The 284832-nt window shown below is 40.9% G+C and overlaps 14 protein-coding genes, 3 long non-coding RNA genes and 3 other non-coding genes across 44 annotated transcripts in view; 6 read left to right on the top strand and 14 right to left on the bottom strand.

The window, feature by feature from the left end:
* Window positions 1-21719, top strand: part of col9a3 (collagen, type IX, alpha 3) — a 28015-nt gene extending 6296 nt beyond the window's left edge. The window contains exons 1-32 of one of the 3 annotated variants that reach the window (XM_085147306.1): window positions 3300-6412; window positions 7205-7273; window positions 8496-8531; window positions 9084-9155; window positions 9291-9344; window positions 12082-12117; window positions 12533-12556; window positions 12745-12798; window positions 13566-13619; window positions 13813-13854; window positions 13959-14015; window positions 14514-14567; window positions 14695-14748; window positions 14880-14933; window positions 15019-15072; window positions 15203-15256; window positions 15336-15389; window positions 15474-15527; window positions 15622-15675; window positions 15778-15822; window positions 15912-15965; window positions 16080-16133; window positions 16869-16922; window positions 17005-17076; window positions 17617-17652; window positions 17847-17891; window positions 18381-18413; window positions 19027-19173; window positions 19280-19334; window positions 19492-19674; window positions 20295-20372; window positions 20548-21719. In XM_085147306.1, the coding sequence (XP_085003432.1) occupies window positions 6347-6412; window positions 7205-7273; window positions 8496-8531; window positions 9084-9155; window positions 9291-9344; window positions 12082-12117; window positions 12533-12556; window positions 12745-12798; window positions 13566-13619; window positions 13813-13854; window positions 13959-14015; window positions 14514-14567; window positions 14695-14748; window positions 14880-14933; window positions 15019-15072; window positions 15203-15256; window positions 15336-15389; window positions 15474-15527; window positions 15622-15675; window positions 15778-15822; window positions 15912-15965; window positions 16080-16133; window positions 16869-16922; window positions 17005-17076; window positions 17617-17652; window positions 17847-17891; window positions 18381-18413; window positions 19027-19173; window positions 19280-19334; window positions 19492-19674; window positions 20295-20372; window positions 20548-20732 (2037 nt within the window). In that variant the 5' untranslated portion in view covers window positions 3300-6346 and the 3' untranslated portion in view covers window positions 20733-21719. Of the gene's footprint in view, window positions 2759-3299; window positions 6413-7204; window positions 7274-8495; window positions 8532-9083; window positions 9156-9290; window positions 9345-12081; window positions 12118-12532; window positions 12557-12744; window positions 12799-13565; window positions 13620-13812; window positions 13855-13958; window positions 14016-14513; window positions 14568-14694; window positions 14749-14879; window positions 14934-15018; window positions 15073-15202; window positions 15257-15335; window positions 15390-15473; window positions 15528-15621; window positions 15676-15777; window positions 15823-15911; window positions 15966-16079; window positions 16134-16868; window positions 16923-17004; window positions 17077-17616; window positions 17653-17846; window positions 17892-18380; window positions 18414-19026; window positions 19174-19279; window positions 19335-19491; window positions 19675-20294; window positions 20373-20547 lie in introns of those variants that run through there. The other 2 variants (XM_085147309.1, XM_085147307.1) reach the window with 2 other exon arrangements.
* Window positions 21528-26286, bottom strand: LOC146494511 (uncharacterized). 4 transcript variants are annotated; one of them, XM_085147316.1, is made up of 8 exons: window positions 25435-25709; window positions 25010-25109; window positions 24525-24910; window positions 24273-24429; window positions 24105-24171; window positions 23834-23990; window positions 22795-22936; window positions 21528-22384 (listed from the first exon to the last, which is right to left on the bottom strand). In XM_085147316.1, exons 2-8 carry the CDS (start codon window positions 25088-25090, stop codon window positions 22262-22264), a joined length of 1113 nt encoding a protein of 370 aa, XP_085003442.1. In that variant the 5' UTR covers window positions 25091-25109; window positions 25435-25709; the 3' UTR covers window positions 21528-22261. The 4 variants fall into 4 exon arrangements, with proteins under 4 accessions (XP_085003442.1, XP_085003443.1, XP_085003441.1 ...); XM_085147317.1 differs by lacking the exon at window positions 25435-25709 and adding an exon at window positions 26116-26286 and having other exon boundaries at window positions 24525-25096; XM_085147315.1 differs by having other exon boundaries at window positions 23834-23988; window positions 24118-24171; window positions 24525-25109; window positions 25435-25707.
* A 33-nt stretch (window positions 26287-26319) lies between these two features.
* Window positions 26320-57736, bottom strand: LOC146494510 (uncharacterized). Of its 8 annotated transcripts, none has more exons than XM_085147291.1 (17): window positions 56892-57736; window positions 54222-54306; window positions 52813-53968; window positions 52465-52696; window positions 52004-52300; window positions 51679-51853; window positions 36730-37264; window positions 36209-36368; window positions 36005-36121; window positions 35762-35866; window positions 35448-35604; window positions 34722-35337; window positions 34463-34616; window positions 34264-34353; window positions 33964-34159; window positions 29795-33814; window positions 26320-29731 (listed from the first exon to the last, which is right to left on the bottom strand). In XM_085147291.1, exons 1-17 carry the CDS (start codon window positions 56994-56996, stop codon window positions 27759-27761), a joined length of 10173 nt encoding a protein of 3390 aa, XP_085003417.1. In that variant the 5' UTR covers window positions 56997-57736; the 3' UTR covers window positions 26320-27758. The 8 variants fall into 8 exon arrangements, with proteins under 8 accessions (XP_085003417.1, XP_085003419.1, XP_085003418.1 ...); XM_085147293.1 differs by adding an exon at window positions 54057-54138 and having other exon boundaries at window positions 26320-33814; window positions 57399-57736; XM_085147292.1 differs by adding an exon at window positions 54057-54138 and having other exon boundaries at window positions 26320-33814; window positions 57602-57736.
* Window positions 57737-61166: 3430 nt separating this feature from the next.
* Window positions 61167-77389, bottom strand: LOC146494509 (MYND-type zinc finger-containing chromatin reader ZMYND8-like). 7 transcript variants are annotated; one of them, XM_085144883.1, is made up of 22 exons: window positions 77334-77389; window positions 76959-77175; window positions 76629-76864; window positions 71693-71763; window positions 70938-71101; window positions 68809-69030; window positions 68386-68499; window positions 68166-68258; window positions 67928-68015; window positions 67794-67849; window positions 67619-67696; window positions 67372-67487; window positions 66758-67233; window positions 66493-66621; window positions 66226-66375; window positions 65391-65903; window positions 64054-64482; window positions 63782-63927; window positions 63589-63669; window positions 63430-63508; window positions 63050-63289; window positions 61167-62388 (listed from the first exon to the last, which is right to left on the bottom strand). In XM_085144883.1, exons 3-22 carry the CDS (start codon window positions 76640-76642, stop codon window positions 62213-62215), a joined length of 3435 nt encoding a protein of 1144 aa, XP_085001009.1. In that variant the 5' UTR covers window positions 76643-76864; window positions 76959-77175; window positions 77334-77389; the 3' UTR covers window positions 61167-62212. The 7 variants fall into 7 exon arrangements, with proteins under 7 accessions (XP_085001009.1, XP_085001008.1, XP_085001010.1 ...); XM_085144882.1 differs by having other exon boundaries at window positions 76963-77175; XM_085144884.1 differs by having other exon boundaries at window positions 66493-66606; window positions 76963-77175.
* Window positions 77390-77999: 610 nt separating this feature from the next.
* trnak-cuu (transfer RNA lysine (anticodon CUU)) lies at window positions 78000-78072 on the bottom strand. The gene has a single exon. It is a non-coding gene; the product is annotated as a tRNA-Lys (tRNA).
* A 1816-nt stretch (window positions 78073-79888) lies between these two features.
* Window positions 79889-90189, top strand: LOC146494507 (translocating chain-associated membrane protein 1-like 1). Its single transcript, XM_085144890.1, has 11 exons — window positions 79889-80318; window positions 81106-81166; window positions 82330-82448; window positions 83201-83317; window positions 83402-83460; window positions 84546-84630; window positions 85136-85206; window positions 85777-85881; window positions 85967-86110; window positions 86197-86357; window positions 86473-90189. The coding sequence occupies exons 1-11, from the start codon at window positions 80199-80201 to the stop codon at window positions 86544-86546; spliced, it is 1116 nt and encodes a 371-aa protein (XP_085001016.1). The 5' UTR covers window positions 79889-80198; the 3' UTR covers window positions 86547-90189.
* A 45397-nt stretch (window positions 90190-135586) lies between these two features.
* On the bottom strand, window positions 135587-154601 carry LOC146494506 (uncharacterized). The gene is made up of 2 exons (XR_014871410.1): window positions 154481-154601; window positions 135587-150382 (listed from the first exon to the last, which is right to left on the bottom strand). It is a non-coding gene; the product is annotated as an uncharacterized LOC146494506 (long non-coding RNA).
* On the top strand, window positions 142239-169807 carry LOC146494505 (nuclear receptor coactivator 3-like). Its single transcript, XM_085144881.1, has 22 exons — window positions 142239-142325; window positions 151636-151743; window positions 152571-152731; window positions 154596-154696; window positions 154794-154968; window positions 157400-157582; window positions 158138-158224; window positions 158371-158511; window positions 158812-158959; window positions 159286-159773; window positions 159866-160986; window positions 161109-161241; window positions 162356-162511; window positions 162740-162973; window positions 163295-163400; window positions 163500-163671; window positions 163976-164302; window positions 164698-164796; window positions 165401-165653; window positions 165805-165982; window positions 166103-166295; window positions 167037-169807. The coding sequence occupies exons 2-22, from the start codon at window positions 151655-151657 to the stop codon at window positions 167046-167048; spliced, it is 4557 nt and encodes a 1518-aa protein (XP_085001007.1). The 5' UTR covers window positions 142239-142325; window positions 151636-151654; the 3' UTR covers window positions 167049-169807.
* Window positions 169808-170728: 921 nt separating this feature from the next.
* Window positions 170729-193561, top strand: rbm38 (RNA binding motif protein 38). Its single transcript, XM_085144893.1, has 4 exons — window positions 170729-172065; window positions 173502-173625; window positions 176858-176912; window positions 192045-193561. Exons 1-4 carry the CDS (start codon window positions 171844-171846, stop codon window positions 192394-192396), a joined length of 753 nt encoding a protein of 250 aa, XP_085001019.1. The 5' UTR covers window positions 170729-171843; the 3' UTR covers window positions 192397-193561.
* Window positions 193562-194981: 1420 nt separating this feature from the next.
* Window positions 194982-197831, bottom strand: mipb (major intrinsic protein of lens fiber b). Its single transcript, XM_085144892.1, has 4 exons — window positions 197026-197831; window positions 196666-196830; window positions 196496-196576; window positions 194982-196395 (listed from the first exon to the last, which is right to left on the bottom strand). Exons 1-4 carry the CDS (start codon window positions 197383-197385, stop codon window positions 196210-196212), a joined length of 792 nt encoding a protein of 263 aa, XP_085001018.1. The 5' UTR covers window positions 197386-197831; the 3' UTR covers window positions 194982-196209.
* A 231-nt stretch (window positions 197832-198062) lies between these two features.
* LOC146494502 (aquaporin AQPAe.a) lies at window positions 198063-206294 on the bottom strand. Its single transcript, XM_085144891.1, has 6 exons — window positions 205465-206294; window positions 204873-205064; window positions 204166-204327; window positions 203897-204061; window positions 203513-203593; window positions 198063-202505 (listed from the first exon to the last, which is right to left on the bottom strand). Exons 1-6 carry the CDS (start codon window positions 205477-205479, stop codon window positions 202290-202292), a joined length of 831 nt encoding a protein of 276 aa, XP_085001017.1. The 5' UTR covers window positions 205480-206294; the 3' UTR covers window positions 198063-202289.
* A 3804-nt stretch (window positions 206295-210098) lies between these two features.
* On the bottom strand, window positions 210099-226856 carry baz2a (bromodomain adjacent to zinc finger domain, 2A). 6 transcript variants are annotated; one of them, XM_085146410.1, is made up of 30 exons: window positions 226666-226856; window positions 225286-225409; window positions 223182-224084; window positions 220448-222553; window positions 220010-220285; window positions 219593-219922; window positions 219453-219513; window positions 218950-219058; window positions 218698-218799; window positions 218346-218568; window positions 218186-218247; window positions 218021-218086; window positions 217516-217908; window positions 217156-217410; window positions 216850-217064; window positions 216685-216759; window positions 216423-216597; window positions 216280-216342; window positions 216050-216194; window positions 215324-215958; window positions 214897-215239; window positions 214564-214719; window positions 214320-214480; window positions 213912-213977; window positions 213525-213808; window positions 213285-213420; window positions 213004-213150; window positions 212662-212891; window positions 212396-212539; window positions 210099-212130 (listed from the first exon to the last, which is right to left on the bottom strand). In XM_085146410.1, the coding sequence occupies exons 2-30, from the start codon at window positions 225407-225409 to the stop codon at window positions 211971-211973; spliced, it is 8145 nt and encodes a 2714-aa protein (XP_085002536.1). In that variant the 5' UTR covers window positions 226666-226856; the 3' UTR covers window positions 210099-211970. The 6 variants fall into 6 exon arrangements, with proteins under 6 accessions (XP_085002536.1, XP_085002541.1, XP_085002539.1 ...); XM_085146415.1 differs by having other exon boundaries at window positions 226774-226840; XM_085146413.1 differs by lacking the exon at window positions 226666-226856 and adding an exon at window positions 226322-226656.
* A 5217-nt stretch (window positions 226857-232073) lies between these two features.
* On the bottom strand, window positions 232074-236869 carry LOC146494500 (prostaglandin E synthase 3-like). The gene is made up of 8 exons (XM_085146008.1): window positions 236713-236869; window positions 235458-235571; window positions 235287-235356; window positions 235081-235179; window positions 234901-234990; window positions 232803-232859; window positions 232642-232669; window positions 232074-232544 (listed from the first exon to the last, which is right to left on the bottom strand). Coding segments are annotated over exons 1-8 (480 nt in total). The 5' UTR covers window positions 236715-236869; the 3' UTR covers window positions 232074-232524.
* An 81-nt stretch (window positions 236870-236950) lies between these two features.
* LOC146494499 (uncharacterized) lies at window positions 236951-240297 on the top strand. Its single transcript, XR_014871548.1, has 2 exons — window positions 236951-237046; window positions 238187-240297. It is a non-coding gene; the product is annotated as an uncharacterized LOC146494499 (long non-coding RNA).
* Window positions 240298-240421: 124 nt separating this feature from the next.
* naca (nascent polypeptide associated complex subunit alpha) lies at window positions 240422-249091 on the bottom strand. Of its 2 annotated transcripts, none has more exons than XM_085146004.1 (9): window positions 248964-249091; window positions 248364-248438; window positions 242347-244401; window positions 241768-241853; window positions 241483-241560; window positions 241250-241396; window positions 240949-241077; window positions 240743-240865; window positions 240422-240545 (listed from the first exon to the last, which is right to left on the bottom strand). In XM_085146004.1, the coding sequence occupies exons 2-9, from the start codon at window positions 248431-248433 to the stop codon at window positions 240531-240533; spliced, it is 2703 nt and encodes a 900-aa protein (XP_085002130.1). In that variant the 5' UTR covers window positions 248434-248438; window positions 248964-249091; the 3' UTR covers window positions 240422-240530. The 2 variants fall into 2 exon arrangements, with proteins under 2 accessions (XP_085002130.1, XP_085002131.1); XM_085146005.1 differs by having other exon boundaries at window positions 248896-249000.
* On the bottom strand, window positions 240616-240690 carry LOC146494498 (small nucleolar RNA SNORD59). Its single transcript, XR_014871746.1, has one exon. It is a non-coding gene; the product is annotated as a small nucleolar RNA SNORD59 (small nucleolar RNA).
* Window positions 241640-241713, bottom strand: LOC146494497 (small nucleolar RNA SNORD59). Its single transcript, XR_014871745.1, has one exon. It is a non-coding gene; the product is annotated as a small nucleolar RNA SNORD59 (small nucleolar RNA).
* Window positions 249092-250441: 1350 nt separating the features above from the next.
* On the bottom strand, window positions 250442-258909 carry prim1 (DNA primase subunit 1). Its single transcript, XM_085146006.1, has 13 exons — window positions 258634-258909; window positions 257253-257410; window positions 257064-257170; window positions 256905-256978; window positions 256673-256809; window positions 253640-253698; window positions 253214-253323; window positions 253004-253095; window positions 252787-252919; window positions 252141-252210; window positions 251934-252046; window positions 250826-250924; window positions 250442-250731 (listed from the first exon to the last, which is right to left on the bottom strand). Exons 1-13 carry the CDS (start codon window positions 258740-258742, stop codon window positions 250712-250714), a joined length of 1281 nt encoding a protein of 426 aa, XP_085002132.1. The 5' UTR covers window positions 258743-258909; the 3' UTR covers window positions 250442-250711.
* Window positions 254096-256664, bottom strand: LOC146494495 (uncharacterized). The gene is made up of 2 exons (XR_014871547.1): window positions 254919-256664; window positions 254096-254885 (listed from the first exon to the last, which is right to left on the bottom strand). It is a non-coding gene; the product is annotated as an uncharacterized LOC146494495 (long non-coding RNA).
* A 7138-nt stretch (window positions 258910-266047) lies between the features above and the next one.
* LOC146494493 (rho-related GTP-binding protein Rho6-like) lies at window positions 266048-275881 on the top strand. Its single transcript, XM_085146523.1, has 5 exons — window positions 266048-266325; window positions 266761-266848; window positions 273206-273315; window positions 273409-273543; window positions 273671-275881. Exons 1-5 carry the CDS (start codon window positions 266206-266208, stop codon window positions 273914-273916), a joined length of 699 nt encoding a protein of 232 aa, XP_085002649.1. The 5' UTR covers window positions 266048-266205; the 3' UTR covers window positions 273917-275881.
* Window positions 275882-284832: the final 8951 nt, after the last annotated feature.

Genomic DNA, 284832 nt, shown 5'->3' with positions numbered 1-284832 from the left:
AGGAAAAAGCTGTTCCTAGTAAAGCCACTGGTCAAACGAGCCCGTCAGTGCAAACTCCTCATAAGACTTCAAAACACTCGCCCTCTCTGTCTTCAGAAAGGGAGGAAAAAATCCCTAGGACTGATTTTAATCAAGTGCCACATAAAAAAGAAGCAGACGAAATGTTGCAGGACACTATGTCTGCAACAACCGGGGCACTGATGAAAACCGACAACGGTGTGGATGAACAGACAAATGGGAAGGAACCCGAGGATATTGACATGGAATCGAACCCCACGAGCTCAGACCAGAATGTGGGGAACTCATTAATGAACTGATGGACAAAGTTCATATTAAATTAAATGGAAAAAATGTAATATAGGGACAAAGTATGGCTTAAAATCTTTCTAGGCCTTATTTCTACTATATTTAATGTTAAGATGTTAACTTTGAAGGACTATACAGCTATCAGCCATAACATTAAAACCACTTTGAGGTTGAAGTAAATAGCACTGATCTTACAGTTTCTGCGGCGAAACATTACGTCCTGGCTTTTATATATTTTGACACATATCACCTACCTAAACATTGTTATAGAACACGTACATGCCTAGTTGATGTACTTCCTCACCCAGCAGGATACGTGACCCAACATACCACAAAAACTGCTCAGGAAAAATGAAAAATCACCCATAGTGTTGACCCAATCAACACCAATGTCCCCAGAACCCAATCCAACATGCCAGACGGAGCCCAGACCATGAAGGACCCAACTCTCAATGATCAGGACCCAAACATCTTTATGTCAGACACCACCAGACTGTGTCCATGCCTTGGATGAGGTTGGTCAGAGCTGTTTGGTGGAATGAGGAGGACCTGCACAGTGTTATGTAGTTAGTTGTAATGTTGTGGCTGATGGGTATATGAATTGATTAATTTGTTAAATGTGGGACCGGATTCGACTCTTATTTCTACATGGCCATCAGACAATATTAAAGGATAAACACGCCGTATTGTATATTTTTGACTTTTAAACCAATCCCAAAAAAAGGACCAAAGCGTCACCAAAGTGTGTGATTAGTTACGCCTCAGTCACACAGGCCTAGAGACCGATTGGCAACTGCCTGGCAACCAGTGGTTTCTATAGGAAAATTAGTATTGCTTGACCAGTTGCAAGCAGTTGCTGTGAAATTGTTCATGAAAAGCCCACTTTCGTGAACAAGGGGGACCTAGAGACCCCCTCTGGTAACCAATGGTCACCAAAGGGTAAATTTGCAACAAGTTGATGAGTGGTTGCAGGAGGTTGCTTGCTGTTGCTCAGGGAAGCTGGTGGCAGAGAGATGTACAGTGCGGCACCAAAGGTTTGTGTTCGGGTGCTTTGGTCATTAGCAGGTTGCTGCAGTCGCTAGTAGTTTGCATGGATGACGCTGGCTTGCAACGCAAAATATAGAACATTCGCCTTTAAAGTAACAGTTGTGCCTTTTGATGCTCAAACCAACAAGATGCAACTTTTACTTTGATACAAACCTTCTCAGTTTCTGGTGTGCTAGCACCCAAAGCAGTCACAAGGAGTTCTTTGATGCCACCACGCTCTTTACAACCAATTTCCCACAGCAACAGTCAGCAACTGTTCACCAACCAGTCAGGTAATATATATTTTTCCCTAGAGGTCAGGCTGGTCGCCAACCGGTCTCTAGGCCTGTGTGACTGAGGTCTTAGACGCTGAGTAATTTAACCATGTCATCTGTAGCAGTGAGTTCAAAGCAAATTCCAATCTAGAGAAGATGGTAAACTTCAAAACAGGTCAGGGACCTGCTTGATTTTTTTGGGGGGGATTTTTTTTTTTTTTTTTTTAAAGGCTGAGTTTTACAGTTGAGAAGTAAGGTTCAAATAGTGGTATACTGTATGTTATGTACAGTAGCAGGAGAGTGTCTGGGGGATTGAAATTGTGGGTCACTGATGCATTTTCAGTAGTTTTAGAATGACAGTGGAGCTCTCTGGCACTTAGAGCACGAATGCAATATGCAAGTTGGATAAATCTACTGCTATTTTCGGTCTTCTGCTTTTTGTCAACAGTAAAAATATAGAATATGGCCTGTCTTATCCTTTAAAGTCGTTATGACTAAGACTGTCAGCAACAGATACTTAATAATTTTGCAGAATTCATAAAGTACTATTATTACTGAATATCAATGAAATGAAGTTTTCAGCGTTTTTAACACCTTAATACTTTGAATTTTGAACATTTTTTTGCACTGAGAAATAATTAATTTGAAGAACTTTTTTCCCTCTTTGAGGTGTGTGTGTGCGCGCGAGTGTGTGTGTGAGAGAGAGATTCTTGTGTTTCTGCTGGATCCTGCTGTTAAAATGGAATTAATACTCTGTATCATTTAAGTTATATTTCAGTAGTGTTGCACAGTCTGTATGTCTCCATGCGGATTTGGGAGGTAGACTTTTGAACAGCTGAAATCCTTGCCAAAAATGTGATAAGACTGGTTGATTGTACAATGTATAATTCTTTGTGGCAGAATTGATAAAGCTTTGGATATAATTTAAAGTCTGCTGTATGTTAATTTGAAATGGGTACAGTCTGTGAACTTACAAGCCAGGGTGATTATATCGATGCATCTTTTTATATTTGCACTTAATTTCCACTGTTATTGTTCAAGTTACTGTATTTGCGAAATGAAATGGTTATGACTTTATATATTCCTTTTTTTCCCTCCTGACTAAATACCTGGCCGTTAATGAAGCAGAATAAAGCTGTACTATTTTCTGATTATTTTTCGAAATGCATTTCTGACGTCGGAGTCCAGATTTTGTGTTAAAATTGCATTTCTTAAGAACACACCGAGATGGCAGACAGCATTTGCACCAATTCCCAAGACCCTTGCTTTTTCTGTGAAACTGTTATGTAGTCTGAAATATGAGTTGTTTTTAGTATACAAATTTGCCTGTGTGAAAAGATGTGACTCAAAGCAGTGACAAGAAGAAAAAGGATGGATATTGATGCACAACAACTTGTTCAGGACTCAGGAGCAGTGTGGAGTCGAGGGCGTAAGGGAGAGCTAGAGGTACACACTGCTGGAGTTTCAGCATTGTGTTTATGTCCAGCCTCAGTCGTTACTTAAATATACCCTTCCCCTCTTTGGAATATTAGAAGTAGCTCTAGACAGACCTCAATGCAATATTTTACATTTAAATTACACAAAACTTGCAATGTGTCACTAATTTTGTGCTTCTTTAGCTCATCCAGCTGATGGTGTCGGTCCATAATTTACAAATGGACTGATTCTTATATAGCGCTTTTCTACGCTCTCGGAGCACTCAAAGCGCTCTATACAACATGCCACATTCACCCAATCACACCCATTCTCACAAGCACTTTATCTATACTTAGTGCTATCTAAATGCATTCACACACATTCATACTCCGATGGACGCATCGGAGAGCAACTTGGGGTTAGTATCTTGCCCAAGGATACTTGACATGCAGACTGGAGGAGCCAAGGATCGAACCACCAACCTTCCGATCAGTAGGTGACCTGCTCTACCTCCTGAGCTACAGCCACAACAGTCGCTACTTCTCTTATGCTACAGGTCAGATCTTAGAGAAGGTCACACACAGTGATCACCAAACAGTTATTCAACCAAATTGTTCTCAAGGTCACATTTTATGATAACCTGTGAATTCTTGGCAGGTTGTGAGTCTGTTAGCTACTATGTCACTGATGAGATATGATGATGTGCTTTATCTGAAGTGGGGCTGAAATGCCTAATGACTTAAATGGTTAAATACCAAATATTTACTTGTTCAAGCAGCTGAATTCTGAGGATTTAATGCTCTTTTTAAACTGTTGGTCAATGATCATTTGAGTATCTTTGGGTCTTTTAACATTTACACAACCTACAGTTTAAATAGATTGTTCATTCTTATTTTTTCTGTGCATTTCCTGATATTTTATATAGCAAAATGTCCATAGCTTGCGAGAATGTAGTTTATATCCATCGAACTGTTCTCTGCTTCAACAAGTGGTTAACGTGAATAGCTCAACCATGGATGCGCTTTGTTGTGCCCATGTAAACTGTTTGTAATGGCTCAGTCACACTAGAGTAAAAATAGGACAGCGGCCTTCTTGCAAATGGTTAAACTGGTTGTCCAGTGACTTCACCGATTTTGTATTTGGCAACTGATTTCAGGTAGTTGTGACAGCCTGCTGGCTAGCTTGCCCGCTGGGAGGCAACCTTCATCCATCCATCCATTGACTCAGTTGGTTGTCAACTGGTTGTATTTGACTATACTTCTATAGAAGAGCAAGGTTGCCTAGTGCTTACATCATTTTGCCTTAAATCGCCATCCTGCAGCCACTGTGTCATTGTGAGGTTATGGCTGAACTCTGAAAGTAGCTGATGTTAGTTTCTGTGAATGTAGACCACAATATTGCCATTTCTCCAGCTCATCACAGTTAATTGCTGTATTATCACAGATAATAATACATTTTTTCGTCATTTGTCTAAAGAAAAACTCCAGGGAAGCTTTGTTAAGACAAGTAACTCAAGTTGACTTCATTCAGTTGCAGACTGATAGACTGATTCCAGCTCAGTGCCACTTTATCACCATGTTGCTGCATTGTTCATGCCATGGTTTTCCAGCTACAGTCACACTGGACAAAACAGTGGTTGGAGACCACTGCCTGACCAAAACTATTGCACCTATGTGCAATCAACTTGCAGTGTCCTGCCTCTGAAATGACCCTGATCACATGATCTCAGGGACCTGTGGAGGATGGATGGATGAATGCAAAAATACACTGGTGTTTGTCAATGCAGGGATCTAAAGCTCATAAGGAGAATCTGAATTAATAGAGGCAGTAAAAATGAATTAGCAATGATGTGACATGCGAGTACTTAAAGATTTGGTTAGAAGCCTTGCAGGGGCATTCTGAAAAACCTGCGAATGTTTTGTTCACTTCACAACCTCCAAAGAAGTTTTCTTAATTGCACAATGACTTAAAAATAAAATCCAGAGATGAAATAAAGGCAAGTAATAAAAGTAAGAGCAAACCAGAGATTAGAATGAGAACATCCAGAGGGAATGCTGAGTCAAAACTTAACCCCAAAGTTCTTAATAGAAGATTTAGCAAAAGTGGCAAGGGCATCTAGAGTTTATTACCATCAGCGCAAACGAGGATTTCTGTTTTCATTAAGATGGAGAAAATTGTTAGCCATCCAACTTTTGGTAGCACTTCATAATCATGTTAAACTATTTAGCATCATTAAGGTATTAGTAAGTATTTGTATAGCAATACTCCTCCATAGTATGCTACTTCTACATACAGATACTATTATTATTATGATGATTATGATTATTACTAGCAGTGATAGCTGTACATGGAGTAACAGATGAATAAATGTCTGCATTTATGAATAACATACTGAGCAATTCTTGGGGCTTAATAGCAATATATATAACTGTCATTTGTGATAAGAAATGTCCTTAAAATGTTTAAAATGTTCTACAGAGAGAGAAGATATAACAGAAATGTTAAAGGCCCCAAAACAAAACCATGTGGCAATTTTTGTCTGATTATTCAGACAAATATGAGAATCACTCCAAAGCAGACCCAATACACCTACCCAGTATCTCAACCTATCAACCATAGCTTGGTCACTCTCACTGGTGACACATTTCAGTGGAATAAGCTCTAAAAGCCAGACTGAAAGTTATCAAGAATCCTGCATTTGTATCAAACAGCTGTTCTCTCAGATGCTGAGGGTGAACACTCAACCAGCTGTTAACTATTCTATTCGACTCCTAAAAAGACAAGAATCTGTATGAAAACTAAACTTGAAAATAGCAACTGAAACTAAAAACTCATGGAAAACGTTTGGATACATCAGGAGAACAGCAGAGCTTTCCCCGTTTACTTCTGTATAATCAGGCTCCTTTTAACAACCAGAGGTGTCGCCCCTGCTGGCCAATGATTTTTTTTATTTCTTGTGTTTCTTCCACATACATTTCACTGTGTGAAGTTTTTTGGGGTTTTCTGGGGGGGTTAATTTCATTTTTTTGTAATACATTTTTAGCTCGGCCCACATTTTCAGAGTCCGAAATCTTGTCTCCCCCCCTGCATACTACCACCCCCCCCCCCCCCCTCCTGTCGCCTGTGTTCAGCCAGCTAGTTCAGCCCCTTCGGCTGGAGGCTCGGGTTTATCTGGAACTAAAGAGAAAGCTATTCAGGAGCTGTGCGCCGCCAGGTGAAGGAAGGCTCCGTTTTGGACGCTGGGGGGGAGCGAGTGAGGACCGAGGGCCGGGAATTTGACTTTTTCTGTATAAACTCGGGTTTGTGAGGGCGAGTGGGGAGCTATGGCGGTGCTCTCTGCGCTTTGGGTGCTTTTATTGTCCCAACTATTGATATCATCCTCAGCCCAGGTAAGAGTTACTAAGTTATTACCCTTCTTTGTCTTTGCGTGTCATTGGTGATGGTTTTTTTTTTTTTTTTACCTGCAAATCTCATGTAGTAAGCCAGTAATTGTGTGTGTCAAAAGTGTGTCTTTTGTTTTGGTGACAGTGATGATGATGATGATGATGACAGAAGTGACTCTCTTCCGGCAGGTTTCAGGCAGACATTTACACACTACCTGATAACATGATGCTTTCTGTGAATCTTTTTCCTTAGTTGTACATATATTGTAATTGATCCTGACAAATTAAAGGTGAACTAAAATGAACAGGGGTCTCTCTGGTTCTGCAGGTTTGTTGCTCTGCAGTGTAATTGTGTGCAGGTGGCTCTATCTTTTGCGCAAGTTAGTGAAGTCAGGCCGATGTTTTACTTGAACCTGTGGAATGCGCGGATTGGAGATCAGTGCGCACAATGAAACCTCTGTTCACTCCCTGACTGAGCCGAGCTTTGGAGCAAGTCTTTAGAGCAAAACTGTTGTATTGGGTGATCATAGCAGTATAGGTTTAATTGAAGAGGATTATTATAGTGTTCTTACAGCACTGATTTGAATAATGTTTTTCATCGTGATGTATATGGTTTGCCGTTACATCGTTAATATTAGTATTATTAGTATTATTTTCTATCTCTCTCCCTCTCTCTTATTCATTCTCACAGTCACTGTGTCAAAATATGCCAAACATTTCTCATCACTTTCTGTTGCCTCCAAATTTTTACTGCATTCCATCAAAAGAGGGTTGATTCTCATTAATTTCATGTTCCAGAGGCCAGGCCTCAGAGGAGCTCCTGGCCTACAAGGACCCCCAGGACCAGCAGGAAGGGATGGCACTGACGTGAGTAGACCAAGGGTGTCTGCATATAAAAACACCTCTCTGTCACTTAGACTATTAAACATGCACCGAAGTTCAAGACGATGGGAGTTAAGAGTAGATGGTAAGCACTTATATTTTTGTGGGTAATAAACCCACATTTATTTATTTATTTTAGATTTATTTTCATCTTTTCAGCAAAATTGGGAGTAAAAGTCCAGAACAAGAATACTGACAGATTCTCAGTTACCTATGGTATACTATGGTTTTCTTGTGCTTAGGTGTGGATAGGTGATATTATTTATTAGTATTATCTGAGTGACTCCTCCCACAGCCCCTCCTACAAGTATTAAATGATAATGATGGCTATTAGGTAGGCAGGCTTTAAGTTTATCTTCTGAACAGAGTTGTTCTAAATTAGAAAAACTTATTATGTTTTCTTGAAAAAAACATTTTATTTTGTCTACAGTGCTCCTTAAGATGATTACAGGACTCATACAGTGTTAAGGCCATCATAGCATGTAGTTAGACAAATCAGAGAATACAGACAATGTTTTTACATTCCCCTGATGCCTTGCCTTTAAGGTTTTTATTGCAGGTAAACATATGATATTATAGTAAAAAATAAATATAGAGTAAAACAATAAAACGAGGCTTTATTTGCACAGGGATGAAGAGGAAATTGGATTACAGGCAAGCTAAGTAAAAAGAAAAACTTTGCTAACGTTGCAGAGTACTCCCTTATCCTTTCTGATTTTTGTCAAACTAAACTAAAAAAAGAAAAACACTGAAAGCAAATGTTGTCCATGCCTGTCAGAAAACCTTTAGTTGTGACTCCAGTGAAGCTTAGGCTAACAGAGGGCCCATTCATACATTCCCCAACCCCGTGAGACCATCTGAAGTTACACCTCATACCTCCTGCCTGCACCTTTAGCACCCCTCCCCTATACAAACCAAACTGTCATGTGACCAGTCAGCATCAGGTCACTGACTGGTTTGGTAGTGTTTGCTCTTCCCCAGTCACAGCAGAAGCTAAACATTGTATAGAGTGAAGCAACCAACAGTCTCACTGCTTCAGTTACCTAAAACACTAAGTTACTGATGAGTATTAAAGAGGGGATAATGCTAGCTCTCCAATAAAACACTAAAGTTTTTGGGTCTGTGTAGCAGTGGCTTTGAAATTTGTCTCTTTCAAGATTAGCTTGAAAACAAATTTACTTATTTTTTTTTTTAATCCGATTAACAGGGTAAACCAGGACCTCCCGGTCTGCCAGGGAAACCAGTAAGTATTCCAACAATTTTAGCAAAATGCATTTTATTCAGCCACAACTATAAGCATGCACCTAACTGTAAGTGTTTTTCTTGCACCTTTGAGTTCCTCAAAATAGGTCAAATTATTGTAAAATGGTGTTAAATAGATGCAACTTGTTTAAAGACCATGATCCAGAGACAGAACTGTTTCTCCTCCACTTGAAGTAAAATGCATATCCATGAACTATGGAGCAAAGAAAGGCTGCCATTTAAATTTAAATAGTGAATATGCAACTCACTAACAATTAACTAGATGCGCAAAACAAATAAATTAAGCGTAACATTATTAGGAGTCTTTCCTACTGGTTCAAAAGTAATCAGACTACCCTGCCTTCAGTCAAAAGAAAACAGCACCTTGTGCCTTAAATAACCTGAAATCAGAAATGTGTTACTTTACAGTCTTTCTTTTAGGCTTTCCCTTTAACGTGTTTACCTTTATTTTCGTTTGATGATGATTTTGTGATACAAGAAGAAGAAATCAGTTGTTTATCTGGGATGTAAATTACTCACTCTGCTTTTGTAGGGTCCCAAAGGGAAAGCAGGAAAACCAGGGGGACCAGGACAACAAGGACTGCCGGGACTTCCAGGTGTAGATGTAAGTGTCTGATAAGCAAACACAGCCAGTCCTTAAACTAACAGGACACCAGCTCTGTTTTTATCTGTACACAAACATAGAGATGCTATAAAATGACCAGTTACTGTTTAAAACATCATTGCACTTCCTCTCCAGGGTTTGACAGGTCCCGATGGTCCTCTTGGCAGGGATGGACCCCCAGGAGAACCAGTAAGTTTTTCTCAGTTTTGTGAGCTTTCTGGGACACTGCGAATACATTTAAAGATGCACTAGCTGGGTTTAAAGACCTCCTATCTACTTCACACTGGCCTTCATAATTTAGCTGAAGTCAGCCACTTGCAAGACACATGTAGGAACATATACGTATGCATGCAAACTCTGCATGTTGATTCTGTTGCATGAAGATGTTTAAGAGGCCTAATAGGCACAAGGTCTGTGCTTTCTCTGTCGGCCTGGATTTGTCAAGCTGGCTCAGCCTCCTAGTGGGAATATTTTTAATGAGGGATCAGAATCGGATTTATTTCTACTGCTTCCATAATCCGGCTAGGAATGCACACCGTTTCCCACCAATCTGTGAAACCATGGGAGATAATGAACTCTTGATCCAATGCCGAGGGTAAACAGGTATTATCCTATCCCAAGCACAAGAGAAGACAGAATTACAGCACCTATGACATCAACTGCTGCTGCGTCTTAAAATGAAACAGGAAGGCTTTTCTTTACCATTGTGAATATATGAATATAACATATGATATGATAAAGACCGTGTGGCCACTATAAAATGGCTTCAAAGTGACCAACTAGACAGATAATGCTCTCACTCTCCAAGCCCCTTAGCAATTCCACTAATTAGCCAACTTAATGAGGAAGCTTGTGTCAACCCATGTCACTGATTACTCAGACGACTACACTGTTACTGCTGGCTCATAGTACTGAAGAGTTTGTTTGTTTGGAGTCATTTTGCCAATTGTCCTCTGAGGCACCACAAATACAGCTGGGAGGAAGTAAACAAAGGAGAACTAAAAGAAAAGAAGACGGGGCACCTCAGCAGACCACAGTTTGATCATTTAGTCCAATAACTTGAAAAATAATTATTGAAAAAGCATCTTATTACTGTGTCCTCCACAGCTAGCCTCAATCTTGGCTAGAAAACCAAACTTAGGCCCACCCAATGAGATTATCTGTTTTTATCTTTCTTTTGGTCTTTCTTTCTTTTGTTTGTTTGTTTGTTTAGTTGGGAGGGCATCATTGTATAAATATTACACATGAGTTCAAATAATATTTTATTTTTAATGTGCAATACTAAATATTTGACAATATGCCTTTGTTCCGAGACCTCCCCGTCCTCTCATGCGCGTGTGAAAAAGTGTCATAACGACACACGAGATGCTCACAAAAAAGCAGTCTTTACAGCTCAGCCCAAAAACGCCCTTTAGCTCACATATTTCACACAATTCACACGTTTTTTTGCCGACATCTTCCAGTACTGATGATGGGAGAGTCCATCTGCTAAAGTCTTCTGCAGTGCATCCCACAGATTGTCTCTGGGGTTGAGATCTGGAATCTGTGGTGGACAATCCACGAGTGAAAATGATGTCTAATGCATCGTGAACCACACTTTCACAGTTTGAGCCAGAAGAATCCTGGCATTGGCATCTTGGAACATGCCTCTGCCATCAGGGAACAAAAAATCCATTGATGGAAAAACCAGGTCCTTCCACATATTCAGGTAGTTAGCTGATCTCATTTTTTCAGGTACATAACGTTGCTCAGTGTACACCTCCAATTCAGTGCAAGATTCTCATATTTTTTCTTTGTTCATGGACATTAATTCTAAAATTTTGTCATGTGAGCACAAATTTTTGAGTGACATATTTAGATATAATAAGATAAGATAAGATAAACTTTATTAGTCCCACACGTGGGAAATTTGTTTTGTCACAGCAGGAAGTGGACAGTGCAAAAGTTATGAAGCAAAAATTAGAATACAATAAGAATAAATACAGTCCACAACTGTACAGAATAGAATAAAATAAAATACTATATACAGTAGAATAAAATAGAATAAAATATACAATAGGATAAAAATAGAATACAAATGCTGTATACAACTGAGTAAAAATACAACGATGCCAGAAAAGAGTATTACATTGCAAACAAGAAATCAAACCTTTAAAAGAGATCACAGCGATTGAATTTGAACCCAGACAATGACCTTTTTCTAAATCCAAGGTAGTAATTCTTAATACCTAACTTAAACCAAGTTGAATTTAGGCCCCTTGCATGAGCAGTGAAATGATTTGCTCCATCCCCAACCCATCCAACCTTTATTTTTCATTTATATGCCATAAATAGTAGCAGATCACAGATCTGATACAGCATGACAGCAGGTGTTTGGGTGGGCACGGGTTGCAAAGTGGCTTGCAAATGCACATAAACGGCAGACAGACCAAGACAAATTCAGCACTGCATGATATTAACCAACTGGATGCTTAAAGTGGCATTAGATGAGGTGATCTACCAGAACTGTGGGCTGGCTCTTCCTGACCTAACACTAGGCTGAAATGTATTGCCAAAACTATGGAAGCTTGCTTCGAGATAGACGTTGTACTGTTTGAAACTATTTTTTTCATTTAGAATAAGTTACTGTTCATCCTGCTGGAATAGCAGGCTTTATTAACACATAAAACACAAACTCTTGCAGACAGGCTACTTTAAAGCTAAAGTATATATATAAAAAGGAAAAAAATCTGAATTTCTGTTATGTCTATATGTGAGCATTTATTGTAGTGTCTTTACTTTACATTATAAAGTGCCTTGGGGTGAGTGTTTTTGTGAGTTGGCGCTATATAAATAAACTGAACTGAATTGAATAGAATGGGCCATAAAGGTTTCTACTAGGTGTGATTATGCCTGAGAGACTGATTGTGATTTTGTGTATCTACAGGGTGAAGCAGGTCCTCCTGGGCCACCTGGACCTCCTGTAAGTAACCCCACATGTGTAAAACCTAACAAGCCTTTATTTTCCTCTGCTCTTATAAGTAAGCACATGACTGAAGCTACTGTTACACAGAATATTTCCCCAAAATACTTTCACCCACAGTAATTATTAAACCTACAGCAGTTGCTTTTTTCCGACTTTATTTTTTCATGCTGAGAGAATACCTTTCTGTACTTGTGCTCCTGTTAAGTCAGGTTTATGATCAGCTCTTGTGTGACTCAAGCAGCAGTGTCACATTTTGTCTTAGGATTACTCAGATGTCATATACATAAGCGCACACTGGCCTCAAAGCAACAATCCATGAGAAATATTCTCATGGTGGATATTGTTTCAGTGTGTGAATCTAATCATTTCCCAGGTGTTTGTGACTTAATTTGCCTTCCTGTGTCTTCCGTAGGGCAGAGGGAGACCAGGATCTTCAGTGAGTACACAGCACTGTCTTTTTATGTTGTTCTGGGGGAGTACACCTGTGGTGTCATTTTTTTATTTATTTATTTTTGCTTATTTGCATTCTGCGATTAGATGCTCGTTATTCTTTGATGTAGTTCAGACAGTGTGCGGCATATGTACTCTGGTGGCATGCGAACACCCAGTCTCTTTTGTTTCTAGGGACTTCCCGGCACCAACGGGTTGCCAGGCGGACCCGGACCCCAGGGCCCAGTGGTGAGTGTCTCTAATTAAGATCTCCTGTCATCATTAAGGGATTTCTTCATTCAAATAAGAATGAGGTAGTCCGTTTCATTTCTGTAACTACAGAAAACTCTTATGTTCCACATTTTTAATGTGAAAAGGTAAACGCAGAAAATGTATACACGAGCCTCTGCAGCAGAAACAATAAGCTACAGTAAAGCTAACAGATCCTGTGATCTCAGCTTCAAATCAACCACGACAACATTGCCCTAAATTTCTGTATACTGTAGCAGGAGGATAAGAATAACCACTGGCCGAGAAGGACACATCATCAGTGTTTCTACTGGGTCACACTTTATTTAGGCTGAACTCAGCTCATTTGTAAAAGCTCAGTAGGTTTCCAAAGACCCCGCAGGCCTGTTAGACGTCAGTGTAATGTTCAGGCTACTCTCAGAATTACTATAGCAACGGGTCATCGGTTGTTCACTGAATAATCATAAATAGTGTTTGATAGGGGTTTTCTACAAAAAAAAGTCTAGCAAGACGTTTCCTTTTTAAAAGAAATTGTTCTGATTGCTCTAGAGGTTTCAAGTTTACTTCACTCTGTAAAGTTAAGTTTAAACAACAGTGTGAACTGAAAACAAGAAAATCACATTTTTGTTTGAGTACAGTACAAAGAAAATTCCTGACTTTAATTTAATTCCATCACAACCTTCCAACTCGGAAAATAATCACGTCTTTTATCCTGAGATGCTGAAGGTGCTTCTGCTTCCCCTGATGCTCCTCTGTGTGTTTCTCAGGGTCCTGAGGGTCTTCCAGGACTACCGGGACCTACTGGCCCAGATGGACTCCCAGTAAGTGCAGTTATCATTGTATATCTGGTGTTGGTACAGTAGCCACATTGTCATATTTTCCCAGTCACTCAGTGGATATCAGGAAAAGCACTAAAAAACAAAGAATGCAGCAAAGTTACGTTTAAAGTAATTGTCGCCGTATTTTTCACTTGTGTGTGTGTGTGTGTGTGTCATTATTCATTATATCTTTTAGGGTCTTCCCGGTACACTTCATGATCTCAATGGGGACCTTCTGGTAAGTGTTTCTTGTGAAAACGGTGTGATTGCAGAAAAATGAAGATGTGCTCTCTACATACACTGGCTGTAGAGGTCTCAGTTTTTTGTCTCTGTACTCTGCAGTGTCCTGCAATCTGCCCCCCTGGCCCGCCTGGTCCTCCGGGAATGCCGGGATTCAAGGTAAACAGAGTTTTGGGTTTTTTTGTTTTGTGTTGTTTTTTAAGCACAATGCTAGACCAAAGGTGGCAGACAGGAAAGAGTCATACTATAAAAAGCAATTTAAGTAGCACTAACAAAAGTGTTTCAGAAATGTAAGATGACGTTCTCAGAATGCATCTGCTGCTACAGCCTATATCTACTAACCTACCAACAGCAATGTAGCATGGCATTGCTCATGAAAAAAACAATGTATGGAGTTAAAATGCACAAAACTAAATGTTTGGCATTCCAATAAAATTCAATTAAAAATGAGCTGAATTGTGGGAGCATTGCTTAAATGATCCGTAGTCCATCACGACTGCACAGAGGAAGCTGTGTGGTGAAAAGAAGAAGCAGAGGTGTTATCGTCATTATCTGCATCACAGTAAACCCAAAATGTTGCTGAAATCTCCCAGTGTGTAAATATAAGCACTCGGCTCATGACGGCATTCACTTCTGTGTGTGTTTGTGTTCATTTAGGGTCACACCGGGCATAAAGGAGACAAGGGAGAATCTGGAAAAGATGGAGAGAAAGTGAGTTAGATATATGGCTTGAAGATTTTTTTCTGTTTCTGTTATTATTATTTTATATTACGGCTGAAAAGAGAATCAACATCTTTCTGTGATTTAATGTTTACATTTTGCCCTGTTTTGTCTCTAGGGTGATGCTGGACCACCGGGTCCACCAGGTCTTCCTGGCACTGTGGGTCTGCAGGTGAGATTTGCCCACATAGGTTTTGCTGATTTAATGCACTACGACAAGGATTTTCTGAAGAATTATTTGATGATAATAGATTGTTGTTGTCTTTTAAAGTGCTTTCAAAATGTTCAAATGCTGTGTTTCAGGGTCCACGTGGTCTAAGAGGTTTACAAGGCCCAATGGGACCTGTAGGCGACAGAGTAAGCAGCTTTTACCTGTTTTCACTCAGTAGACGTAGATTTGTGTCAAGGTGTTTCTTTGACCTCGTTCTCTGTTTGTCCCCAGGGCTTCCCTGGTTTCAGAGGCAAGCCTGGCATCCCTGGCATTATTGGAAAGACAGTGAGTCTCCCTATGTTTATATCACAAAAATAGAAAGAGTTTATTAGTGCTGGTTAGAAGTTCACAGCTTAAATAAATGGCAGATCCCATCAATGAATAGCTGTCTGTGTGTTTAATCTGATGTTTCCAGGGTGATGGCGGAGAAAAAGGACCACAGGGATTCAAAGGACCCAAAGGAGAAATAGTATGTAAAAAAATTTTGATCTGTGATTTGAGCGTAGACATAAGATGTAAATATCAAGTCTCAATGTGTCTTTTAACAGGGTAAAATTGGTCCCAAAGGAGCTTCTGGTGGACCAGGGCCCAAAGGAGAGCCTGTAAGTGCAAATATACAGAATTTAAGATTCTATATTTATATCACCTGTCAGAACAATGCGAGTCATATCTGATGGATTCAACAGGGTATTCCTGGCAGAGATGGCAAAGATGGAACCCAAGGGTTGGATGGTGAGAAGGTAAGATGCTTTTTTTTTTTTTTAAAAAAATCTTTTGCTTTAACTGCTTGATTAAAGAGATTTTACACCAACTATGATGTCTGTCTGCTGACAGGGCGATCCTGGACGCCACGGGGTAGTTGGAGAGAAAGGACCAAATGGCCTTCCTGTAAGTGTTATTAATAATCACCACTTTCATCACTGCCATGAGAATCACCTTCACTTTCTGTGCTTTTTTATGTACATTCGTGTAATTTTGGGGGGGTTCTAGGGTCTGCCAGGAAAGGCTGGTACAAAAGGATCTAAAGGAGAAGCTGTGAGTATCACCACAAAATATATTCTAACTTTAAAACTATGATTAGAAACATGGAGGAAAACTGTTATGTTCTCGTTCCTTTACACCAGGGTGATCCAGGAAAGCCCGGGGAGATGGGACCCTCTGGAGAGCCAGGTATTCCTGTATGTATCTGATGGTGCTTTTAGGGAGTTACAGTCTAATAAACGTGTCACTTGACCCAGCAGGTGAGCTCTCTAAACTTTTCTGACTTTGCAATTTCTTTCACTTCTCTTCAGGGTGACATTGGCATCCCAGGAGAGAGGGGGTTAGCAGGTCCAAGAGGAGTGGTGGTAAGTTAATGATCACGCTGTATATTAAGTGAAATCATGCACTACCTGTTGGTGCATTGCTGAAATTCTAGCATTGCTATTTAAAAAAAAATCAGAAAAAGCCTCAATATAAGCTCTGCCACATTATTAAAATTCCTGCTGCACATCTTTTGATTATAACCCATTTATAGAATTTAGGCTTAGGCGTTTCCAATACTTTAAAGTTTGCTTCTTTAATGACCAGTGGGCGGTTTTTAAAGCACAATGGCTGAAAAAGAAATGGGATTAACAGAGCCCAAAATAAAAGGCTAAAACGAGGAGCAGTCTACAACATGGTACTAAATTGGAATAAAATGAACCACTGGCCTTCCATGTGAATGATAATCTCCAAGAGTGCTAGGAGTATTTTTCTCTGATTCAGTGACTTACTAAGGTGGAGTTGTGGAGCGATACCTACAGGGAGAGCAGGTATTCATGAGGGAAGAATTTATAAACAGAGAGATCTTTGTTTTTCACATCAGAGCCTGCGGCAAGGAAAGAAAGATAAAACTCGCAACGGAATTAACACCCCTACTATCACACACCGCACTGCATAACAAATCCTGCCTCACATAATGACCTCCTGCATTTGTTGAGTTTCTCTTACCCGAATCAAAAGAAGGAAGCCTCATTAATTTCCAGTGCTTTTTTTTTTTTTTTTCTTTTAGTGCTTCATGTTTTCTAGAAAAATGACATGACTACGTCTCTTTCTGACAGGGAGGTATTGGACCAGTGGGCAACCCTGGGCCTCAGGGAGTGAAAGGCTTCCAGGTAGTTGCTTTAAATGATTTATCATCATCATTTTTTCTTATTACTATTTCTTAATTTAATGATTTTGTGTCATGTGCTGCAGGGAGTCAAAGGAGACTTGGGAGATCCGGGTCTTCCAGGACCAACGGGAATTCGTGGAGAATTTGGTGACAGGGTGGGTTTTTAATTATTCAGGAGAATGATGTCCCTGTAACATCTTAAAATGTCTATTTTGTCACCCCAGTAGTCCAAAATGTAAATGTGACCAGTTTACTGCTGAAGTAGAATATGAAAGCAAGAAATGTAAAGTGATGGAGTGACTTATTTGTTGCTAAAAAAAAAACCAACCCCAGTATAAAACAAACATGGACATGTGTAGGTGTGTCCCCGCGTATCTCCACACAATCACAGTGGAGACGTGTGACTGTCCAGCTGTGTTCACGTTAGGACACTGTATCCCACTGTATTACCATCCTGTCTCAGTCTTAGTGGTATAAACTCAAACTGCAGCACAGCACAGACACAAAGTGGCCTCCTGTTCAGAACATGAGGACAGAACAAAGCCAGCCTTTATACCAATCCTGCTTCCCCTCAACCAGCCCACCGTGCTTCCTTTCATCCCCCACCCCCATCCTTTTCCCAGCCAGCCGGCCTTCAATAAACATCTCTGCATGCCTCTTATTTATTCTCTCATTCTCTTTTTTCAATCCTATAGGGCCCAGTCGGGGCTTCTGGACCTAAAGGAGACACGGTAAGTCACCAACATCTCCACTGATGTCCTGTGATAGTTTTCATCCAACTTTTTGAAAAGTAAACTAAAGAAATGATTATTTTATATGTATAGTCCTGCAAATACATAGATTTTTCATAAGCTTATAAGATGAAAGACTTTCTTCAGTTATGAGTTATGTCACATGCAGTTCAGATCTCACGTTGTCATTTCAGGGTGTTGCAGGAAGTGATGGGTTACCAGGAGAGAACGGAGATCCTGTAAGTGTTTTCGTCATTGTCTGAATACTTAACACTGTGCGGTGTTTGTAACCTACAGAGCAGTTTCTGTGTTTGCAGTAGTTAGTTGTACTCTTGGTACAGAGGCTAAGGCCATTCCACCTACTCAAGTACATGCACGTGTCATTAACGCACTTCATTGTTTTGTACAAGTGTATTTGGCTCCATGGGTCTTTTCACACGAGTTTTATGGTGCTGGACAAAAAGTTTTAGGGAGGTATCTTTTAGTTTTTGCTGACAATTGATCAGAAAACACTGAAAATATGGATATTTTTACACAATTATTTAAATCTACTTATTCTGTTAGTGTATTTCTCTGTATTTTAGCATGACTTTGGGCTCTTATCTATTGTTTTTATCCCCTCTTTTTTTATTCAAAGCTGCATGAAAGATGCTGTACCAAACAATGTTTGACTGTTTGAATGCTGCATACAGTTCTGTAATTATCTAAAACAATGTCCTTATTTCCAGGGTCCCTTTGGGCCAGTTGGACAAAAAGGGCAGGTGAGCTATATTTCCTGTTACATTTTGCAATGTTTTGTGCTTTTACATCTTAGAAATCAGCTTTTTATCACCAAACTATTAACATCTATTAACACCAAACATAGATCAGATGTTGTGTGTGGGTGTAATTAGCAGCAAGTTTGTTCCAAACTCCCTCTGTTTCTGCTCCCTCACTAAACATTAAAAACTGGCACCTAGCTCTGAGTTTTTGCCTACTTGTCAGAGTCACTGCACATGATTCAGCCTCACATTCCATGTTTAATAGGATTAATTAGAGATAGGTATTTCTGCTTTAGCTTTATTGGCCTGTTTGCTGCTATGGCCACGAGGGAAAGGCGAGTAACATTAAGCTGCAGCACAATTTATGTAATTAGAGACAGCACTGATGAGCCATCCTTTCTTAGTCTCATTTACTGTTTGCTGTGCTAGTTGGAGTAATTATCAAGCAACAAGATGCCACCCTCGCATTGTTTCAACAGACCCAGTTTGCTCCTCGTTTGGTGTTTCGTCAGCGATCAAATGTTATGGATGTTTTCAGCTTCAGTTTGGAATAAATCAATTTGTTTTTGCAAACATAATGAGTTATTTAACAGATAATTGTTGTTGATTGTAGCCGGGGAAGCGAGGTGAACTGGGGCCTAAAGGCGTGACGGGTCCACAAGGAGAGGTTGGGGGAAGAGGGCTTCCAGGAAAAGAAGGCCCAATGGGCTTCCAAGGGGAACTGGGTGTGCCTGGACTTCCAGGAAAGAGAGGTGTACCTGTAAGTGTGCTGTTCTTTTTTTTTTTTTTGACTGCACAAAACTACCTGGTTAGAACATATAGATGTAAATAGTTTTATATAAACTGCCTCAAATATGGTGTTTCAGGGTAAACTGGCAAGTGAGCAACACATCAGAGAGCTATGTGGCCCAATGATTGATGGTGAGAGATCCTAATTTAATCTTCACGTGTAACTCATTCTATTGTCAAATATATATATATATTATATATATATATATATATATATATATATATATATATAATGTATTTTTTTTTTAAATGCGGGATTTTTACCTTTTGGTGCTTCTCCAACATGTAGATCAGGTTGCACAACTGGCTGCCAACCTGCGAAGACCCCTGGCACCTGGAATGGTGGGCCGCCCCGGCCCTCCAGGGCTGCCAGGAAAGCCAGGAGTTGCAGGCTCTATTGGGCATCCAGGTGCCCGAGGTCCACCAGGGTACAGAGGCCTGCCAGGAGAACTTGGAGATCCAGGTCCCAGAGGTATGAAAAATGAAACATGTCACAGGAGCACAAAAATAATTTCACTGCTGTTTAGCCTTACGGTTGCATAATCAGATGGTTAACATCAATGATGGAAGACATACTCAGATCCTTTACTCAAATAGCAATAGTACACAAGTACCAGTACACACGTTGTATTAAAAGACATATTAGCAACATAACAACTTAACTATTCAAAAATAAAAATATTAATTTTAGATGGAAAAGGCTGCTGATTACCAGCAAAAGATTGTGAGATGATTATTGGGCTAAAAAACTTTCTTGCTACCCAAATATGAATTCTGTTTTCTTACTTTTGTTTGCTTTTCTTTACTAAAATATTGGATCATCTGATCTAGCTAAGCCTTGAGCAGTTACTTCCATGAGACCATCCTGAGTTTTTGGGGTTAAGAGAGAGCCATATTTGGTGGAAAAGCTAATTAGTCATGACAAAAAGCTCACTGGGATTTTTATAAGAGGCAGCAAGACACAAAGGTTTGAATTCACTGTAAATTTTAAACCGGTATAAAAAGGAAACATGTAAACTGTACTTTAGCACCACACCTATGTAAATGGACTTTGTTTCCACCACTGATTGAAATTTTCTGCTTTCACAACAGGTGATGTTGGTGAGGCAGGTGATAAGGGATCCATTGGTAAAGCCATTGATGGGCCTCCCGGAGACCGAGGATACCAAGGTATGTGCTCTCATACGGAGAACTTCCATCTGAACCAATCATTTTCTTTTTTATACCTACATTTGAACTGCTGTTCTAAACATCCACTCATCTCAGACTTTGACTTGTCAAACAGACATAAGTGTATAAGTCTTCTGTCACTCCTGCAACTTCTAACTACAGCACATTCCCACAGGTCTTCCAGGGGTACCTGGAATTGTTAAAGATGGGCGCGATGGCTCTCCAGGAGATCCAGGTGAGCCCGGAGAGCAAGGCAGAGTAGGCAGGACTGGGCACCAAGGACCTCCTGGAATCTGTGACACATCAGCTTGTCAGGGAACATCACCTGCTGGGAAATCCTCTAACCCCAAAAACAATTAAGCATAAGGTCCTGCACCCTGACACCATCCACTCCGAGGTGAGAGTTATAAGTGAGGATAAAAGGAATGAAAGAAGAGAGTGGCCACAAAAAAAGTCCTCTTTATTTAAATACATGCATCACAAGTTGGGAAGAGTAACATCAGATGGTGTGATATTTTTGACAAAATAGAGGAACATCCAGGAAGTGACATGAACATCAGCGCAACTGAGAGACAAAAAAACAAACAACGTTATGATATGAAATGGAGAGAGGTAAGGAAAAGTGCAAGAGAACAACCGCATTGATCCAAGTGCTATCACATGACAAGACTTGACTTACAAACACCTGGAAAGTGAATGATGAGTCCTTTGTGTATAAAAACTTTGTACATGTTGCTTCAACGCCCCAAACACTTTGATTAACATCCTTTTGGAGATAACACAAAAAAAATGGCGACTGTCTCTGATGTGAATGTGCATTTATCATGGCCCATTATGTAAATCACAGATGTTACCTCAACATGGAAATAAGTGCAAGAAGCATAAAAGCCTCTTTGGAGGAGCTGTGTATGTACTGTAAAAGGAATAAAAAACAAAAATCCAGGTTCCCAGACATTGTGTAGATTAATGCAAAAAAAAAAAGGTTTGATAGTCTTTTTTTACAGCTTGTTTTCTGTTATTGTTTTTTTTTTTAATGACATGTGAATTTGATTCTTCAGACTTCAGAATCAAAAGCAAAATAAACTCATGAAGGCATAGATCACACATTGTAAAATACAGTTTAAGAATTTTAGGAATAAAGTATTTTTTTTCCAATCTGCAATGACCACATCCACTATGTACTACCGGTGCTGTAACTATTAAATATACATGACTTTAAATACTATTTATTATTTGTGGGTGACTGTTGTATGTACAGTAAGATGCTACAGCGACATGTTGTAAGAAAGAACAAATAAAGCCACTTTTCAGTAAAACATTACTCTTCTCTACATATCAAATGAACAGTCTGCTTTTCAGAATACTCTGCTGTAAACACTGAAATCAAACAAGTCCATTAACTAACTAGGAAGTAACACTTACTTTGATACCAAACTGCTTAAATATCCAAATACAGAACAGATGTTGGCAGGCACTCAGTAGAAAACATTCTGAATGAATAAAAATGAACAGAAAACAAGACATTGAAGTGCAATTTTGAATACAGGGTATAAATACTGCACATATTATCAAAATAAAATGGTTGAAGGGACGGCATCTGCCAACTAGAGCGCTGCCTGTGCTTTTCGAAGAGAAACAGCGCCATCTGTGTGTGGAAAGCCCTTCCTTTCCAAAAGGTTGATGTGTTAAACTCGGCCCTCACACTACCTGAACTAATTCTTCCACTTTCTAGATCGTTGCAGTGTGATCGAAAGGATATATTTAACCATGTCAACAATACTTCATCTTAACCCCACACCCACACCTCACTGGGCAAGCCTGAGCTACTCTGACAGTTGAATTCAATTCAGTTTAGTGGCTGACATATAGAAGAAAACAATGAGGAAAGGTTACTGTTCTGCTGCCAGGGAAATGCTGCTCAGTGTCTCATCCATCCTGTGGTGCACTGGGTCCTGACCTGAGCTGGACTTACCAAAGCGTTCTTTCACATGAGCGAAGACTTTCTGGAACTCCTGCAAACAGAAGAATTGGAGGTTGAAGTGGTTCATGACACATAGTACCAGAGATGCTTTATCTTCCTGCAAGTCTGTAGCTGTCTAGATTGCCCTTCTGGTGGCGGTAGTGCATGTTGTAAGTATGCCGTGATTTTATTTGCTGTGTTGTACATTTTTTTCAGCATAATCTAACTGCAGCAGATGATTTCTCTCAGTTAAAACAACAAAGTTTATTTGATTTTAAACTGTAAAAATGTGAAGACTTTAGTTTGAACTCTAAATCACAAAAGCCACAAAGTTTCCTTCACTAATTAGACAGGCAGCAAGGGGAAATGTAATTAACTCTTATCTTCCAGCCACAGCTATCTAGTCTCAGATAATTCAGTTAGAGGACACTTTTCATCAATCACTTTTCTACACATGCCCACCTCTTTAAAAGTGTCTCCATACGTTTTAGTAATGTATCTCAGGAAAGCTGTGGTCCACTGCAGGGTGGTGACTTTGTCCGTCTCCGAGTCACAGAACGGCACCAACGTGTTCAGTTCATCACAGCACAAACGAATCCTCTTCCTGTACGACAGCGCAGACAATGCAGATGATTTTGAGTGATGCAGTCCGGTATGCTTAATAATCAGTCATCAGTCACTAAGAATTCTTTGGTAACTCTTCAGCAGTTTCAAATCATGAACCATTTAACTTCTGAGTGTATCTGTTTTAAACTGATTTAGCATTTGCATAGGAATCAGGTTTCTTTTCAGCCCTCGGTGACACTCTTATTTTAAATCAAAATAAATCAAGTTTCCACATAAAGCAGCTAAAACTAATGATCACAACCCAAAAGATGTTCAGTTCTGATACGTTGCTGTTGCACTACTTATCCGAATATATTCAAACAAGGACTGAGTTCACTTAAATCATGCCATCTCCACACTGTGAGCGCGAGGCTCTGAGAAGAAACTATGAATGCACTTTTGGTAAATGGACTGGTTCTTATATAGCACTTTTCTACTCTACTCAAGCACTCAAAGCGCTTTATACAACATTCGCCCATTCACGCAAGCACTTTCTATTACTGAAGGATGCATAAGAAGGCAATATGGGGTTAAAAATCTTGCCCAGTGATACTTTGGCATGCAGACTGCACAAGCCATGGATTGAACCACCGACCTTCCAATTAATAGATGACCTGCTAAAACAGAGACAGACAACCACACATATTCAACTACAGCCACCGCTGACCAGTGCACCACTGTTCCACCCGAAATAGAGGACAAAATGTTTAAAATTTGTACATTGAAATAGTTTTCTTTTTGTGCCTAAATGCAACGCCTTTTAAATCTCTGACCTTGGAAGCAAGCACACCTAACACACTTTAAGCATCCCAGGATATTCCTGAAATGCAAATGTTTATCTTGTTGCACACTATGGATGCAGGGACACTTCCATGTGTAACCTTCGGCTGCTCACCTGCGCTCCCTCTCCTTACTGTTGTGTCTCTCCCGGCGCTGGCTGAGCAACATACTAGATCTAGCGATTTTCCTCCTGCTGCTCTGTGGCTCTCCGGCAGAGTCTGGGGCGGCTTTAGCAGCTTTGGGTATCACCACAGCAGGTATCACCGCATCCTCTGTGAAAAAAACCCAAGCATGTGAGACCAAGTTAGACACAGCCTTTCAGACCATAATTGTAGCCAACAACACAGTTATGGCTTATGAAGAAAGATTAGAATACTAATTATTACTTTCTACATTAACCAAGGGCTGCTCTTCTGCTGGGTGAAAATTTAAAACGCTCTTGGGGATCATAACCTGAAATTAAATCAGAAAAACCAAGGATTAAACAGTGGGCTCTGCTTTACCATTAAGATACAATAAAAGCACATTGATTTGTTTTTTCCCCCCCAGCATACCTGTCCACACGTGTTGGTGACTGGGCCATAAACACCCTCTATATATGAACTAGACACCCCAAAAGAATTTGCTCTGTCCATTTTCACCCACTTCTGCTTTGGAGGATGTGTGACTGTCTCTTGAACCTCTGCAGACTGCTGAAGTATTGTCAAAAAACTGAAACATGACATAGCGCACAAAATGAGTACATGTATGCTATACTTTAATAGAATGATAGTCACATATAGTATATACATATTACTGAAACTTACTTGCTGAGAACTGCAGACTGTATATCTTGTTGTCTCGTGGTTTCAGCACACATGGCGCTAAATCTTTTCTCTAAGCAAACTCTAGCAGCTGGTCTGGTGCGATTCTGTACGGACTTATTGTCACTGGTAAAAGGTTCAGCTGGGCTTTCTTCAGCTCTAATTCTGGCCAGCACAAAACCTGGCACCTCTCCATAAGACACTGGTGTCTTTTCTCCAGGCATTACTATACAGTGGTCTTCATTTGATGTTGATAGATCAATAGCCTGAGCGCTTCTGAAGGGAGAAATCACTGTGGACGTGGCCTGTTCTTTGACCATCACTGTAGAGAGGTGACATCTGACATCTGGAAACTCTGACTGTGCCTCCACATGGGCTTGGAGAAGATGCTGGAGGTGAGAACAGTCAACCTCTGTCATCTCCATCAGCCCAAGCTCACTGCCCAATACCTGCCCATGTTCACGGGTAAAGCATCCACCTTGACTCACAATCATTCCAGCAGAGTCACTTATCTGTTCTCTTGATGAAGGTAACACATTGATGTTTTTACAGGTTGAAGAAAAGGACATCTTTCCCTCTGGAGTGGGGCTACAGATCAGGAAAAATATTAGATATAATACAGACCAGTTCCTCTAAATACTTTGTTACTTAAAGTATTCGCTAGTTACTCTTAATGTTAGCTAAAGAAATTGTATAATTATAATTTAGGTCGTGAAGGTACGTTGTCGTGAATTTTAGCTTAGCTACAATTAGCAAAGGAGACGTTGGCATGAACTGGCCAAAATCAACAGGCTGTACCGCCATTTTAAAACTTGTAATACTATTAGAAACTCCAGGGCATTTAAAACAAACAGTCTTAAGTTATATAAATGCATAAAAAGTTGTTATTACTGAATTAATAAACTCTTTGTACCGCTTTCTGTTCGGGGATTAGCACGTATTAATGCTTGGCCTCAGGCTGTAACGACGACCGTGTTCCAGCTACCGGCGCTAACCTTCTCCCCGTCACAGATAAACCTCCGATTATCTCAGTATACAATAATTTCTTTAAGCTCGTAAGCGGAACTTTAAACACAAAAACAAGCAATTGTGGGGAAGACTGCCCCACAGTATGTAAAATATACGAGGGGTCCTAAAGAAAACCGACAGCTGTCATCATAAATTACTTATGTAAAATTAGAAAAAAAAATAAAAATTAATGATCAGTTGGGGGGGGATAGTCCTACTTTTTCACGCTTTTCTGTCATTCAGTATCTTTAGGTTGATCAAAAATAGTTAAATATGTTACATTTTTATACAAAAAACAGAATATGTAAATACATTGATTGCAGCATCGTGAAATTTCTTGGTTAGACAACTACATTTATACATACATGATAGATAGATAGATAGATAGATAGATAGATAGATAGATAGATTTTCTGTTTTGATTATTGGATTCATAAAAACTGAAAGACCTTAATTTTTTTAATTAATAAAAGCATTTGCACCCAGATATATAAAATAACTATCTAGTTTGAACCTCGTGGGGTCCAAAACAGACTATGTCTCATGTGTTAAACCTGTTGTGGTCTGGTGAACTTTCCAGATTTACCTCTTCTCCTGCTCTGAGCAACCTGGAATAGGTTTCCCCCACACAAATGACCCTACCTTCCATAAGTCGTTGAGAAAATGAATTAAATATATATTACAAAAAAAAAGAAGTTTAAGCACCACCCCTAACAGCACAACTGGCCAACATAGTACTTTTCTACATAACAAAAACTGTTCCGCAATACTCATTCACATTGCAAAAACTGTAATGACTTCCTTGTTTATTTTAAATAAAAGATTTCCAGTTGCAGTTCAAACTTTATACAGATTATCTCTTAAGACCTGAGAATTACACTACTATGGAAAACAGAGAAATTAATCCTAAGTAAAATGACAGAAAACAACAGAACAGCAGTAACAATGCTTGAGTTAAACTAGACTCCTGCTATACAAGTTTTACACATGTGGAGGGTTACAGAAAATATGTAGACCCACTTTCGCTTATTGTGATTTCCAGACTACCCAGCAAGAGGCCTCGAAAACCTAAAAACTAATTAAGTATTGCCTTAATTTGTCTGAAGTTTGAATCCATTGTGTGTGTGTGTGTGTGTGTAAATCAGCACCCACTTTACAAGACAACCAGTAACAATTAATACCTCAGAGTTATGAGTAATCTTTACAGTGATCAGAAGATCTGAAATGTTTCACCAAATAGTTTTAGCAGTTTGTATTTAAAATAATCCAGCTTTTATGTCTCAGAATAATTTATTGCCACAAAGGTAGTAAAACTGTCACTTTTCTTTGATATGAGATTTGCTTGTTAAATTAACTGGTTTCAAGCTATCAATCTAAATGTGATAAAATAAGACTTCATATAAAGTGTGTTACTTTATTGACTTCTTGCATTCTAAAAGAAATGGAACGGGTCATTTTTAACCAACAGAACTACATAAAAGAAGATGAAGGCTACCATGTTGACAGTCTGGCTATTAAAAAAAACAAACAGAAAAAAAAAAACTGTACATTTTCTGTACAAAACATTTATGACTTTGTCAATCTACAAATACAAATAAAGTTAAATTTACAACTGAAAATTATATTTAGCAGGACTTTTACTAATAATCAGAAAAACAATAACAAAAGCATCTACTTTGAAAACAGAAAAACTACAACACAATAAACTTAAATGGTAATCTCTGAGCACTTTTCTATCAAGTTACAAAGTTGGATTTTTTTGCATGGCTTTGCCTGTATGTCATATTAAAATTTAACAAGCACATGGGTAGTCACTCTCAGTGAGAAAAGAAATACATTCATTGGGCATTATGATAAGGTATCTCTGTCAAGTCTAACAATGCTAAGCAATTTTAGATGTCTGATTCTTCAGCTTTAGGTCCTTAAAGGTCTGCATGTTTTTCCCAGTGACTAATCTGGCTCACCATTGCTTTAATTTCCAACACTGATAATAGAGGTTAATTGGTTGTTGTTTTTTTAAATTCTGAAACCCATTATTATTTTTTCCCCCAAAATCGACTTTATCCTTTGTTTCTTCTTCCCTTATGATTGGACCTTCAGGTGTGCTATTTTCTTTCTTCTTTCTTACAAGCAGGTTTTACCCATTCTTTACATGTTATCAATTTACCTACATCTACTCCGCTCTGTCTGTTGGAAATGTGTTTTAGTTTCATGCCAAAATCCAAGCAATCATATTTTGGGGAAACGTATGAGACCTTCTTTTGGAGTGGGAAGTAAGGCACCTCTGTGTCTTTGGGGTCTTATGGCTTGCTGATTTTGTGGGTTTTCAAAACCAGGGAATGGTTTTCCTCCGCTATTTGGACCTGGGCCACGGGGCCTATTAAACTGTGCCAAATGTGGATCTCCAGGACGTTGGAATCTTGCAATGGGACGAGGACCTCTTCGTTCATTAATGGGTGTTTGATCTCTCTGCCTGGGATCTCTCCCCCTTATATTTGGGCCCCTACTAACATAACCTGCCCCCCTTATATCTGACACCTGCATGTCATTATTTGGATCTGACTCAGACCTAGTGTTGTCATCCCACCTACCAGGTCCATTTCTAAAATCTGAACGCTGAGGTGATGGCCCCCTGCTGTCTGTTTTATTGGGCCCCAAACTTCTCATTTTTGGACCTCTACTTTCCCTTCTGAAATCAAATCCTTGTCTAACTGGTTCAGGATTTTCAGGTTCTACATTATGCCTTTCAGATCTTAGATCACCACTATCTGAAAATCTCCCATCACACCTTGGAGCTTCAATGCTTAGATTTCTGTTTGCAGGTCCTGGGGGTCCTAGATCTCGACCTGCTGGAGGTCTTCTATCAGGGCCTTCCATCTCAAATTGCCTCCTGTTTAGACATGAATTCATCAGGCCTGGACCTCCTCTGAGAGCCCCACGCCCTTCAATGTTTGGCCCTCTCATTTTCCCCCTGACACTTGGCAGCCTCCAGTCGTTTCCCATATCTGGATGATTGTGCATATGTGATCCTGGCCCTGCTTTTCTGTCTTGTCCTCTATTGTCTAGATCTCTTTCTCCTGTAAAAAATTCCCCAGCACCCTCTCTATCAAGCTCTGTCCAATCATTTCCATGACCTCCCCTACTTGGCCCTGGGCATACCATATCTGGATTTTCTTCAACAGGCCCTGCACTTCTGCAGCCAGGAGCATTCCAGTTATGTCTACGACCCCTTACAGGTCCTTGAAATAACATACTGGGTCTATTCTGCATGGGACCTGGTCCACTACTTTCAGGGCCTCTCCATTCACTAAATAGGCCTTGATTAATATCTTCTTGGTCCTGTTCATCTTGACCCTCTTGGATAGGTCCAAATCCTCTACTAGCATATGTTTCCCAGTCATCCACTGAGCATTCTCTGTCTTGTCCTAAGAATTCTATATTGGTCCTTCTTTCATCTGACCTTTGTTCCTCTGTGTCTGGCCCTCTCCTCTCAGGAGCAGAACCCCAGAAACCGGGCCCTGGTCTTCTAATGTTTTTCCTCATAGGCCTTCGACCTCTAAAGCTCTGGCCCAATCTATCAGGTTCTGGGGCATGGTAATCTGGGTTTTCTTGAATAGGTTCACATGCTACCCAGTCATCCCTTCCCCCATGTCTTGGATCTTCAGTATTTGAACTTTCATGTTTGTAGCCTGGAACTCTGAAATCAGGGCCATCTGATTTTCTCCAACCTGGTCTTGAGCCCTCCATATCTGGATATCTTTTTTCACTGTAGTCTGGACCTATTAGAGTTATTCTGTCAGGCCCAGGATCCACACCAGAACCTGGCCTTTCCACCCGCTGTGCACCAAATTCTGGACCCCTCCTATGAGGCCCTGGAATCTCCATATTTTGATACCCAACTTCTTTTCCACGACCCCTGAAATGTGGTCCACCTCGTCCTCTGTTGTGAGGCCCTAGATCTCCCACACCTGGACCAATTCTTTCAGGCCCAGCAACACCAATATGTGAACCTCTCCTGTCAGGACCCTGTCCACTTGTGTTTATTTCTCCAGGTCCTCTCCTTTCAGGTTCTTGGCTATGCATAGGAAAATGTGGTATTTCATGTATTGGCCCACTAAAATCTGGACCTTGTGAAACTCTGCCAGGCCCCATAGCAAGACCTCTACAATCAGACCCTAGCCTGCTGATATCAGGACCTCCAGGTCCTCTTCTCTCGGGCCCAGAACCTTCTATAGGTCCTGGTCCCCTGAACCCAGGACCTCCAGGTCGTCTATTCTCATGTCCAGGACCTTCGATAGACATACTTTCCCTCTCATGCCCTGATACTTTAAATTCTGGACACCCAGGCCCTCTCCTATTAGTCCCAGGATCCTCCATGGAATTTCTCCTTTCAATTCCTGGACCTCTACTATCGGACCCTGGACCAGCCATATCCAGACCCAACCTTTCACCCCAGGTTCCCCTGAAATCTGAACCACCAGGAACCCTGATGTCATGTACTTTTTGCTCCATATGTGGACCTTTTTTCTCAGGTCCTAATCCTCTAAAATGTGGACCCACAGGACCTCTTCTGTCAGGTCCAGCAACCTCCATGGCTACACTTCTTCTTTTAGGTTCTGGTCCCACAAAATCTGAAGCCCCTGGTATTCCTAAGTCAGGTCCTTGATTGTCTATAATGGGGTCTATCCTTTCAAGTCCTCCTTCCATGAGGTGTGAGTCCTCTGGTCCTCCACTATTAAGCTTTGGATACTGCATGTTTGGACCTCTCATTTCAGCCCCTGGTTGTCCGAATTCTGGGCCTCCACTCCCTCCTGTGTATGGTCCCTGGCTTTCCACGTTTGAACCTCTTCTATCAGACAAATGGACACTCCATTCATCTTGTACCAATGGCGCTTCCCTGACTGAATCTGACCCTCTCCAATGATCTCTTATGTCTGATCCTGGGCCATTCCAATCTGGAGCACTTATATGTTTATTTTGATTCCCCTGATCCCTTAGTCCTTGACCTCTCCAATCTGAATTCAACATGTTTGAATTAACTGCATCTGCATGACTGCCACCAAGCTTGCCAAAATCTGCATTTGTGCCATGTGGCTGAAGAGTACTTTTACGGGGGCACCTTTCTTCAAAAGCCATATTGCCATCATGTCTTGACTGCCTAGGAGGTCTTCCTAAGCCCATAAACAATGGACTTGACTCCCTCATCCCACTACTTACATCAGATCTAAAAATCTGACCTTCATCTTTATCTTTTTGTCCTCTACCACCTCCACTACTATCTGGAGCCATAGCTTCTACCTGTGGACCCCCAAATGACTGCCTTGTTTCCATTTTTTTCACATCTTTGCTGATATCTGTGTTTTCTGGCTCTGATCTATGTTCATTTGTCTTTGGACACTGTAAACCTTCCTGCACACAACTAACATTTTGGTTTCTCTCATTAACTTCAAACAGCCCCTTCATATCTGTATTTAGATGATACACAGCTGATAAAGAATCCCTTGGACCTGTACCAACATTACCAGGTGCAGATCTGTCAGACAAAGGGCCCTTCATGATGTTAACTTGTATTTTGCGCTGGAGGCTTGTCTCCCCCATATACAAATTTGTAACAGTAGGTACAATATTTTGTCTAACATCAGGACTTGGGCATTTTATTTCTGGATTTACACCAGAAATAAAAGGCACACCAGCATTATTACTATCTTGTGCTTCACTTCTCATTTCTGAATCTCTCAAGGCTGGCCATGAACCAGTTATTACAGTATTTTGATGTTGAATACCTTGTTCTCTCATTCCTAAAATTGTACTTGGATTTGAATATCCTCCCTCTTGACCCTTTGTTTCTGAATGCTTGAAGCAAGGATTGTCTGCTAGTGTCTCATTATGTGTCTCTGTCAGACCTTGTCCCTTGGCACCAAAAGCTTTCAGATTCAATGCTCTAAAATCCATGCTTTTAATATTTGAGATCACATCTCCAACAGACACAATTGCTTGACCACAAATTGGCAAACAATTATTTTCAAAGACTCTAACATCTTCCCTTGAATCGCTGACTTCATCCGTTTTAACAGAGTCATTCTTTTCTATGCTGCTAAGTTTCACAAACTGTGGTTCTGGATCTGGGCTTTGGGGAGAATCTCGAATAGGTGGATCAATTTCTCTAAGAGGAATTGTACTGTCAAGTTTGCTGTGAAACAAATTGTCCTGTTTATAGAGTTTATTTTGCTGTGTCATATCATGGTCACTCAGTGAAATCTTTTGAAGCTCCTGAAATTTTGGTGGTTCGGAAATCTCAAGCTTCACATTACATAGAGGTTCGTGTGAGTGTTTTTCAGAGATCTCAACATGATTACACTCTGATTTTTGTCCATCTGGATCACTTTTGATTGTAACATGTGATATGTTACTCTCTTCAAATTGTCCAGCAGAGTCTAGAGAACTGCATGGAACACTTGCATGTTTTGATTTCTCAGGGACCTGAGGCAAGGGTCCTCTGTTCAGTTTTGGTGAAACTGACACAGATTCTGTTTTTGTAGAAGAAGATGGGGATCTTCTACGCCCAAGAGAATGCCGGCGTGTGGTATGATCTTTGCGATGGCGTCCCTGCCGTTCAGATGGATCTCTAACTCTGTGTCTTGACCTGTCTCTTTCACTCTTTCTGTGTCTATCCTTTTCTCTGTGTCTTCGGGACCGGGAACGAGAACGATGCTGTGACTGTCTTGAAGGACTTCTGTAGCGGTCCCTTTCCCGATGACTCCGCTTTTTTGGTGATGACCTTCGTTTTCTACTGTGGTATGAATTTGGAGACATACCCTTGTGAGAGCCACCATACCTTGCTCTAGACAGAGAGTCTATAGTTGTTACAGTTCCCCCCTTAAAAACATCATCTTGAATTTCATTGAAAAGTGATTCATCCTCAGGATCATAAGCTACATCAGAATCTTCAATCTCTCCAGCAGATGAATATTTGTCAGATTCCACACCTTTCTGTGTTTCATCTTGCTTTGCAACACCATCTGTATCATTTCCTAAATTTTTGACAGGTGTTGCGTCTTCTACTTTCACAGCTTGTGAATCCAAATTTGAATTGTCCACAGTCTCTGTAAGGGGGGTAGCCTTGTCTGTTGTTTTTGAAGATTTTGACTCTGTTTTTATAATACCTTTCTGCAGAGGTTGGTTAAGCGGCAAAGATTTTTGTGGGGGAGACATAAGTGAATCCGAAACAGAAAAGTGAGCCATGAACATTCCCACAGCCTCTCTCTGCTGACGTAGTGCTTCCTCCTGCTCTTTTAACTGCCGTTTTTGCTCTTCAATTTGTTTATTGAGTTCCTCAAGCATCCTCTGTTGTTCACTTAGTGTTGCAGCTGAGACAACCACTGTGCCTGTAGGGAGGTGTGGCATGACTGCAACTGCAGCAGAAGTTTGTGCTGGGGAAGAAGTGGAAACCGTCGCTGGGCATGATGGAGAATCAAATGTTTGAGTTGTAACAGGGGGCTTTGCTACAGGAGTATTACTTTGAATATCTTCAAAGATAGTGTCGTCCTCTGGATCATAGGCCACATCATCTTCCACAAAGCTTGATAATGCTGGGGCATCAGCTTTAATTTTTTCTGTGGTCTGTGGAGCAACGGTTGCATATCCCATTGCTGGATCATATTCTTCCTCTGGGTCATATGGTCGGTCAAAGTCATTTTCATCTTCAATCTCCTTGGCTTTGGTTTTGTGTCCATACTGTTGGACAATTGGATCCACCACTGATCCAGAAAGCACTGGGTTCTTCTTAGCAGTTACTGTTGTTTTTGTAGAACGTCCATCAGAGACAGTGGAGTCAGCCTGATTACCACGAAACAAGGTACTCAAGATTGTCTGTAGTGGTGTCTTATCACTGGATGCAGTAATGGGATTTTTATCAGAGCTGCTGTTAAAGGTGGACTGTGTTGCAGCAATAGTGGCTGAGGTAGAAACAGAAGGGGCCGCTTTAACGGAAGTTAATAGAGATGGTATGGTGACTGAGCCAGAGGAGGAAGAGTCTGTTGGTGACCCAGGGCATGATGGTGAACCAGGAGGGGTGGTACTAGCAGGAGTCTCTGGATCATAGGGTTGGAATATCTCCAATTTGTCAGAACCGTAAAGGACTGGTGGTTTTGGGATCCACATAGGGTCCTTGGACATATGAACTTTGGGTCTTTTGTCTTCCATTTCCTGTGGCAAACTTCCTGGACGTTTGACCTTCTGGACGATTGCTAGACCAAGAAGAAGATTGGGCCGGTTTCTTTCAAGTCCTGGAAAAAAATTAGATAACACATTAGAAAACACACTAAGGCTAACAACTCTCTGGTATGGTTTTGGTATGAACCCTCACATATTCAAACATATAAAACAGAAAAATGTCAATTATTTATGAATAGGCAGCAGTCAAAGCATTTCACACCTGGTCCTTCAAGAGGTTCTAGCATAGATGGGATTGGTTCCTTTGCACTGAGTGGGACAAGGTATACATCTTTGATGGAACGGCTGCTATTGGCGACCACACCAAAACGACCTCTGCTGCTGAAATAGGAAAAAAGGGAGACATAGGCGACCTCCTCTTCCTCTGTTGCAGGGTGAAACCGGATCACACATAACTCCTAACAAATACAAAGCAAACAAAAGTGCATGTAAAATACTGATGTAGCCTCAACATTATTATATGTGGTAAGATGCAAAAAGAAATACAGCATATTCTGCTTGCCTTTGTAACTGAGGTCTTTAGTTTTGCAACGTAGTCCCACACTGTTTGAGGCATGATTCGTCCTCCAATTTGTATAGTGTCAGGTAGATCCTATACAAACCACAATAATAAATGCTTTTTATATCTCCACCCAGTGACAATTATAAATCCTTTTGATATAGCCAGTAAAAAATGTAATTAATAACATGCATTACAATACCGCTTTAAGATTTTCAGCAGATCCTGACACCAGATATCCCTTGGTGACAAACTTGGCTACAGTGAGCATGTTTAGAAAACCCTTCCACAGTATTTCCTGCTTTGCCAGGAACTGAGATGTCTCACCATCAGCTGGAGATTCAGAGATCACGGTTCTGAAACAGAAACCACAACAATCATATGTAAACAATGTCCAGCTTCTGACAAATTTAAAACAAAAAACAATAAGCAAAAAAACATTGGCTTGGAGTTCTTTATACCTCGAGCGTGGGCCATAAAGTCTGGGATCAGCAGTAGAAGATGGCTTCATTAAGATGGATTTAGGTACTGTTTTGGTTGGTGGTAGTGATGATGCTACGTTCGATGCAATGTTTTCTTTAACAAGAGCATAAGGAGCAGCCCGTTTATGAGTTGTGTTACTGGGACCAAAGGTGCTACTAGACGAAGCTGAGAACCTGTTTGCAGTGCGGGGATCACGACGCTGTGTAATGGTTACTGTGGAAACAGGTGGAACCAAAACTGGTATATATGGTCTTTTTGGTGCAGTAGCTTTAGAGGTATCTGGAGTTGGGGATGCAGGGGACTCTATGGTAGGAGAAGCAGGAGATTCTAAAGTGGGGGAGGCTGGAGAATCCATTATAGGAGAAGCAGGTGATTCCACTATAGTCAGTGCAGCAGAATCAATATTGAAATGGGATGAAGGGTCCAATAGGTTGGATGCTGGAGAATCCATGTCAGGAGAGTCAGGTGGTGCCAGAAGTGGGGAGTCATCCCCTGCAGACTTTCTCCAAGAGAAAGGTTCGTGCTTATCTCTGGATACAGATAGCTTGGATTTTTTCTTTGCAGGTTCCTCCTCGTCCATAGGTTGCATTTGGCCTTTAGGAAGGAACGACAAACTACTTTTGAAAATCTGAATTCAACAGCTAATCAGCAGATAATGATGTCTAGTAGTTTTTACATTTATTCTCATCGTTTTTGAAATTTACCTGTGCATATCTTGCATTTTAGGTCAAATAGATGAGTTTTGTGCTCTGATGTTGTGTCTTTTAGCATGCAGGCAAGAACATCTGGCACTGCATTGGCCAGGCTTGTTTGGCTTGCCCTGGGCTTGACTGCAAGAGCAGGAAGACTTCTCTTCTGTTCCTGTAAAGCAACATATACCAACACAAGAACACAAAAAACAATTCTTAGTCGATATTGATGTAACGCGTCATGAAAAAAAAATGATGTAAAAGACACAGCATAATCACCATAAAAACTGTATATCCACCTGTTTAATTTAAATAAGATAGGTACGTACCATGCTATCAGGTTTTCTGTCAGATTTTGCAGGATTCAAACTGGGTAAATCAACCTTAACTGCTTCAGGCTTGGGCAAACTAATTTTAGCTGCTGTATCCTTAACCTAGAAAGACATAAGCAACCATTTAAGATAATCACTTATGACAAAAGCATTGGCTGATCTTTATCAGGCCTGGTATCAAGTAGAAGCATACAATACAATTTTATTTCACTGATATGGTTTATGACTAATATTATTTACCACTGTTGTTTCTTTTACACTTGGCTCAGGTGCTTTGGTAGCCTGCATATCCTTCTGGCTCATCCTAACTAGTCTGAAAGGATTGATATCGCCATGTACCACACAGTATAACAAGCCCTAGAAGACATAAAGAAGTAGATTGTCAATTTGATTTATATTTATATGTACATAAACTAAAATTGGTGTTAACAAATTTCAACATACCTTGTTTCTTGGGTCTTTTAGGTTGAACATTATAGTTCTGTACTTGTTCATGTATTTGCTGTCTGTGTTGCGAAATATGTCAAACATCTCCATCTCAATGCTTGCAACAAGCTTTGCAGCTTCGCTCTCAGACATCTCCAAATCCTCACATTCACACACCCTTAACAAATGGAAAAAGAAAAAGAGATGCTGTTTTTCAAGACTGAGAGACATTTATTTAAAAAAATTAAAGCTTAGTTTGAGAAAACTGTTAAATTGTCTAGGACACTTATTTACACTGTGTTGGTAATGCTACTTAATAACCAGTCACCTAGATGAGAATGATTCTGAATTGTGGAACGCAAATAAAACAAATGTTGGTTCCCTCAGCACAGTTCATTACTGCCTGCTCAAGTGTCATTGCCTATTATTATATGTTTTTAATAATCTCATGTTACATTTACTCCCCCAAAAAAGCAGAATATGTGCAATAAAAAAACCTAAGGCTGTGACTTTCATTTAATCAGTGATATAGTTCTCACCTTTTGAACAGGATGCTGGTGAGAGAGCGCTGGATACTCTGTCTGACCTGGTTATTGGGTTGAGAGGGCCTGGAGGAGGGTGCACTGGGTGCGGGTGGCACCGGCAGATTTCGGGTTTCATTCAAGGGTGTGGGGGCTGAAGACGGCTTCTGGCATGATGCTGAGACTAACGTGTGGCTTGATGGAGACTGAGATCCAGACTGCTTCTTTGGTATAACATATGTGGTCTTTGTTATCATAAGAGCCCCAGTCTCATGATGTCTGCGCGCTGAGGTGGTTGGGGACGATGTGGCTGGAGTCGGGCTAGATTTTTCTGGGGCGGATGTTACTAGGGGATCTGATTCTGATGACTGATGCTTTGGCAAGTCACTGTTTACAGTTTCCTTTGCTCCTTCTTCACAGTGGCTTTGTGGCTGGGCTGCTTCAGTGGTAGGTTTAGAAAGGAGACTTGCATCTAGTGAAGGGTCTTCTGGAGATTGTGCTGAAGGAGATACAGCTTCCTTCTCAGCCTCTACCTGTTCACTGTCCTTATTAGCTGTTAGAAAAAAAAAGCACAAGAGGCCATTCTGTAAATATGAAGAAATCTTTCAGAACAGTCTATCAAATAAATCTAACTGTGATAAGAACCAACATGGCACACTAGATAAACAAATAAGTGGCATCTTAAAGAAAAAAATCAAAATTTCTTACTGCAAATCCATGAATAAAAAACTGGTCTTGAACCCCATTAACTGCTCCGATACTAAACAGTAAATATAAAGATTTACAAGTTTTGTATCAGATTCAGAGTCCCATCTATAAGATTCGGATTCAAATTGCCAGATGTGTGAATAAACTTGTAGTTCATATGTTTTTTGTTTTTTTTAGATTAACCAATTCAGCCTGGTTAAACATACTCTAAATGATAACAAGGTAAAATGTTGTACTTTGGAGCTACAATGATTAATCCAAGAGCAGTTTAGGCATTTTAGATTTGCATGTACAGCTACACTTAATCTTTGCTTTTCAGCACTGCCTGGCTTTACTCTCCTCACTGTTTGCAGTGAAAATTCTTGCATTTATCTTAATTTATTTGTTGTTGTTTTTTAGTTTTGCATTAAAAAACAACAACAAACTGAGCTAAAGTTCAAACAATTCTGAATACACTGAGTTTTATGTGTTTAATTTTTGGTTGATCAAATATCAAACCTTAGTAAAATGTGTTTTTATATGCTATTGTTGGGGCAATCATCCATTTTATTTATTTATTTATTTTTTTTGTAGATGCTGAGTTCACAATAAAGCCCAGTATAGGTGGATATTTGAAATCTATTGTGGAGAAGTCTTTGTTTGCTCATTGCTCCATGAATACTTTCATTCTGGCATATAACTATATTACTCTGTCTATCCAGAGTAATGCTAGCAAGTGAACTGTATATGTGCAGTTATTGTTTTCCGGTTCCACTCACTGGAAGAAAAAGAAAAAGATCCTTTTTTGTATACATCTATATTCCATGTACGTTTTGTATGACTTCAGTACTATGTGTTTGGTAACTCTTGTACCAAAAAAAGGACAGACTTTCCAAAACCTCTGCACTCATGGGGTGTATTTGTTTTCCCCTCAAAGGCTTTTTAAAATTTATCAGCAATTATTGTTTACTGTGGAATGCTGAGGCATTAAAAAAAGTGTGTTGAATCTCATGAACACACTTCACATTTATCACTATGAATGAGAATTAACCACACAGGCATAGTTCTGTGATTCCAAACTACTGAAAAATAGACCCAATGTATCATTTATATTTAGATTACAAATTTCACATGCACACAAAATGTTTGATAAATGTGCTTTAGAGCTCTGCTATAAGGAGGAAAATCATAATCTATTGACTTCCTGTGCCTGACATAATAACACAAGTTCTTCCAAATAAAATTTCATAAAAAAAACTAACATCAGATCTTCATAAATCACACTGCCTGCTACTGTGTATTGGACTTGCTGTGTAAATAGCTGTCTGTGCATAAGACACATACAAATAGCTCTGATATATTAGTGCAGAGCCACTGGGATAATAAGCAAAAACATTACAATATAAAGCCAGTTGTATTGATGAGGATGTTTCCAAAAGGATGTTAATAATCCAGCCCAAAACCTGAACTTGGTATTGATATAAAGTTAATTGTTGCTATTTATGAATTACAGCTGAATGAAATGACCACATTTTATGTTAGCTCAACCAAAGACAAACAACAATAAAGGCTTGTGTGTAAACCTGTATAATCAAAGTGCCCCTGAGGACAGGTAATGTGACTATTACAGGTTATTGTAAATAGTTAATCCCATATTTAACCATGCTAATAATTTTAATATTTATATATTTAATATTTAGCTTCAGTTTTATTGTGAGAATAAATTATTTTTGTTCAACAGCTAAAACACCAAAAAAAAATATATGCAATTTGTATTGCATATATAAATTGATAAACTGCACAAGTGCTATAAAACATCCCAGCTTTGCATACTACTCTGTTAGGCAAAACTTTTAAAATTGCTATATATAAACACAGCTTTTGAAACCTAACACAAATAATGTGTGCATTTTTCAGCCTTTCCACTTTTGAAACTGATGAATTTTATGCATAACATATAATACACTGGTCCCATTTGGAATATCAGACAAATACCATCCAACCTCTGCAAGACCACACAAAGTCCTGTAGACATTGTATGGTGTGGTTTGGAAGTCTTAATGTTCACATGTGGAAGTGTTTGAGTATTTATTGTGGGATTAGGACGGATGGCACAGTGTAGCCTCAGCTTAGCAAGAATGGGAAAGATGAGCTTTTTTAGGTCAGTGTATGGCATGACCATTATTATGAAGCAGGAGGCTTAAATCAATGCAAGGAGATTTTGTATGAGTAATGTAGGCTCTTAACCTTGGATTATAAGGTGCCTTGAGGTGACTTATTGTGAGTTTGCACTACATCAATAAAAAATTAAATGAAAAGAAAAAGTGAACTTCCAGAAATGATGAAGGTTATGGTCAGAAAACCCAAATTGATAAAAGAAAGAGGAAACAATGACACATCTTCAGAGAGACAGGAAGCACCGTAGATTGTAAAAAGAATTTGGAAAAGCAAGAAAATAAAAGATCAGGGATTTAGTGCGTCATCTGCAGAGATTTCACTGCTTTCTTTTGTCCACTGACAAGCAGAAAGGCTTAAGACAAAATGAACAATATAAAAAAAATAAGGATAGAGCAAAGGAACAAACATGCAAGTGAGTCACTTTCCACATCTATGAGCTAAATCATGAAGAATCTTTATTTGTGTGATTAGGCTACTGTGTATGTGAGTCAAAGTGAGAAAGAAACAAGCATTTGCCACAGTGAGTAGGTGCAAAGTTATGATGCAAATACTTTTCAATTGTTCAGAACACATATCTATGAAGCTCCTTATTTATTGACTAAAATGAAGAATGTCGTCACTTTAGGTATTTGTGCTGAAGTTTCAATAAATGTTCAGCAAGGAAGTTTTTCAGTCACAAACTGCCTTTGGTCTTCTGAAGGTACATTTCTGCTTTAATCCTGTTCTCACTCTTTGCATAATTTCCACTGTCCCATACCGTCAGACATCATTATAATGAAAATGAACACAAACACCAACCCATTAACACCTTGACATTCAGGATCCTCCTGAGGACTTAAGGCAAAGGCTCCATCTACTATTTCTTTGATTAACCTAACCACTATCAGATGAGGTGTCTTCATAGTGTCCTACTATTAGTGAAAAAACAAGAGTGGGCCAGGTGTCAACAACTGATATTTGCTGCAGACTTCAGTAAAAACAGCTTTACTTTTCCCTGTTCACTATACGTGTTAATTGTAAATATTGCTTTTGTTGTTTTTTTGGTGTATTTACTGACAGATGTACTAAATCTGTCAGGAAATCAGTTATTGCACTGTGAAAAACACAGAGCACCGATGTGGCAGCTAACTGCAGTTGGCTTAAAGTTTAAATAGCAATGAATCAGTATCTAGCTCCCATGAGGTCATTTTGAAAGCTGCACCATAGGCATACCCAAACACAACCCTGACAGCAGTCCCCCCTTTTTCTGTCAATGGACTTGAGGTAGAATACTTAATATACACTGATTTGGCAAAATATGACTACTGTCAGGCGAAGTGAATAATACTGATTGTCCCTTCATGATGGGCATTTGTTAGTGGGTGGGATATAACTAGGGGGCAAGTGAACATTTTTATCCCCAAAATTGCTGTTTTAGAAGTAGGACACATGGGTAAGGGTAAGGATTGAGTTTTGATCAAAGTCAAATTGTGATGGCTAGATGACTGGGCCAGAACATCTCCAAAACTGCAGCTCTTGTGAAGAGTTCTGGGTCTACAGCAGGCAGTATCTATCAAAAGTGATTAAAGGAAGGAACAGTGGTGAACCAGCAACAGGTCATGGGAGGGCAAGGCTCACTAATGCATTTCGGGAGTGAAAGTTGTTCTATGTGGTCTGTTCCAACAAACAAGCTCCTGAGGCTCAAATTGTCAAAAAAGTTCATGCTGGTTCGTACAGTACATTGGAGTTTGTTGTGTAATGGGCTGCATAGCCACAGACTAGTCAGGGTGCCTGTAGTGACCCCCCTCCACCGCCAAAGAAGGGAACGTGACCAGCAGAACTGGACCACAGGGGAATGGAAGAAGGTGACCTGATCTGATGAACCACATTTTATTTTACAAAACGCGGATGGCCGGGTGGGTTGTGGCAGAACATGTACACTCTTTCATAGAAACAATAATCCTTCATGGCCGTGGCCTCTTTCAGGAAGACACAAAGCAAAAATGGCTTAGCAATGGTTTGAGGAGTACAAAAATGAGTTTGATCTCCCTAGAACTCAATCCAATCAAGCATCTGTAGGATGTGCTGGCCAAATAAGTCTGATCCATGGAGGCCCCACCTCGCTTTTTGCAGGACTGAAAGGATCTGTTGCTAACATCTTGATGTCAGATACCACAGCATAACTTCAGAGGTCTAATAGAGTCCATCCTCAACAAATACAGGCTGTTATGGCAGTAAAACAGGGACCAACACAATATTAAGCTGGGCATACACTGTGCAAATTTTTCAGTTGCGTTATTCAGCTCCTGCTCAAATTGTACGATTGAATCGCAGGGGTTAGAAGTTCATGGGTCCCTATGCACGGTCTCACACTATACGGCCCGATGCTCTGATGCGACCTGAGTGCTCACACTGTGCGTCTATAACATGAGGTTTATAACACAAAATCTGTCACTCGCTCTCCCCCTCTCTCTATCTTTCACTCACACAGACACACACACCACCACCATCAACTTTGCTAAATTGCTAATGAGCAAGCAGGATTCAAACAGGTTTGATTTTCTTGTGACCATATGATTGCTGATCGGGAGCTGGTCATGAGGTTTTAATTCTCGTTTACCTTCTCGTTACCCCATGTATATAACACGATGCATGACACACAGTTAAGGCCGAACTCGGGGCAATCCCCAAAACGGTCGCACGACTGAAAAATTGTCTCAAAATCGCACAGTGTATGCCCAGTTTTAGGCAGTAGCTCATAATATTATGCCTGATTGGTGTATTTACTAACAGCAACAGATTTTTGTACCACTCTTTTTTCTTTCTTTTTTAGCCAGACTGGTGTAATAATTTCCTTTTCTATTCATTTTGTAATTTTTCCAAGCAGAAGATACTCATCCATCACAAGGCCCTGTCAAAATGGATGCATCTGATTTTTTTATTTTAAACACAGTGCGATTTCTAATTTAACTATATTTTAAAATAACAATGACTGTAATGATTTTTAAATAATTATTGTAGGTTCTTTACCTTACAACATAAAGTGCTACAAGGCAACTATTGATGTGATTTGGCGCTATATATAAATAAAACTGAATTGAATTTAAATCTTCTAGTTTGTTTTTTTTTACTGCAACGACTCCAGCACTAAGAAATTATTACAACAATGCAATTAAGTGTTATCTGTAAAATCAACTTTTGCTTTAGCTTTATTCCCACTGCACAAACCAAATTTTTCTTCTCAATAAAACCTATGAGTAGCTGAGATACAAACAATATACTGCATACACTGTATATACTTTTTATTTAAAATAAGTAATTAGTCTATGTAAAAATATAATAATCCTGTTATTGAAACTGGGTCAGTCTTCTCTTTGAGGTTCTCTTTTCTTACATCTCTGGGTTTTCAGCACTGCTGCTATTTTTAAGTCACCCGTTGGAAGACCACTTGCATGTTGACATTTGTGATATACAAATGTTTTAACGTGAACCCAGGTTCTAAACATTAATGTATTACAAATTCAGACTGTGACCATCAACACGCAGAGTTCTGGAATGAACCTAAATAATTGCACGCCATTATGTGCCAGTACACATTTTTTTTAAGCAACACTATCTTTGCTCGCTGCAAGTTCCACAAAATGAAAATCAAATTAAAGGATAACTGTAATATGGTTGGGTGATTTCCTCCACAGTCCAGATGCCATACTGTTGCTTTCGGCATTGCTAATGGCCAGTAGCATACCCTCAATAATGCACACTGTGTAGCCCAAGCAGGAGAAGAGGGCACAGGTGAAAGAGAAACACATACACCGGAGTACATTTTTGGTCCAGCTTGTGTTTTGTGTGTAAAATATTTCATCTGTCACACTTTCATTTTTCAACTGCCTAGTCCTAGACAGCTGAGTCCAGCAGTTGAAAAATAAAGATCTTTTCTCATTTGATGAAGATGGTAGAGCTTCATTGCTTCAGTGACTTCAAAGCAGCACAGAAGTCCAGACATGTACCCGTTTGTGTGCACCCAAGCATGCTCAGATACCTGTGTTGCAAGTGTCGGCTATATGTGGAGGTGCAAAATGAACCAAGAGCGAGGCAGATTCAATTTTTTATGAATCTCATAATAATGATAATTTAATGCATTACTTGGGAAATGAGATCTGTGAAAAAAATGCCTTGACCTGAGAGCTATAGCTGCTCACTTTGCCAATAGGTGATCTCTGACATCCATCACCACAACCCTATACTGCTGACATACTGGACAAAGAACTGGTAAGGATTACAGATGCACGAGTGCTAGGGAATTAAATGGGACTGAAAATAGCATCCGCATGGGAAGACGTCTGGATATGGGTCGGATGATGATCTTGAAAATGTGTTTCAGTCTTTAAAAAAACCTGTTGAGGCCTCAAAACTAATTTAGTTTCTAGCACCTTGTTGGGAGAACATCCAAGAGTTGAAACTTTCAGAAATGGCGACAGTGATGGGTTCTCCAATGTGTTAAAAACTGTGTGGCAAATGATTGAACAAATTATGAACCAATTGCAAAGATTGGAGATTTCATTTACGATACATATAACTGAAAAGTTCAGAGAAAATCTTTGTACACAGGGGACACATCTAAAAACCAATACTAATCTTCAGATCCTCTGGCTGCCTGGATCAAAAATATTCCATAGTGCAAAATATTGTGATCAGAGTCACACCCAAATTGCAAGCAAACATATTCTGACCCTGCATTAACAAATACGGAAAAAAAAATTCTAACTAAAAAATAAAAATATGAATCATGGAATTGGCATGCTTTGGACGAAAGAATAGAGCATCTATTAGAACTGTCATATTTATCAATGGTCAGCTTCTACTTAAAGGGTAAATTGGTGCACAATGGGTGGCTAACTTACACATCTGTGACCGATATTTGAAAGTTCTGCAGCAACATATACTGCTTAAGGCTTGCTCATTGCAGTAAGACATTACCAAGTCACATTATGCAAGTACTACAACAGGATGTCTCCTCTGCAGTGTGGCAGCTTAAAAAAATTAAAAGAGCAAATGATTTTCCCTAGTTTCCAGTTTTAAAATCAAATAATTTAGGTTAAAGAAGAATCACAACGTTTTTGGAAATGACATTACCCTAATTTGATTTTATGAGGCGAGAAAAATAATTAAGTTGGACACAGAAGAAAATTTAAACTGTAAACCTCCTCCTCACATCTTTAAGACTCACTAAGAGTAGAATTTCAGTAATTTAATACATTTATAAATGAAAGTGAATAATCAAGTTGTATTTTAATGATGAATAACATGCTGGGCTATTTTTCAATCAAGCTATTCCCTTCTGGTTCAAACTTTTTTTAAAACTAAGACGGCATAATGTTACTGATCTTTTCACGTTCCCAACACAAAATCAAAATAGGGGTAAAGTAGGTTGAGAGCACTTCACACCAAATTTCACTGTACGAAAAAACCCCAAAACCCAAAAGAGTTTAAAAATGTTTGTAAGCTGCATTTCTAAATATCTCCTTTCATAAATAAGAGATTATTCAGCACTGTTCTGCTATACATACTTACATACATATATACACAGACAGACAGACACACACACACACACACACACACACACACACTGTTGGCAAGACTCCATGAGGGAAACACATCAAGGCAAGACTATCATTAGGCTGCTATTTATTTACACATGTTCTTTTCATGTTATCATGGATCAGAATATATATAATGAATCATGTGGCTCACATGGGATTTTACCTCAGAGGCAAAAAAGGGTATAGACAGACCTGTCAAAAGCCCAAGTAAGAAGTTTGCATAAGTCAAGTTTAGTTTCCTATAAAATTAAATTAATTGTAATCACTATTAGATGGTATATTTTTAGTTCACACACACACCTTAGGAGAAAATAGTGAACGCTTCAAACGCTGCAACTATAGGTATGCTAGCACATATGTTTGTTTTTTGATGGAGAAAATCATTTAATTTTTTTCAAAATGACACTACTTAGAATAATATTCAATAATAAATACTCTAGGTTACTAATTCTGTGCTATCACACAAGAATGTCAAGAAAACTCCACACTGAGCAGATGTCAAAAATGTGAACTACTGAGAACATCAGCAGTGTTCTTTCCATGGTTGCACATTATTTGTTTGGCCAGTAGAGGGTGCTTGTGTTTTACAATTAGGTTCGAGGTGGTATTAAAAAGATTCGACTGTTGGAAAAAAACACACTGAATATATACAGGCCTTTAGAAGCATGCAAGACAACACTAAAGAGGTTTAAGATGCAGCCCCGAAAATAAAATAAAAATGAAAAAAAAAACCCTTCAATCCGCTGAGGCAAAATTTCTCAAAATGGAATTTAACAATCAAGTATTTGTGCTCTGATTCAAATTAAATATAATACAGCCCCCTCTTTTCTTGGTTGTAAACAATCAAACTAATCAAAAGTCTTTCCCTCAACAGCTACACTACACACCATAAGGTTGCAGCTTGGTGCTCAACCTGAAAACAGTGAAGTCTATGAGGACATATAGCTATAATTTTCACACATGTAGCGCAGCTCCCAAACCTTTCTCGACACAGCCCGACAGAGGTGGATGGGAGAATGCACATAAATGTCCAGCACAGCTGGATTGAACATAAATTTTCTTCAGCCTGCCAGCTCCCTTTCCAAAGTCTGTGTGATGTCTGATTGGAAGCAGGTGAAAATGGCACAGGCAACGATTAAATGCATTCACAGTTTGTGAGTGGGTGTCATGTTTGTGTACACCATTCCCAGGCAGCTCCTTCGTCCAAACCAAGCAGAATAATTTCAGAAGTGAGAAAGCATGAAGCAAACTATGACTATACATGAAGCCTGCTGTGTGCTACTTATGAATAAAGGACAACTTTGGATAATATTTGGACCTCATTCTCCTGAAACTGTCTGGGCAACATGTGTGGTAATATCCTAAGAAATACTGTGGGGGAAAATGCTTGCATGGCCGTATGTTATCCACTAATCATTCAGGTCTTATATGAAAGCATTAGTCATGTGCAAGCTCTATGAATACGAAATATCTGGTATTCATGCTTACTTTGTGACATGTGTTCAGTGGAGTGGGCTGAAAGTTGAATACTGGTTTGGGAAGTTTGGAAAAGTAAGAAATATACTCTAAGCAAGAGCTTCACTCAGATAACGTCTGATACAATTCATTACCATCATCACAAAAATCATGACACCCATCGAATCACTCATCCATCACATCATATGTGTGTGCAGCTACACAATCAATTGAAAAGCTATAATTACTAATTAAAGGCTTCTTCAATCAGAAAAGTTATTCAGGGAAATATTATTACATACTCTTAACGGTTACGAGTGTAAAGAATGGATGGAGACCACAGACCTTGTCCCTTCCTGCAACTCCAAACTGATCATAATCCAACAAGGCTTTGCATGTTCAGCTTCATTGGTTTTGTGTTTTGTCATGTGTGACAAGATGCGCTATGACACAAGTATGACAGGGACTACTGCAGCAGACCACTCAACTCCATCAGAGATTTGAAAAAAGAAAAAAAAAAAAAAGGCCAAATCCATTTGTACAAGAAAAATAAAGCAGGTAGAGAATTTTTTATCCAGATGCAGTCACTGCTCTAAATCAAGACTAATTACTGCAATGTACTATAGCATTTTTTGTCTTCGTAGTCATAATGATCTTCAAACGAAAGAGTTTGATTTATTGTATGAATGTTGGTTTTTTTATTGCTTATTTTCATAGTGTGTACTATTTTAGAGGCACCTACAGAAGTAGCACGTCTATTCGATGTATTTTATAATTCTAAAAGGAATTCCAATTCTAAAATTTTTAACTTAAGAAATATATGTTAAAATGGATTTTTATGCTTTGTTGTTTTCCCTGCCTACTGAGCGATAAACTTGAGACAGAACCTGTTGTAAATAGCAAACTTTTTGCGATGAATATGGTCTTAGGTCAAGTTGATCAAATGTGTGATAAACGCTGCTCAAGATAAATAAATAAAAAAATCATAGCTGGTCACATTTTGGTTCTGTATAGTTTCCTTTGGTGTTTTAAGAACTATTCTTTTTTTCTATGAATGTATCTGTGTGAAAACAGACTCTTCAGACACCCAAACTACAGACCCTTTCTCTCCTTTTTTTTTCATTTTAACAATGCCATGCACTGACTTCCAGCAGTACAGAAAAACTTCTTTAAAGCATTTTGGCTCTAACACAGAACTTTAATCTCTTTCCAAAACAGAAATAAAAGAATTATCAATACACAAAGCAATACTACTGTTCAGCGTACAGACACTAGACTATTTCGCCTGCCTGAGAGTGTTTGTGAAACATTATGTGGTTTAATTTGCTTGGTAGTGCACTATGCATTTTTCAGAGCAGTGCTAAAATTCCAAAGAAAAAATGGGATACGAATGATCACCTTTTTGGATTGGTGTATCTGAGAGCAAAAATGCTAACTTGCTGTTCCATGTACTGTATCACCAATAATGAAAACTAATGGGACACAGATGGAAAACCTGATCTGATTTCCTTTACTATCCAAAGGAAACCCCATCCATTCCATCACTGTTCTGCAACTATGAAGAGGTTCAACGTCCATGAACCATGCTTTCAGCTTTGCAATAACATGCGCTTTCTTTTGCTTGTTAGGTTACATGAAAGAGGCTACATCTTTCTGAAAGGTGCAGATGCTTATTGAGGGGACAGCTAGAAATGCAATTTGTTATATTATACACTGATGTAAAAGAAATTCTGCATACCAAGTGGGAACAAAGAAAAAAGTTTTGTCTTCTAATTTAGGAGTACCAATATAATTAATATGATTAGAAACCACAGCGAGAGATCCCTGAGAGTACTTTGATGGTGGGCAGGGGAAATCCTCAACAAGCTCCTCCTTACACAAAGGTAAAAGCCATATGAGTTCAACGTTCCATTTATGAGTCGGCTCATGTTGCAGCAATGGAATTGTGCAGAATATCATCACATTAAGTGATACCACAGTTCAACAGGTCATAATTGGCTGCTGTCATCACAATCACCCTGAGGAAAAACCGGTGAAAAATGATGTCTCAGCCTGCATCGCTGTCTGATCTCTATCCCACTGAGACACTGTGTGGCACAGAACAAAAGCTGGAGATATGACTCCGAACCATCAGCTTTTGCCAGAATTGTGCCAGTGATCACACAGCTCCACACATTAAGAGGCTCCATGAGGCATTAAGCAGTGGCTACCACCAGTGATCAACCAGGTTTCTGATGGGCTGCTGGGTAGCTACTGTAAATTGAGTCCATGTTTTCAAGAAACTTACTGTTTTGATCTCTTGAGTTGTTTTGTGTGTTTGTGCAAGTGTGTAGAGTAGACTTCCTTTGCCATCAGTATATATGCGGGCTTAAATTTCATACTCCCATCTTTCTCCCTCTTTTACCTATTTATATCTTTCAAAATGTGAGAAAGACATGATATTGTTATCTTGTCATAAACAGACTATTTTAATCTCGACATTTGTTGTTTTCACCTTTGTGTTTTTTAAGTCTGTTGAGTAATTTTGCAAAATTTTAATTTTGACAGTCCAGTCAAGTTGGGCCAGAGCCCAAAGTTCACAAAATTAGGGCAGTATTGTTGTTAATGTGTATAAAATTGTAATAAATATGGTTTGTATATGTTTGAAAGAGCAAAAAAAGATTGTAGGGATTTAAAATTTTAAGTTAAATGTGGGATAACATGGCCTAAGTAAGGCTATTTAACACTACGAATGTACCAGGTTTAAAATATATATATATATATATATATATATATATATATATATATATATACACCTCTTTCATTCCCAGTTTGTGTGTGTGTGTGTATGTGTGTGTGTGTGTGCATTGTGAAGTATTTTTTCTTCATTTGCAGCAGTGTGAAGACTTTTCTCAGAGGAATGGAGCCTTTTGCTGACAGTGGCCAGCTGACACTTCAAAATCTTCATGAATCCTTCAGTCCCCTCCTCCTCTTCCTCCTCCATACCAGCTGCAGCGTCTCTATTGATTCCAAATCCTATCCAACTTAAGGCTGGTGTGTCTGTGGAATGACTGATCCAAGAGTGTGTGCTTGTGGTTGTTTGTGTGTTGAGGACTGAAGGCATTGGAAATTGGAAAAATAAAGTTTTCCTTGAAATACCCAAAATGTTGCACAACAGTGAGACAGAGAGGTTTTCAACTTGTGTATGTGTATTTAACACAAAGGGTAGATTATGCTTCAATGTTGACTGCCCACAAAATAAACCAGGAAGATGCTGCATGTTGGAGGAATCAGACCAAAGTCTGAAAGCAAAATGCATCCTTATGGCAGGGTGGCTGGAATATTATTAGGGCACTTCTTTGAACAGACGATCAACTTTGAGAAAATTATACCATCTGGGCACTTGAGACATCCTTAATGAGGACTTCACAAAGCCAGTGTACTCAATGGCATTGTGGAGCAGTGTGTGATTGATGGTTTAATGTGGTTTGATGTGCAGGAGATTTAGTTTAATACATGTAAACCAATGGATACCAAAAACCGGAATGTTTAATGTTATCTACGGTCAAACCAGCAGCAGGACAGCTGCAGCAGGTCTATACAGTGTTTGAACTGCGGTCTTGAAAAGAGGTCTGCTTTTTTACAGGAGCTGGAAAACATGCATGTAACTTAGATGAGTGTATCCTAACTTGTGAAATAGTAAACAATCAACCCTTACATCCACCATCATATGTTGGCTGCATTTGATTTGAGAAGAACTTGTATAACTAGAGCTAAATTATTTCAGAAACCAAAACCTTTCATTAGTTTTGAACGAGTATTTTTTATCCATTTAAAATTTCTTTCTGTCTAAGACTTAACCTTGTTAAGAAAAAGTTCTGCATAAATAAAGTTTCTCATTATTATTCAATACAGAAAAAAACATACTGAAAAAATAAAGCCTCATATCAATTTTCATAAAAACAAGCTTTTGGGCAAAGACCTAAAGGAATGTCATATATAGTGTGGAATAAAATATATGCAATGTAGTGTTTAATGTATGTCACAATGCACCATATTACTGTTATAAGTTGACGTCGGTCTTGTTGAATGCTGATTTTGGTAAGATGACTTATCCATTACACTTGTCTTCTAACAGTCTTCTAACTGAATATAAAGAACTAAAGAGGTTTTATACACTAGCAAAATGTTGGAATAAATTAAAACAGAAATATATACTGATTTTGTGACTTTAAACTGACATTGGAGCCAAAATTTCACATGAATCCCTTGCATAGTTTTAAAATTGAGTATGCATTTTTTCTTTATATTCCCTTATATGTAACCATCAATCAATTACAGAATCATATATTGTGATTCTAAAAAACAAATCTCATAACAACGTCATTATACTGCATGGCCAGACATCTATAATGGAAACTTTCAGTTTCTGATGCTACTACTTGTTATATTTGAATTTTAGAGAGTATAATGAAAACAGAATACACAAGAGTGCTTAAATTATTAAATAATGAGTAATGCTGTGAATATGGGAGCACCATGCTAGAGCTAAGCATTACTGTACGTTTTATGTGCTGTTTCGCCCATCAATTTAACAGAAAGTATTTCTTAAGGAGCCCTTTGCGTCACAATAGATATTTTGTTTGTAGAAATAGAGATCATCCCAACAATAACTTGGTTCCAGCTTGCATTCATATAGTTTTACATTTACAAAAGGTTTAGACAAAGATCAAAGCATTGTTTGAACACAGTCACCAAGCGCAGCTGTGTGTTGCTCATTTAGGGATTTTTGTTATGACACGGTTTTTATATGCTTGTGCTTCGGTAAGACTGGCATTCTGACTTGTCAAGATTGTTTCACGAGAACATCTGTGCTACTGCAACTGAACAGGGGAATTATAAAAGTGAAAATACTTACCCACTGCTGACCCCTGCTATGAACCAGGGAATAAGTAAAAATGTGTGTGTGCGCGCACATTGCGAATTCTACTGATTCAAAAGGGGAAGGTAAATCTGTAATTCCAAAACAGGCACTTTGTGCATGATGTGTAAACTGCTTGAATGTGTGTGAGTATAGAATGATACATACACGCTGTGTGTAAGTTTGATGCTGGTGTGGAGGTAGCCTGAGCTTCTGTGAGACTGGGGTCACAGATGACAGGAGATGCAGCCGCCTCCTGCTCACCATCATCCTCCTTTTTCTCCTCCTCACCTCGCTCAGCTTTTTCTGCTAGCCTCTTTGATGTCCGACTTGACCTTTGAGCCTATGATTGAAATGTTTACATAGGGTGAAAAAATAAGATTTTTCAGTTGCTGAAACTAACTACCTGAAACTATAGAAATGACCCCAAGATGAAAATCTGTTACCCACACACCTCAATACTCTTCTCAGTCTGCAAGCTAATTTTTCTTACCTTTGCAGCAGGTCTTGACATGGAAGCTTTTCTCTGTGCCCGTCCTTTGGATTTGGGCACCTTAGGGCCAGAGAGTGTCTTCATAGTGACAGCAGCATGCTGAAGGATGCAGTCATTGCCACAGTAAACAGAATCTGGTAGTGCTTGTTTAGAGCAACCAGGTCCGATGCACAAGGGAAGAGAGCTATCCATCTCAGGCTCAGCTTCAGCTTCAGGTTGAGCATCAGGGTCTGGCCTTGCTTCAATAGCCTGCTCTTGCTCCTCCTCCTCCGTTTCCTCCTCTACCAGCACAGTCTGCTGAAAACAGATGTTCATCTTAAATCCAGAGAGCAAACTTTCTTCATGAAGATTATCTATCGCACGTATGTGGTCACACAGGAATGAAAGAAAATGCTAAAGGTTTTGTAAATGAAGGCGATGGGCAGTGTAAAGATTGATGACAACCCAAATTAAATTCAAACCTTAACTGCTCGCTGGTCCTCTTGTGCTTCTTCAACAGCAGGACTTTGTGTCAAGCATTCAGGAAAGCTAAGCTCGGGGTCTGGCTGAGGGTGAGACTCAGACTGGCTTTGTTTCTTTATAGTGCAAGGCGGGCAGACGTACTCTTGCATACTCTGACGGCCTTGCGTCTCACTGACACCGACGCATTCACCGTGGAACCACTCCTGGCAGCTGTCACAGCAGATCATAAACCTTTAAAAAGCAGTGAATAGATAATAGGAAGTGAAAATGGTACACAGCTGAACTATGCAAATCGTCCGAAAGAACAGCTCAGCCTAAGAAATCAGTTACTACATATAAACATGTACCTCTTATCTTGTTTCTGTCTGCAGATGCAGAACAGAGCATTTGAGTCATATCCTTCATTGTGTGATATCCTTGAAAACTCTTCTGTATTTTTAGCATCTTTCTTCTCCTCCTCCTCTGGCACTTCATCAAACTGACCGGGAGTTAGCTCAGAAATCTGATCAAAGTCACTGTCTATGATCATGCAGTCTGAGTTTGATTGCTGAGCAGGACTTAGGGCTGTATCAAAGAGAGCAGCCGAACCCTCTTTTTCAGGAGGACTTTGTGGATCAGTTTCTTTTTCCACTTCTTGTAAATGCTGTTGCTCAGCTAAACTAACCAGCACCACATCATCATCACTGTCCTTATCATCTGCAATGGTTGACTGAAACTCCACAGCCCTCCCCTTTCCTCTACCCCTCCCTCTACCTTTGCCCCTACCTCTTCCTCTACCTCTCCCCTTTCCTCTGGCCTTTCCCCCTTTCCCTCCTCTAGCTTTTGAGTCTTCCTGTCTGCTATTAGAAGCCAGCTGTTCCTTAATCTGTAACAATGTCATTTCATCACTATCCTCTTCGTGACTTGAGATTAAAACCACATCATGGATCTCTTCTCCCTCTGCATTGCCAGAAGCAACTGGCTGTGCAATCTCCATGTCATCAATGTTATCAGCCATCTCAGTTTCATCTATAGCCTGTGGATTAGGAGACTCAATGGCTTCAGTGGCTTCTAAAATGTCAGGAACTGCCAGTTCATCTGACATTGTTAGTGACAGGCCTTCACTGCCCCCAAGCAGTGTGAAGGCAGTGTGGAAAGCAGACCCAAAATCCTGCCATAAGCTGGGATCAAGGCTGCCTCCTGCAGAAGTTTCTGAACCAGTTTTGCTATTCTCAGAGACAGGTGAGGATGGGGCAGACCACTGAAGTTCATCAATAACACTCCTTGCTGTACGAGTAGCCTTCTGGGTGGTGGGGGTCTCTGTAGCGGTCTGGGCTGCTGTTTGGTTGGTCCGACGATTTCTGCCTCGTCGAACAATTGGAGGACTGTAGGTTAGGTCTCCAACCTCCTCCATGAACTCCCTTCTTGCAATGGTTGTTCGTCGAAACCCCCAAGACTTTCTAACCTGTGACAAGGTCGGCCTAACACTTGACTCGGCCTCTTCTGAGGGCATCTGCCGTTCGTCTGCAGATAAACAGAAAGAAATTGATTTAACAAAAAAAAGAAGCAACACCCACTTTTCACCTTTAGGCAACTGGCAGGCTGATTGTACCTGAATTATTATTATCATCAGCAACACTGCTGTTGTCCATCATGTCCATGCTGACATTTAAAGGAAGCCACGCTGTTCAAACCTACAAGATCCTTTTAGTTAGTGTCTGTAAACTATGTTCACAATTCACTAAGTTAAACAAGAAATAAAACAGAAAACATGTACCTGTGCAAACTGTATGCAGACAGCTGCAAACACCAAATGTGTTTAGGGTGTGTAAAGAGTCATCCCAATGTTTCTTGCTGTGAACCTGCAAAAATCATGGATGAAGAAAAAATCCAAACCAATCTACATTAGAGACAGGTGATTTTAAAAAATAAGCAAAAACAATTTAGTTAAAAAGCTCAATTCCATTTCTTGCTTTGCAATGAAACAGCACTGCAATAAACTCCACATCACAGAGCTTATTCATTAGCACCACAGACAGTTTCAACACTGAGGATTTAAAATGATTTCTGATAGCCTGTATTAACTTTAGCTCCTGACCAGCTAATGGGCCTCTTTGACATGAACTCCTACTCAATACTCTGATTGCATCTTAATTTATGAAAGTAAGCAATGGAAGCCTTACAAAGTCTCACCATGCAATGTTCATGTATAATTTTTAACACAAGTCTAAACCTTATGCAGTTGCCTTAAAAGATAGGCAGTTACAAGATTGTGTTTATGCATCCATTTCCTTGAACTTCATGCACCTTGATTTGGAGCAACAACATGTGGGGAAAACCACTCTTCACCAATATTTGTTCACCTTGTAGTAACATTACAATGCATGACATGTTGCTTAAACACAAATACTGTTTTGATGTGTATACACACTTCCAAGCTCACTTGCACAGTGGTCTCCATGACTGTTGTGGGTATGTCTGAACAAACCATGAGGGTCACCAATTTATGAATTGAAAAATGTTAAAAGTCGTGTAAAAGTTTTCCCATGACTCAAAAGACCTAATAGCGTATATAACTACCTTTAGTTAGTTAGTGGAAGTAATTTTCTGTATGACTTTATCAGTTTCTCACATCATTGTGGAGAAACTTTGGACCTCTCTTCTTTACAATGTTTAAGTTCACTCAGGCTTACAGACATTCTTTAATGTACTGATCTCCTAAAGAACCGCCACAGCATTTCAGTCAAGCTGAGGTCTGGATTTTGACTGGGCCATTGCAACACCATGTTTCTGTATTTCTTTTAACCATTCTGTTGTAGGTTTGCTGGTGTGTTTGGGGTCCTTGTCCTGTTGCATGACCCAATGTCAGCCAACCTTTTGCTGACAAACAGAAGGCCTCAATTTTGAGTCCAAGTACTGTGGTATATAGAAGAGTTCATGGTTGACTCAATGACTGCAAGGTCCCCAGGTCCTATGGCTGCAAAACAACCCCAAATCCTCATCCCTCCACTGCTGTGATTCACAGTGGGTATGAGGAATTTGTGCTCACATGTCAGCATAGTCTTGGAGTTTGTTCTAATGCAATTTTGTAAACCTAAGCTTTGCTGCCATGACTTTTATAAAGAAAAGAGACTTTCTCTCGGCAACCCTTCCAAATAAGTCATACTTAAGTCATTTCTAATTGTACTGTTATGAACATTTAACATATTGAGGCCTTGTGTGAGATATAGCTCTCTTTTTTTTTTTTCTTTGGGCATTGCATTGCTTGAGCATTTCTTTGATTATGTCTTAATGTATGCTCAATCATCCAGAAAAAAAGAAAGAAATGCTGACATTCAAAGGAAGCCACGCTGTTCAAACCCAGAAGAAATCCCAAACAGTTGTAGCGTTTTCAGTGGAAGATACGTTTTATCGGTCATCCAAGTGACTTCTTCAGTCTCAGCCTGAAGAAGTCACATGAGTGAAGAAATGTTTTTTTACATCCAGATGAACAGAATCAACATTTAGGATTTCTTTGAGCACTGACCTTAAAGTGATTTTGCATGGACATCCACTTCCGGTACTGTGTTAACATGATAATGATCAGTTAATCAAGTGTATGTTTTTTAGCACCACCTGGCTTCTCCTTACCCTCTTAATTTTTATGAAAACATTAAGGGAGTACTTAGTTTTTCACAGGACTGTATAGAGTCCGCTTTCTTTTTCACATGACTGCATTCCATGCCTGACATGAGCATTTGTTCACTGTACACTTAGTTACATGGATCTCTCCAACATCAGACACTTTCAAAACCCCTTTGAAACCCCTTTATTTCCTTTGGCTTTTAAACCAGACTGAGTTACTTTTTTTATCTGTCCTGCTTTTATCATGTTTTTTCACTTTGTGTTTTCTTTTTTCCCCAATCTCTTACCCATATCCCATAACCACATCATTTTCTGGAACTTTGGTCAGCGAGTGTTTTTAAAATGTGCTTAGAAATAAATCTGACTTCACAACTTACAGTCAGCCAATCAAATCAACCTATAGTTTAACTGTGAAACAACTGGATTTGATTTTTTAACATGCCAACATTGGGCTTAATCCATCTGACGCGCAAAGATGTCAGTACATTTACTCAAGCACCGTACACGTGCTTTCTTTGCACTGCATTTAAGTGTTTTCCACTTCTGAATTGGGTGTATGTGGAAAATGTACATGAAATAATGATATTTTACAATTCAGCTTAAATACAATTTGTAGCAAAATCTGTACTTTTTGCTCAAGTAGATTTGTTGGAAGGTTACAGATACCTTTAAGCTAAGATAAGGTAAGATTAAACCACATAACACACAATCATGTTAACAAAATCTTGAAACAAACTGCATATTAATAATTTAACAAACTGTAGGATACAGTTATAAAAAGAGGGGTGAAATGTTGTTTAATGTGTATAATTTATCACCTTACCCTTTGTATTTTTGAGGATTTAACTTGTATTAAGCCTTCCCATACTGCCACAGTAAAGGAAAAGATGTTTGCACTTTTCACAGCACTCCACGTCTGTAAAAACATGCTGTGTCCCTGTTTTGCTTAGTAGACAAATTACTATGTTGAGTTTAAAATTCAGCTCGGCTGAAGTCTGCATTAACAGTTTATGAGATGCAACTCGCAGAGACGTTTATGGTGATGAAATTCACAGTTCATTTTCTCACTGTGGTTAATTTCTGAGCTCTACTTGCTGCTAATGTTACCCGGTGCAACCAGCTGCTGTGTTCACTGATGCTTCACATTGCAAAACTGGCCTGCTAGGAGCGATACGTTTATGCAAAAACTCAGCAAAGAGTGGCTGGGAAGTCCATAATGTTCCTGTACTCCAAATGAAACCACAGCACGTACTAATTTAACTGCCACACCTAATTCAGTTGTAAAACCGCAAACGAAACGTCCTTGCCCTGAAACCCCGCAAACACTCACAAGTTATTCCATAAAGGTAAAAGAGAGGCGTCTTCTATGTGGTGGCGACGACATTGTTCTCTGCAGCTAGCGTAGCTAAAGCTAAACTTAAGCTTCTAAATCACCTGTTAATAAATACTCTACGCAGCAGCGCTACGTCTCATTAGCGATACCGACTACAAAATTAAATGCTGAACGGCCGTACACAGACACGGAAATCATACCTTCGATGTAATTTATATATTTTCCAGCTATGGTTTGAGTCGCTCGGCAACCTAGCTAGTACCCACAGCACAGCCTTCCATTTTCTGGACCTTGTCTGCAACATACTCTCGCGAGAAGTATTCGCATGGCGAGCGACGTGGTTTCTTCTTCGTCAGACCACGTGACTTTCGCGCATTGCTTTGTGGGTACCCGTGGCAACAAAATCAAAACACTGCATCAAGCGCTAGTATTTACTGCACCGGCAATCATTAATTCTGCGGTTTTAATCCCTACTTGCATTTTATTTGCCCCAAAACAGTTATGTACAAAACGACGGAGAACACGGCAGGTCCGTACAAAGACAGACTTGACGAAAAGGCAAAAAAGGACAACGAAAAAAATCTAATGAGTGAAACGGTTAGACATATATGAGCATACAGAGTGGAGTAAGGACGTGAGTGTGCTGCCCAACTTTCATCACGCACATATTTATTATTATATGGTCCTAAGTTTTAGTGCATACACTCACAAAATGTTTAGTAACTTAAGATCCCTGCAACAAGCCCAGGTCCAGTTTACTTTAGTGATTTGGACTATTCCATTTCACAGCTGTTGTTAATTTTTTTCCCTTTATCTCATGTACAGGCCAACGCAATCTATTTATCGTTTCAGGTTGTAGTATTACACAACATTTTCAGATCTAATAGAAAAAATTTTGAGTGTTTCGTAATTGATTCAATTTATTGTCTTTATTTATAACTGGCATTATTGTTTCTTTCTATTATACAATCTTGCAAGAAAGAGGCAAAATTGTATTCCATTATGCTTTATAAGCTGCTTCAGTAAAAAAAACAAATCAACAATGCAAAAAAAACAAAAAAACATTGCAAAACAACATACTGGAAAACAGTTATTCATCACTTGATTGCTTCAATACAATACCTGGGCACATATATGCGGGACTTTTCGCATATTTTTTGCATACTATATTTGTTTTGATATCACTCTCTCTCTTAACCGATCAAATCTCACTGTGGTAGCAGCTTTACACTCGGTATGACCCAGGTTGATAGAGAGTGCCCAGTCTGGATCGCATTCCAGCATTTTGTAGGTTGGTTTTCCTACAAAACACAACAAACATTATCCCGCAAAGCCACAGTGAACGCAGCATAGGGTGGAAATGCTTGGAGCAGACTAACATGTAAGCTGGAGTGTTCGGGAACGTTATATTTGGTCTTGGAATGGCTGCAATCCAGGCCATCCGTCGGCTCTTTGTTACTTCGGAAACACGGCTTAAACAATTTCTCCTCCACGACGTAATCCGATAATAACCGATCTCTTTACCCGTAGGCCTCCCATGGTTGTCATGCGACCGGTTACTGCAGTTAATAATACAACAGCTTCTTGCCATTATTTGTGTTTCTTTTTATCATTGTGTGACTGACTGTTTTCATGTGAAAGCCTGCGTGCGCTAGTACCGCTTGCCACTCGTTCCCAGAATCCTTAGCGGTTTTACCCCTGAATGACATCACATTTTCAATCTCTATGGGTTAGAAGAGGATGTCCAACACTAAGGTCTACTGTGCTAAAATAAATAACGTCAAATATGTTTGATGCTTTTGTTATTTTAGTTTTCCATTACGAGTTTTATGTTGTTTTTTTTATCAGTTTGGTTTCTATTAATTTCTAAAGTGAATGTGTTTGAAATATGTTTCGGGGGTTTTTTGTGTTGATTTTAGCATTTTTTTCAGCCTTGTCTCTAATTTTGTCACCAAAGGGCTCAACCACTGCTGTCCCTGTGATGTACTCATTCCTAATTTTGTTCAATCCCAGTGAATATCTTGGCATTTCTGCTCTGTCTCCTTATATCAGTGCCACCCTCTTCAAACTATACTTCAAAGGACCCCCTCCACCTTGCCTGCATTCTCTTAACCTCTCTTGCGGCACTGTCCATTGCTTTGGATGATTGACCCTAGTTTGTCTGTGAAGGACACATTGGTGGACAGACATCTGGGACTCGCCACCAATTGTTCTTAAAGCTGAAGAAGCTTCTCGGATGAGAGGTGAAACGTCTTCAAGGAAATGCTTTTCGTGCCGTGCTGGGGCTCTGGCTGGGCCTTGGGGGCTTCGGTCCTCGTCGGTGTGTCACCGAGGTTGTGGGCAGGTGGGTGCACGGGGGCTCAGCCCTGGCGCAGGGGGCCTCTTGTGCATCGGCCTAACTGGGGGGCTCTTCAACTGGCAGGGAGGTTGTTCCATCCTTGCAGGAGTCCACTCTGCAGGGGGGGGAGAGACATAGGAGAGGTGGAGAATAAACTTAACCTGGGTGTCTGTTGTCTTGTGTAGTCTGGGAGATGACTGAATGTTGGGGTGGGTACAGTTTCCTCTGCGGTGGGGTAGGGTGGGCTGCCCCGGGTCCTGTGGGGCTTGGCGGTGCTGCTGCCATAGGCCCCGGTCTGGATGGGCCTGGGCTCCCTTGCCTTGGTCTCACAACTTAGACATCCACATTACTTACACTCTCATAACACACACATATATATACAGGGCCTTGAAGGTGGGCACGTTAACGGCGTCCAGTAGACGGTCTGTGTATTCAAACCTACCTCTGGCGCCGGTGCCCACCTCTCAATTTTAACTGGGTGACCGGTAGCCACCGGTCACCCAGTAGCCGGTGGCTACTGGGTGACCCCTCGTCTGGGGATCCTCAGCCCCAGACGAGGGGTCACCCTCGTCTGGGGCTGAGGACGAGGGTGCCACCCATGAGGGTGGCACGGATGCCCCTCCGGTGGTCCTCCTTGGGCTCTTGCACTCTGGGGCCTCTGGATGTCTGGGGCCTGGATCTCCTCCATGCCTTCTTCATGCCCTGGGGGACAGGGCTATGGCTCTCTACATCCTCTTGCAGACCATTACATGGGGAAACCATTTGAATACAAGCGTGCCGATCCACACAGGTGTGCACACGGGTGTTCACTGTTCGTAGACTTAAATCACACCTTTCTTGGCTGCTACTTCAAAGCACATTGTGCGCTGTCTGTCCTGCGTGCTGCACAACAACATTCAGTATTTAGTATTTACTGCTGTTTACACTTAGCTAGATTAATGCGACGGTGTTGTGTTTAGTATGTTGCTTTGGGTTTTTTTTGCTTGTTTTCTATTCTTTTTCTCTCAACAGGTGATCCCGGAGATATTTTTTCCCCCCCTTTCTCACCGTCCCTCTCCCCTTCTGTTTTTCTTTTCCTTCCTCTTTCTTTCTCCCTTTCCTATTCTTCACTCATGTCTGTCCCGTCTGTAACAACTGAAAATAAAATAAAATAAATAATAAAAACAAAGGTCGATCAAATGGACCAATACGGCAATGCCATGATGATCCATTTGGCAAAATAAATCCATTGGGTATCCTTGTTGGTCTTCAGATATCAATTGTGACGGCTAAAGAACCAAATGGGACAGGCAAAAAAAAAAAAAAAAAAAAAAAAAAAAAAAAAAAAAGGAAATGCTTTTCTTTCCAAGTTCCTTAGATTGACCCCAGTTATTTATCTACTTTCACCCCCCAAAAAAAAATCTTTCTCACATCACACTCAAAACAACTCATGCACCAAACTGACGATTTTTTTTTTTTTTTTCCTCTTCACGGATCCATTTATTTTATATACAATATGTAAACAAGAACGAGACACAAGCTCAAAACAGACATGCTCACAGGCAGTAATATCCAGCCAAAATGCAGTTTCTATTAATGTCTACCCAGTTCTTAGCAGCAATCTGACCAGGATTTACTTTGGATATCTGGTCAAACTGGCTTTGCTTAGAGCTGACATTCATATAAAGTAATATACTTTCCAATAACTTTTTTTTTGTTTTGTTTTTTTAAACACATAGAAATGTAATTCCAACAAACATACTATAAAAACATATAACACTATAAATATTGTTCAGGTATCTTCTTACAAAAACTTTGTACAGTTTAAATTTTTAGTTCATTTTCATAAATTGGATCTCTTTCTGTAGTCCTATACAACATAAAACTACAATACAAAACTGGTAGGAGACAGAAATGCCACCACTGACATGAAGAGGACATGGCTGAAACCATTTTTAAACTTGCATTGCTAAATTTAAAAAAAAACAAAACAAAAACAACAAAAAACCCCAAACACCTTAGTTGGCATGAAGCGGTGGTTTATACCAAAGATAAAACTTGCATCAGTCAAAAGATCTCTGATGGCACCATGATAAATGTTGATGGCTGTTTCAAATGTTTTGTCTCACAATATGGAGAACAGTCGGCAAAATAAAACAACCCTGAAGGAGCAGCAATGGAAGTGATAAAGACAAAAGTTTTATGTGGATTCATACAATCTTGCTCAGAGATGAGAAAGTGGTGAGAGAGCTGGAACATAACTACAGTATGAAAACATATTGACTCACATTTATTTCTCAAGACAGACAGCTTTCACAAGGTGAATCCACCTGAACGTAGATGAGGAAACTGAGAATGACATTTGAACCAAAAACTAGGTGTACATAAGGGAATGGGAAAAAGCGATTTGTCACAGAGGTGTGGGCCTTCCGGCACCACATCTGAACCAAAGAGTCCCACGGTGACCTCCCAAAATGTGCCCATAGTGTAGCAGTTAGGTCACAGTAACACCAGCACTGTCCTTGCTTTTGTCCATATATGTGGGAGAGTTGCTTTTGTCCGATATTGATCCTGAGCCTGAAGGCACGGTCTGCGTGGCGGGAGAGTGGCCTGATGGTTTGACTGACGGCTCTGAGTTGGGGTCTGCCTCCGGCTCCTGCTGCGCTGTGGCTGTTTATATTTTAAATAAATAATAATAATAATTTAAGAAGAGAATATATACAGGTTGTCTAAATCATCTTTGCACAGTTTGTTTCTTAAACCACAGGTTAGGTAAGAAGGGAAAAAATGTCTACAATTCTCATGAACGATGTAACACATTTGTGTTTATGATTTCACATTTGCACTGTACCTTAGGGGGCTGAGCTACCAAATAAGAGTGGGGAAGAAAAATGGACAAAATTGGAGACGATTTCATGTTGAATTTAAATCTAACATCACATTAAAATTACCAAATAGGAATACAATGTAAGAATACAAAAGAAAAAGAATATCCCACTGAAACTGAAGAGCACTTACATTAACTAAACAAAACACTGACGACAAGTCTGTTGTAATAAAGCTCCTAACCATCTGTACCCTGCTTCTTCTAACTAATTTCTTAATCTTGTGTCATTTATAGGTCTGTTTATTCAGTGGGCAACTTTATTCCTTCTAAAAAGTGTGATGCAGTGATTACATGACCAACAAATGACCGACTGACAGGTAAATATAGAAGGCATCACCATAGTCACTTTTAGCTTAGTTTTACTAATAGTTTAACTCTTTAAAAAAAATTTATAAAATTACATCCATCCATCCATCCATCCATCCCAGGTATGTTTTATCTTACCCGATTGTGTGCAGGACTTCATGTGCTCTGGCCAATGGGCTTGCTGGCAGGGGTAATCACAGTAACTGGTGTTCCAGCAGCAATAGAAGATGGCCTCCTTCCGACAGTTAGCACACCACTGTTTCTTTTTGGTCTCGTCCACCGCTTGCTGCTTTTCTAACTCCATTTGCTTTTTCACCTCAGCCACCAATCGTTCTCTTTCCTGCTCCAAACTCTGCCTCATCTCTGCCATTGTTAGTTCTGCATTTAAAAGACACCAAGACAAAAAACGTGAAACTTGTATACCATGTCGACACCTGTTTAAAATTTGATGGCGAGGAAAAGGCGGGTTGAAGATCAAATAAGCTCTGAAGAGTGACAGAGGTAAATGGGTATCTTACCCAGATTGTGCTTCATCTCTGACAACTCTTGCTGATGGAGCCACTGGAGCTTCTCGATCTCTATCCTTAACCGTCGAATCTGTGGTAAAAATACACTGTGATTATAAATACTGACGTATTATTACCACAGAAAGTGTTGCTTTGACTGACAATCTTTACCTCTGCAATCGTGTTTCCCGATGTGCTTTTGGAAAGATCATTGTAGATTTCGGTCATCGTCCCCTTTATTGTGTCCATAATCTGCAAAGTATTGGTAAAAATGTGACATTACTGTTGAAATACTCAGTTATAACCTTTGCAAACAAAGTTAATAGAGTAGAATTTTAATTTTTAGGAAAAGGCTCCAACTTACTTTGTTTGTGTATTTAGCTATATCTGCAGCTACATCAGCTGAGACTGTGGGGATCTGCAAGTCACCAGACATAAAAGAAGAGCTACCAGATGTGACCTGGGCAGATGTTGATGAGGATGCACTCAGAGGTGGGTCTTTTTGTTGCCCTGCAGAGGATGATGATGATGATGATGACAACAAAAAATTAAAGGGAAATTATAAAACTTCAAGTCCACTTTTTATTTTGTTATGGTGACTAACGTGGACATGACTAATTGTATTGGTGTATATACCCTTGGCTGCTTGTCTGGTCTGATAGCGAGTGCTTGAAGAAGAGTTCTGCTGTTGTGGGCTGCGCGTCTGCACAGCCGACTGCTCTCCATCCTGTTGCTGTTGCCTCTGCATCTTCTGCATATGCCACTTCTGAGAAGATGTTTGAAACTTTGTTGGATTCCAAACTACAGCCCGCTGCACAGCTTGAGCAGTCTCTTTAGGCAGTAGGGGACGCTGTTTCTTTACAGCTGTAGTCACTGGTGAAGAAGTGGAGACAGGAGAAGGTGTAGTGGTGGATCCACTGGTGGTGGTCGTGGCACTGGGCTGAGCAGAAGCGGCAGAGGAAACAAGGTTGAGCGCCGATGTGACGGAAGGCTGCGACGAGTCTTTCATGCTGGATGTAACATCACGTGCTGAGGCTACTGATGCAGCAGATGAAGGCAGTTTGCCTAAGCAGTAAAAAAAGTCTTATGGGTGAGGCGTTCTGCATTTCAAAATCAGCCACATTAAACAGATTTAACATTTTATAGCGTATATAAGATTATATTTATTTAGACTTTAGAAGACTGAAATTGATATTCAGCCTTTCTCCGATGATGATTTAAGACTAAAGATTATTAATTAGGACATGTAGAAATGCTTCAGCAAAGGTAGCACCTAATAACGCCCTTTGACAGACAGCAATTTAGTCGCATTTCTATAAAAAGAAAAAGAATGTGAAAAGAATCATTGCAGTCTTACTTTTAAAGAATTTTGTTACTTTATTACCCATAGAGCATTTCAAAGTATGATTGAGATCACTATGTAGACATAGAACCCAGTCACTTTGTCTCTTGTCTGAATGCATGGCATTTGAAAGCAAAGCTTTATGATAATTACTGGAATATATTGTCCTCTCCATTTAGTAATGTTTCTCTGCCACTGACTGGCAAACAAAGCCACAATTTTATATTTCCGCCCCCCACCCCCGCCCTCCTGCTTGTCATTGTGGCCAAAACACTCAAACTTAACTTCCTCTGCCCACAGCCCTTCTTTCCAAAACAATTCCAGCTTATCCAGATGTTGTTTTGCAGACTTTAGAGTTCGACTCCTGTGATAATCGCAGCTAAGATTGCGACGATTCTTCAATGTAGACCCTGTTTGTGCATCAACTCAATCAATAAGCTCATGACTACCCTTACGTCACCTACAGTCTTCCACCTAACAGAGAAACACTGCACAGTTTAATCTGAAGGTTTTCATGGTCTTTCACATCATGCCTTAACTTGTGCAATTCCCCATACCTGACACTGATGTTTTGTATAACCCCCCCCCCCCCCCCCCCCCCCCCCCCCGAAAAAACAAAAACAAGCCTCACCTTCCAGTTTAGCAACATTAGACTCTTTGGCAGCTTTGGCAGTGGAAGATCCCAGCTCTCTTTTTGCCCTCTTTGAGTCACGACCTCCATGTTCATCCCCTAAGTCAATCACAAGCTCTCTTTCAGAATCAGAGTCCTGCTCAGCTGCTGATGTATTAGCAGCTGCTTTGACATCCTCTGGGGCTTTGGGTTTGTCAGCAAGGGGTTGAGACTGGGGTGTTCTGGGCTTGTCCTTGAGGTCTCTATCTGGGCCATTGCTACCCTGCTTCTCTTTGAGTGGGGGTTCTGGGGTAGCTTTATCCCCCGTTGCCACAGCTCCTTCCTTATTCTCTCCATCAGTGCTTGCTTTAGACCTTTTTCTCTCCATTTTGTCCTTGTCCTCCTGAGCTGAACTTTTTGGCTTGTGTTCCTCATCACTGAGATACTCGCTGTCACTTGAATCTGATTTCTCAGAGTCCTCAGAGTCACTGTGATCCACATCTTTATACGCATCTTCAGATATCTCATCAATACCTATATTAAGAAATGGACATTGTGTTAATTTCTTTCTGTCAGAAGCAAATAGAAAGAAATAATGAACCCTTTCTCTGGTAATAGCTTAATAAACCCTAGTCAGCAGCAGTCACACAGACTCATGACCGCCACTGATTAGAGAGTCAGAACTGCCGTGATGCATTTGTAAAATTGCCGAATTCAAATTAGTCTTGAGAAATAATCCACAACTTAAATTTCCTAGATTTGTTATTAATCATTACGTTGGCAAGTTCAAATGACTTGTACAGTATAAGAATAGAGTTCTGCAGCAAGTCATGTCACAAACTGGTTTTGTATGTACCAAGCTGTGCCTTGCAGCTTTCAATAGTCTTGTCCAAGCTCCTGATGGGTCTCTTTGGAGTAGAAGGGGGCGCAGGGACTCCTTGTTGTTGCTGCTGTTGCTGAACAGTCTCACTCAGCTCTTTGAGATCCATTTCAGCCTTGACTCGATCTGAAATGAACATGTAAATGTTTGTTTAATCACAAATTCATTAATTATTAAGTACTTTTTGATTATTAGCCTTTGTGAGAACACAAATGCAGTCTCCCTTTGCTTTTTGTTACTGACCCAGGTTGAGATTGAGGATGCCACCTGTCCCTGCAGTCCTCTCCTGCTTTGGCACCAGTCCAGGGTTAAAGGGCTTTGGACTACCTGACACGCTGCCTGCAGGACCCATCTTCCCTGAAACAGGAGATGCTGTAATAAAAAGATTTTTTTTTATTTTTTTTTTATAGAAAAGCAACAAAAAAAAGAAAAGAAGAAAAAAAGCTTATAATGGTGAATAAAATAAGTTAAAATCACAGTTAATGCAACCAGAGTGGAGAAGACTTACCAGTACAGTCCATTGATTCCTCTCCAGTGCTGTAATGGAGTGCAGGATTTCTGTTGCCCTTTTCCACATCTTGCTCTCCATCAGACCCTGTGTGAACCGAAGAGTTTGTACTCATCGGAGACCGAGGCATGTCTGTCATTGAGACCCGCCGATTCATACTACTGGGTGTGCTACTCTTGCTGAGGACCATCTTAGGAGAAGCGGTTATATCAAAGTTGAAGCGAAGTTTATCTGGTTTCTCTGTTTTCACTGTACCAGCACCGGGGTTGGAAGGGTCCACCAGCATTTGTAGCTGGTTGTTGGGGGTGTACGGAGTGCGGAAGGGTGCGTAGTTGAAGACTCCAAACTTCTTGCGAATGTTTTCCACATAGACCTCCATCTCTTGCATAGCACTATTGAAAATGCTCTTTGTTTTCTTTACAGAGAAAGGGATCTCTTTGGACATGAGGTAGCAGTTGTTGATGGGAACCCAGGCCCTATGTGGAAATGCAACAACAGAACAAAATAATGTTTTAATACATTTAATATCCAGTGGAGATGCAGCGACTCGGGTCTTTTCTAAACCTCTAAAACAAGGAGAGTTTCCTCTATAGTGCCCAAAAGGTTCATCTCACCTGTCGTGCTGCCCGAAGAAGCGTGCATCTACTTGCCCATCCTTTTCACGAAGTGCTTTTGCTGGCCAGAATGGAAAGCCCTTGAGCTTAGCCCAAACCAGGGGGTGGGGTTGACTCTGTTGGATAGAGCAAAACACTAAAATACTGTGCTTCACAAAGCTGATATCCAAGCTAAAACGTATAACAAAAATAATTTAAAAAAAAAAGTCTGTTACTTTTATGGATTTAAATTAATGTAAAGACCTACACATGGCTCACAAAACCAGTTGTCCCTTTTTTGGCATGCGGACAGGTAGCACTCTGGACACACCTCAATCTCATTCATCTAAAAAAGAAAAAAAAAAGTATTAAATGAAGATGATGCAAGTCCATAAATAAGACACATTTACAAAAATGTCACCAAGTAATTAAAGTTGCTTTACCTCATGTTCACAGATCCTGACAATAACTTTCGCAGTTGCTGTTAATTTGTGATTGCCTGGAAACGACGCACAAGCTTAATTTATATATTATTACGACAGTAAAGGGAGTAATAATGTACATCAAAGTTGCCTACCTCCATTATAGATGATGCAGTTGTGCAAGATCCATTTCACATCAGCAAGAAAAGCTTCAGTACAACCATACATCTTCTTCTTTACATTCTATAGTACAGTGAAAATAATAATATCAGTCAAGCAGCTGCACTTTTGCCAGCATTTTTTTATGCATATTTACCTCATGTTTCATTCTAATTCTAGTTTTGTTTTTTTATTGTTAATACTTCTCCATAAAAAAAATCTATATACGAGTACCTTCTCTAAAGTACATAAGTCCATGGGGTGGAAGATGTACTCTGCATAATCTGGATGTTGTTCCAGAGATACAGGCTTCTGAAAGGGCTCAGTCTGCTCAGATTACACAAATAGGAAATAAGCACACATGAATTACACTTTCCTCATGGATGTTTCCAGAATCTTTGGTTGAATCTGCAACACGCAACTGGGCATACAAAGACTTGAAGAAACCCCTTACCCCAGGCTGTTTAATCTTTTGGAGTGCAAATTTGAGTAAATAGGAGAGCTGGTCTATTGTCAGCATTGTCATCGCCTTGCTCTGGGTTTCAATGCATTCAGCGACTGTAATTTTCTGCAACAAAATAATAATAAAAAACAAGACAATAATTGGTAAACTAAAGAGATACTATTCATATCTAAAACTGTAAAGTTTAAATCACTTTTTTTGTGATTCAGTTAGTGTATTCCAAATTGAAGAATTGTGTAACAAATACACGAAGAAGTGAATAAGTAGATCTGAACTTTAATCTTCTAATGTCGTCTCTTATGCTCACAGAAGCATGAGCTATGAGTTTGAAAGGTAGTTTCTGCTGTTCATGGCACACAGTTCCACAATTACTTGTGTACGCCCACATAAATGCACATGACTACAGCAAGATACCTCACACTCTGGACAGAACCAGTCGCCCTCGGGCTCAGCTGGTAGTTTGAGGCACTTGGCGTGGTACACCCTGGGGCAGAGCTCACAGCAGAGCACCTGGCCCTCGCGGTGGCACAGCCAGCAGTAGAAGTCGTTCCTGCCGTCCTGCGGTACAACATCAACAGGGTCTGTGGTGAGTGCTGGCTGCTTCATATAGTAAAAGGGACCATGTCTTAGCTCTGACTGAAATGCAGGCAAGAGAAACAAGGGGGCAGGTTTCAAAAAACACGCAGGAACACAAAAAGGTGCAGTGCAACAGAAACAAGCTGGGATAAGCAGGGTAAGCAGCATAGAAGGTAATAAAGACAATCAATCCAACACAAAATTGTTTTAAGAAAATCAGTTAATAGTCTGAACATCTAGTCATGTAAAGGCTTCAAATGAAATCAATACTAAACAAACAGGTTCTACAGTGCAAGCTGAGACATGGCTCACCTTAAACCTAAAGAGTAAACATTGCATGATGTGGCTCTCTGGTAAATGCCTAAATGGTATCTTAGTGTTAACATGTTACTACATGAATACAAGTTGATAGATGGCTCAAAAGAGTCTTTCTTTGCCCAAATTCAAGTCTTGGTGGTGTTAAAATCCAGCTGCTACTTATTTGACCTTTCCCAGACAGCCAAAGCATGTATTCCAACAGTGCCACGAAGACATAACTATGCTCACATCAGATACCTGTCAAATTATACAACAGGGTCTAAATTAGCTTTCAATATCATGTAAGATCAACACAGGACTAAAAGGAATCACGCAACACTACATTATCCACCAAGCAAACAATAAAAACCATATCCATCTATCCTATTTGGTACTAAATGTCAATGTTAATGACCATTGGCGACTAACGTTGCATTAAACGACTTGTTTCCAAAATAATATATCCATGTGAATTGTGGCAGCTCACATTCCTGTATGGTGGGTCTACTTTAAAAATGGCCAGTATTCAAGAGATTATGATCAAAATCAGTGTGTTCTCACAGGCAGTATATAGCATTTAGATTAGACTATTGCTGGGTTCTGTATACCTTGAAACTCAACGCTGGTCAAAAAAGTCAAAGCTCACTACCATTCCAGTAAAGTTGGAAAAACAAGGAAAACAGGCTTTGTTTTGCTTGTTAGGAAGGCAAAGCCATTTATGCATCAAGTTAGCAATGCTTGATTTCTGCAGTTTAATAATAAATACTGCTGCTTTACCTTATTTGGCAAATCACAAATACAAAACAGTGGCAGTATAGTTTAAAAAAAACTCTGAAGTTTTACTACGGTTTACATTCACAGCTGCCACCTTGGATTGTTAAGTCACTGTTGGTGGGGCTGCTCTGACTTTCCGAGCTGCAAAACCAACTTGAGTTGTCTATTTGACAATTCTGACTTCGGACTATAGCACCAGTACATCTGGTAACATATTCTTGTTGAATACCCTCAGATACCCAATCCCCCTAGTTCATCTCCTTTGATGATGGACAAGGAGGTCTCAGTCTCACCCTTCATGTTCAAAACCAACAACTGGCTAAAGCCTGGCATTTACACAGACAGCTGAAGACCTGAAAGCCAACTAGTCAATCCTGTTATACATCTTTAACGTCCACTTGGACTGTGTTGCCTGGGAAGCCTATGTACTTGGTGCTTTGTAACACAAGTACACGGACATCCGCATCAATCCTCCCACTAACTGTCTGATGATGAAATTCACGTCACTCGGACTCGAACAGATCCTAGCAGACTTCCAGAAGTGGAAGGTATAATCTGCCAACTGTATGCAGTGCAATTTTTTTTTCATATATTGTACACATTAGTTGTGGAAGCATGAGGCAAAAAATAAATAAATAACACTAAACGCTTCCCATTCAAGACCCTGAAAATACACTTTATTATGGCTGTGTTTATACAGCGGTTAGATTGACCATAAACATATCTGATTTCTGATGTGGTCAGATAGCACATCATATGAAATGGTTCTTTTTAGGCACAACCCTGGTCTTAACATTCTATGAAAGTATATGGCCCATTATTGAAATTGGATAAAGAAATAGCCTTTGAGAACACACCTGATTTCAAAATGAACTTGCACTTACAATAGCCCTTACCTGGTCTTTGTTGTTACAATTCAAGGCCCCTGGCTTCTTCTTCTTCTTAAGAGGGCTGGGGGAGGTTTCAGAGGGAGAGTGCCCATTGGAGGAATGGGTGGGACTCGACACCTTTCGTTTCTGTGGTGCCACTGATCTTTCTGCTGACCCTGGTGGATCAGGGACTGAATACATAAAGATAATCGTGTCATCACACAATAGGAGTCAAGCTTGTAATGTTCAATGTATTTACAGACACCACATTACATAAGCTTAAGAAAAATAATTACCGAAAAGTGGAAAAGAGGACAAAAAAATCAAAAACAAAACAAAACTATAAAACTATGATACATCACTGTCATCGACCCACACGTCTTCCCTTGAGAAACCGAGGGAGGAACAGTATTTTGAAGTTATTAATTTTCAAGCGAGCAGTACAATAGATTCTGTGTTCAGCACTATTATTTTTAACCATCTAACACAGCAATCACAGTAGTCTGAAAAGCAGTTACTGAAGACAACACTTATACACGTCAAATTACTATTTCATCATAATAAATGGCTAGAGGGCTTCCTCGGAACTAACTACACCCCATGTAGATTCAGCAGGCAGACTGTCAGGAAAAATGGATCATCTTTGCAATCCTAAGAGACCAGCAAAACGTATTAAGACTCTTCTCCTCAAAACATACAGTAAATAACCTCTACCTTCTCTGTAACTGAGCTGTGTTGGATGCTTGGCTCCTAATGTGAGGTCCTCGGCCTTAGAGACTTACCTTTGGATCGCACAGATGCATCCATTCCCTCTACCACATCAGACTCCGTCTTTATCTCCTCCTCAGCCAGACTGCAGAGCACCGAACAGGAGCACACAGAAACACAGAAAGAGACGCAAACACAAAGTCAGAAAGGGTGTTCAGAAACCACATCAGCATAGCAGTAAACAAGTGGAACACCACCTAAGGCACCCGGGTCCCAGAGGATCTGTCAACAGGGACTCTGCTGATTTCCATTGTTGTTGTTTTCATTTGATTTTACAACATCTCCCACTTTGTTTCATGAAATTAAAATACTTTCCATATTATCATCTACAATGGAGTCTGCAAATGTTCTTTATGCTCCAAGAGAAAGGATGATAAATATCACCATGGTAACGCTGATCTCCGCTAAGCACAAGCTGAGATTTGCAACAACACGTAGGGCCATTTAGCTGTAATTACCCTGCACCTCTGTCCTTACATTGCAGTCATAGCATTTTAGTCCTACTAGGTCACAATATTCACACAGTGCTTTCTTTGACATACAGTGTATAGAGCTATAGATCTGTAGCAACAAAAAAAGAAAAGAAAAATCCACAGAGAGTTGGTACATACCACTGAAGGGACAGCCCCCCATGGCAAATAACAGTACCTCTCAAGCCCCTTCAGTAACAACAGAATACCCCTGAAGGATTTGGGCCCATTGTTAGATACTAGTAGGAAGAGATATATCTAATAAACGTCACACATTTCTGGCCTAGATCTTAATTATGGTCACATGAAATCTTCTGTCATTTCTGGCACTATTTTATGTCTTTGTTTATAAAGTGGCAAACACTTTTTTAAATTAATAAATAAATCCAAAACCTAAAAATGCAACACACATACTGTATGTAGCACTGGAAACGACTGATTTCCCTTTGCTCTTGCGTAGCACCCCACTTCCTCTGAGGCAAAAAAAGAAAAGAAAAAAAAAGACAGGAATAAAGGGGGTCTGGCAATAAATGAAGGTCTTTGAGTGTTTGGCTCCTCCTCTGTGAGAGCCACAGAGGGCCTAGTTCCAAGGATGTAGCCTTTATTGAAAAGCCTAGAGAAGAAAACCCACCCACAGACCCCTGACAGGTCACACACTTGACCAGATCATAGCTTTGGCTACAGCTCTGGTTTCCCGCTAGGATGAGTGGTTTTCGGGGTAGAACTCAAAGGTCAACCACATTTGTGGGATAATCTTTTTTTTTTCCCCGTTCTGAAACTAAAGGAATGCTCTGCATGTCCCCTCCTCCATCCTTAAAGAGACATTCCATAAAAAAGTTAAAACAAATGTCAGCTCACTGAGAGGCAAGGAGGGTTCAAAATGCAAATCCTACGAGTTTGATCAATAAAACAAAAGCGATTACATATGAGCATAATGGCTAGTAAACCTATGCTTGTAACGTCTTGATAAACGCTCAGTTATCCAAGTAAGTTATCCAAAAAACGCTTACTCATAAACGTTTGCTCATAACACCAAGTAAACCACGATATATCGACAAACGGGTTTAAGATTAAAGTTTGTCACTGTGGCAAAAGAAAATACACTGTGGCTCACAATCACCAGCAGTTCCTAAAAACATTCAAGTCACCGATGGTTTATCTGAAACTCGAGAGAATACAAGCATAGCTTGCATTGTCTGAAAAAGTGACAAACATGGGTTGAGCAGAGTTTCTCATGGCATTTGGGTATCTAGTATCATCTAGCCTGCAGTTTCAAATGCACATACACAGCCTCAGTCACACACACCCCAACCCCTCCGGGGCCTTCCTGTTCCGGACTGAGTGAACAAATGAGGCCCACATGAAAATAAGAAACCGTTAGCCAGTTCACTCTGCTACGTGTGCCACAGCCCTATAAAAGAACATTCGCCATCACCAAGCAGCCCTGAGCTGCCAAACAACCCTATAATACACATTTTCAACACCAATGGCAAGACATTTATGCAACTACAAAGAAAACAGGATTAGCAGAAGTTAAAAGGAAAAAGAAAAAAGTATGAAGATCCAAAGTGCATTCTCAGATTATGAGCTATGATCCATCAAATAAGAAGATTTAAACAAATAAATCCTTAGCAGGTTCTGAGATATATTCCATAATAGTCAGGTGCAAGAAAACACAGTATTCCCACTCAGTAAGTACTGAAGTACCTGACGGACAAAAAGGAAACAACACTGAATCAATGTCTTTAGATTCCACTCCTGTGAGAGACGAGCAGGGTTCTCTCGTCACAGAAAATGGAGGCCACAGCTTGCTCCCCTCCCCCCTCTCCCCCATCCCCCACTCCAAGGCTGAGACTCGGGCACTGGCACATCCATGCAGGAGGACCAGAGAGATCTGTGGAGATTACAGTCCAACATTACGAAAAAACATGGTCTATGTCGGGGCAAAGCCTCACGGCCAATGACAGAGACAGAGGCGAAACACAGGGAGGGAGACACAGGAAAATCCAGCAAAGTCAGAAGCTCTCATCTGTGTGTGTTGGGTTTTTTTTTTTTTTTTTTTTTTGTTCCCTGTATTCAATCTTGGCTTCCCTCCTTCTGTGTGAATACTGCTGTCATGGAATAATGAGATTTCATTTTTAAGAAACACAGACCACCACTCTAAAACCACAGTCAGGTCCTGGCAAAGCTGTATGGAAAAGCTTCTCTACATGTAAAAACAATAAACAATTTTCACACATTAAACAGATAAATATCTGGATCCGTCTGGAAATCCAGAAATGCAACTGAATGCGAACACCATACTGCACTCATTATATTGCAACATATTAGAGATGCCACTGAAAACATCTGCGAAAAAGAAAAGGTATCCTACACGGTCTGCTACACAAAACCCTAGAGAGATTATTTGATTTAGCAATACGACAAGAAACAACCGGCTTTCATGAGAGCAACAAACACATGCAGACAACTGAAGAAATGAATAGGATTAGCTTTTGCTTTTCCTGGGAAATAAAAGCATTTCATTAAACAATGACTTTAAATAAATTAAGGTGCCTGATCTAGCACAACTCCCAGCACTTAATCAGTACGCTGCTAGTATACACAGCGTATTCTGTACGAAAGAAAAAAAAAATGACCTGGATCTTATAAAAGGCTGTAAAGGGTGAATCAAAGATGGCTGTGGAATTTTCCAGAAGGCCTTGCTCTCCCTGCTGCTCTCCCTCGGATTGTCAATCTTTAACCTCAACTGCAGCTGCAATTGGCTGGAGGGCCAACAGGGTGGAACTTTATTGGTCGGCTGTGTTATGCCACACAGATCACAGTATGCAGGCTCCCCTCTTCCTCTTAAAAAGCGCTTTTGCTGCAATGCAGAGATTTCCCTCTGCCTCAGACGATTTATTTTCCTTCGGTTCTGTTTGATAATTTGTGATTATGACAGCATAAAACCAGGGGGCTTTTTTTTTCCCTTTAATGTTTTAAAAAAGCCTTGTGGCTGTCATGCACAACTCAGTGTCTGTGCTATTCAACCTCTGTCACTCTCTCTATAGCCTGCAATGCTACAGAAAGAGGCCCAGAGCTTTGCCCCACATATATCCATCTAAAATTTAATAATTACACATTTTAACATAAATTCTCAATCAGGCATTGTGGCGTAGTAAAGGTTTTGGTTTTGGTTTCACAGATAGCAATCTTTTAAACTACGAGTAATTTCCTGATTATAACCTTACTCCCTTCTGAATGTTGCCTACATGAAAAAAAAAAAAAAGCCTTGCGTCAGGCCACAAGAAAAAGAAATCATTCTTTGTTTCCCCGGCACAGCTGAGACTGCTAAAATGGTGCAACATGACAAAACACAACGTACCGACTATGATGTGGACAGCATGACAGGTTATTTGAAGGAACAATCCTTCTTAACGACACTTTTACCAGCTGTTCAAATGCAGTTGATACTTATGTAAAGCATTCTGCTTGACTCTGTTTGAAATGTGCTATTCACATTAAACTGATTTGACTTGAAATGTTTAAAAATAGGTCTGTCTTATGTTATTTCCACGAGTAGTGTGTTATATTTGCTTATGCCGTCTGATCTGTGAAGACAGCAGCACAAAATGGCTACTGCCTGGCTGAGAGCGTAGGAAGCAGTTTCACAACAGCACTGTGGAATTGCAGAAGCCAGGGGCAATAAACTCCAGGCCTATGAGTGTAAATAGAGGCAACCAGTTTATAAAGATTACACTGGAAAAAGTGGAAGGGGATTACCCTGTCACAAAGTGTTTGTAATGTGGCCTCTGACTAGTATGGACTGTAGAAAACCCAGTCTTAGTGCAGCTTTCCTAAATGTGTATACACTGTGCTACAGTTCTCATGTTCTAGATATTTTTCACATATGTGTACATAAAAATGTTACAGTGACGTGATGCCCTGCGCAATCTGCCCTCCTAGCATGCACTTCTGTTGCCCTTTCCATGTAGTCCCCATCCTGGCATGACACAAGAAAACACCACAGAGCCAATCCACTTAGAAACAGTACATAATACACCCTTTCCTCCACTGCCCATCCCCCATTCTTCCTCTGCCATTCTAAAAAAAAACACAAACACTCCCACAACAGAAAGGAGATGTGTGTGCCATTTTAAAATCCAACTCTCTTTTGCATTCTAAAAAAAATAAAAGGATTTTTCATGGTCCACTCTGCCTCCTGTATGGCAGGCTGGTTGTCTGGGGCACTCATGTGACCCTGAGACATAGAGAGAGAACAAGGGTGAGAGTCGTTAGCCAACCCCCACCCTCCCACCCTCAGCACTGTGGAGCACAGAGGCCTTACGAGGCCTCCAATCCACCCCAGCTCCTCCTCCTCCTGCACACTAAACTGACTTTAAGGTGTGCGCATTCATCATTAGAAACCAACAGTCAGCACAACACGAAGAAGGAAGCCATGTTGTTATCAGAAGTCTGAGATAAAAAAGACAGAGCTTACCTCTGTGGATGCATGGCTGCCTGACACACTGTTATGTCAACACTTATAAAACATGGAGGACACTCTCAGCCCTCAGTCGGGGAAGGCTCCGCTCTTCAGGCAAGGCGATCAGGCCCCGGTGATGTTAGCCAGATCCTGACTGGTCGCTTTCCTCACAAGCAAGATGCAAGGCCGCGCCTGATTGGCCGAAATGTTTCCTGAGTAATTATCTTTGTTCAGTGCAGGCAGGGGCAGCACTGTGAGAGTCAGAGACAGGGGAAGAAAAATAAGCACAGAGCTAGGTCTTAAAACCACAAAATATTGTGATTACTGCGAGTATTTCTGACATACAAACCCATGGAACAATGCTTTGTAGCTTCCAACAGCAGAATCAGGAAACAACCGTCTTAGTTGAAGGTTTTAGAAGCAGAAACGGCAGCATGTAGTGTTGAGAGCAGGACACCATGGCTTCTCTGCACAAGCTTCCATTTTTTATGTGGAAAGGGCCTTTGTTTAAACTCCTCCCTCTTGGCTTATTCCAAAGAAAAGAGAGGCTAAAGCTGTTCTTCTATTCGGACATTTCAGCCATCAAAAAACAGAACAACATAAGAAATGATATACTTGTATTTAATCCTAAAGAAGCTAACCCCTACTTTTTATTATGTATATATGAATAATGGGCAGTTAAACAAACCATAAGCAAAAATACTGTGTACGAGTGATTACCTGATAAGCTTGATCATTTACCAGATGTGGTCCCGTCTGACTTTCAGCAGACCCAACTATGACCAGATAAAGAGTAAAATATATAGATTATTAGGCAATACAATATAACAATTCATTCTGAGGAACACATGCACGTTCCTTTTTGCTTTATCTCATTTGTTGAGTCTGCTCTTGGGTCATTTGTAAGGCTTTAATTTGATGTGATGAAAAGTCTATTTTTATATACTCTTATGTAGAATTCAAAGCAGTATTTGAATACTAGAAAAATGTGTTCAATGCATAGGACTTCATTAAATTAAACATAAAATATGTCCTGATATATAAATATTGCCATATGTTGCTTATCAGTATCACAAGCACTAAAAATTACACCTCAATGATCTTTTTTGAACTTCCTTTAACCACTTTGGGGGCTTTTTTCAGCACCATTTTCCTCCTCCAAGCAAGGCTAATTTACATTTCAAACATTGTAAAATAGGGTGATAAATTTGAAAAGAAAACCAAGACTTGCACAAACTATGGCCAAGTAATTTTTGATTAGTTATAAAGCAGAGCAGACTTGCGGCGGATCAACTTTTCTCTGATTTCCGTGTAAGCACAATGGAGGCCTGTGTTCTTGTGATTTAGGGAAGTGAAGCACACAGAAAAAAAAAAAAAAAAGACTTCCGCCCAACGTGGGGCTCGAACCCACGACCCTGAGATTAAGAGTCTCATGCTCTACCGACTGAGCTAGCCGGGCGCTGATGAAACACATCGCCGTTTAGAAATTTCACCCAAATTAGAGAAAATGACCTGAACTAAACATTTTATTTTGTGTACACACGTTGTACTCGAACGGCTACGTGCAGTTCTCTCCGGTCTGTCTCATACTGCCCTCTGGTGCCATGATGCAAGGAGATAAAATGAACGTGGAATTCTGTTTAAATTGTTGGGAAGTTAGCTCACAACAGTCTAAACACCTTAGTGTTAAACACACGGCGCCTGGATGTGAACAAAAAACGAATAGAATTGTGTATATATAGGGACTTGCTTCTTTATACGGATAACACCCCCGATAAAAACAAAATTAAAAAATAAAAATCAATGAAGGTTAAAATGAATTGTCGACGGTTAGCTGTCACAAATTTAAGCGACCATGTGTTAACATGTTTGCTAACCTCTGACACAAAATTATCCCTCTGAAATTAGAAGAAATTATATTATAATTACAAACAATATATTCTTAACATTAAATATAGAATCAAAAGACTTACTACCTGGCAAGCGACTTTACCTCTAGTTGACCTTTTTCAGATTATACCATCGTTTACCAAATTTAACTTCCGGTGTCTCCGACAATTTCTATTTAAAACTTAAAATGATTTAAACTTGATTTAAGTAAGAAATGTATTTAAAATATATTTGTCCTTACCACACCATTACTCCTTTATATAGTGGATTATTTACTTAATAAATCATCTTATGAATTAATTCATATAATATGATAACATATCATCACCATATTAAAGCTTTTTACATTTACATATCCTCAACTACAGTTTGAAAAGAGAAATTTATTTAATTTTTTTAAATAACTGTAATTTAAACAATATTCATAATGTAAATTTACTGGTGTTTACATAAAATAGTGGACACCAAACAGTAATTGCAGTTATAGGACACAATTTAGGTCAGCATATAGGAAATGTGTCTGCTGTATCTGTGACTAGCAGTCATTTGAAGGTGTACAGAGGTTTTAACTCAGCAGATTGTTTCATATGTTAAAGATGCAAATGCAGAATGAGATGCTTTTTTACTTGGGGTCCCACAGCATCTCAATAATTTGGATTTCTTTAAATATAATGTTAGGCACATAACAATAAAAAAAATCCCCCTGTGACTCTGAGTTCCAAGCATGATTAAGACAGAGTTGAATGCTTGAAAGAGATTGAATATAATCGATTGTATATGATTACATTACTCAAAAGTAAGTATCCAGCTCCGTTTGAAACTGCATACACATATTGAGAGAGTAGGATGACATGGTATGCATCCCTATTGAAACTCGAAGATGATAGCTTTAACACTTACTGCTAAACAAAAGTGTACAAAAATCATCATCAAACCATAAAGCACACTGTTGCTTCCACTTATGCCCTCAAGAAGTTAGAAATATGCATCCAATCCCTATCCTGCATAATTTGTACCTATTTATTTTGTCAGATAACCCCACAACGTGCCCCACACAATGACTGTGTGAAAGTTTTCTGCAACCATTTGTCAAATTGTCCACAGAAACATGTTCTTTGGCCTACTTTGACTTAAAAAAAAAAAAAATCTGGTCACACCCCCTGCTGGCTTCCGGGAGTGTAACTAGTCACCAGCTGCTATTTTGGTAGACAGTATAATTTTCAAACACGCCAATCATTTAAAATAACAGTAAGTCTTTAATGCATCACCATACGTGGTGATTTAGCATCTCTCTGCCTGCATTTCCTGAAACCTGGAGCGCGCTTACGTGGGGAACGTGAAGGCACCACGGGCCCGGGTTCTCCTTCTACGTCAATGACACTGGGCGGTTCATGAATGGGGTTTCGAAGTGGGAGGGCCCGTCATCTGACTTCAGCGGGCAGCAGGAATAAAGTGGGTGTTGTGCTGTGGTGTTTGGCTCGGTGCGATGCGTCTTCATGTCTGCTACTAAACACACGAGCAGCGGTTCACTGTGCTTGCGGACTACGGCGGAGGGATCGTCCCAGAGCAGAGCGAGCATCCGTCTGTTGAGGCCAGGAGGCCAGCAGCAGTGCAGCAGGGGAAGCTAGCTCCAACCCCGCTTAGACTCAGTGACAGCAGCCCCGGAGCCAGGCAGCCAGGCAGAGTCGGTGAGCCATGGGTTTCCGCAAGAAGAACAAGAGCCCACCGGTGCTAAGCCACGAGTTTGTGATCCAGAATCACGCCGATATGGTGTCGTGCCTGGCCATGATCATCCTCCTTGGCCTGATGTTTGAGGTACAGCGTGACTGGACGAGCTGTTGTACTTAGTCGATTTATGTTAGCTGATGCTAACTCTCGCTAGCTGGGATGACAGCAGCACTCCAGTGACAGGGCGCTAGCGTGTCTTTCTCCTTACCTTCTCATGTGTCTAACTGATTGCCAAAGAAGATGGTAAAGAGGCCCATTGGCACAGCTAACAGGTCATCTTACCACCACTCTAGACTAATGCACTGCCTCTCTCTGGCTTTTGACAACAGGATGGTCAGGAAATATCTGCCTGCGTGCCACACATTTGATTACCAGCCTTTTGATTCGCCACAGCTGACTAGTACCTAGCCATATTTGAAAGGACTAAGATGGATTTCCTTCATCAAACATGTCCACACCCAAACCCTGCTTCCAGACGGGAAATGTCTCTCCACTTTCCAAATCAACTTTCTTTTAATACTCAGTGTGAATATATTGCATTTTATGATTTATTAATTAAGAACATCTTAGCTGAATTTCCCTGATGCACCTATACTGAGTCATTGTGCCAGTGGTAGTGAAGACCCCTGGGAGCCCCTGCAGGCAGCTCCTGGAGGTCTCTAGACCCCAATTATGAGAATAAGTGGAATTCCACATGCTGTAGCTGCTCTGCAGCACTCACTCCTCACATTTCTCCATTTTTCACTGCTGATAACAAAACTGTGAGCTAGATGCATTGGTGCGATTCAGTTGTGAACCTCTGATTGAGGCAAAGTTTACTGCATTGCATCCCAATGAATTCATCAATAATCAAAGTGTTTTCTTGTCATTACAGGTCACAGCAAAGTTTGCCATCATGTTCATCACAGTTCAGTACAACGTAACTCAAGTTCTTGGTGAGCCTATATTATTCTGTCTATTATTGCACCCTTTCACTGTTCTGAGGCCTGTGCTACAAAGTGAGTTCAATATACCCAGGGTACATTTCTGTTATCTGGGTTAACTCAGCTTAACGCTGGAAGCCAGGCTAAGCAGTCCCACAAAGCTAGTTATCAACTCTTTAAGTTAACCCAGGGTTTCCCCTGCACAGTCACATGTTGGCAGCATCTGACCAATCACAGCTGTTAAGTGTTCTGGCAACAACTTTTATTTATTTACACTCTAAAGAAAGATGAAACTAGCGGTTGAACACAAAATGCACACTGGGGGGAAAAAAAACAGCAGTGTGTGAGAAGAAAAGCGCTGTAGACTCACATTGTAAAAGTGTGTTATCAGCACTTTAGTCAGTAAAATTAGAAAGCAGCTGCGCTATTAATAAAGTTTGGCCCATTCAAAGCCAGGAAAGAAAGCTGGAATAATGACTGTATAATTTAACACGCGTATCAATATAACAGCTCTGTCATTAAGACAGGTAGGAACCCGATGGATTATAATTGAGTATTTTGTTAAAAATGATATTTAAAAGAGAGTTTTAGTTTTGTCCTTTCAGCTGTGGCCTTGATGGTGTTTAACAGTCTGTGTGTAATGAATACATTTGAATTCTGTTTTTAGATTTTTGCTTAGGCAACATGCAAATTTGATATCAGTTCTTTTCCATTTTAAGATCTTATGTTGATGCTTATAGAACAATGAAATAGTTTTACTTTTTTTGACACCAATGAGAAAAAAAAATGACCTCTAAGACCCGAAACTGATGCTCTTCAGGGAAACACAAAGACTTCAGATGCTGTTAAAAAAAACTTTAGACTCTCCTGCTATCTGAGCACATAGGTCAAAGGGGTTTTCCAGGAACAGAGTCAGTACATTCTGGAGAATTCATTAGTCAGTAGGTGGTGATTTCATACCTGTTGATCTCTAAACTGAAACTTGACCTGCTCCATAACAGGTTAGCTTCATAGCTGGTTCACTTCCCGGTAAGAAGTGTTCCACCTGTGAGGTACTGAAAAACCAGGGTTAAGCCTGAAATTACCTGAATAAAATGAAACACTGCTTTGTAGGTTCTAAGTGCTTCACCTTATTTATGTTTTTTCTTGTTTTTCTTTTTCTGTCCTCTTTGCAGATGAGAAAAGCGACCCAGTCAACCTTTACCAGTATGGCCCTAAAGACGTGGCCACTGTGTTTTTTTACCTTCTCATTGCAGTCATCCTTCATGCCTTGATACAAGAATATATTCTCGACGTGAGTACATCGGCTTGATGCCTGACCTTTTTTCTCCCTCTTTTAAAACGGGCTTGTTTTTGATATCGCAAATAAAACCAGAACTGTGCTTAACAATAACTCAGTCTCCCCTTTAACAGCTTGTGTACATGCCCTTTTAAAGCAAATCACAATGGCGGAAGGAACGTGTGCGTACAGTACTTTACAATGGTCTCATTGAGTTTCATTTTAAAAGGATCAAAATAGCAGAGTCTCCACTGCCACATGTGTCGCCTCCGTTATGTCCCTATTCTTTTTGTTGGTGATCAAATTCCATCCTTCCGTCCTTGCTTGTGCGTTCATTAAAGCACAGTGACTGAAACAATGCTCATGTTTCTCCTGACAGCTTATGGCTTTGATAATCGTTCTCAGCAGGAGAAAAGAATGTTGTTAGATGTATTTATACCTCAAAATCTCTTTTGGACATGTAACAGATATAATAGAAGGGTAAATTTTTCTGGTCCTTTACTCTTAAAGGATAGAATCGCAATTTTCATACCTCTTAAAACAATAGTCCATGATTTTTAAACGAGTTTCTCCAGTTCATCCTGGCTGTCAGCAGAACCACTCCTAATGCTCTTAAAGTTTATGAAGCAGGGACTTTGTCACCCCACTCTGACTCCTGTCTTTACCGGGTAGAGTTAAAAAGTGTCAGCCCAATTTTGTTTTTTAATTTAATACTTAGGTCTGTGGCAATGTGTTCATTAGGTTGTCTGTTTTTACTTTTATTTCAGAAAATGAACAGGAGGTTGCACCTGTCAAAAACCAAGCACAGCAAGTTCAATGAGTCCGGGCAGCTCGCAGCGTTCTATCTGTTCTCCTTCATCTGGGGCTGCAGCATCCTAACAGCGGTACCAGCATCAGACATCCAAGAGGTGCATTGTCTCAGCCTGCATTAGACCTCATCTCATGCAGTGTCTCTCTTTCTCACGCAGGAGGACTTTGCAACAAATCCTACTTTCTTATGGGAGGGTTACCCACATACTCGCATGGTGTAAGTAGTTATACACTCCTCCACATACTATAGACTCGTGGCTCCACCTAAGAAAGGGTTGAAATGTAGATGAAATCCTAAATGGAAAACATCGCCACGAGTACTGGTTCACGATCAAAAGTGTAAGGTTGCAAATACGAGCGGCCAAATTGAATTTCCTGTAGGGTAGCTGGGCTTAGACTTACAGCTAGGGCGAGGATCTCAGACATCTAGAGGAAGCTTAGAGTCCAACCACTCCTCCTCCTGACGTCGAAAGGAGACAGTTGAGGTGGTTTGGGGATCTGGTTAGGATGCCTCCTGAATGCCCCGTTGTACATTTTCTGAATATGTTCAACTGGGAGGAGACCAGAACCTGCTCATTATCATTATCTGATTTTCAGTCATATGAAAAGGTTTTTATAGGGCTATATGCAGTCATGGAGAGAAAGTAAGTACACACTATGATCCAGAAGCTTGTAGAAGCACCTTTACCATAAATACTTACAGTAATTTGGAGGGTTAACACATGCATTAACGTATAACTGAATGTTCCAGACCAGCCAACTGTCCAAACTTTTCTAGAGGTGTCCACACTTGTGATAATAAGTTAATTTAAGTTTATTTGATTAGCATTATGTGATTGCTCCTCGCCCTCTTAATTCCTGCAGAAGCAGTAAGGTTGTACTTGGTTAACTTTCCTTTCACATGACTGTATCACATCTGGCTTGGGAACACCTTGGGTTCCCCCAGGAGGAAATGTGAGGAAGACAACATCATCATGCTCAAAATGCTGAATTTAACCTTTTTCGTCAACTGTTTTCCAATCCTGCTACTGAAGTCTTTCCTGTCTGTCTGTGTCCAACTGGTAAAACAGCAATTCACATGTGAGAGAAGCGTTGGACTTGCATACGTTTTTAAGGGCGTAGTTATAATTGTTCCTAATGGGTATAAAATGTGACAAACTCACAACTTATTACATTTTTCAGTTTTTCAGTCTGAGTTGGGGAATGTGATGTAATGCCTAATTAATTGTCTGCGTGCCCTACTGCTGTTGACTCGGTGCTGAAAGGTTTTCTTGTCCTCTACACAACCTGTCCTTTGTTTAGTTTTCAGGTCAAGTTCTTCTACATTTGCCAAATTGCGTATTGGCTCCACGCACTTCCTGAGCTGTACTTTCAAAAAGTACGGAAGGTAAGGATGTCTTTCCCTTCTTTTTCCCCCTTTTTTTTCTTCTTTTTTTTCCTTCCCAAAACTGATCGAATTCCAATAAAAATACATTTCGCTTTTATGAGTTGGGGATTTTTAAGCTGAGAGTTCCAATAGCAGTTGGAACTGAATTTTGATTTATCAGACCACAAGACAGAGTTTTACATCGCCTCAGGCCCAAAGAATGAAGCAGCATTTCTGAATCTTTATTTTAATTTGATTCACTGACTGATTTTTCTGAAATCATGCAGTGATTTGCACCACAGAGACATGTTTGCTTTTAATGCAGTGCTCTTTCAAATCTCTGCATTCTGTTTTATGTGTTTTATAAAGGGTTACATACTTTAAAGATCACTTGCTTGCCAAATTTCCCATTGTCCTTCGCAAAGCATATGTTGTAATCCTAATATATATATTTACAGAAAACCGTTTGCTTTATGGTTATCTGCTGATGCTAACAAACTCTCCTCATCTGTTTTATTGTTTACAGGAAGACATCCCACGCCAGCTTTATTACATTTGCCTTTATGTTGTCCACATCACCGGTGCCTATGTCTTAAAGTGAGTGCAATAACAGTTTTATCCCGAGGAAGAAATATAGAAGAAGCATGCATGTTACTCACAAAGGTCAACCAGTTAATTAATTATCAGTTAGTTCTTTATTTGCAGTTGCACTCGAGTGCATAACAGTAAAATTAGTACATTATTATCCAATAAAGAACATTAACTTCCTATCTTACAGTGATCCACTGCTCTGTGTCACATAGTTTTTTAAGTTCTTTGAATTATGTACTGTGCATAGTTGTTCAGTTATCAACCGTTACACTCAGCCATAGTATTTTCTCTGATCATTTTTACACTTTTATTCTTCACCCCTGCAAAGAGGATTGCAGTCATAAGGTTTAATATTTTAAAGAGATCTTTTAAACTGCAGTCTTTTCACTTTGTTCATCTCCTTCAAAACTATTGATCCAAAAATAAAGTAATATGAGGAACTGATGAAAAAGGCATGTTCTTATAGAAAGCTATGTAGGTGACTTTTTTATTTAAAAAAAAAATAATAATCATATTCTGAGTTACCCTCATTACTGTCATTGCTCTGCCGCCCTTCTCTGTGTCCTGCCCATACAGCCTTCACCGACTGGGCCTCGTGTTGCTGGTCCCTCACTACCTGGTGGAGCTTCTGTTCCATGCTTCACGCCTCTTCTACTTCAGTGATGAGAACAAGCAAAAAGGGTATGGCTTCTGTGCTGAATTTAGGATTTACTACTTTGTGGGTGGTAACGACCTAATGCCTATTTTCTTTTGTTTTTCTTTGCAGTTTTACTCTGTGGGCGCTACTTTTTGTCATCGCCCGCCTCCTCACCCTCACACTCTCGGTTCTGACGTTCGGTTTTGGCCTGCCCCGAACAGAAAACCAGGGCTTTTCCCTAGCTGAAGGCAACTTCAATGTGCTCACCATAAGGTAGGCCCAGCTGGGATTTGAAGCGTATTGCACCTAGCCAAAATACAGACGGCAATAAACTTAAATTAACAACATCTGCCCCTCAGGATGACTTGTCTGGCAGCTATCTGCCTGACACAGGCCTGGATGATGTGGAAATTCATTAATTTCCAGTTGAAGAAGTGGCGAGAGCACAGCCAGAACCAAGCCTCAAAGAAGAAGGCGGCCAGCCCAAAGAGCAAGCCTCACAAAAGGGAACCCACAAGGGGTGAGTGTGCACTCTTTATTGTTGGGATTCTTTACTGCTCCGTGATGGTCGCTGATGAATATGCCAGTGTGAAATCAAATTGACCGGGACTCTTTCACTTACTTCGTCTTGTTAGGTGGAGCTGCCAATGGAGTTGTCAAATCTGAAGATAAAACCTCACCACGGGCAAGGAAAGCTAAAGCCTCATAGAGCTTCACAGAGGAGGAGGAGAACGAGTGAGGGAGTTCTGACAATGTGACGCTTTGTCTTTACACAGCTTAAAATTATGTGTACTGCTCCCCAAAACAAATGTTTAAGCACGCTAGGAAACCTTACATGACTGTCCCTTTTGGGGGGCTGAGACTCCTTTCCAACAAAGTTCAGTGTTACTGTCTGCTAGAAGTGTTTATTATTCATTTGGGTTTGCCGGAGATGTTGACAGGGCAGTTGTGGTTTTGATGCTTTAACAGGATGGATTTAGCTAATCAAGTGTCCTTTCGTGTAAAACTAAGATCACTTGTCGGGTACTTTAAACTGAGTTGCTCTTTGGTAATTTGACACCGAATCAAGTTAACGTCACAGTACCTTAAAAAGCCACCCACTTCAGGGCAACTTAATATAAAGTATTAGCGTACACATCAGCTGTACAGGGTGTCAGTTAGAGTTTGGGCCTTTATTCCGTTTGGGGGAAAAACACACAGGCTATGGCTCGTGTTCCAAAATGTAAAGCCTTTCTTGCTCTATGAAAGAGAATCTTTGATAATCTGCCGTTGTCAGGAAAAATCTCTTAAATTATTCACTCCAAAGGAATGTTTGGGCTATTTCCATATTTAGCGTAGCTGCAGTGAGAAAGGTGAAACTTGTACTTAACTCCTTGCCATCATTTAACAGCACCTGCCATTGAAATCCAACACGTTGCAGGATTGAGGCACTGTTATATTTTAGACTGCTTTTATCACTTACCCTGGTGATCGGCCTGTTGAGCCCTTTTCAGACATGGGTGATGTAACCTCGCTGGCTTCATCGGTCTGTTTAAGTGATGGCGTTCGGTCGTTCAAACAGGGCTCACTTTTCTGTTGCCGTTTCTCATGGTACGATGGATTGGGAATATGGAAAAATGCAACACAGAGCATTGTTATAATCCTAATCTTATTGCAGGTTACAAATGGATTTGGTGAGCTAAAATGTCACCCGTATTCATGTTATTGCTGTTGGGATGTTTTTGGGCTGTAGCAGCTCACAAACATGTCTATGTCCCTATGCGATTACATTTAGACTGGTGTTTGAAGTGTGATGGGAAAATGTTATTGGCTTGACTTTTACAGAAAAGTCACCAGGAAGCCAACATGTCTGAAATGGGCTTTTACAGCTGTTCCTCCAGGTGAACTGACTTACCAAGAGGAAGCTGCACTGTAACCTGTGATGCCGCCACCGTATGCATTCAGTTAAATCTTTACAATGGCATGACTGGACGTTAGAAAGGGAAAAAGAACAAGAATTTGAGGCTGCACTTATGTCTTTTTATATGGTAATGTATGCATGACGGTTTAAGGCTAAAGACTTGAATGGCTAGTTCTTACCTGTGCTGTTAAGTTTGCATTTCTCTCTCACTCTCACACACACAACACACACACACACACAAGCATTCAGTGGCCTTTTTACAACTGCTGCAAGAGGTTTGAGTTATTTATTTTTGTCATAAGCTACAGATACTTATTATTTTCTATGCTTTGAAAAGCTATAACCAGCAAACACTGCGGTACATAGCAAAACTGCATTTAGTTAATCCAAACAATACAATCTTTCTTCAAGTGTCCTTATAATGTTGGTGGTTTATATCACTGCTTGTGTTCTGTTGTGTTTGCCTTTCTCTCTTTACTTTTGTTTGTGTTCTTGGGCATCAGGGGACAAGCGTTTCACCACTTACACCATAAGTTGCATCCGAGAGCAACGGGAGGCATGTTTGTGAGTTTGTATGCTTGTGCACTTACTCGTGTGTGTGCAATATTGTTTTGCCTACTGTGTATGTTTGTGAATTAACAGGGCCTGAATGCTGTTGATGCTGATGATGGTCTCAGAGCATGAAATTTGACAATCTGTTCATTGACTCCTGCCCGTTGGTTGTATTTTCACAGTAATATCCTGTTCTTTGATTCTCTTTGGGTCTTTCTCGGTTCCCAGCACCCTTTTGTGTGCAAAAACACAGAGTTGTGGGTTAGGTGTACGTTCTGTAGGCTTTTGGTTACTAAATGCTTATGTGTTTAACGTCTCCGCCTCTCAGATGTTCTATCCTGTGTGAGAGAGATTCTCTGATTGCCAAATGCGGCACTTTTTTTTTTTTTTTTTTTTTCTGTCCTCCTTTCTTCACCTTTTCAGTGATCCTGACATTGCTACGGAGCACATGTATTGTATTGCCGGTCAAACTCTTTCCTCTCACGGACCAAGTCCTGCTCTACTACTAAACCACTGTGCATGCGAAGCTCTGTACAGAAAAGACTGTCTGCACACAGCTGGAGTCTGGAGTCTTAGTCTAGAGCAGGGAGGAGGTGAAGATGCCATTCATTTCGCACTCCCTTTAGCGCTCCTTAGTGGGACTTGGGCTGTCTTTTAAAGCCTGTAGTCTGTGTATAGCAGTGTCAAAGGAGGGAAGGAAGAGCGGAGGACTTGTGTACCAGCCTGTTATTAAACTGTCTCAGATGTAAAAGATACAAAAAAAACAACTGACTTAACCCTACACTGTACTAATGTATGTATCAGATTTTTAAGCTATTTTTATAGAGGGAAACTGTTGAAATTCACTGTTCAGTACACACGTAAATATTTGATTTGCATCTATGTTATGAATTGTTTTTGTTTGTTTTTATATACTAAAGAACTGTTTGCTGAACTGTTAGTGTGGGTATACATAGTGATATGAGTGTAAATTTTACTTAGCCTAATGGTTTATATAACTTCATGGCCTTACTAGAGCAAAGTGAACTCGGTTGTATAACACTACGCTGCAGAAATGCATTGCAGCTTTCACAACATGCATATTTAACACTGTCATAATGTCATCCACACGTTAGGATTTTTTTCTTTTTTTTTTGCATTTTGTTTGTGTCATTCTGACAAGTAAGAGGCCTGTTTTTTTTAAAGCTAGCAGTGCAGAGTGAAAGCATCTGTGGCCTTTTCTTGGTCATCAGATGTCTCACTGTGCAACAATCAGGCCCTGAATCATCAGCCACACCGCGGTTGAAGGCTCCTTCGCTTTGAGACACAATAGCTTGTATAATCCCACGGAAATAAGCTTTTTTTTTCTTTTTCTTCTTTTTTTTTTTTTCTTTTTATATTTTTATTATTATTTTTTTTTTCATCATTGTGCAAAAAATGAATTATGGACCATAACACTGCTCACTTAAGGCTTTTTCTGCATTGATTCTATTTGGTGAATTATAAATTGGAGTTAAAAATCTGTGCATTTTACCATTGTTGAAAATCAAGACTACAATGTAAAGCTGTATGAATAGCCTCTAGTTGGCAACCATCATTAATGCATTTGAACATGAAATCGCTTTTAAGGGGGGAAAAAAGAAAGAAAATGGAAAAAAAAAACCTACAAAGAAAAGCCACACAATGTTTATTGTATTTTACTCATTTTGCATTGTCCTTATTTGTTTTTCTTTTGCTGCTTATTTATAGATGTTGCAATATTTTTTTTCCTTTAAAATATGTTATCAGCTTTGATGGTATATATTTATGCAAATTCTTGTGAGTTCTGATCATTTTTCTTGCCACTTTTTTTTTTTTTTTAATTTCATGATTTCAATAAAGCTCCCGTTTAAAAACAAAAAACAACAACAACAAAAAACAACTTTTTTTTTTAACATCCCGCCTGCAGGTTAAATAGTAGACCTGTCTCCATGGAAACCTTATGAAAAAGACATGCAAACTATACTGCCGTTTTAAAGTGCCCTATAAATTATGAGCACTACAGATAATTATCCTTATCAGAGGTGAAACAGCAAAGAAAATGTCCTTCATAGAGCAATGATAGTGCGCTTTCATTATCTCACCTCCTGCTCATTACATCTTTCCACCTATTGCACTTAAGGATATATTTGTGGGCCTGTTTAAAATTAAACCTTTTTAATTCACACTATCCGTTGGGGACGGTGTCAGGAGATATGAGGAAATATTGACCAAATCGTACTCCTTGGCTAATTACCACAAGGGGGCAATGCTGAGCTTTTAGCCTGAGGGACAGGAACGGTCTGCTGGGATGTGGCTGTACACGGACCTGCATTAATAAATCACCAGTAAGAATAAGAAGGACAGACACAGGCTTCTCACACAATATGTACTACAAACCATTTTAAGTCAGACTGATGGGAAATGAAATGAATCAAACCGCAGATCGCACATTTGTTTATCCAAACATCAGCTCATATTTTGCATGTCCACCACTACACGGTCAATTAATATTGACATCCATGGTTGGTAAAGAATGAGCACGAAACGGGAAAGAGACACCTGCAGCTCACTGCTAATGTGTTGTGTTGTGTCAGACTAATGGGTTTTCTCTGGACAATCAGACAGCATGATGGATCAGTGGGAACCAGAGAGGTAGTGCTGGAGCTCTGCAGGGTCAGCACAAGGACAGGAGTTCACTCACATGCTCTCCATCATGCACATACGCACACTGATGGCTGTATCTCCAGCACAAATACATGACCTGAACTTTCTGAGGTTGTGCTTTAAAAGCAGACTTGCAGAAAGAGTCCAGCTGTAAGGTCCAGCTAAGACGAGGAATAAAAATCACTATCCCCCTCTTTTTTTTTTTATTTCCTTCCCTTCACCCAATGACGTTAAATCTGTCACTGAATCGTCAGTATTATGTGTAATTTCCATATAAATTAGCTTCATTAAAATGGGAGTACTTTCTTATTTAACGAAGCTCATTTGAAATTCTGTATTTAATAAGACATGTAATCCCAGACTTGCAGACTAATTGCCAACAATTAGCAGGACAGGAGCATGTATGTGTGTGTGTGTGTGTGTGCACGTGTGTGTGTGGGGTAATCTCTTGCAAGCATTGTGTTCCTTTAGTGTTATTTTCATTGATTGTCTAAAATGAGCAAAATTGGGCAGCAGCTGCTCTACCAGTTCGGTTTTGCTCGGTGGAGATCTAAGAAACTCATGACCTCATTGTTACTTGTGGGTGAGGTGAGTAAACGAGCATATGTAGACCGATGAAGGACAGAATGTAGATGGGGTGGAAACATCTGGAGGGATCTGAGAGGTAGGAATGTAAAGCAAATGGGAGCAGAGACAGAACTGTAAAGGAAAAAGAGATTAGTGCTATGATTTTCAGTACAGTGGGCATTCGAGGGACCAAATACAAGTTTGAGAATTGTCCTAGATTTTCCAGATAAGCTGAGGAAAAGCGAAACAAACAGTTTAATTCTAATAAGCTTGAAAGTCAGTCACCTTTATTCTTCAGCACAGCCAGAACTGTCTTTGCCAAGCTTGCTTGTAATTTCTTTAAGTTGTCTTCAGGAACAGTTCTCCAGGGTTCTTGAGGGACATTAAATGTTGACTGCCTTTTGTTCCATATTTGTCAGCACGATCTCAGACTGCATCAGTAATGTTGAGGTCTGAGCTCTGGGAAGGCCAATCCATGATTGATAATGTTCCATTGTGTTTTTCTATCTAGGTGTGCTTTTGCTGCATTGACAGTATGTTTGGGATCTATTGTCAAAACTATTGCCACTAATTTTCAGTCCAGTTCTTGTGTATTTTGGCATCAGCCTCCTTATTTCCCTTCCTTAAAAATGGCTTCTTGACAGCTGCCCTTCCACTGAGCCCATTTCTGATGGGGCACAGATGGATCAACTAAAAGGCCTGAAGCATCTCTCTGGTCCTGTGTGAGGTCTTTGCTGTGTTTTTCCCCAAATTATCATGGAAATTACTTTCAGATACTTTTCATCTGCTATAGATAGTTTTTTCTGTGCCTGCTATCTTTTCTTTTATCCTGAGTTTATTCAGTTTTTCCAATATTTTATGGACACACTGCACACCATGCTGAAATATGTCAAGCTTTCAGCCAATGCCTCTTTGGGAATCAAATGATTGCAGCAAGAATTCTATTTTAGTCCTCTCAAACTGTGTTGTCTTTATTGTTTTTGTAGGTCTAACTAAAGAAATGGGAACAAAAAAAATAGCCCATCCATTTTCTACTGCTTATCCAGAATCAGAGAAGCACTTTCTTCACCCTGGCCACTTCTTCCAGCTCTTCCAGGTGGACGCTGATTCATTTACAATTCACCCAAGACATGTAATCTCTCCAGCAAGTCCTTGGTCTGTCCTGGGGCCTCCTCTAGGTAGGACATCCCCAAAATACCTCACCTGGGAGGAGTCCAGGAGACATCCTTGTCAGATGCCCGAAACACCTCAACTGGCTGTGTTCAAAAAAGTAGCCTATGTCCAAAGGAAAACTTTGAAAGACCTTCAGAAAGTCCATAAAAATATTCCTCGAGCCTGCAAAGTTAGAAGAAAATGTAACTCTTTGAAGGCAAAAGATGAAGAAATGAACGGAGGCTCAAGATTTTGCACAGTACTGTTTATTTTCATGCAAAGACTCTTTGTCCACCATGAGCAGCTATTAAGTGTATGATTGTGTATTTTGTGTGTGACAGTGTATGTTGTTGCTTTAATCAGGCGGGTCTGTTTAGAAGAAATAATGATTTAGTGAAAGCCTTCTTAATGTGAAATTTAAATGCAGAAAGCCAAACAAAACCACAAAAACATTAAAGAGCTATAAGTCTAAACATTACTGCTTGTGTAGAGAAGTTCATTAATGGCAAAAATGAGGGAAAGGGAATGGAAGAAATTACTTGTAAATGGAAATCAGTTGTAAAGTGAAGATGTGAAGAAGCACCAGTGCAAAAAGTTTCAGTGGGCAGTGGATTGGTAGTATTTTTTTCTTTCTATTTTTTAATAAATTAAGTAAGTTTTATTGTTACTTTTTTGTTTGTTTGTTTTTTGTAAATCTAAGGATCCTTTTCTGTGAGAAAGTAGCTTCTGCTTTCAGTGACCTAACATTCTAAATATATATTGTAGAAGTTGCATGACTACAAGTTAAAAACAAGTGATGACCACAGAGATATTTCTCCTGCATCACGAGAGTTTTGGCCCCTGAGTAGCAGTGATCTTACAAGACCTTCCAACAATTCATAATAGTAAAATGAAAATAGGAGAAAATATAATAAAAGGACAGAAGTAAAAGAGTGGGAAGCTGCAATAATGTCCCCCAGGAGCCATAGGCAGAGAGGAGTAGATCCAGGAGATCAGGGCCATGAGAGAAAACCAAACATGACATATCAGCACAAACACCTCATATCAACTGTCAAGCACAGTGGTGGACGGGTAATAATTTGGGTTTGTTTTGCAGACACTGGATTGGATACTTGGCTTGGCTGAAATTGGGTCATGCAACAGGACAGTGATCCCAAACAGCAGCAGCAAATCTCCATCAGAATGGCTGAGAAAAAAAGAAAGAAAAGTGCTGCAATGATCCAAAGTCCAGATCTCACCCTGAATGAAGTGCCGCAGCAGAATCAACAAACAACTGCCAACCACAATGAACTGAAACAACGTCATAACTAAAAATGGGCCAAAATTCCTCCACAATGATGTGACAGACTAACGAGGTCATACAGAAAATGATTGCTTCAAGTTCTTGCTGTTAAAGGCGGTTCTACAAGCTACTGAATCATGGGGTGTTAGTTTTTTAGACACTGCTTTTCCATTTTGGTTTTTCTTAAATAAATAATGAGGCAGTGTAACACACACACTTTTCTCTCTATGTATTATTGTAGGGTCTACCTTACAATATCAAGTGCGTTGAGGTAACAATTTAAATTGAATTGAAGTACATTATTATTTCTTTATGGAAAAGGGGGTACTTTTCTTCTTCTTCTTCTTTTACAGATCTGTATCTCTGATCAGTTGCAAGCAGGTTCAGAGATAATTTGATCTGATAATATCAAAATACCAAATAGTCTAACTGGTAGTCTTGGTATTCTGTTGCACACTTGAACCATTCTCAAGCTGACTATTAGGTAAGATCCTGGGCATAACGTGGCCCAGACACATTCACATTTAGAACCAGAAGGTTGCATTTATATCAGATTCTCTCAATGGGTTTACTCACCAGAATAAAGCAATGTCTAACTCAACTTTGGTGAAGCTGGACATAAAATTTTGCACAGCTACTTAACCACACTTAAGCCCTCTGGACAGAGCTGGCCTTGTGGAAATAGTGAGAAGTCCAACGAAAAGCAAGCTACTGTAGCTTATCAGCATTAAAGAATAAAGTTCTCCACAAAAGGCCAACATTGTGCAAACAATGTTGTCAGGCTTTTAAATAAACACTATGAACTTATTTTCTCATTTTAAAACGGAACAAACAAGCTAGGTAGCTTTGACTGCACTTCAAAACCTTTTCAGTAATGCTGAGAGAGCTATTAGAATTGACTGACTGAGCAGGTCACCGACTAAAACAGGCCTTCAGCACTGTGAATTTTCTGAAAATTTGTCCAGATGAATGTTGCATGCATTTGTTAATGACCTAACAGATGTGCGCCAACAGTAAGTCCAAATATATCCAAAAATCTTTTTCTTCTCCTCAGGTTCCCCAAAGTTCAGACCCTGCCAACACTGCAGGGGAAAATTTGGAGAGTGCATGATGAGTGCACTAAAGATTTTTGTGCATTAGACTTATTGCACACTTCCAAATCTGCCCCCGTATTCTCTCAAACCTGCCATTTTGATTTCTTGTAGGCTTACCTAATAATTTTGTAGCTAATAAACTATCCTAAACATGGCCAGTTTGTACTACTGTGCACAACGACAGGCAGTGGGACCAGTACCAGGGGCAATGTGAGTATGATTTATAAATGCACTCTACAGATTGTGTGCGCATGAAGCTTGGAATCAACAAACTGCACATCTGGAACATGAATCCCTATAAATCTGCATGTGTGTGCATGCCCAGGAGGCAAATGGGGCAGCTGACAGCACTAGCAGGGACACGTATTCCTTCATTTCCTGACCCCTCTCGGTAATGCCCAATTTAGGTAAAACTGTGGTAAAAAAAACCCAAAAAAAAAACCCTGGGATTTTGTTTTTCGAAACAGCAACTTCACTGTCCCTCGAGGCTTTCAAGCTAGTGATCCAACAATTCCCTCCTTTTTTGCTCTGTCTGTTCAGTTGTGTTGTATTGATTTTGCATTGTATGACGCTGAGCTATATTTCACAAACAGAAGTGGACACAGAGGGTTATAGCTACAGGGGATTTGTCCATATGGTGGTATGACAAACTAATTATTTAGCACAGTTCCACCTTTAGCTTCTCTGCTGCATTTGCTGACAGATCTTCTCATCTCCTCTTTTTCCATGTCCTAGATCTAAACCCCCAATGTGTTGAATACATTTCAATACATTACATATACTGCTGTCATTTGAGTGGCAATATAGAGGTGAGGTAAGTCCAACTGCAGCTTTCTGGCATGTCTGCAAACTCCTGCAGGCTCCAGCTGTGAACCATCTTCCTGTGAGATGACGGTGCTCATCACTGGACCACGCTGCCGAGCTACTTTCTTGAATAATCTTTAAATACATAAATACAATGCCTAGAAATTTTTGAGATCAAGTCGATAGCTTCAAATACCCTTTTTTGTCTTAACAGCTTGAAACTAAGTCTGTTGATAGACATGAGAAGTCAATTAATCGACCAGCTGCTTTAGTGCCACATACAAATGTAACAGTATTTTCTGCATATGGATTGTCTCTTTTCCCTCTCTCTGGAGTGTGTGTGTGTGTGTGTGTGTGTGTGTGTGTGTGTGTGTGTGTGTGTGTGTGTGTGTGTGTGTGTGCGTGTGCGTGCTGGGAGCTGTTCCACTACCCTCCTGAAGCCTCGTCCCTACCTGTTTGGAATTTTAAACAGCTTCCCTGTTGCTCTCACCTTCCCACAACTCTCTCTGCAGTCTTTTAAATTCTCTCGGAGAAAATGTCTCCATAATAATCTGCATGCCAGTAAATAAAGCATTATCATCTTCAGCCCATGCTACTGCGCACTAAGTATGTTTTATTATCTTCGAAGATTCAAGGAGGTCAACTCGCATAGTAAGAGTCAGTTCAACATTATGGTGCTGCTGCTGCTGCTGTGTGTGTGTGTGTGTGCATGCATGCATGTGTGCGTGTGTCTGTGTGTGTGTGTGTGTGTGTGTGCACGCGCACGTGTGTGTTTCCTATTTCATTTTCTACTCATTTCCACATTATTTTAGCCTCAGGCAACCTTATGAAAATTTCCAAATGATAGTAAGTACCATAATAATGTGGCTTTAAATATTATGGAACTACAACCTGAAGTCAGCCGCCATAGAAAAAACAATTCTCCACTCTATCAGGAGCAGACTTAATGAATTGAAGTGTTTCACTTGAAAACACAGAAATGTCCATTTGCAAGCGTAGCCAATATTCTCAGAGGTATTCAGCAGTTCATTAAATATATTTAAGTGAAATTATTTGTAAGCAAAAGTCTGAAATAATGTCCAACAGTTGTTCTGTTAAAGCCCATTAAGTTTGACATTTTCAAAGAGATGCTTATTCACAATACATTTGACAAGCGGAGGAGGATGGATGGATGGTTGGATGGATTATATCAGTGGATTTCTCTGCTTTAGCCCTTTTCTTAATATTGCTGCTGCCCATTATCTAGAGTGCACAGTAGTTTTTTTTTGTTGTTGTTGTATATTTCCTACCTCCAGGAAGCCAAAATTGGCCCATTTCTGAATAAATTCTTGCTATTTGTAGTTTGAGAGACAGTAACAAGAACATTGTTACTGTCCCCGTGAAAGTTATTCTTTTAACCAACTAAAAAAGTTTACAAAGTATCAATCCTTAAAAATATAATTATCTTCATTATGAAATTATTATCCACTAAGTATGCGTATGTAAAGGTTCTAAAAGCTTCACAATGGATTTTAATCCATTTTATCCATAATACAAGAGAGCAGCTCTGTGACAACACATTAACAAGCTCACAGTGACAACGCTAAAATGCAGCTATGATAGCAGGTATCATGTTCACCATTTTAGTTTAACGTGACAGCTAATTAGCACTAATTTCAAAATAAAGCTGAGGTTTTGTAGGAATGACACTGACCAAATAAAAATTGAAAACACCAGCAGCACCAGATGAAGCTTTGAGCAAGCACTAATGTGATTACAGCTCATACCGACGCAGATTTAAACATGTGAGCCATATCTAATGACGAGCCATTAACTCTAGAGATATTAAACAAATTAGGTCAATATTTGTGAAATCTTGATTTCTCAGTCAAAAAAGTGGTTATAAAGACTGTGTTTTGGAAGATTCATAGTGAAAAAGGCTTCAGAGTAAAGTTGTAGTACACATTCGGCTAGGGTGGGGACTTCTGTTGAGTTATTTCTCCTTCTGCAAGATGAAGTTTCAGACATGTGACTGAATTGTATACAGTTTAACAGTGGGCAATAATTTTATCAAACATTATGCACAACTGTGCAATGACCTCATGATCTCATTTCCTCTAAAATCTTTGCTTTGAAGATGAGGAGCATGTCTGCCATCACTCCCAGTCAGTTGCCATCCTTAAAGTGACTTTGGTGCATCAAAATGGCAACAATGCAGCAATAAGACAGAGTCAGTGTGATATGAGTTTTCGATTGAACGATGTCAAGATGACAATTAAAATTGCAATCTGTTTGTGATAATGCAGGAATTAACTGTTATAAATCACTAAAAATCACCAATCTGTTGCAATCTGTTGCAAATCTGGTGCCATCCACATACACAGAAATTCACATTAGCATTCAGAATCCAGCCAAAACCTCATAGATTTGAAATGGAAATTCCAACAAGCAGTGATGTAGCTGCTGTCGGGTGGCGATTTCATTGCACTTTGGTTTCATACGGGAATAAAACCAGATAACAACCAATTGAGTCGAGTTCCCGACTGCAAAGAGATGCGTTGCACTCATCAATGCAGAATGACTCTGATTAATTACAACATGTTTGGCAATCTGTCTGCATTTATAAATTACTCAGCAATCTTTGCCAATCTGTCTGAGAGTGACTGCAGTCATTCCAAGTTGGGCAGTGCTTGCTTAGAAACAGGTTGCCTTTTGCAATTGCCTTGCAGTTGAAAGTGGCGGCTGCAACTATTTCCAATTGATTGACAGTGAAAGAAAATCCATGCGATCACTGGTCAATCTCTAGTATGACTGAAAAAAACAATTCAAATCTATTACTATTTTAATTGTATTATTATTGAGTATTATTGCACATGGTATGGAAGGTAATGATGATGATAGTGCTAATTGTTTTCACTTTAACCTCTGTTTGTGGTTTTTAAATAGCTTATGTAGTTTTTTTTCTATTCAACCTCTTAACCTCTTAAGCCCCAACGCCCCCTGATACGGGGGCAAAAAGCAGGAGATCAGGTAGGCTTGGGGCTTAAGAGGTTAACTGCTTTAATTTTTACGCTAGCTGTTTTTGGTTCTGTACACTCTGCCACTGCACCAAGTCTAACTTTTACTAAATAAAAAAAAAAGAGGCTTAAGTTTCTGTGTGTGTGTGCATGTTTGTGTGTCGCTCTAGGACTGAACAGACGTGAAACACACGCATTTATTTGACAGTTTTTATGTGATGGGCAGCTGATTTGTGGGTAGAATGGGTAGCTTTTCCTAATAAATGATGCCATGATAATAACACATCTCACCATTTTCTTATTTTCCTCCATGTATGCCCACCCTTCTTCGCTCATCCCAGTCAAACCATTGTAGTTCCACCTTATTTTCACTCCCTCGAGGATTCTTTGCGCTTCAACACTTCCTCTCCTCCATCCGCCACACTGTCTTTTTCTACTTTGTGTGTGTTTTACACCTTTAGGTTTTCTAGCTATCCTTCCCTCCAGGCAATATGGACCATTCATCATTATCTGTGAACTTGTCTCTCTGTCTCCTTAAACTTCCTTAAACTAAACTCTACTATCTCATCATCTTGGCTCACTTCTCTCTCACCTTCCTCTCTTCTACCCCTTCCATTCACACTGTCAGTGACACTTAGTGTTAGTGTTAGTGTGTGTGTGTGTGGTGTGTGGTGTGTGTGTGTGTGTGTGCGTGTGTGCGTGTGTGCGTGTGTGCGTGTGTGCGTGTGTGTGTGTGTGTGTATCTGTCCATCTATCTGTGGTCTTGTCTGCCTAGTATTATCATGATGATGGATTTTGGTGCTATCTGTGCATGAATTGTCTATCTTGGCAGCAGTCGGGGTGCTGTGTTGACATGTCCCAGTTCATAGGCCACCCGGCTCAGATGTCACTGCTCCGCACTGACCCTGCCAGCTCGCATATGGAGCCTGCATATGGGGCCTCATCTATAAGAAATAGGTGCCCTGAAGGAGCTGCAGTCCCTCCAGCGACGCAAACCCAGTTCATGGAGGCCAGCTCTTCCAAAAGGGCCGTAGGATATAAAGTGACATTTCGGCATTTGTTTACAAGATACTGCAACAATCTGTAACACATACAGAGTGCTGTGAAAAAGTATTTGCCTGCTTCCTGATTTCTTTTTCTCTTTTTTTGGCACATTTTTCACACATTTGGGATCAACAAACACATTTTAATATTAGTCAAAGATACCCTGAGGACATACAAAATGCCGTTTTTAAATATTGATTTTGTTTATTAAGGGCAAAAGGCATTCAATTCTACCTGGTCTTGTGTGAAAAAATAATAACCCGCCTTTGTTAAATCATGAATTAGGTCTGATTACTGCTAGACTTGTTGAATCATGAAGTCACTTACACAGAGCCTGTCTGACGAAGTGAAGTAGGCAAAAGATCCGAAGAAGCAACAGATCAAGCCAAAATCTAAAGAAACCCACAAACAGAGCCACTTCTGAGGCTTCGGGTCTCCAGTGCCATAATCCACAAATTGAGAAAACTTGGAACAGTGGTGAACCTTTCTAGGAGAGGCCAGCCTACAAAGGTTACTTCAAGAGTGCATCGACGACTCATCCAGGAGGTCAGAACTGCATCTAAAGAACTGCAGGATTACCTCAGTTAAGTTCAGAGTTCATGATTCAACAATAAGAAAGAGACTGGCAAAAAACATCTTGATGATCCCGAAGACATTTAGGAAAATATTTTGTGGTCTGGTTTGTGTTCTGTTACATTTGATGTAAAACTAACACAGCATTTCAGAAAAAGAACATATTTTTCCCTCTTAATAAATGACATCATCATTTAAAACTGCCTTTTGTATTCACTTGGGTTATCTTTGTCTAAAATTTAAATTTGGTCTGATGACCTGAAACATTCAAGTGTGACAAATAAGCAACAAACAAAGAAATCAGAAATGGGGTAAATAAGTTTTCCTCACATAATGCATTATTTACAGCACAGAGTTTACAGAGTTAATACTTTTATTAGCATTAACCCTGTGAGCTAATATTAGAATATATCATTTGAAAAAAAATTAATTCATCTATTCACACAGAAATTTGAGTAAAAAAATCCAGGATCTGCAATATGTTACATGAACCGATGACATACACATTACCACGTGAGATACTATGATTACTCATACTCTCACATTACATATTACTCAGACCTGTACACCCTATTATACAAAAGATACTATTATTTTGTAAATAATTGGGCTCAGGGGTTGTTTTGCTGGTTAGTTCTGGAAAATTAGGACTGAAAAATAATTGAGATAATCTTGATTGACAGAAACTCAATGGTTTATGACGAGAGATTTAGTTGCCGTGCTCAACCCATGTGTATGGTTGTTTTGTCCACAAATTATTATTTTTTTATAAATGTTTTCTTGGAAAAACTTTTTAGAACTGCCTCAGATCTCTCTGGGAAATGGTAAAAGAAAAAATCTTTAGTATATTATGACAATCAATCCACCGCTTCCCATGGCTGCTTATCCAGCGTAGAGTTTGGAGCCTATCCCAGCTGACCTTGGGCAAAAAGGTATAGGCGGATCACGTCATAGTCCATCACAGGGCAAACACACAGAGACAGATAACCACACACTCTAATACACATGTAAAGCAATTACAAATCACCAAATAACCTAGCATAGATGTTTTTGGATTGTGGGAGGAGACCCACTCAGACACAGGCGGAGCCTGCAAGCTCCACACAGAAAGTCTTAATAATTTATTTTGATATAATTCACAACTGCACTGACAAAATCCATTAAACAACCCTGACACTGATGCCCTGTCATCCTCATTGGATGCAATTTTTTGGCATTGAAACATGTAAACATGCACTTACATCTTCCTTCTTCTTCTTCTTCTTCTTTTAACTCCCTCTTATCTGTAAGTCCTGTGAAACAACATCAGAAAAGCGTACCTTTTCTGGCTTCAGCCGTGGACATGTGTTTAAATTTTTTTTCAGTCAGTCGGTCATTCTCAGGTCAAGTCCCTGAAAACTTACTGCTGTTAATATTTGCATGTGAAGTTAAAGTGAATGTATATCACAAACGCAGGCATCAGAACAAAATGAGATGGTGCTCACGTGTCACAACTCACAGCAACTTCGCACTTGTACTTATTCTGTGAAAAAAGTAAAACTGGGAGGTAACTTTTATAAATGTCAATGTTTTATAGATGTGCGAGCTATAACTAACATCTTAGTGACACAGATATTTGGGAGTTTAAATAAATATCTTTTTCTTTTAAATACTTAAGAATCACGACAACATTATACATTGTGCAGGAAATCTACAAACTGCGCACTGAGTCACTCCCTAGGTTATCTTGAACTTGAATATATCTTTGGCACGTTTCTGCTGCAGCTTAGCTGTTTATTCTTTTTTTTCACCTGTCTACTCACATTTTCACCAATACTAATAAACACATCAATCTCACTAATATCTATTAAGCCCTAAAGTGAGCACACTTTGACAGTTTTACTTCCTTTCTCTGGAAATTATTGTCTGCTAGTTGTTACCAGCTGGTCCACAAAGAAAAGCACACACCTGGTTTAGATTTTAAAATTGGACACATGTCTCTATGACCAAAGCCTTAATAAAAAGCACGTGTAATAAATGTTAGGCTACCACGTTTGATCCCAAAATGAGAAAAATACAAATATCACAACTTATGAGAGGTTATCGTGATCTGATAAAGACAAAACTTTGTGGTTCATAAATCTGACAAATTCTTTAACAGCTGTTGATAAATCACTGCCCCCCCTCAAAAAAAGAGTCATAAGACAGAGCTGAGAGACTGTGATAGGAGAATGAACAATTTTATGTTAGCTTCGTTTCATATTAAAGTCACAAGCCATAATACTGTTAGGACACCTGGCATAAAAAAGTTGTATAAAGTTGTATATATAGCCAAAGTAAAGTTTGTACATTTATTTATTTTTTTATGTTTCTGCAAGAAGTTCTTTAAACGGAATTATATTCTAATGCTAAAATATAATCCATTTTCAAATATACTGCTTTATTTTTTTTATTATTGATAAAGTTGCACTTGTTGTCCTGAAGAAACAACACCAAAAAAAGTTTTAATGGTTGAAAGTCAGACTGGAGAGCTGCCCAGGGTGTGCCCCGCCTCCCGGCCTACCGTAGATGGGATAGGCTCAGTATTTATACAACATTGTAGGTGCCTTTAGTTTGCATGAGGGCATGAACGTCAAGCAGATTACTGAAACTTGCTCCTATTTTAAGTATACTATACCGCAATCCCTCCGATGACACCTGACATCAACTACCAACAACAAGTGCAGACTTGATGTTCATTGAGATCAGTTAGGGAGGATCCAGATGAAATCAGTGCAAGTGCAAAAACAATGGCGACAAGTCCATAAAAGTCCATAAAATAATAACTAAATGCATAAAGTTTTCACTAGTTATTGACAATATGTTTCTATGGAATTATTTATTTAGCAATACAGCTTTCTTTGTTTCTTCAAATCAATGAACACAACGTTTAAAAAAAAAAAAACAGAGTTCAGAGCAAAAGCAACCAACTAAATTTGAGTATCATATTCAAAACAGAAAAGCACAATTATAGGAAGTGGTGTGGTTAAATATGCAAAACAAATGTTAAACTGTTCCAAACTCTTTCAATGAGGACCACACAGAGGCGGCTTTTATTTATCCAAGTGAACTTTTTTTTTTTTTGCACAAGGCAAGGACAGGACCTCTGCGTCCTTATTTGCTCTCAAGTTCGCTCTTTTCTATCACCCCTTCAGTCCAAACGCCCTCTTTTGGCTAAAAAAAAAAAAAGAAAAAAGTCTGGATATTTGCAGCCTGTAGCTCCTCCCATCAACACAAACAAGTCAGCTGTTTGCTTTTCGTGCAGTGAGGTTAACTGATAACGCACACTGTGGCATCTTCCCTCTCGTCGCTCACGTCCGTTTGTACGCTGCTAGACAGACGGTGCCTGCTCTTCCACCTCCACCTCTACCTTCCACTCCTCCTCCTTCCCCCGTGTGGTGGTGGAGTCTGCCTGTAGTCCGTATCCGGGTTGGACGAGCAATCCGGAAGCGCGGGGCTCCTCTAGAAAGAACTCGTTTACCCACAAGTCCCAGCGACGCCTCAACTTACAGAACTGGCTTCTTGGGCTTCGGGAGTGTTTCCCATTTAAACAAACAGAGCCGAAGATGGCGGAGAGTTAATGGTGTAAAGAAGAAATTATCGATTCGGGAGAGAGATACGTCCACGAGGTAAGTACGTGCAGCACGCGCGCTCCTATTCAGTCAGTTTGACCAGACTTTGCGTTTGGTTTGCATTTCAATAGAGGACGGAAATGTCTTGACTTGGGTTTCCAGCGGCAGTGCGCACACAATATTGGCATCGGCGCGGTGCGGAGGGCACAGAATACATATTTTATTTTATTATTTTTTTTAAAGTAAATGACAGAAAACATTTGCCCCCAGTTTGTAACGGTGATGCGGTGCGTGTTTCGGTGCCATGCTTATTTGCAGCACGGCTGAACGTTTGGCACATTTCATAAACTTAACTTGATCGCACAAGCTCGCCAGTTTACGCACGAGCCGCTGGATCGCAATAGTGCCTCCAGTAGATTTGCTGCAGAACATGAATAAGTTTTGGGACAGCACATGCTTTGGACTCGCACGCTCGCGCTTGAAACCAAAAACACGGGGTGATTTTTTTTGTTTGTTTTAAACCGGTTTCTCTCGCTTGCTGCTCGCTGTCCGAGACAGTCGGTGGGAAACAGCTGAGCCCGGTGCTGTCGCAACGTGAGGGAATTTGGACCGGGATGTTTGATGAGCAGGAGCGTGCAAACACACTCGGCTGCGTACTGTATGTAAAAGCGGCTCCCGCTGTATTTCTGCTGGTCGCTTTACAACAAACGTGTGCTGCAGGAAGGAGGCAGACGACGGTGACCGTCAGTCAACCAGCCGCTCAGCCACCCTGCAGCCCGATTAAATTCAAATAAATAAAGTGCAGCCGGTCTACGGCGTGTGTCTCCGGTGTGCACGTCAGCAGTGCACGAAGGGGTCATGCATTGCCTTAAAATGTGTGAGGTGATACGGTGAATGGTCGTCGTGATGGTGTCTTTTTCCTGTTAGGTCCTTCATAACCCCTCCTGCCATCTGCTTCATCCTCAGTAATGTCTCTAACTGTATATCTGCAGGGGGCAGCAACGTGGCCCTGTGCGTACCCGCTGCTCTGCAATTATGAAGGTGCACGGTTTGATCCCTGAAACAGCCAGCCGGTGGTGTAAGTGTGTGTGTGCGTACGCCGGAAAGCACTGTGTCCTTGAGCATGACACCAGAGCCCCAGCTCACACTGGATAATAGCAGCCTTACACTTCAGTGTGTGTAAACAGAGGTTGAATCGGAGTGATGCTGCAGGTGAGGGATGTGAGGCTGAGTTGATTATATTGAAGTCGCTGTCTAAATTTAGATGCGTGTCCAAATGTGGCTGCAGCTAACAAAGATAGTTTTCATTAGTCTCTTTTATAAGATATAAAATATTTAAAGATTAAAGACAGTGACAGCTCAACACTCACAGATGTCCTTCTCAAAAGATGTCAATTTGCAGCGAGTCACAGATGAGATGCTGCAACCAGAGAATTCCCCATGCTTATTTAGTGATGCATGACATTACAATGTCTAACTGGTTATTGTTGATGGCGCCCCCCCCCCCCCCCCCCCCAAAGGTTTACATGAAAATAAAAATGGGTTCAAGTTTCAGCTACTATAACAATCTGAACTATTTTAATTGGCTGAAATATTCAGTTATACAACAAACTAATAGTCAACTAAATATTAGCCAATGGGAAGAGTTTGTTGACCAGATGTTGGTTCGTTTGTTGGTCGATTAAGGGGAAGAAAACTGAGTTACAAACAGACGTTATAGTTAGATAGTAATTACACACGTCAGGCAGGAAGTCCAAAGTGTGGGATCATTTCGAGAGGAAGGGCATGACTCCGAGAGAATAGCATGCAAACTCTGCAGGGAAACATTTGCCTATCATTCTTTGACTTCAAACATTGCTTTTCATTTGCAACTTGTAAGTAGCTCAGTGGTAGACACTTTGCACCATAACTTTAATGTTAGGCTGAGGGTGTCCTTGCTAGTTCATTGAGGGGTTTTTGGTGCATGCACAAAACTGGAACTTGGAAAAAGCAGACAAATCCAGAAGTAACAGTTGCTATTCCAGAAAGGTCTGGTAGAGACAAGAGTTGATCAAGAAAAAATATGATGAACGTCATATTTGATCCATTAGGATTGCCAGTTCTAAATTGTGAGCAGCTGCTGGTTTCTTGTTTGGGAATGGTAGTAAACTTGGGTTTTGGGGCAGTTAAATGTGTGACATTGGGCTTTGGAAAACAGAGGTGGACTTTATTTTTACAGAAAAAAATTATTTAGTAAATAACGGATGACAGGACAACTAAAATAAACACTTTCAGGCCAGTTAGCCTCTTCTGTTTATCTTACTGATGTTTCATATTCAGTCCTGTTAAGCCACTTACTGAAAGCTCTATTCTCCTAATTTAATTGATGTATAGTTAGTCAAATGTTCTCCAAACTGTCTGGCTGCTGCTCGTGACGGGGTTTTAATCAGGAATTTATTATTAACAGTAATTGTTTCAGCTCTGTGCCCCAAATGCGTCTGTTACCTGTGTGTGTGTGTGTGTGTGTGTGGGGGGGGGGGGGGGGGTTGGGTGTCGCAGAAAGGAGCCGTTGTCTTGTTGCACGGCACCCATCTTCTGACAGATTTACAGTCAACTCTGTGGACCAAGTCTCTGCACACGTGCTGTCGCACACACGCCTACAACCTGCTCACAAGGAACCGAAGGCAATGGGAACAGGGAGGTGCTGTGAGCGAGCCGCCAGGACTCATGAGGGGTTTCGCCAAGCGCATGGCGGCATTGACAAGGAGGAGGAGGGTGACAGTGATGCATTATGTTTGCTGAATGGGGAAAAAAGGGGACAGAGGTTAGCAGGGGATGCTGGTGACTGGGTCAGGCACTGGGGGCAGGGCTCGTGAGGCTGAAGCAGAGAAGCAGGACATCACATACTAGCCTGGGAGCTTGGGAATCTGTGAGTGTGTGTGTAGAGGAGGAAGGAGGGGCTCAGGTGGAGCCTCTTGCTGGAATTCCACCTGGTATTTCTCATCTTTTGTCTGCGTCCTGGTCTTTGGTCAATCTCGTTTTTACCCACCTCGACTTTGCTCGCTTGTTTCTGGGGTTTTGTGTGTGTGTGTGGTTTTTTTCCACCTCTATTGTGGACTCAGGAAGTTTTCTGCCTCAGATTGTTCACATTCTTTGCCATTTTCTTTCTTCTCTCTGTGGCATGTCTCTCGCTGTCCCCTTGCCTCCCCCAGCTCCAGAGTAGTGAGCTAACTGCTGTCCTGTTGTTGCTGGGGCCCCTCTCTGACATGTCAGTATGTGTTAAACAGGAAATAATCTTCACCAGCTCTCATTGATTTCACTCTATAGAGGAGCGGGTGCTCATATTTAAATCTCACTCATTTTTGTCCACCTGTCTTTTACTTAAACATCAACACTCCAGCGATGAATACTGGGGCATCTGATTTGCAGTTTTTTTTTTCCAAATAATATTTTGACCTCACTGACAATAAAGTATTTTAAGTTTCAATAAGCGTACAAAAATCTACTTTACATTCAGGTATAGAAATATATTTTTCCTCAATAACCCTTTAGTAGAATTTAAAAAGACTTGTTTTCAAGTTGGATTACTGAGCTAAATAATGCTTGTGTTGTGTGATGAAGAAATATTTATAATCATACTCTTATTACACATAAGCCTACTGGGCTACTTGCACGTTTATGTTATAAAATGGGGCGCTCTAGGGCTCGACAGTTCATCAAATTTAATTTTCAGTTCCAACTCTGGCTTTTACCAATGAGTAAACCGGGACAGTTAAGCTTAAATGACTACTCTGCTGCATGTTTTCCCTTCACTAAAAGCCCAAATCTACTCCCCATCATGATGCATCTTTAGTTCAGTGCCTTTGCGTAATGTGACTTGAATTATATTCATTTTGATATAGTTTAAGAGTGATTCTTCATTAAAAAGATAAGTTGCATTTTCAATGTTTCCAAGATTTCTTAATAATTTGAAAATTATTTTGAATTCAGTAGAAGCCCAGATACCTAATGGATGATGGTTGCATGATGTGCACATAGTGCATCTTTAAATACATATGATGCTACCTGCAAGCCTTCAGACCAAGACCTAAACCTGAGACCTGGAGACCATTTGGTGACTCTCCCTAGAAACCGAAGATTTTTAGAAAAATTTACCCTCCTTGATTGGTTGGCGTGTAGTTCCTGGCTGATGCTGTGCGACATCAGTTGCAAAGAGAGAGCTGCACTGAAAACCTTGTGATTGCTCTCGTTGTTTGTAGATTGCTACAGTCACCAAAGTTTTCATCTTGTCTGTAAAAAGTACTTTTGGTTTCTCCTATCATTACAAGGGGTCACTCCTTCTGGAATCGCACCTGGAATCTTTTGCTTGTTATCCCAGCTGCTAACTAACCACAGAGCAGGAGTTTAACTTATAAAAGCATGATGCAAACAAGAAATGGAAAATGTTTACTTTCAAAGTAAAAGCTGTGCCTACACCACCGTACACGTTACAGAAGAAGCAACTTTTGTCATGTGTAGGCCGTGTGCAGGCAGGAGTGGTGGTAAGGAGGACCCAAAGTGCAGACTCACGGAGATGGAAGGTAAACTCAAACTTAGATTTATTATAAAACAAAACTGAAAACTACAAAAGCTGACAGGCAGAACACACAGCATAATAAGATGGTAGATTGCGACACTGACACAGAGAGAAACAAGGCTTAAATACACAGAGGGAGCAAGCAGGGAATGAGAGACAGGAGGGAAACACAGCTGAGGCAAATCAGGGCTAACGAGACAAAACCAGATACATTAACATGAGACACGGGCTTTCAAAGCAAAACAGGAAACATAACACAGACATGGACTTGACAAGGGGACGCAGCAAACAGGGGAGACAGAGCAACTAAGAAACACAGACAGAAACCAGAACATTAACAAAGAAACCAAAAGACTAGAAACCAGAGAACCAGAACGTTCTCTGTTCCTTTCACAGGAGTTGGCTGCCGAGATTCCTTCCTGTTAAAAGGGAGTTTTTCCTTCCCACTGTTGCCAAGTTCTTACTTATAGGGGATCATCTGATTGTTGGGGGTTTTCTCTATTATTGTAGGGTATTCGCTTTGCAATATAAAGCACCTTAAGGCAACGCTCATGTTGCGCCACTTAGCAAGTAATTGGTATTTGGAGACATGTCAGCTTCTTCCATACAAACTATAGACAACCACAATAATCTGCTAGCAACCAAAGCAATTGCAAATGAAGCACTATATACCTCTTTGTGAACCAGTTTCATGTAGTATAAAAATCAGCTACACACAACCACTCACCAGCTGTCAGAGACTACAGGTTTTTCCCTAGCTGGAAGCTGCCAGGGCTTCACTGACTGATCTTGGCCCGTGTGACAGGGGCTTAATGTAATTATTGACGTGCTTCAATGCTGTATCTCCCCATATGGAAAAGATATATATAAATCTTATAAAGTTTGTATCTGTCTTGTGTGAAACTTGTATGAAAAGCATACAAGAGTGAAAACGGATATAAGATCCCTTGAAAAATTATAGAAATGAAACTTGTATGTTTTGGATACTTACTAAATCAATATATGAAAGTAATGAGAAAGTGGCCACTTTCATGAGTAAATCATGTAAGTTTTTACTATTTCTTTTCCATATGGGTAGGAACCTCTGTTTGGGTCACTAGTCAGAAAAAGTAAAAAAAACAAACTTTACATTACTCATTACTTTTTTTTCTAAAGTAATCTATGATGTTACTTAATTACTTCCTGGAGAAAGTAATTTTTGAAACTATTCATAATTACTTTTGCGTGCCCTGAAATGCGTTGTCACATAATTACCAGTTAACAGTATAAACTATAGGCTACAGTCCCATACACTTACACAAACTCATCACAGCCAACGACAGGCAGCCAGAGCCTGTTGAAGATCAGGTTCTGGCTGCTGGGCTGGGATCTGCGTACACTCAGCTGTAAAGTCACTCTGGGTTCTGTCATGGAGCTCCTTCTGTGTAGACCCAGTGTTGTATTAGCAGTAGTGGATAGTTGTTTCTATCCTGGATGGAGTTTGCACTTTACTTTTGTCAGGCTCTTGTACCTTTTTGCAATAAAAATAAAAGTAATGTCCATATCTCCACCATTTTCCTCCTACCTGCGCACAAACTGAAATGTGCTGTTTGTTGTGCAAGAAAAAAAGAAGCAGGAAAATGAAAATTTGTATTTTTGTTTTGTTTTTTTTTCACCCATTGTGCAGATAATTGAAGAACTTTTTGTAACACAAATAATTACATAATTGTAACTGTAATCTGATTACTCAATATAGGACAGTAATGCGTTACATTACTGCATTACAGAAAGATGATTAAAATCACATGCGGCACTGCCGATAACACACACAGATTCATTCATTTGTTCCACTTGTGTGTTTTCAGTACAAAACGTCTTGGCCAACAGTGAGATCAGCGCTTTAGTGGTCGGCCAGTTCAATCCAAACATTTAGATATAAACTTACATCTGGCAGGTGGTGCTACAGACACATTTTGCTCTACACTACCTAACACGGGACAGCATGAGCACAGAAAAGTGTTTTAGTAAAATAAGTAAATAGCTATCTTAATATGTGAAAAGGTAAAATGTGGCTTGTAGTGTAATGCACTAAAATAGTGCTGCATAAATGCAGTTACTGATCTCAAACAAGCACCTAGTTCTAGTCAGTATGGATCTCCTTCTGAGTCAGAAACCAGCAAGCCAAGTTATCAAGAGTCACATACTACAGCTATTCATCTGATAACAAATTGGAGGTAGACAAGGGATTTGTACTTTGGTTTTTATGTTTGGTACCAAATATGTTATATTGTATCTTCAAGCTAACAGTTTTAAACCAGAAATTCTACCCACAGTCAATGCGAAGGAAGCTGTTGTGCTTCCATGATTAAAGACGATACGAGAAGAAATGATGGCGACACAGATCTCTCTGATTTCTCGGTGTCGAGCTGCAGTATCACTGATCATTATTTTCAAAAGATGCTGCGACACATAACGCCTCCCAAAACAAAACCAAATATATATATATATATATATATATATATAGAGAGAGTGATATATATTGAGTATTTGGACAGTTATAACATTTTTTTAACTTTACCTCTGTACAACACCTCTGTGGATTTTAAATTAAATCCCAACCAAATACAAGTTCAGTGCTAGTTTTGATCTTTTGTCTGCAGGACGATGAAACAGCTTGTTTGCCAGTTACTTTGGAGACTGACACACTTCCAAGTGCAAGTCACACTTTTTTGTGAGTGTGTGTGCAAATAACTAATTTACTACTAAGCGCAAGAGGGCTTTATGTAGCCTAGAACATTAGAAAACACTGAAAGAAACACAATGTCTCTTACTTTTTCTTTTTTCTTTTTTTTCTGGATGCTGCAGCTCGCTGAACAGTCTAGAAAGAGGTGCTTCCTTTTCGGAGGAGCGCTCTTGCATAAGAAAAGTGACCCAAGTTGTGACACTAAATGCAAATCTTAAAAAAGACTGTAATGAAACTGAAAATCAAATTCTTACCCAGAAAGCAACATTCTATGTGACCTTAAAGTCAAACTACATATAAAACCGACTCATCCCAATGTCCGGGTAAAGAAAAACAGTCTTAAAAGATAGCTGCAAGCAGTAATAGTTAAAGTAACATTAATGAAGTGACAAACAGTTGTTAGATATATAGAACTCATTCGCTCCTCCTCCTAGAAAACACAAGCTTTCATCAATTTTAAATGTGAACATATTCATGTGTTTACATATAAACATGTATGCTCGGCTCAAGACTAATAATTTACAGAATTTTCTGAAGTTTTCATTTGTATCACACCCGTCATTCTAACGACTTCCATCTCCCATTTTGTTGGGCCTTCCCTAATCAATATACACTGACAAATATAGACGGGCCATCCCTTTGGAAGCACTGTTATTACTGCTTAATTTTTTTTTGAAAAGTTCTTGAATTTAGAAAATTCTGAAGTATTTTATATGTCAGCTCCTTTGTAATTGTTAATTGTTGTTGTTTTGGTCTGGTATTTACTGCTGCCTAGATGTTTTTGTCTTCTAACCACCCCTGTGCAATGTTTTGTTTTTTACAGTGGTTGGTGGAAAACAATCTGCAAATGAATGAACCTATACTAAAGAATACTGAGCTTTTGGTATTTTTGAAATATGTTATTCTTATTGGTAACGTGAGCAAAACTAATGAGTGGGAGCGGCACAGGGAGTGGCAGAGGGTGTTCAGTTCAAAGTCGGCCCTCTAAAGCCAAGGCCATGAGGATCTGTCATGGTTACATCAATTGTTTTATAACTTTGACCTTAACATTTATATAAACACCTGTTTATATAGTTCCTTTTGTTGTGTGTCAAAGGCGAGCACTGTCAAACCTAACGCTGGAAAACAGACCTCATTTGTTGAACTTTTGCTTTTAACTTTTTAATATCATTGACCAGTAAGAGTTAAGCAGTGACCAGTTAGATAATTTCTTTATTGGGGAAAATTAACATGTTAATATCCATCCATTCATCCATTCAGTCTTCCAGGGTCATGAGGGCCCTGGTGCCTTTCGCAGCTACCATAGGGCGAGAGGCGGGGTACACCCTGGACCGGATGCAGGGCCAACACAGAGAAACAGACAACCATTCATACTCACATTCACACCTATGAGCAATTTAGAATGACCAATAATTTAACCCCACTTACTGCATGTCTTTTAACACTGATCTGGAGTCAGTTGTGTAATTGAGCCAGTAGAAAAATTAATTTTGTGTAAAAGCAGGTAGCTGAAAAACTGTTTATGTGATAATAGAATCACTAAATATCAAACATAGTTGGAGCGATGATAGATAGCGAGACACACAGAGGGAGATGGATGATCTGATGGACTGGCAGAGTGTATCCTTGGTTTCTGTTTCCTTTCTTTCCCCAGAATGCCTCGGTGCAGCTCATGTCCTCTGCCGCTTTATTTTTCTGAGAGCTATTTCTTCTGTGAGAAGAATGTCAAGTGCCTATCTCGGTGCGCTTCTCCGTGTTCTGTCTTTTGTTTTCTTACTTGTGGTTCACTCTTGATTTCTGTCTTCTCTTCTCGCCCCGGTTCACCTCAACCTTTGTCTTCTTGAGTGTGTTTTTGTCTCCTGGCTGAGACTTTTTTTTTTCTAAACTTTTTCTGATGTCTGGGTCATTGCACTTTAACTAAATAAGTTTATGTGTTAAGATCTGAAAGAAAACAAACTGTATTCTTACGATAGTAGCTCTTTATTGTGTGTGTGCGTGCGTGCGTGTGTGTGTGTGTGTGGGTGGGTGGATGGTAGTGTTAGGCGGGGGGGGGGGGGGGGGGGGGGGGTGGATACATAGGGGAGAGCGAAGAGTAGACGAGGGGGGAGGAGACATAGAGAGTCGTTATTAACGTGGCGACTCCCGCTAAAATTCAGGGAGTGCTGTTGCATCCAGCTGTTACTGGTTGTGCGAGGCTTCGTTGCCATGGCAACACAGCCCTGTGCGCCTGCTCAAGGTCGTTCATCCAGCTCTGAACCGAGCAGCATGCTGCACATAGGATGTACGGAGGGAGAGAGGAGGAGAGAGAGAGAAAGGAGGAGAGAGGGAGGGAAAGACAGACAGAAAGAGAGAGAACAGAAGAACTACTTCAAAGTGACCAATCAAAAGCACTTCAGTGACGCTGTGGTCGGTGAACAAACTCGGCCCTGCCTCCACCTCGTCTCTGACACACACGCGCGCACGCACACACACAGTTACTTTCCTCAATAAAGAAACAAACAAAAAAAGAAGCCCCTGGCCTTGGGGCTTGTAGGTTCTTTTGCCAGCTGATAAAATATTTAGCTGGTCAGTGCAAGAGAGAGACAGAGAGAGGGGGGTACGGTGGCTGGAGAAGAAGAGAGCAGCAGAGCTTGGCTTTGTGTTTTCCTTTCTCTAATGGTGCATTGCTGTGAGGCTACCTGGGGCTTCTCCCACCTCCTTTCCTCTCTCACTTTCTCTCCTCTCCCCTCAGAGGGCTGCAGCAGCATCCCTTGGGGGGGCTCTGCTGCATGTTTGCAGGCGCTGACTAGACTCGGCGCGGCACACAGTGTGCACTAAACAATCCCGCGCACCGAGGAATCACGCCGCTTCATCGCACGACACATTGTAGGAAATTGAGTCTAACGGTAATCTTTGTTGGGTGATATTAATAGCGAGGCACTGTGTGATGAATGCCCGCTGAATCGCAGCTCTACAGCTTGCGACGTTGTCGCCGGCGTGCTTGTACATAACGACAGTGCTGATGTTTCGCAGTTATAATGTTTAGTGCGTTCGTCATAATGGTTTCATTTTCCTAATAAGCACTAAACTAAACACCAACTGTACCTGAAGCTGAGGATGTAATTGAGGTTTTGGCTTGTTTTTGTCGTAAAGTTTAAAAAAAAAAGGACAAACTGCTTGTAGAGAAAATGTGAAAGCATCACCAGTTTGATTAAAATTCATCCTGAGGGGTCCAGTTGTTGTTCATGTCTTTGTATCGCTGTCAGAAGACAAATGTGGGTGAGCAAGGACATGTCCTCAATAGACTTGGGCCATGCACTGTTATGCTTTAAAGATTTGTGTTAGAATGATATTAACAGTATTTGGTTGTGTTGACACACACTTGTGCCATACAGCGGACACAAGTGACAGTGAATTTATTAGGACGGCTAAAAAAAAATTACAGCGAAGAGGAAAAGAGCTGAGTGGGTACATGACACATGGGAGGCCACATGCGCCCTCATCTAGCAGCTGCAGTCACCACAAGACGAGACGCGTAATGCGGTCGATCGCTTATTTTTGTGTGTGCTTTGCTGTATTGATTCAGAGATCATATGAATAAATTGGCAAATTAATCAAATGTAGTCACTTTATAATAAAACGCCACCCCTGAAGTTTAATAATGGCACGGATCGTCAGGTTTAAAGTGTCAGCATAGTTTGCTTCTATATTATCTCAGCTGTTGAGGTCACAGAATGCTTTCAAATCTAAAATGTGACAAACTTTTAGATTTTCTTCTCCTGCCTCTCTTTTTTTCTGGGTGCACGCAGAGTTTAGCTGGATTTTTTTTGACAAACTCAAACATTTTCGGGGAAGCGCAGGGAAGAATCGCTTTTTGTGGTCGGTGACGTTATAGTGTAGCATAGTGTGTGGATGGCTGTTTAAAAGTTAGAAAAACACAATCGGTGACCTTTCTGTGAGCCCCAATCAAAAGGAGAGTCAGACATTCGGGTCAAGAGGAGGTTAGGTTCACCTTTCTCTTTGCTCTTAGTTAACAGATGCCTGTTAAAGGGGTCCTCAGAGGGGTGTGTGTGTGTGTCTCTAACAAGGGGAGTTCTGTTTTTTTACTTATTTTCCATTGTAAAATCCAGACCTAGTTTATGTGTTTTAGAGTTTCTCTCACACACACACACACACACACACACACACACACACACACACACACACACACATATACATTTATGGGGTAGAGGATGAGGTAAATGTTACCAGCTGCAGCGTAGCAAGCAAGTGGCTTCAACTCTGCCTGAACCCGGCTGTTATGTGACCACCTCGTCAACTTAATTCACTCCTGCACTGCCTTTCCCTTAAATGCCACACCGACCCCCCCATATCACTCTATCACACTCACATATATGTATACACACACATAAACACACATCACTAGCTCCTTTTCCCCGTGTCACCAGCAGCATCGCTCAACTCAGAGTAGTGGTGGAGCACTCCCAAAGCTTGTAACCCCCCACCTCACCACGGCAGTGTTGAGCAGCACACTGGCCGGGTGTGCTACGTTATATTGGCTGCCCCTCCGGTTACCCTCTGAGGTCACATTGTTGTTGTTATGATGTCACAAAGGCTTTTTTGTGCAAACCTCTGGTCAGCTTACTTTTAGCTTACTGCAGTGAAACACAATTGACGCTCTTTAACCAGTCGATCGGTTGCAGGAAAAAAAACTGCACTTAATTTGGAAATTAACTTGTTCACTACTGGACTTATCATCCAGCCATCCATCCATCTTTATTTATAAAGCACTTTAAAACAACCATAGCTGACACAAAGTGCTGTACATTGGAACGAAATAATAAAAATTAAATACGATATCAGCTTAAATATAGCTATACGCATGTTTCGGCCAAGCTAGGAAGCAGAAAGAAGTCCCTCCGTGTGCTCGAGCTCAGTTCAGGCAGGGGGAGTGTCTTTAGTTAAATCAGGTTTTGCTTTTTAAACCTTATCCACCCCTCTCATTTTCTTTCTCTCACTTCCAACGAGTCTGTTAGTCCTGCGAGATCCGAGTCGTAGTAAACAGGCGGTGACATTCGCAGGCTCTCTGTGGAGGGAAAGGGGCCAGAATTTAAATATTGATTTGATGCAAAGTGAGATAAAATTTCCTATTCCTCTCATGCTCTGCTTTTAGATGCTTTTTATAGCTGTTGATTGTGTATTTTTAGCTGTTGTCGAACACATCAGACTTTACCCAAAAAGAAGGCTTTGATTTTGTTTAAGCACACTGTGTAAACATGCTGCTGTTTGTGACAGATCAGCGCTATATAGGATCCCTAGGATGAAATATCATCTCCTCTTGGACTCGGCTACCTGCTCAGGTAACCATCAGGTATTCAGGCTCGGCTTGTCTACAGATTCAAGGGGCTGTTAATGGTTATTGAGCTGGTAAGACTCCTCCAGTTGTCTGAGAGAGAAAAAAAAGCGAAATGGAATTGGAAAACTCGATATTTAGATTTTATTCTAATTAAAATGTTTAATGTTGGAACTTTGATAAGCACTGGGTCTCCAGACAGTTAGCTGGCTCCCAGTTAGCCGTTTTGAGCACCACAGTGCTCTAAGGACCAGCCACGACCCAGCAACAGGATGTTGGTAAATGCGTTGGAGCACGTAACTTGCAACTCACAGGAACTTCTGGTATTGGTGCCAAAGCCACAGGGCACCTTCACAGGTCTTCCAGAGTCTAATGCCCTTTTTCGTAGATCCACTGCAGCCTTGAATTCAAAGACATTAACAGCCAAATAACGCAAATTTCTAAGCTCTGCAGTGACATCATTTAACAGTCCGTGTGATGTGTGAATTAAGCCGACGTGAGAATGGTGGTAGTTTACTGCCAATGGAAGGGCATTGTGTGTGTCATCTTCTGCACATTGTATCTGGGCAGCTTACCTAAACCACAGAGTACTTCCTGTAGTCTGAACCCACCTAAAGCAGACTATTTCCAGCTGTGAGCTAAAGGCAATTAACTTAGCATGAAGGTTAATATTAAAACAGTTGTTAGTTCATTTGTGTATTTTCTCACCTTCCGAATTTTGCCATGGAAATAATTGGCAGCGACTGTTAATTTTAGACACACACAAATGTTAACCCATCATAACTGTATAATTTAGTTTGTAATGTGCTTTGAATTTTTGTTGTGGTGGCACTCTTTATTTTTATTTGAATCAAAGATTGTATCTGTAACAAATGTCCATGCCATGGAGGACGTTCCAGTCTACCGGAAGGAGAGTAGCTTAGCTATATTTATGTGGTACTACAGTAAACACACACACATACGTGCAGTGGAAACACACGACACCCTCTTATGTGTTAACTGAAAACCGTTGTCTCTCACACGTCTATGACAGGTCTCCAATAAAGGCCTTGTGGAGAGTACGTGTTAGCTAAGTACGATCTCTCTCCCTATCTTACAAAGGCTAAAAATAGCACCATATCTACGCTAGACTTCGAAAGAGAAAAAGAGGGAGGGAGGACGCAGAGAGAGCGGCAGAAGGAGGAGAAGGTGGGGATGGCAGGACGATGGTGAGAAAACAACAATCAAGGCACGAGAAAAAGGGGAGAGGAGATGAATAGAGGCAGAGCAAGGGTGCGGGAAGGAAAAGAAAACAAGCCATTAATAATTTACCTGCGGGACACTTCGAGTTCGACCTTTATTTCTGGTCAGTGGTGCACATGCACAATGCTGGGCTGAGTGTTGTGTAGTGCGAGGAAGGGAAACTCTTCTCGTGATCTGACTGCTGATGTACAGACTGGAGGTTTGCACCTGTGGGCAGTGGTCAAGCGTACTCAGGTAGTGGGATTTTAGACTCAAGAATAGCTCAGCTATTTTTAAAAAATCTATCAGTGAGAAGATGAAAAATTATCCGGGAAGACCAGTTAAAGTAAAAGATTCATGATTTCAGGAAGTGCCAAGCACTGCAAAGCACTTTAAAGATTTTACAGTGCTGGGGACATGTGACAAAAACGAATCTCTCCCCAATCACTTTACAAAGTAATTCGCCCTTTAATTTAGTTTGGCTTTCTAAGAACGTTTCTAAGAAATGACAGGAGTACACAGTGTGATGTTTTTGTTCCCGTGTTGCTCTGTAGGTAGAGATGTGTTGCTGTTGCCAGTTCTATTTTGGATTGTGATGTTGAACTGTACAAAACACCTTCTTCATTCATGATTTCTTTTTAGTTAGTTAATTTGGCCTGTCTCTGACACTGCAGACTCCTTCAAGGGAAAAAAATTCTAAATGCATTCTACCTTTTGCTGACATAATATTTGTTTGTGGATGTGCACATGGACTAATGCAGAGACTGCAAATGACTAGTTCTTACTTCTATGTCCTAGTCCACTCGGACCAAGTTGGAGTTGGATTGTTTTCCACAGATCTGCACGCACATAATCTTCCTTAATGTAGTCGACTTTCTCGTCTGCAAATATTTTATTTGCCATTTATTTTATGCAGAATAAAGTAACAATAAACAACTTTTTCCTCAGTGAGTCAGTTATCCTACAGATGAACTCCAAAGCCGCTGTCGTGGACGCCAGCTGGCGATGGTAGTCCTTGTTCTGCTCTGCAGAGCCGCTGAGCTCGGCATAGCGGATAATGAAGCAGTTCTCCACCTGCTACAGGTTCTAGTTAGAGTGGCCCTCCAGCTCACAGTTGTTCTCCAGAGCAGACGAAGGACTGCAATCGTCAGCTGTCGCCCAATACAGCGGAGTTGGAATGTGTCAGACTCGGCGATGAGATGGGAAAGCCTGGAGCTAGATGGTGAACGGCGGCTGAACTTTAAAAACAAGAGCAAAGGAATTAACAAAGTGACCACAGATGGTGCTCTTCTCTTGGACGGATGGTAAAAGTAAAAATCTAAAATGGAAACATACGTTTTCAAATATACTTCGATGTCCAATGACGAAGGACCGTTGCCTACTTATTGTTGTGGAGTGCGTGCCACTGCGATACCTTAGCAGAGCAGTTAACAACAATGACCACCTTAAACTTTTCAAATTGTAGGCAGACAGATCCTTTACAGATGCTCACATTCAGAATGAAACTTATGAACTTTATATGCTTGTGTGTCTGGCGGTATCTCCTTCCCTTATCCAGTTCATCCACATTTCGCAGGTGTGTTGCTGGGGGCCCGAGGATGTGCAGCGTTGTGTTCAAAGTGGCTCATTTGAGTTGGCTAAAATTTTAGGCTTACGCTTGAGAATGCTCTCGATGTAAGGTGTTCAGGATCATAAGGAACTTACAGCTACCCACCAGCCTGAGTAAAATGTAGCCTGCGGGAAAACTGCAGGCAAGTGTGAGCACGTTTATTAATCACATACAACTTTCAGGTGGTTATGTCACAACAAGTGACGACTACTTGGAAAGTTCCTGTTTATTTACTAATCATCTTCGTTCAGATTATCTCTTCATTTCAGACTCACTTCAGGTGTTTTTCTTCTTCTTCTTTATATTTATTTGCAGCAACAAGTACATATGACTACACACCCTTTGGTGAGTGTATCCTTACAGGTATCCTCTTTTGAAACCAGTGAAGTTGTGTAGGAGTGTGTCTGCTGAGTTTCACAACCTGGTTCTCCTGAAATGGTGCAAAACTGATGTGAAAATGGCTTAAGATGGGCGTTTGACATTTTAGTCACACAGTGGGACCTGAGTCTTATTAAACTATTATTTACCAAATTTGTTGCACTTTTAGTTCAGTTTAGCATTTCAAAACATTAACAAGCAAAAATGTGCTTAGCAAATGATTATCCTGAAGAAACAGAACTCTCGGTGTATCTGTTAGACTGAATATTGTTTCCTGTGTCCAAAAGTATTTTAGCTCCAAATAAAAATAATAATAATAATCCTTTCTGAGTCTACGGTGGAGAGCTTCTTCCATTACCTTGAGATCAGTTTTCACAGAACAGTTTGGCTGGACGACATTTGTTCCCAAGCCCAGGAAACTAGTTGACAGGCTATTTATTACCACAGATTTTTTTTGTGTGTCCCTTGCCATGCGGCCTGTTTCATGTCTTCTGATGCTTTACGTGTCCTTTTGACACCATTTTACTCATGAACACGTACATATATTCAGCTCTGTCTAGTCTGGACTAATTTGTTGCTGTTCTGCATTTAACCTTTGTCCTGACACACTTAGCTGCACAAAAGAACAGAAAAATAGCCGGAGGAGTTAAAGGGGGGAGTTGTCGGCCAACTTGTTGCTGTGTGATTGTGGTGCTATGACAAATTGTGTGTGTGTGTGTGTGTGTGTGTGTGTGTGTGTGTGTGTGTGTGTGTGTGTGTGCGTTATCAGAGCTTGTGTGGTTTGTATTTACCAACAAAACAAACTGTGAGGTCTTGGGTAAGGGACACAGTGACGCTACATTTTCCACAAGGCCTCACATTTTCGTTTTACTTCTCCTGCACAAAAAATAGACAGAAAGAAGGGCGAAGAGGACGGGGGGAGAGTGGGAAAGACTTTTGGCTTTAGTGCCACAGGGGGGTTAGGGATTTGAAGCAGAAGAAGAATAGGCAATGCAGTTGACATTGTTAAATTTCAAGTGTTTTTCAAACAGTCCATTTACTGTGTAACCCTAAACCCTTGGGTAACACTGAGGCCTCTCACCCTCAGGCAAGGTGCTACAGACCTTACTACTGCACTTAGACCAGTATAAGTGTTTGTGTTTGTACTCCTTCTGCAATACTTAACATTTTTTTGTGTGTGTCTTTTTGCAAGAGTTTTGCATAGACTAAAAGTATGTGTTTAATGTAATAGTGGCATTTAAAACTGGAAACGAATAACTTTTCATGTTTGAAATACATTACACACACGTTAACAGTTCTTGTCAACCCTCCTCAGCATGACACAAAGCAGCCCACGGCACCTCCGTGTGACCTAAGAACTTATTAGAAACGGTCAAACAGAAAAGAATGAAAGAGTTTGCTGGAAGTCGAGATGAGATGTAATGTAATCTGTCTACTCGAGACTCCAGAAGTGGTTTATAAAGTTGAGGTTCCTCTGCACATCCTTCAAACGTTGTAGCTTTCTGTTGACAAAAAGCTCCCACAAATTCATGTCGCTCAAAAACTCAGCATGCCTCAAATTATTTTAATTTAGTTATATATACACATATATGTTTGTTTGTTATGTATAAGTGACCTAAATAGCGATGTAGTTAAAAATTTGTGTGATTCAGTGCATTTCTCATGTAGTATTTAAATCATTTATGAGGGGGAAAAAGGCCAAACGTTTTCCCGTTTCTATTCTTTTTTGTGCAATTGGAATTTGAATATACACTCACTGGTCACTATATTAGGTACAGCTTGTTAGTATTTGTCAGGCCCCCTTTTGCATTCAGAACAGCCTTAATTATTTGTGTCACAGACTCAACAAGGTGCTGGAAACACCTTGTTGAGTATCTGCACAGCAGCTGCAGATTTGATGGATGCACATTCGTGATGTGAATCTTTCATCCCACCGCATCCCAAAGGTGCTCTATTGCATTGAGGTCAGGTGACTGTAGAGGGCTTTTGACTTACCTTAAGAACTTACCGTCATGTTCAAGAAACCAGGGTGATCTGAGATCAGAATCAGAAGATGGGTGCACTGTAGTTATAAAGAGATGGGCATGGTAAAAACAACACTCATTTGGTATTAAGGAGCCCAAAGCACCACCAGCAGCAGCAGCCTGAACCTTTGATGCAAGACATTATGGATCCATGACCCTACCATCTGAATGTTCTTGACTCCTCAAACCAGACAATGTTTTTGCAATCTTCTATTGTTTTGGTGAGCCCGTGTAAATTGTAGCCGACACGAAGGGCACCTGGTGTGGTCCTCTGCTGGTGTTTTCAGAGATGCTCTTTTGCCTACCATGGTTGTAAAGAGTGGTTATTTGAGTTACTATTGCATTCCTATCAGCTCAGTGCACTCTGGTTATTCGCCTCTAACCTCAACAAGGCACTTGCACCCAGAGAAATCTTGCACATTGGATAAACCTAGAAATGGTCTGTAAAACCCAGAAATGATTATGTGGAAAAATCTCAGTAGATCAGCAGTTTAAAGCCCATCTGGCACCACTGACTATGTTACTTTATATCACCTCACTTCCCTATTCTGATACTCGGTTTACACCTACATGCCTAAATGCATGGAGTTGCTGCCATGTGATTGGCTGATTAGATATTTGCATTAACAGGCAATTGAAGACGTGTACCTCATCATTTTTTCCTTTACTGCAAGAAACATTAAGCTTGAGGAGGCATGAATAACCAAATAATTTCCTTAACAAAACATGCCCATTTTGCAACTTCATGTCATAACAACTCAGATATTTTCTCAACTTCCTAATTGCTCCATTACAGTTTTCCTTGAGTGTTAAAACATCTTCCATCTAATAACCCACAGCCTTATCAAGGTCAAAGGAAAGTTGTTTGGAAAACACATGTCACATCTGCTGCAAAGCTCATAGAAAACATTTTCCACTACTTCTAGACCAAAGTGTTTGTAAAGCTTCAGAATTTAACAATAAACAGAAAAAGCCTGTGTTATTTATTGATAGAGTGGAGCTTTAGACCAAACCAGCAGTGTACTGTTAGTTGTTGCTCTCAGATCCAAACCTGTGGATTCCCATAGAAGACGTGATGTTATTAATTGTTTATAAACATCTGTTTATCATTTTAAAAGGCTTTGGTGTGAGTAAATAGTTTGTTTGTTAAGCAGTTATGGAATCAGCATGGTGCTCATGAGATTGATGAGAAAATTAAAAGCAGTATACAGTATACACATGCGCTCAACTCCAAACCTTTACAAGACATATAGGATGCGTAGTCTCCGGGAATAAAGAAAAGAAAGAGAACACCGGCAATATTTAATTATATTTGTTAAAGGCCCCTTTAATAAATATATGAACATTTTTCTTTTTCAAGGTTAAAAGCAGTGCCATCAAAATTAAGGAAAGTCATCAGTACAAAAGTGTGGCTCATTTATAGAAACTTCAACAGTGAGCTCTAATATAAGGTGGAAATAAAACTTGATAACAGGCTAATTTATGTTTGCTTTTAGTCTCTTATTGGAATTCATTGTCTGTACAAAACAATGCAGAATAACACCAAACGTCCTTTACATCAAGTAACAGACTTTTTTTCTTTTTACATTTATTTATTCATTTTTACCGGGTGGAGAACAGGATGGAAAGGCAGCATCTAAGTCGGCTACAGGTGGAAGGTGACTATACATCTCATCACGTCTGCTATTTCATCCGCACACATTCGCGGGGTTTTACAGCCTGCTGCTTTCCCGAGGACCTGCGTTTGCGCGTGTGCATGTGCCTTATTATTGCAGTCGGGTGGATGGAGGACTAGGGTGGAGGCAATTGTGCCGCCGTGGTGGGGAGAATACAGCAACGGGGAGCTTCATCACTGACGGTGGCCGTTAATTAATCAAATACGCACATATACACACGCGCACACAGACGAGCAAGCAATTGAAAAACACACAAGCACGCCAGGCCTCTTCTTCTAACGAGAGGCTTGAAGCCATTCTGCTTACCATTGCCAGTCAAGCTGATTCTCTGCTTGCTCTATTTGCAGAGCTGCCCCTCCCCTCTCTGATGCTATGATCTAACTGCAGCCTCCTCCCCCTTCATAGATACACACTTACACTTTCTCCATGCTCACATGCCTGTGCATACACACACACATGCGCGCGCAAGCCTACTACTCGGTCACACCAAGCGCGGCGTGTCTCCTCTGTTGAGTATTTAAGTGACATTAACGAGGAATGTGGTGTGCATTGTTCATTTTGAGGGGGAGAAGCTGTTGATCTTGTGGTTTCGCGACTCCCAAGCAGCCTATGTGGCATCTCATTTGGAAAGCAGAGGAAAAGTACTGAAATGAAATGCAAAAAAAAAAAAGAAAAGAAAGAAAGAAAGGAAAAAAAGTCCCCTTTTTCTCTCCTCCCCTCTCTTCTCTTCTATGCCCTTAGATAAACAACAATAACACTAGGGGGTTTTTGTTGTTTTGCTCCTCTGTGATCAAGGAGTTTCAAAGAAACATGGAGGGGGAGGTGTGCTTGGAAAAGGTGGGAACAAATAATAAAAGGAGAGGGAAAAAAAAACAGAAGTATAAAGTGGAAAAACCGTAGGAGCAGAGGCGAGCTGCAGATCTTTACAGTCAAATTCTCAGACTGGGTCAAAGTTCCCCCAGCAGCCGGAGACGCGTTCTGATTGGTTGCGGAAAGGTGAAATTAAAACCACGGTAAACTTTTGACCTCGCAGGAATCGAGGAGAGGAACGCCCATTGCTGTAACAAGAGCGAGCTTCCCCCTCCTCCTCCTCTTCCTCAGCACTGCTCTCCCAACAACGCTCCCTTCCCTCTTCCTCCCCCTCACGCTCTGTCTCTCTTTCTCTCACACTTTCTATTTGCCTCACCCCCTTCCTCCTTTCTTTCCAAGCGAGTCTGTCATTTGCTCTTTCTTTCCCTTCTTTCTGTTCAAACCATCTCACTTTTTCTGAACCCCCCCCCATCTTTCCCTTTATCTCAGGCTCCCCTTCACTGTCCCCCCCCCCCCCCCCCCCCCCCCCCCCCCCCCCCCATGAATTTGTGCCTTGCTGCATATAGCCTGATGAGAGGTGGGGAGGGAGAGAGGCAGGGAGGCACAGAGCAGAAAAGAGCTGGGGGAAGGGTATGGAGGAGGGAGGAGACAGCCAGAGAGAGAGAGGGGGGATGGGAACAGGAGACAGAGGTAGAGAAGCAGAAGCAGCAGAAGAAGAAGACACGGGGAGAGGAAGGGCAGCAGATATGCAGCCTTATTGGGTGTGAGCTGCACAAACTGCTCCCTGTTAGAGAGGAAGAAAATCTCATGAAGAGTGAATGTATAAATAGACACGTAACTGTGGCTCTGAGTAAGATCTGCTGAGCAGCAGGGTGGGGAGAGCCCATTTTTATTGCTAATGGTTTCTCTCATTACACATCAAACGGCTGGGGGTGCGTGCATCTGCGTGTGTGTTTGTGTGCAGCGGGCTGATTTTTAAATGATTTTATGAGCCAACTAAAAGAGCAGCCCACTCGCTCGCTGCTTTGATGCCGCGTGCACGCACGCACACACACGGGCTTGCAGCTGCATATTCGGTCACTAGCAGTTTCGTAACCGCACTGTGCGGCGGAGTACTACTGTCTAATTGTTGCTTCTGTTCACATGTAGACAGTCTGGTGAGGGAGTTCTTCCAGCGTGTCTTGTGCTGCACACGTGCATGTGTAAACACAGCCTAAATGCCAGTCACAGCAGAGATGGCGCTGTCAGTTTTCAGATTTTAATGCGATTGAAGTAATCCCTTTTGGTTTAGATTAAGCTCTGCGATGAGTTGAGTGGGCATAACTGTAGTGAAGAAAGACGTGGAGGAGACGCGAGCCTGAGCCCGGTCATCTGGGATGAAGGAGGAGAAAAAAGGATGAGATGATTTTCTCTTCTTTCTTTTTTTAAAGAGCAGCAAACTAAGAAAAGGAGGCTGTGGATGTTATTGAGTTAACCAGACAGAGCCGGAGACTGAGAGGGAGGGAGAACAGTGGGAGCTGAGAGAGCGACTCGCTAGACGAGTGGATGAGGGCTGCGCTGTGGTGCTCTGCCTGCTCCTGCTGCACAGTGGGCACCATATGTTCTTATAATATACAGAGCACACACTGAATCTGTGCTGCTCCCTAAATCTCGTCTCTTCTCTTCTTTTCTCTTCCATCAGCTCTCGTTTGCCTTACCAGCCAATTACCTTACCCAAGAGATAGGCCATTAGAGAAAACACACACACACAAAAAGGGTGCACACAACCCTGCATGCACGCTTGCTATGCATCCCATTAGGTAAGGAGCACCTAGCCCGCACTGTCTTCAAGATCAGAGGCACCTCTAACAAACATTTGGCTCTACACGGACACACAAACACAAACACGCTTAGATAAGGACCCCACCCCCCTCTAATGGGAAGGAAGATTGATACAGACAGAAAAGAAAGATTTCTCAAGATGTCGTTCTGCCTGTGCTTAGCTCCTTCCTCTTTAAATATTTAAAGCAACCGTGGTTTTATGGAGTTGTTGGTTTTCTTTGACAGAAGTGCAACTTTTTACAGAGCAGCAGCAGCAGAGCCAAATGAGTGTATCCCTGAATGTGCAGCTGTTATGCACTGACAGTGATGTGCATGGAAGTGAATGCAGGCTGATTTGTGATTGGGGAGTTTTGTTTTGCTTTGTTTTTCTTAGGAAGGAGTGCTTTCACCTTTATTGCTGTTGTCTGGATTCAAGGTGTGTCAGCTGCTCCGTGACTGATTGTGTTCTTGCTTGTTTGTTTGTTTGTTTGTGGGTGGTTATGCATGTTGCCATGCAGTTTCCCTGCCTCTCCACCATGTGCTTTTGTCTGTGGGAGTGATGGATTGAAGGCAGGCAGCTAATGTGATTTAGATGCTCAACCAGGAGTGTGTGCAGTGCTGCGCGTGCATGTGTGCGCGCCCTGTCCACGTGTGTGCAGCCAAATCTGCAGTGTACGTGTGTGTTTGTCTGTCTACCTCCCTCTTCTCCTCTCTTTCACTCTTCTTCCTGCACCCCTCCCACCCGCTATCATTTTTTCCTTATGCTGTGCAGTTTTTGGACTCGGAGCAAATAAATAGAGGGAGCAGGGTGTTTATGTGGTGAATCTGCTGCTCCCTCGCTGTCACCAAGGAGAGCGAGAGCGTGAGAAGGGGAGGCGAGAGGAAGGTAGAGGTGGAGGAGAAGATGGTGTACTCTCACTAAGGCTGCACTGATGATTTATTGTGAGCCAATTATGTCCCACTGACACTAACAAAGTCGCGCAGCTTATTCACTTACACACACACTTAAACTTATCATCACATGCATGCATCAGCAGATGAAGTGTTCTCACTGTTGGCAGCTTTAGCAGCGGAAGAGTTTGAGTTTTCTCTGCATGCAATTATCTTGTGAGGAAATAAAAGAAAAAAGCAAAACACCTTTCCAGTGACATACTGTTTTTTTTTTCACACAAACCCCACCCTTCTGTTTTTATTCTTTTTCCACTTGGCCAAGTTTATCTTTTTGTATCGAGCTCTAAGTCTCAGAACACTTGCACATGGAAACCTGCATTTGAAACATGAGACTTGGGTCTGCTTCCAACTTTTGATCCTTTAATTGAGTAAAAGTGGCAATGCAGTAACGCTCCTTTACATGTTACTGTCTGTGCTTTAGTGAAAAGCTTCAGTGAAAACTTTCCTCAATTCAATTTTATTTGGACAGCGGCAAATTATAATAACAGTTGCCTCAAGGTGCTTTATATTGTAAGGTAAAGACCCTACAATAATGCAGAGAGAACCCCAACACTCAGATAACCCCCTTTGAGCATGCACTTGATGACAGTGGGAAGGAAAAACTCCCTTCTAACAGGAAGACACCTCTGTGAGAACCAGACTCAGGCAGGAGCAGCTATCTGAAAATCTTGTGACTGCAAAAGCTCAAGAAGAAAGTCACCTTGGACTTCCACAGTCATACCACAAGTACTCTTGGTACTGTGGTAAGGTACTCTGAAACTCTTGTGAATGTGGTAACTTGAGAATGAGATTTTTGAAATTCATACCATAGGGGCATCTACCAAAAATCTTGGACAAGTTTGAATCTCAGTGACCATGAACTCAAGGACAAGGTCACAGATCACGTTCTCTGAAAATCTTGTGAATGCTATAACTCAAGAACTCAAGGAAGTCGCCTAGGATGCTCATGCCGTGCATGCATCGACTAGGAGGCTGAGGGGTAGCACAGGCAGTCGGCAGTAGGGCTGGGCCATATTATACCGTTCATGGTAATACCGGTACAATGTTGGGCAACAATAAGAAAATTAGATCGCTGAGTAAAACGAATGAACCAGAATTGGTTTGTAAAAATGGTGCCGTATTTGTCGGACTAAGGTGCTTGTAAATCTGGGAGTAATCGGGGTCTATTTCAGGACCCAAAGTCAAACGAACGCTGCAGCATCACTTAGAGTTAAAAACTGTCTAAATTCTTTCATCTTTAATAAAACGATCAGCATTGCTGCTTTACCAGGTGTAACTATGAAGTTTAACATCCAGATATCCATGAAAACAGAATTTATTACATTTAACGGAGGTAGAAGTTAGCAGGAAGTTAGCGGAAGTTAGCTCGATGGTTTCGCTAGTTACCTAAACATTATATAGCATGTTCTGACTGAGAGATTTCTGAAAAAATTCAAACGTACAGCTCTGCTATCACTTCCAACCTAAATGAAGACAGAAAACTAAACAGCAGTGACGTTTGTAAGGTTACTGAAGTTGGGCTAGGTGGTATGTAATGATGTGCTATGTAATCGCTAGTTACACAGCTATGTTAGCATAAAATAAGCACAGTGAAGCTGGAGGATGAACGCTAACACTTTTCCACTCGATAAAAGTTAACGTGAAGGTTCCTGATGGTTAGGGACAAATGCAGTCGCATGGCAGGATGCTGTAAACGGACCAAACTTCAGTCAGGAGAACAACTGAAATAACCAATCCACAATACCAGGTTAGTCATTAATATACTGCAACAACATGGGAATAGAGCAGCTGTGATAGAATACAGCATTAATGAATCAATGGTACAGAAGTGAAGGAAGCAAGAAGAATGAGTTGAATAAAGTTTGATTTCTCTGACTGCTTTGTTTAGCTTAATGTGTTTTATAATCCCGTGCAGCTTATGGTCCGAAAAATACATATTTGACTTTTTTATTTGGCACACTGCAGTTTAATGTTGCAAAGCACCTCTTTTTAACTTCAGTGGATATTATACATAGTTATGCTCAGGATATGTCAGCCCATTTCTACTGGAAATGCCTTTTGGTTAAACTTTCAGCAAGGAATTTGCATTTGCACTGTTAAATTTTTATATAGCTTTAATGCACAAAATGCATAAAAAACAGCTGCTTGTTTAAGTGAAAATAAATGGATGGGTTTTTTTTCCGCACTAGTAAAGTTGTGGAGTTGTATTTTGTCTCACATCAATTATATCGTCAGTTATACCATTATCGCAAATTTTCAAATATATATCGTGATAAATATTTTGGGCCATATAGCCCCGCTCTAGTCGGCAGTATTTTGCATTTTATTGTAGTAGCCTGCTGATGTTAACTATGCAAATGTTATTGTACTGTTAAATAAAATAGTTAAATAATATGTTAAATAAATATGACAGTATGGCATCGGGTGGCAAGGTGTGACATTTGTGTCTAAAATTTAAAAAAAAATGTCTCAAAGTAAAGCACATTTGTGGAGTAAATGTGCTTTCCACTGCCTCGGAAGCTTGTATCCTGTCCTAGACTCAAAGAATTATACATCAGATTTATTTTACATGGTTGTCATCTTGAACGTTTTTTACAGTGAAGATTCAGCGTGATGGTATTATGTGATTTTTCATGTAGTTGGTCACCTCATAAAAGGTTCATGTAAATCTTCCTGACATCTGCTGCGGAAGACATTCAGTAAACCAACTGCTGCTCTGCAGTAATCTGTAAGAGAAAACTTTGTTTAGCCTCTCGTATCAAAGCAGAGGATCATGAAGACTCAGGTTAATCTGAGTTCAGATGCAGGATTGCAGAGCCAGCTTACACCAGCCTCAAACAAAGGTTTATTTTAGGACACTGCACTGAATGAGTGATATCAGTGCAGAGCTGTGGATCAGAGCTGTTCATAGCACTGTGTATTTGACAGCCTGTACTTTTACCTGACATCCTTTGCACCTGCGACAGTATACACGTTGTACATTTACTTTTAAATGATCACAACAAGAAGACATTATGCTTATTTCTCCAGCTCAGTTTTACGGCATAAACTATTTGGATAATTTAAATGGTAAAATTTGAATGGCGATCTCAACTAAACGCTTTTTTGTGGAGTCATTTGTCTGCGGCCTCAGCCATCCAGGAAGTATGCATTTGAAGTAGATGCAGAGATGGTTATCTCCTCAACAGCAGCAGTGTCAGTAGCCCAACAGAGCAATGCAGTGTATGTCCAGGATATATTTCTCTTTCTTTATTTCTCTCTTGCCTTTTTTTTTATTTATCAAGCACAACGACTTTTAAAGAAAAGAGAACTGAGAAGAGAGTCCACAAAGATGAACCTACTAGTGTTTATTGCTGGTGGTAATACACACATAATATACTACTCAAAAAATTAAAATAACTCTTTTTAATCAGAGTATAGCATCAAGTCAATTAAACGTCTGGGATATTGATCTGCTCTGCTAAGTAGCAAAGGGGGTTGTTAATCAGTTTCAGCTGCTTTAGTGTTAATGAAATGAACAACAAGTGCACTAGTGGGGCAACAATGAGAAAACCCCCATAAATGGAATGGTTTTACAGGTGGAGGCCACTGGAGACATTTTTTCCACTTCTCATCGTTTCCTCTTTTTCACTAGTTTGGCGTTTGGCTACGGTCAGGGTCACTGCTTTTAGCATTAGGCAATACCTGGACCCGAGTCCAAATCCTCCAATATATAGCCAAAAGGTTTGCTATGTCTCCAAGTACAGTCCCATGACCAATGGCGATTCCAGTAGACAGGCAGGTACTCTTAAGAGAGCTGGACAGGGCTGTAGAGGGTCGTTAATCCATCAGCAGGATTGGTATCTGCTCCTTTGTGCAAGGTGGAACTGGATGCAAGACTCATACAAAATTATCTCACTTCACTAGCTGGCATTGTGGAGCCCAACTGGCATTTGCCATGTGCTTTCACAGATGAGAGCAGGTTCACCCTGAGCACATGTGACAATGGTTAAAGGTATGAAGAAGTCAAGGAGATCATTATGCTGCCTGTAACATTGTTCAGCATGACTGATTTGGTGGTGGGTCCTGGAGGCGTATCCACGGATACACAGACCTCTACAGGCTAGGCCAAGAGGTAGTCAGGGCAGTCTTTGAAATCCTTGGAGTAGTGGGTGCTGGGTTCTTCCTGGTGCACAATAATACGCGGCCTCATGTGGCGAGAGTTTGCAGGCAGTTCCTAGGGGTTGAAGAAATTGATACCACTGACAGACTCGCCGTACCTACATCCAGTAGAACACCCCTGGGACATCATGTTTTGGTCCATCCACAAGGCTGCACCTCAATCTGGCCAGGAGGTCAGTGATGCCCTGGTTCAGATCTGAGATCCCCCAGGACAACATCCATCATCTCATTGGAAACCCAATGCCCAATGTTGTCAGGCATGCATACAAGCATGTGGAGGGGATACAAACTATTGATTTACACATTACCCTGTCCATATCAGTATAGATGTCCAGCCTGATTTTTTTTTCCATTGAGGTATGATGTGTTTTCAAATGTATTTATTTATTTATTTATTTTTTGAGCAGTGTGTTAGGATCTTTTTCTTACTTTATAGAAGCAGAGAAGGCATTTTATTTGCTACACCTATCTAAGATTATTTCAGTCTGAGCCAACCTTTTGTTTTAGAGTTACATGTTTGAGTTTTTATTGAAACCTACATTGCTGCCTTACAATAAATGACTTTTAGGTAATGTGGAAACTGCAGTTTTTAATTCCAGTTGGATTCTGCTGTGAGAATTTGGCAGCAGGTGAACAATTAAGGGTATGTTTAGATATGGAGAGGAGTGACTTATTGACTGACCTGTCACACTAATTAGATCATACACTAACAGCGATATTGAAAGCCCTTATTTTTTCCCCCTCATTTTTAATTCATTTTACAATCACCAAAAGGAAAGCAGGTGAGTGTTTTCTCTGCAGTTTCCCTGCATTTTTCTTTCTGTACCCCATGAGGCTTGTAACTAGGTAATTTATGCTCTGTGATGACAACAGTGTTTTAAGTATTTACCAAAGCTCCAGTCATTCGTCGTTCTTTGATATGACAGCCATGCCTCTTGGTTCATTGTTAATTAACTCACAGTAACAGACCTCTATGTTATGATAATGCATAGTCCCTGCATAATTAATGGCTCCCAGTGAGGTGTTTTATTTAACCCTGTACTGTGTTTGACTGTGTAGGCACGTGTCAGACTTGGTGCTCCAAACATGTTTTGACCCTGAGGTGTCTTTACGACACGCTCATTCACAGAGTTCGTCCCCGTGTGGCTGCAAGTTTTCTTCACGGTTCAGCCCTAAGGTGCCAAATGAGGACATGTGAGGTTTTACTGTCCTTATCTTATCAGGACTCTTTGTGGCTCTGCGCCATTACTGATGAGTAAGAATGCATCTGCACTTTAATGTAGTTATTTAGCCAGTCTCACACTCTCCTCTGTCCACATGTGTTCAGCACGTGGCAAGGTTCAGGTGTTGACAACAATCCCTGTTGACATTAACGCACAATTACAGTTCAGCAAAGTAGGTTTTTTTAATGACACGTATCGTCAATGATTTATTGTGATACTGTGCAGCTCGTGTTCTTGGAAGTAACTTGGGCTCTTGTCTGTCACTCGCTAATTTACTGTGCACACAAACACAGCGTCAACTCGAACACTGTGAGGTTTTAAACTCGGAGCCAATGACTACACTTTCATTAGAGGTTCGTGTAGTTTTAACAAAGAAAAACAAGCAACGTGCTCTCGGGTGAAAAATTACGGGAGAAGTCTGGAGTAATGAATGGAGAAACATAAAAAAGGTTTCATTTACAACAGGAAGCCTGAAACATTTCAACACAATTCTGAATACTTGTTCTTCGCTTAATTTTTGCTCATGAGTGTGTGTCAGTTAAACCCCTGCAAAGTTGCCTGGCAGCAGAAGCTACTGAACAAATGAAACTAAATGCTGTGATGCAAAGCAGGGTGGTGTTTTTTCTCGTGCCACTTTTTTATCATTCCTGTTTCAGTTGCAGTACTGAGACCATGATCGCCATGGGGAAGCTTGAAAAAGTGAAGCTTGTTCTCCGTGGACTGTGATGTTTGCAGATGACACTGATCTGTAGTGAAAGAGGAGAGGTGGAGATGTGCTCTGGAGAGAAAAAAATGAAAGTCAGTAATAGTGAAAGTGTAGGGCTTTTGTTGTTCACTGTGAGACTTGCTGTGATGTATGGTTTGGAGGCGGGGGCATTAACAAAAAGACAGGTGGCAATAGGGCTGTTCGATATAACGATATATATCAGATGACGATATAAAAACGTCTATCGTTTCATTTTACGCTATCATTTGTTTCGTAGTGTCGCAAAATAAACTGTGTACGGCAATATTTTTTCATCGTTTTGATGGTCACTGTAGTGGCTATATTAATTTCTTAAAGTTCTCTCTTTCTCTTATATTTTATATAACCACACTACGGACGGACAAGCGCCTGTTTTTATGTGGTGTGGTTAGCAACAACGACGGTAACACCATTGCGTGTCCGCTTGTTTATGTTCCACATAAACCTTTCACAATAAAGCTCAAGATCCTGTTGAGACTTTTCAAAATAAACTGAATCACGTGAAAGAGCAGATTATTTACGGATGAGAAGTAAAAAAAGAGCCGCCAGGTGCTAAAAAATAAACCTTAGACTCAAACGTTAGAACAGGCTTTTCCCCGCAGCACGCCCGAGATTCATAGAATTTATAGAAAATGTTAAATTTTTGTGATTTATATCGTTATCCGGACGATAGAATTCTTATATCGTGATATGAGATTTTGGTCATATCGCACAGCCCTAGGTGGCAAGCTGGAGGTGAAGGTGCTGAGATTCTCATGGACAAGCTTAGGAATGAGCGTATCAGAGGGACAGCTCAGGTTGACCTCTGAGAAAGTTCGTTGGTGTAGTGAAGGAGGACATGCGGCGGGTTGGTGTCACAGAGGAGGATGCTAGGGATAGGTTGAGATGGAGGCAGATGACCCGTTGTGGCAACCCCTAAATGGAAGAAGAGGAAACGACAAACTTTATGAGGTCATAAAACTACACTTAACACTATTCACATTTCTTAATTCACTGTTTTTAGTCATTGTCTGAAAATGATTAATTTATGTGGAGAGATGAGACTAAACACAAATAAAGGAGACTGTCCATGTGTGAAGTGATCTCCTTAGTTTTTGATCTTGAGCATTTCTATCAAGTGAATTCTAAAAGAATTTTTATTACAAGAGTCTTGTTTTTAAAATCATTTTAAAGTGCAAAAACCTGATACGCTAACTTTTCTGTTATTCTTTTTATATTTGCTTCGCTTTAACAGTTCATTTAGCAGCTTAACTGCAGATTCATGTTTAATGTTGGAACTAACGAAATCTTGCACACTTCCTACTGTACTGTAGCACGATACAGTGTGCTGTGTGGTTTTCCTCTACCTTCTCGGAAAGGATGACTCATGCAAACGCCTGTTTCTTTTTTTGAATATGTAAATGCATGTTGATGGCAGCCTACAGCAGACACACCCTGGATGGCTGGATGAGTTTTATTTTTTAGACCTGCTTGGCCTATTTCTGCCCTGAGCCAGACGCCTTCCCTCTGCTTTTCTTCATCCTCCACCCCCTCTATCCCCTCTCTGAAGTGTGAAGTTTGAAGTAGCAGGCTGTGCGCTATGATAGCAGTAATTGGTCTAAAGATGGAAAGTTCTCTCTCACTTTGGAAGCAAATTGCTTCTTAGTTTAGTGGCAATTAGTGTTTTTTAAGCAAGGCCTGTTGAGAACAATATAACATCAAAGCTCCATTTAAAAGCAACAAAAAGAGGGTGTAGATGATGGAGACAGTGGTGAAACTATTGCTGTTGGGGGTGAATAGAAGCTCTGAGTCTTGTACGGGTTCATTTAAGACGGAGTGGGGTAGCTGAGAGTGGCTCCCCTCTTTGTACCCCATTGTCTGTGGAGGCGAGCTTTGGACTCAGAGTTTTTTTTATTAGCCTCTGTGGTCTGATTTGTTTAAGGGGAGGCAAGGTGCCAAGATGTGGCTTGGCTCGTATTTTGCTCCAGTGTGATCGCTGGGTTTGTTGGAGGGGGACTGGGCGAAGCAAAACTAAAGCAGAGTCACCCAGAGTACACACACTCACTTTCACACAATGTACTTTTATGCTGTCTTCACTGTGCTGTTGTGTATGCTGGCTAGTGCACACAATTTCCCTTATTCACAGCCATTACAGAAGATAGACACACGGAGAGAAAAAAGCCTGTTAGAAAATGTGAGGAGAAGGGAAGAAAGAGGGGGAAAGAAATAAAGCTCACACAGAAACGACTCCTGGATCAGTCTGAAGTTTCTGTGCCTCCATCAGACGCCTGAAGATATTTCTTAAAGACAAAGATCCGTCTGGACGTGATTTTTTAAAAAAAAACAACAACACATTTTTAAAGCATGTTAAAAAAACCAATTTTCAGCTGTCAAATGACTCCAGGAAAACTTAAAAGGGACTTAATATTTCTTATTTTCCATCATGTGTGGATGATGTCAGCATATATGTAAATGTCAATGTTAGATTTGTTTCTATAGCACATTTAAAAGGAGTACCTTTTAAATGGTAGTTTTATCTTGGTACAAAACTACCAAGATAAATCCATAGATAAATAAAGTAAATACGACAAAATAAACCATAAAAATGAACAAATACAGTAAAATGTAACTAAAAAAGATTCATAAAACAACAACTGATGGACTCAAACTCAACTCGAATAAAAGCCAAGGTAAAAAAGTGAGCTTTAAAACTGTTTTTAAAAGCCTGTTTGTACATATGTACAAAGAACCTCCTCTAAATGTGCCGCTTCAGGTTTTTTTTACCCGTGGGTCTTTATGATGCCACCCATCTGCTGTCCAAACCTTCTGTTTGTAAGGGGCAGTCTGAGGGGGGCTGAAGTAAGGCCTATTATGAGATAAATCTAGACTAGTAGAGTCCAAGAAATAAACTATACGGAGCTGGAAATGAGCATAATAGGTCCTATTTAATTAAGATTGCATAGCTGGTTTCACTTTGGATTTAGTTTTTTGTTTGGCAGAAACAAAACTAGGGCCGTTTGATATAACGATATATATCGGATGACGATATAAAAATGTCTATCGTTTCATTTTACGCTATCGTTTGTTTCGTTGTGTCGCAAAATAAACTGTTTACGGCAATATTTTTCCCCCGTTTTGATGGTCACTGTAGTGGCTATATTAATTTCTTAAAGTTCTCTCTTTCTCATATATTTTATATAACCACACTACGGACCGAAAGCGCCTGTTTTTATGCGTTGTGGTTAGCAACAACGACGGTAACACCATCACGTGTCCGCTTGTTTATGTTCCACATAAACCTTTCACAATAAAGCTCAAGATTCTGTTGAGACTTTTCAAAATAAACTGAATCACGTCAAAGAGCAGATTATTTACGGATGAGAATTAAAAAAGAGCCGCCAGGTGCTAAAAAATAAACCGTAGACTCAAACGTTAGAACAGGCTTTTCCCCGCAGCACGCCGTGTAATAAATACTCACAAAGAAAACAGAGGCCTTTACAACTTATGTCTAAAAATGTATAGTTTCATGCATTGGTTAAAACACTCGACTCCAGCTACATGAGGCGCAGCTGGAAACACTTCCCGCAAGTCGAGCTGCCCGAGATTCACAGAATTTACAGAAAATGTTACATTTTTGTGATTTATATCGTTATCGGGATGATAGAATTCTTACATCGGGATATGAGATTTTGGTCATATCGCACAGCCCTAAACAAAACCCCAAAACATTAACTATATGAGTGCTGTAGATGTGTTTCTCAGCTGAAGCCATTTCTGCTCACAAATGTTATGAGCCACATTATTTAGTTCATCCTACATTTCATAAGTAACCCGATGCAAGTTTGACTTCATGACAGCAAGTGGACTGAATATGATTCAAATGAGTCATTTCACTTCTATAACTGTCCATTTTATTTGGACAGCTAGAGTTTGTACACATGCCAGCCATGTGGGGGCAAAAGTCATTGCCCTCCTAATACCAGGCCTGGATAAAAGGTGAGGGATGCATCAGGAAGGGCATTTAGTGTATCAGTTACATCCCGGGTTTGTGATGACTGCTGCTGGTGCTGTTGACCAGCCTTGTGTCGGTGTTAGTTTACATTTCATTTAATCCAGTGTTTGTTGTATTTATTTGTTTATTCATTATTTGTTTCTATTTATTCATTGGAACCCGAATTTTTGTGCCACTTCTTGACATTGGAGCGAGGAAAGGGCAGGGCATGTTCAGTGTCATTTATACAACGCAGGGCTTTTTTTTCTGGCTTAAAAATGTACTTGTTCTTTTTGTAAAAGGGTCCAGTCGGTCCCATATCTAGCAAAGGTACATTGGGTCTTTGTCACAGTGTTTCTTTTATCTTAATGCATTTGCAGCTTCATGCACTTTGTACCTGGATTCATATTTTTCCACTGGACTTTTTAGTACCTCATTCGACAATTTTAGACCACGGATTCCCAAAAGTGCTTTTACTGCAGTGAACTTGTTTTGAAATATTATTTGTACTTATTTGTCTGTAGGCCTTGAGTCTACTTAAGAAAGATTAGTGATTACTGATTAGTCTCAAATAAATCCACACTGTAATGGACTTTGTTAGCAAGAGGGATTATTTCACTTTCTTGCATGACAGCATGGCCCTCGTTCCTGGTTTTCTTCCTGGTTCAGCTGATGGTACCAGATGAAGGCACGTGTCCGGTTTTACCATCTTTATCTTATCCTGACTGCTCATTGGTTTCACGCAGTTTTACAGTTGTCATTAAGACGCCAGATGAGGAAGTATCTGTTTCTTTATTTTTTCTTCATCCTAAACTAGATTAAAGTGCCATACAGCACAAGTTGGAGGTGTAGCATGTCGTGGTTCAGCTTGCAGACCACTGCGATTTAAGACGAAGATGTTAGTGTAGATCACCATGGACGCGTGTTTGAGCTGAGAAACTGAAAACTTGAGAAGGTAAATTCTTATTTGACTATTTTTGGTTTTGTTCGGATTTGCATACATTTGAGTGAAAGTGTTAATTTATTTTTACTTCTTAATACCAGCACTTTTAGTAGCTGTTAAAGAGGTCTGTAAGTCACCTGGTTTTTACGGTCAAGGCCAAACGAGGTGACTTTCAGGAACAAAGAGGAGGCCCAGTAAACAATGATTCAGTGGATTCTGGAGTATCATGCAACGAGTAAAGAGGAAGAAACCTCAAAAGTCACAACAGCCTGACCGCTGAGCTAAATCAGCTTCTCTGATTGCGGCTTCGAAATGCAGAAATGCCGCCGAGACGAAATCTCTGCCGTAAATACCCGTTCCTTCTGTGAAACTCTCGATGCGCTGCGCACGTCGTGTTCATGAAATCAACGGCTCTTGTGAGAGCATCCCCTTTAAACTGTGAACTGCGGCTGCATCTTCGTTGCATCTTTAAGCGCAGTCGCTTTAACGAGAAGAAGATGCAGCTGTATACAATATTTATTGTGTCGCTCGGGTTGCATTGATGAAAGGCAAAGCAAGCAAACATTCAGACAGTACAAGGCTGAAGCCTTGTTTAGCTTTGTGGTGATGAGTAATTGAAGAGCGCGAGGAGATAAACAGACACGTGTTCAGAGGAGAGCAGACTGTAAAAAGGCCTAAGCTCAACATTTCTTCATTGACTCTGAATCTTAAGCTCATTCACACTGCTTTTAAATTCAAGGCTCTACGCCAGTATGAGCAGCGCCACATGCAGTTAACTACCATTTTATTCATTCTGGTTTTCACGGCTGTTTCAAAGTGAGCACAAAGAACAGTAATGATCACACTGAAGACTCTCTTGTCCCTGCTCGTGCACAGCACAAATAACGACTCTTTCCCCCCCCCCCCCAAACTTTTTGCACAAAAAAATCGAGTCAGTTAGTCTTTGTCGCAGCCGAGCTATAAATTCTCCCTGCTTAAGCAGTCATTCTCCGGCTCTATTTTTCTCCCCTTTCAATTAATAGGAAACACATCGGTTGAAGGAGGGTCTTTGTTGGTGTGTGAGAGTCCATACATCACCTAAACTAGAGCGCTCACCCCTCCTCCTCCTCCTCCTCCTGTCTCCTGCCTGCTAACACACACATGCACACACCGACAGCCTCCATCTGCTCCCAATCATGGGTGCAGCCAGCGGTCAGGTCGCTGATGGTGAATGGCATATAGGCACATAACACACACGTAAACATACACAGTGTAACAAACTGCTTTAAAATTACATTTTGTTCCGCAATTCACAGTTTTTGTGTGAGTATAACCAAGTAGTATAAAAGCTGATTACTCTGAGGTGCTTTTTCCCCCCTAATTTTTGATTCTGTCATAACTCATCTGCTCAAAATTATATTGAATCAAGTCCAGCTGTCTTATTTAGCACGCAACATAAAGAAGGTGAGCAAACAGTCAGTGTTCAAGTGAAAATCTTAAATTTAGAAGTATTCTGATGGTTGTGTTTTGAATAATTGCTCAAGGTGTGGCTAGCATGGGGCCACCATCTGTCCATAAATAATCCTGAGGGGGTTGCACTAGCTAATACAACATCTTTAAGGTCTTTAATGTGTCCGGGAGCGTTTCCAGTTGGACGGGGGCTGGAGAGGTATTTTCACCCACCCCAGACACGGTCCCGTACAGTTCTCCTAGATCCTGACTGTGCACCGGTAGAAACAGATGATGTAAGCATCTGTCTAATGTTGATTGGTTGACAAGTGGGCTGGAATAGAGAAGGAGAGGTGACAAAAACACTCAATAAATAAAGATCAATAAATACAGTATATAAAGTTCAAGCACTGACTGCAGAGGATGCTTTTCATTGTTTGTAACACTCTGTATGGCTTCGCTCTTCTGCGTGGCTGTCTCACAGACCAATCACAGCACAAGAAAGAATGGTCCACAGACTTGCACCACATATTTTCTACACTGCCTCCATCTGACAACAGAACTCTCTGCAGGCAGACGGGCCGTCCCCGGACAGCTAACCCGCTACCTGTGCTTGACCGTAAATCCTGCTTTAGAGACACAGTCCATCAGACATAATAAAAAGACAAATTAGTTAGCGCAGGAATATACAACAAAACGCTGAAGTGCAAACAAAATGCCTTTAGCGATCTAACACGCACACACTGACGATCTGATGAATGCACTGGGACCAACTCAGGGTTCCGTATCTTACCCGAGGATACTTTGGTATGCAGAGTGGAGCAGCCAGGGATCGAACCGCCAACCTTCGTAGATGTTGATGGTTGACCTATAGATGACCATAGATGAAGGTCACTGATCGTAACTTTCTCCGTTATCCATATTTAACTGAGAAAGTTAAATATGGCTAACAGGCTTTCTCCCACAGAAACATATTACACGTCATGTAACATGTCATGTTAGATTATTTAGTGATTTAAAAATTGGCTGTAGGTGTGAATTTAAGGGTGAATGGTTTCCTGCCTCTCTGTGTTTGCCATGCCACCCGTCGATAGTGTTCCCTGCCTGTGTCAGCTAGGATAGGCTAGCTGGTTCAGAAAATGATGGATGGATTCTTTGACTTAATATTGTGTAACACGAAGAAATATTTCATATGGTTTTAAAATAATCGCTTAAGGTTTTTGCAAATCTTCTTGCTGTTGCCTAACATGCTGTTTTTGAATCTACATTTGTCTCCTGAAAGCCTCAGTTTTTCAGCACAGCAGCTCATGAAAACCTTTTTTTCTCGATTCCAAAGTCTGTTGTTAGTGCATTCCACCAATCTCTGCTTTAAGGCATTTATCAGCTTTTGATGGCAATAAAAAAAACTTTCCATTATAGAAGGATGACTAGAAAAATTAATTCAGGAGCTCATTTTGCTGCTGTTCAGTGCTCTATAGATAATAAATCTAAAGTAATTATATTTTAAAATAAAATGTTGATGAAATTTACAGTAGAAATACTTAACAATATATTAAGACTGAAACACTTGCAATAAACCATTTGCATTTGTTTTATAGGAAGAAGAACAGCAGGCAAAAATGGTAAAATAACAGTTAAAGCCTGGTAGACGTGAGATTAACAATAGAATCACACAGACGCACTCAAGCTGAACTCAGAGACTCCGACGTGACGCTCTCATCATTCATTTAATAAAAATGAAAGTAAACCTACTTTCTGTCTCTCACACACACAGATGCACACATGCGCTGAGGTACAGGGACAGAAGAACATGAGCCAGCCTTGTGGTGTGCTTCACCAATGACAGGGTGTCATGGAAACGCCCAGCGTTCCCCATGGTTACGCACTGTTTACCCCTACGGGATACTCTTCTTGGATTGTTCAGACGCTGAACACTTGAGCTACTACAACAACTCATGGCCAAAGAACACACACAGACACACACACAGTGTTTCTTATCAGGATCTAAATGGACACAAATTAGCCTATTATGTGCTTTTGGGATTAGCGCAGTGATTTTAGCCTAATAGTCTGTTTTTGTGCTCTTACTCCAAGTCCCTACGCCACAGTGGATATTTGCCAATAAAGGCTTGGTGTTTATATCCAGTTGTGTTTTTGAAGTATTCATTCAGAGGGAAAGATGTGGAAGCATTTCACTTTTTCTTCTTTTTTAAAAAACTGGCTGAATTGTGGATCACATGCTGTCTTCACTTTCAAGTTTCAGCTCTTTGACTTCCTGTAAAACTTGTGTCTCAACATCCCTTTTTGTGTGTGTGTGTGTGTGTGTGTGCATTTGGTCGGGTTGTGGGAGAGGTCTGCATGTTAATGCAAATGCACAGGAGCCATGATGTGTTTGCTCTGTACGTGTGCAGCCGTAATGAAGACAAAAGCACATAGCAAGGCTGGGCTCCCTCGCAGTTTCTTCTCCTCATTAAGACGTTAATGGTGCTTCCTGTGCATGTGTCTTCAGGCTGCTGATTAATAATGCTGCTTGTTATTCATTAATATTGCCCTAATGAACATGCACTGTTGAGCATGATTGTTAAACTTTTTTGCGTGTGTGTGTGTGTGTGTTTGTTTTTTCTTTTCTCTCCAGACTCCATTGATCAGCCCACATAGGACTGCGCCCCCAAAGCGAGGGGAGGGGGGACCTGATCGTCCATCATCTTGGCGCCGTCGAAAGGTGAGCTAACATCCCGCACGGTTGGCATGGTAACGGCCTGCTGGGTTCAGGTTGAACGGTTTGTCAGAGACAGTTTCTTGTTGTTGCCACACTCTTGCAACATCCTCCTGACCTGAACGCTGAAATGCAGAGAAAAGTGTGTGTGTGTTTTTGAGGCAAATATTTTATGGAGGTGGGGGTTTTTTGTTGTTTTTTTAGTGCGTGTGTGTGTGTGGTTGAATTTTGGAAGGTGGAATAGTTTACGAAAAAAGACCGGTAGTGGCGGTAGCAACAAGGGAAACAAAGAGGGCTGCGAACGATTTTCAGGCAGATGAGAAAATGAAGAGTGGGAAGACAGCAGGGAGACAGGAGGAGAAATCAAATTATTCTTTGTGCTCTACCTGCCACAGAGGCTGAAAGAGAGCATTAATCTTTTACCCCTGTCTGCAGGTGACGACAACACACACACTCGCGAACACATAAGTGTATCCACACTTAACCAAACCACACTCTCTCTTTCGTTCACGTGAATTCTCACACGCATGTTTTTTTGCAAACTCGCTGCTGTTGCACTTATAGCAGCAGTGATTGTGTGAGGAGTGAGGTTGGTAAGAAAGGGGAGGAAGGAGAGTCCAGGCCATAGGAGGGGAGACACTCAGTCTGAAGCAGAAGAAAATAGGAGGGATAAGGATGAGGTGAGGCAAGGATACTTCCAGGAATCTTCCACAGTGAGTTAAGGTGAAGGCTTTGTTGATTTCTCTGCATAAATGTCAGGTGATGGACTGTTGAGGCACTTCAGGGTTTTGGATGAGCAGAAAACTCATTGAATCAATAAAAATAAAAAACTTGATCTTTAATTACAAAGGTATTATCTAAACCCAATTACACATTCAGCAGTGTACTTTTAGACTGAGGCTCCATTTTGGTTCATTTTCATGTGCATTTTTTTAAGTTAAACATATTCAACTTTATTACATGGTTGAGGCAAGTGGGTACAATTGTTTGTAACACACACAGTAGAACTTCAAGGATTAATTGATTGATTTGCTCATTTCTTAAGCAGAGGTGCTGGACTTGATTTATCTTTATCAATCCTTTGATATCCTACTTTGATATCATCATAGTATCTCTGAATCTGCTTGCCCCTGATCAGACACACAGATCTGTACATTTTGGGTACCTACGCTCAAGAAATGATTGACAGCTGTCTTTCCGCTTGTGGATAACCTTTCTGTGACTTACCCTCTTAATTCCTATGGAACCAGGAAAGCAGGTTTTATACTTTACACATCCGGGAGTCCGCTTGGCTCTCTGTGATGTAAATTTTGCCGTCGCCTAGTCAGTGTGAGGGTCTACGCAAAAGTCTGCATACCGCTCTGTTTCTTGTGATCACAAGGACTTGTTCGTAGAGAAATTACATTATAATGCACCAACTATGCATGCACCTGAGAGCGGACTTCAAGCGAACTTTAAGGAAGTATAACAGGCATGACTACTCGGTTGTCCATGTCCACAACCAAGTATAATCCAGGTTTAAAGGTGTATGTAGTTTTTCACACAATGCTTCAGTAGTTTGTCTTAGTTTTTGTTAACTAACTTACACTGTGTCATTTAAGGACCTATTAAGGACCAGGTCTTTTTTATTATTAGGATAAACCAGAAGACAGTCTTTGCAACTTGTGCGAGTAGTTGAAGCAGCTTGTCGTGCTGCTGGTGTGAGTTTACACGGCCAGACATGGGCCGTGTGCCTCTGTTTTGTCAACAGAGATTATGAAAGACTGGCAGGCGGGGGAGGCGACAGCAGGGCTATTTGCATCACCCAGGCTGAGCATGCCTGCCCCTCTAACTCTGTCACCTTCTCTCTCCCTTTTCTCTGTCCCTTCCTGTCTGCTCCTCCCTTTTGTCACCAGCAACAAGCACTCTGGCTAGACCGCCCTGTCGCCACGGTCTTATCGCCTCCAATCAGGAAAAAATGGAAAGAGAGATGTTCAAACAAACTCAAGGAAAGCTTGATAGCAGGCAGCGCCACAGATCTGTTATCTCATTTGAGAGATGACAAATGAATTAGTTTCTAGATAAACTGAAAGATTAACCATGAGGCTTTTTGTGCACAGCAAACAATAAAAGTTTCTAATGGAGCCTGCACGTGGACCGAATCCACTCAGGGGAAACCCAAGATATTTATTATGATGTTTAGATGGGAATAATCCCGCCTGTCTACAGATGATGTACAACACAGATTGGTGATTGGTGATAGATTGAGGTTGTATTTGCTGTTGCTAATCTTTTCCCATTCGCTTGCCGCCTACCCCCACTAACTCTTTCCGACTCATTCTTGTTTGTTGCACCTTTTTTCCCCCCACTGCTGTGACTCATTGTGTTGTGGGAGGTCTGCCGACTCTCCACTTTGTTTGCTATTTTCCCAAACCTAATTCAGTTTTTCTCTGCTGTTCATCCATTTTAATCTGGCGTCAGCGAGTGTTACTCATCAGTAATATTGAAGTGATGCTCATCTTATTGGAAATAATTTTATTGTTTCCACCAAAGTGCAAGAACACACACACTCGCGCAGTCCAAAAATGTGACTGAGCGGGAGCAGTGTTTGGTTAGTGTAGTTATTGAGGGATGGATGGATGAGATACTGTTTAGTCTTACTGAACCACTTTAAGCACTTGAACACTACACCACATTCACACATATACATACAACACTTCATTCTGTGCATCTACAGTTGTGGTCAGAAGTTTGCATACAGTCGTCATCATGGGCGTGACTGTCACTGTGATTTTAGGCTTTTAATTATTTCTTTGAACTGTTCTTTTTCCAGGGTGGAATCACAGTACAGCATGAATCCTTGATTAATAAAAAAAACAAGAATTGTGTGCGCAAGTTTGAATTTATTTTGGATTTTCTCTGATAAACACAGGGTCAAAAGTACACATGCAGATTCAAATATGTGCATACACCACTGATAGTTGGTTAAATGTCCCTGAGCAAGTTGGTCACCATAAACAAGCTTCTGCCATGATTGTGGCTGAATCGCCTTTCTTTGCAGAATTAGTAGAGTTCCTTTAAATTGGTTGTTCCTTGCGGAGATCCAGCTTTTAAGAGTAGTCCACAAATTTTCTGCAAGTTTAAGTTCAGGACTTTGGGAAGGCTATTCTAAAAGTTTAATGTTAGCTTGCTTTATCTATTCCAAAACCAGTTTTGATGTGTGTTTGGGATCATTGTCTGAAGCTCAACTGAAGCTTTTGATTTGAGGAAAGGTTGAAGAATTTTGAGGTAGTCCTCCTTCTTCATCATTTCATTCACTTTGTGCAGTACACCAGTGATGCTACCACCACCATGCAAAGCCTCACTTTCAGTCTACCAAACTTCTTGTGATTGAGACAAATAACTCAATCTTTGTCTCATGTAAAGATTTCTCTCCAGAAGGCATTTGGCTTGACCATGTAGGTGTCAATTTTGGAGCAGGGAGTTTTTTTTCTTGGTCGGCACCCTCTCAGTCCATGGCAGCGTAAAACTCCCTTCATGCTGGGTGGTTCTTGAGTTCTTCCTGAACATCTTAATCAGTTCCCTTTCATTTAAGGATGACAAAATTGGGTCTTCTTCCAGACCTTTAAAAAGCCTATGTAAACTTCTGACCACAACTGTATCTTGGTATCTTGCGTGGAGGGCAATTAGAGGCTTTCCACATGCAGATCAAGGGAGTCAGGGATGGAAGCACGACAGTCCAATTATTAGACAACCTGAGCCCTGAGCCGCAGCTGCCATTGGGTCTTAAAAAAATGAAGGTCATTCATCTGTGGAAACCATGATTGTGCTCAATAATTGTTAGAATCTGTGCTTTTCAGACGTGTGTCTTCAAAGTAAATGTTATAGCAGTTTGAAATGTTCATATCTAAAGGCGAGTTACATTACTTTTGCAGTCTTATTTGTTTACCTCAGAGCTTTTTGTCATTGGATTAATGAAAATGTTTAGACAAAAGTTTAAAACATGTTTGGTTTTTATTATTCATATAGCCAATACTACAAGTACAATACAATACTAAAAGTATCATCTCCGTAGCTCAAATCAAAACATGATGTACATATGAGAGATTCGTATCATGGCTAGCTTCTGGAACAAATTGGAATGGTAATATTTGCTGTTTGCCAAATTTAGGTTGCTTGTGTTGGTTTCCTTGTGATAGTTTTTAATACTGTTTGCTAACTTCTTGGCTAATGCTAACTGAATTCAGAGACAACAGGATTGGTCAGTTGCAATGTGGACCAACGTTGTCATGATTGTCTAGGAGCAACACAAAGCACGGGGAAATCACATTTCCGTGCTTCACCATAGCCCTGAACTTGCCTATACATTACCTGATAGAGGCTGCTTGTGAGAAAGCACCATCACATCAGGCAGCTTCCTTCCAGGCACCACCCCTCCTCTTAACCACAAAGTGTGAGGACACATGAAATAGATTAATGCCCTGTCCTTATGCTCTGACTTGATTCTCCCTCTGGGCACCATGAACATCTTGTGTCAGTTCATTAGTAAATCCTCTACTGTCTGCTTTTATAGCCAGGAGACAAAAGCAGTATGTGGTTTTTGTTTGTCTTCTGATCCAGTCTCTGCCTACCATCCTAACTAAGATTATGACATTGACATCATATGTGCAAGAGATAAAAATAGTAGCAACAACAAAGAACCCCAAAAGGTGCCTCTAAAGGATGTATAAAGCCCACAAACTGCAGAAGTAAATTTGTTCCACCTAGTATTTGGTCCATCACCGTAATAGAACGACTCCATTTCTCTGTGGAGTTTCTTGTCCATCATCCATCTTTTTTTCTCTTTTCTGCAGGGCTTGCGTTAAAAAAAAAAATCTAGTAAACTCTCATTAATGTCAATTTGTGTTCAGAACTCATGAGAATGAGTAGGAATGTGTTCATCGTGGGATTTTGACAGTTGCCTAGCAATACTGCTTTGATTGTAGCTTACCCATCAGTCAGTGCGGTGTCTGTATTTTCTCCATAATGAATAATGTATTTCTTTCTTCCTGCCAAGACTAAAAAAATCTGTTCTTTAGGTCTTTTCCAAAGTTAAAGGGGATATTTTGAAAGCAACATTGTGTGTGAATTAGATCCCTCACTAGTCAACAGGACTGTATGCTTTTATGAGGTGAGCCATTTCCTCTGGTTTTGCCATAAAGCCATAAACTTTGTGGTTCCTGGTGAGTCGTGCTCCCACTGGGCTCCGGGATCCAGGGTCATTGGCATGCTACTGTCCTTTAGCAGACCTCAGAAGTTTAGCTTCACCCCAAGTGACACCACAGCAGTGCTGACCTGAACGATCCTCCTGCCTCATTCGCCCATTGACCCAAATAATATATGGGTCAGCTGTCAGCATGAAGGTGATGGCCTCTTGGAATCACTCAGTTCAAGATCAGGGTTGAGTATCAGGTCAAACTCAATATCAAAGTTCAGAGCTGCTTGCCTGCTTGAGTCCTCTAACCTTCACCTGTCATCAGACGAGGAGGCTTTCCCATGACCAGTCAGATGGGAGCTAATTTTGTTTTTCATTGCTGTTGTTTGTAAGTGAAAAGCCAGTGCTGTTTCATAACCTCTCTGCAGGCATAGTGAGAACATACAAATTTGTTATGAAGTCTAACATAGGTGAAAACTTGGATTTCTGCTCTTATTTTACTTCCCAGTGTCCTTTAACCTCATCATTAGAGGTATATAAGAATACATTTGTGTTACTGTTTCTCTAACCCTGTAACTCCAAGCATAGAATGTTTCAGTTTTTGAGACCTCTAGATCACCGGTGCAAATTACACAAAAATCCCGGACAAATTAAAACTTATACATACAAACTGATACTTAATTTCTTTTTTAGACACACCAAAAAGCTCAATAAACACTCCACTTTCGAAAAATTAGAATTCTTTATGAATTTGCTCATGATTCAGGCTTTAGGGGGCTAAACATCAGATATATGGTTAGAAAAGAAATGTACAGTATGCTGTCCAGTCACATCAGAGAGCAACGGCTACCACACATAGGCCTTTGTTTTGGATATAGTCGATTTATAGAGTGAGGTTCACAAGTGAAAATAAGAAATGGAGAAAATGGGGCTTGAGGCAGAAGAAAAATGTTGACTGCTTTTTTTCTGCACAGTTGCACAGTGGCTGGACAAAGTGGGTGTAAAGTGTCAGATCGTCTGTTACATAAATTCTCATTGATGATACCGGAAATTGGTGGGGGCTTTCTGAAGCTGTTCGACCATCCTACAAAAATTTCTAAAGGAGTATGCCAGTCTCTTAACACCTCTAACATGAGTGCATTGTAGTATCGTAGGACACAAGTCACACCTGGATTAGGAACAAAGATCCCAGCATAATTTTGTGTTGGGTAGTCCGTACGCTGAGCTTTGCAGGCCCCTGTCTACATGTTGTACCTGTGCACTGTCACCTGGAGGCAGTGTCAAAAGACAGTGTTAGCACCTACTGCCGAGGAGTTGGAACTTATAACATTGGAGTAAAACCAACTGTTGACACCTGCTGTTTGTTGTGATTCTGTCTCTACTTTTTTCCTAACTTCTTTATCCTAGTCGTAACCTCTGTTGCGGTTTCCTTTCCTTTTCAAACCTTGCCTTTTTAACTTTTTAACCAATTTCTTTTGGTTTCTCTTAGTTTTTGGGGGGAGATTGCATTTAAATGCATTTCTGTGACTGTGAATCGGGCTTTAAATAATTGCCTGCATGCATGAAGCAGTTGATTTGTGAAATGTGGTAATTGTACACTCGCTGTGAGTGTAAATGACCAGTGCTGTTTTCTGCCACAACTCGACCGACTCAATCGTGTCTTCTTAAGATAAGATTATAAGATTCTAGTATGGATGATTTGACTATTGTTAGTTTTTTTGAACATTTGTAAGTTTTACTAACAAGTGTGCTTTGCGACTGTGTGTTTTGGGTTTTTTCTGCCAAAATTTCTCTTTCATTTCCCAAAACAATATCCCCTTAATTTCCACAGTTTTTGTTCCAGTTTCTCTAATACTCTCATTCAAACTGCACATTAACCCAGGTGTAGGGAAGCTAGTTTGCAGTATGTTTTTGCTCTGCACACTCCCTTTCACATCTCCAGTATCCCTCAGTCTCCTTCAAATTGCCGTCTTCATGCCTGTCTCAACCTAACACTCTCCATTCCCTCTTGCTGCCCTCAATAACGCCATCACCCTCTTCCATTTCCTTCTTTACGTGGCTCATTCCCACTGCCCCCTGCTGCTGTATTGTACCCACCGCAGCCCCGCTGCCTCTCTGCCACCAGGCCCCACACTGCCTGTGGCGTGTAATTGACTTTCTCCCCGCACTGGAAAAGCGGGCGGCCCGCGCCAGGCTGGAGGTGACCCATTTCCCTGGGGCATTCAGCAGCCTCCTAATCAACTATTCTCTGGGGCTGCCTCATTCACTCTGCAATTAGAGCAACTCCCCCTTTGAGAACTCCATCAATAGGCTGGCAGTCAGGCAGGCGGACGGGTGGGTTTGGTTGGTGTAGGAGCAAAGAAGGAGTTTCACCCGAACACTTTGTCTTGGCTCTTTGAGTTCTGAAACCTCCTTACTTTGTACTTCCCCCTCTTGCTGCTTTTCTCCTGCTCCTCATCTCCCTCGTGGTAGGTTTCATCAGACAACAGCAAGCGGGGGTTTTGTCTAACGAAGAGCAGCAGACGGGGAGGCAGGTAGACGGGCACGCAGGGAGGCAGATCGTAGGATAGGCAAGAAGAGGTAGGCAAGCAGACAAAGGCACTAAGGCAGACAGTCAGTCAGTTAGACGAGAGGGACTCGAGGGAGAGATTAAAAGAGAAATTTGAAAGAGGGAAGGATTGAGCAAGAGTATCTGTGAGATTTCAGAGCATCTCATGCTTTTAGGAGAGTATTCCCAGTTGTTGTCTTGCAAGAGAATACACTGGTGTTTCACCTGGTCTTGCAGACATGCGTGAAAGCAGTCCTCATATTGATTCTGTCTCAGTAGGAAGGTGTGTTCTCGTTCTCGCAAGCCAAGTTCACACGACTGAAGACTGGGACCTTCTCTGTCCTGAAACCGAAAAATAAAAAGGCAACACAATCAGATGCTTTTGCTCCGATCCCACCAGAGATCATGGCGCATGATGATTAAATAACAGGCCGGCGTCTCTCCCCTGCCGCTGGCCTGATTTTCTATGCAGGAGAGGCAGTGCTCTGGTCAGAGGATAACCATGTAATCAATGGAATGAAAAAGCTGCTCTGGCTGTGAAGGTTAAGAGGGGTACAGGCGGTTTTCAGCCCACTCTGTGTGCCACACATGCATTCAAAACACACTCCAGACTGTCTGAATGTTACTGAATCCTCCTCCTTTCACCTGTTCCCCTTCCCTCCTGTCTTTCTTTGACATGCCTTTATCTCTCTTTCTCTCAGCTTGCTCCCTCCTACTGCCGCCACCTCTTTTTGCTCTGATTTCTCCCCCCATCCTTGTTTTTTTTTTTCTTCCTCTGCAATTCCTCTGTCTCCCACTATATTTGTGCTCTCTCTCCCCTTCATTTACTTTCCTCTCTTCCCTCCCTCTATCCTCCTTTCCCCTCCCTCCCTCCTACCTTTCCCCAGTGTCAGCTGCTGTCACTGTGGCAAAGAAAATGACCAATCAGAGCTCACATCACTGCACCGGCTTCTCCCTCCCTTCCTCATTTCTTCCTTTCCTTCCCTCTATTCCCTCCTCCTCCTTTTGGCCCATCTGCCTCTCATCCCCGCAACCTTTATCAGCTCACTTCCTGGAGACGAAATGTGATGCATTATGGGAGACAGACGGCTGTCTAACAGGGTTAGTTGTGTTGCGTGGCTTATCATCAGAGACACTGCTAATCCTGTGTCTTTGTGTGTATGTGTGTGCATGCCCGCGTGGATACTCCATGCGAGCTGATGAACTCATACATGCACAGCCACACACACGCACACACACACACACAGCCTCACATGCTTACGCTCATATTCTCCAAATAAGAAGAGGAGGAGGAGGAGGCGGCCGACGAGACATGTTTATGTTTGTCAGTCTCTGCAAGGAGAATACGATTTGCATGATATAAGCATATTTTAGCCTGCTTGTGTACTGTTTTGCACTTTATTCATTTACAACCTGCCTTTATTATTTTTGCTGAGTTCAAAAGGATGCATGCCGTGCCTTCCTGCCTTCACAATTACCTTTATAATGAGAGCTAAAAGGCTAAGAGGGGACTGTGTAATCACTTCACTCAATGCATTAAAGTTTTATTTACACCTCTGTGTGTGTGTGTGTGTTTTATGCTCCTTTTCTATCAGGTGCTGATATGTGTTCACGATGAGCGGGCTGGGGGAAAACTCCATGGAGCCTCTGAGCTCGGAAAACCGGAAACGCAAGCTCTCCACTTGTGACACGCCTGGTATGGGGTGAGTGTGTGGGATCAGCAAACAAGAGGGGAAATGCAGGAAAGTGGGCTACTGGGTCAGTGTCTTCTTGAGCTCTGGCTGTACAGCTATTATGTCGATGTCTGCCGTGATGAGTAACAGTGAAACCCTGCAAAAAAAATTTAGTAGTTTTGATTGGAAAAATTCTTTTATTTCCTCTTTGTACTTTACGCTCTGAAAATTAGAAGGTAAAGCCATTTTCGCCTGGTTGGAACGCAAGAAATAAAACGTGCCTGCGTACTGACTTTGTTTTAGTCATGTGTTTTTATTCCAGTTAGATCTTCATCAGGACAAACACATTAAATTGACCATTGCCACGTTAATGTGTGTAGACTCAATTTTGTGTTATTGATGCTTATTTCCACTGGCCTTTCACCCTACGTTTGATGATCTTTCTCCACATTTTCTGTCTCTGTCTCCACTGCAGCTGAAAAATAAAGGCAAATATGCTCCAAAAATACTAGAAGTGGTATTGATCTACTCTTCTAAGTCTTGCCAGGAAAGGTGACCGTACTGCAAGCTTTTTAAAAAAAAAAAGAAAGAAAGTAATGTCCAGTTAGCCGTATCAGCAAATGACTAACTCGTAAGATAGCCATTGTTCTCAACCTTCAATACAACCACTGCTGACATTTAAACTAGACATTTTTTGCGGCACAAAGAAGACATCGGTCTCACAAATAAACTGCTTGCCATCTACCTCGCAGCCACTCTGCATTGTTTTCTGACATAGAACCAGCACTTTGATCACACTTTGAGAAAAGTGCATCGCTGTAGTTTAGCTTTAATCTTTGTTTATTGCCCCCCTGCAGGTGTGAGAGGAAGCGGCGGGAGCAGGAGAGCAAATACATAGAGGAACTGGCGGAGCTGATCTCCGCCAACCTAAGCGACATCGACAGCTTCAACGTCAAACCAGACAAATGTGCCATCCTCAAAGAGACGGTGCGCCAGATCCGCCAGATCAAAGAGCAGGGTGAGTGGGCACGGTGATCTGAAGGCTACTGAGGGGTAGTAAACGGACAGGTGCCCTGAAAGTTAGGTAGACTGTGAGGAAGTGTCTGTAGGAAACACTGGGAAAGGTGTTATGGTGCTATAGAGGCGGTATGGACAGCTGCAGGGTTAGCATGTACGCACGCACATGCACACGCGTGCCTCTTCTGAGCCCAGGTGCAAGGACAGATCAGTCATTCATCTCCCACAAATTTCACAACCCCGACTGTTTATGTTTGGGAGGAAACACTGGCAATGCTTTGTGAACCTGTCATTTCCGAGTGTGTGTGTGTGTCTGTGTGTGTGTAATATTGCCATGCACAGCTGTGTGCTGGCCTTGCCAGGGGCTGTTTAATTGGACGTTTGCAGGTAATCACATGCCCATCCGTTCTGCTGAACTGCCAAATTATTAGTTCAGTTACATCTGCTCTTGTCATAGTTGTCATAGTTTCATCTCCGTGATGCGGCGGTCATTTCTGCAGCAAACCATCTAGAAAGCTGCAGGCTGAAGCGTTTGCCTTGCAGAGGCACCATCAGTGCACAGACTGACAGATTTAAACTCCTGGAATCGGACGTGTGTCAGGATCAATTTTTCCTTCCAAGGTGAACTTCAGGGAGATCAGGGGGAAGAGCCGGTGGTGAAATTTTGTTCCTTCTTGTTTCTGCTCGGCTCAGTCAGTGTCTGCCACCTCGACAGGAAGGGGAAGAGGCTACAGCTGGCCCTGACTGGCTGCTGACAGGTTGCCATAGTTACAGGAAGTGAAGACAGAAATGACACGGGTGTTTAGACTCGTCTCTCGCTTTCTACCTGTTCCTCTTCTCCTCTTCTCACTTTCAGTTGGTCTTACTGCCAGTCTTCATTTTGCTCTTTTCTCCATCAATCACTCCCGTTTTCTCATCTCACTTGGATGTAAGATTCTCTGCTTTTGCTTCACTTCTGCTCTCCTGCTTTTTTTTTCTTCCCTCCTCATGTCTCATCTGTATTGCAGCACAATGAGTTGCAGCATCTTCAGGTTTGCTCCCAGCATCTTAAGATATTGAATGAACTGATAGAGCGCAGCCTCTCTCTTTCTGTCTCATTCTCTCTCCTCTTCCTTTCCCTCATTTCTTTTCGTCCTTCTCTTCCTAACTTCACAGCGCCCGGCTGCAGGCAGCAATGGCTTTTTTTTTTCTTTGTGTGGGTATCAGTGCCCCTTGGGAGCTAATCAGATAGAATGATTCCTGTAGCCAAGCAGCCCCCGCCTCAGACCGAGCTCTGCATTAATACAACAAGCCAACACAATCCATTTTTTCCATCCACATCCCTCTGTCTCAGCCCCGGACCTCCCCATCTCCATCTTTCTCTCCGTCTGTGTTTCCCGCTCTCAGCCTCAGCACCTCCATTAATTCAGGTGTCTTAGCTCCTACCCCTGCACCATTACAGCTTCCAGATCCTCTCTAGCTCTCTCCCGCTCGCTCTCTCTCTCAGCCCCAGCCTACCAGCCAGTCCCTCACAGTCTGACACTGAATATAAAGCATGAGGACGGCAGCTACCTGCTCCACATGCACCCAGCCCTCCTCTCCTCCTGACGGGCTCCTCAGAGAAACCTGCCTCTATCCGTCTCCCTCCTCACCTGTATTTTTAAATTTAAAAAAAAAGAAAAGTGAAACTTGAGAAACGCTGCCCCCTGCTGATGCAGAATGGGTAGTGAAGGACTGGCTGTTTATTCTTCTCAGGTAAAATAGCTCTCACCTTGTTTCTCCTTCGTTCTCTTTTTTCTTCTTTGAAAACAGCTGGGCTTGAACTGACTGCGTGTGATGTCATCGATTTATTTATTTATTGTTGTGATTCATTTCCTCTCCTCCAGGTAAAGCTTCATCCAACGATGACGACGTTCAAAAGTCAGACGTGTCCTCAACTGGTCAGGGGGTCATCGACAAGGACCACCTGGGTCCACTTCTGCTGCAGGTGAGCCCAGCTCTCCTCCCCTGTCAATCACGTGCTTTTTATCAATGCTTACGATTGGCCACCTGGCCATTGGTAACTTCCGGCCGCTCTGCTCCAGGCTCTGGATGGCTTCCTGTTCGTGGTAAACCGGGAGGGCAGCATCGTGTTCGTGTCGGACAACGTGACGCAGTACCTGCAGTACAAACAGGAGGAGCTCATCAACACCAGCGTGTACAACATTCTTCACGAGGACGACAGGGAGGAGTTTCACAAGAACCTGCCCAAGACCAACAGTGAGGAACACGCACACACACACAAGCCTACACGTCTCAATACACACACATGGCAAAGCTGCACATCTGCTCAAAAGCAAACCCTGCTTGACATCTTCCACAGGGCCAAGGTATAAAACTAACTTTGAGAGGTTACAACAACTCTCCGCACACGTCAACGTAAACTCTCAAAGTTATTTATTCTTGCACCTCCGGTCTTTACTCCATCTCCTGTTATAATGAGGAGCTCCTGGGAAGCGTGTTCATGTGCATAGGAGCAATTCAGAAACACATGCACGCATACGCACACACACACACACCTGACAAAACATACATGTGCACAGGAGCACCCACCCACTCGGTGCTAAGCAGGCAGAGCGTAGCGCGGCTGTCAGTCACACTCAGTGGTCCAGACAGTGTAAAACAGGCCCGAGCTCTATTCAGATCCCATGGCAGCCATCTGGAAACTACGTACTGCTGAATAATGCACCTCCTCACTTTCCTCTACTTAATTCACTGTGTTTGCATGTACGTATGTGTGTCCTATTGTCAGTTGTGGAGCAAGCACTCAAAACTTATACTCAGCTAAAAGTACCACCACACCCTAAAAATACTCCATTCGAAGTATGGGAAATCTTTCTACTTTTAGTATTTGTGTACAATCAGAGTAATGTAAGTACCCTCTGTTAAGTATCGTTTTATTGTTGTGTAGTTGGATGAGGTGAGGCTAATTATTTAATACCGGAGTGCAAATGATGATTGCACCTATTATGAATTCATCTCCTGGTTATTTTGGTGTTGTTATCTAAAAAAAACTCTAAAAATGTGGTCCTCACGATAAGTGGCGCTTTCAGACTTGGTGGCTCAAAATTATTAAAACTCAAATAAAGCATCAGATCATCACGTTTGAGAGCGTGTCTCCAAGAAATAGCTAAACAGGAAAGAGTTAAGCGCAGCACTCGAGCAAATGTTGCTTTCTCCGACTGCTTATTGTGTATTTTCACACGTCTGTGTCAGTAATCCACTCGTCAGGGTGCCGTGTGTGTGTGCGCGCGCGCGTATGTGAGCATGTGCGCGGAGAACTATTTATAAAGCTGATTAATTATGGATATGTGTGCTCGACTGAACCTGCTACTCGATTAACTAAGCAGCAGCAACCTCCGAGCAGCAGTGGTGGCGGCGGCTCCGACATGTCACTGACACGTTCTCCCACTTATTCAGCCTCTTCCCCTGCACGCTCCTTTATTCACTTGCTCTCTTTATCTTTTAACACTCATCTTTATCTACTTTTGCTCTCAGCGTCCCTGGTGCCTCCCTCAACTCGCTCTTTCTCAGCCTCATTCATACTTAATATGGCTGCCTACTAAGACGAATATTGTGGTTGTCTGTTTCTCAACCGGCTTCCCTTTCTGCTCTCCCACCCCTCATTGTGTCTCGCTCTGCTGCTCTGCCCCTTCATTATCTTTAGAAGCCGTGAATGAAATGCGCTCTCGCTGCACATTCCTGCGGGATGACCGCTGACCGTGCCAGCTACAGTTAAATACACACACACACACACCACACAAGCACCCAAGAAACACACATACACCAACAAAAACAGACACACACGCTCGTCCACAGAACATGAAGTGAGCTTTCATTGTTAGCCGGTGTGCTTTTGACCCCTCTGTCCTCCCTCGCTGTTGGCTAATTGCGTCTGAGGGGAGGCGTCAGCCCCGGTGACTGCTGGTGTTTCTTTCTTTCTGTTTTTTTGGGTTTTTTTTCCAGAGAGAAACCTAAGGCCTTGTTAAATCACCTCTCACTATCACACAGCCCCTCCCCACCACTGCCATGCTTACCCCCCCGACGTGTCTCGCTCTCCCGGGTCCTCTCTTGTATCCTCCGCACACCTACCAGACAGAAACCTCCGGCCAGCTCAAGGCCCTGATAAGGCTTCACTCAGACCTTGGCGAACAGTCGGATCTCTCTCTGAAGTTTCCTTTCCCTGTGCCTCTTTCTTTCTACATCTCCCTGTGAAGGTGACCCCTTCTAAATGTGTGCGTGCATGCCGTGATGAGAAGTCAGGGTCTAAATGAGGATAGATGGCTGAGTGTCCCTGGCCTCTGCCCACTGCAGAGCAGACTGGGAGGGAGAGATATTGGAAATCGACACCTTGGCTAGATTAATCCCATGGTCCATTTAGCCAGGGATCCGAACAGCAACGGGAGCTTCTGCTTCTCAATTAAAGAAGGACAATACATGTTGCAGTGCCATTTTTTATTTTCTTTGCTTCCTTTGTCGTCCTTTGTGTGTCTGTGTGGATCTGTGGCAGGATAGGGTGTGAGCTGTTTGTGATATTTGATGACAGGCAATCCATTCATAGCTGTGTGTGGTTTTCAGTCCCACGAGCGTCAGGCTCATTCCATTTTACTCCCAAGAGTAAACGCCTTTTTGTTTGTGTTCCTTTTTTTAGTAAATGGGGTGTCGTGGGGAAGCGAGGCAGCCCGACAGAAGAGTCACACCTTTACTTGCCGGATGCTGGTCAAATTTGGCCATGCCCACGGCCCCATGGAGGAGGGGCCTGGAGGGCCACGCTACGAGACCATGCAATGTTTTGCTCTTACCCAACCCAAGGCCATGATCGAGGAGGGCGAAGGTAGGAGGAGCCAGTATATTCACAATAGTGTCTCTACACAGAAATGTGTTTTTCTTAGTTTTTGTCTTTTGTCCGTGCACAGAATGAGCTCAACATCCACTGTTTTGTAGAAACCTCACAAATTTAGAGGCTCACGTGCACATTTACAGTCTATCCATATATTTTTCAATGAGACACATGTTTAATGTGGTGAACACACATCTTATTTTGTGTTTTTGTAAGAGGATCTCTAAAAGAAAGTGGAAAATCAGATATAAGTAAATGAATAATACAGAACATAAATCAAACAATAAAAGGTGAAAATGAATGTTAAATACCAATACTTTGTTGGTCAATAATGTCTTGAGTGCATAATTATAGCTCATCTGAGTTTTCCTGGTTTTCTCCACATCTATTATTTATAGATGTGGAGAAATTAATTATTAAAAGTGCTTTCTGTTTAAAACTGTTTTAAGTCAATCTGTTCCTAAGTATTTACTTTTAACTGAATAATAAGCCTCAAACGCACAGAGTGAATATGAAGTATCATCAAGGCTGATCTCCTTTCGCCTGCAGACCTTCAGTCATGTATGATCTGCGTGGCCCGTCGAGTGACAGCCATGGAGAGGACGGAGAGTTTTAACACCAGGCATGAACTCTCAGGTGAGGAGCTGCGTACTCACTAAACAAACACAGAAGCTCAAACAGGCCGCGATGGTCTTTCTTTACCCACGAACAGGTTTGACTCTTTCTTCTTGCGTATTCTTGCTTCCTCCCTCCGCGGGCCCTCCTTCTGTCCTGCTTGGCAGGTAAACTGATTCAGATCGACCAGAACTCTCTGCGAGCGTCGATGCGTCCGGGCTGGGAGGATTTGTTGAGACGTTGCATTCAGATGTTCCTTCAGCACAGCGATGGGCAGCCCTGGTCACACAAACGCCACTATCATGAGGGTGGGTAACAAACGTATAAGGACTTAGTGAATTCATCTCAGTGAAATCCACATTAAAAATATCAGCTGGCAAAGGCTTTATTTAATTAACTGTATATTTATTTATCTTGGTTGTAGCTTTGTTTTTAGTTTCTTGTTACTACTTCTCTTTTTAGAAAGAAGACTCTTACTTATTTAAACACAAACACCTCCTGCATTACCATCTCAGTACTGATCTCATGAACAGACGGTTTCATCATACAGGAAGTGATTGATGACCTGTGTTGTGACTTAGGTCATCTTACTCTATCTGTCTGTGCAGCCTTTCTGCAGGGTCACGCAGAGACGCCCTTGTACCGCTTCTCCCTCTCTGACGGCACTCCAGTCACAGCCCAGACCAAGAGTAAGCTGTACCGTCACCCTATGAGCAACGAGCCGCAAGGCTTCATCTCCACGCACCTACTACAGAGGTCAGAAAACTGAAAATACACACACTGCATTCATACTCGGCAAAGTGCGTTTCATTTATTGTACTGACAAAAAGGAGCACTTCAAGCATGTCTATGCAAGGCAGCCAAGGTATTCATGCCACATAAATAGCTCAAGTGGGAGCTGAAGTAGCTTTTATATACACCGACATCCTGTGAACAGTGAAAAGAATCCGCAGAGGAGCGAGTATTTTATATGCATTTATCTCAAGTCTACAGTCTGAGAGGTTATTGTGGGAGACAGTGCACTTTCAAGGTATGTGCTTTTTTTCAAAGCTTGTGCTAGTTTTTATTCTACTTCCACACAGGGAGCCGAATGGTTACCGCTCAGCACCGGGTGGGAGCATGATGCCAAACACGATGCGACAGCAGGGCATGGGAGGCCCCAACCCGAATGCCCAAATGAACACCGGTGGCGGAATGGGTATGGGGGGCATGGGGGGCATGAACAGGGGCTTCGGCATGAATGAGCAGGGTCACATGGGTCCGATGGGCGGCGGCTCGATGTATGGAGGAAATGGCGGAGGAGGAAGTGGAGGAGGAGGCATGGGTAACCGCATGATGCAGATGAATCAGATGGGACACATGAATCAGATGGGTCCTATGAATCACCCAGGCCAAGGAATGCCGCAGCACCAACAGCAGCCCCCGTTTCAGAGCAGTGGCGGCTTTGGCCTCAGTGGCATGAACAGTCCCTCGGGGAGCCCGAGAATGGGCGTTCCTCAGCAGGGTCTCCTGATGTCACCTAGGAACCGGGGAAGCCCAAAAATGGGCTCCAACCAGTTCTCACCTGGAGGTAAGTCTGTTAGCGTCAAGTGTTCAGCATATTTTAATTTACGGAATTCATTGTTGAATCCAGTTAATGTGTGACTCCTCTTTCTGTTCCAGGGTTGCACTCTCCTATGAGTGGCATTGGCAGTAATGGTGGAAGTGGGGGCAGCACCACCACCTTCTCCAGCAGCTCCTTAAATGCCCTACAAGCCATCAGTGAAGGAGTAGGGAGCTCACTCCCCTCTACCCTAACATCTCCTTCTCCGGCCCACAAACCAGACAGCTCTCCCAGCATCCACTCCTCCTCCTCTTCTTCTCAGCCCAGTCAGGCAGCCAAACCAGGCCAGGATGGCTCCAAAAGCCCAGCCGGGGGCTTAGCACCTGGACCCAGCGACCATCACCACCCCATGCACCATCACCACCATCATCAGCATCCTCAGGCTGAGAGTTCTGGAGACCGACCCGATAGCCAGGCAGCAACAGCGACTAAAGACTCTGGAGACGGAAGCAATGAAGCGGGAGCGGCTAACTCCGAACCCCCTCGCAGGGTGCCAGACAGTAAGGGACATAAGAAGCTGCTGCAGTTGCTGACGTCTCCTACAGAGGAGCTGGGAATAGGTGGCAGTGGGCCAACGGGGCCCCCTGTACCGCCCCCTCCGACCAGCAGTAACACTCCTGCGGGCTCAGACAGTAAGGATGCAACGGGAGGCATGACTAGCCCCTCATCAACTGGGGTTACCTCATCCTCTTCGGCCAGTGGAAATTCAGGCCAAGCGACAGGACCAGGGGGCGTGTCAGCATCAATGTCATCAGCCCACTATACTGGTTCGCTGCAAGAGAAGCACAAGATCCTCCACAAGCTGCTGCAGAATGGCAATACGCCAGATGAAGTGGCTAAGATCACAGCCGAGGCTACAGGCAAGGTGTCCCTCGGGGGCCAGGAGGGTGCTGAGGTTGGAACAGGAGGCTCAGGGGCCGGGTCGGGCCCTGGGTTGATCACAGATCCCAAACAGGAGCAGCATAGTCCCAAGAAGGAGAAGACCCATGCCCTCCTCCATTATCTCCTCAACAAGGATGATTCCAAAGAGCCAGTGGATGTTAAGCCCAAACTCGAAGAGCTAGATGGGAAGGGACCTGCGGGGGCTGCTGGCGGCCCACCACGGAGTATCCCCGGATCTGGGCCCGGCCCTGTACCTGAACATCCCGAGAGCAAGATCAAGTCAGAACCACCTGATGATGTAAGATTGACTGTACTGTACTATTGTCATGACCTGACATTTAGCTTTCTATAAAGATTAATGTTTGATTTTGTCTTGTTGACTTATTGGGTAACTATTTTTATTTTATTTCTTTTTTTTAGTTGCACAACCTGGAATCTATCCTGGGAGATCTGAGGAGTTCAAGCTCTGACTTTTACCCCGATCAGGCTGGAGGTGGAGGGGCCAACGACACAGGAAGCAAACCCCCGGGTTGCCTTGACGACAGCCTGCAGGGTGAGTGGTTTACAGATCAAAGCTTATGAGAAGTGACAGACGCAGAGCAGGCGTTATAATATCATATGTGATGATATCAGGATAAAATGCCACTGAAATAACATCTGAGCATCTCATGCTGTCATTCAGAGTTTTCTTGAACTCTTAACGTCTGTGTGGCTGTTTCCCAAACACTTCTCTTCAGCTGTACTGAAGAGGGCTCCTCCTTTGCAGCATTTTGCATGTTGCAACACTGATCCTTTGACAAAACAGTGGCAAAGAGTACAACTTCAGTTTCAAAGCCAAAAAATACAAAAGTGAAGCAAACACTATAATCTCTCTCAGTGGAATTTAGTTTCGACCATATAGAGATTTGTATTCACACGCAGCATCTGACTTTAATAAACTGTTAAAATGTTTTATATGTCGTAGCTGCTGTTTTTGAATCCTGTGAAAAAAGCTTGTATATCCTCGCTCGCTGAATAAATGACGATTAATAAAATGTGAGTGAGTCTAAATCTGTGGGAAAGTGCACAAAGTGTTACAAAAGTTGTCTTAAAAAGAAGAAAGAGTAAAACATCCGTCCACTTTCTCAACCGCTCGTCCAGTTTCGGGTTGAAGGCGACTGGAGCCTGTTTAATTTTTAATACTTTCAATATTAACTGCATTATTTTATTAATTCCCTGTATTTTTTAGTGATCGGGTTAGTGGCTCCATAGTGTAGTGGTTTATACATTTGCAGAAGATCCCCGGTTTGATCCCAGGAGGAGACACAAATCCCTTTGGGGTTGCGTCGGGAAGGGCATCTGGCATAAAAACTGAAAGCAGCAGTCAAATCAAATATGTGGAGCTACCCGCTGTGGCAGCCCGCTGTGAGTAACGGAGCAGGGGGAAAATAGCTTAATTTTAGTCATTCGATTCTATTTGATTTTCTGTTGGGTTTCTCTTTATTTTCATTATTTTCTCATTTATTCATTTATGAATCCATAAAAAGAAAGTTCATGCAACAATGAGATATCAATACTAGAAAAATATGTTATTATAGGAGCTGTTTTTTCTCATGTCATACATTTACATTTTTATAAAGCACCAAAATCACAAAGGGATTCCTTTTCTTTTTATGCTGCTTGTACAGGGAGTCCAGGTATGGGTTCAGGACCCCGGGTGCCCTTCCAGAGGGCCATGTCCATGGATGCAAAGCCTCCTGGTGGGCCTGGAGGAGGTAGACGCCCCATGCTTGTCAAGCAGGAAAACATGATGGGCAGCCCTGACAGCTATCCAGGAAACATGGGTGTGTGTTTATGTGTTTATGGAGCTCAGAATTTATTTACTCCGCACATTTCCTCTCACTCTTTCTCTGCCTCTCAGTTTTTGTTTTTTTTGGTATGTGTTCACCAGTTTCTGCCCTTGACTGTATCACAATTTAAATTGATAATATCGAGGACTAACACTGGGCTAAACTGCTCTGTGTAACAGCTTTGATGATACTGACACACATGTGGTGTTTATGTGTTGCCAGGACCAATGAATAGAGGGATGGGTCCTCAGAGATCCCCCATGGGTAGTTCAGGTGAGTGGGGCATGCCCCGCACCAGTGCCAGTCCTGTGGGCTCAGCAGGATATCCACCCATGATGCGCCCGGGCATGGAGTACAACAACAACGGCAAGGGCGTAATGTCAGGGCCCATGGTCAGCCGCTCCAACAGCGTGCCAGCCACAAGGTCGATGCTGCAGCAACAGCTCATGGATATGGGTACGTCTGTCATACGGGGCCAAGGTGCCGATGGTGGTAGGGAAATGTTTACAAGCACAGACAGAAGGGTGAAATTTTAGAAATACAAGCCAAGGAGATTGGCAGGTACATTTATACTGTGTTCACTATCTATAATGTATATTCATAGTTTAACTTAACTATGAATATACGAAACTTAACTTTCTGTTTGAATGATAGTGTGAGATGAAAAGTAAAGTAATTACATTTCTTGGGGGAATGTGAATGTTTCCTTCTAGAAACCTTATTAGCAGTTAAGCAGCTGACTGGCTATATAACTATACCCATGTCTTGCTGGTTTAGGAGGTTCTGCTGATATGGGCATGGGTATGAGCCCCTTCAGCCAGCAGGGCCAACCGAACCAGTCGCCCTCCTGGCCGGACACAATGATGGGCATGGAGGGAAACAGGTCAGTGCAACACCCCTCTGGGTCTCCATTGAATTCTTATGTTCTTATGTTTTATCCTGAACCTTGTGCTGAGTTTCTCTTTCTCTGCGTTTGTTGCAGGCGGCAGTTTGGCAACACCTTAGATGATCTTCTGGTGCCTCCCACCACGAGTGAGGGTCAGAGCGATGAACGGGCGCTTTTGGACCAGCTAGACTCCCTGCTGAACAATACAGATGGCATCGCTTTGGAGGAGATAGACAGAGCTCTGGGCATCCCAGACCTCGTCAGCCAGGTTAGAAAACAATAAAAGGACAACATGTTCACCCCTGTGCTCTTCCAGACCTCTATACCTCAATATGTGATGTAAAAGGAGAAAAATATCATTGCTCGCATGCGAGTGTAGCATTCATCTTTGCATTTGATATTTCAGTCGTGACTCACCCTGTTCAATCTGTTCCCTCACTGAAAGGTAACAGATGAGCTCAGAGGGATCAGTCTGTGCACTTAGAAAAAGATAATTACAGAGCAAACCAATTGGAAACCAATTGGAAGTTTGACAGACTTCTCTTTCTGTCCTCTTGTCCTATCTCCTCCAGACACAGGGAGCAGAGCAGCAGCTAGAATCTTTTCCAGGGCAGGATCCGTCCATGGTAGTGGACCAGAAGCCTCTCTATGGGCAGGGCTATCCTGGACCTCCTACTATGCCTATGCAGTCTGGCTATGGAGGGAATCCTATGCAGGGTCAGGCCCAGCAGGGGGGATTTGGGCCCATGCTCTCACAAATGGGCCAAGGCGGCAGTTTCCCCGCTATGGGTGGAATGGTGGGCATGGGCCACCCTCGTGCCAACATGATGCGACCCAGGATGATGAGTGCAAACAAGCCAATGAGGCTCCAGCTGCAACAGAGACTGCAGGGACAACAGGTGTGACCACAAGACCATCATGATTTGTTTTACAGGCAAATTAACTTGGGTCATAGTTGTCCCAGTATTGTAGTTTTTATGATACAAACAGGATATGCAGTATGTTTAAATTAGAATGACAAACGCAAGTGTAGCATTATGCAAATAAAGTCAGTGGTGGTCTTACCTTGGAAAATTGGAAACCTGTATTTGCTGTGGATAGTTTTGTCCAGTTTGAAATTTGGAGCTTCCTCGCTCTTGCAGCTTCCCCCTGCAGGCCAAGGACATGCTTGTTAGGTTAACTGGTAACCAAAAGTTGGCCATAGATGTAAATATTAAGTCTGTCTCTCTGTGTTGGAGCTCTGTGTTAATATTTGCTTTCTCGTGTCATCCTGGATTTTCGTTTTTTCCTGAAGTTCATGAATCAGACACGGCAGGGCATGGCCTTGAAAATGGAGAACCCAGGAGGAAACCCTGGCATGAGGCCCGGCATGCAACCTGGCATGGGAGGACAGGTAGATGTCAAAAACTTGTTTGGTTACATTTAAGTGAAAATGCTTTTAATGTGACTGCAGTTACCTGTCATACTTTTATTAATGACTAAATAAATACACATAAAGGTGTTTATGTACCAAGCAAATAGATATAACGGCTGGCGCAGTAGCTGCAGAGTTACTGTGTGCAAGCTCAGACCTTTTGTGTGTGCACAGTTTTTTACATGTGGCACTGTGTTATAATAAATCACCCTTTTTGCATATTTTTCTTCTTAACCATCGACACAAATTTTGTTAATTTAGCCGCGTGCAGACTTTCAGCCTTAATTTGGGGTTGAAAAAAAGTATTACAGTGACCTCTGATGAGTTGCAGCAATTTTAGACCCAGTCTATTATTTTCAGTCTGCCTTGAAGCATTGTTGCAGTTTTCAAGTGCTACATCTTTAATAGTGTAATTGACTGTTGTAGTTTAGTAAAAATTTAGGATAAATATTATTACACCGTGTCCATTTTACCCACCAGTTTTAACACATTCTTCATCACATATTTTCAGAAAGGTCTAAATATGACTACAGCAGGTGACAGTTCTCCTCTGGATATGTGATTATCTATTTATTTTCTCTAGCCGAGCTTCTTGAACGCTCAGATGATGGCTCAACGAAGCAGGGAGATGGTCACCATGCAGATGAGGAGGCAACGCATGATGATGCTGATGCAGCAGCAACAGCAACAGCAGGCGGCGGCAGCAGCTGCTGCGGCTGCCGGAGGGTTCAGCCCTCCTCCCAACGTCACAGCTCCTGGCGGTATGGACAACCCTATGGGAGGGCCAACCATGGGCCAGCCGGGCCCCCAGCAGTTTGGCTATGGTGGCAACTATGGTGAGTCTAATTAACTGCTTTCTAGGCAGAATACTGCTGCTCCCTGGTGGTGAGTGCTGGTACTGTATTTATCAACTGTGCCTTGAACATTACTGGTACTTAACCAATAGTGGAGACAAGTTGAAGTTGAAGCTTGATGATTTCCCCACAGGGATGGGCCAGCAAGGAGACCCCTCTTTTGGCCCCTCAGGTGGAAGTCCTCCTAATGCCATGATGCCCGGCCGCCTGGGGCCTCAAAATCCCATGATGCAACAGCACCCACAGGGTGGCCCCATGTACCAGGGTGCTGATATGAAAGGCTGGTCACAGGGAAGCATGGGTCGCAACAGGTACGACACATTTACTCCCCTACATCTCGCTGTCAGGAGGAGGGGAGAGGGATGGGCATAGTTTCTGTTCTTCTCTTGTTGAAGAGGAACAGTTTAACTCTTCTTCCTTCCTGTCACCAGTTCGTACCCTCAGCAACAGTTTGCGCAGCAGGGACCTCCAGGGCAACAGCAGTTTGGCCAGCAGGGGAATCCAGGGCAGTATGGAGGCATGATGATGAACGGGGGCATGCCGCCTAGTGGAGGAGGAGGTCACATGGGGCAAATGGGTATGAACCCAATGGTGATGGGACGAATGCCGATGGGGCCTGATCAGGTATGTTCAGAGGGTGTGAGAAGCTAAAGAACTGGCTCACATGTGTTAAAGGCTTATTAACTGCTGACTAAAGAAGTCCTCTTATTCATAGTATACATAGTTTTTACAGCACAGCGACCTCATTAAACTCTAAGCTTATTTTAAACATATAAAAACATTAATGTCGTCACTTATGGTTCTCAAACTCTTATAAGTACCTGCACATCTGACTGACTGCTACAGTTTCTTTGAAGATGCAAGTAGAAGTCCCGAGAAGCAAACTGAGCCCAAAATCTTATCTTTGTGCAGATTTCTTAAGCTAAGCTAACTTAAGATGCATGCCTCCACCTTCTTGTCTCTGTAACACAAATAAATCCCAGAGTCCTTTGCACTTTATATGAAAAGGTGTGACGGTCCTCTTTGTTGCATATTTGTCAAAACAGGCTCCTTACCTCCGCTCTTGTATCTCATATACTAGAAAAACATTATATTGTCAAGTCTTAGAATACCTTTGCTCTGTAAGAGTCACAGTCCAGAATTACCTTTATTTATTCATTATTCACAATTTCAACAGGGCAGAAATTAATAAACGTCCACTTTAAATGACAGACACCAATGACTATATATAAGTATGTAAGTATTTTTTAGGACAGACTTGACTGAACCTGTCGTGTCTCTTTCTAGCAGGTGTTTTGTGGAAAACTTGTTGATTGCACTTCCCTGTCTCATTTTCTCTCTTCTCTCCCTCTGCTGTACATTTAGAAATACTGCTGAACATCGTGGCAGACTCCTTTGTCTCACTGTGATCACCATTCAGAGACGGCAGACGGCTGCAGCACCGCGGTGTGTGGGGCGGACTGGGCGATGTTAGTCTGTGCTGTGCTGTACTCCCACCAGGTGGGGGCGTGAACTTCCCTTTGGACTCGTGGCCAGTAACGTCAGTCTGGCAACCTGCGGAAACACAGACTCTGTCACATACATAAAAACACACAGCGATCATAAAAAAACATAAAAAAATCAGAAACACTGTGACTTCTTTACACACAGATACATAACGATGGTCATACAGACACCTTTGCGATTCCTCTAACGGACCTTAGTATAATATCCCCCTCTTTGTGAGCAGTGTGTGCGTGCCCACGCCGAACGCACTCGCCGGACCAAACGGTGAAGGTGGACGGACGCTCGAGTGAGACCACGTGGACAAACGTGTTGTGACATCCTCTCCTTTGTCGAATGTACCATGAAGCTGTATTCAGATCTGAAAAGATTGCTCTCTCGTTTCTGAACTCTTCGGGATTTTTTTAATCCGCCGTCTTTCTGCTGCTCCTGGAGGATCTCTGTCAAAGCGGTTCTAGATGACGTGCCGTCAGATTGTGACACTCACACGAATGTGATTAAGCAGTAGCACATTGTTTCATTCCCTGGGACGCCCCTGGGCTAAAGTACGACTGAATTCCTTGTTGGCTGATTGCACTTTAAGGAAAAGCCAACATAAAAAGGATTGTGGCAATATAGAGGCCTTTACCCGAGAATTAACGCATAGCAGCAGACATCTTCTGTTTATTTTTGTGTGCGTTGTTCTTCAGGGTTTCCTATCTGAGAAAAGGCGCTGTTGATTGGAAATGGGTAACCTTGATGCTCTTTGTTCATTAGTGGGAACCAGTAGAAAGGCAGTAAGCACAGATTTGATCCAATACACTCGTATATAGTGTGCGGATTTATTAATATGACAATTTTTAAGCCACTTTAAAGTCACTCTTGGAACAAAGAGTCTTCTATTAAAATTCAAACACTTCACTTATATTTCTACAGAGTCATAAGGTGATCATTTACATTGAGGAGGTGATTTTTAGCTCAAAATGATTCAGATATTTTGGTTACCTTGCACCCGTTTACAGTGCTACTAGTAAGTAAATCAAAAACGGATTGCCAGTTATGAAATTATGCCTAGATTACCTAACATTTTAAAAGAAAGTGTTAGATTTGAGTGTAGATGTGCATATTTCTAGCAATAATCCTTCCTCCTGGTTTTCCTCTGAGGACAAAGCTGAAGCATTGTTTACTCAAAGCGACGGTACTGCAGTATTAGACATGGTGTCTTGTTAGGAGCTTTTCTTTTCCTTTCGTCTGTGAATATGAATTGTAAATACGCTTCAAATGTACTATATATAAATATATATATGCTTTTGTAGGTCACATACTGTTTTTTGCACAGCTTGTAAGGCTTGATATTTAAAAGTGTAATTTTCTTATTCTGTCATGGCTAGGCTTTTATTTTCAATACTTTAACCATCGGTTTGGAAAGGAAGGGCCTCTTTTTGTAAGCAGTACGTGTACGTGTGACTTTCTTTCATACTGCCACTTTCCCTCTCTCAGAACGCACCTTTATTTTTATTTTGGGATTTCCGAATCAAGAACTTCTCTTTATTTTTCCGAGGACATAGTCTTAGCTAAAGAGGTGCTAGTGGGTTAACTTTTTTTTTTAAAGTAAATTATATTTCTTTTAATTAAAACAAAACAATTGCCTATATAAAAAGAGTTGACACATGATTGTGTTAGGCTTCAAGAGGCCCAGATGTCTTACCGGTATGTGAGGTGTGTATTCTCTGTACTTAACCTCAAGCTTCCATTTCTGACTTGTTTTTCCCTCCTGAGGTTTCTGCGCTTTCAGTTTCGTTCAGCCTCAGATACGAGACTTTGGAAATCAGTCCCGCTGTGTCCATAAGCCTGTGCGGTTTGTCCGCAGATATTTAATCATGACGAAAGCAACAAACAGAAGGAAGGAGATTTAAATCCCCTGATTATCTGCCACTGTCTCGGCAGGGTGTTTTTTAATTTTACATTCAAGTTTTGAACTTTAATTCTGATGTGTTTCCTGTGGAACTTTCTGTTGAGAAATCTACCTTTGAAAACACGCTCAACCCAAAGATTTCTGTTTGTCATTCTGCAGTGCGTAGACACAGTTCCTGATGTAGATTGTGCAAGTACTCATGTGTGCTTTTACTGTTGCACATTACCTATAATATACATTGAGCTGAATATGTTTAATTGCATATATTATATCCCTCATGTGTATGAAATAGAGTAGACATGAGTCTGGTTCTGCTGAGGTGCTTTCGGTTTTTGTTTGTGATCGTTTCTTCCTTTCTGTAGACCTTATGGCCAGTTGAATCGTGGTGCTGCAAATTTCACACAGGAGAATGTTTTTAAGCTGGGAAAGGGAGGCTTCATTCATGATTGATGTCATTTATGTCTCAGAATAATAGCCTGGATTTCTTTTTTTCTAAAACCCTTGTCTCTCGATGAAGAATATGAAAGACTTGTCTACAAACATTTCAAACAAAACATCTGTGTTTCTGCTTTAACGGAAAGGAACTCCTCTCAGTGCTTCATTGGAGCTTAAAGAAAAGAGAAAACACATCTGGGAATCATACAGTCATTAATACAGGATGTAAAATACTGTTGCATTTTTCTTACCTTGTTTCTTGATGTTAATATTGATGTAAATACAAATTTATATTTAAACATTACAGTGGCTCTGCTGTGTTTGATTTTGTGCACGACTCATCAGTCTTCACGCCCGGCAGCAACAATCCAGACTTACAGAAAGCGCTGAAACTGTGTTTCTGCTGCAGTATCTGAGCCTTTCAGGAGCTACAAGTGTGTGTTACAAGCAGACGTTCTCCTGGTCCAAGTATTAATGAGACGTGAGTCTGTGTGGAGGAGGGGAGGTGAGTGTGTCTTTGTGTGGATGAGAGCTATCAACATGTAGTGGGGGATTCGGGCGTTTGGGTGGCCATTCCTCTAAAACAAAAGACGAGAGCTTCTTGTCATTTACGTCTCGCTTTCATCTGCAGGGATGTTTCCTGCAAGAGCCCCGCCGCTCTCTCAAACGTGTGAGCTTTTGTCATGTATCATCCCGCCTTCTTCCCTCATCTTAATTATCCACCCCCACCCTCTAATGAAAGGATCACACACACACACACACACACACACACACACACACACACATCAGGCAAGGCCATCCCATCCCCACGAGTGCTGCAGCTTCTGTTACTGTACAGAAACTTTAAAAGACTATCCGCCTTTCAGAGCTTTAAATAACTTTCACTTGATTGACTTGCTGCTGTGGGGTGACTCATTCACCCTTTTAAATTCTCCAACAACTGCAAGTCTGAAATACAAAGCATATATTAAACGTTTCCCTTCAGTTTTAAGGTAACGTAACAATCAATCAGGGCTACGAGGGATTTTATTTATCCATCGTAGCTCTGAATCATCACACAATCACGCCATCTCTAACCAATAGCCATTTACAATATGTACGTTTTGTTTTTATTAGATTATTCTCCCACTTCTTATCGATCTATGAACAAAGGAAAAAAATCATTCTAACGTAAAACTCCTTAAAATATTTACAGTTTTTACAGCGAGGTCCTTTTTGCCTTTCTGTAAAATATACTACTTCTGATGATTCAGACCTCAGAGGGTTAAATAAATACGCAGTGTTTCAGTTGGAGAAATGGGTAATCAGCAGGTTGGAGATGTGAAGGTCTCCTCTACTCTTTATGAAACTTCGTCCACCGGTTAATGATTTCCAGGGGATGACTTCCAGCGCATGCATGTTAATGAAGTTACTCAGAATGGGGAACTATTGGGTGCAGTGAATTGCTTCACAGCGCCGCCAGCACTTCTGTGGCGTGTTAGTTTGGTTCAAACAGTCAGGACAGTTAGAGCTTTTGTGGTGGGCGAGGAACTTGGCATATTTTAGCTTAATCGAGAACAAATTTCCTTAATAGTATTTTATCTCTTGTAAATTATACAGTAGCACCATTTTGGCTGCTTCACTCGCGGAGGCTGGTTTTGCTAAAACCTTAATTGCGAGCTTTAGTTCAAAATAATTCTTCCTTAAAGCCATGCTGTGGGAATCTTGCCATACGAAGTCCAAAGTTGTTGTTTTTTTACAAACTGCCGGTTTTATGTGTATTTTTGGTGAATTGTCATTCTCATCACTGTTTTCCTCGCACCAACTTTCTCCGAAGCTTCAAGTCAAGTCATTCTCAGGCGCGCACACGGTCCGGTTTTTCCTGGAGACATTTGGTCCCCTTTGCTCTCCACAGCAGCAGACATCAAATTATCCGGCTGTTCCGTTTCATCATTTCACTGACCAAGTTGGGGGTTTCCTCTCTGTGTGTGTGTGTGTGTGTGTGCGCGCGCGCGCGGCGGCAGGGGGTAGGGTGGAGCAGGAGGAGGGATGCGCGGATAGGAAAAGACGCACCGCTCGTCTATTGGACCAGAAACAGACTGGGCGCATGTAACCGCCTGTCCAAGCCTGGAGACTTTGCCTTTTTTTCTACGGACGGGAGACAAGAGGGTCCAAGACAAGTACACATCTAAAAGCGGTATATGTGAGGCAACCGGGGGCTGCGAGTCAAGCCATGGACGCGCTGTTGGCGTTATTATAGGCTGTAGGTGACCACAGAGCGTAAAGTTTCCGCTACTGTCGTGTTGTGTTTTTTGTTTTTTCCTTTGTGTTGCGTTTTTTTTTTCTTTATCTTCAAGCCGCATGAGTTCACCGCTGTTTTTAGGTCAGCTGGTCGGGGTTCCGTTAGAGATAATGCACCCCACCATGGAAAAAGACACAACTTACACCAAGATTTTCGTCGGCGGGCTTCCTTATCACACCAACGACGCTTCACTTCGGAAATATTTCGAGACTTTCGGGGACATCGACGAGGCAGTGGTGATCACGGACAAACAGACGGGAAAATCCAGAGGATACGGCTTTGTGAGTCAATCTAAGTTCATCTGCCTTTTCTCTGCTAGAATCAGAGAGCAACTCAACGCATGTAGAGTGAATAAACAAAGCAAAAAAGAGCGTTTAATTAAGGTTTTATCAGCAACTTCAAGTCTAATTAAACGGAGAGCGCTTAAAGCACAGTAGCCCACGTCTGTTGTAGCTGCTAATCAGTTTAAAGTGACTTTATCTTAATAGTTAATTACATTATTCTTATGTTTTTCATCGGAACCTTTTTTTAATGTGTGTGTCTCGGGCTTGCACGCTGCACACACTGCCACTTTGTTCAAGCAGGAGCCATGTGCAGTGTGTCTGGTGGTGACAGTCACATGCCAGAAGCATGAGAAGCAGGTTATATCTTATAAGTGTGTCATCAATTATCTCCACTCTCTCCAAGTACAAATGGAAGCTCGAACAGACACAAAACAAGGGCACACACACCCACACAGATACACTTGAGTTGGTAATAAGCTGCTACAGCTGTGGGCAGATGTCTGTGTCGTCTGTGTGTGAGAGTGTGTGTGTGTGTGTAGGGTGGGGAGATGGGGGTCCCTGGACTCGGAGGTGTGACATGTCAGTTGGCTCTGCAAGATAAGGCTGCAGCAGTTTCATGTTGACTTCCTCCCTCACAGCCCTCCCCCCCCCTCTGCCAGGATGGGTTTTGGTTGTTTGTCTGAGTGACTTTGAGTTAATGTGTATTGAACTTCAGATTATCTCTACCTACTGCGCAGCCAATGAGCTGATCAGCTGAAGCAGCCATGTGTTGAGCTCCCCCCTCCCTTTTTTGAGAGTTGGGTAGCAGCATGCTCATTTCATCCCCGACGTCTCTTTAGAGGTCTTAATTCTTGAACCACAGCGATCTAAAAACCATCCACTGCTTTATGTTTGCATAAAGGTCCAGAGTCTGATGCTGTAAAATGAAAGCAAGCATAGCTGTTTTACTTTCACTGTCCCACTTACTGGCAATGGAGCCTGCAGCTGTGGTTCTGCATTGTGGTGTAACTGCACTCTCTGTGTGTGTGTTAACCTGTATCACCCCTTCCCAGTTTCTTTCTGCCCACTCCTCAACTCAGTCCCTCAAGGTAGATTCTAGCATTTCATCCTTGGCAGGCCAGGGTGAAGAAAAAAAGTCTGCCTCCTACACTTCAACCCACACCAACACAGCTGAAGCTCCACTGGCAGCTTTAAAACACACTCATTTCTCCTTTCATGTAGTGGAGTCAGTGTCCTGTCCTGCAAAAAAAGGGGGAAAAAAAGATTAAGGAGACGAGGACAGAAGCATCCTCAGGGTCACCCCTCTGTGTTGTTTCATCCTAGTGCTCATGCTGGCATCCAGACTGTAGAGAAGCTTTCATGCGTTGCAGTTTTGTCGGTTTAAGAGATTACATGAGTGGTATTAATGTGCAATGCTGTGACTCTGTCTACAGGTGACCATGGTGGACAGGGGGGCGGCAGAGCGCGCTTGCAAAGACGCAAACCCCATCATTGATGGCAGGAAGGCCAATGTGAACCTGGCGTACCTGGGGGCGAAACCTCGCAGCTCACAGTCAAGTAAGCATCATTAGTCTGCGTCTATTTTCTTTCTTCGAAAACTCATCGAACAGGAGGTAGCACCGAGCTTCTTTTTCATCAAATGCTATTTGAAGGTTTGAAAAGGTGAGCTTTAAGTGAGTGGTTTTGGTGGTTTGGTGAGTATTTAGAGCAGTGTCCCACAACTGGTGCATGCAACCACCGGCAGGGGAAGGACAACCAATAAAAAACGTGAAGTGAAACTCATTTGAATAAGTGTGTTTTTTAACATTTTTTAAAAAACAAAAAAACTAATTTGCTGATGCCAGTGTGAAATTCAAATTAGATACTTTTTTATTGGTAAAGATTGATAAAAATTGTGGAGGTTAGACGTGACTTTTTTGACGTTTCAAGTTGGGAATGGCACAAAAAGTAAAAAAAAACAAAACGCTTATTTAGAGCAGGAGTCCTGCAACCATGAGAAACAAAATTTAGTTGATTTTGATTTGGCTCTTATCGTGCACCTCTGGATGACTTTGAGTGCTGCTGCTTAAAAAAGTAGAAAATATTGCTCTGTGGAAGTGCAGTTTGGACCACTTGTATTTGCGCATCTGAAATTCACTACTGGCTTAAAAACTTCTTGAATTTTTTTAAGGATTTATGACACCAAATAAGGTGTATGAGGTTTCCACAGTGCACTATCACTAGGCGTATTTAAAAAATATAATTTAGTAATTTGAGGACAGTATGGTCGCGTGTAGGTGAAGACCATCACCTCATAGCAACCAGCCTGCTGAGGCCTGCATGATCTCTCTGTTCTCCAGCATCCTCCCACAGTACAAAGATATGCATGTTAGGTTAATTGGTGATTCACCGTAGGCGTGAATGGTTGTCTGTCACCCTGTGGTGGCTCTGTGACAGACTGGCGACCTGTCTCGGATGTACCCTCTCCTACAGCCTTTGACCTTGAATTGGATAAGTGGAAAAAAGGGATATAATGTAGCAAATTGATAGGCGGTGGCTTCTAAAGACTTCAACGTGGAAGAGATAACATGTTTGAGATTTACAGTATAGTAAGCCACAACAAATACTTAGTTTTCTAGATTATATGGGGGTGGGGGCAGAATTAGTCAGTGACAATAGCACAGGGGAACCTTTCTGAAGCTCATGTAAGTGGCTGACGGTGTTTCATATGCAGTCTCTGCTCTTTTTTGTTCTTTTCCCAGAGACAAATGTTCCCCCATATCCATTCTGTTGCTTTCAGGAATCTTTCTCCAGGAATTTGCCTACATTCATAAGTCCTTATACCAACGCTGTGGTTATTAATTCTCATACTGAGATGATGATCGTTGTTCTCTCAGTGAATAAAAAATTTCAAAAATTGGAGAAAAAAGTAGCCAGAAATCTACAGGAGGCGTCTACAATGCTGAACAGGCCAGTCACAGTAGCTGCGGGCTGATTCAACACGACATGTAGTTGTGTTACTCGCGTCAGGCTAAGTTGAAGGTTTTGGTTACCTCGTAGGTTACGACTTAGATTTCCTGCTGAAGCATAAATTTGGCATCACTTCAAGAGCAGACACTGTTTATCAGTCAAAGCCTTGAGTGCCAGCTGAAGACAAGCAGCTGGCACTCAATGCTTGGGTGCCAGGTGCCAGCTGAATAAATTCATTCACAAGCCACCGTTCTGTGGATGTTGACGAACACGGACGTTACTGGAAGAATAATGTGAATATAATAGATCATGAAGGTGAATATCGCAGCCTGTGATAGTCTGCACGGAAGGCTTGGAATAACACTTATTTGCATGAAGACCCTGGTTATGATCACATGTCCAGGGTACGTGTTGGCAGATCGGGAAACTGCATGTTATAAACATGTTATTCAAGTTTTACCTAATTCTGTCACAGCTTGTAGTTAGCAACTACATTAAAAAAAAAAAAAAAACATAATAGGGAAGTATAAAGGAAGCAGAATATTGTAAGCCTTAAAGTGTACTGTTACTTTTAGTTTCCTTTACTGAGAAACTGAATCCAGGACACTGTTTGACGTGTGAAATGTAAAAAAGCTGCAGGTAGACAATCAAAAATCTGGATACTGTTGAAATATGAAGTCTTCTTGTGTCCCATGTAAACAGCACATTCTGAATAGGATCAGACTCACTTACAGTAAGTGTACTTCTAACCAGCTAAAGGCCTTCTACGTTGTTGAAGGAACAAAGGCAGCAAATGCTCTCAAGCAGGCTTCAAATCTCTACATATTTACATTTTACTGAAAGGAATGTTGACCCAGAGCTTTGTGGAGGACAAGAGAAATCACAAAAAATATAAATATATGCTTAAATGTGACATTAGTTGGATAAATCATGGACGACCACTGGCATGCTCGTCACCCCAGCCAGCTGCTTATTCCCACCATACATTCGCTCCTTGTGTGCTTGAGTTTACGCACAAGCTTTTCCGCCGCTGGGCTTTTTGAGAGATAGCCACCACCGCACATGTTTTGTGCTTCCCCTTCGACATCTGGGTGCACACCAGACCTTGACAGCAGCTCTCCCTCACTACTCCGTTTAAAGCGTGCTGGCTGAAATGCCATGGAGTGTAGGTGTGATTGACAAACAGCAGTGCCAACAACAACTGACTGTGTGTCCTTATTTCTGGGCGAGGGCTGCGACGCAAATCCCCAAGCATGCGGCTGATGGGAGATGGCAGCGCTTGGTATTTTGTTATTGTGTGCGAGAGCAGCGAGAGAATAGGAGAGCAGGGAGAAGGCGAAAAAGAGCAAGAAGGGGACGGGACTGTTAAGAGCAACAAATAACAGCGTGCCTGTCTCCTCTTTGTCCTAGCGAAGGAGGAGGGGTGATGAAGTCATGTCAGTACAGTAAAAACGAGGAATGGGAAGGAATAAATAGCTGCAGGAATTTAAAGATGAAGTCAGAGGAGGTGCAGAGAGGAGGAGGAGGAGGAGGAGGATACGTTTCTCCTTTCTTACTCAGTCTCAGCTGACTCCCAATGAAGTCTGGAGGCAGGGAGGTCGCAGATGTTTGTGAGCAATAGAGTGCATCATTATTTGTATGAGTGTGTATGCTGGGGGAATAACAGTGGGCCTGTGATACTCCCGTATACATGCTAACCTCTGAGAGAGAAAAAAACAGACAGAGAGGGAGAGAGCAGCTCTGTCCTTGTCTGCCCGTCTCTTCTGTTGTCTGTATAGCCAGTAGCTAAAATATCCCGCCTTACCGCTGCCTCTCTCTTTGTCTTTGTCTCTGTCTGCAGGTCTTTCTGTTGGAGTTCAGCAAGTCCATCCTACGTGGGCTCAGAGGCAGTATGGGTAAGACAGGGAAGAATCAATACCACTGTTTCCAACACTCTCTCTCTCACTCTCTCTTACCTGCCTCCTCCTCCTCAACACAATACATTTCACTCCTCCGCCCTTGACATTTGTGAGCACTCGCTCCTTTTCTGCACTTGGGTCTCGGTAGTCGCTGGCACTCTGCAGCGCCTCAAGAATGTATTCGACCCTGTGCCCGTTTCTATATCGGTGCACTGGCTTTTGATGTCTTCTGTTGTCTCTCTCTCTCTTTCTGGTCCATTAAACCCATGAGAAGCTCAATTCTGAATTTCACTCATGCATGAGTTGGGCTTCACTGAGGCAACAAGCTTTTTAGTCAAACTTCCCCCATCCCTTCTTTTTCTCCGACTTACACACACACACACACACGCTTCCTCACATTTGTGCACACAGAGGTCTCATTGCATCACCGTAGTGCCACTCATGAGTCACTGTGTAGTTGTGTAATAGAAAGTGGTGTTTTTAACACCCTTTAAAAACCCTGAACATGATCCCAACTGGCTGCAAGATAGAGACTGTGGCAGGAAACTGGAAAAACAAGAGTCTATAAACATGCAGGTGCTAACATGTTTACTGTGCTCACTGCAGTTAGCTGTGTATATGGATACCCATAACAATCAATAAAAGTTTAATCTTGGTTGTTATGCTGACCCTCGATGTAGGAGAAAGGCAAGTGTCTGTCATCACTACATATAGCAACAGCAGTGCCTTCTAGTTAATGGAGACAGAGATATTTTATATGTGTTGTTATGTTGTTTGGTGTCTATTTAATACAGCAAGCTTGTAGGCAGCAGCATTTATTACTGCAAACAACATGAAGGGCAGTTTGCATCCCTTTTTTCCACCGTGATTCTGACGCTGATGACATACTGCCTTTATTTGAAGTGTGAATTTATTGCCACAAGCTGACAAGACAGCAGCATTATAGCGCAATAGTAGTGACACAATAAAATATCCAGTGACACAGCGTGAGTCAAATGTAAGCACAAATGTAGCCTAGGCAGTGTTTTCCCTGAAGTTTTAAGTGTAACACAACTGCTCAACACTATTTGGTCTTCCTGTCATATGGAGTGAAGCTAGCAAGCGCTCCAGTGATGCTCGGTTGAGTTGTTTACTTTTGGCTTGCACATCACAAACCGCTAACATGTCCTCATAACCCTAACCCTTCATAATCTGGTTTTATTTAATGGTCTATGTTTGCCTCAAATGTTGAAACAAGTTTGCTGTTTCCACTTCCCCCTTCCACTTCCAAAAATTTAGGTAGCTCCCTTTTTAAGCACTGCTGCTCTCCCTCTCAGACATGTCTGGGCTTTGCTTTTGTGCGTGTTAGGGATGTTTGATGTATAGCATTGCTATACCATTGGTATCATGAGATGACACTTTTTAATGCTGAAAAATTGTGCTGGAATTATTGTGGATGGTACGCTGTGGCACAACCCTAGATAACATGCAACAGTTAGCGCAACTACTATAATCAAACGCTGCAAACAGAACTTTCCATGTTTGACAAGATTACTCTCTCAAAATTCACACATCTTGCAAATAATGATTAAATGATGCCACTACAATTGTGTCCATTTAGATATTTGCCTACAGAAAGAGTTTTTAACCAACACAAACATGCTACCCCAGGACAGGAATAGGAGAAGCGTTAAAAAGATGGGGAAAATACAATATGATAAGTACAGCCAGCAGCTGCACTAAACACTTTTAAGTATTTTTAACCCTCGGTTTCACTTTAATTTCCCTTTAAGTAGTTTATAATAGTGCTCTGTGTGGATGTTTGCACACTGATGCTTCAGCCCTGCACCTGATCAGAGGTGTTGTTTCTTATGAAATATTGTACACTTTCACTAAGTCAGGAAAAAGGCCTGTTTTGCCACTAGTTTCCGACATCACGGTGTATGTCAATATCTCATGTATCAGAGTACAAAGGATTTAATGCCAAATTACTAAAGAGATGAATGGCAACAGATGTATCGGGCTGGTGAGCTGGTGCTGGTTTCTTGGGAAGAATCAAACCTTTCTGAGAAAGTGTAATTCACGGGTGACAGACGTTCTCATTCAGTGTCCCAGAGTTTCAGTGTGAACAAGAAAGGAAATCTTAATGACTCAGTTCCTGAGTAAAACAAGGGGGATGACTCATATCATAGACTGCTGCAGACAGTAGAGAGACAGTGCAGGTTGAACCCAGCTGATGTGTTGTTGTTGATGACTGGATGGATGACTCTTCTTCTTCTTCTGTCAACACCTACTTAGTCTTGACTCAGATGTTTGGTGTATCGCCGGCGAGGAGGTGATCTTAGGAGAAGATGTTACCAACTGTCACAGTTGTTGATTTTGTTTTGTGTGTCTGGCTCTACTATTGACTTTTTGAGCTTCATTTCAAAATCAAATAGCTGCTATTTTGGTCTTTGGCTGTCACAAATCTGAAGTTTTAGCGATGGGATCTTCTATATTTTAGAGGTATTTTAAGGAATTTACAGGATGTAGCGTTTTGGAAATGATCTCTTCGCTCTGATTTTCTGAAGGCTGACAAGTTCCGATCCTGCGGCTACAGAAAAGTCCATTAAAAACCTCAACTGTTCTGAGTGCTATTAATATTGCAGTCCTCAATTTCTGAATGAGTGATGAGGGAATTGAGGCTGACCCAGATGAGTCTATGAATGAGTGATGAGGGGTTGATAGAAAGTCTCCCAGAGTGCGAGAGGAGATTTGACGCAGAGGGAGTCTTTTGTTAATCTCTGCTTGCAGGAAGAGTCACAGTTTGACACCTCAGACTGAAGAAAAACAGCTGAAAACATCACCTGGCATACCCCAAAGGCAAACACAAACCACAGGTGGCACTTTGTTTGTTAGGGTTAAAACACCTCAAAATTCAGGCAGTGTGTAATGCGTGTGTGTTTTGCAGGTAGCGGTTTAATTTGCTGAGAAACTATTGGGACATCTGTGAAGAAAATAAATGAGACATATGAGGTGAAGCAAGAGCCCTTTCAGTTTTCTGTCAGTATGAACTGAAACATTGGATTAAAAAGCACATTTGTTTGGTCTGTTAACAAAATCCACCTACATGTAATTTTAAACCTAATTATCGAATTGTACTTTTTATTTTACACTGTGGTGTAAAATACTAAAACACAGTCAAGGTAAAGTCATCTTACATATGAGGACATAAAACATCATCTGGCCCTTGGCATCTCTTAAAATTAGGTAAGTGCAGCCTGTGAAGAACAACAACATGTCATACTAGATTGTGTCATTATTTATTCAACATAAACTAAACCAAAAATGCAGAAGCAGTGTGTGAAAAACAAACTGCACTCCATGATTAAATAGATAGAGCCACCTTTATCAGCAATAACTGTCTGTTGCTTCACTTTATGGAGGTTTGCAGACTTTGACTGGGCTGTTCTAGAGTTTTTGGTGTTTGGGATCATTTTCCTGTCGCCATCACACACGCAGCAGACCAATGTTTAGGTGTTGAATACCATACAATAGTTCATGGTCAACTGAAAGGTGGCTGAAATGTTCACAAGTCCTGTGGCTGCATAACAAGCCAAGATCACCCCCGGTCTCTAAATGTGACAGCGTGTATCATGGCATCTTTGGTCTTGTCTGTTCAAAGGACATTGTTCCTCTTGTGCTGTTTTCAGATGCAACTTTGAAAACCTAAGCTGTGTTGCCATATTCTATATAGAGCAAATAGACCTTCGCCAGGCATGACTTAGGCATGTAGACTCTGAGATGTAACTCTTAGGTTTTTTGCAGTTTCTCTGAGCATTTCACAGTCTGATTTGCTGTTACGTTCACTCCTGGGAAGATTATTGGCACATTATGTTAACACACATCTGAATGCTCCAGACCAGCAAATTGCCTAAATCTTTGCTTTAATAGAAATGGTGAATTTGCTGGAATGTCCAGTCCCTGGAAAACTGGCAGCAGCCTTGAATGTTTGCCACTTGTGAATAATCTTTTCTGCTGTAGAATAATGGACTTTTAGAAGGCAGCAACAACTGCTTCTTTAAGATCACTGATGATGCCTTTACTCCTTGGCATTGTGTTAACACACATCTGAACACTCCAGACTGTCAAATTGTTGAGCCGCTCTTACGTCCTTACGTCTTGTAATTGCTATGAAACCAGTAAGGGTGTACTTAGTTTTTCACATTTTGTCATATAATAGCATTTTAATATTTAATATTTTACAGTTGATCTTAGATTGTATTTACTAATTTTAAGACCTGCTATGAGCCGCTTATATTTTATAGTTTTTTCTATTTAAAGCATTCAATTTAAATGAGGGTATACTCAAACCGACGACCGGATGATACTCCAGCTTCTCAAAACTCAGATCAATGAAAACTACTGAGTGAGCTTTTATTTTGAAGAGTTGCTATTAAAAAAAAAAAGAAGCAAATTGTCATAATTGAGAACTGAAACTAGCAAATGCTGGGCTGTTTTTGTGTCATAGCTGACAAAGATGACTAATTTCTGACTAATATTGTTGGTTTGGTTTAAAATATCTCAGCCTGTTCTGCTTTGATTTCAACCACGCAGGGTTTTTTTTTTTTAAATCTCATGTGTGCAACAACTATGTGCATGTCAGTGCTGAAAAAAAGTGAAACAAATACATTCATTTTGAGCATTCCCCTCTGTTTTTTCCTCTCCAACACTGCCTACTTCGCAGCCATATTACCATCAGTTCATGATGTGTCTTGTAAACAAAGTTGAGTTTCATTGTTCGAGGGTGTGTTTAGGGAAAAATCTGTTGCAAAAGAAGAAGCAATACCAGTGTCTGCCACAGCGTTAACCTCAGGAGGTCTCAGTGCACCACAGCTGCAGGTTACTGCCTTTTTCTCAACAGGAAACTGTCTATTTTTGAATTACTGCTATTACCGCTAACGTTGATTTTTATCTCTTTGGTGCAGATAAGAAATCAAATCTGCTGTTTGAGGACGGCGTTCTGATGAATGTTGGATACCACTGCTACTGTTCTGAATCCACCACAGTGAAACAAGCAGACAGAAGGAGACTTGAGCTAATATTGACTCTTTAAACAAATGTGAGAGAAGTTGTTTAATCTGGAGTGCAGATTTGACAGAAATTACATGTTTAAACTGGGGATAAATAAACCTTGCAGCCTGAGTAATGTCTAGATTTTTCAGTTTCTTACGTGCAAAGGGCACATCTGTCCCAGCTCAGATCTCTGTGCTCCGAGGCTCGATGTGTCTGTGACATGATCAGTATGACTGCAGTCAGTTTCAAACATTTCTTGGCTGCATGAAGGACTTTTATTTTAGGCTCAACTAAAAGAAATAGTCCAAGGTTTAAACAGGGTCATGCTGTTGAGAAAGAACAGTAGCTTTTCCAGTCTTTAATCACAAGATAGTTGGGCATTCACCATTTTTCACTTTAACTGAGGGTGTCTTTTCTCTCTGATTATAAATCTAGGACTTGTTTTCCCTAACTAATGATCTTCATATTTAAATTTATTGAACTGATTGGGATCTTTTTTTGTGTGTAGGATGTTGCCGTTGTCACAGTTTCTTTTTTATTCTGCATTTTTGCATTTGTGTATGCAAATATACACTTTGTTAGTTCCACCCATTCAACTAGTAGATAATCAGCCAATCACATGGCAGCGAATCGGTGCATTAAGGCAAGTAGACATGGACAAGACAAGCTGCTTGAAGTTCAAACATAAAAGGTTATTTAAGTGACTTTGAACGTGGCATATTGGTTGGTGACAGACAGGCTGCTCTGAGTATTTCAGAAACTGCTGATCTGCTGGGATTTTACCACACAAACATCTCCAGGGTTTACAGAGAATGGTCCAAAAAAAGAGAAAATATATCCAGTGAGCACCAGTTCTCTGGGTGAAAATGTCTTGTTGATGAAAGAGGTCAGAGGAGAATGGCCAGACAGCTTCAAGCTGATGGGAAGGCAGGAGAGAATCTTTAAATGCATATCACCAGGTGCCACTCTCACCAGCTAAGAACAATTCCAACCACAATTCACCAAAATTGGACAATAGAAGATTTTCAAATGTTTTGCGCTCATGCTTGTGCAACAGACAAATCTGCACCAACTTTGATTGTAATTGTGATAAAATGTAGTTTATAATTTATTTTTGACTGCACTTTCATTAGAATTTTAATTTTAAAAAAATGGTGAATTATTATGATTTATTAAAGCAAATAACCAGTGAGTCAAGGAGGCTTCAGTGATAAGAAATTATGCATATTCCTTTAGCAGAAAGGTTATTCTTATCATTTTAAGTGGTAAGTGGGGGTTTGTCAACAAAGTCCACCTATAAGCACTTTTAAATGTCACTAATTAAAATTTAAAAATTCCGTAAAAGCAAAAACAAGGATCTATGTGCCAGAATGACAGCTCCCTTCCCGTGATAAAAACCTACCAGGTGGGTTTCAAATCAGACTATTTCTTGTTCTAGCATGATAATTATGAGCTTTAGAGGAGCTAGTGGGTGAATTTTGTTAAGGTTTTAGGTGCCTCTTTAAAGTTAATCAGCGGCTGGCCGTCATTTCATATTTAAGGGACAGATATGAAATTCTTCTCATCTAACTCAGTGCGAGAAAAGCAAACAAACATGTTTTTCCCAAACGTCAAACTACTAGACATAAGATTCGTCTAAATATATCCCCATGCCTTTTGCTGCCCCCTGTTCCCACTTCACCATCGTCACTGTGGGGCTCCCAGTGGGCTTTCTTCCTTTGTCTGCTCACACAAACTCACACAGTAAACAGCAAATATCAAAAATAAACTCAAACAAAGCGCAGCTCTCTGTCTGCTGCTTTGGCATATTTGCTTTAAGTTTTTAGAGGACAGAGGACAGACTGATGCCAAATGTGGCTTTGAGGTACAGCTGAGTTAGGGTGGAGGGCTGTGGGGGAGCATGTTCTCATATGAGGGAGGAGGGCAGGCGTCTGTCGCCCATAGCCGCCTGCTGTCTGCCTTCAGCACCCAGAAGCTGCAGCAACGTCGACGCGGTTGCTTGGCAGAAGTGAGATTCTTTTTTTTTTCTGCTCTTTAATTTCTTTTAAGTGAAAATAAAGGAGGGTGAGGGAGATGGATGTGCGGTGAGTCTATTTAAGGTGGAGGCGTGGGGGAAGGGAGGGGGGACTTCCTGTTGAAGCAGTGGAACAGAGCAGTAGAGGATGGGAGGAGGGGGTGATAGACTTAAAGCACACCTGTGGGTGGATGAAGTTGTGGCTGGGTTCAGTGAAGCTTCAGGGTCGTGTGATGTGCGTTTATTATGAAACGCTCCTCAACGAAACATCAGGAAATCAGTGAACAGCCTCAGCGGGCGCCGACCTGTCGACTTGTTTAATATGTTCACATCTGTAACTCTGTATCTCTCCCTGTCTGATTTTCTTTTCCCATTCTTCCTCTTGTCTTCTTCCCCCTTTAAATAATCCTTCTTTCTCTTTCCTCTCAGTCTGCAGTCATCACTCTTTCTCTGACGGGGGGGTTTAGGTAGACGGCGAACCCTCAGGTGGATATTTTTCTTACCCAGGGACCCAATTAGGAGCGACACCTCTGTTGGATGAAAAGCCTCATTTAACAAAAAATGTAAAGAGATGGTGTTGCAAGCTTTTCAGAGCACACAGAGCACAGTTGTCTGTTAAAAGATGACAGATTTTGATCTCTGATTGCATCTTTTTCCACTTCTTCCACGTCGGGTTATGTTTTTTTTTCTTCTGATGTGCATTTAAGCACTAAAGTCATCTTCCCATCCTCTGTCTCCCACTGTTGCCTTGATGCTGACAAATAAAGTGCATAAAATATAGATCGAGGCCAGTTTTTAATGAGCAGTGACTTCGCATTTCAGGCTAAATCAACACTTCTGTGTTCCTGCAGGCGCCTCACAGCAAAGACCTGCCAACCTGCCAGAAATGTGACAAGAGAAAGGCATGTCTCGTGTTTGCATCATGTAAAGTAATCCTACGACTGCTCAGAGCTGCAGCTGCCACCGTCAGACAATTAACTGATTAGCCATCCACTGATATTGATTAATTGTAAATTACTTCCACTTAGTTGTGAGGTTTGCTGCTTATCTGTGGTTTACATAGGGGTAAACTGAACATGCAAACAATTTAAAACAAACCACTGCGAAGACTTTAATGGGGATTGTACTCACCCAGAAGGTTATTCTAGGAAATTGAGGAAAATAACTATTGGTTTAAGTCTTAATCAGAGCAGAAAAAGCAGAAAAATAGCAAACGCTGTTCTCAGTGAAGTTCCCAATTATGCTTGTGAAGCTCCAGCTGCTATAAACAACTATTTAAAATATTCAAAATACACTCACTTCATTAGGTATACCCATTTAAATGCTCATTAACGCAAATATCGAATCAGCCAATCATGTGCTCAGTGCATTTAGCCATGCGGCTATGAAGAGACGACATGCTCAAGTTCAATCTGAGCATCAGAACGGCAAAGGTTGTTGGCGACAGACAAGATGGTCTGAGTATTTCACAAACTGCTGATCTGCGGGTATTTTCCTACACAACCATCTTTAGGTTTTTCTGAAAAAGAGAAAATATCCAGTGAGCGGCAGTTCTCCAGCTAAAAAAAATCCCTTGTTGATGCTAGATGTCAGAGGAAAATGACCACATCTTTGGACAGTAACTCAAATAAACAAGCACTGTAACCAAAGTGTGCAGAAGACCATCTCTTGAGTGAACTGCACATGAAGCTCCAGAAGACCATACCATGTGCCGCTCCTGTCAGCTAGAATGGAAAAAATGCTTCCTGGTCTGATGAATCTCAGTTTCTGCTGTCACATTCAGAAGGTAGAGTCATGGATCCATGCTGCCTTGTATCAACGGTTCAGGCTGCTGCTGCTGGGGATTTTTTCTCGGCACACATTGGCCTCTTCAATAAAGGTTAAAAGCTTTACTTCCACGGCCTACCTGAATATGATTGTCAACAGTTGCTTAAGTGTGTCTCCACAGTTCATTTTAGCTCCGTGTCAACATTAGAGAGCAACCACAAATGGTCTGTACTCTCTCATTTATCAACATGATGAATGTCAGTCACTTTATGTGCACACATCTGCAGACACTGGCCTGAGGAAGCAAGAATAGGGACTACACATAACTTAACAGCGAGCAGTTTCATTCATAACAGGTTTTCTCAGTATTACACTGAGAACCAGCTACATGTATCAACACAGAGTAATCTATAAAGGAAAAGTTATAAACATGTATTTTGAGTTAAATACCTTCGATATCTGCTTTATAACCCTTACAAATGGGTACTTATTCACATTAAAAATCTGAACAATTCATTGGATGTGTGTTTGAAGTAAAAGTTTTACATCATTTTGACAGTTCTGAACATTTTCTTTTCTTTATGGATGAATTTGGGCTTACTTTGAAAGAAGCCGTGGCTTGAAGGCAAAAAAAAAAGACTGATGTAACATCCTTTGAAATCTTGAAATCAAAAGCAAACGGTGACCTGAAAGCTCCTTATTTACTTGATGATTATATTTTATGTCGTTAGGAAGCTGACAAATAACTTCAAATGAAAGCTTTATACCTGGAAAAAGTTAAAGCCGTTAAAGTAGATCAATCCAGGTCCGGAACAGGATATTTTGAATGTTTTTTTTATTCGTGCAACAAGTGAACGTCAGATGGAAGTGAGATGGCGTTCATTAGACTGACATGTGCTGGATTAAAACTCAGGCGTGAGATGGGTTGAAGTCAGGAGACGTTTCCTTTTTTTGACATTTTCTTCTCCGTGTCAGCCTTATTTGAATGAATCAGATTTAAATGTCTTGCTTGCTTGCTGACATGTGAGCTGAGTGTCCGGCGCTGATGTTGGCATTTCTATCACTCACCCCCCCTCAAGCTGCGTGTGTGTTTATCGACAGAGGACGGAGGGTCATGCGTGTGCCTCTCCATGAGTGTGTGTTTGTGTCTTTGACTGACTCACTCTCCTCACATCTCTCATCTGTACTATTATAAGCTAGGCTTTCCTAAGGCGTGAGGGATATGATGGCTGATCCTTCACCTCTCAGCATCGCTCGTTCCTCGTCTAAGGAGTCCCGACCTTGAACCTCAGCAACAAAAAACAAATAAACCCCTTTATGGATGTTTGGGTTTTTATTCTCTTTGGACAGTGCGTCCTCTCTCTTTCATGGTGCTGCCTGGTTTTGAGAAAGGACAGTGAGGGGGAGTGCAGACGTGGAAGATGGCTGTGAGGGAGCGAACCCAGAGAGGGGAGGGAGAGCAGAGTCGGTGGAGGTTATTCTGCTCTCATGGGTCTGTTAGTGAGTGCACACCCATGCAGCTGCACCAATTAGTCCTGCCATGCTTGAACCCCCCCCCCCCCCCCCCCCCCCCACGACACACACACTCTTCTAAGCTGCTTAACTAACTACACACAACCTGTTAAGTGTGTGCATATATTACGTTTCCTGCATGTTCACGTCTTCGGGATGTGGCGTATTCGACTGTGTGATTCAATGTGTGCGCTGTAATTTAGAGTTTGCGTGCCTGTCTACATCCCCTTTGAGTTTGTGCGTGTTTGTGCGCATGTATAAATGTGTGTTTGACAGTGATGCGATGATGCCAGGCACGGGGAGAAGAGAGGCGAGGCACAGCTCCCACTCGTACGATGCCACTGTCACATTGGATCAGTCAGGCCGGTGCAGGCAGGCAGCGGCACACAGCCGTGGGAATGACACTGCACTTCTGCTCCGGGGGGATACGAGATGGGATAGAGAGGGGTCGAGGAGGCAGGATGTTGCTAGCTTCAGCTTTGTTTTGACTTTATATGTTGTTGAAACCGTGCAGAAGATGATCTTCGTCGTGCCAGCCAGAACTTCAGCAATTTTGTTGGCCCTTCCTTCCTTCTTCTTTTTTTTTTTTAAATTGAGTAAAGTTTGTAAAAAGTTACCAAATCAGAATTTTGTATGACTCAAATCAAACTTTAATGATATTTAATAAATTATAAACTCATTTTTTCTTTTTAATTTAGTAATGAGTTTTTAATATTATAGAAGAAAAGGAATGGTTTTCAGGGGTTTTAAAGAAACAGGAGGAGGAGTCACACATTTGCAATTTATAAATACACCTGATAAGAAAATATCCCACATTTTTGTGGTTAATGTTTTAACAGTGCCTGTGTATGCATGACACCAGGAAGCAGGAATAAAAGCCAAAAGACCAACTTCAAAAACAGGCAGTGGCCTTAAACTTAAAGGCTGCCAGTGAGGACAAACAGTGAAGGCAAGGTCCAAAAACTGGCAAAAGGTCATCTGTGGGAAAGTACCAATGAATACAAGAAAAGAAAAAACAACCCAAAACCCCACAGAAAATCTGAAAAGCCACAGGTGGAACACAGGAAGGATATGCACTGAAGAGGGTGGCTGGTTAATTTGAAATACCCGTGAAAGACAGCGCAGGTGAGACTAATAATTAGGGAGGGAAGGATGGAAAACTAACAAATCCAAAACCATGAAAATGGTCATGGACAGTCTCGTAGTCTCAAGAAGCAACTGAATTACATTTAAAGAGACCTCAGAATCAGTTTCACATATACTGCCTTTAGTGGTATTTTAGTGGTATTTTATTTACCCATCGTTTTTCTTTTGTCCAGTTCAGCCGTACAACTAGTTAAATAAAAACCAAAAACAACTTTTAGAAATCATGAATCATCAGTAGTTGAAAAAAAATATTAAATTTTCTTTCTATTGCCTACACCAGCAAATCAGAATAAGCCTGCAGCTATCTAGCATTAGAGCTCTGGTGATGAGGGTAAACAGGTTTGTGGATTTTGTTTAGGGTGACCAATCAGAGGGCACGATAAGTTAAAATAAGTTCAAAAGAAGAGTTCAATTTGATTAACGCTTAAAATGAATATATGGATGCTGTATTTATACTGGCAGCTATCCTGCACATACTGGCGTGTGTCTGTGTGTTGTGTATACAGCACAGTGGCTGTGTGCAGGCTCAGTGTTTGTTGTGTAATCACACCTGATCCCTGCTCGCTCTCTCTGTTTAGGGGTAAGCAGGCGCAGCGGCAGACCGCCTCTCACTGCTCCGATCACCTGCTCAGACGCAGTGACAAGGTTACTGTCAGGTTAATGACTCTGACTGCAGGCTGTAGTGTTAAACACTGTCACGTTCTGTTGTTTTTACTTAAGCAGCGTAGCATAACCTAGTTCCTTTGATATGATCGCTGTTGCTTTTGCCAGATGTAACTGAGGATGTTCAGGTTAAGTGGGCAGCCTCAGGCAAGGACATGATTGAATACAAGAGGACAGTGGAGCGCTTTTTTCTCTCATTATTGTTGTGGCTCCAAGTGCAGACAATCTCATACCATGCATCTATTGTGGCAGCTTGTGTGTGTGTGTGTGTGTGCGTGTGTGTGTGTGTGTGTGTGCGCGTGTGTGTGTGTGTGTGAGTGCACAGGTGTCAAATCCAGAAATCATATTTTGGAAGCAAAACAGATTTTTTGAAACATAAGCCAATCCCGATAAGAATAGTTTATTGCAATTTAGTGTTTCTTACCTAAATGTTTCATTAGGATCAAAGCGTCTTTTTTTTTTTTTAAACCTTTTTCAGGCAGTGTGCTAATTAAACTTAAACACAAGGGAGGCGATCTATTTTAAGGGAGCAGAACTGATAATTGCTTTTTAAGGAGGAGGAGAACCTTTTGTAGGACTCAGTATTTGGGGTATAGAGAAAATGAGCATTCGCTAAAGAAACTGTGAACGTAGAGCATCTCGTATTACCATCGCTTTAAAAATCAGACCTCTCAGTGATATACAGAGTGGCAGCTCTGCACACATATTTTCCTGATGTTGCCATTGGATATTCAGACAGAAATGGATGTTGTCAGGCCTGTGTGTGTGATTTTTATGACAATCTTTTAAGTCTCAAGAGGAATTTCTGCTTCATCTTTTGTCTTTGCTAACCACTCTGCCCATACAAAACATGTACTGACCTACATTCTTTTTATTGTTTTTCTCCATATCTTAATGTTTATTTTTGTTTGTTTGTTTGTTGCATAAAAAAGGGTTTAAAATTGGCAGAAAACGCCCAGAAACTATAATGTTATAGGCTAATTTGAGACATCTCCACTAACATCAAGTGCAACTTATAGGATATACATTTAAAAAGATATAATAAATAAGACTTAACGGCAAACAAAGCTACATGTCAGACCACACACTGACTTGCATACAAATTACATAAGTTAGCATGTGTTTGTAGTACGTGATGCTAATGTGTTCACAGTAGCAATGAAAAACATGCTGGATTATTTAATTTTTAGCATTAGCAAGGTTTAGCATTTTAGCATGCTAACATGCTAATATCAACTGATTTACAGTAGAAGCCGAAATAATTATAATTTCCAACGCAGAAACTGAGGACGATAGTTCTTAAAATGTCATTTACGTTTCTTTTCTAGCACCTACTGTGGCATACAGAGGAAACCCTGAGTTTCTACCGTTGGCATTGTGAATGCAAGCAGAGGAAAAGTCCTCAAAGAAAGAACGTTATTACAAGACAAGTTCTGTGAAAAACTAAATACAACCCACAATTCAATAGCTTGCATGAACACATTTAGCAGTCTCTCACATGACTGTCAAGGAATTTTGGCCCACTTTTCTTTACATCATTAGTTCAGTTCTTTGATTTTCATGGGTATTTTTTTTTATGCACGCTTAATGTCCTGCCTCAGCATTTTAACCAGGCTGAGATATGAGCTTTCACTGGGCCATTGATTCTTTTCTTTTTCAGCCGTTTTTCAGCCGTCTGCTGTTGTAGATTTGCCAGTGTTTGGGATCATTGTCCTGTTGTATGACCCAATTTGGACCAAGCTTAAGCTTTCAGGCAGATGATCCTACATTTGAGTCTAGAATACTTTGGTATACAGAAGAGATCATGTTTGACTTAATGACTACAAGGTGTACAGGTGCTGTGGGTGCAAACAACCCAAACCATCACCCCCACCACCACCGTGGTGTGCTTGACAGTTGAAATGAGGTGTTGATATGAACATAGGGCAGTGCTGATATGCTGTGTTTGGTTTGCTTCAAATATGGTGGTGTGCATTATGGCCAAACATCTTCACTTTGGTCTTGTCTTTCCAAAACTCTTGTGCTTTGTTCAGAAGCAACTTTGCTGCCGTGTACTTTATGGGGAGAAGAGGCTTTCTCTTGACAGAGTCAGTCAAACAAATAATACTTATTCAGTCTTTATCTGATTGTGCTATCATTAACTTTAACATTTAACATGCTAACCGATGCCTGTGGAGCCTGACTGACTGCACTGTATCGTCAGACTTTGGAGTGAATTTGATGGGACATCCACTCCTGGGAAGATTGTGGCATTTGGTTGACATACAGCTGAATGCTGCAGACTAGCAAACTACCCAAAATTCTGCTTTTTAAGAGTTTCTCACATTTATTGATGATTGATTTATTGATCAAATGCACTTAATTATAAGCACCTGGCGCATACTCTCCCTCTTATCTACAATGAAAGCAGTAAGGCTGCAAAATTCCATATGCCCGTGTAAACTTGCTTTTTCACATGGCTCCCAAAAAGTTCCCCAAAACTCTTAAACCCCAAAAGGTGCTGTTAAACAGGTATGAGTGATCTTAACAATAAACGATAATGAAGCAATAAATAAAGACTCATCGGTTACATTTACAAATGATATGACAATTTTCAACAAAGTCCTATAGACCTATCCTTGTAACAGTTGTGCTTCAGTCAGTGTCATTTTTTTTAATGATTTCAGTGATTGAGTTTAAAGAATTTACTGAAAGATCATGAGAAAATGTGTGTAACATATTATATGTTTATATATAAACACATTAAAAATGAGAAGTCCCACGTTTATTTTTTAGTGTGCTTTAGTGTTAAGCATATTAAGTTTATATTTCTGGTTTTACTATAGAACAATATGGTAATTGATTTCTTGACTAAAAAAATAATATTTATATGATAAATAATTGAAATGGTAACAGAATTGCAATAATTAGTCATTTAATTACCGTTTTGTAAAAACCAGATAATGAATTACTTAATATTTGCTAACCAAACATGTGTTTCTGTGTCCCTCCAGGCTCACTCAGCAGTACGTCTACCCCCAGACGTTCCTCCAGCCCAGCCTGCTGCTCCATTCTCACCTCAGCCCGACAGCAGCAGCACTCACCTCCCCTTACCTAGACTACAGCCCCACCTACACGCCCTATGCCTCCACAGGACTGGAGCAGTACCCCTACACCCCATCGCCGTCGCCCTCCGCTGGCTACCTCAGCTACACCTTCTCCCCCAGTACGCCAGCGCCCACTGTCACAGCATCACCAACCCCTCCGGCTGCCATCCATCCTCCTCTAGCTGCACTCACTGCTGTGTCTGCTGCACCGCAGGCCTTCCTCCACTACCCTCTGCACCAGCCAGACCGCATGCAGTGAGCAGCTCTGAGCATGGCTGCAGCTGCTGACTTGATGATTCGAAACAGCGTGACTGTTGACTCGTGACATCATCAGGATGAGACTAGAAGTGGAAGAGAGTGTGATATAATCAAAAGGGCTTCTCAAGAGCACTCTAGTTCCTGTTTTTTTATTATTATTGTTGTTGTAATAGTTAAAGAAAACGTTCTATTACTATTGTCATCAGCATACACTCTGAATGTTTTTCATCAGTGGCAGCACTCAGAGACTGGAATTAGACGACTGGTAATTTTCTGGATGTTTCTCTTGCTGCTGAGTTCGGAGGCAGTCTGACTTCGGGGTAAAGACAACGAGGAAATATGTTTGACATGATGCTGTGGTTGCAGTTTTTCCAAAGGTACTGAGCTGAATGCTGGGCTCTAGCCAAGCTGGGAGTCAGTTCCTCCTTCAGAAACACAGCTCCAATTACCTCCTCTTCAAGGTTAACTTTCTGTCTATGGCCTTAGAGATCTGTCTCTGTACTTACTTCATTTTGTCATTTTTATTAGTCTCACATGTGAAACAAACAAAATGTTTATTGTATTCCCTTTTGTTCCTTTTCTCCACTGCTGGCAATTTGTTTTGTAGTAATTACCACAGAATATGCAATATTAATGACAGAGGTGGAACATTAATAAGGTAGACAACACTGGTGTAATATTTTTGTGTAATGCTACTGCTAGATTGTCACTCTGAGATCGACTTTCTTAACACTTCAAGGATATTAGTCATCACATGAAGTTCCTGTAGCTGCTTTGTAGGCTTTCTCAACTTTTGCAGCAAAAGCATCTTCGGAGTCGGTCTTTATTCAGTTACTTAGGTGTCAATACAGATCAGGTAAATGTATGTGGATGTCCAAAAGTGTTTGTATGTCCATGTTTGGTCTCTGTGAGTGTCAGCGAGTGAGAGACATACGGTATAATGCAGTATATGCTGGTGTCAGGTCTGAGCTCCTTTTCTAGCCTCTTGTACTGATCAGAGTTGTTTCTTTGTTTTTGTTTTTTCCTCGAATGCAGAAATCAGAGAGATTCTTTAGTCGTGATACTGCAGTTTCCTGGTGCCGCCGCATCATCTTAGTAGTCTTAAAACAAGCCATACATCACATCTTAAACAAATATGCAAAAATAAAATGAATATTTCTAAATGAGATGTGCTATCTTTTTCTTAAGCAGGTCAAATCTGAGTACTTCTGGACAGTACATACACCAGCAGCAGCACAGAAAATTTACATTTCATTATGTCATTGAGTTGCTTTACACTGGTGAACTGGAAACCCGCTGAAGACATGAAGGCAATAGATTTTACAAATATGTTAATTACCTTTCTTACAATGAAAAATCATCAACCTTGGCCAGCCAATCACAGCCAGTAGATCCACTAAACAACACATTATGTCTTGCTTGTTTAGCTACATTTGGCCTCAAGAAAGCCTGCCTTTTTCTCCTCCTTTGGCTCTCAGTGTTAAACTAAGCATTTACTTTATAGTTACTGCACAGCACTGATGTGTTTTGTTTAATAATCCAAAAGACCAGTGGTTCTCAAACTGTGGCACACAGAGCAGAAAATATGGAATAAAATGAATATAATGTGACTTCAGTCGAGAAAGCAAAGAGGAATTTCTGACTTTTACTTCACTAGATTTGCTGTATTGGTAATGATTGATACTATTAAGGTGGTCAAGGAGGTTGTGGATCTGGTATGTTTACTCTGAAAATAACCATTTTAAAAAGCAATGTAAGAATTCCAGTAAGAGAATTACATTTTACAAGAGGTGGGTCTTGACTTGAAGGTGATCAGGAGGTAAATCCAGGATCAAGGAATTTTTGGTGGCATTCTTTGCCATTGCAAAAGAAAAAAAAAAAGGACATTTTGCATCATATTCTCAAAGAGACATCAATGACATATCAATGTCCTTTTTTGAAGACATTGACTTGACATTCTTGAGAAAATATCCATACATAATTCTCCATCTATAAACAGTATGCTAACTCAGCTCCACGGAGTACCCCACCTCTCACTCCCTGACAGCGAGGACAACTCTAGAGGATGGATGGATTTATTTAGATTAAATGTTAAATCGGGGGATTTCCTTTTATCACTCCAGCAGCAGGATTTAGTATGTTGTGTATGCAGCAGTTCTTCTTAAAGAAGAGACTGTTCACTGTAGTGATGCGGCTTAATAAAGTGTCAAATCTCTGAAAAAGGTTGAGTCTGTAAATACTGTAGTTTATCAGCTGTAATCTACAATAAAAGCTTTAACCATGTTTCTTATCAAACTCAAGCTATAGTCCTCATGTGGGGTTGACCCTGTCTTACCCAAAAGACACTCCCTTAATCTAAAGCAATATATCACTCAAGCCACACCCACACAAAACGAGAGCCCACTCTGAATGTTTGTCGTTTATGGTTTTGGCCAGAAGTCATTCGGCTGAGTCTAATTTTAGATGTGAGATTATCCCATGTGCTCTTCATGCCCTCTTCTGGCCAAGATTATTTATTACAACTCACACTTCCTCTTGCATTCATTTAAATTGCATTCATAACATTTAAAGGCGACAAAAAGCAAAGATGAGCCGACCCTCGTATCAAGGTTTTTTTTATGTTTATTTTCATTGAAATTCTTATTGAAACGCTTTGTGCTCCCAGTTAAGGATCAAATAATAAAAGGAGACTCAATGTAAAACTCGCACAGCCGATCAGCAGACCTACTCTTGAAGTCTGGGATACAACATTTGCTTTGGATTGCGCTGGTTCAGAACAAAAAAGCAGATGGTTTATGTAAAAATGAATATCATACCAAATAGCACAGTGAAGGGGGAGGAGAAATGGTAATGTCTTAAAAATTGGGGACAAAAAATGAGCACAATCAATGGTTACGAAACATGAGAGCGGTAAAACGAAATAAAAAGCACTGTATGTGCGATCTCGGTCGCACACGTACACACATAAACGCACTCACTTGCAAATACACCCAGACGTACAGGCGCAGGCGCACACAAAGGCACACACTCACTCTCACGCACACACTTGCGCGCACACACAAACACAAACCCACAGATAAATTGTAGTGATTGAAAATAATGAAACCCTGGTTAAATCTAATGGTATCATACATCCACGTCTTGTGTGTGAAGTGCAGAAAACAAAACAAAAAATAAACTAAAATGGAGAAGAAAAAAAAAGAATTCTTGTGAATAATGAAAAGCATGCCCATCTTCACTGGTCTAACCCAACTTGAAACGACCACAAACCCAGAAGTGCTGCCCTCTCTATCCACCCCTCTACTCCACCCCCACCTGCCCCATGTTCTCTTATCCCTCTCACATATCATTCCCACATCCCTGCCTCACCTCCGTCCTACCCCCCAGTCTCCTCCCCTCCTCAAATTTTTCTGCTGGATTTAAGGGGTTTCCACACGTTTCTGCATTGCAGATCAAAAGCCTGCCTGGGAGGAGGAAAGAGGAGGGCAGGAAGAGACGGGGCGGCTACTGGTTCAATCTCTGGTCACCATTTATGAAAACACAAAGTCCAGTTCAGAATACAGAGAGATGACTGGGTGTAGAGGAGTGTTGTTGTGTGTTGAGGTTAAATGTGATTGACCTGCATGTTTTTAGAGTGCCACCGGAAAATGTTGTTAGGTGTTAGTCTACACGTGAGTTGTCTGGGTTAGTTTTGTGTCTGTGTGTGTGTGTATGTGAAGGCACTGGGTGGGGGCAGTGGAGGTGGGGTTGGTGTAGCTCAGGGCCTTGTCCCTCATCCCTTGGCCCCAGTCAGAGAAGGGGAGAAGGGGCAGGTTTATAGGGCTTGTGTCTTGAGCTCGATGGGCTCCCCGCGGGTGTCCTGCTGGGTCTCGTTCTCGGGAGGTCGACTGCCCTTCAGTGTGGCCAGACGCTCGGACAGACCCCTCATGCGTGGGAACAGCATGAAATCATACAGGAGGGCCCCCATGGCACCTCCTATCATAGGCCCGACCCAGTACACCTGTAAGCAGCAAAGTTAATATTTATCAGCGGTTGAGTCACTTATGAGACCTCTTAAAACAGAAGGAAGGTGAGGGAAGATCGATCGTTTCAGGTCTTACCCAGTGGTTGATAAAGTTTCTGAAGATCACAGCAGGGGCAAAGGACCTGGCAGGGTTCATTCCAGCACCCGTGTAGTACATCTGAAACACAAGAAGCACGTTTCTAATATTTACACTTCCGTATGCATGCATTTAACACTAGATTATATGCTAAGACCATGTGTCTTTACCCCCATGAGATGTCCGATGGTAACAGAGAAGCCAATGGAGAGGGCAGCAGATCCGAGACGTCCGTTCCTCCTCTCATCAGTCACAGCGAAGATGCAGATGACAAGCTGCATGGTGAGGAAGACCTCCACAGTGGTGGCCATCCCCAGGCTGATGCCAGGCTGCAGCTGGAAATACACAAATGTGATAAAAGGTGATATTTGGGCCGAGAGGTGTAGTGAATGAATGCATTTCATTTGAATCCAACCATGGTTTCATATCTTACCACATTAAACCTGAATTGGTACTACAAACTCTAAACCAAAAAGGATTTCCCAACATTGCTACACTTATTTCCTGAAACATCCCTCTTTGGTCTTTACCGTGTTCATTGCCATGTTGCCTCTCATGTTGCCTGGTGTGACCCCATACAGCACAGCAGCCCCGGCTACAGCACCCAGGCACTGGGCAGCAATGTAGAAAATGGCTCGGAAAAGAGACATCTGTGAGCCAACAAGGTAGGCAAAAGTGACGGCAGGGTTGATGTGGCCGCCGCTGATGTGGCCGATGGACTGGATGAGGGTAGCGGCTGCCAGCCCAAAGCACAGGGCCACGTGAAGGACATGATGAGGCCCAGTGGTCCAGCGCAGGGCAGCGCCCATGCCAAAGAACACAAAAAACATGGTCCCGAAGAACTCGGCAAAAACTGCCCGCCAAAAATTCATAGAACGGAACTCCCACATGGTGACGGTTGAGGCTCTCCACCAGATGAAGAGGATTCTTCAAAAATAAATCTAGAAAAGGTCAAATGTGTACCTTTTCAATCCTCTTCAGATATCAAATTTTTTTTAAAAAAAGAGTCTCCCCTTTGTAGTCAGCTCACTAAGCTGACCAAACACAGCTGGAAAGTCAGTTTAAAGACAAAACAGGATTTCAGAACGTCAACAGACGAATCCACTCAACAGATCTTTTACCAGACTGGGTTGGTAAAGTCAACTCAGCTGCATTCGCTTGCCACCTCTGTCCACCTGTCCAAAGACATAGGTGTGAGATAATGTGGGAGTGTGGGAGGAGATCTCAGGTGGAATGGGATGTCAAGAAGAGGTGGGCATCAATGCTAAAGGGGTGTTTCTAAAAAGAGACGGGGATAGATAGCGTCCAGTGGACCTTTTAGCCTCTCTGACGGAGGGGAGAGGGCCAGACGGGCGCTTTATAATACCCCCCCAGGGGCCCCAGGTGACGCCATAATCCCCCTGTAGGGCCAAGGGCGGGGGGCAGCAGTGCTGGACATCCTAAATCAAACAAACTTAACCCCTCTGTCTCCCCCACATAACAGCGTATGGCCAAAAGAGATGTAGCATATCTAAGAAGAAAAAAATATGAAGTGAAAATGAGTGAGAAATTATTCTTTTTTAGAGTGAGGTAGTAACATTTTGCAGGAAAAAATAGTGTATTCATCTTCAGAAGGAGTCAAAAATGACAGAGGAAAGAGTTGCAGTGAAGAGCAGGTTATGCTGAGTTTTCTTTCGGGAGTATGTCATCTGTTGATGTATCATAACTTTCATTATCAGGGGACACGCATGCTGATTAGGGCAGAAAACACACACATGTATGCACAAAAACACACATGCACACATTCAAATAATACAGTTGGGGCCCCGGGCGGAAGTGCCCAAAGCTAACAGTGCTGGCCTGACCGATACACTGAAATGCCTGACCCTGTGAAACCATTGTCTGTAACAAGCATCTGGGCTACGTATGGACAGAGACAAGACAAAAATACATATTAAACCGAAGCACAAGTAACAACAGCTGGCAAAGCATTTTCTCAAATTTGCAAAGCTTAGTGCCAAAATGCATGTTTAAATTTGTAGCTTCTGTTTATTGGCGTGCACATAATTAATCCTGCCTGTGAGAATCAGCAATCTTTAATTGGCATCAAGCATTGCAGAGGCCTGGAAGTGTGAGCACTTTAACCTGAACTTGACACCGCCTCAGGGTTCAGTATGCACTGACACACAACCAGCACCATTTGGTGGCGCTAGGAAATATTGGAGAAACATGTTAATCTGGCTGATGTGTGCAAAGAAGGGGGGAAACAGCAATGCAGAGAGAAAACAGTGAATCAAGCAGCAAACCAACAATAATTCACACAACGCAGCAGATTGTGCCTTTTGTTGTGACAGGAGCTTCGAGGAGGTGCTTAGCAGAGGTTTGCAGTATGTGAGGCTGTGATGCAGGAGGACGTACGACCAAAGCCCTGAACGTTCTCAGTGTGTGTGCGAGGTTGGGAAAAGGGGAGAGGTGGAGAAGGGCAGCGGGGATGCAGGGGAACGATGGGGTTACTGTGCAGCACCGGGGCGTCACGCCGACCAGCCGAGGGACATCACTGGTGGAGGAGTGTGTATGCGTGTGCATGTGTGTGTGTGTGTGTAGCTGGGGCGTGATGAATGCAGATAGCTGAGCTTGCCGTTTTAACTCCCTTTTATACATGTTAGAAAGAACACACACAATGCAAAATGCTGGCAGCACAGTGGCAGTTATAGCTATTGTGCATGCTGTATGTGTGTCTGCGAGTGTACGTGCGCATACTGCATGCACATTTAAGAGCGTGTGTGCATGTGTATGAAAATTACACACATCAACACAGGAGAAGTATACAATAAATGGTTCATTTTTTTTTAAATTTAATATCAATTTTAAAGGGTTAGTTCATCCAAATTCTTTACATATAATTTGTTGTTGATTGTACAATGCCTGTGACTTAAGACAAACTAAAGCAAATTATCAGTAAAGAGCAACTTTTTTCTATTTCGACTGAACATTTGAACTGTAAACACGCAAAGCACATTTTAATACGAGGCAAAAATAAAGGCGCGTACACCCACGCACAAATATGTTTAAAGGTTTCATCAAAGTATTGTCTCTCACCCACATACACGCGTATGCTCAGCGTTTCCATTTCAAATTACAAAGCGTGTTGTGACTGAAGGTGTTCTTTCTGTAGAGCCATTCAGAGGAATGAAGGTCCATTTGATTGTGAATAGGAAACCTCAGAGAAGAGATAGACGCTAACAGGCACAGACATGAGAGAGATGCTGGATGAGAGCGTCATTGAACCCACGGTGCAGGCTAAGGACCTCTTTAGCATTTCAAAGCATTCGCAAACACAAGATGCAACTGAAACATAAGGGTGTTTTCAGCAGGATTTCAATGAGTCTCTGTTAGAATTATAATGACATGCAAATGTGTAAGTGAATACTGAATCTCACAGTATTGGCTACACTTTTGCATACACTAATGACAGACAACAAGGACCTCAAAGGTCACATCCAGTCCCTTTAAAATTCAGCTTCTACATGAAATTCTCCCCCACGCGCAGTGAAATAGGGGGAAAAATGAAAATTATCGTGTGCTTGTAATGCACCAGCAGAAGGTGAGAATTGCAACCCTCCCTTTGTTGCCTCATTATCACATGTGGGTTTTTTATTAGCTTTGGTTCTTTGAAAACATAAAACATTAGCTGCATACGTCCCAAAAACTGTGTTACTCTGAAGAGGAAATGGGAAGTTTTGCCATTTACAAAAGAAAAGCTGAGTTTTATCTCCATATCACACAGTCTGGGCTTTTTTCTCCATCCCACTCATGTCTTATAGCTTTTTGTTAGTATTACTACTGCTAGTGTTCTCAAATTTAGGAATAAGATTGTATTTTTACCTACTTTTACTGCATCACTGCAACTTTAAGACATTTCTGTTTTTGTGCCATGAGGCCTGCAATAAGGTTTTTTCACCTACTCTGAGCATTGGAAACAAGTTGTGAACACTGAGATTTCCTCCTCTTTTATACAGTAAATGCATAACTTTAACATCTACACATCTGGGGGTCATATTTCTGTCTTTCTGGTAAGTCCAAGTCTTACAGTCATTCTCTTTTGTCCCGGTTTTTGGTCTCCATTAACTTATGAGGGGATATATCTGCTAACTAAGCGCTCCATTGTGTAAATTAGTGAGTCGCTATCTGTGGCTGATTGCTGTTTTTAAGATAGTTTTTAAGGTTTCTAGAGCATTTTGCTTTTTAAATCTGCAAACAGCTCTCTCCTGTGACAAAAGGGAGAAATCAGAGTCCTATTTTGTGAAATTAGACTAAACAAATATAAAAAACTTACTTCTGAGTAAGTCAAAAGTTTTACATACCCAATTAAACATTTTGAGATAATACCCCAAAGTGTGGCGTAAACAAGCTTCCATAAACTTCAAACTGGGACTTGTACATTAAGATGATCTTCTTTAGAATAAAATTTGGCATTTGAATGTATAAATCGTACATTTGTACACTCATTTGTAACATGGAAAGATTGGAATATTTCCAATATTTATATTTTTGAATCACCTTCATGAATTTAGCCCCAGAATGACTGGAAACTGAAGCTCTTCAAATGTAAGGAGAGCTGCACATTTATGTGATAATTCTCTGTGAATCAAATTTAGCGATTGCTATTCAGTAAAAAGTCCAAGTACATGTTTTAAGCTGCAGTTAATTTCCATCTTGTGCTAGGTCTTCTTTCAAAATCAAATTAATCTTGTATCTGTAGCTAACTTACTCGTTGGCCAGCTCATAAAAACAAGAACTGACCAAATATAACACGAACCTCCAAAAAACAAGCGTACTTAGGATGAGATCTTTCAGCTGAACATTCAATTTCCCCAGAAATCCGAACAGTAAAGTATCTCATTGAAATTCATTTTCTGGGCATTTTTGGTTGAGGATGTTTTATTATCCTACACTAAGAGAGAAATACTGTGCTTTCTGCTTCGTACCGTTTTATGACAGTTGTTGTTGAACTGTTTGCTAACCTGATTCCAAAAAATGTCTGTTTTCGTGCAGAAATCTTCCAAAATATTTACTAAAAGCAGAACGATTATACTAATACTATATAGTATTATATTCCATGATTTTTTGTTATTTATGGGAGAGTTTCTCAAATATTAGTGTTTTTATTTTCAATACTTGTTGAGTATGTTTTAGCTGATACAATTGAATTTTTTAAAGTACTTTTAATTGTAATAGGTAAATGATACACATTTTACCGTATAATGATAGAGATAGGGCCTCATTTTTCTTTTATTGTGTTGAAACGAGTAATCACTGCTTGTTTTTGCTTTTTATTTTTGTTAGGTTGTACATGTAGACCTGCTATTTTTAAAAATTGTTTAGACAGATGATCAAACAATATCAGACATATAAATATTAAAAATAAATAAATAAAAGTGACTATTTGTGAAAATAAATAGTAATTATATCCCATTGTGGTGCTTTTTGGTGCGCCAACACTCACAACCTGGGTATTAAGCCATCAGTTTTGCAGTTAATAGACGGGTCTCTGTATGGCCACAGTCAAACTGCAATTCAAGAGTTAAACTGCTTCTTTATCAGGATGTTACGATTGCTATTAGATGACATTAAACTCTAAATGGTCGAGCACTCCTGTCTGCTTTTCTATATTACAGCATGAGATAAATTTCATCCTTTCACACACCTTCCTTTTCTTTTGTCCCCATCACCGTTTACTTTGATGGTGTGTACACCAGTGCATCTTTTAAAAAATCACTGTTGCACAGAGTGCGCTTTTTTGGTGCATGTCTCTTCAGTTGTTTTCCTGCTTGCTGGCCTGCTTGGCTCTCATGGCATTCTGCGTGACTGTAGACAGCGACGACCCGGTCATGCTTGCCGTCTCCACGATCTCGATGTCCTTACAGGTCAAACAGGCCACCAGCTTCTGACGAGAGGCGCTGCGTGCAAAGAAGAAGTCATGGCACATCCCTGCCAGTATGGCGCCGAGCACCGGCCCGATCCAGTAAACCTGCAGGTGGGCAAAAGTGAGGTATATGAGTTTTCATGGTAACTAAATGATCTAAGACAAATAGAGGAATCCATTAAACTGAAGTACTGTTAGATTTGACATTATCACCTCCACCAGTGAGGTTATGTGATTGATCTGGCTTGTTTGTCTGTTTTTAAAAAGATAACTCTGAAAGTTTTTGACACGTCTGCATGAGGACCAGAGATGGGGACCGCCCTGAATTAGAAATGACCGGTCATCAGACTTAATAAAGATGTAGATCCAGGTATTTCTCCATAAATGCTTTACCAATGCAACCGTTGGAGGTTCATATATAGAAATCAAATCATCTTGAAATTCTCAAGAAAATTTCTCAAACTCTTTCAGATCCAGACGTCCTTCTGGATACAAGGAATCATTTCATGTGTGGTGAGGGATGCAGTTTCTGCTCTTGTTAGATTTTAAAAGCACACTTCCATGGATCAGTTCATTGTTGTAGTTGATTAAGTTTGAGCTACTTTTAGCTGTTTTATCCACCCTGTAGTTTGGTCTCATCACAAGATAGATCTTAAATATGCTGAGCTGATTAACAGAAGAAAAAATTAAAAAAAAAAAAATACAATAAAATTGTGCAAATGTTCCTTTCTTTCTTTCTTTAAATGTCTAATTTTTATCTTATGATGTTTAAAACCAAAAATATCTCCTATGAAACAACTTAAAGACACATGAAATGTCTCCATTCTTTATTACAAACAAAAACCTTTTAAAATATGTGACCATTTTATAAGAGCTTAATCTGAAAATAAACAAATAACAATAGCAAACAATAGTAAGTTAAGTTAAATATTTGTCTTTATAGTGTAGCAAAAAATCAAAATCAGAAAATAAGTTCTTCAAAATGAACCCATGTGAATGTAAATTTTGTTGACTTTAGTTGTGTTGCACTAAAAATCACGTCTTCATAACTTTTGTACACTGACCAAAAATCTGTTTAAAAAAAAGATTTGGATTTTGGATTTCTGTCTCACCCAGTGGTCTTCCCAGAAGCCTGTGATGATGGCTGGACCCAGCGAGCGGGCGGGATTCATACTCGCGCCAGAGAACCGAGCCTGAAGAAAAACAAACAACATCACAATAAGGCTTTTTGTTTTTCTAAATGAGGATGTAGCTTTAAGATTTAAAGACATATATCATAATAATTAAAGTAAAAAAAATGTTATGGCAAAAGGAACACAACAACCACAACAACAAACACTTTGCTTAAATAAAAGTGATTTTAAATAACATAAAAAACACTTCTGAAGTTATTTAAAGTATAAGTTGGCAAAAGGTTCAATGGATTCTTTATTTAACATCTTAAATAAAATCAAATACAAATAATACACTATAGGCATAAAAGAAGCTCATCTCACCCCTATCAGCACACCAGCAGTGTGTGCTAGTCCAATGGCCAGGTTTCCTGGTTCTGGGCTCTCCCTTCTTCGCTGGTCCTCCACTGAGAAGATGGTGAAGACCATCTGGAAGGTGCACAAGACCTCAATGCCCAGAGCCTTGGCTGCATTCAGCTCTAAAGGTACCTGGGTGAGGTGCGAGAAGAGTAAAAACGCAAGATGCAAATTATTATTAGAATTTATTAGAATTTATTTTTTTTAAATAGCACACATACATTCTAGGAACTGACCCTGTTGACAAAGTGCTCTGCTGTGGTTTTAAACGGCAGGGCCAGGTATAGGGCCCCAGCTCCTAAGGAGGCCCCCAAACACTGAGCGATGATATAAACGAGGGCCCGGAGAACATCAAGCCGCCGTGTGGCCAACAGAGCCAGAGTCACAGCAGGGTTCACCTGAGCAGGAACACAAGCACACACTGGCATATAAAACGATAGAGAACATAAACAGCCTGGTGGTCTCACGGTTCTCTACTTTAATGTAATAGTGTAATAGATCAAATCAATGATCGCCAAATGTTAAAGTGCAAAAAGGAAATATGAATTTATGCAGGTTTGTTTTTTCCTTTCTTGTAACATTTATATCCTCTTACATTTATCAAATGTCCCTTTGGAGAGGAGACAACCATCCAAGGTTGAAACCCCGGAAATAAAACTATCTGATAGTATATATAAATATATAATTAACTAATTATGAGTACATTTTTTAACAAATGAGCAATTTCGAAATGAGGATGTTCAAGAACATTAAGCTAGTTATACTCGCAAAATTTCACTCAGGTAGGACTTTAAATGCAGGACTTTTACTTGAAGCATTTTTTTTACATTGTCGCATTCGTACTCCTATTCACTTAAATGAAAACAAGTACTTTGAAAGCGTTTCTGTCAAGTTCAGTTCAGAAAGAAAAATGAAAAACAACATGTTAAAATAACATAATTACCTGTGCCCCACTTATTTCTCCAAAACAGTGTCCCAGTGCTACAATCACCACACCCACTGCCACCGCTGGATACAGGGGTCCTCCAGGGGCATCTCCAGGTCCCGGCACAGAGGCACCCAGCACAGCGCTCACCAACACCAGGGTGCCGAGGAGCTCTGCCAGCATGGCGTGCCAGAATTGCCGACTACGTAGCTCCTCATAGAAAAGGGATGTAAACAAGTTGGGCTTTAGCTACTCCTCTAAGTATATTGTTACATTTTTAGGTAAATAAAAACAGAACACAGGTAAAAAAATAAATAAATAAAGATTTTAATCATCAGAGCATGATGACCATGTAATCTCTATGCTGCAAATGATATTTATCCATATTTTTCTTTCAAAATATGTCTTAAAAACACTTCCAACGTAACCAGCTTAATGTTGTTTTAATCCATTTAGTTATGAAATTACTGATTATATTTAAATGTTAATATTCTGTACACAAAGCCTAATAATAAAGAGACATTTTTTACTAAAATAGACTAGATTTAAACTCCATCCCATGTAAATTATAACACATTTAAACATTAATACATTAACCTAACATGCTTACCTCACGCCACGTCATTTCAAACCCAACAAGTAGGTTTATTCAGGCAGTTTTCTGTTGGTCGGTCTCTCTGTGTGTCTCTGTGTAACTGGTGGTCTCTGAGGACTTCAAGGTTCCTGCTGCCTCCCTGATTAACCTGAGTGTGCTAGAGGTCCTTTGATGAGAACAGCCTCCTCCCTCTCTCTCTCTCTCTCTCTCCTCCTCGCCCTCTCCTTCTAGTGCACATCAGGCCTTATCAAGTAATGCACACACATCAGTCCATTTGCATACTTTACTCCAAAACATTCACTGACCTTCACTACTGTAACAAATCTTCAAAGAACTATGAGAAGCATTTCATGGATTTTCTAAGTGGAGTCACTTTGGCCAGTATAGAGAGGGCAGTTTCCAGATAACTCACATTCACAGCTGGTTCATGTATCGTGTAGTGGTTTAGAAGGCAAAAGACCCACTGGTTTGATCCCAGGAGGAGACCCAGATGCCTGGAATAAGAAAGCTGTCAAATCAAACATGCAGTGCTACCTGCTGTAGCAACCCATTTATATTCAGTTTATATCTTAACATGAAATGCAGACCCAGGAGGCTAGATTGCCTTCAAAGACAGGGGAAAAAATTTAATAGTCCTGAAGACAAATTGAACTAAAGTCAGTTTAAGTCACATGTTTCTTTATTATGGACATATACCATGAACAGTGCAAAACAGAGGTGCTAAAAATAGGACCAGAGGGCCATAACAAACCTGCAAACAGTCCCAATCCAGTCCACTGGATTCACAGCAGAGTGAAAGTTTTGCAGGAAAGTATTAAATATTTATCAATAAATCTATTAAAAATGAATCAATCAGTTTTGAGAATTAGTTTAATCATAAAGTAAAATACTGTTCATTTTTAGTTCTCCAAACTGTGCTATAAACGTAGATGTAACAGAACATTTAATGACACTATAAAGTGAATGTGAAAGGTTGAAACCATTCAATGAAAAAAAAATATATATTATAAACAGTATGAGAAATAAATCATAAATTTGTGACCACTTTCTCTTTTTTTTGTCATGTATTGATTTATGGACAATATTAATGTAATGTTGACCTGCAGACTAGGCAGTCCACAAATTCACAGAGTTATGGGATCTAAAGCCAAAACCTTTGGCTGATTTAACTGATGATTCCCTAACCCCTCTAGTGCCAGGAAATGTTTTTAATCCCGTAGGCCATAGGTGTCAAACTCTGGCCCGCGGGCCAAATTTGGCCCGCAGCCTAATTACATTTGGCCCGCGAAGCCATACCAAATTATTATTAGAGCGGGCCTACTGGTATTATACAGCTAATATATATATTATTTAGTATTAAGCTTTGCTTGTTCCATATTCAGTTTTTCAGCAAAACGTGTTTGAGTCCATAAGAAAAGATTCATTCTTATATCTGGAGGAATAAATATATTTCAATAAATATTAACGCTAGCCCGCGACTTTGTTCCAGTTTTGAATTTTGGCCCACTGTGTATTTGAGTTTGACACCCCTGCCGTAGGCTGTGGGTTTTCCAAAAAGCCTGTAAGCAAATCTATTCGCTGGTTTATTAGTTGGTTTGTTTCGCTCACAGGCAAACCGTGAATCCCACCTGAAAGCACGACCTGCTTCATCCTCCATTTACTCAAATAAGAGCTGCAGCTTTCTAAATAAACTTCACGTTGCATCAAGTAAGACTTGAAACTAACTCCTGAGACCTAAAAAGACATTGTTAAGGTATTTACTAAGGATATGGACAAGGGAAATGAAAGGCTGTTTTATCTGTAAAAATTACTTTTTATACAACCAGACTTCTTTTTGTAACCAGAGTTGCCCCCTGCTGGCCATTTGATGAACTCACTTGGCTACACCTTTCACACCTGAAACCTATATATAGCTTATAAATTGAAATATTGGTGTGTTTTATATTTATCTTGAATGTAAAAACACTGACATCATTATTATGGGTTTATGATAATTAGAAAAGAGCCATTTCTGTTACAATGACCATGGTACCATTGTCACTGTCACCATCTCAGCATGCTAACATTAGCGCTCCTTTTACAAAGCACATTTTAAAAGGGCTGGCTGGCATGGCTGTTTCCTTATTAAATTACATTTGTGCAACAGCATGACAGATACATTCAACAGTGGAAAAATTACCACAGGATAAAGTTTTGTTCCTGCTTTCTCCTGTTGGATGACCTGCGTTAGCGTGTTCTGAGCATTTGAAAAACAGACGTTCAGCCTTTATATCAGTTATAGAAAGAACCAATTAGTGACAAGAGCACCAAGAAAACACCAAAACCTTAGGCTGTTGGTGTATGCATTGCATTTGTTCAGTGGATAAATATGTGATAAAAGCTTTTCCTCCTGGAAGGAAATTTGGGTTTCAGAAGGCTCCAATGTGAAGCAGAGGGACTTTTTCCATCTTATGCAGCAGCATATTTACAGGTTAAAGGTGCAAACAAATGCCTGCTGTTTTGTTGACACTTTACCCAAAGATCTCAGATTTGATGTCGGCAGGCTCAGGGTTTTTTTCCCCCTCCTCTACATACTACTTGTGAGGTACCGCTCTGATCACCATGGGGACAAACCCTTTCATGATGCTGTTGCCATAGAACCTATTGAGATGCTGCGTCTATGCACTCTTTTCATTTTCGCTCTTTGATATGAAAAACACACAAAAAAGAAGACAGAATTCTTTGGTTTACGTCAAAACTCAGATTAATCACCTCTCTGACGCTTTTTTCCTTTCTTTCTTTTTCTAACATGTTATTTTTTAGTTGTTTTTCATTTAGAGTATCTAAATGTTTGGAGTCCAATCTGATTTTCCTGATACCTCCAAGCATCAAAAGCCTTCAAATCTAGCAGAGTGAGTCCAGAATGAACTGGTTGGGCAGGTGGGGAGGAGGAGTGCTGGTGTGCCCCATTATGTTGTGGATTACCCCCTCCTCCCTACAGCAACTGTGTAACTGTTATCCCCCCTTTTGTGGGGCTAAGCCCAAATTTGTGGAGCAGGATGGGCGGAGGGCGCACTGGAACCCGCTGGCGTGGGGAGTTTTCAACCCCCCGCCCATAGTGCTGACACTGACACAATTTCACATACACACCCACATATACACGCTCATACAAAGTGCAAGCTAAGGGATTTGGGAGTGAGGGGTAATGGGAAGAGATGCTCTAAGAGACACGATATACACATTTTTACATTTTAACTTTACTACACACGTATTTTTTGTCTTTAGATGCTTCCCAGATGAAAGTGTAGAATATCAATCTTTGCAAGCAAGTGTTCACTGAACTCGGTTCTTTTCTATTGCAGAGCAGCTGGGCCTGATGGCAGAATGTTTTCAACAGCATGTGCTTCAGACAGGACTCTCCAGGGAGCTGCACAGTCGTGCAAGAAAACACTTTGCCACACTTCGGCGGTTTCAAGCCCTTCTTCACTCTTATATTGCATGTGCTCCTTGTATGTACACACAAAAGAGAGCAGGCTTTATGCTCCTTTTTTTCCCCTGTTTGTTTGGTTAATCCCCAATATTTAAGTAAGCCTGATATGGGCAAGCCTTTCAGCACACTCTCAAAGAAATTAGAAACACTGGTGTCAAAGTTACAGTTAAAGTAACTAAAGTGGTGATACAGAAATGTTTTGATTCCACCAAAAACATACCACATATTTCAAATATGAAACCTTCAACTGTGTGCTGGTATGCGGTTCACAGTGTGTGGTATCAGGAAATCTACAAAGAAATAAATCCACCCAGTGTTTATATTATCTGCTTAGCTTTCTGTGAATGGTTGAGTCAGAGGGGAAGCAGTTGTTTGGCATTAAAGGTTGTTTATATGCATTCAGGAGTGTAGAGATGGTCAAGATGACCTGCTGAAGTTCAAAATGAGCATTGAATTTGGAAGATGCGCAATTTAAGTGATCTTATGGTTTTTAGTACAAGATGATCCGAGTACGTCTGAGATTTACAGAGAATTGTCTACAATGGAGAGAATATCCAGCGAGCAGCAGTTCTCCGGGTGAGAATGTCTTGGTGATGTCAGTGGAGAATGCCAGACTACTTGCTTTAACGTTTAACGAAAAATGTTTTTTGGTCGGATGAGTCTCAATTTTTGCTGCAACATTCGGATGGTATCATCATGGAGCAAAATCTCTGAGGAATGTTTCCAGCAACTTGTTGAATCTGTGACATAAAAAATTAAAGCAGTTCTGAAGTCAAAGCAGGTACAACCCAAAACCAGCGCTTTCCCCAAGTATTACTGCAAAGATATTCAGCGATGGTTTGAAAAATATGAAGATTTCAATTTTCAATTTAAAAATGTATTTTCAATCGAACATTAGCAGGATTTACTAGAACTAACCCAAACCAGCAACCCATGTTTGAAACCACAGGTCATCCCTGAAGGATCATTGTCCACAGAGATGTTTTGTCAGGATGAGAGTTTACAAGATGGATGGTTTTAAGATTGGAGCTGTATACCCAACTGCTCGAGTAGAACATATAATAGTCTTTCTATTGAACTTTGCAAGCAGAACCTTTAAAGCTTTCGGTTAAATAGCCAAACATATCCGCAGTTACTAGGTAGTTTTTCCAGATTAGGATAAAACCGAAGCACCTGAAGGAAATCGAACAACTGCGGAGTGGGAGACAGACAGAGAAGAGATGTAAGCATCCAGATATAAAGCTCCGTGGAGAAAGGGCAAAACAGAAATAAGTACTTTCTACTAGATGTGGTTCTTTATTCAACTCACAGTACATTCTACAGATGCACACGTGTTACATCACCTTAATACAACAGAGTCTTGTAATACCTCCTCTTAAAAATGATGAATTGGTCCTAAAAATATAAAGGAACAAATTTAAAGTCACCAAAACTGTACATTATTAAAAAGTCACTTAACACCACATTTGGTTTTTGTCCTTTTTTTTTGTTGTTTTTTGAAAAAAAAACAAAAAAAACCACTGTCCCTTTAAGTGTAATAGGGAACATCCACGTTTATTTCCTATCAGCGGTGTTGAGTTCAGTGTAAGAAACAAGTTTAAATAAAACCCAGACTGTGGAGTCATCCTGTCGCCTTCATAGCACACCAACCATGCCGTGCAACATTGTACATTGGCCCGTGTACAGCACAAAAAATATGTAGCAATAAAAGGAATGTAAGGTTGAAACCCAGGCAGCACTGTGCCCAGCACTTCATCATCAGCTCCTTTGCAATTCTAGTCTTTAAAAAGAGAGGATTTTAGCCTACTGTAGCCTTTCAGAGGTGTTCGTGTGGTCAGACGAGCTACAGAAAAACGTGTGTGTGTGAGAAAACTGCAGGTTTGAAGCTTTAATACACTCCTGTCAATCTTGATTACAGTGTAAGAGCAAACTTTCATTGTGTGTTCTCGCAAACGGACTATTTAATAAGTGCTTAAAATTACAGTGGCATCCTTCTGGTTGCACACAGTCAGAGACACAGATCAGGTGTAGCTAGCTGAATATTTACTCTTATCAGACAGGAAAGTGAAATAAATAGTCTACGACTGACCGACCAACACTAAAAATCCTCCAGTTCCAGAAACCAGTGTCTTTCACACAGCAGCAGGAGTTGGGTGTGTGTCTGTGTGTTTGTGTGGGACTGTGTGCATGTTTGTGTGTGGTGGTGGAAAAGTGTTTCACGTGTGCGTGCAAGACTTTAAGTGGAGGTTATACAACGTCTACTCATGACAGTCCAGAAACAGATTCCTTTTAGTTTAACTGGCCTTTTCATAAATCATCTAGACATCTCTATAAGGTAATCTGTACACATTCACTACAAGCTATTGCTATTAAATAATCCCAGCTATTGTAATCTTTATATATATTTATATATAGAATATATAATAAAAATATATTGAGCAAAAAAATTACTTCTAGGCATAAGACCACGTTACATTACATTTCCAATGAACAGGTAAGAAATGGCCCAAGCTCTGAAGAGTTTTGATACGTTTAGTCATTGAGTGGTGGCTAAGCAGGTCCAGTATCCAGCATGATGGCTGCAATAGTGTGATCAGTCCCTGACCTTCAGGGTGAGTCTGAGGGCCAAAATACTCAGGGCCTGAGACTGCGTCATCAACCCACAGCGGGGCTTGACCAAAGGCCTTGCTACGACATGGGGCTCACGTGAAAGGACATGACAGGAGAACGCTAACAAAAATGAGGTGCTGAGGTGAAGATGCAGAGACACGGAACAATGGAAGGTGAACAGAGACTCGTTCTCACTATCTGAGATGGGGAATGGGTACAAGTTCAACCCAGTTCAGCTTTGGGCCCTTAGAAAAAGGTTAGGCCGGTAGAGGAAACAATAACAGACAAATAGCCAAAATCTATACATATATACCTATACAGAGAATACACATAGCTGGAAGAAACTCCAGACAGTCTTAGCAGTAATGGAGAGTGTGCGACTGGGACGGTGAAAGCACCAACAGTCTACAGCCCCACCATCAGCGGGGATCGTCGTAGGCTCCTATTTGTCCTTATTTGAGTAGAACTCCGCCCAGCGGCTCTCAAAGAAACGCCTCATCGAATGTCCTGCCATTCCCACCTCTGACGTGTCTTCATTGAAGAGCTCACAGTTGTTGAAGACCAACTGAGCATCTGCTGCAAATTCCTCGCAGCTGAGGTACCTGAGATGAGGATAAACAGGCAGAGAAGCTTAGAACAAGGGACAAATGATTGGCAGGGATTAAAAATGTCTGAAAAATCCAAATCATTGAACTGTATAAAGTAAGAGCAGTTGATCTAACATCATTGTGATCTAAAGACTCTTGTGCTTTTCCATTCAGTTCTCATATAAGAGAGCGAGAGAGAGAAAGACTACCCCCCCACTGCAATGCAGTGAACCCTATGCTTCTTTGCATTAATGAGACGTGCAGCATAATCAGCACTTACCCTCCTTGTAACAGTCTTTCTCTCATGGTGAGGAAGTCCATGGGGTTCTTGATGATTCGGCGGTAACCTGGCACAAGTCGGGGATTGACAGGTTCAAGGAATGGCCAGGCGTCTGCATGAGCCTCCATCTCCATTAGAATGATCCTGGCAGGAATTTTTTTAAGAGCATTAACAAGAATCCCCCGCAATGTAGCTGTCAAAACAACTCAGAAGACTTTAAAATCATATCATGTAGAGCTGGTGCACTCATGGCAGGTGGGACTCACTCGCAGAAGGTGAGGTCGGGTTGGTTGCGTGTTGTCATGCGGCGCCGTTTAGTGCTGCTTCCTTCTCCGGAGTGACGAGAAGATGAGGGAGGTGTCGCCATGTCTTTGTGCCGTGTCGTCATTCCGCCACTGCGTCGTGTTGTCACCTCATCCTCGGAGCTGTCATCTTCGTAACGTCTCTTCCTCACCCTCGTGCGCTTTTTGGACAAGCGCAGTGAATCGTCTTCATCCTACAAAAAAGGAGAATATTTCTTAAAATTAAGCAATTTCAGGGATACGATCTTAAGATTGAAAAAAGGCTCAAAGTGTTATGACGTCAAGAGTGACAAGAGGAGTTCTCACTCTAGCGACACAAGTGGGACAAAACCAGTCTCCCTCTGGAATCTGGATGATTTTAGGCCGCAAGCAGTACATGTGGCAGCCACGATCGCAGCCGTCGCACAGCAGCAGGCACTCATCATTGTCTCCCTTCTTGCAAACTTGGCAGGTCTTTAAAAAAAAAAAGAAGAAGAAAAAAACAAAAAGAAGAGAGAAGCATTTATCCCATAAAGGTTAGAAACCTTAGGAGTTTGAGAAGAAGCTAGTGAAATTAAGTCCAACCAGGCATTTCTAAGATTTCTTACCACTTTAGTCACAGATCTCTCCCAAGCAATGGCCTTTTCCAACTGAAGTAAACACAGACACAGCTGGGGAGCACTACGGCAGCGGTCTAAAGCCTGACGCCATGTCCGCAGTCGAGACGTGATTTCACTTTCCAGACTGGAACAGAAGAAAATTAGTTAACCCACAAAAAAAAGAAAAAAAGTGTACCATATGAAATGTAGGATTCATTTATCCCATTTAGTCCAGGTTGTTTTTCTCACCTGATGACATCCATGGGATGCTCCTCTCCAGGTGTGGGGGTGAGAGGAGCGAGGCGCATCACTTCTGCGGGGTTCCAGAGCGGCTCCTTCAGGTAGCGTCTCTCGATGTTTCGCTCGAGGTTGGCTAGCCGCAGCACGCCCAGGTCCAGCGGGTGAGTGGCGATTCGCGGCAAGCCAGACCACTCCTTCTTGGTTCGCACGATCCAGTCGTCACGTGGGTCAGCGTCATGTTCGTAGTATTGGAGGTCATCGCGTGTGGAGTCTGGATCTGGGATTGTGTAGGGCTTAAAGGAGACAGACATAGGAGGAATTTAAGTATCAGTGACTGACTTTAACACACATCGGGTTTCAACAGAGGAAATGTGTTATCAGTGTTTTAAGGTTTACCTGAAATTCGGCCATTGGTGCGTCTGTGGTTGTTTCAGCATCGGTCATAGCGCTCTGAGGAAGTGCCTTGAAAAAACAAAATTAAAAAAAATTTCAAATAAAATAAGTTTTACTACAAAAAATAAAAAATCTGCATGCACATTTGTTGTAACTTAGATACTTTTCTTGTTGCCATTTAAAGTTTACGCATATTCAAACCTAAAGCTGCATCCTGGAGCATTGTATGAATTCTTTGACAGCAGAGACTCACACAAAGCAGGGATATCGAGGTCTGCAGAGGATATGAACTTCTTGTGCAAACATTTCCTGCTTTTATTTTCTTTAAATCACATTAATTCACTCCTGTTAAAGCTTTAAGAATACAGAGTGGTTCTGTTTTATTGTGTGGTTTTAGTTGTAATTTTCTACCTTCAAATGGAGGTCAGCAGCAATAACCCGCTGTTCCAGGTCCTCCACCCACTGTAGTGCGCTGATGTCTGTCTCCACTGTTTTCTCCTGCACTTGCCAGGGCTGCTGCAGAGCCTCTAGCAGAGCATCCTTCTCTTCTACCTTCAACTCAAATATTGGGTCTAATTGGATGAGAAAATCTTAATGAGAACAAATATGGCGCAATTATGGGAAAGCTCATAATGATCCAGTTAACAACATTCACCGTTAATCGGTTTGGTGCATATCTCGGCCAAGCTCTCCATGTGTTTGGCTAAATGCTTATGGAGCACCTTCTCCCTAATGCCTCTTGGATGGAGGGACTGCAAGGTGATATACAGTTCCTCTGGTGTCTTGATCCACCACCAGCCACGCACCATTGCTGGAGGGGGGAAAGAAAAAGAAGCAAAATTAAACACATTAAACAAGTGAAAAAAGAAACCACAAACACAGGAAGAGTATGTCACCCCAGAAAACAGTGAAGGCCACAGAAATCTTCATGCATATTTATGGAATTCAAATAACTTCTGAGGTAAAACTGATACATTTCAGTACTTACATGCTGGGATAGGCTTGACCACTAGCTGTGTGAAGTACTGCTGTTCAAGCTCCTGGAAAACTGAGTTTGGTGGGCGGCCGCGGCGTTTTGCTGCAGCTCCACGGGGCCCTCTGCGGGCAGGACTGCTGCCTCTGCTGCCTCTCCTTCGCCTGCGAGCTGGCCTGGCAGGTGTGGCAGGAGTGGATGGAGCTGGAGGATTGGGAGTTGGAAGGAGCTGAGGGTTTGTTGGTGGAGAACTGGCTGGGACAGCACAACCAGGGCCTGTAGGTGGAATGTCCTGTAGTGCTGGTGGTGCTGGAACCACAGGGTCAGCAGGAGGTAGGCAAGGCAAAAGTGGGTCCGGCTAAGAAGGAGGAGATTATTGATTTTTACATTATACAGACTGTGCATTGTTTTAATATTTACTATTATCATTCTGGTGGCTAACCTGCACGAGTGGAGCAGTAAGTGCAGACAGAGCACTCGGGATCTGCGGGAGAAGTTTGGGAGGTGAGCTGGGTGAAGTGGGCGTCTGGAGCTCAGTCAGAGAATTATCATCACACGGTTGTTTGGGGAGCAGGTTGAACCACTGTCCTTGCTTCTCTGCCATCTCTTTAACACTCTCCTCTGGTCGATTACCCTCTGGGGCTTCCCCTGCTGATGAGCATGTGCCATTCATCCCTGCTTCCTGTGATTGGCTGAGCCAGCTCTGGAAAGCCGCTTGTGTGAGGTCTTGTGTCCCGCTATTTGGTGATCCTGGCCCTTCCTCACTCCGGGACCTGATGCTACTTCTACGCCGGCGGCGGATTTTTGCTGTGCGGAGGTGTAGCTCGACTTCAGGTTTGATTTTCCGGGGACGTCCGCGTCCTCTCGGCCTGCTCATGAGGGATGCAGTGCCCGGGAGGGGATCCTCCTCCTCCGCGGAGAAGGTCTGGGCCTGGCCTGGGGTCGCAGAAGTCGGAGAGGAAGGCAGAGTAGGAGGAGGAGTGGTTGGCAAGGGAGCTTCCTCAACTTTGGGCTCCTTTTTGGGCTCTTTTTTAAGGAAGGTGACAGGCACCTCCGCTATAAGGACTTCTCCAGAAGCTACAAGATAGAACAGTAAGGAAATGCTGACGTGACGACAGACAAGTCAAGGGTTTAAAGCATAAATATTCGAGTTTAGACTCAGACTTACTCAGCAGCTCTTCAGGACCCTCGACGAGAACTCCTCCAAGGTGAGGTAGGGCCAAATATCTGCGCCGGTAACGGTCCTGCCCCAGCAGTATGGCCCGCATGGAATGAGAAGACTGTAGCAGCTTTTTACGGAAAAACGCTTGGCGCTGTGGAGGATTAAGAGCAAAGGAATATTTAATATTAAGCAACAAACATGTATACAGCACTGTGCCTGTGTCATATCAGCTTTACCTTAGTTAGCTTATCTATCTGCCTTTCAAGCTCTGGAATGCTAGCATTGGTAGGGCTCTCGCTCTGCAGCAAAGAAGGAGTTCAATTAGTCTCAAGTGCATGCATGATCGTGCTGTAGTTAAAACAGTAGAGCTGAAACATACATCACTGAGTTTGGGTTCTTCTTTGCGTGCACGGCGGTTCCCTCTCTCAAGGATTACACCACTCTCCTCCAGGCTGAGGTTCTCCTCCTCAGCTACTCTTGCACTACGCCTCCTCTCCTCAAAACACAGCTCTTCCTCTGAGCGTCCTGTACGACGTGATAGCGCCACCTTCAGCCTGGCAGGAGGAAAACAAGTCCAACATTTAATACTGCTTGGATAAGTAGCAGAACTGAAAATAAGCGTTTAAAAACATTGATCTTACTTTCGGAGTTTCCCCTCAATGATCCACTTGTTCTTCCTGTAGGTTGTGATATTCTCCACTGTGTTGTCAATATCACTGAAATTTAAAACAAACACTGATCTTACTGTTTCTTCAGTAAACTCTCCCTTTAAGCAGTCTTAGAACAAGTAATCATCTTGAACATACTTGATCACAGTGTTACTGCTGTTAAGCTCTTCCACAAGGAAACCCAGGATGGCTGCCTTGGTGTCAGGAGGCAGGGCGTGAAATGGTTTGGTTCTCAGGGTGTTGCACACTTCTGTCTCATAGCCATGAGCTTCCAAAAAAATGCGAAGTACTTCTGAAACTGTGCTGCGGGTCAGCTCCAACTCAACCAGCTTTTCCCCAAGGATCTTTACCGACTGGAGATTAAAGAAAAACTCAGACTAACGGGTTTCCGCTACATACCAAATGTCATTAATAAGCAGAATGCTCGAAGTGTATCACACACACCTGATAATACGATGGTAGGCCTGGATCATGTAGTGCAGCCTCCACCAGCTTTATCAGTAGATCCTGCAGCTCTCCTTGGCTGTCACCCAGGCCCAGGAGGCCTTCCTGCAGGGTAGCAAGGCTGGGGATGTCCTTGGGTATGTTGAGACCGATCACCTTTCCATAACCGTGTAAGAACTCTACCACAGCCAGACAGTGTGCAAAAGCTGTTCCAGAAAGCACCACACCAGGAATACGGGATAGCTCTGGGAGGGGCTATTGGAAACAAAGTTCAAAGGTCACAAAACAACTGGAATCAGTTTTTACATCAAAGTTAAAAAAAAAAACATTTTTTAAAAAAGGGGTTAAATTAAAACTCACTTTGTGATCAGTGAGACACATATCCTCTGTGGGCTTCTTCAGCTCTTCGGCTATCAACTGCTGCCTCTTCCGCTCCTCCATCCGTCGCTGGGCCTGTGCTCTCCGCTCTGCTGCCCTCTTAGCAGCCAGAACAGCCTGAGCTGCAGCCTCTGCCTCCGCCTGAGCTTTAGCCAGGGCCTTGGCTTTACTCCGAGCCCCCAGCACCCTCTTACCCTGGGCCACCCTTTCCGTGTCAGTCTGCTGAACCGGTGGGGTGGGCTCAACCTTAATTGACCTCCTCCGGCCGAGATTCTTAGGCTCTGCAGCAGACTCTGATGCCGGCTGTAAAGCCTGTGGCGCTGATGGATCAGTTGGTTCAGCCTTTGCCTCTAGGTGCTGGGCCTCTTGCTCGAGCTAAAACAAAAATGAATAAAATAAAATAAAATCAGAAATAAACACAAAATGAAGAGGTGGAGGTGATAAAGATGTGCGTCTGAGGACACGAGTGTTAAGTATTTTTCTTTACCTTCGCTCTCTTTTTTTCATCTCTCATTTTCTTAATCTTTGCATCCTCCCTTCTCTTCATTCTTGCCTAAAAAAAAAAAAACAATAAATAAACAGCGCCAACAAAATCAGGATGATTAATGAATAGTGTAACAGATCAGCATTACAATAAACTTGATCTACATACCTTTCTTTTCATTTTCTTTTTGATTTTAGCCAATTTCTCCTTTTCCTCCTCTGTAAGAGCTTCTATTTTTAAACACAGGGAATTAAAAATTATTTAGTCCCAGTAGAAAAAATGAGTTTATATAATGAGCAAAGACATTACGCACAACTTCTTTACTCACCCTTGGCCTCAAGTCGTTTCAGCAGCTTGGCATCAACCTTGCTAAGGAAATCAATCATCTTCGGTTTAGGAGGTCTACCGGGGCGACGGGCCTGTCCTCCCTTTACCCCACGAACCCTGCGAGGTTTTTCTTTATCGGGATTTGGAGGTCGACCACGCCGACCAGTGATGGCCATGATCATAGAGGGAACTTCCTCATTAGCCAGAAGGACCCACTTCACACCCTATAAAACACAGAGAAAACAGACTTTCAAAAACAATTTTCCTATATATTTTTTAAACATTTTTAATACCTAAAGTTTAACTGTTGAGTATTTGAATACTTTATAGTTCAAATGTAAAAATATACAAACCTCGGGAGTTTCTCTCTCTTCGTAGAAGTCTCCAACAGGCATGCGTGGACTGAAGCTGAAGTGTTCTCGCGTGACCACACTGTCTGTGTGTTTCTTCAAGTACTGTGTCATTAAGTAATAAAGATACAGCCGGAGAAGCATGAGACAAAAATCAGAGTTTTAACATAATATAAAACCATAAATGAGAAGACCATGATTTTAAGAGTTTCAAATAACTTCTTAAGAATAATTAAAAAATTCTGGGAAATTCACCTTGATAATTTCTGGAAACTGCTTCATCCTCCTTCCACAAGGAGTATAGTACCAAGTTTCGCCCTTCATCCGGTTCTCCATTTTCTTCACACGAATCTCTCTCTTCCAACTACAATTAAAACAGTGTTGATCATTACAGTCTTGTCATACCTTTTTCCAACTAATTTAAGGATATTTTTGTAAACAACAAATATGAATTCATCATCCTTCCAGATATACATCTGGTTTAGTTTGTTTACATCTAGGTTTCCATGGTATCACATTTGGCTAGCAAGGACAAAACCTCACTGAAAAATTGACAGTGTTAATGAAGACGTTTTTATAATAATTTAACTTGACAGCAGTTATTAAAGCTTCAGCAAAGATAAGTGTGCTCACCAAATCCAAATAGCGCTTCTGTCATGTGAATATTTGACTATGTTGACTTAGAATTTTTTTTATATGACGAGTGACTGAATTTGTGTAATGTAAAAAGCTCAATAAACAGTAAAAGGAAACTTTACCCGTGCAGCAGAGGGAACTGGACCTGCTCCTCTGTTGCCACTCTTCGTCTGCCAGATTCACCTGTTCCAACAAACCAAAAGTTTACCATCAAACTCTTAAACAGTGACATCTTCTTTCAACAAAATGCCCTTTTCATTACCTGCAGTGGAGCTGTCGTCGTTTTCATCAGCATCATCAGCAGCTGTTTCTGCATCTTGTTTCTTCACCCTTTTCATCTTCTTGGCTTTCTCGACTGTTGCGCTGATAGATGAAGCGTTGGCCAAAACAGCGTCAATCGTGGCTGTTATTGGATCAACCTCTTCTGTGGAAGGCCCAGCCTCCCCAGATGTTTCGTGCGCATCAACCTTTAGAGACTTCTTTCTCTTTCTGCCCTTAGCTGGCTCCACATTAGTCTCTTCCTGTTCGTTAGACTTCATTTTCTCCACCTTTGGGGTTCGACCCCGAGGCTTCGGCTTAACCTCCTCTGGAGCTGAACACAAAAGAGAAAAAAAATATTGTAAGGTAAAATCTAATACTATTAGAATAGCACTCTGTTGGAAGTCAGACTGTTAAATACCTGCAGGTTTAATCCATATTGCCTTAGTAGTTCGAGGTTTGCGTGGTTTCCCTGGGGTTTTCAGATTTCCTCCGGCAGCTGGCAAAGTCTGATCAGTAACTTGTTGGAGTGGGTGTACAGCAGGGCTCTGTGCTGGGGTACTGAAGGCGATGAAGTTCTCATCTCTCATCTTGAAACTTGGTGGTGTCATTGTGTCATCGGCAGCGATTTTAGTATTAATGCCTCCAGATGAGTCTGGTGTATCATGTCCTCTGGGATCCCAGCCTGCTTCAGGTCCTGAGAATGAACAGAGCTCAAGACTAAGTAAGTGATGTTAGGCGTACAGTTCCAACAGAGAAAATATTCTGATAAAGAATAATACTATTATTTAAACTGACAACTTCTTCCTGTCAAATGATGCCATACTAGATTTAACGACCAGAAAAGAAATAACTGTACCTTGCTGAGATGACACAAAAGAGTGTGTGTTGGACACATCACTCAAATCAACAGGAGGCTCTTCAGTCTGAGAGGTGTTGTCTAGAGAAGACTCCATCACTGATTCTCCTGTAATTTCGCAGCTGTTCCTGGTTTCTTCTGCTTCTGAGGTCTCTCCTTCCCTGGTGGAGTCTAATGTGTTGTCTCTGGAGTCTTCCACAGAAAAGCTGCTATCTACAGAGTTGTCAAATATGCTAGATGGCTCCTCTTCTGCGCAGGAAGTGTTGTCAAACTGAGAATTGCCCTTTCTCATGTGAAAGCTGTTGTCAAAGTGAGTCGAGTCCTCTATCCATGAGCTATCACCGCCTAAAAGAGAGGTCTTTTCTAAAGTAGAGTCGACACTGATTCCAGAGGGGGTGTTGCAGGTTGAATTGCCGTCATACTGAGAGGCCGGATGCGAAGAGTTTGCAAAGCTTGTCCTGCTAAGGTGTGGAGACTTTCTGAGAGGAGCTTGGTCTATCATGCAGTCCTCTGCTGCCCAGCCATCACTTGGCATGTGGTGATTTTCAGAATCTGTTTGCCCATTCTTGGGCTTTTGATCAGGAGCGAGTGTGGTTTGTAAAGTTTTCCCAGGAAGCTCAGAGAGGGATTTGGGTGGCTGACTTTCAGATTTATGACTCTCAGGTGCTTCCAGCTGTGTCATCCTTACCAGGCCTGAATCAAGCAAAGGAAGGTGTTCCTCTGCGTTTTCATTTCTTTTATCAGCTAGTGCTTTCCTGTCCTCACAATTGCCATGGTGCTCAGACTTGGAAGGTGACTGCTTTAGCACACGAGGAGGAGCGGTGTTAGGAGGATGTCGCTCAAGGTCAGAACTTTGGACCACTCCAGAAGATGTACCCGTTACAGGAGGCACAGACACCAAGGCAGGAGGGCTGGGCAGGGGTGCAGTCCTGGAGGCTTGAGTGGTTAGAAGAGGTAGGGTAGAAAGAGGTCTCACTGTAGGACTTACATGGTCTGTGATCGAGGGCAAATTCATGCCCCCTGGTGGTGATGAAGCAATGGAAAGACCCGAATCAACAGCTTGAGGAGTGTATTTCTGACCCTGCAGTGTGGATGCTGGTTCACTGCCGACTAGAGGATTTTTTTCCACTGAAGAGGGTGATGCAGATGGTAATGAGCAAGGGCCAGGTGGTTTTAGGGTTGAAGGTCCCGATAAAGACATCTGAGATGGAGCTAAACCGCCAGATGAGGAATTTGCAGCCATAGAGTCAGAAATCAGTTTTGGGGGTCTGGGCTTTTCATGCTGACCTCCAGATGCATCAGAGAAACGTGGTGGCATCGAAGGTGGCTTCGATTCTTGAACCATTTGCCTCTCAACCAACAAGCTGGGTGCAGAGTAAGTAGATGCAGACACTATGGAAGGAGGCGACTGTTGTACAGGAAGTCCAGAAACAGTTGCAGGCTTTTGATGAAATGCAGACTCCAATGATGAAGAGACTGAAGAAACTGCTGCAGGTCTAGACAAACTATCAGTCGAAGCAAGAGGTGTAGACAGTTTTGAAGGTGATACAGGAAGCGATGAGGTGGATGAAGACCCCACTAACAGATGCTTGAATCCTGCAGGTGATATATCACTCATGCCAGGAGGGGGAGGCCTGAGGCCTTGAACCATCAGGGGAGGAGAAGAGAGCCTGGGAGCAGCTGTTGGAGATGGGGCAAAGGATACACTGGGAGGTGTTGATATTTGTGGTGAAGTAGATTCTACATCAGGAGACGAAATTATAGTGGGTCCAGCCTCAGATGTAGGAGATCCAGAGAAAGCAGGAGCTGCAGACACCTGAGGTGGTGTTGAGGACTTGGTTAAAGAAACAGATGTATTTGCTGTAGCCACAGAGAGCTGCGACTGAGGAGGTGGGTTAACAGCTGGATCTCTGACTGGGGAAGACATTTCTGGGCGCTGAGCTGCTGGCTGTTCCGAAAGCTGACGATAATCACTCGGAGGACCCACATGAGCAGCAGGAGGTTTGGATTGGTGACTATCAGTCTTGGGTAGCCTCTGGGCAACAGGTGACCTATCACTGCCGTTGTAGCTTGTGTCTACCTCCCTGACAGTTTCCCTCGTATGCCCTAAATTAAGGAGGGAAAAAAACATAGCAAAACTGTTAATATAATGCAAGACTCTTGTACACTGAAACACATCGTTTTTATTCTCATACTAAACATAGATAGTGAAAAGGAAAAAAAAAAAAATCATTTCGACTGATCAGACATTAAACATAGTCAAACATTGGCACCTGCTGGTTAAATAATGGCACTGTCCCCAATAATAAATAATGTCAACGAGTGACGTAATACTGAACACTGTATTAACTAAGACTGGAAATATTTTCTGTTTTATTATGAATTAAACACTTGATGATTTTTTTATCCTTTTCCAGGAATTAAAAGGTGACTCATTAAATTGCAATATTTTGTCCAAATACATTTGGCTTTCTGATTACCAGGACAAAACATCAGCTGTTTCTGTTGGTCAAGTAATCAATTCACATTCAACAACTAACACAGTCTATCACAGTTATTTGTATCACTCAAAAGCTGGCATTAAAATGAGGAAATAGACTATACACAGATGGATTAAATTGATTAAATGAGGAAATCAAAGTACTACAGGTCCCAAAAATTTAGAACTAAGTCCAGACAAAAAAGGTAATATTTAATCTTTGCTGAAACTGCAAAAAACATATTTAAGGGTCACCTTGCATTGGAGAGGACATCCCCACATTGCTAGAGTGGGGGCTCCGTTCCCTGCTGTGGCCCTTTGGAGATCCACTATCCTGCACAGCTGATGGTGACATCATTTGTGCCGAGGACATCCCCACGGGCAGAGGGCTGCCAGTGCTCCCTCTGCCTAAGCTGTGGTGCTGCGGGCTGCCACGTGGAGGAGTGAAATTCTGAGAAGCTGGAGGCATCATCTGAGCCTGGGCTTGTGGCTGAGTTTGCTGTTGTGGTGGCGGCTGCTGCTGCTGCTGGGGTGATGACAGGGACGGGTGCTGGGGCTGATGCTGGTAATACGGCATCCCATTCGGCATCATGCCGTAATGCTGTGGTTGCTGGTGCTGCTGGTGGCGGTGGTGTGGGAGAGGCTGGGAGGAATGGAAGTGTTGTTGTGATGCCTGATGAGGGGTTGCCTGTAAGGACTGCTGCTGGTGATGCTGTGGTGGTGTAATCCCAGGATGTGCTTGACTCTGGTAGGTCCCATACATGCCATGGGAATTATAACTCATCTGCTGGGTGCCAGGGTTACTCCTGTTCCAGTACTGGTTCCCCGTAAGAGGCATGTTCGCTGGGCCTGCCACAGGGGCCTGATGGGAGCTTTCTATCCCCCCATTCAGCTGGTACTGTCCATGACCCTGGAAGTGGTGCTGTGACTGAGGCTGAACCATCCCAGGTGTAGACTGCTTCTGATGCATCCCATGCGCAGGAGAGTTGCTCACAGCTGGGCCATACTGAGGGTGCCCTCCCCACAAGTAGTCATAGCCCACGCTGCTCTGGTGGTGGTTGCTCAAGTGTGGATAAGGGGCCGATGGTGGGTGGGAACCAGGGACACTGGATCCGAGTACAGTAGTGACGCCATTCACATTCATTTCGCCATTCATATCTGTTAGTAAGAAATACAAGTTGAAAAAAGCTATAATGGTAAAAATCTGTCTCTGAGTCACTGAGATCTGGGACCTGTACTGCAAAGCAATTTCAACATACCCAAGACATCATTCCCTTATCTGGTTTCACACTTTGTCAATCAGGCTAAGTGGTCACAGTGATCAATATGGTTACCAACTCCATAAATCAAGCCAGGGTTTCCCAATCTAGCTATGACCATGTGCACATTAAAAGGGTGACAATGGCAGCATTTGACCAATCACCCACAAATCTACTGAAGAAAGAAATGATACTGTACTGTACTGATGTTACAAAGAAATAAAATTAAAATATTAAAAAAAAACTATAAGGAGTTTTAACACATAATACAGACTGAACGCAGTGTGTGGGCATGTGAGAGAGAAAAAGGATAGTATTACAATTGTTGTATGAACGTGTGCGCACTTTAAGTGATTTGGTCAGTAAGACTGGAAAAGGCCCAGTATACCAAAAACATCTGGCCTAACTGAAGCAAGAAAGAAAAGCTGGAAGAAATGCTGCGTAAGTTACCAGGCGTTTCAGTATTACAGTTCATTCAATGTCAAGATGTGCCTAAGACACTTCTAGCTTTCTCTTTCAACTGCAGCCCAAGTGATGTCAAGTGTTTTGAGAAGAAGGAAACAGCAAACACACAAAAAAAATTCAAACTGGTCAGGGTACTTTTTCCTACTTGTAGTTTTTGGAAATGTCATCAGTTTCATGGCTTAGGTGAGCACCGCATAACTATATTAAGGATAATATAACAATAAATATCATTGCAGGAAACAAAAAAACATCAGGAATAATAAAGTCTCACCTGAAAAAAAGGGAAATCTGAGTTTCTTAATTGATGTTCAGCAAATAAAAACAAAAATTTCAGACAGTTTCTAAAACCTGTAGGTCTTTCTCTCCAAAGAAATGCTCTAGTAATGAATTCATACCTGATGTTGTCTTATCTTGAACATAAACCGCTCTAGCAGGTGAGTTCTGCACTATAAGTTACCAAGGTGATATATTCCAAGTTGAAACACAATCCTACCAGTGAAAACCCAGGGTTTTAACCCTGTAGTTCTCAGTAAGAACTCAGTAAGCCCCCTAATCCCACTTTATGGTAAAGGCCACAATTTTTTTTTAATATAAACAGTAAGGTTCATTTTATTCTAAGGTGCAGAAATACTCACTCTTCCCCTGCTGAGGAAAACTCATGGAGGACCCGTTAGTATAAAGAGAATCCCCTGAGGAGAGTTTCAGTCCTGAGTTTGCTGAAGAGTGAGTGCCATAGTTGAAATGATTATTTGAATCCATCTGAAAAACATCAAAAATAAATAAATAGTTAATTTATTAAATGTATTCATTCAGTCTGCTACCTAATGTTAAAATACAGTATGACGTATGGAAGCGGTGCAGGTACTGAGCACGGGTTAAATGTGTGAGAATCTGCATTACCAAATGGCTCTCAAACATATTATTTAATTCATTTTCGCTTCTTTTCGTGCACTTTTGAAGGCAGTCGACGCTACGTAATGCGTACTATTTCTTCCACGAAATGTCTTTCCTCGATGATTCTGGCAGCTGCGGCTTGTGACAGGCAGCACCATTTCGCTCCAACAACAACCGTCAAAATGTCGCAGCCAGCAACAGCAGATGCCAGGCCCTAGCGAGTGTAATGGACAAACGGGATATTACGATAGAAGCTCATCATTACCGCTGATGAGGCACTGCTGCTGCTAACACGAGCTCAGGCTCTTCAGGTCTACAGTGATAAATGTACGGCCCAGACACAAACAGTCTGAAGACCCGGCGGCCTTAGCTCAATAACAATGGGAGTGATAATATTTCACACCGTGAGGCCTGGATAATTGTTTTCTACGCCACTCTCCGTTTAAAGGCTCTCTGCAATGCATAAATAGCCCTCAGGACACTTGATTTCCTATTTCAGTAAGGCCGTTGCAATAGCAGGCGTTAGCTTGTCGCGCTAGCTGCGCTCTCAAACGAACAAACCCCCATTTCTACCACTTGCGAGTCAACTGAGCTAACCATTGATAACGTTGGATACAAGTTCAACTCTTCAAGAAGCCATTCAGACAGTTTATTTTAACGTGAAATTTCGTGCGAAAACCCACCCCGCTCCAGTTCCAAGGTTATTTAGCTAAATCATCACAAAAGAGCCTAGCTAACAGACGCTAGCCACGTAGCTAACTTAATAGCATCATTTACGTTTATCCAGAGTAAGCGCTGCGATGTTAGCTCATAGCCGGGTAGCAGGTACCATAACCATGCTACGTTGGATCCATGATGCCCATCAGCGATAGAGAGCTCCGCGAACGAAATAAATATCCACCGGTCTGCCGGTAATGACCAACATCAACCCCCTCATCAGGCTCGCTAGTTAACAGATGGAGGCGTGCTCCCCTTTTGTTCACGGGCTAACGTTAGCTAGCAGCCAGATGAAGTTACATTGTTTACGCTGCGAGCACAGACAATTTTCACAGAGCATCACGATCCTCCCACACTTCCACCATCCAAAGTTTCCCCGATATTTCTCTAAAAGCGTGTCCGACCTTTCAGTCCTCGGGTCCCGAAGGCGCAGGTGTCTCTAAACGTTCTTCTTAACGGATGTGCGGGTGAAGATGGCAAGGCGATAAATAATAAACAACTATTCCCCTAACCTTTGGGTTTTAAATTAGCAAACATGGCTGGTGTGGTCCGGTGCAGCCATGATCACAGAACAGAGCGAACAGGAGCAAATGTCCCAACAATAACTACGTATGCATCCGGTTACATTTGTTCACTAAATTTCACCCCCCAAAAAAGTAAATAAATAAAACTAAACAAATAAAAAATAAACAAGGACATTAAACTATAAATACAAATAGATAAAAGCTCAAACTTAGCAATTATAATAATGATAACTATTATTATTGATAATTATAATAATATAGCAATTATTATTATTATTAGTCAATACTAACAATAGTATCTGCTATTACAAATAAAAGAATTACCAACCAAATGCACGTAAAACATGAAAAATAGTTCCTTTTTATTATGAAGAATTATAATAATTTTATTGCATTATTATTACAGATGCCTAGAATTGAAGCAGCATTAAAGAGACAAAGTTAAAATAATTTACTACATAATTGCTATGGTTAATTGACATATCTTTTTAGTTAATTTTGTTATGTTATTGTCTTTTTATCATTATTATCATTATCATTTGATGATATTTTTTTGTTTTTGCAATTTATATTATCTCTATATTGTTCAGATTTAATAATATTAATATATTCCTCTTTTTTACTTGTGTGTGTTGAATAGCAAGGCTTCTGACATATAATCCTTCCACTATGAAAAGGCATCTTTATGATTACTTTAAATGCTTCTAATTCTGATACTTATTGCTTCAATAGTATGATCGCAATTAGTATGTGCTTGTGATATTTATCATGTCTGAAACGTGTTGGAGGAAAATAAAAGTAAGTCAATCGAGCAATAGCTTCATTTAGAGAAGCATAATTGTTATCATTACATCATCATGGTAAATATTATTATTACAATATTATTAACCTCAGACTTCCAGTCTTCTTGAGTCCTCTAGTGGAAAGTTTCACCAGTCATCGTGAAACACTTTCAGGTACATATTTGGCCAGTTATCTTTTAGCTTTATCTTAATCTTTATCTTAATTGACATTCACTTGAAAAACAAAAAAAGATTCAAAGATTATTAACTTTCAGCAAAGTAAGTTTTTAGAAGCTTTTTTCCTCTCTTGACGTCGTACTTGTACCACAGTTTTTGTTATTGCAGAACTCTTTAGTGGGTTTTAATTCACTCATATGACTGCCGTGTCTCTCTTTCTCTCTCATAAACTTTCTGTATATGAGAGCCACGCTTTTATTTTAATGCGCTTCAGGGTGAAAACAGGAAACTCATGTTGCTTATTACCGTCACCTTCTGCTGAATGACAATCAGTGAGAAATTCAGGCCCGAAGAGGAAGTATGCTAATATTCTGGGCCGAGGAGCCTAAAGGCTTCAGGGTCATAGCGCCGAAATACACAGGGGTAAAAGTTACAGTTACCCCAAATCCTACTCAAGTACAAATACTCCAGTACAAGGTAAATGACGTGTGGGCGTTTTGTATGTTAAAATGATGTAATTATGCGTATCCCATGCCGGCTGATCCCAATACAATTCACTGATGCCCCCTAAAGGTCTTTTATAATATTTCACTAGTTTAGGAAGCTTCACTGCCATCCACCTCCTTTTCTTTGCAGTAAATTATTTAGTGCATCATACACCCAGCAATCATTTTATAGTTGAGCTCTACAATACACACTCACTAACTCATGTGTTAGATATGTATAGCATCTCATTTTGCCTTCAGAACTGCTTTAATTGCAAAGATTCAGAAAGATGCTGGAAACATTTCTCTGGATTTTGCTCCATATTGACATGATAGGATCACACAGTTACTGGAGATTTATTAGCTGCAAATGATGTGTGTCTCCCGTTTCATCACACCCCCAAAGTTCTCTACTGGACTGAGATCTGATGACTGTGTCATGTTCAAGAAACCAGTTTGAGATGATCTGAGCTTTGTGATATGACATGACAGTTAGTACAAAGGAGCCCAAAGTGTGCTATGAAAATGTCCCCCACACCATTACACCACTGGTAGCGACCTGAGCTATTGACATAAGGCAGGATGCATCCATGCTTTCATGATGTTTATGCCAGATTCTGACTGTGCCATCTGAATGTCATAGCAGGAATCAAGACTCATCAGACCAGGTAGGGGAGACCGGGGATAGTTGTAATATTTTTCACATTTCTGTCTGTAAATTGGAGCTCTTTTAAGGTAGTGGATTCAAAATGTAATGCAAAGTATTTACATGTCTCGGCTATTAAATAGTGCAGCTATTTTCTCTGCAGCACAATTACCCATTGCATGGTATGGTCTCAAACACAAAGAGTGAAATGTTACAATTAACCCCATAGTCTGGGTTAGTTGTAACATATCCTGGGGTGAAATGTAACACAATGAAATAAGGGTACTGACAAAACATTAACATGTAGTCTTTTTTATTCAACACATGAATGCACTTAGAACCATTTATGTAGCTGTGTGTGTGTGATAGAATGCAGAAATCTGGCTTTTGAACATATTCCAACCCCCCAAAAAAGACAAATTATGGAATTTTCTGCAACTGAATATTTCATTAATTTTGGTTGGTCTTCCTTGAGTTTGGCCTCATTGGCTCAGTGGGCATTATAACCTACAACTCTTGCACCAATTTTGAACATAACAATGAAGCTGAAAAAATGTAGTTTTTCACCAGCATCGCAATTCCATTACTTTTTATCATGGCTTACCTTGGTGTGGTTTGCAGAGTGCTTCAGAAAGATGAGGAAATCTGTTTCTTGCACCCATCCTGATTTATTTCCACTACCAATACTTCCTACTGGTCCATCTCTGACACAGTGGCCTGCATAATGTATGTGTGGGAACACAAACAGTGGAGGAATTGTGTTGCCAATGGCATTAACCGCATATACAAAAGCGACCAGTGAACCTCTCTCTCCTGATGTCGTTGCCCCAACTTGTTTAATATAAGTTAAAGTAATAGTGTGGTAAGTTGTAACATACATTATTGTTACAACTAACCCAGACTGTTGCTGTTACAACTGACCCAGACTTCTATAGCCATGAACTAGCTAACATTACAGCCAACGGCTAAAACATTAGCACTAAAGACCTACACAGAATATATCCCCATAGACATACAAATAACATAATTTAAGTTTGATGAGTTTAACTGCAAAGCAGATAATGCTATTAGAAATTGAAATAAAGTAGAAAATCTTACTTTTTGGCATACAAATTACTTTTTTTTCGTGTTAAATTGTCTGTGTTTGACAAAATGTGCTGATTTTTCACATGTGATAACAGAACTGAATTGGGCATGCACAGGATGAGTCACATCATTTGAAACTTAGCCCTGATTGGAGAAATTGGAAGTGTTACAACTGACCAACGTTACAACTATCCCCGGTCTCCCCTAATGTTTTCCAGTCTTCTATTGTTCCGTTTTGATGAGTCCGTGGGAATTTTAGCCTCAGTTTCCTGTTTTTAACTAACAGGAGTGGCAAGCGTTGTGGTCTTCTGCTGCTACAGTCCATCTGTTTCTAACAGATGTGTTGTTTGTTCAAAGATGCTGTTCTACGTTCCTTGGTTGTAACAAGTTATTATTTGAGTAACTGTTGCGTTCCCATCAGCTCAAAGCAGACTAGCCACTCTCCTCTGACCTCTGGCATCAACAAAGCCTTTTCACCCAGACAACTGCCACTGACTGGATATTTTCTTTTTCCCGGAACCATCACCTAAGATGGTCTGGTGTAAGTTTGTTATAGCTAAAACAAAACAAAAAAACAAAACTAGATGTGGAAAAAAAAAAAACCCAAACATTTTAGATAGCTAAAATTAAATAAGAAAGACATCTAACTGAAATTATTTTGTGAACTTGAAAAATTAACTAGTTTTAGTCTTTGCCAATTTGGTAAAAATTTGTTGTCACTTCTTGCCTGATGAGTCTTTGATGGAGGTGTTTGGTGAGACTTTGGTTTGCTGGACGTCTACAGGACTGTAAGAGTTAACTGTGTTCAAAAGAAGTTCTACATTTTTATTGCAGTATCTTAACAGATTTTCCCAAATCTTGCCTCTCGTATATGTTCTCCATACAGTAATATCAAAAAAGAGATTAACTAATAAAAACTAAAGTAAAAGGAAGAAATTCCCATACAATAAAAACTGAACTGAAATGACAAAACCCAACCTTGAAACTAACACTCAACTAAAAGAAGAAAAAAAAAAAAAAAAAAAAAAAAAAAAAAAAGAGTCAAAACGAACTAAAATAAAAATTGGAAAATGCAAAACTACAACTGGTCTGGTTTGATGGTTATGCAGAAGAATCCCTCAGACCAGCCTGTCTGACACTTGAATCCTCTCATTGTGAAGCTCAGTCTGGACTTCAGCAGGCCATCCTGAGCATATCTACATTCCTGAATGCACTTAATTCCTGCCATGTGATTAGCTTATTGGATATTTGCATTAACAAGCAGTTAAACAGGTGTACCTAATAAAGTGGCAAGCCTGTCATAATTTATTTTCCCCGATGCATTTTCTTTTTGAAAAATCTGATGCACTTATGAAATTTACCTCCCCTCCCAATCGTCTCCCAAAATTAAACTCAGTCTACTATTGTTGGGCAAAAAACATTCACATTATAAACTTGAGAGAGTAGAATTACATCATTCCTGCTGTATTCATTTGCATCCAATTCAAATAAGAGCCCAAATTTGCACAGCCTTAACTTCCAATGATTAGAAGTCGTCCCAAAACTCCGGTGATATTGGCAGACTAACTCATTAACCCTGACACCTCATATCTAAGAAAACAAAAAGCATTTAAAAATGATTCTTCAACAGTTTATTAGAAAGATGTAGACAATAAAAAAAGAATCCCCACTCTAATTCAACATTACTGGTCTCCCCTTACAGTTTATTGACAGTGCAAGTATAATTTGGTCATTACATGTCGCCGTATCGTTCAATCACGCTGCGTTTTTCAAGCCTCTTTACCAGCTGCAAAATATGTCAGCTCACTTGTGCAGTCTGACACGAGTGTGCACGTTAGGTGGTATAAAGAGATAGTCCATATGTTGAATTAATTCAGATTAACAAAGTACAGTAGGTGATCACTGGGAAGATGCAAATATGCCTGGAATGAGTTCAGAAAATTCCAATTTTCTTTCTTTTTTTAAAACGAGCATTAAACAAGAAGTAAAGGGAAACATGTAAGTTGGAAGGTTAAGCTACTGAAACAGTCTTCTTGGATCTCTAATTCACCGTACATGAGAGATGCTTGAAGAAGAACCCAATTGGTAAATTTGCCTAATTATTTTCTTTAAAAAAAAAACAAATCATGAGAAACTACACTGGTCGACTACCTTAAAAACCACAACATTAGGAATGGTTGGGCCTAATCAGCTTTGAACCAATTCATTTGAAGACAGACTGTCAATCTCTTTAACACACATTGCTCAGTTGAGGACAACTATACAGTTTTTTTCCTCCAACAAATAAGGTGTGCTTAGTTGTAATATTTAACAGTAAAACAAGATATCCAAAAGGTGCAGTACAGCAAATGGAAGTGGAGATAGCTGCTCTGTACAATACCATGCATATCAACCTTCAGTGAACTGATTGGTCAAAGGTTTGGAGCTGAGGCTATGGATTTAAATATGGCTACTGACTCATTATGTACAGTTGTTTGTCACTGCCTTCAGTTTCAAGATATACATTTGTTAATAGTCTTCTCTGTTCTGTTCTTCTGTTTTCTCTCCAGAGTTTTATGGTCTTCTACTCCAAATCGGGCATTTCTGAAAGCAAAGTGAAAAGGAGACATTAAAAATTGATTGAAAAAATAAAAATAAATACAGCTATAAGTGTAGATGCTACAGAAGCTCAAACACTTACTCTCATCGTCACTATCTGCAGATTCATCCTGAAAGAGAAAAATAAGAGACCTGTGAAATCGATCTTAGGTTACGTCCACAACCTCTAGTGTCACCAATTAAAATCTCCCTTATCTATAAATATAAGATCAATCAAAGAGATGACTGAAGAGGAGGTCTTACATCATCTGCACCGTCTAGATCAGGTAGGTCATCCTCTCCTCCCATGTTGTTCATCATCTGCAATATAAGATTAGCAATTAAAGCCACATCATTTAAATGCCAACGAGTCGAAGACAGATTGATTTTTTTCCCCTTCTTCCTCATGAGATTAGGTTTGAGGCATGCATTAGTCAGTCAAAACAGTTTTGTTTTTTTAAAAGCAGATCCATTACACTTATTCCAGCCCTTTATATGAAAAAATACATGGTTCTATATTATCTTGGACTCTACCAGAGTACTTTTGCACAATTCATATTCAAAATGATCATTCATATTAAAACACAATAAAAACAATGGGAAGTGGGTGAGTCCAGGGTTACTTTTCCCAACTTCTAGGTGAGCGACTGAAGCAAGTACCAATGAGAGCTGGGGATACTGCTGATTAATGTATGACAGGTTTGTAAATACTTTACAGGGTTACCGAGGCAACTGGAGCCTGGAATGTCCACTAGCAACCAACAGTGACAGACTGATACATGATGAGCAAATCGCTTCCTGGGTGGACGCCCTATATTTATTTAGACTTAACCTCTCTTAGTGAATTCATCAAGATTCAAGAGTAGTTAAAAACAACTAAAACTGAGTATTTAGAGCAGTTTGAAGCTTTGATGTTTAACAAACAGGAGCAACCTGAAAATCTGCTGAACTCATTATTTGAAACTTTGTTTAATATGACCATTCACCAGCATCCACCATTGTAACAGTACATATGGCCAAACATAAGCACAATGGTTCCACTTTAACGTTGGCAATAACAGAGCAGAAACAACTTGTTTAGTTTATCATTTACAGACACGGGTAGTCAACAGATTTCTGTTGTTATTAGATACACTAGTAATAAAATAACCTTTCAACCAATTGCACATAGGTGTCACGTTTTTAGATTCAGAAAAATGTGCAGATGATGGGAGACTTCAACCTATGCAGATCTGATAAGTAGTATAAAGTAGGGCTGTGCGATATGGCCAAAATGTCATATCCCGATATAAGAATTCTATCGTCTGATAACGATATAAATCACAAAAATGTAACATTTTCTGTAAATTCTGTGAATCTCGGGCAGCTCGACTTGCATGAAGTGTTTCCAGCTGGGCGTCATGTAATTGGAGTCGAGTGTTTAAACCGATGCATGAAACGATACATTTTTAGACATAAGTTGTAACAGCCGCCGTTTTCTTTGTGAGTATTTATTACACGGCGTGCTGCAGGGAAAAGCCTGTTCTAATGTTTGAGTCTAAGGTTTATTTTCTTTTAGCACCTGGCGGCTCGTTTTTACTTCTCATCCGTAAATACTCTGCATACTCTTTTCATTACTCTTTCATGTGATTCAGTTTATTTTGAAAAGTCTCAACAGGATCTTGAGCTTTATTGTGAGAGGTTTATGTGGAAAATAAACAAGCGGACACAATGGTTTTACTGTCGTTGTTGCCAACGACAACGCATAAAAACAGGCGCTTGTCCGTCCATGGTGTGGTTATATTAAATATAAGAGACAGAGAACTGTAAGAAATTAATATAGCCACTACAGTGACCATCAAAACGGTGAAAGAAATATTGCCATAAACGGTTTATTTTGCGACACCACGAAACGAAAGCGTAAAATGAAACGATAGACGTTTTTATATCGTCATCCGATACATATTGTTATATCGAACAGCCCTAGTATAAAGTATGTTGAAGAAGGTCATGTGGGGAAGTAGGTTAAAGTACAGGACTTTTCACCTGGAAGAGTCGAGACTAGAGTCTGCAAGAAGTCGGCCTAAACCTACTGTTTTTAGGAGGATGACATATGACTGGAAGAGAAAAGAGAGGGTTACTTTCTATGTCTCTGGCATTTGTTGGCTTTAGCTGAGTTTATTTAGACTAAAAAAAATAAAAAGCAGGGGGAAAAAGTATTTTTACAGTCAGGTACCCTATATCTCGCCTTCAAACTTGTTTCTTTTGCTGGATCAATTTGAAACTCTCTGTATTAAAGCTTTGTATTAGCCTCACTACATGAAAAGTGTTTTTTAATTAAGTATTTTTCAAATATAAAGTATGATTTTATCAAAGCGCTTACATCTGAGAATTGATCGAAGTTGCCCATCTCCTCATCTGAGTCGTCCTCCCAGTCTTTCCAGTTGTTAAAGTCGACACTGAGCCAACTCAGCTGTGGAAACAAAGTCAACATTTTTTTTTAAAAAATTGCTGTCGTTGCTTAAATTTGAATATTTTTCAGATGTCCTCACGTGTGGCAGACCTTCGCCTTCTCTTTCGTTAGCCTCGGCCACGCCTTCCCTGGCTGCGCTTTTCGTAGATAGCACAACACTGAGCGGTCTGTGCGTTTGTGTTTGGATTCCTGGGTCGAGGTTTAAACAGAGCACAGAAACAAATGCGGTCACTCCTGCGTTGTGTGCAGTGAATAAATGTTTTATAGCATTTTTGAAAGTGGTCAGTACAACTTACATTTTCATCAATGGCATCGAAAAGGTCTATTTCATTCTCGTGCTTCACATTGTCAGTTCCTCCAAGACAGCTGCAGGGAACAAAGACACATACTCACTATAAATATACCATATAAGAGACGGTCCAACAAGAAATGTACAGATAAATGTAGCCAGAATTAGGAAAACTCACCTGAAACCACACTTTGTTTTATCAAAATTGACCTTAACATCTTTGCTGTCTGCTACACAGAACTCTATAAAAACAGAGTCCCTCCTGTCGTACCACTTGGCAGTCGCTGGATGCCTTTAAGAAAATGTAGGACATGAGAAAAGAAGAAAAAGCATGCAACTCACTTTTATCCTTTAAAAGTTCAGCTTTTCAAGCCTTCAAAAACAACTTCAATGAAAAAAAACAAACACACAATAAATAATCTGAGTGCTGGTGAAGAGACAAGACAGCCTGTTATCAAACCTCCTTTGTGTGAGGTTGCTGTAAAGAGCATCGAGTTACACACACTGCTCCAGTATCAAGAGTGAAACATCTGTGGATACTAAACTGTGACAAGTCACATTTACAAGCTGTTGTGGATGGGGGGGCCCCTTCTCAAATTTTCCTTTTAACTTTTAAGTCTTTAGGGTATAATGTGAGCCAGTGTTGCTAACTTTACTTAATGTGATCTAGTAGCATGACAAGTTCTGAAAAGCTCATCTCTAACTTTGAACATGAGGGATGAACAGAAAAGCCATGTGCTTTTTTTTTTCTTTTTTTTTTACCCCAATGGATACAAATTAAATGATGGGTATATTTGGCTTCATTACCACACACTTCCACCTCAAGTAATTTTACAGAACACATGCATGAGCATGGCTGACCTGCATCCATTAATTAATTGGTCTTTGCATGGAAGCTACAGGTATGTTTACTGCTCTCTTAGCATTGTGGTGACTGTCTCATTAGATAAATCCTCTTACAAATCCTCAATGCAGTGTGGGGTAGCTAGCTTTAAACATCGTTACAGCCCAAACAAAACCACTGATGGAGTCTGTTTTTCTTTATAAATCTGAAATCTTGCCGCAGATCCGATGCTAATCTGATCTTAGCCTTCCAGAAGTCTTAATGAAGCCTCCTGTAGCCAAGCTAACAGCGGTGCCGCTACGCTAGTCATGCCATGCGGTACACCTGACCCATTCTACAGCTAAAAGAAACCGACTCTTTCGCCAATGAAGGATAAAGGGGTCTGCTATATTAGCCTTGCCGATACACTGTGAGGTTTTACCCGGTTTGTAAGGCAGCGAGTCACGCTGAGTCCCTACTTCATTGAGGCCATGCCACCCTCCCGCCTTTCCAACAGCATGTTTCAAGCTGCTAAAGCTAGCTAATCATTCAGCCTGTACTATCGCACTTTCCCTCCACTGCGCCTTTACGTACGCTCCCCACAACTTACATGTCTTGGTGTGAAGTGAATTTCTTTATCACAGATAAAACAGCCTCGTGAAAAAGATCGGTGGCGCCTGTAAAACAAGAAGGAATGCCGCCCAACACACGGCCAAAGCAAACGCCTCTAGCCCCTGGACTCTACTCCGGATCTTATTGCGTATCCCAGGAACGGAATAGCAGTGCTGACGCACTCCGAGCGCACTAGACGTTTCTAGAGCTTTCAGCCACAGCTGCGAGTGATGTGAGAGAGGGCGACTACTATGGCAAGTCACTACAACCTGACTCCGGTCCGAACACCTCAAACGGTTTACCCAGGCTTATGAAGCTGCAGGATCCTTGTAGTATGTAACTGCAACTAGCAACTCAAATGCATGCAAAAATATAAATACAGATAGATCCATAAGTATTTTACTCTGACGCTTTTTTTTGTTTTGTTTTTAATGATTTATTTTTATTTTGCCACCACAGTTGTTTTTAAATCAAGCAAGATGTAGCTCACTTTCAGGTTTAATTTAAGTGGTTTAAATGAATAAATATTTAAAAAGAAAAAGTGTCTAAACACCTACGGACCTAATATCCCGACAATTTTACTTATAATATAAAACACTTGAGAACATATAATCTGAGTGAAAATAAAACAGACAGAAAATAAATACAATATAAAATATAGAATTAAAACATGTAAAAGGACATGAATAGTTTTAGTATGAAGTATTCTTTTTTTTCTACCAACCTGGTGGCAGTGTCAAATCCACAACCAGTTCTAAGTATTTCCACAAAAAAGCCCCCCAAAACTGCAAAAGAACAGCAACACACAATTTTGTTAAGAAGTTTTTATTATTTTACTTTAAAAAAGACTAAAAGATAAATAATACATAATGAGTTTGTTTTTTTTAAACGGCGAACACCGAGTACGGCAGTCAAACGAGTAAAGCAGGGCCTTCAACCTTTTCAAAGAATGATCAGAAGTTGATAACACAGTCTAGAAAACTGGATACTGGTTGCAACATTATATCAAATACATTACATTCCAACATTTTTTTTTCTGTTTATAAAGTCTTGCATATAAATCACAGCTGGGAAAAGAAAGCAGGTAAAATAAACGTGTTTTATTGAAAAAGTGGAGCCATCGACGTCACCGATCATGGGAAGGGCTACCACAAGAAATTCACCAATGATTGGCTACTCACGAATTCTGCGATTTTCTTACCATGGGAATCCTCCGGTTTCTGCTCATAATACCCTGTAATAATCGGTTCTCAAATATGTCCAAATGCGTTCTACTTCACATGTAGAAATTGTTCAACAGTAGCACAAGCACTGGGACTGTGCTGTTGGAAAAGCAGTTAAGTCGTTATCCTGTGAGGTACAGATAGTTTAAGTAATGGGGAAAAACCAAGCACCATGGAGTACCGTTAAAGCAAAAGGTGTTTTGATGATGGCCGTGAAAAGCTAACACCTCACTCTGAAATCTTCCATAGGTGCTCAGCTGGGTGGAAATCTGGATGTGGATGTGTGGCTGAAAGCATAGCCTCCCTGGAGTCACATCCACCTTTTGCCCATCGCCAGGATGACCTTGGCTCCACAGTTGGTAAATAACAGTGCCAGGATGGTACAGTACCATTGTGGGATTTGTTTAGAATTTTTGTATAAGCCATATATATGAGAGCAATCACAATGTCTTACTCAGTCTTTGTGCAAAGCTGTATCAAGATTGGTCTACTCATCTAGGGGAAGATAGGGAACATGCAAACATGTGCTATGATCATGAAAGGGATGTTTTCAACTTGCTTTTCAAACATGCACTTTCCTCTCAAATCATGCAGCCTTTCTCTCAGTTAAAAAAAAGCCTTTGGAACTTTATCAGGTTATAATTTCTGTATTTAACCGTGTATGGGATTAATCTGTCAAACCTAGTTTACTTTCATTACATACCCTAAATGTAGGTTTGTTTCTAACAAACTATAATAAAAACATGTTTAGTTTTTAAGAAAGCTTGATTTTCAAAACATTAACACAATATTAGAATTGTCTTTTATTTTTTATTACGTATCTTTTTACATTGATGTAACATGGCTCCTAGAACTAATGATTTTGTATATTTTAATTTTAGTCTTTAAATAGTTAAAAATGTTGTCAGTGCAAGATCACCAGTTAGGTAACTTGATATGAATCTCTTGTTCCACCACATTCCTGAGGTGCTGTACTGGGTTGTTATCTTGTGATTGTGGAGGCCATTACTGTGGTGAATGTACTGTTCACCACACTAATAGTTTAAAAAAAACAAACAAAAAACCCCAGTTTGTTAAAGAAATGGCCTGTTATCCTGCTGAAAGCTACCATCAGAAGATGGGTTCACTGTGGTCATAAAGAAATAGGCGCAGTCAGCAACAATAGGTAGGCTGTGGTGTTTAAACAATGCTTAACTGAACCCAGAGTGTACCAAGACAATATGCTCACACCATCACAATACCCCTGCAAACCAGAACTGAGGCAGGCCTAGCATCTGAATGTTGCATGTTGAGTTTTAACTGAAATGCTACATTCAAAGTCACTTAATTCACCTTTCTGTACCTATCTGATGCCAAGTTAAAATGTCATGGGCTCACTGACATCTACATAACTAAATACACTGAGCTGCCATGCACTTGGCCTGATGAAATAGTGTTGAACAGGTGTACCTAACATAGTCACTGGTGAATGTATACCAACCATATTAACCATTGCTCAGTCTACCAGTGACTTAGTAGTCATTTGCAAGCTAATTCAGCTATGCTTTAAGTATAATTTTGCAGCATTTTTTCTGCAATCACAAACTACTTTTAGCTGTACTGAATTTTCTTCTGCTTATCCAGGGTCGGGTTGCGGGGGCATCAGCCTAAACAGAAACGCAGAGCTCCATCTGTCCAGCCAGCTCCTCTGGGTTATCAAGGGGAACATTGGGGTGTTCACAGGGCAGCCAAGAGATAAAAACCCGTCCACCGTGTCCTGGGTCTACCCATTGGTCTCCCAGCAGGACACACCCAGGAGGCGCCCAACATATTGGTACTCTACTATATTAGCTTGACAGTTCTACCTTATAAATGTCACATTAAAACACTATACACAAAGTAAAAATATAAGCAGATACAAATTTAATTATAGTTGTCTCAAATGAAGTTGTCAGCAGTTCCTGAAAAAATAAATAAATCCTTAAATCCTTTAAGGTCTGACAAAAGTACTCACTGTCATTTTGTGCAATTTCCTAAACAAATGAGAAGTTATGCATCAAGTCATTTCAGATTTATCAGTTTTATTTTTTCCTAGAACAATGTGATACTTTCAGTCTTACACAAAGTCCACAAAACATGGAGAGATCTACAGTTTTCTTAGAGCTGGAATCCACATCCCCCACTAAATAAAACACCAACATTCTTCTACAGTCAAGTTTTCAGATTTTTACTGCAAAACAAAATGAAAAATAAAACTAGTGTCTCTATTATACCTCTGTGCTGTTAGCACTGTAACAGCTTTAAACCTAACCTGCAGTCTGTATGCTGGGCCTTAGTAAGACAGGAGAGGAAAAAATAAAAATCTGTGAATGAACCCACACTACATATATACATTTTCCAGATTAGGACTGTGACTCTACTCCGGCCTTAACCAGACTAATAATTACATTTGCTCATATAGCAGAGCTCCATTTTCCCCACTAAAGAACCACAAACGAAACAAAATTTAATTTCATCAAGCCACAACTTTATTTCCATCTTGGGTATAAATTGTATAAATGAGTTTGGATTAAATCAGCAACCTTTTGTCAACTCTTCGTCGACAGGGTCCCCATTACATTGTCAACTCCTGCAAAACAGCAAAAGCAAAAGTCAGTGGATGTGTAAATATTAGCTGATATAATTTTAAAGCTTTGCTCTCTTCTCAGGACAGAAATGTTGGCTTCATATGACTCAGAAGAACGAAAGTCACTGTGTTAAATCATCACTTAAGAGCACTGGAGAGTAAAGTGTTTAAATTGTTTTGATAGATAGTTAAAATCTCACCATGATGGCATTGACGATGTCGTTGTTGTTATTTTTCAGGGCGCGTACAGCCTTCGCCCTCGACACGTTGGCTTGTGACATGACGAGTTCGATGTCCTTGACCTCAACTCCGGTCTCATCAACCTATGAAAATAATCAATGCAAACATTAATCATCTCTCCAACACAAAGCCATGCCCATCTTCACTTGACTAAACTGCATCTCACCTCTTCTTCTTCGCTTTCCTCCTGTACTGTTGGCGTCTGTGTGTTTTCCTGGACGTTTGATACAGTTTCTCCCGGTACCTTGAATTTTTCTGCAGCGGCCAGCTGGGCTTGCTGGGAAAGATCTTCAATCTGAGGAAAGCAGTGAGGAAGTTAAGAGGTCAGCACATCATTTAGCAAAAATATTTAGCTTATGAATGCGGTGATGGAATCCATTTGCCTGCATTACACAAAGCCAAGACTACACACACTCAGCAGCTCTACTGACAAACCCTGACAACTGGTATTGTTGTTGGCGCGTTACCTTAGCTTCCCCGAAGACGATGTATGTATCTGATGCAGGGCTCTTGTAGACATCTGGCTTGGTGATGACGAACAAGATGTTCTTTGACTTGCGAATGGTGACCCTAGTGACTCCTGTTACCTGCCTGAGACCAAGCTTTGACATTGCCTGAAAGAAATGGAAGTAAATTTACCAAAGCTAATCTTTAGACGTACAGAATGTTTATAGAGCACTGGGTGAACTGGGACTGTTACCTTTCGTGCCTTCTTTTCACTGCGGCTCTGTTTGGCTTTGCTGACAGGTTCCTCATCTATTTCGGCAGCTGCTGCAAGCTAAAGTAGAATTTACATTAAGTGTTTTACACCAACGAGTAAATGCAGAATAAGCGATTAGATACGTTTTATATTCATCTCTTCTCAGGACAGAAAGGCTGGCTTCAGTAGGCTCAGAAGAACGAAAGTCACTGTGTAAATCATCAGTGAAGAGTCAATGACGGACATCTATACCAGTGAACACAATAAAACAGACTCAAGTCTCACCTGAGCTTGCTGTGTCTGTGTCTGTGCAGAGTCCTGTTCCTCCAGCTCAGGGACTGAGTCGTCGCTGTCCGACTCAGTGCCGGATCCTGCAGAGACCAACAGAGAAACTGTCACAATGTGCCACTTAGGTTACATGTGTACACCTGAAAGTTAATCTGAAGGTAAGCTGCACCAACATTGTGGAACAAAGTACTTCGATTCAAAACAGCACATTTTCTGTCATCTTATTATCATTATAGTAATTTTGTTGAGAACATAATCTCTTTCCAGCCAAAAAAGCAATTTCCAAACTTGATTAGACAACACATGATAATACCAGCCCTGACCTGCACTACATTTTAAACAAACAGTACCGAATAGAACTAATGCATTCCAAAACCAAGAGCACACTTGCCAAAATCTAATAGCATCTTATATTTTAGCATCTATAGGAGATATAACATTTATTTCGCAAGCTAACCTTTGTAAGAGAAAGGCATAGTTAAGCATCTGAACATCTTTCAGAACGCTAACAGGTGGGGGAAAAAAAAAAAACCCAAAACAAACAGACGGCACAAGAGGAGAGAAAGGAGGAAATACCATTGTTGTTCTTGTCGTTCACAGGCTCCATCTTGGCTGGGGTTTTAGCAGGTGTGGGGGCAGGTTTAGGTGGCGAGACAGGTTGAGGAGGAGTTGATGTAATTAACTCAACCTCAGGTTTAACAGGGGCAGGTTTTGCAACTGCCTCAGCAAACGTGAGTTTACGGGGAGCTGGGTTAGGAACAGCAGGCTCAACTGGAGTGGGCTTTAAGGGAGCAGGTGAAGGGTCTGCAACTGGTTTTACAGGTTTAGCAACCTCAGCTGGTGCTGCACTAACATCCACCACTTTGGCTGGCTTGACATCTTCAGCTGGCTTAGGTGCTGCAGCTATCATGTTAACATCAGCAGGGGCAGACATGACCTCTGCGTCTGGCTTTGCAGCCTTAGGAGCTGCAGTTTTAATCTCTTCAGCTTGTTTAGGAACCTTGTTGGGGACAGATTTGGCCTCAGCCACTGGCTTAGGTGTCTTCTTGGAGGCACATTTGGCTGCCTTAGTAGCCTCAGTGGTTGTAGAGTTGGCTTCAATCAGTGGCTTAACGGTCTCTGAAGGAGCCGCTTTGGCCTCGGCTGCTGGCTTAGCAGTCTCTGGGGGAGCCGGTTTGGCCTCGGCTGCTGGCTTAGCAGTCTCTGGGGGAGCCGGTTTGGCCTCGGCTGCTGGCTTAGCAGTCTCTGGGGGAGCCGGTTTGGCCTCGGCTGCTGGCTTAGCAGTCTCTGGGGGAGCCGGTTTGGCCTCGGCTCCTGGCTTAGCAGTCTCTGGGGGAGCCGGTTTGGCCTCGGCTGCTGGCTTAGCAGTCTCTGGGGGAGCCGGTTTGGCCTTCGCAGGTGGTTTAGCTACATTTGGGGCTTTGTCGACAGTTGCTGGCTTACTGGCCTCTATGGGAGCAGGTTTGGCCTCAGCTGTCTGCTTAGCGGTCTCAGTAGGCACAAGTTTGGCCTCAGCTACTGGCTTAGTTTCTGCAGGAGCAGGTTTTTCCTTGGCAGGTGGTTTAGTTCTATTAGAAGCTTTGTCAGCAGCCTCAGCAGAAGCAGTTTTGGCCCCAGGAGCTGGCTTAGCAGCCTGGGTAGGAGCAGGCTTGCTTGGGGTTTCCACCACAACCTCCTCAACTTTGCCAGGGTTTGCTGGTTTAGTCTTGGAACCTGCTTTTGGAGCTTTGACAGGAGCTGGTTTAGCAACATCAGCTACAGCTGATATTTCAGAAGACACCTTAGCAACTTCAGTGGGAGCTGATTTTACTGGGGCTGCTGCTTCAGCAACCTTAACAGGCTTTGGCTTGTCTGCCTTTGGTTTAACTGGTGTCTTTGTAGCCTCTACAGGAGCAGAACTGCAGCTCTCAGCATTAGGCTTAGGACATGTAGCAGGCTTTGTACCTTGTTTCTCAACAGGAGATGCACAAGCTGGCATTTTAACTGGTTTCTCAGGTGGGATAAGGGGAGGGAGCTCATCGTCAACAGATGCAATAAGTGGAGCATTTTTCGATGAGATTGCTTTAACATCAGCTGACTTAGGAGGACTAGAGGCAATCGTATCTGAAAATGATACTGGTGCTGCAACAGCAGGCTTTGAGGTAACTTTAAAAGCAGGTGGCACTGCATTAGCCTTTGTCGCACCTGGTGATGGGGTTTTTGTCTCACTCAGGGCATGTTTAGCATCATCAGCTACATTATGCTTGAGGCTAGGCTCTGTTGGCTTTTCATCAACTCCTGTGGCCTTGCACTCGGGGACAGGAGCAGGCACAAATGCCTCTCCCTTTTTAGCCTTACCCTGTTTGCCAGCCTTGACAACTTTTGGGCCCGAACGGTTACCCTGATTAGCAGAGGAGCTGCCAGGTGAGGCAACAAGGGGAGATGGCAAAGGTGACAATGGAGTAGAGGAGGGAGTTGATTTTGGCGAGGTAGGAGAGGACGAAGAGACAGACATAGAGGAACGCTTTCTTCTGCCAGGGACAGCCTTTGGGGCAGAGGCACCCTGTGCACTCTTGGCATTTTTGCCTTTGGGCTTAGCAGGGCCTGAAGCTGCCTCAGGTTGCTTGGAGGAAGCTGGGGCAGGAGGTGTAGCTGAACAAAAAAAGATTCAAGTTTTTCTTTTGTTTTGATATTGGAGGTCTTTCTCATGCGGGTTAAATTGTCAAATCAAGACCCAATCTTCTGGCTTAGGGTTAGGAAAAAAAGCATACCTCCCTTGAGTTGGATGCAAACAGCCACTCAATGTACAAGACACTTTTTAACTTCCACACTGAAAAACTATTTAGTGTGGACGCACATTTTACGAAATCACACAACACAAACACAGCACCAATGAACTGGTACATCAAGTAAAAGCAAACACCAGGCAAAACAAACTAACCCAATTCAACTAAATCCAAGTTTTTATTGAAATGGGTCATAATTATGCTTTAGATTTACCATAATTTTTTTTTTAAAAAAACTACACTTTAGGCAAACAAATGTGTAAAAAGGTCATAAAAAGGATGGTAAAAAAGGACAGTACACTGCATCAAAACAAGTCAAAGAATAACTACACTTTATGTCAATTATGATATACTTCCAGAAAATTTAAACTCTCCCTTACAAAAAGCCAGCAGCCTCAAGCAACTTGGCACCAAGTGTTAAATGTCATCATGACCACATGCTGAATAGAAACAAGCCAACAAGATGTATTGAAAAGGTGGGGACCAAATAAATCATAAATAAACAAGAGGTGTTTAATGTGATTCTGGTTTCACAGAACATAAACCAACCTGAAAGGTGGCGGGTGGAAACAGGTTGGGCTTCAGATTTAGCGGCTTCCATTGACTGAATGACCTCGGACAGAAGTATTACAGGCTCCGTCTTGTCAACATTTTCATTTTGAGTATCCGTGGTGACGTTCACGTCACCAGCATCTACTCCATCTTGAGCTGCATCCAAGCCCATATTCTTTAAACCTTCTACCACAGTCTCCGCGTCATCTCTGGCCTTCCCATCTCCAGAGGTACAAGGCTTTGGATCAGCTGAGGTTTTTCCTCCAGGTACTCCTGACTGTTCTTCAGAAGTCAGCATAACCTCTTGGGTGGTCAATTCTTCGGCTGAAATGAAGAACTGACTTTCCTCTCCAGCAGTAACTGCTCCTTCACAAATATGCAACTCTGAAGAAACACTCACAGCCTCAGCAGATTGCCAAGACTCATTGAGAGTTGCCAAACCAACTAAAACTTCTGCTACTTCAGCAGTGAGCCCTTGCTGAGACAAAGGTATTGGGTTCAACCCACTTGCTTCCATTTCCCTGGTCACGTCTTGGTTTGCAGCTACACCATTTGCTTGGTCACAGGTAGCCTGACTGCGAGCTTCTTCTGCAGAAGCGCTCTCTTTAGCTTGAGCAGAGGTTTCTGGGGGGTTCTCCAGTGGGACTGCCTTGCTCACAGTGGAAACAGCTATCACAGGAGGAAATTCATTCAATACTAAGAACATTGTGACGGGGTGTAGGGCATTCACCGTGATGATTTGAGGACCAAGACTACGAGCTTCAACACGACAAGGAAAAATAAATAAAATAAAATTGTGCTCCACACGTGAAGAAGAATTTGTGTATGTGAGAAAGTTGCAGAAATTCAGGAATCAGCCCACTTTGTTGTTGTTAAATATGCTCCCAAAAACCCCAAAAACAAAACTGTGCTCAAGTCCTAAAATACATGCAGTGTCCAAATGTGACAGGAAACAGCAGCATGTCAATTCAAAGTGTACGACTCGATATACAGGACTGCACTTAGAAAGCGCTGAAGGAGATCACTTCACTGCTTCAGTAGCATTTCTTGACTAATTCAAAAGTACTCTTATACCAAGAGGGGATCAGTACAGGCAGCATTAGCAGATCTACAGGCAACATTACTATGAAATGTTTCTGTTAATTACCTCACAGCTTTTATCTTGAACAATATCCAAAACTCACCCAGTCTAAAGCTTCAGCCACTACACTTTTCCAGTCAAAGGTTAATTTGTGTTCCTTGCTCCCTCTAGTCCAAACTGATCATGGGAGTACAATAAGACTGCAGTGCAGCATCTACCATCACTCTGTTGTCTTAAATCTGCATGTTCAAAGTTCAAATAAATGCACAAAGCTACCTTTGCTACTCTTAGTCCTTCACCAATATCCAATTACATGGATAGAGTAAACAACAAATACAACCACTGTGAAAATTACAATTCTGTATTTTACATAGTGTCCAACAAAAGTTACCAGCAGGCTTAAAGTTAAAAATAAAGTAGTATTCATTTGAATTTGTCACAATGAGATAGCTTTTTATTTATTTATTTTTAAATGTATAACTTTGGAACATATTTCAGATCAATATATTTTACGCTTTGAGCACTCTATCAACATATGTTGAGTCATTTCATATCATCTGACTAAATGCTTTCAGCAAAACAAAGTCTGATTTCCCTATAAAAACAAAATCCCCCCCCCCCCCCAAAAAAAAAATAGGGTAATGATGCACTTCTTGTATCATTTAACTGTATATACACACACACACACACAAACTGAGCTCGAGAATTTTTAAGATACAAATAGAGAAAGAATTGTGATGTAGTCTAAATAGTTTTAATTTTTTTTTACAGCAAATTCATCAACAACTTCTGACTTACAACAACACCAGATAACTAGAATTGCTTTTTCTCCCTTTTCTGGTGAAAATGGCTTTGTGCAGGGGTGTCCGGCTCCAGTCCTCGAGAGCTACTGTCCTGCAGCTTTTAGATGCATCCTTGTTCCAACACACCTGAAGCAAATGAATGGCTTGCAACCAGGCCTTTTCCAAACATGATGGCATGCTCAAGAGGTAACCCAACCATGTGATTCAGCTGTGTTGGAGTAGGGATGCATCTAAAAGCTGCAGGGCAGTAGCTCTTGAGGACTGGAGTTGGACATCCCTGGCTAGGTGTAATGCATACAGACTAACTTTCAAAATTCATTCAAGTGTAATTTGTAGTAGTGCATTGAATCCCCACTGTAGTGAGTGACTGGACTGCATAATATTGCATGGCCATCACGAATTAAACCGGTCTGTCCATGGTGGACTACAGTTTCAGTCCTTTTGTCCTACTAAGTTTTTATGTTTTATAATACCACCAAACAGACTTATTGCCATCATTAAGGTCTGTGCTGTACTGTCAGGGTTTTATTCAGACTTTAAAACTGGCCTTTTTAAGTCCTAATCTAATTTCTGAGCCTTTTTCTTCAATTTGATGCATGAGGTGCATTCTTTAGTCAGAGGCCAAGCTCTGTTTGATATGTGGCAAAAACTCTGCAGGAAAAGCTTACATTTCTTTCCACCAAAAATATTTTTGTCTTCCACAATAAAAACCACTGGGACAGCGATAAAAACATTTTCCAAGTGGGGCTTAATTTACTCAAGCATATAATGCACTGTTGTTTATCAAATTGCTGTAAACAACAGGGAATCGCATAGACTTTTGTTAAGGCGACAGACTCATTCGTTTAAACAATGTACCAATGCTGCAGACAACCTGCCCTAAACAAGTATAACATGTGCTTAAAAGCACAGTTCTCTTCAACGAAAATAGATGGTTTATAAAATGCTGCTAAAGCAAAATTGTAATGTCACATGAAAATAATTACACAACACACAATGCCACTACTTTGTCACACCTAGTTGGTTTTCAAGGCATTCATCATGCACATGGAAAACCACACTTAACACCATGCATTGTGTCCCAAATCCAGCTATCAGTGCAAGTCACCACACACATTTGTGAGCCTGTGTTTAAATGAAAGAAAGGGGTCCTGGATTAGCGTTTACTGCCGCAAATCCCCTCAGTGTGGCCATACATTCTGCTCCAAACACACGTATTAACTGTTTTAGGGCTGGACGTCCCCAACACACAGCTGGTGAGTCACCTGTTACGTCAAGTCAGGGTCCTGCCAGCTGAGTTAACTCCCTAAACCCGGAGCCTCTCATCCAGAACCCCACTCTCTAATATGCAGCACTGCATGCAGGTTGTGAAAAAGCCAAAAATATACGAACCAGTCTCGACTTGAGGCTGCTGCATCTCCTGTTCGGTGACTGGGACCGTTTCTGTGGCTTCACCAGGCATAGTTGCTGCGGAGAAAAATAAGGATTAGATATTCAATTAGTTACATAGGTCGGGACATATGAGCTCCCCAACATAAGTGATGGTTAATACACCGACTTGAAGTTGTCATAACTGGCTGAACAGGCCATAATGAACCCATGCTTTAGCCCGCAGGCTCAGTGTTAGCTCAAGTTAGCCTCAGCATGGGGAAGCTCGCCGCTAATAACCCAGTCTACCGCATTTTCCTCCAAATTCACCTTCTTTAAAGTGACCTACTTGTTGTCACTCAAATATCTCCCTCATCTCAGGCCACCTAACTCAATGCGGCCCTGACAGGGTGTGAGCGGACTGCAAGGCATCATGCTCCCCCATTTTGAGCCGGTAATCAGCGGCACAACGACACATTTATCACCGAGTAGAGAGCCCACACAACGGTAATAGTTGTACGGATATAACGGCCCTACATTCAATAAACACACCAACCCTTTGATTCAGGTGGGAATGAGTAAAAAACAGCTGGATGATGTTGGATTATCAGCGGAGACACTTACCGACTCAGGACGTTATATCCAAGATGGCTGTGAGAGAGAACTTCTGACCTCCGCCTCACGATAGTATCCGCTTCAGCCACAATTTCTACTTCCGGGTTATTTAAAGGCACAGGCTTCGTTTGTTTAGCTTTATTCTACCGCGAAACACAGGAATACAAACAAATCTCAAAGCTTAATGTAATAAAATTTCCAAAAGTACTATAGTGAAAGAGGAAAGACTTATATTCTCTGAAATTAAATCAATAAATTTAAGTCACAAATACCCAAATATTCCCTCAGATTGTCAGGTCTCAAAAAATGAAAAATAAAAGAAGAAAAAATGCTTTGGGCTTATACAGTTTTATAACAGTAAAAATGTTTGGGTCTTCATTTATTTATTTATTGTCCCCCATGGGACAAAGAGTATCCCTTTATGGCATATTGGTGCAGCTGAAGGCAAAAATAAAATAATAAAAAAAATAGAAGGGCTGTGTTTAGGTGCTGGAAAAATTAAAAACTTTTGAGATTAAAGTAATAGATTTTTGAAGAAAAAAAATTTGGTTAGAAACGAAATGGCTAACACATGCCAAAACTGAAGGCAAAGAAAGATATATTTGAAAATATACATATTTTGAAAAAACATAACATGTCAGAAAAACCTGGAAAATTTAGATTTAAAAAATATTAGGAGGCGGGGGGGGGGGGGGTGTTACAAGAAACAAATAAGAAAAAAAAGGAAAATACTTGAGGGAAAAAAAGCAATTTAGGGAGAAATAAGATAGAGATTTTCTTTTAATTTACAAGAATAAAATGGTTAAATTTCCAATAAAAACAAGTAAATTTAGGAGGATTTTTCTTTTATTTGAAAGAAAATATGGCAAATTCATAGGACAAAAACTTGCAAATCTATGAGAAAATTTTTTCGGTAATCAACAAGCAGTTAAGTTGGAAACAACTTCAAATCTTTGAATTTCTGGAATCAACAATTCACCAACATGATCAAAATATGCAAAGGAATGTGGTGCATCAACTAAAGCATAATATCCTTGGTCATTCCTAATGTTGCATTTGTTAGTAGCATTTTTAACAACAGCAAGAGTAAATCATATTTTCCATGGAGTTTCAGATTTTGAAGGATGAAAATTAATTTGAAATGTGTTCTAGTTAAATAATGTTAGAACATGAACAGAACAGAAATCATAACATACCTAAATCTCGCATTGCAGTATAATTCATGCATGTAACCCGCTAGGAAGGAAGTAGTAGATATTCAGATTGAATGGACTCACAGGAACTGCTGAAACTCTCATTACAAGGACTGGATAGTTACAGATGTTATCATTAAAGCCTATAACCTGAATATTATAGATTTGAGGCAGAGGAGTCCCTGCATACACATCAACGGAACTCCTCATCCTTAAGCTTCAATGGATTAAGTGAATCATGTGAAACCCTTTATTTTTATTTTTTTTTAAAGGAAGACAATGTGTTTGCAAGAGTAGAAATACAGAATTTATTCATCACAAATACATCACAATTAGACAAATAAAACTTTACTGTGAAATTTTATGTTAAAAAAAATCAGGGATTTATTAAGCATTTTATTAAATGTTTTATCAGCGAGTCTTTTATTACAAAGCACAATAAAACAGATTCTGGTGAAATTAATGTGTAGTAGAAAAATGGCACCAAAAACACCACAAAGCAACATAATTAGCAACATTAGGCAACAGGACGTTGTTCTGAGGTGTCACCTCTGATGATCCAGTTCAGAATTCTTTCTGAAGATCTGAAGGAGAAAAAAAAGGAAAAGCAAAATGATTAAAAGTTGCTGGAAATTTTCTGTTTAATCTATTAAAAAAAAGAAAAAGAAAGAAACCTACCACTGTTTCTGAGACGCTCTCCTTTCCATGAACGAGCCATTCCATCCAGAAACTGGTCAAAGTATTTTATGTACTTCGCGAGGCTGGTTCTTTTGTAATCTGAGAAGAAAAGTAGTAAAAGTAGCATTAGCTGAAACACTCAGATACATTAAAGATATATTTAAATACTTACACAATATGAATATAGTAAATATAAAGTTACTATATAAAGTTCCAATTTTTGGGGGGAACTTTATACTCCAATGCACCAGTCATTCATTCAGGTGTACATAGATTTTGAAAAGTTGTGTGACTGATTGCAGTTGCTAGTGAAATTAGTCACAAGTTTGCTTTTTCATTGCTTTGGTTGCTAGAAGATTATGCAGTCATGTATAGTTAACATGGGAGACACTGACTTGTCTGCACTTACACTCACCAACTATTTGCAGTGAAATTGTGAAAAATGCGATGTGAACCAGACATGGAGAATGATCACCTTCAAAGTAAAAGTTCCACCATTTGAGATATGTTGTGTTACAGCAGTTAGGCACAATTTTTAATTTAAAGGCAAAATGTACATAAATAGTATTAACTTTGCTAACCAAAATGTACATTTTTATCCAGATGACAACATTTTATATGCCACTAGCTCTTCCCTTGATCTGGTCCTTCAACATCTTTTGGCTGTTTTTGATGCATTTCATAATTCTGCAACAGCAAGCAATTATGCAAACAATAGGTGATCTTGTAGCAACCACAACAATCAGAAGATTTTGGATGAAGCACGCCCTTTGCAAACAATCTCGCCTAGCAACAGCCAGCAACCTTCAGCAACCATGTGCCACTTTGCAGGGGAATTGAAAGTTTTTGGATCGCTTACTAGTGACTAGGCCTGTACGTCTTAGCCAATTATGTGTAAGGAGCATTTTAGAGAGTGCCGGTGATTATTCTACGTCACATGATCTTTACACTCAGAAAAAACCATCATGCCATTGAGAAGACCCTAGCCCCCAAAACACCTTATGTCAGCCCATTTAAAGGCCTGAAGATTTCAGTTTTATGTGCTGTCCAGGTGTATTTTTAGGTAAAAGTTTCAGGTAGATATTTGCATTTTTCTTTCCCCCAGCACCTCTGCTCTTGCGCTTCTCTATTGCATCTTTCTCGTCTGCCTTGTCCTTCGCATCCTCTAATTTCTCTTTCTCTTCGCCTGGCCTGGGCCGATCCAACTCCTCACAGATCAGACTACAACAACATAAAACAAAATGTTACAACATCAGTCTTCATGAGGATCACTCACATGCTGCAGACAACAGAGCACCAAACATTAAATTATTACCTGATCGTGGGCACAGAAAAGGGATCAAATTTGTCTAATTCACTGACATTTATGGGAACAGAAATGCGGCCTGGACAGAGAGAGAGAGAGAGAGAGAGAGAGAGAGAGAGAGAGAGGACGCAGTTTTATACACTCATACGTAAGTCAGATTAAATCAACCTGGTGACAAAGAAAAAAGATCCAAGGTCCTCTGAGTTTTGAGGTATATCAATAAAAAGCCTTTAATATTACACAGCTGACATTTCAGGAATATAAACCTTGATATGAATGACAGAATGTCATTTAACAGAATGAAGAAGCCAATATTTTATATCCATCCAGTGTAAGCTTTTCTTATTTATTTTCTTATTTTTATTCATTAAAAACAGAATTTTATATTTACTTGGGTTATCTTTGTCTAATATCAAAATGTATCTGATTATCTGAAACATTTAAGTCTGACAAATATGCAAAAATATAGGAAACAAGCAAGTAACTGTGTATTTTTGTCTTCTTGTTTACAATCATGTACATGCACAGTATGACTCTTGGCTCCAAGGAGCACCTTTGCCCAAAAAGTGTGATACAATATTACTAACATTACTAGCATGTACTCTTAGCAGAGGCCCAGACATTTCCAGTACAAGCCTCTTTAAAGTATGCTCACCTGTTTTGGGGTGTACACTGAAAGGACTCTTCAGCAGATGGTTCACACCTTTGCTGACGTTGGCGTCGAGCCGTGGGTAACAATACTGCAGCATGATTTCGTTTTCAAAGTACTGGCCCTTCTTTGCAGTGCTCTTCAGGGAGATAGATTGTAAGACCATAAGCCCTTCTGTTCTAATGTGTAAAACAATGTAAAAACTGTGAGCAAAGTTACCAACCTGTTTCCTTATAGCCTCTGCCTCAATCAGTTCCCAACGTTTCTCAGGCTTCTTCTCCTTTTTGAACTCCTGCTGTAGGTAGCTTCGGGCATGTAATATATAAAGTCAAGTCACTTTCAACAAGATCTTTGGAGTCTTTGCCAACAAATGTCTACAGATCCAATCAATTACTTTATGTGGCAAATATGCGGTAAACTAAGAAAAGGATATCCTCAGGAACGAGTGCCAGCACTTTTTCTACAGACTCCTTGCTTCCCATCAGGTCCTGGTCATGTAGTGCATATCGGCTAAAGTATTCCTTCACCACTTTCAGAGAGTTGCTGTTAAAAAGAGTCACAATTTTAAAAAGCACAGAGTGCAATGTACCCAAGTGTGTGTAACCAGTGATCAGGCATGGTGATCACTGTGCTCACAACTGCACCCAAGCACAGAAATCCAGGACAGCTGTCTCAGTGAAAGTAATTAGCAAATTCACAAGGCAAACAAGAACACAGTGTGTCACTGCTTACAAAAATGGTCCTAATTAAAAATGATGTCCAGAGATTGTGTTGATGAAAGAGAGGATACAATCTTGCTGGAACACAGACACAGACACAGACTATAAAAGACAAACACCAAAATGTATCAAACAGTTACCTGATAAAAGGGTGAATTGGTTCAGTCAGCACTACTTTCTTTATGGTTTCATCACCACCCTACAAAACATCACATTTTTAAAATCAAACATTGCAGGCCATTTGAGGAAGATACATTTCACTAGTATGCTACTCATGAAACAACAAATAAGACAACAGTCTGATTAATAATCAAATCAGAGTCTTAAGACTGTGCAGATGTAAGGAAAACAGTCACATCTTTTAACTCAATAAGTACCGTATTACAGAGTTCATCCACATTTCTCAGGGTCAAATTCAAGCACTTTTTAAGCACTTTCAAGGTCCACTTTCAAGCTTTTCCAGCACATTACCCATAAAAAGAATGCATGTTTCACTTAGCAATTAGGGTACAAACTCAAAAAACACATTTGTTAGAGATTCTCCACTTGAAAAGAAAAAATCATAAATCCCATAAAACAAGAAAACTGCGCCAAACACCACAATAATACACAGCAAGGCCAAATTAATAAGTCTTCTCATCAGACATTGACTCTTCTTTCCTATGTGGCACAAAAATAGGAGACAGATGTTTGTTTTTTTAACTAGTTAATCACCCACGCCCCAAAAATGGGGGCAAAAGAGAGATTACCTTTAATCTGTTATAACACGAGGTCAAAAATATAAGTGCCGACAAGAGTAGTGTCCACAGAAACCTCTGAATCTCAACTAAAATCTCATATAAACCATTTCTACAAACACCAAACAAAGCAAAGACACCAAACATTTTAGAGCAGTTACGTCACCATGAATCTGTGGATAGGTAATATCCATATTTTGATTTATGATTTTCTAGAGTTAAATGTGAACTGAAGCATAATTTCAAAGGTGTTACATGCTATAAAATACCTTTAAAAATTAGGCGAGGGATATAAAAAAATCAAATTTTTCTATGTTTGAGTCACAGCAACGTTGACATAGTAACATCTGCAGTATTATTTACATGTCTGATGACATCTCACAAGTGTTACCTTTATTTTTGATACCAATACTGTTTACACAGAGTCTGTAATAGCAGAGAAATACTCCATTTATTTTTGGTCGTTTCATTTTCGAGCAGAAAGCTCAAAAAACCCCTGGGGGCCTAACAGGTTAAAGTTAATTCCCAATAAAACCAAATTTAAGTTGTTTAACTACATTGCTGTCTGTATTACTGTAAAAGTCATAAATGATCACCTTTAAAGTGTTTGTGCTAATAACACCATTTACAATAAGACAAGCATGGAGCACTGACTGGGAGAGGCTTTGAACAGATGACATACTCAGTTCAATTCAACATATAAGACTTTAAGAATGCACAAGCATCTACCTAAAATCTATTTATTTAGTCTATCATCTGTGATATTATTAGGTACAATTATAATGAGCCCCACTGAGCTTGAAGCCATTTATAATTTATAAAAATAATCAGATTTTGAATGAAAGCGAGGGAACTTCGGTAGCACAAAAAAGTGGCTATTCTTTGTGCCCATGTAGATCAGTCCCTCTTATTACCATTATTTCCTTAAGCTGGCTAGTTAAGTATCGGACTAATGTTTAAAGCTTTTACTTGAGTGAAGTAACTTACATTACTGCTACTGCTAAGTAATGTTAGCCAAATTCACAGCATATTCTATAAATCACCATGTCATAACTAACTGCTATAATAGCGCTGCTGTACTAGCACGATCTGATATCGTCGTGTTGGTGTTGTTCCCAGGTCATCATACTAAATGTTGTTCCAGGATCAACATTGCAAGTGACCAATCAGAATGTTGTGATGTCATACTTTTGCGACTTCGGGAAAAACCGCCGTAAAACAAAAAACTGTACTTAAGCTGTGAGAAACCGCCTCTGTCCGCCGATCAACGGACCCTGACCCTAACCCTTTAATAAAAGGTAAGCAGAACTGATATTGTCCTAGCAACATTGGAATTTCATAAATGCACGAATGGCTTGGCGCGCAAAAGAATAACGTCACAACAATGTGATTGGTCACTTGCAATGTTGAACCTGGAACAACATTTTCACGATGATCTGGGAACAACACCAACACGACGATATCAGATCATCCGCCGTGCCACCCATCACACTCAGTGCATTTCAATAATTTCTCCAGCAAGTTTGATAGCTAGGAAAATAATAATAGTTTTAAAAATTTGCACGTGTTATGTACACATTCTCAAAAATTATTTACTAGGACTCACCTATCATGTGACTCGAGAGCGCAAAGTCTACCATTGTCATTTCCATCAAACACTCATTAAAACGGCAATCTCCAGGCATGTTAGCGCACGCATCCCCGACTGTCCGGGGGAGGGGCGGGGTCACACATTGAAACAGACTGACATGCAGAGGTGCTACGCAGCCCAGTCGGAGAAATTTTGCTTTTAGACTTTGCGACTCATTTTCTTTCTCTATCTGATAAGAAAACTATTCGGTCAGATAGTTATTTGTGGTGAATGAAATACAGTTTCAAGCACTTTTAAGCACCACATCTGAAATTCAAGCACTTTTCAAACCTTGAAAAGACAATATTAAAATTCAAGCATTTTCGAGGATTTCAAGTACCCGTACGAACCCTGGTATTAGTCTGTTTTATCTTTTTAAATTTTTAATAAATGCTCTTTTTATTTTGTTTTAATAAGAGTCTTAATATTTGTACTTCATGTCTGTCTATCACATGCTGTTCTAGCTGTTGTGTGGTCTGCTCTATGAATCCACATGAAGCACATTGTAATGTAGGTGCGACACTTTGTTTAATTATAATAATCACAGTTCACCATCTTATTATAGTAGTCTTATTTGGTCTGGCAGGACAAGTAGCTTTTGGTGGTTTATGTGCAATGCATCAATTGACTGACTTTTCTCTAACTGCGTTACATTCAAATTATGTTTTAGCAACCCCAACCTGTCAACTGTGGTTGTTAATTACAGTTTATAAAAAAAAAAAAAGAAACAAAAAACTTTAATTGATTAGCTTTGGAAGTAGAAAGTACTTACAAAGGACTTCTATTAAAAGTTGAAGTACTCGTACCTTGACCAGGCTGAGGTATTCTGTCACAGCAGAGCGTGCTGCTACAGAGAGTTTCCGGGCAGCTTCATCACACACCCAACAATGTACTCCTCTTCTGCCAGAATAAACCCACAGACGGTGCTGGAAACCAAAGTCATCTGGAAGTAACACAAAAACCAGCACATGCTTGATGAGAATTTCAACAAAAATCCACACAAGCTGTCACCTGGCACTGAATCTGTGATGACCAAACCTTGAAGAGCTCTATCCAGGATACGGATGGCGATGGTCATTAAGGTCCAGCACTTGGAGCAGATGTCAGCAGCACTAAAATGACAGTTTTAAAGTGTTATGTGGGCGATGAAACGGTCAGGATATTCTGCGACAGGAAATAAATACATAATTCACCTACCTGCAGCAGCTTCGGACGTCATCATAATCTGTCATATCGATATCAAACACGAGCTCCTTCTCCAGAGCCTGGAAGGTCCCCGATTTCACAGTGTTGTGTTGACTTGGCTGTGGGCAACAAAGGGAGACAAACATACTCCATACATATGTCTGCTGTGATGCACAAACTCGGTAAGGTGTGGAAAATTACCCTGTGGCTGTACACTGCTCCCACGTCGATCTTGTAGGGGTTCATCTTCTGCATTTCTTTCTCCAGCTCATTCTGCGTGCTGAACGACTGGTAGCGTACATAGATGTCATCTTTCAGGGTAAACGAGAACTCGCGATTTTGAAAGTAGTTTTTCTGCACTGAGATTGTACAAGAAAAACAAAAACAAATAACACAACAAGACACACACACATTAGTCCTGTATTTGGGCATTTTTAACTCTCTGTCTAACTCTTAATAGTTTTACATGTCAGCATCACAGAGCAGTGGATCCTAGCTTTATTGTGAACTGCACTTTTACGGTTTCATTTATAAGAAAATGTTACAGTACTGCATCTATCCAAGTCAGTAGATGTAATACAAAATAAATGTCTGTGAATGAGAGGGAGACAGGTGTAACAGTGAAGCTGCAAGGAGGAGCGGTAGTAAAGGTGGATATATTTATACATCTGCAGTTACAATAATGGCTAGTGCACAACAGAGGTCAAGAAGAGAGTGCCGGCATGGTAGAGACAAGTGACAGAAGGATAGCAGCAAGAGTGAAAGGGAAGGTCTGCTAAATGGTAGTGAGATCTGTTGTATGAATTGGAGACAGGGGCACTGTCAAAAAGTAAGAAAGTTGATCCGGAGGTGGCAGAGATGAAGATTCTCAGGTTTTTATTGAGAGTGACCAGGAGACAAAGAGAGCAGAGATGGACGTATGCACAGAAGGGACAGTGAATGTACTGGGAAAAGGATTTTGAATATGGAGGTGACAAGCAGGAGGAAAAGAGGAAGGCCACTGTGCAGCTTCATGATTGTACTGAAGGAGGACATGCAGAGGGCTGGTGTGACAGAGGAGGATGTCAGGGACAGGGTATTATGGAGGAAGAGGATCCACTCTGGTGTTAAATGGCATAAAAATCAATATATGTGATGAATGCTCACATTTTTCTGCAGATCAGCTGTGTGTCTAATGCAATGTTTATGCTGGATAAATGATAACGTGCTGAATACGTGAAATATTTTAAAACACTTCAAACAAAACAAACATTTGTTTCATAACTGGCTAGTGGCTTATTTTAAACACGAGTATCTGACCAGAATTTCAGCATCCCTGTTAAATAACAGCATTACTATAGATTCATAGGGATACAGAAATACAAAATCATTTTACTTTTAACTGATGAATGTAGAGGCATTAATATCAAGCTAGAATGGTTGAATAGGATGACTTACTTAAGTTGGAAGAAAGTCAAATCCAGAATAATTCTACCATTTTAGTGCCTAACAAAACACGTAACTTCCTACATAACACAACACAGATCAACATCCACAGTTATTTAGCCGCATTTATGCTGGGTTCCCATGCCTGTGTACTCACCTCCTCCGTAGCTCAGCCAGCGGTAATACTGGGAGAATGGGAAAAGCCGCCGGTAGTACAGCGGTAAAAGGTCCGGCAGAGAAGCCGGATCATAGTCTGATGATGGCATAATATGATAGCTAAAATTAGCTTTGGATGTAAAGATACGGTAAAATATTGTTAAGACGCTAACTACACTGTGACAGCTCACTGTGTGGTTTTACACCGAGGGTAGCGCGGGAAAACTCTCAAGCACGGACAAAACCAATGACACATGGTTAGGACAGTGACATCACCACAACCCGGAAGTTGCAAGGCAAAAAAAATTTTTTTTTTCCGTCGCCCGTTTCCCTTTTAGGCCATAAAAAAAATCAGTGAATGCAAAATCATCCAGGGTAATCAGAATTTTTTAAACTATTGCTGCATCGAAATGTTACTATAATACTGACAATGGCTTTCTTTCTTTCTTTCTTTCTTTCTTTCTTTCTTTCTTTCTTTCTTTCTTTCTTTCTTTCTTTCTTTCTTTCTTTCTTCTGGTTTTACTTAACCTTGTAATATTAGTCCTAGAAGCTTAAAAAAGGCGGACGTGACGCCAGTGAAGAGAGGCTCATGGGGCATGTATTTGTTTGGCAGCAATAACTATAAAATACAATATGACAAAATAAAAAAGCTGTGGTAAACATTATAAATTAATTATTTAAAAAATAAAGTAGCTCAATGAGTAAATATGAAAACAAAAAACTAAGAGCACAGAATATAATACAATAAAGTGTTTTTTGGTAAAGTAGCTCCATAAATTACTATATTATTGTAAATCCATCCAACCATTGCTCTCACTTCATCCCTCTTCCAGTTTTGCTTTTTGCTTTTGTCCTTGATACTACCAGTAGCATGAGATGGTACCTGCAGCCCATTCAAGTCACACATGTGACACGCTTTTCCAGGTTAGAAGAAGGTTTGCTGTGTGGCATAGCATCAGGCCCTTACATCCTTCAGTGGATGTTGGGAGACCGAGCATTGATACAAATGTCCCTTTCATTTGCACCAACACAGCTGAAATGGTTTCATGATGGTTTATCCTTCTGGGTCTGGGGGCCTGAGCAAAGGAAACAAAAAGACTGGAGTCTGAGATACGACATGATGGGGCATAGGACAAAACAAACAACTAATTAGAAACTGAAAGCAAACAAACGAAAATGGGGGGGGGGGGGGGGGGGGTGAATTGATATAATACTATCAATTCAATTTTTCCTAAGCTGCACTTTGTGCTGTACATCCCTAGAGGGCAGTACAGTCTCATGACAATAATTTGAACTTTCCCACATTAATCCACATTTCAGGAAATTTGTTTTCTTTTAGTAGTTTTCATCCTCCTGGCAGATCAGTTGTACTAAAACACTCAGTTATTCTGTTTCTTGCATCTTTAGTATGAGCAGTAAACACTCAGGAAAGAACAGAGGACACTTCCACAGTTTTCAGTGAAGCATGAACGAAATGGTGCCAAATACGGGATCCAAATGAGCTAAACAAGGGCAAACAGCAGCTTAATTCAGCTCTTTTTCGGGTTGATTGATTGATTCATGCCATTTTTACTCTTCAGTCACATCCACCCTTTGCTTTGACATTTGAAAAGGCCACATGCGCTTTCAAGACAAAAAGTGTCAGGCATGGAGCCTCTTTCTGTCCTGCCCATCAGTCTGGCTTGCTGCACTATTAGTGTTTCAGCTTTCACTGTGGTGCATCAAACACCTCCTGACTGAAGTGGTGCTGCTCACAGTGAAGGTTGAGAGGTGTGCAGCCACAAGAGCCCTTGTCAGCTGTTGTACTTCTAATGTGAAACAACACTCTCTATTTGCAGTGTTGTACTTTAAATATGTCTGGCTCTGTAATATTGTTCATTCCATCTCATCCCCAGACTTGAATCTCTGTACATCTCTGACACTCTGTTTTTATTTCAGACCAAACAACAAACCTTCAAAATCATCCTTCCCCACTGAAGACATAACAGTAACTTGTAGCTTCTAATATACAGGAAATATTTCAAGGGAAAACATCTTCATATGCACTACATTTAATCTCCCTCTCCACTTTCACACACACATGTAAATGCTGAGCGAGCCAACTACAGAAACATGTAATACCTACACTCTAGATTGATAGTAATGAACCAGCTTCAGTGAAATGTGCCACACCCAAGAGCAACTAATAGACAAGTAATGCCAATACATTTCCTTTTATGACTGCACTTTATGCTAATATACCACTCATACCCTGATTTGCATAATGCAAGAGCTCTCAACCTCATCTTACTTGAATTATGCAAATTCTTTTTCACTGCAAGGCATATTGGATGCGATGCATTTTTTCCCCTTTTGAATCAATTTCTAGAAATCATTTGAATCAGATTTGGGATTAATGCCTTCTGTTGCTTTCATCCACAATTCTACCGTATATTAGAGTAGCAAATTAATGCACATTTACATTCAGGAGTTTGCAATATTGAGCATTTCTGTGAGTTGTTCTATTTAAGCTCTCCAGTGGCTCATCATGCATGTAGACACATACTGTAACACATAACAACCAGACACAATGCTAAATGTCAGTGGGGCAAGTTAGATAAGGTAAAACACGGAGTGAAGATATAACTTTCAGCTGTTGAATGTAGGTCAGACTGCTGTCAGGTGTCCACGGAGCCCACTGGCCAGCACCAAAGGTCATTGTGTTTGCTGTACATGAGGAGTCGTAGTTTTGCGATGATTTAAAAGTCACTGTGTCTTTAGATGGCCAAAGTGTGCCACTGTCACCTTTCATCAGGAAAACGTGGTGAAACAGGCTAATAGAAACCCTAAAACCAGTCTGCAGTGACACAAAAATGCATGTCCAAAGACACAGTAACCTTACCACAGGAGGTATGAGAGCTAATTGTTTTCATTTTTGGATTCCATTGCTTACTTGTCTTGCTTTTAATCCTCGTCTACTTGTGTCTGCATACATATGTTTACATATACCGTGTGTTAACATGAGAATGGCTTCTACCGACTCGATTAAGGCAGGAGGCTTGAGACAGACTAAAATGACTGGTAACAGGTGAAACCTGACGCCTTTTATAGGCTGCTAAGCCAAACATGGTTTGATGATTTTATCATAAAAAGACAAGACATATTGGAATGGTCATTGATCAATGGTCATGACAACTGGCAAATTAATTACCACAAAACTGACCTCATGGCCCATTGCCAGTCAGTAGTGCTAGTGTCAGTCATTATGCAAATGTACTATTTATAACGTTTGGGAAACCTGCAGTCAGCTAAGACAGAAGAAGTCACTTGGATGAGTGACGAAACATTTCTCCCACTGAAAACACTTCATCCAAAATCTTTTTTTGGGGGGATTTCCTTACCCGGATGATTGGACATAGACTCATATTGGAAATGTAATAATTTATTAATTTAGCAAACAGAGCACTCAGTAGGATGGGAACGAACCATTCACACCTACAATAGCCTGGCGCATCTCCTTCCACATGCTGGTCAACAGCTTGGCTACACACTGCTGTGGGATGGCATCTCATTCTTCAACCAGCATTTGTTGCAAGTCAGCCAATGTGATTGTGTTGGTCAGAGAATAAGATGCTGGCCTCTGTTTGTTAAATGAATCAATCAATGAATCAATTGTTAAATTGCCAATGTCTTGTTTCTTCAGACATTAATCCACTAATCCAATAAATGACACCAAAATTCAGTTCAATTCAATTCAATTCAATTCAATTCAATTCAATTCAATTCAATTCAATTCAGTTCAATTCAATTCAATTCAATTCATCTAGTGTTAAATCCCAAAGGCAGTTACCTCAAGCCGCTTTTTATTGTAAGGTAAAGACCCTAATAATACAGAGAAACTCCAACAATCAGACGTCTCCCTGTGAGCAAGCACTTGGTGACAATGAGAAGGATAAACCTTTGGCAGAACCAGGCTAACTGAGTTAAAGCAAAATAAGATGTCTTGCAATGACAGAGAAGATTTGGCAAGTTTTTCATGGGCACAACCCACATGCTCAACTCAAGATTGTTATAACAAAGAAACAATCACCCCAAAACAAGTTTAAAATGAAAGTTACGTTTATTTTTACTACATGGGTTTATATTCAATGTACAAAATCTTGGATACCATTTTTTCTTTATAAACTTAATGTAGGCGAACAGTGTGTAGTAATACATTTATTCTTTAGGTAATAGACAGTTGTAAATACAATTTGCTGTACATAAACATACACTTGGTTCCATCTTTATCTTCTGTTTATGTACATAAACAACAAGTACCACCCCTATTTTGCTACTCTTTAATGAGGTTTTACTTGAGTCTAAATAAAATGATCTAATTCTGGAGAGAATAGTAGTGTAGAAACAACATAGTCATAAAATGTTGAGTTTCACAGAAACTTCAAACAGTCACTGTTGGCTTTTCACAGATTTCACAAATGGGGAAATGTTAATCTGAGGAGGCTGACCTTGCAATTGAGTCATTCAAAAATTCCTGCAAACTCGTTTAAAACAAACAGTCCACCAAAGTGTTTGTAGTATGCAGGGTGTTTCACACAAAGATACAGTTAGGACACTAATAGAGAGAAATGGAGCATGAGGAAGTGAGGTAACGGCGTGTATAAACAGAGATTTCAATGAAGCAATACAATAGGAGACATTTACGTGGTTTCTCTGTCAGGTTGCAGCTTCTGGTCCATTCAAAGTTTCTCACATTACATTATTCTCGTAAAAAGCCCTCTGCATTTATGTTGTGCACACCGCACCATGCTCCATTTCCTCTCTGCCACACAGCTGACACTCTCGAATTATCTGTTATTGTCCAGACTGATGAAACCAACTGTCATTTGTTTGATTTAGCAGGCAGCACTTTGCCCTGTATGCTGCACACTGTATGTTACACAAACACGTGCACACATGTAGTCACTCATATGTTTTGTGTGAAAATAACTGCATCCTTACATGACTGTGACACATGAATTCAATTAACAGAGTCTTTCAGGCTACGTATACATCACCAGATTCAGAGTAGCTTTATTTGTATGTGATCCTACACTTTGAACCATTTCAGTTGAGCCTTTTCATGACAAAATGACCTTTGACCTTAGGTATGGCAAGGTTTAAGGGAGAGAATAAAACTTGTGTATGTGTATGCTTTATTTACTCTGGTCTTTTCTTGCGCTCATTGCTAACTTTGTTGTTACACTGCACACAAAACCATCACTGACACCACTCGTATAACAGATGAGGTGCTTTTGATGACTCCTGGATGCACCTACAAAAACTGCCTGACAGAAGAGGAATTTGCACTACAGTTGATTTACATGAATCACATTTTCCGGCAGAGTTGGCAAATATTTCCCAACGAGTATCTGTTTTTATTAGCTGTGAACCAGATTAGACTCATAGCCAGAGATGCATGAAGTTTTCCAGGAAGAAAACAAAAGACAATGAAAATCCCCTTAAACTTGTGGATTTACTGTCACTGGAAGGGTTTTGTGTTTACTTAAAGAGATACCGTAATTTAGCACTGCTGACGCTTATTTGCCCTGTTAATTTGAGAATTCGGTGACAAAATAGATACCACTCATTTGGACTGGTTCTTATATAGCGCTTTTCTACTCTTTCTGAGCACTCAAAGCGCTGTACACAACTTGTACATTCACCCATTCACACAATCTGCTTAGCAGAGCTCACCGTATAATACTGTCTTTAATCTGTTTATTTCTAGAAATACTGGATTGGCTGGGCACAGAAACATCTGGATTAACTGCTGGATGCCCCTATAACCTAAATTCACCTGCATGCCCAGAAGTAACTTTGCACATAAACCTGCTCTAAAATAGAAATTTTTACTCTTTGTTTTAACAGATTAAATAAATAATATCTGAAATAATTAGTGAACTTTAGAGGTCATTTGGACACAGACAGGCTTTTTGTTTCTTTCTGCTCCCATCAGACTGAAATTAATGTCCTTCTTTAACATTTTATAATACTTTTGTGAAAAGTCTCTAACAACCTTTAACAAGAAATAGTACAAAATTTAGAACTCCAATGCAAATATTTTCAATTCCGAGGTTTAACTGCATGTCATGAGTTATACACTGTATTTGTTATCATGATTTAAAGTTCCAAAAGCCACTGTTGGATGCTTGATATTGACTTCAAGAGGCATGAAAATGACTAAAACACAGTTTGGAGTATTTTGAGGCTTTAGAAAACATTTTTAAAATATTTAAAAAAAAAGCCATGAGCACATAAGCTTGATAAGCATCACTGAATCTAAAGAGGCAGTTGGGAAAGCCATCAATGTTTCAGAATCAAACAGGCAAACGGAGCTGTGAATAAGCTTTTTGGGGTGGCTGTAGCTCAGGTGGTCTGCTCCAGTGTGCATGCTTAATAAACCCAAGTTGCTCTCCGATGCATCTATTGACATATGAATGTGTGTGAATGTTAGATAGAATGAGCATAGAAAAAGTGCTAGTGTTAATGGGTGAATGAGGCGAGCTGTGATAGGTGCGTTGAGTGCACAGTTAGAGTAGAAAAGAGCTATATATATATATTTACCAAGAATCTGATGATATTTATAAGTGTGACCAGGTGTCCCACTTGGAACGAAACACTACTTTTTATTCTTTTTCACCCCTTAATATATATATTTAACTGTTTTGCTTTTTAAAATACATTTTATTTAATCTTTTATCAATTTTTTTTACTATTTATACTGCTTTACGCCATTTTTTAAATGTTTTGGCTGCTCTAACGCCTGCTTTTGGGATATATAAAGTAAACCTTCTCTTAAAAAATGTGTCCCACATTTTGAGAGTCTGACAAGAAAAAACTGTTACTGTACTGTGACATTATTTATGCTCATTGTAGATACTTTTACACGAATTACACATAGATATTTGCCCATAAAATTATTTATGTCAATCCTGTTAACTGCATGGTTTGTTAATTTTTTTTAAGTCAAGTTCTGATTATCTATTATTATTTTATTATTTTGGTCTAGCCAGGCAGGGCAGCATTTCACACTTTTTTGAATGTAATTTTTTAACTCAAAACAAACAAAAAAAAAAAACTAAAGAAAAATTATGCTCTCCTTTTTTTTATAATTTTCACATTTTCCAAGCCATCCAGTGGTTTGGATCAGACCCTGATTGGTGGCCCATTCTGGCTCTCCGGACTTATGTTTAACATCCCTGGTCTACTGTGTCCTCTATTGTCCCACATGAACAGTAAACAAAGAGTCCAAAATAAAAGCAGAATAAGAAAATAAAAGGATACTCGTGGTGAACAAGCTGCTCCTCCAACCCTATTAGAAGATGAGCTCTCGTGCACGGCCCTCCTCCTGCGGCTCGCGCACTGCGCAGCGCTCATTGGTTGGCGCGACAATATAAAGTTCCGCAGTGACTCCTTCACTGACTGCTACTCAGTCTCACTCACTCACTGCAGGAGGACAGCGCGTACGGTGCCCAGCGTCCGAGAGGATTTACCAAACTTTCCCGCATTTGCACTCGGGCTTCCTTTGAAGGTCTCCCTGTTTTATTCCAACATGAAGGAGCGAAGACTCACACAGCCGTTTGTAGGGAGGTGTAAGCTGGTGCTGGTTGGGGACGTCCAATGCGGTAAAACAGCGATGTTACAAGTCTTGGTGAAGGATTGCTATCCAGAGGTATGAGATTTCTGCACACGTCTCATGTGTCTGCAGTCGTTTTAGGATCAATACTGAGGAAAAATCCCTAAAAATGTCTCATTATCATTCTTTTATACGACATTGTAGATTCTGTTCTGCATATTTTTTGGGGGGTATAATTGGTATAATTATAAATAGCGTGTAAGCTATAATAATGAGATTTTTATAGCTATTTTTAGCTCTCACACACATATACATATATATAATGCTGCTTACATTTAAGCATCAAGTCATGAACTGATGTGTTGATTTTGTTTAAATGTAAAAAAAAAAAAAAAAAAGAGAAGCAAAATTGAATCTAGAATAATATGTGAGAATATTTTGTAATTTCTTTTCTTACTGACTGATTAATTAAATCTACTTGTTTCTGTGTGTGTTTGTCTTTTTCAAACCTCTTTCTTTAATTGTTTCCAGACTTATGTCCCTACTGTGTTTGAGAACTACACAGCCTGTCTGGAGCTTGAAGACCAGCGTGTGGAGCTCAGCCTTTGGGACACATCAGGTGAGCTCCTCTTCTGTCTACCTTCAATTCAGTGTTATTTTAACTTTTGCTGCTTAGGTTAGGCAGTAAAGTAAGGTAATTTGGTTCACTGCTGGGATAAAGGGTCATTATTGGGAAACTCAGCCAGCCTGGAGTTGGTGAATCGAACCATGTCCCGTGCATTGTTTGGCTTACAGTTTTGTTGCTGTTTACTCAGTCTTCACATTCTGTCAATCCTGTTTTGATGCAGTTAAGCAGCTTTTCAGTGGTGTGAGATCTGCTGAGAGATCAGTGATCGGCAGGCCTGAGCCGCAAGCCTGCCTGGATTACTTTAAGAACATCTGGAGCCAAACATCCCGTTTTGAATGTAAAATCCTAATGAGCCAAATCTAGATTAAAAAGAGAGCCCAGTTTGAAAAACTATGAAACTGTTATTATGAATAAATAATCCTGATGGCTGGTAGACACATAAAATAAATCTGCTGGTTGTTGCTTTTTGATCCTTACATCCTTTTTTTTTGTGATTTCAACATTAAATTACTTATTATCTGTCATAAAAACTAAGAACAATACCAGCAAGCCTGGTGTGTTTCAATACCAGACCAAAACCTTCATATATGCAGTTTACAAAGATATTAGACTAATAAAAAATGTGGTGTTTACCATTTGTGTTCGAAAACGGCCTTAAGTAAATAATCAATTTAGCAGCTGATTCAATTCCAGCACACTCAGCTGATCAATCAAGCCTGAATTTGCTGACCTCTGGCCTCAACGTGGACAAAGTCAAGCTATCAATGTCACAAAGAGTAAAGCAAAAATAGATTGGATTATTTAGGTCTTAAATATAAAGCACACACCAGAATTTGCTGCTTCTAGTTTTTTTAATGTGATTTTCTTTTTAAGTTAAGATTTCTGGGCTTGTAGGTTGAACAAGCAGATCAACAAGCAGGTCTTAGCAGATGTCGCCATAACCTCTGTGAAAAGAAATCAGCAGATAATGTATCATGAAAACTATCGGTTGTTTCTTCTTTTGTTTTTTTTTTAGTTCCAAATGTTTTGTGTGCTTTGTGCCTCTGGGTTAATGTGCTAACTTCAGCTGACCTTTGAATGTACATAGAAATGATGTAAATAGGATCAATAAGCAAAGCCATCCGGTGCACTACAGATTTATTTCATAACAGCACTGGCTGAGGTTTTATGTTCAGAGGAAGTTGAGCGGTGCCAGTTGGCCTTCAGTGGGGTTGTTTAACAGGGGGGCGAGGGGGATGCCTCATCCACGCAGGGGGTGGAAGTCCACACGAGTGTGGATGAGCGTGTGTTTGTGCGCGCCCCGTCTTTACTATGCGTGTAACCTTGTGTGTGCGGCGTACAGTCGCTGTGAACAGAAGGCACCAGTGAGGGATACTGAGAGTAAAGAGAAGCATGACCTCCTCACTGCCTTATGGTGTGTGCTGCTTTGAAAAAAGAGGTCTTATGTAACTGAAAGCAGCACTGAACTAATGTAGGTTTGTGTGTTTGTCTCCCACGAAGTGAAAACTTTCTGGACAGTCACCCTTTCCAGAGGAAACATTGCATAAGACCGATTTACATTTAGAGCACAAACAAACACGAGCTTCCCATCTCGCTTTGTTTTGCTTATTAATTCCGCTTTCCTGTTGTCTTTATTCAAACATGTAGAAGACGATTTGTGATAATGGATTTCAGTATTTTCACATTTAACCAAGCTAACTGTTCGGTAGAGAAATGAAGAGTGAGTGTTATAACTTCCTGAAGCACAAATTGGTTCCTCGAGATGTCTTAAGGTATTCGGTGTCCACAGAATTTGATATGTCTTATAAACTAATTATTATCATTTCAGATTTACTGACACTGCCTAAGGAAAAAAAAGATTTCTACCCTATTTCTATGTGCATCTTAAGTTTTTTTGCATATGAAAGGCTGTTTTATCTCTGATTTATATTAAGGCAGTCTTATAGTCCTCTTGGTGTACAAAGATGAGTGCAGCTCCCACCATTTGCTTTTTTGTGTGAGAGTAGAGCGGACAGTTGCAACAGCTCCTGTTTGCTCAGCTAAAAGGGTTTTGTGTGCGTGTGTTTGGCTTGTCTTGTTTGTGTGTCCAGGCAGGGGGCTGCTAATGTGTGGGAGGTGGTAGGTGCTAGAAGTTGTGTCCTCTTTAGATGTGTCTGCCTCCTCTTTCTCAAGCCTTACATCACCCTGGATAGTTATGTGACGGCTGCTTTGATTCCCTCTGAAAGATAGAGATTGTGTAAGTTGACTTACTTTGCAGCTTTAAGTCCAAAAATTTAGACGGGCTGAACCAACCAAGAGTTAGTTTGAACAGGTTTGCTTCGTGGCAATAATATTGTTGTAAAACGTTTAGTTAATGACTGTAAAGCTCATCAAGATAACATGATTGTTTGGTTGTCCAGCTGGGGGACTAATAGAAAAATCTATTTTTGCTATAATTATGACCTCTTATATCAGCACAGAAGGCTTGAAGTTAACCTCGGAGGACAGGAGAAGGAAATTACATTTTAGTGTTAGTGTGCGCGGAGTGATTAGGTAGCAGAGGGAAGACAATAGAAAGCGGACGTCCTGTCAGTCTGTTTTTAGCACTTCCTGAGAATGATATAAAAAAGTTTCTTTTTTTGGAATTGTAAGCTAAATATGCTTCCTTAATGTCATAATTCACTAGGACAAACAAGGTGTTATACTTATGTAACAATGCTCAGGAGGAGGTTTTTATATGTTAGGGCTTTAAGTTTGATAGAAGAAAAAGCCTTCAAATACATTTTAAAAATGTGCAATGATGGCAAGGTATCTGCAAGGGCTAAGAAATCAGAAGATCAACCTTTAATACTAAAGGTATTAAAGGTACTACTCTCCTTTAAGTGATATTTAAGTGGACAACAGCCTCTTAGTACAGTGATTGCTCCACAAAAGACTATAGTGAAGCAAATAATCATAATTAAATTGTGGGTACTATACAGCAGTGCTATAAAATTTGATGTTATTTTTCTTGTTGTTTTTGCTGGTTTCCATCGAGCTGAGTATTTGAAACTGTGGATCGTGAAATACAGCATAAATTTTTGGAGTAATTGTTTAAAAATAGATTTAAAAGAAGCATTTGGACAACTAAAAGTGTTACGTTAAGATGGATAACAGTTCCTTATGTAGCAGATTGAATATAAGGCTTCAGCTAGCAGTAGTTTAGGTTGGGTTAGCAAAAACCTAAAGAAAACCTAAAGACTGTCTCCCAGCTAGATGTAGCTGGGAGACAGTCAGTTAGCTAAAAAAACACAGCAACAATCCACCTAAAAGCATAACATAAATCTGTATATTATATCTTATTTGTCTATACAAATACCACTGTGTGAGAGTTGTTATGGTCTGTAGTCTGTGGACTCTGTGTTTATGCTTAAGTTTATTAATATTCTGTGGTTTTGTTTATTTTGGGTTGTTTGTGATTATCCCTAGTGTTTTGTGTCCTCTGTGCTCTCCTTTTCCACGTTTCAAGTTTCTATGTTCTGTCTCCCCAATCTGTGTTAAGTTTGCGTGTTTAGAGTGTTGTCGGTGTGTTTCCTGTTTTATTTTGAAGGTCAGTTTCTCTTGTCAGTGTTAAGTTTCGCTTCCCCTTGTCTCGTTATGTCCAATTAATCCCAGCCGTGTCTCCCTCCTGTCTCACGTTCCCTGATTGCCCTGTGTGTATTTAAGCCCTGTGTTTTCTTGGGTGCGTTGCTGGTTCGTCTGTGTTCTTTTTCTGCCTCGTTCTGTTATTTCCTCATTTCGTGTCGGTGTTTTGTTAGTTTCTCCCAGTATAGGTTCCTTAGCTTCTATTTCTCTCCTGCTGCGTTTTTGTTTGTTTCACTTACCGGTTTAATAAAGTTCACCTGCATCTGACGCTGCCTGCATCTTGGGTCCTACTTTCAACCTCCACTCGTCAAATATTGCAGAAAAATGAAGAAGAAGCATATACATTTTTGCGGCTTTGATTATCAGTTGCAGTTCAGTGAGTAGCGATAAATGGTAAATGGCCTGCATTTGTATAGCGCTTTACCTAAGGACCCAAAAGCACTTTACACTACATTCAGTCATTCACCCATTCACACACTGGTAATGGCAAGCTACATTGCCATTACACAGCTGCCCTGGGGCGCACTGACAGAGGCAAGGTTGCCGGACACTGGCGCCACCGGGCCTTCTGACCACCACCAGTAGGCAAACATGGGGTTAGTATAGTTAGGATATTTGGCATGCAGCCAGGAGGCAGCCTGGGATCGAACCACCGACCTTCTGATTAGTGGCTGACCTGTTCTGCCACCAGAGCTACCTGAGCCCCAACAGTTACTGTGCTTGACTGAAAAGCAGTCTGACAGTAGAGCCCACTGACATTGTAGATTGTTGAACCACGCTAGCTGCTTTCATCTCTTTTCATCCAGAATGGAGATTATTTGAATTCTTCACTACAAAGATAAAGAAAAGTGTTTTCCTAGAATGTTACATACCTTCCAACCACGACCTTCCAACTCTTGCATGAGAATTTATGTTTAGAATTAGAATTTAAAATTAGAATTTATGTTTTTTTTTCATTAGGGAATAATAAAGTATTCTGATTTTGATTTTGATATAGAGATATACTAATTTTACTAACAGGCCATTATTTTAGGTACACATGTTCAGCTGCTTGTTGCAAATATCTAATCAGCCAATCACACGAGAGCAAGACGTCAAGATGGTCAAGACAAACTGCTGAAGTTCAAACTTAGCATCTGCTGCAGCTCACAGATGGCCGGGTCATAATTTGGCGTCATGAAAGCATGGATTCATCCTGCCTAAAATCAGCTGTTTAGTGTTTGTTGTGACGGTTTAGTTAATATTTTTCTTTGCATACTTTGGGGTCATTAGTACCAAGTGAGCATTATTTAAAAGCCACAGCTTACCCAAGTATTATTGCTGACCATGTCCATCCCTTTATGACCACAGTGCACTCATGTCACAAAGCTTAGATCATCTCAAACTGCTTTCTTGAACATAAGAGTGACTTTACTGTACTCAAATGAGCTCCACAGTCACCAGTGTGTATTTCTTTATTAGAGAACAAATATGTAAAGAGTCTACCTGAACATTTAACCAGGGTTTCTATTTTATCATTCAAAACTCTGGTATGAAAAGTTTTCTATTGAATCATTGAAAGATAGTTGCACTGTCTGACTCACTGAGTTAGTGGACTTTTCTGGAAAATTTCCCATCAGTGGGAAGGCTCCAGGCTTTGTGAAACTCTCATGAGCTTGGCAGGGGTGTGTGTGTCTGTTTGTGTTTGTACTGTGTTAATGTGAGTAGGATGACTGTGATGGAACATTATAATACTGTCAGCTGGCACAGCGTAGAAAGAGCAGTCATATTTTTGTTTTTGCTGGCTAACAAAATTGAAAAAAAGCTTTCAGTTTTCAAAGATGTTGTTTCGTGCCGAGTGGCCGACTGTGGAGGGTTGAGTTCTTAGAACCGAAGAGCACGACACAAGAAGCAGGTTATAGAAATAAAAAAGTAAAAGCTTTACTTACAAAAATAGGTTCAAGGATGGAAAATCCGGGTAGGCAGAGAAAGCACACAGTCCAGGCAGTGATAAAGTCAAAGTACAGGCAAATTTAACCCCGTAACGACTAATGTGGCTTAATACATGAGATTTTGTGTGTTTTTGAGACTTTTACATCATCATCAAAAAAAAAAACAAACTTAAGTAAATTCAACAATAAATAAAAATTGCATGATGTAGCAAATATGATACAAATTAAAACTCATGTGCTCAAATTAATATTTAATTAATCTAAAATATTGTCAGAAGGTTCAATAAACACTCATTTTTTAAAATTGCATTTTCTTGCCATTATTTTGTGGTTCAGGCTTTGAATGACTAAAAGAAATCAGAACCACAATGTTGCATAGATGTGACATAAACTGCCAGTCTGACATATAACTAGCAGAGGAATGGGTGTATACACTGTGTGGTAAATTAGTAAAGGTGAGCAAAGCCCCTAAAACAAGCAAAACATTTATTAAAAATGAAAACTGTGGTGTATTAGAACACCATCTTATGCATGCTACCCATTCTTTGCACCTGTGGCAGCTGATCCATTGTGTACGATGCCTTTTTAAGACAGTGGGGTGCACACATTTGTCAGAGTGAACATGCCCCAGGTGATGCAGCAGGCAGGAAAATAAGTGCAGGCGGGAGTGGCTGGTCTAAAGAGACAGCAGAATGGATCACGAGACGCAAAAACCAAACTAAATGAAAGGAGAAGCTCGGAATCCTAAATAGCTAGCTTAAATTGCATATTTAGAAAATTAAAGTCTCATTTTGTCAATTCTCTGTCTCGTTAGGTTCTCCGTACTACGACAATGTCAGGCCTCTCTGCTACAGCGACTCAGATGCAGTCCTCTTATGCTTTGACATCAGCCGACCGGACACAGTAGACGGTGCACTCAAGAAGGTACGTATCCCTGCAGTTTGCCCTCATTGATCAGTTGTCTGCCATCCCTCATGTCTATTCTTGCCCAGTTAAACCTGTTTCCTTTCTTTGCAGTGGAAAGCAGAAATCCAGGACTTCTGCCCCAGCACTCGGATCCTGCTAGTAGGCTGCAAGACGGACCTGCGCACAGACGTGTGCACCCGCATGGAGCTGTCCAATCAGAAACAGGCTCCAATCTCCCACGAACAGGTTTGTTCCTCATCAACTTTTTGCTCCTTAGTATCTGCTTAAGCTCCTGTCTCCATCCTGTCTACAAGCCCCTCCTTTGTCTTTGATTTCCTCCGACCCAGACTCATCTCTTCCTTCAATCTTATAGGGTTCATCATTAGCCAAGCAGCTTGGAGCCGAGGCTTACTTGGAGTGCTCAGCTTTCACATCAGAGAAGAGCATCCACAGTGTTTTCCGTACCGCGGCTCTGGCCTGCATGAACAAACTCCAACCGACCAATAAGCCCAGCCCAGTCCGGCGCCTCTCCAAGAGACTCCTACACCTGCCCAGCAAGACTGAACTCCTCTCCTCCACCTTCAGCAAGGACAAGTCCAAGAGCTGCTCCATCATGTGAATACTACTGAGATAAATGTGGCAAAAGGACAAACGAACGAGACTGTAGCTGGCTCAGCGGGGGTGCCTGGTGTGCAAGGGAAAGAGAGCAATTATGTGGATTTTTACAAAGCCTCTCTCTCTCTCCTTTGCAGCTTCCTCCTGCAAACTCCTGTCAACCGCTTCCAGAAAGATCACTTTCTATATTCAACTCCAGTGCTGAAGTTTTGATCATGACTTGCCACCAGCATAACAATATCTGCAGAGAGAGAGAATTATGTTTGATGTTCAATTAAACCATGTGCTAGCAGAGCATAACAGGCGCTTTAAGGTGCTGTGAATCGTCTTGAATAAGGTCACTACTGCCTCTTTACCAAAGGAAGGGTTTGTAACTATTACATCTGACTGCATTTAAAATTCTGAAGGCAGTGCCCTTTCCCATCCATCTTTGTTTGAATGTCTGTCTGAGGTCACCGTATGGGCTGAGTGACGAGATTAAATGTAAAATCTGACATCTGACAGGAATTGGTATCAACAGAAATACTATGCGGGGGATTGAAAATGGCAGGCCTTGGAGAAATTCCTCTCCCAGCTGACCCCTCTCGGTATATCGGTTGGAAATTAAAGCTGACAGTGGAGAAAAGGTGGAGAGAGAGGAGGGGTTTGGCGAGCAGAGCGCTCATTTGCAAAGGCAGCGGGAGGACAAACCGAGAGCTCGTCTGAAGGAGCACAATGTGACTCAGCACTCACATGATCTGCAAAACGGTCACGGGTTGGACGTGCTGTGCTTAAAAACAAATAAACAAACACGTGCATGTCTTTGTGGATTCTCTGCCATTACCCATCATCACCCACCACGGCAGTCTTTTGTTCAGTGTTACTAACCACAGGCCTTTATTATGGCACTGATGAATCATCTTACCCTGCTTAATGGATATCGGTTTTTATACATGTTCCAGCATAAAAATGAAGTTGTTCTTGCTGGGCCTTCATCGATTACACAAAGATGTCCTTTTACACAACACAAACTCGATAGATGTATTTTAGTGTACCAAAAGAAATCTTTCTTTTCAAATCCCTCTCCTGCTAGACGTTTAAGGACAAGTAGTCCTGGGAGGCTTAGGAGCCATAAACGTGCTTATCAGGGTTCATGAACTCCAGGGGCTGATTTTAAGGGGTATGCAACTGATTAGCAATTTTACCATCAGAAAATTTCCTGATGGATAATGGACTGTTAAAAAAGGAAGACCAAAATTGGGTCATACTTTTCTTCTTCTTTTCAAAAATCTTGACACAGGCCTACAATTTCAATAATGAAACCTCCATTATAATTTTTAAGCTGGAAAGGTGGGCCCAAAATTGTGTAAGTGTGTGGAACATTAGGATAACTCACAAAAGAAGAAGCCTAGACCTTTTCCTTTTCTTATGACAGCAAATGAGTCTTCTCTTTTTTTTACATCCATGCTAGTGGTAGCTAATCAAGCCTTGCATTGATTAGCTACCAATCTTCAAGTATTAAGAAACACTTGAAGATTGCTTGTCTGGTGCTTCAACCACAAAACATTTTCCAGCTTCATGAACTTTCTGGCACAGTATCCGCTCTTTAACTCTTTAAATCTTATAGAATAAAATGACCGGGTGTGCATCAGAAGTTAGTGAGGGTGATCTCTGCCTATGCAGCTATGCTTGGAAAAACCCAGAAACTGCTCTAAAGGTTGTCAAACCCTGGCTTTATTCATATATACTGAGGTGCTAAAAGTCATCATTAAGGGACAAGGGAGGTTGTCAAATGCCATTTCGATGGGGAAGTTAAGCAGTAGTTTGTCCTAAAAGCTGTTAACAGACTGATTTGTAATGTGGAGAAGTTCCTCTTAAAGCTCAATTCTTGACTAAGTTTCCTTGAGAGAGGAACAGGCTGCTCCTGACTTTTTTCTTCCTCATTTCTTTTTTTATGCATTAGACATATTTGTGTATATATATGTGTATATATATATGTATATGTGTGTGTATGTATATGTATATATATGTGTGTATATATATGTGTGTGTATATATATATATATATATATATATATACACACATACATATATATATACACACATACATATATATATACACATACATATATATACACATATACATATACATTTTCATCCTAATTTAATCCCCCCGGTGGATGCTTCTACTTTGTTGTGGCTGTCACGGGTGTTTTTGTAGCTGATGATGTTGTTCTTGTATTCACTGGAGTCTTCTGGCATTAGCTGCTGTTGACAGCTCGGTTAATGGAGGACTTGATGATTTGTAGGTCTGCGCCGAGAAGCCCGGCAATGCGCGGATCACTGGAATTTAACGTGTTGCCTAGCAACAGTGTGAGCAGGGGCAGTTCCTGTTTCTCGGAGAGGAGGAGGGAGGGATCTCTCAGAGAAGGCGCCTAACCTTTTTATTTGTAGCATTTAGACAGAAGGAACAGCAAAGGTGATGGCTGCACATATCGGAGCAGCGGACTGTTGGAGATGTCCCGAGCCGTCACGTGTTGTCTAAAACTTGTCTTTGTAACACTACTGCAGTCATTTTTTTCACTCCTCAGTCCTGCCTGGAACATCATGTCACCCTTAAGTTGCATTTGTCTAATGTACAGCCATTATTTAAGTCTCTCTCTCTGTTTTTTTTTTTGTATATATCCTTTTAGAAATTCCCCAAAGAATGTCAGTGAAGCAAAACTAAATGTTCATGTGAAGTTGCCAATTATTGCTTAAATTATTGACTTGAGTTCTGTACTTGTTAATGCCATACACTAACTTCTAAGTCTTTTACTTAATAAATATGTCTGAAGTTTATTTTAAGTCTGTGTTTCTGTGTTAAGCTTATTAAAGGTGAAACTTTGTTGGATGTATTAAGTCAGTTTTCTTTATGCAACCTGATATCACAAATCTGTTGGTGCATTCTGGCCTTGGACATTTCATCTCATTTAAATGAAAACTTCACAAAAGCTCTTTAACAGGAGCGAGAGCAGCTGAAGAGCTGAAGGATCCCTCTTGGACAGCCATATGATAAAGAAATCCACACCCACCCTGACTGACTCCCCGCTATATCTCTCTACTTTGGTCAAAGTACATCACACTGCACTTTTCAAGGTTTTGTTTAGCAGGAGCAAATGATTATTTGGGTACACTAATCAAATTCCAAGACTGATAGCTTGGCAGCACATTGTCTATTTTGTCTTAAAGATAACCTTTAATATCACTCACTCTTACTTTCCTGATCGAGGACACAATGGCCTACTTCACAGTCATCACAAAGAAATGCGGCATTACAAATAACACTGTGTGCTTGAATGAAAAGCCTTACAAATAGCACCAATGGCAAGGCTGCATTTAAAAGGATTTGTGGACAAAAATGATCAAGTCAAAACAAGGCTCTGGACGTACTAATGAAACATGTGCACACGCTTAAAAACACACGTCCAGTGCTGCATGCACTCATCTCATTGCATAATCCTTGTTTTGATCACAAGTACCACAATGGTGATAAAGAAAGGTGTTTTAAGTGACAAGTATGTATGCAGAAAAGCATCTCTGATCGCACAACACACAAAAACCTTAAAGTAGATGGGCTACAGCTGCAGAAGACCACACCATGTGTTGATCCTCTCAGCCAAAAATAGGAAACTGAGGACGCAATTGCCGTCTTGTTCACCAAAACAACACAACAGAAGACTGGAAAAATGTTGCCCACTCTATGGCAACATTCAGATCAGTCAGAATTTAAAATAAACAACATGGAAACGGGGAAGGGTGGTTAATCTTTTTTTTATATACCTGAAATGTACCCGATTTTAAGATCACTCCTCGGTGCACAGGTAACCATGTTAGCAAGTCTGTAGCACTTAATGTGAACCTAAAATGCACTGATGACACTGGCTGTTGTAGAAAGCCACCAGAGGTCTTCTGTTCCCCAGCACAGGCCATGAATAATAAGCCTAAACACAGAGAACCACTCCTTGAGGTCAACTGGGTGGGGTGGGGGGTTTGTGATTATAGATGATCTGTTTTCAAGCCTTAAAACAACAACAACAACAACTTGATAACACATGCAGTGTTTAAACCTAAAACAGCTCTTTACCTTCAGCACAACAGGAGTTTTAATGCGTTAACTGCATATTGAACTGGGGGATAGTGGGGAACTGGAAACACAGATAAGCTGCTGTTTGAATCGTAAATAAATGACTGTCACATTTTGTTTTGACCACAGTCCGTATTAACAAGCTAGCAAGAGAACATCTATTCTTTTAACTGAAAAATCTTAAGCTTTGCCATTTTTTATTTAGTAATGAGTAAATGCTCTCTTAGGAAGCAAATAACCAGGATAAGCTTGAACCTATGACTTGCTAGCATGATGCTGTGGTGTTTCTGCTATAAGGTTAAACTTTTTTAAATGGAGTCATTTCTTAAATAAATTAGCCCCCTGCTATTTCAGTGGTTTCCGTTTCTTTTGCCTTTAAACACACCATCCTCCCTGACCTCCACCTCTAAATTTGCTTTGTCTTTCGCCCGGCTGATATTGGCCCTTATCAGAATCTCCTTGGCTACGTCCTGCTCTCCCACTGATGATAGGACATGGATGAAAGGTCTGAATGTTTGCAATGCCTGAGCTATCACACACAGGATACAGCATTAACTTATCCAGTACAGTCAAGGCAATTGTGGGAATATTCTCTGCACCGGCAGCTTCAGATAAATTTCATCTCTTGGCTCCTCCAACATTGATTTTCTACAACAAGAAATGGAATAGCGGTCTGATCATCTTTTGGATAAAGAGGGCTGCCAGCCAGCCTGTCTCCCTACGATACTCCCTTCTCTTATCTTTTCCTACAGTTTCTGTCTCTCTGTTTTTCTTCAGTACATTTATCAAAAAATTTGCCCATGTACATTACATGTCTCCGCAAATCAGATAACGGTCTGACAAAAGCGTACTGAGCCTGTCATCCATGGCAGGTTGCTCGAAGGCATGATTATTCTTTACGATCACAGTCACGGCAGGCATGTGGTCTTTTGACAAATACTGCACCTTTGTGGATTGCGAAATGTAACTCCTGAGCTGGTTATACTGCAGACTGCCATTAAAATGATAATTGAACATGTATGGGAATATACCTACAGGGAATCTTGTGTATAATTTTGATCATACTTTCATGTCTGACTGTGAAATATGAAGCTAGACTAGAAATAAAGCTATATAAAAGCTATATAGTAACAGATATAAAGCATTTGTTGTAAACACATAAAAAGGACTTATAGTTGATTATCTGTTGAGTCGTGCTCAGTTGACACATAAAATATGAAAGTTGTAGCTTGTATATTAATGTAAAAATGTTAGATATAATGGCGTAAATAATGTGAAATAACCCCTGTGAACAAAAACTTTACCATGAAGACATGTGGTGCAGCTGTACCTTAGTAGGCTTCCAGAAGGTGACCAATCAGAGAGAAATAAGCTTTTATAGAGCGGGATTTCAAGGGAAAGGATCACAGACTCTGTAGACTCTCAACAAAAGGCAACATAGTTTCCATAAACAGCAGTTCATCTAATGGCCACTTGAAACAGGCTCCAAGCTCGCTATAGCCTTATCTTACAATTTTGTGTTCAACACTCTGCAAATCATAACTTTTGGCTCCAAAAACCCCCAAAATGACAGAAATCTAAATACTAAAACTGAAACTTTAAAATCCCGAATCAGATGACGAAGGTATGGTGGTTGTGTCCATCATTAATATAATACAGTCTATGCTTTAGATAAAGGATGAACTGAGAAGTTGTTTGAAGTAGAAAAACAAATATTTTCGGTAGGGATCATGCAAAGCTACTCTAGTCCCAGGATATTGAAGTTTTAATTTCTTTTTACTTGGCAGTGGATTAAAGCAAAAAATAAAAAAGCTGATTTATTGATCAAAATAAACTCCATCTTCTATGGAGGCTTCTGAAAAACAATCCCTGCTTGGAAAACAGATTTGTGCAGCCCAGAAGAGGCACATGTGGCACTGACATATTTGATGTAAACTAATGAACAGGTCAGCAGCAAGTGATCTGTGCAGTCTAGACATTTGTCCCTTCCTCTCGTGATGGATAGGAGCCTGCAGCACAGACGGTGAGACTGCCTAGGACCGGGATCGGGATCCAGAGGGAGGATGACTGAGGGAAGAGCGCTGCCATCTGAAACCCTCTTGAGGAGCTGGAGAAAATGGTCACTTGTGCAGAGCGTCTCATTACTACACAAGCACATCATCTATCAGACATGGCAGTGCAGACCGACACGAAACACACACGTGTTGCAGGTTCACACACACACACACACACACACACACACACACACACACACACACACACACACACACACACACACACACACACACAATCAAACTATTGCATACATCTTGCACAGCAGCAGCCGAAAAGGAAGCTGGGGAGAGAATATGGGTTGGCAAAGCTATGCTGTCTGATTGCTGATGAGCTATCTGCACACTGACATGTAGGTTACGTTCTCTCTGTGCAGTGAGCTTTGCCACAGCTGCTCTGACAGTCTCGTAATTCCTGTCTCAGGATGGAAAATGGGGTTGCAGTCGAAGGCTCAGCTGGATGAGGAGCAGAGGAACGACTGTCCTACATCAGCGACCCTCTGTTTCAAACTAGCACACTGCTTTATCTGCATAATCCATGAACTGTAAGCAATAGTTTGATACTTGGGAAGATGAAAACCACTTGCAGCAAAAGTTAACAAATCAACAGATCATAGGGATAAATAAGTCTTTGCCTACCACCTGGGTCTAGACACATATATTTGCCAGAACAGAAATGAACTTAAAACAAGTACTTAAGTATCTTGGTTATCCTTTGTCAACCACAGTTTGTGAGCCTTCCAATTTCCCATCACATATATGTTTATATCTGTCATCTCTTCTCTGAATAAAAGAACAAACTAGCAGTCCTGGCACAGCTACAAACATGAGAAAAATCAGAGCGGATTCCTTTCTGATTGTGCAGGACTTCGTAATGTTTCATGCAATCAGTCCATCTCTGTGTGTCTGATTTTTGAGTCCAGAGCTGCTCTGATGTGATGGCTTCATGCAGCTCTCGGCCTGTTTGTCAGTGAGCTTCTGGCTATTTAATGAGGCATGCAAACATCACTAGACAGCACGCAGCACAGCCTCTGTAGCCTTAAACCCTGAGGATTCATTATTTTTAATATTAACCACATTACGCTGTTTTAGCATTTGCATGCAGTACACAACAAGCTGAAAATCAAATACAGCACTCGATAAATATGGGATAGATGTCATTGGGGCACTATCAATTATACCCATACGGGGCAATTTTAAGTTCGTATGTGTATCTCTGGGCAAATTATCTGCAGCTTCGGGCAGCCATGCGTAATCATGCACATGTGAACTGGTGTATGAATGTGTGTCAGGGTGTGCTGTGTATACTAAGCAGTTTAGCGTGTCTGCTCTGCTTCCCAAGAGCAGAAAGGTGAGCGAGGTTCACACTGACAGCACTCAACTCATCTGCTGGAATGATAAGACTCATTGTGTCCCTGCTTGGGGTAAATAACCTCCCTGCTATGTCCTTTGCACTCCCCCTTTATATAACCCTTTCACCGATGCTGCTCACCTTCACCAGTTCTATCCCTCTTCCTGCATACATGCCCCGTTTGGCACACCCTTAGGGCATGTCATGAGTGAATGCTCTTCTAGCACTTTAATTAGACAACTGCGCCTGGCATTGGGGAATATGGGGGGAAGGGAGCTGAGGCTAGGGCACATGAGGTGCCTGGGATGGGGGTTGACTTTAGTTAGGAGTTGGGAGAAATATACGAGATGATGTTTCATCCAATCATGTGACAGAAGCCTGTTTCCAGGGCTTCAAAAGTGATAATAATCACTGATCAGCAGAGCCATTTCCATGTCAGATCGTAAAACAATGGCATGAACAGTGTGACTACTCTGGCATTGATTCCTTTCTCAATCAAAGCCTAACTTTAACCATTATCAATCATCAGCTGCTTGTGATTAGAACTGAGTAACAGTCAACGTTACACAATGCTGGTCGAAAGCAATTCACCTTCATCACTTAAAGAATGATTAAGTGGGTTTAAAACACACATTTTTTAAAGACTTTTGGTCATAGAAATATCCAATAAGGGTAATTGTTTTCCAGTTACTGTAATTCTTCGCATTCTCATCGTCTCTGCCCTTCATCTGTTTCTTGTGCAGGCATTTATTCATCTCATGTCACGTCTCTTCATCTCTTCATCTTCCCACCTCTTGTCACTGCTCGTCTCCTCTGCCTCTTTACAGCAGAAGCGTCAAAAACAAAACTGCTGCTCGTTAGGAAAATAATAGTGAGTGGATTTCTTTTTTTAGGTTCATCTGTTGTGCTGAATCTTTACTCTGTGCAGCGCTCAGTGGGGCTAATGTACAGAAGTCAAGCTCCTGATGGCATACATGGTGTAGTCAAGATGAAGAAAACCAGTGTGCATTTGTATATGCGTAACAGTGATGTGTACTCATGTTAAAAAGAAAGTACTCCCTCTGTCACTTCTAAGCTTTTACATATTGGAGAATAATAAAAATAAATAAATCTGGCAGCAGGTTTTAAAAGTGTGTAAACACAAAATCAGGTGAACTACAAACCTTCACATATTGCATTGTGTTACTGTTTATTAAAAAAAAAACTGAAGGCAAATGCAGAAGCAGTGTGCAAAAAAACTAAGGACCCCCCTCACTGCTTCTACTAAAATTAGGAGGGTAAGAAGCAGCCAGGTGCTGCTAATCAAATACACTTGATTAACTGATTATTAGCAAGTGTGAGCGTCTCCATAAAAGCAGTTTGTTTTGGCAGTTTGCTGATCTGGAGCTTTCAGGTGTGTGTTAACACAGTGCCAAGGAGGAAAGATATAATCAGTGATCTCAGAGAAGCAACTGTTACTGCCCATCAATCTTGGAAGCGATATATAAGGCCATTTCCAAACAATTTGAACTCCATCATTCTACAGTGAGAACAATTATTCACCGGTGGACATTCAAGACAGTTGCCAAACATCCTGTCAGGCCAAACAAAGTTTAGAGAAACTGCAAAGAAAAACCCAAGAGCTGTCAAATTTTAAAGGCCTATATGTTATAAAAAGACTGAATAAGTATAGTTTGTTTGGAAGGGTCACCAAGAGAAAGCCCCTTATCCCTAAAAAGAACATGTCAACACAGCACAACAGCACAAATGTTTGCAAAGTGGAATCTGAACAAAAAGACTTCTGGAACAATGTACTTTGGATAGATGAGATCAAAGTGGCCATAAAGCCATGTAAAACCAAACCCACCTGTTTTTTTCAATCATTGAATCGATCGTGAATTCCTCTGTGACAGAGGCCATCTGTCTGATGGCTAAAGCTTATCACAAACTGGCTGGTGCAAGAGGACAATGCACTACGCTCAGCAGCAAATCTACATCAGAAAGGCTGTCAAAAGAAAAGCATCAAGGAGCAGAATGACTGAGATGTTGTTCCAGGGCCTTTAAAGAGCTCTGTATAAATAAATGCCAACAAACCTCGATAAACTGAAGCAACGCTGTAAAGATTCATCCACAATGATGTGAGAGACCGATAAAATCAAACAAAAAAAAAAATTTTTTCACTGCTAACAGTGATTTTACATGCTACTTAATAACACATTTAAAACTTACATTTTTTAATTATGTCCTAAAGTGTGACACGTTAGAAATGAAAGGCTTTCATTTTTTTTACATGACTGCATGTCAGCGCTTACAAATGCCAAAATTGATTTGTGCAGTTTTATGACTCATTATTTTATTGAGATTGTTAACATAAATATTTGATTGTGAATCCATAAAAACAGATACACTTATAAACCCATGTTCAGAACCTAATATTATATAAGATTAAGGCAAATTCTGCTATATTCTGATAATTTTACATCTAAAAACTTAGATGTGACAACATCTGATGTGACTTAGATGTGTTGTCACCAACAAAGGTGACAACATAAACTGTTGTCATTCCTGAATATCACAGGAGAAAAAAAAATTTTTTGTAAAGAAAGTACAAATTTCATGACCACCAGCATCACAATCAGATGTCTTTCTTGGACACAGTGCATACTTGGTGTTGGGCCTGTTTTCAGCTTTAGAAGATAATTTTTCATGTGTGTTGGAGCTCTCGCTGTTGCTACTATATACATGTAATAAATGGGCACTGTTTTGCGTTTTTCCATGTTTATTTTATTTATTTGCTTATTGATTTTTTTTTCAGTACCTCAGGCTGCCCTTGCTTTATGCAGTGCAGTTCTTTTTTCACCTTAATGGAACAAAAAGGTCTTCTTGATTTGTTTGCTTAGCCTGACTGTCTTTATGTTACCTACATGGCTACCAAACAAGACAAGACTGCTTTACCCCATCTGTTTTGTGAGATACATCAGTTTACCTGTGTGCTGACGTAGACTCTGGGTTCAGAGGCTCTAAACCATAAAATATACATTATGTTAGTCTTTAATGCAACAGGAAAAGGAAGTGAAAAGATTAGCAGAGATTTTAAAAATTGGACCTAATCTTCAGCAGGCATTTTTGTCATAGCTGAAAGAGTCAAGCTGGAATTAACAACAATAACTCTTGTTTTTTATGTTCAGGGGTTTCAGGCCATTGTACTCTTAATGGATGGACTTACGTGCAACTTACATCCTCAGACACTGATACAAGTTGTTGTTACAGCTCAGTTTAGACTCGTCGAAACAAAGCAAACCAGCAAGAAGCACAAACTGTTCTAAATAAACAGAAGGTCAGTGAATAAAACCTGTTACTGTCTTACCAGTCTATTGTTTTCTTTTCTCCTCCTGTAGTGTGTGTGTGTGTGTGTGTGTGTGTGTGTGTGTGTGT

Source organism: Neolamprologus multifasciatus, chromosome 20 (genome assembly GCF_963576455.1).
Source record: "Neolamprologus multifasciatus chromosome 20, fNeoMul1.2, whole genome shotgun sequence".
In the NCBI taxonomy this organism is placed as follows: Eukaryota; Metazoa; Chordata; class Actinopteri; order Cichliformes; family Cichlidae; genus Neolamprologus; species Neolamprologus multifasciatus.
Note: the sequence above shows the minus strand (reverse complement) of the source record. Positions and strands in the feature narration are given on the sequence as shown.

Bases quoted from the DNA above. Each gene is read 5' to 3' on its own strand.
- LOC146494510 (XM_085147289.1), bottom strand. From the start codon at position 56,996: ATGTTTTTACAGACGTGGAGTGCTGTGAAAAGTGCAAACATCTTTTCC. The intron at 35,338-35,447 runs GTAAATTTCAAA...TCCTTCCTAAAG, and splicing joins AAAATGCAAGATATGCACAG to GCCAAATGCAACCTATGGAC. The intron at 34,617-34,721 runs GTATAAAGAACT...TTTCTGTTTCAG, and splicing joins CTTTATGGCCCACGCTCGAG to AACCGTGATCTCTGAATCTC.
- LOC146494500 (XM_085146008.1), bottom strand. The intron at 235,180-235,286 runs GTAAGTTGTACT...ACCTCGACCCAG, and splicing joins TCGATGCCATTGATGAAAAT to GAATCCAAACACAAACGCAC. The intron at 234,991-235,080 runs GTCTGCCACACG...TTGTTTCCACAG, and splicing joins TAACGAAAGAGAAGGCGAAG to CTGAGTTGGCTCAGTGTCGA.
- LOC146494507 (XM_085144890.1), top strand. From the start codon at position 80,199: ATGGGTTTCCGCAAGAAGAACAAGAGCCCACCGGTGCTAAGCCACGAG. The intron at 82,449-83,200 runs GTGAGTACATCG...CTTTTATTTCAG, and splicing joins TACAAGAATATATTCTCGAC to AAAATGAACAGGAGGTTGCA. The intron at 83,318-83,401 runs GTACCAGCATCA...TTTCTCACGCAG, and splicing joins GCTGCAGCATCCTAACAGCG to GAGGACTTTGCAACAAATCC.
- LOC146494505 (XM_085144881.1), top strand. From the start codon at position 151,655: ATGAGCGGGCTGGGGGAAAACTCCATGGAGCCTCTGAGCTCGGAAAAC. The intron at 154,697-154,793 runs GTGAGCCCAGCT...GCTCTGCTCCAG, and splicing joins TGGGTCCACTTCTGCTGCAG to GCTCTGGATGGCTTCCTGTT. The intron at 165,654-165,804 runs GTGAGTCTAATT...ATTTCCCCACAG, and splicing joins TGGCTATGGTGGCAACTATG to GGATGGGCCAGCAAGGAGAC.
- rbm38 (XM_085144893.1), top strand. From the start codon at position 171,844: ATGAGTTCACCGCTGTTTTTAGGTCAGCTGGTCGGGGTTCCGTTAGAG. The intron at 172,066-173,501 runs GTGAGTCAATCT...CTCTGTCTACAG, and splicing joins AATCCAGAGGATACGGCTTT to GTGACCATGGTGGACAGGGG. The intron at 176,913-192,044 runs GTAAGACAGGGA...GTGTCCCTCCAG, and splicing joins TGGGCTCAGAGGCAGTATGG to GCTCACTCAGCAGTACGTCT.
- LOC146494493 (XM_085146523.1), top strand. From the start codon at position 266,206: ATGAAGGAGCGAAGACTCACACAGCCGTTTGTAGGGAGGTGTAAGCTG. The intron at 273,316-273,408 runs GTACGTATCCCT...CTTTCTTTGCAG, and splicing joins TAGACGGTGCACTCAAGAAG to TGGAAAGCAGAAATCCAGGA. The intron at 273,544-273,670 runs GTTTGTTCCTCA...TCAATCTTATAG, and splicing joins CTCCAATCTCCCACGAACAG to GGTTCATCATTAGCCAAGCA.
- mipb (XM_085144892.1), bottom strand. From the start codon at position 197,385: ATGTGGGAGTTCCGTTCTATGAATTTTTGGCGGGCAGTTTTTGCCGAG. The intron at 196,831-197,025 runs GTAAAGACCAAA...GTGTATTTCCAG, and splicing joins GCAACATGGCAATGAACACG to CTGCAGCCTGGCATCAGCCT. The intron at 196,577-196,665 runs GTAAAGACACAT...CTTGTGTTTCAG, and splicing joins CCATCGGACATCTCATGGGG to ATGTACTACACGGGTGCTGG.
- naca (XM_085146004.1), bottom strand. From the start codon at position 248,433: ATGCCTGGTGAAGCCACAGAAACGGTCCCAGTCACCGAACAGGAGATG. The intron at 241,561-241,767 runs GTGAGACTTGAG...ATTCTACTTTAG, and splicing joins CACAGACACAGCAAGCTCAG to CTTGCAGCAGCTGCCGAAAT. The intron at 240,866-240,948 runs GTGAGATGCAGT...TTATTTTCATAG, and splicing joins AGGAAAGCGAAGAAGAAGAG to GTTGATGAGACCGGAGTTGA.
- LOC146494511 (XM_085147317.1), bottom strand. From the start codon at position 26,178: ATGGAAGGTAGGGTCATTTGTGTGGGGGAAACCTATTCCAGGTTGCTC. The intron at 25,097-26,115 runs GTAAATCTGGAA...CCCACTCCAGAG, and splicing joins TGCTCAGAGCAGGAGAAGAG to GGAAAGATGTCCTTTTCTTC. The intron at 22,937-23,833 runs GTGAGCAGCCGA...GCTGTCGTACAG, and splicing joins AGTAAGGAGAGGGAGCGCAG to GAAGAGGATTCGTTTGTGCT.
- LOC146494509 (XM_085144883.1), bottom strand. The intron at 68,259-68,385 runs GTAAGGGGTTTC...TAATCTGAGCAG, and splicing joins AAAAGATTAAACAGCCTGGG to ACTGAGCCCTTTCAGAAGCC. The intron at 66,376-66,492 runs GTCAGTAACAAA...TGTTCATTTCAG, and splicing joins CATCCTCAATCTCAACCTGG to ATCGAGTCAAGGCTGAAATG.
- prim1 (XM_085146006.1), bottom strand. From the start codon at position 258,742: ATGCCATCATCAGACTATGATCCGGCTTCTCTGCCGGACCTTTTACCG. The intron at 253,699-256,672 runs GTACGAGTACTT...GATGTTTTGTAG, and splicing joins AATACCTCAGCCTGGTCAAG to GGTGGTGATGAAACCATAAA. The intron at 252,211-252,786 runs GTGAGCATACTT...CTCTCTGTCCAG, and splicing joins CAGTGTACACCCCAAAACAG to GCCGCATTTCTGTTCCCATA.
- baz2a (XM_085146410.1), bottom strand. From the start codon at position 225,409: ATGGATTCAAATAATCATTTCAACTATGGCACTCACTCTTCAGCAAAC. The intron at 216,195-216,279 runs GTAAAGCTGATA...AATCCTCCACAG, and splicing joins AGATAGATAAGCTAACTAAG to CGCCAAGCGTTTTTCCGTAA. The intron at 213,809-213,911 runs GTAAACCTTAAA...GTCTCCTTTAAG, and splicing joins CACCAATGGCCGAATTTCAG to CCCTACACAATCCCAGATCC.
- LOC146494502 (XM_085144891.1), bottom strand. The intron at 203,594-203,896 runs GTGAGATGAGCT...GTTTTTCTTCAG, and splicing joins CTGCTGGTGTGCTGATAGGG to GCTCGGTTCTCTGGCGCGAG. The intron at 202,506-203,512 runs GTGAGACAGAAA...GCCCACCTGCAG, and splicing joins GCTTCTGGGAAGACCACTGG to GTTTACTGGATCGGGCCGGT.